Source organism: Acartia tonsa, chromosome 7, assembly GCF_053477335.1.
Source record: "Acartia tonsa isolate MP-2025a chromosome 7, ASM5347733v1, whole genome shotgun sequence".
Lineage (NCBI taxonomy): Eukaryota > Metazoa > Arthropoda > Copepoda > Calanoida > Acartiidae > Acartia > Acartia tonsa.
Window position 1 is genome coordinate 50,317,059 of NC_137266.1, and position 286,916 is coordinate 50,603,974.

Sequence of the window (286,916 nt, forward strand, 5' to 3'; positions counted from 1 at the left end):
TTTAAATTGTCATTTTAACAAGGATGACAACATCCATAAGTAGCGAAGCACAAAAAAATGTGGATGGGAATATGTAGTAGTAGTGTATTTATTAAAATCAAGAATTGATTTGTTGGAGAAAATAAACATGAAACCTTGTTTTATTTTGTATGATGAAGATGGTTAAAGTAAATTACATACTAGATGTACATAACAATAGGAAAAAATATTTTGAAACTGTCAATGCAAAAAAGTTTTAAAATTGGACCAAAAATATCACAAAAATGCGGAAATATGTCAAAAATATAAAAATAGCCAAAAACCTGCTAAAAGGCAGTTTTGCCTCCATTGTTTCTTTTCTTCAAATGGCAGAAATTTGATTTTAATATCTTTAACTGAAAATTTTTTGAAAATTGGACCATAAACACCAAAGATATGAATAAAAATGTGAAAAATGTAAAAATAGCCAAAAACCTGCAAAAAGGCAGTCTGACTGTCATTGTTGTTTTCTTCAAACAACAGGATATTTAATTTTGATATCTTTAACTGAAAAAAAATCGAAAATCGGACCATAAACACCAAAGATATGGGGAAAATGTGAAAAATATGAAAATAGCCAAAAACCTGCAAAAAGGCAGTCTGACCGTCAATGTTGTTTTCTTCAAATGACGGGAAATTTAAGTTTGATATCTTTAACTGAAAAAACTTTGAAAATCGGACTATAAACACCAAAGATATGGGGAAAATTTAGAATATATAAAAAATAGCCTAAAACCTGCTAAAAAGCAGCCCGACCGCCATTGATGTTTTATAGTTAATTGTGCTCCTTCATGATAGGAATGTTGTCAAAAAATTTCAGCTCTCTTTCTTTTATAGGAGCTGAGAAAATCACGTTTCCCCCAATTCATTAATCACGGACGGACGGTCAGTGTGAATAATAGAGTAGCTTCGCTTCTAAAAAGTAACATAGGTTAGGTTAGGTTTTAGGCTAGGGGGCCAAGTTCCGAGCACCTAGCCAAGGGCAATCACCTAATCTAACTTAACCTCTCAAAAGCTACTGTGAAAATATGACTAATCGCCCCTTAAGAGGCGTTGACGTGAAAGGGACTATACCCAAAATAAATTTTTCATTGTTCAATCCCTTGCGAAGTTTATGTATAACTTCTGTTAATTAATAAATGTTATCATGTTATAGATTTCAAACTTCGGGTAATGATTCCTGTAACATAAATAAAACTTGGTAAGCGTAGCATTTCTATTATCAATATCAGAAAGTCTGTTCGTTAATTTAAAACATCTGGCTAAGCTCTTTACATTATAAATTAGTATACACTTTGGTCCACATGTCTTGATTAGGTGGTACCAATCTAGTAGTGACCTAACTTTTTAACCAATTATTATAATCAAAAGAAGTGACTGGTATGATTTTATTAGGATTTTAATTTACTCTTCATAGAAAATGTCTATATTTGGATACAATACATGATTTAGCAGTATGTTTGGGAAATGGTTCTAATTCAGCGGATATTAATCGATTTTGAAGCCATACTGGAAAATCAAATAAATTACAGACTGAATGACGTGAGGCAGTAAGTGAATCATAGAGTAGCTTTGCTTTTTATTCTTTCTTGGTTAGTATTTTTTTTCCAGAGGGAGAGAGGAGACAATTGGCTGTTTATTTCAATAGTCCTCCAAGTTTTACAATAACGTTTTCTTATTCAATTGCTTTGGGGAGTTTTACTGAATTTTGATTGGTTTATTAACCCTTGACAGTCGGGCCCCTTACCGCACCTTTATCGGTCGGGGTGGGGGGGGGGGTCATTCAATGCCCCCCCCCCCCTCCTATTATCTCAGTTCCTATTAAAGAGGGCTAAAAATTTTGGTGCAAGTCCCCTGTTTGATAATGAATTTCCGACCTTATGTAAGTCAAAGTCAATTTTCGCTTCCTTCACCCTTTTATTTAACAACCTTTGTTTTTAGATCCTTTTTTACTTAAAAATTACAAACGTCAGTAATTTTCTCATTATGGAAGCTAGAAGAACAATTTTTTGCAGAAAATGTTTATCTTCATGTAAATTTTATATTAGAAATATCAAATATAAATTTCAGCAGCCGCAGCTGTATTTGTCAGCTGCAAGCCGCCGCAGTCGTCAGGAAAACGGCGGCGAATCTTTATGAAATGTTATTACAATATGTAGAAATGTTATAAAAGCTTATGTTTCAAATTTGAATTATCTAAGTCAAAAATTATGGCTACAGGAGCCTTTTCAAGATTTCTGTAGACCTGGAGGATCAGGACCTGCAGGATCATACCTGGAACCTAATATTGACTTGAACACCTGTATTTCATATAAGGATGTACTACTAGAGAATATTTAGTATTTTGGCAAGATAAATGCTTTGTTTAAGTCAAAAAATATTTTGATCTTCACCTGAACGACCATGCCATGTTCGCTGGCATCCTGTGCCCGCCAACATGGAGATATTAAAAAAATTCCAACTCCCAGTTATGTGTCATACTCATGCCTAAAAAGTCACGCAGTTACGCTCTTTATCTTTCACACACAGAAAATGAGATAGAAAAAAACGGAGGGTGGGGTGGGGGAGCGTCCCCTCCCCCTCCGACCGTTAAGGGTTAAGTTGAATGTATAAACGATTCAACCACTAATTTTAATCTACAGAAGGGATAACTTAGCATGTCATATTTAGGGATGTGCATCAATTTATCTGCCATTGTCTTATCTCTTTAGATCCCTGATTTGTTTCATAATTTTATTTGTTATTTTTGTTTAGTGAATGCTTTTTATTACACGACAACAACATATAAAGTTTGAAGTTCCATGTATGTGTTGTAACAGGACAATGGCAGATTGATTATTATACATTTTTACATAAAATATTAAATGGTTTGGCAAGGATAATTAATATTCCATCGTCCTTCACCAATATCCCAAAGTTAATTAAATCTACAGACCTTTGAATTTAATTTATTAAGCTAGGTATATAAAATTTAAAGTTGAAATCTATTTTTTTCCATTTAAAGAATCAAAAGATAATTTCTCTAATTTAAATGAAAACAATCAATTCTTAATTTTTTTTCCTAATCCTCATATAAAAGTAACAGGATGTCTGTCTGTGTCCCTGTATGTCTCTATGTCTGTATGTAATGAGGAACTTTGCTAGCAGCTGAAAAGATATTGTTTCTCTGTATGGTTCTTTAAATGTATCTTCTCATATGTCCTAGGAAGGTTTATTACCATTTCATAAGGGTACCAAACTTCTCAAAATATAAATAGTTCCTAGAAAAATTATTTCCCCCTCCCTAAGTTTTTTTTTTACTTTTTCTTTAAAACTAAATTTGGGGGAAGGTCAATTTACCCTTTTTTCCCACTTCAAATGCATCTAGTGGCCTCTAGGGGCGTATCTGCTGGTATACAAAAGAGTGATGATTACAGGGGGCTTGGTGATGCTTTGGGTACAAGTCCTTTCCAGGTCACCTTTAAACGCCATTATTTACATCTTGATTGAGATGTATAAACTAGCAATGTCCAAACTTTTCCTCCAAAAATTAAGAATTAAAAAGTTAACGGACAGACAGACAGACAAACGGACAAACAGAAGGACAGGCAGACGGACAGACAGAAGGACAGACAGAAGGACAGACAGAAGGACAGACAGAAGGACAGACAGAATGACAGACTGACAGATTGACAGACTTACAGACGGACAGACAGAAGGACAGACGGATAGAAGGACAGACAGACGGACAAAAGGACAGGCAGACAGATGTACAGACAGACGGACAGAAAGACAGACAGACATACACACACACACACACACAGACGGACAGATAGACGGACATAAATACAAGCAGACAGACGGACATAAATAAGAACAGACAGACGGACAGACAGACGGACAGACAGACAGACAGACAAAAAGACAAACAGACAGACGGACAGACAGACGAACAAATAAGACAGACAGACGGACAATCGGATGGACAGACAGACGGACATTTGGAATTACAGAGTAGCTTCGCTACTAAAAAGTATTAAAAACCGCTTCAAATTTAAATTTATCTGGCCAAAAAAAACATTTATAGATATAAAAAATTTACATTACATTAAATTGATTTGCCTTAATAAAAGTACTTCAGAGTTATTTTGATAAAACAACATTTTCTTATCCCCGAAGATCCCTGAATTAAAATATGTACAAAGATTCTTAACAAGTTAACTACTTCACATTATTCGTTGGCATAAAAGTTTTCGGTAATTTTAACCACCAGGGATCTAAAGAGATAAGGCAATAGTTAATTGGACGTACATCCCCAATGACAATATACAAAAATACCCCTTCTGTAGTTTGGCATTACTGGTTGAAACGTTTGCACGCTATACCTAATGAATTTACCAATCAAAATTCAATAAAAGTCCCCAAAGTTGTTAAACCAACGATTAAGAATACATTATCATAAAACTTTGGGGACTAGTGTAATAAACAGCCTTATGTCCTGACTCTACCTGAAAACCACGCCCGCTCATCTTAAGAATATTGGTGCTTTCACCCAGACTACCAGGTTGAGCACTGAAAATCCCTTTTTTATGAGGTGGGGCCAGGTAGTTTTACAAATTTTCGCACAAATTAAAAGGTGGCAGGAGTTATCAGTGCTCAACAAGTACTTTGTGTGAAAGCACAAAAATATTTCTACAAATAATCATAAGCTACATAAGACATAATTTGGTTTCTAAAAATTTAATGTAAAGTTTATTTTGTCAATTGTCTTTTCCCTTCCCATAACAAATCTATTTTAGATGCCAATTGTAAGTGTGTGTATAAGTGCGTGCGTGTGTGTCGTGCCAGTACAACATGGGTCAACACATGCTGACCCAGGCTGACCCAGGCTGTCGCGTCAGTTGGCCAAGGTTACTCCTGGTGGAAACATATGTATTTGTTAAAAATCTGTGCAATTTCTTTTCTACAGTAAACGTTATTTTTATTTATGAAACCTTCTCTTGTGAATTCTATATCTTTATTAACAATGCATTTCCAAACAATTCTAAATATTAAGTATTACTTTTAAGAAAGGTATTTAAATTGTAGGAAATCGTAATGTTATATAAATCTACGCATCTTATTGAACCAAACTTTGTTGAAAAGAAACTGGGTATACAGTTCTGTTAATGAGGTAAGACTCTATTTTTATTATAAAGTTTATTTTATTACATGTATTTTAAAAAGTGAAATGAAATCAACAAAAAATGTATAGACATTAGATTTGATTAGTTACTTATTGCATCGTATCATAGACAGCCTTCCGCGGATATCAAAACAAAACAAAATAAGAATATAAACAAAGCTATACGATGCTATACACAGATCAGTATGGCTGAGAAACGGTTCTAATCCAGCGGATATTAATCGGTTTCCATACTGGAATAGTAATTTATCGTATTATAGTCAGCTTTCCGCAGATATCAAAATGAAAAGATTAAAACCAGTTTTTTAGTCCTAATTAGAGCCGAAGATCAGGACTAAGAAAACTGGTTTTAATTTTATTATTTTTATTTTAATATTCAATGAAAATATTCTGTAATACAATGCTTTACATAATTTTGCAGTATGGCGTAGAACCGGTTCTAATCCAGCGGATAATAATTGGTTTCGAAGCCATACTGGAAAATGGATTATTATCAGAAAACTGGTTTAAATTTTATTATTTTTATTTTAATATTCAATGAAAATTTTCTGTAATACAATGCTTTACATAATTTTTCAGTATGGCGTAGAACCGGTTCTAATCCAGCGGATAATAATCGGTTTCGAAGCCATACTGGAAAATGGATTATTAATTGATAAAAGCATAGCTTTTATAATTGAGGTCGGTCCGTCCGTTTTTACTTCCATTGGTTAGCTTTTTTTTCGTTAATTTAAACTTGTTAAAACTGTCCTATCGATCTAAAACTATGCACTATAACACGTTATAATTAAGTAAAAAAAATGTAAGTATGTCCTTAAACAGTATCATTCTTATTTCAGAGCTTCCTCGTTTCTTTGATATTTATCAGGGGTCCAATGGGATAAGACACTGGCCGATAAATTGATGTACATTTCTTTTTATAATTTGCAAAAATTAGGACTTCTTCAGATTACAATTAATGGTTAATATGTTTGGGGTCTCAACTCAATAAACCACCCAATCAAAATTTATTTAATGTTGTTAAGCTAATGAATAAGAATAGTTATTTCTCGCATCGTATTATAAATGGCTTTCCGCGGATATAGAATGTACAATTATAAGATTAAAACTAGTTTTTTTAGCCCCAAGGTGCCGGAGGCACCGGCTAAAAAACTGGTTTAAATCTTATGATGGTACATTTTTATATTTGTAGAAAGCTGGATATAATACGGTGCTAGACATAGTTTTTTCGTATGGATGAGAACCGGTTCCAATCCACCGGATTCGAATGAATACGAGAAAACTAATTATAAAACTTTTGGGACTAGTGTCATAAACAGCCCAATGTCCCCATCCTTCCTGGATATTTATATTGTTGTGTCCCATGTTATTATATTAGTTAATAAAATTTTTCGTCAAATATTCCATCCCTGCAGATATATACCTAGGAAGGGAGGGAACATTGGACTGTAAATTACAATTATGCGAAATGAGTGGAGAGAAAGGTACCCAAAAGTTTTATACTATTTATACTATACAAGTTTTATAAACAAAACTTTGGGGAAATTTAATGAATTTTGGTTGGTTGGTATTGCACTAGTTGTTCTCAAACTTCAATCAATTCAATTAATAATTTAAATCCACAACAGGGGTAATTTTATTTATCATCATTTTCTAATCCCTTAAGATCCATGAATTATACAAAATGTTTCATAAATACGATGTCTTATTTGTTGACTTAAAACCTTTTTGTACTTTTATTGAAGTTTTTTTATTGAATCTGTTTTCTACATATATTTTATAACCGTGGAAGGCTGTTTATTATACGATGTGATAAACAAATATTATTTCATCATATTATGGACAGCTTTCCGTGGATATTAAAATAAAAATTCAAAATAATTCAATTAGTTACATTAAGCGCTATCCTATAAATTCTCACCAAGTTAAACTGGTTATAAAACTTTGAATAAAAGTGTGATTTAACCTCCAATGGCACCACCCTCTTTTGCTCAAATATATGCATCATGAAACGTTTTAAGTAATAAAGCCAATAATCGACCCATTTTAAATATAATCCAACTATGTAGTCCCCAAAGTTTTATTATAATGTTTTCTTATTCTTTGGGTTTACAACTTCAGGAGAGGTAATTTTGTATACATCAATTTATTGGTCATTGTCTTATCCCATGAAATCTGCATGAAATCAATTCCGAATTAACCAACTCTACTAAAAAATAATGTATTATAATTATGTAGACAATTTCCTGGGTATAGTCCCTTTCGTGGCAACGCTCTTTAAGGGTCGTATTTTTAAAATGGCTTTTGATAGGTTATTTTAGGTTAGGTTAGGTTATATTGGGTTAGGTGATTGCCGCGTAGGGTTAGACAATTGGTCCCGCAGGGTTAGAGCCCCTCACAGGGGATAGCAGTAGGAGAATAGCTAATGTGAAAATATGAAGAAACGCCCCTTAAGGGGCGTTGCTATGAGAGGGACTATACCCAATTTCCGAGTTAAAACGAAATTTTCAGTATGGCTTCAAAACCGATTAATATTCGCTGGATTAGAACCAGTTCTACGCCATACTGAAAAATTATGTATAGCATTGTATTACAGAGAGTTTTCCACTTATATTGAAATAATTGATAATCCATTTTCCAGTATGGCTTTGAAACCGATTATTATCCGTTGGATTAGAACCGGTTCTACGCCATACTGAAAATTTATGTATAGCATCGTATTACAGAGAGTATTCCACTTATATTGAAATAATACTCATAAACCTAAAACCAATTTTCTTAGCACGGGCCATGCGGGGTTAAGAAATCCGCGGAAAGCTGACTATAATACGATGCAATAAATAATTACATTCTTTATTTTTCACATATAAATTTCCTGTATGGCAACAAAACCGATTAACATCCGCTGGATTAGAACTGGTTTTAAGCCATACTGAAAAAGCAAGTATCATTTCGTATTATACCCAGTTTTCTACTATTATAAAATGCAAAATCATAATTTAAAAATATTTTGTTTTTATTTCCGTTGTGTTAGAATAGTATTTCAACCCTACATGTTGAATTATAGACAATTTTACACAAAAAAATCATCAAGGAATTAAATCCATCAAATTTTAATTATAAACTTAGTGTATAGTTTTTTTATCCGTGGAAATCTATCTATAATACTGAAATAATGTATCATTTAAAATAATCTTTTTTAGAAGCGAAGCTACTCTATAATTCACTTTGTCCGTCAGTCTGTCAGTCAGTCCGTAACGGGGGAAATGGGATTTACTCAGCTCCTATAAAAGATAGAAAGCTGAAACGTTTTTGACAACATTCCCATCATTAATGAGCAAAAATAGCTATCAAACATACAAGGCGGTCGGACCGTTATTTAGTTATAGATATCAAAATTGAATTAAACAGTGTCTATTAAAAAATCTAAAAGATTATTACATTTCTATTTACCTCATTTGAGCATTTACTTTATTTCATTATAAATACATACATGTATACATAACAGTGCGTCTGTTATATATTTATTTTTAAAAACTATTTTGACGCAAACCTTTTCACATTTTTTGAGCTATGCATTTTGTTATTTACATTTACTTGTTTTAACTTAACAAATATAAGAAATGCGCGGGGTTTTCACTAGAAATATTTGGATTGCAAACTTGGTTAATAGAAGAAATAGGTTAATGTTAGGTATTATCACGTTTTGATGTATATTTAAGAGCAAACAAAGAAGGGAGGTGTCATTGGACTGTAAACTGTACACTGGTACCCAAAGTTTTATTACAACTTTATCTCATTTTTTTACTCAAAACTCTAGCAGGTTCCAAACTATTAGTTATTTTGTTGTTCGTTTTTTGTTTTTGTTTTTTTTGGGGGGGGGCGATTTTTCTTGGGAGGGTGGTGGTATCCTCCCTTAAACAGACAGAGACACACATAGATCCTGTTACTTTTTAAAAACAGTATATTATTCAAAAATAATAATTATTTATCGCCTCGTATTATAGTTAGCTTTCCGCGGATATTAGATTGAAAAAATTAAAATATTAAAACCAGTTTTGTTAGCTCTGAATGGTTGAAGGACCTGGCTAAGAAAACGGATTTTAATTTCATGATATTTTGTTTTAATACTCGTGGAAAATTGTCTGTAATAAGTTGCTATACATGATTTTTTTCAGTATGGATTAGAACTGGTTATAATTTAGCGGATTTTAATTGGTTTTGAAGCCAAACTGGAAAAAGTATTTTCGGTACTAGGCCATACTGAAAAATGTACAATCATAAGATTACAACCAGTTTTATTAGCCTTAGGAATCTCGGGGCTTACAAAACTTATTATTGTACATTTTTAAATTCGGGAAAATTGTTTATAATACGATACAACAAATAACTATTCCAGTATGGCTCAGAATTTAATTAATTTCCGCGGTTTAAAAACAGTTTCTGAGCAACTCTGAATAAAACAACAAATCTGGAATTAATTTTGTAATAAAATTTTGTATCCTTGAAAATGCTTTTAAAACGATGTGATATATAATCCTTCACCAGGGAGGTGGGGGGCATTGGACTGTTAATTACAATGGTATCCAGAGTTTTATAAACACATTATTTTATTTGTTGTATAAGTAGATTTTCAGCCAATAACTTAAATCTTGAAGGAGTAATCTTGTTTATTATCATTAGGGAGTATTATAATTTATCATGCATTGTCATATCCATTAAGATCCCTGTCCCTTACAGCTTAAAAATTATTATCTTTACGCTGCGGTGGATACAAGTTGTTGGTGAAATTCGTAAAATCTTAGTTATATGAAAATGAATAAAATTAATCTCCCTTCCAATAATTAATCATAAAATTTTTGACCAAGGGCTGTATATTAACTAACCTCTAAGTGTCCTATCCCTCCTCTTAACATCGTAGCATGGTTAATAAAATTATCACGATTGAAATTATATTTTAACTAATGTTAATGCATTATTTATCTGCTATTGACCTCCCCCTCTACATTATATTTTATTGTTATCCAATACTATCAGATATCTGAAGGGATACAACAATGGACTAAAAATGCAGTTAGGACTTGAGACAAAATTCGTGCAATCAAAGATTTGGTTGTCTATTGGGTGTTACCTTACTTAATACACTGGGCGATTGAGCGCTTTACACTGCAATTTAAAACACAGAGTAGGTTCAAGGTGGCGTGGATAGGAATTGCACCCGAAGCGTCACCGAGCCCCTAGAGGTAATACTGGTATAAGGACAAGTATGTTCATAAGAAGAACAGCATTATTTTACTATACTGAATTTAACATGGACAAGTATAAATATAAGTAGAGCAGCAATATTATACAATAGTGATGTTTAAGTAATGTTGAAGTATATACATAAATAGCGCAGCAAAATTATATTATGCTGTCCCTAGTAATCTCTCCTCGTGGAGTAAGCATGAAAAAAAGTAAATTGCTTACTTAATTGTGCCATTTTTGTGGTAAATTACTGATTTTAACATGTGCATTTATTTCCACAAGTTTGTCAGCAACATTATAATAATCTAAATTTAACAAGGACATTAGTAACGCAGCAACATTATTCCTTCTAATGTTAACAAGGACAGTAATATACATATTTAGCACAGCAACATTATACTATACTAATTTGAAACAAGGATAAGTATATTCATAAGTAGGGCAGCAACATTAAACTATTTAACAAAGTATCCTCATTCCTCTCCCCCTCTGTTTTTTAAAAACTTTCAAAATATATTTGGTTCTTACACAAATAAATTTTTTTTATTACTTATCATTTCTATGGCATTGGGGTACCCAAAAATGTAGGTACCCAAAAGTTTTTCTATGTGTGTGTGTTTTAGTTATGCAGCAAATGATGAATATGTATAATTCAGTACCAAATTTTGCCCTGGATTGTTGGGCTTGTTTTTATAGCTTGTAAGCTCATTTATATGAATTGATCTACCTGTAAAATGTAAAAATTGAATTTTGGGACTTTACTTCTAGGGACTAGTGGAACAAAAGAACCCCCAAAACACTAAAAATATAAGTTCTGAGCATATTTTTAAAGATATCAATCTGATTTTTTTAAAGAAAACTGTTTTAACATAACTTAACTAAGTAACCATTACATATTTCATTTCAGGACTTCCTTTCTAGAGGCTAGTGGAGCAAAAGACCCTCCTTAAACTATAAATATGAGTTATGAGCTTATTTTTAGTAGCAAAGCACTACTCTATAATTAGTAGTGAAGCTACTCTATTATTTGAAATGTCTATCTGTCTGTCCATCCATCTGAGACAGAAAGGGGGAAACATGATTTTTTCAACTCCTAAACCCTGAAGCACTTCATTATGCATTTTACATTTTCTGTATATTTTGTCTATGGTAGTCCATAATTGTACAGATTTACTGTACATTGTTTCTATTTGATAAAGCAACACATATGATAAAAGAAAAAGATTCTGTTTAAAGTAAATTGCTTATGTGTCAATGAAAAACTATTTTTATTTTATTTTTTTACTGGTTTCCTTCATTATGCAAATCCAAAGAAAATCAATGGAGAAACATTTATTATGCACTTTTCTCCTCTTTTAAAGATTGAATCTGATAAAATAACAATTTTTTAAGGGATTTATGCATTAGTTATTATGAAAAACAGTATAAGGTAGAAATTAATGAATTTTCTAAATAAGAAATATTAGGAAAAAAAATTCAACCTTTATCACTTTAGAGGACAACTGCTGACCTCCAGTCTAATGGATGTAGCTTAATACATGTTAAAGATAAAAATTACCCTTAAAAGTATACTTAAATGTTTTTTAATGTATTAAAAAAATCAACTTTAAAATTTTGATTTTAAGGATGATGTCCTTTGAGATACTCCAGGTGATGGTGATGGTGAGCCAAATGTACATGCCCATTACAACAACTTGTCTATTAACCTATGTACCATTTTTTTGTAGTCATAGCAGCCTCCAATGGAGCCTCCCGACACAAAATATAACCATTATCTAAAAACTACAATATTTACCTTATGAATTAGAGTAATTTAAATTGCATTTTTTTCTATTTTAATACTGCATGGCTTGAGGCTGCTATGACTACAAAAATTGGACCATAGTGCAATATATAAGTTGTCATCATGGCCATGCACTCTGATAACTTTGGCTCACCATCACCACCAGTAAGAGCACCTTAAAGGCCACCATCATCAAAATCAAGATTTTAAAATGGATTTTTTTGACACATGAAAAAACATTTTTGAATACTTTTTAGGGTAATTTATATCTTTAACAAGTATTTAGCTTCATCCATAAAACTGGCGTTCAGCAGCTGTCCTCTAAAGTGATAAGGGTCGAACTTATTTTTATCGAATATTTCTTATTTATAAAAATCATTAATTTCTACCTTATACTGTTTTTCATAATAATTAATGCATAAATTCCTTTAAAAAATTTTATTTTAGGAGTTTCAATCTTTTAAAGAGGAGAAAATTGCAAAATAAATCTTTTCCCATTGATTTTCTTTGGATTTGCATAATGAAGTGGATCATTAAAAAATCAAAAAAATTATTTTTTGATCAATACATAAGCATTTTACTTTAAACAGAATCTTTTTCTTTTATCATATGTGTTGCATTAACAAATAGAAACAATATACAGTAAATCTGTACACTTATGGACTATTATAGCAAAATATCCAGAAAAATGTAAATTGCATAATGAAGTGGTTCAGGGTTTATAAAAGATAAAGAGCTGAAATTTTTAGGGATAATTATGCTAACAATCTTCATATTTTCACCAAGTTTCATTAAGTTTTGCCAATTGTTTGTGGTTTTAGATTGATTCTTACATTTTCAAGGACTTCCGAGCTTTTTTTTGAAAGTGGTGGTAATTTCCATTTCAGGTTGTAAATTCCCAAAACTTTTTACCTTGGACTAAAATTTGTGGGTATAAATAATCCCAATAATAGAAAAATGCCTTTAACTTTAGAAACTTAATTTTTTCATCACAATGTGTATAATAAAGGATGAATTCCGACATTTATTTGGCCCCCTTTTCGACATATCTCTTTAGATCTCTGGTAAATTATGCTTTTGAAAATCAAAACTCATTTTGATGAAATTTTATTTTGTTGATATCTTTTTTGTTAATAAAGTTAGGATCATGAAAATATCATTAACCTTACAAGACTCAAAAAATGCTTTCAACTTAAAACTTATTTTAACTTTTTACTTAAAACTTATGTAAGTTACTTTTTCTTAAGTTACTTTTTCAAAATTTAGGCTCTTTCTAAAATTTTTTTCTTGTGTGGAAATGTTAAGAGATCAAGAACATATGCTACTTTTTTTGATACACTAAGTAATGTGGTCTGTAAACCCTAAAAAATACTTTTTTGTGTGTCATGCTGTATTACATAGAAGCTCCACAATGATGTCTTAGTTCCTAAATGCCAAATTTCATTGGGGGTGGGGGTTATCATACCTGTACATCCCTCCCCCCTTAGACATCAGTGCACTTCATTGCTTGTTTTTATATATAATAGCTTTAAATTTTTTAATTTTTTTTTTGAATAAAAGTCTAATCCCAAATGACAAATACTATATTCGATATTTTACTATTATTTATTTATTCTAAATGTTAATAATAATTCATGAATATTTATTGTAAATATTAAAGAAACATATGTTAGAAAGAGTAGTTTTGTGTATTTCATATCAATATTAAATATATATTATTTTTAGTAATTTTTCTCAGGAGTTTACTTCATTGGAGAACAGAGTTGATAAATCAATCAAAATATCATTAGAGTACATTAGAATCACTTCAAAGGCAGATTGTCTCAGTCTGTGGTTAGAGTGGTTTTGCTGGAACTTTATAACACAACTTTAAATCAGAAACAGAAGATTGATTTATGCAGAAAACTAGTGAATTTGATTTAAACATCTAATTTGTATAAATTTAAAACAAACTTTTATCAGTCCTTTTTTAAACATGAAAAGAATATAAAATTTTTAAATGTATTGTAATACTGTATAATATCATGTAGTTTAATATAATTTGACTTATAAAGTTTTTTTTTTACATTAATTATAGGTTCAATTTTGCCAATTTTCATCATGAAAGTAGGAAATAAATCACAAAAAATGGCTCATTTAAGTAAGGATTTTGTAGCAAAAATGGAAGATTTAAGTAAGGAATTAATCTCAAAAATGGCTTGTTTAAGTAAGAATTTTGTAACAAAATGGAATATATAAGTGGGAGATTAATTACAAAAATGGCTTGTTTGAGTAAGAATTTTGTAGCCAAAATGGAAGATATAAGTAGGAATTTAATCACAAAAATGGCTTGTTTAAGTAAGGATTTTGTAACAAAAATGGAAGATATAAGTAGGAAGTTTATCACAAAAATGGCTTATTTAAGTAAGGATTTTGCAACCAAAATGGATGATTTAAGTAAGTAATCAACCCCAAAAATGGCTTATTTAAGTAAGGGTTTTGCAACTAAAATGAATGATTTAAGTAAGCAATCAACCCCAAAAATGGCTTAATTAAGTAAGGATTTTGCAACAAAAATGGATGATTTAAGTAAGTACTTAACCCCAAAAATGGCTTATTTAAGTAAGGACTTTGTAGCAAAAATGGATGATTTAAGTAAGCAATCAACCCCAAAAATGGCTTATTTAAGTAAGGATTTTGCAACAAAAATGGATGATTTAAGTAAGTAATCAACCCCAAAAATGGCTTATTTAAGTAAGGGTTTTGCAACAAAAATGGATGATTTAAGTAAGCAATCAACCCCAAAAATGGCTTAATTAAGTAAGGATTTTGCAACAAAAATGGATGATTTAAGTAAGTACTCAACCCCAAAAATGGCTTATTTAAGTAAGGATTTTGTAGCAAAAATGGATTATTTAAGTAAGCAATCAACCTCAAAAATGGCTTATTTAAGTAAGGATTTTGCAACAAAAATGGATGATTTAAGTAAGTAATCAACCCCAAAAATGGCTTATCTAAGTAAGGATTTTGTAGCAAAAATGGATGATTTAAGTAAGCAATCAACCCCAAAAATGGCTTATTTAAGTAAGGATTTTGTAGCAAAAATGGATGATTTAAGTAAGCAATCAACCCCAAAAATGGCTTATTTAAGTAAGGATTTTGCAACAAAAATGGATGATTTAAGTAAGTAATCAACCCAAAAAATGGCTTATTTAAGTAAGGGTTTTGCAGCAAAAATGGAGGATTTAAGTAAGCAATCAACCCCAAAAATGGCTTGTTTAAGTAAGGAATTTGTAGCAAAAATGGAAGATATAAGTAGGACATTAATCACAAAAATGGCTTGTTTAAGTAAGGATTTTGTAGCAAAAATGGAAGATATAAGTAAGCAATCAACTACAAATATAGCCTAAATGGCTGAGAAGGGATTAAATTTTGAGGAAAAATAATCCGGATTAAAATCTTAATCTGTAAGACATTTACCTCAAAAGCGTCCGATTTTGCTGATTCTTATCAGCAACCCTTATTTTTGGGGTTTTTTAGGGGTTTATAGGGCAATAATAGTTCTTCAAGTAAGCAATTAACCTACGAAAATGGCTCGTTAGTCCGACATGTCCGATTTAAGTAAGCCACTTTTGTTGTAAAGTGCGGACTTTCCCGATGTGAGCACGTCCTACTTAAATCTGACAAAAATGCTTATATAAGCACAAAAAAAAGGTAAATTGCTGAGACAGAGATTACTAGGGGTGGCTTCTATGTGACAAAATTAAAATTTCAGTTAGGGGTTGGGTAGGTAGGAAAGAGGGTAGGGGGGAGGAATAATTGACAACCAAGGGTGTCCTAAATACCGGTTTCATGCAGTAGCCAACCCAATATAATTATAATTATTTTAGTTTTAGCTTAATAATTTGGAAATTCAAAGAGACATCGCAGCTCAAAGAGCCACCGTTAGCCGCAGCCAATATCAGCTATAAAGTCATCCTGAAGGGAGTACTGGGATGGAGTCTTATCCTTTCAAGTTTTTGGAAAAAGTTTTTAATTTTTATAGATTAGGTTAAATTGTTAGTGGGGCCCTGTATAAGGGTTGAAACGTTTCCCTCCAAATACTATATAATGATATTTTAGTAGATGCATAAAATTGTCTCCAAGTGATGATAACCAAATAAATTCGGTAGGAAACTTGCAGGGTGTGAGGGGACATTTTGGCTGTTTATTACACTAGTCGCCAAAGTTACAGAAAAAAAATATGTTTTTTTTTATTATTGGCTTAACAACTTTTAGGACTTATTTTGATTGGTTGGTTCATTTAGTTGAGTGTTCAAACATTTCAAGCACTAATTGAAATCTACTGAAAAGACAATTTTGTGTATCATCTTTGGGGATGTACACCAATTTATCAGCCAGTATCTAATCCCTTTAGATGCCTGAAAAACTTGGCTAAATATGTAAATAAATAATAATACACATTATATACATGTGGAACCAACCTGTTACTTCTGAGAGAAACTATAAGAGGAGGCTGGACGGAGAAAAATAAGAGGCACAAGGCATATTTTTATCTCCATCTCACAATCTCCCCCCCCCCCCCCCATCTTTCTTTATACTTCTCTATCTTTTCCACCCTGTTGCTTCAATTGGCCGGGATCTAAAGGGATAAGACAATGGCTGATAAATTGATGTACATCCTCAATGAGGATCAAAAAATTACCCATTCTGTAAATTGGACACTCAACTAAATTTGTCCCCAAAGTTTTTTCAGTCAACAAATAGTAAAACGTTATTATAAGACTTAAGGGACTAGTGTAATAAACAACCCAATGTCCCCTCCCTCCCTGTCCAATTGGCCCTTCTCTCTGATCTGCATCTCAGAGGTAAACCAAAAAGTTCCATAGTTGACAAATCCAACAATGTTACAGCACAACCATACCTGGTTATACTGATTATGAGCTGTGATTATTGATGATTAAACAATTCCAGAACCATTCTTCAAGAGGCTGTTGTTTGTTTGTTATTTAGGCCGTAGCACATTTCATTTCTAACTTTGCTCAACTTGATGCTTTCAAAAGTTGGAGTAATTTGCAATTGTTTAATTTTATTTCATCAAATATTTTCCTCATTAAATTCAGATTATATTTAAGATTTTTTTTAAAGTGAAGCTTTTCTACAATTAGGGTTGGTCCGTCCATCCGTTGCAGTTAGCTCTTTTCGTTAATTTAAACAGGTTAGAATTGTCCTATCGATTTGAAACTTTGTATGCTGATTCCTATACCAGTTAGGTAAGACTTAGAACGCGCAGTAACTCTATAATCGTTAACATAAAGTCCGTACGTCCATTTAAAACAAGCTGATTTTTTACTTTTTTGACAACAAATTTTTGAATGTTTAAATCATCCTATTCATCTGATCTTTTGAATACTGATTCCTATTACAACAAGGTATAGTGTTATAAGCGAAGCATCTCTATAATCAAGTCCTAAATACGTCAGTATGTCCTTAAACAGTAGCATGTATTTAATCAGTTTTGTATCAAATTTACTTATAATTTTCTATAGACATATGCATTTACATTCAGTTTATTCAGTTCTTTCAGAGCTTCGCTTTTATGGATGTTGTCATCCTTGTTCATTGTTAAAGGTATTTTAAAAGCACATATTCTTCATAATAAGATCGGCTGCTAGAATTTTTTTTTTACATTTTTTAAACACAAACACAATTTCTTGCATTGTATAAAAGTAACAGGATGTCTCTCTGTCTGTTTGTACCAACGGATCTTGCTAATCGCTGAACTGATATGATTCTCCTTTACAGGGTAGCCTCTTAGGGGAGGTACCTATCACTTTTTACTATACCTTTTTAAAACTAAAATTGAAAGTGGGTGAGGGTTGACTCACCCTTTCTCCCAAGAGGCCTCCAGGGCATAGCCGCTAGTAACTAAATAAAAAAGTATTTAATTCTTATAATTTTCCTCGGGAAATTTTTCATTATTTTGCTTGATGCATTTACCAGTGGCTGCGCAAAAATAGGATAGAGAAGGCTTTAAAATATCCCAAAACCATCCCAAGACTCAAATTTGAAAATAAAATAGCCTGGTCTCATCCTGGGACATATGTGAAGCTTCCCTATCAATCTTAAATCAATCAGTGCAGAAATTGTTGATATCTTAACGCACAAACAAAATATGACTTCTTTCTATATAAATTCTACCTACTTAGATATGTGGTTAATTTCATAGTATACAGATTAGGATAATTTAGAAAATTTTGCTCTAGGTAAACTTTTCTAATTTGAAATTGAGAGTGATAGAGAAAAAGAGCCAAAAAGAGATAGAAAGAAAAAGAGAGAAAGAAAGATGGAGTAAAGGATTGAAAAACTAAAATACCCAGGGAGGGAGGGACACTGGGCTGTTTATTACACTAGTCCACAAAGTGTTATAATAACGTTTTCTTATTCCTTGGTCTTGACTTAACAACTTTGATTTGATTTTGAATGGTTAGTTCATTAAGTTGAGAATCAAAACGTTTCAACCACTTACTGTAACCTACAAAAGGGGTAATTTTGTGTATCTTCATTTGGGATGTACATCAATTTATCAGCCATTGTCCTTATCACTTTAGATCTCTGAAAATACCTCCAAATTAAGTTTGTGCTTTGACTCTGAAGCTGATATTTGAGAGGGTGATAGAAAGATATTTGGAAAGGATGGATTGATGATATTGTTCTAAGAGCTAATGTTTGACAGGATCAGAGAGGGAGGGGACATTGGATTTTAAATCTAGAATGATACCCAATTTTATTCATTAGCTTAAAAATTTGGGGTATTTTAAAATTATTGATTAATTCATTCAAACTAGCATGCAGTGTCCAAATTTTTTAATTTATTCTATTGAATGGTAATTTTGTTTATTATTATTTGGGATAAAGATCAATTTATCATTCATTGCCTTATCATTGGGTTAAGATGCTTCATAACTATAGGTAAGATAAGTATGTATGCACTTTGAGAAGAGAACAATATTTGACAATCAAAATTTGCTTAACATATTTAAGGACAAAAATTATGCTTCTCTTTCTATTATTTGATTGAAGATATTGTCATACATTTTATTCTTACAATAATGATTGATAATAATGTCATTGAGGTAGGGTATCCTTTAGAAAACAAATTATAAAGAGAGAAAGATGTTCTAAATATCAACAGATATACAGAGAAGAGAGGGGGAACGGAGGGGGAGGAGTGGGGTGACCCAGTGTGTTCTTCATAAGAAACCAGGAAATGGAAATAATCTAGGGAGAACCCTAACAGGCACAAGTGTGCAGTGTAACAGGCTTCATTCCTCTCAACTCCCTCCACCCCCCCCCCCCCCTGTACCCTCCATTCTAATTTCATCCCAAGAGACTTGATATATAGAAAAGGAATGGGGGAAGCAACTAGATTGCATTGAAATATGTGGAAGGTAAAAGATGCACTAATCTAAAATGACTTGACTCAGAGAGAGAGAGAGAGAGAGAGAGAGATAGAGGCAGAGAGAGAGAATGAGAGAGAGAGAGCAGGAAATTATATGCCTGGCCTGAGAGAAGGTGGTGTGGTTTTTACATTTAGATACTAAGGGGGGAATACACTCCAAACAGAAAGAGAATTCTGTACAAGTGTCCAAATTGGAACAGGTATGAAAGATAAGGCTTCATTGAGGTTGTCTATTTCAAATAGAAAAGGGGGGGGGGGCATATCCAGAGAGATACAACTGGAAAAGGAAGGATATATAGGTATAGTATAAAGATGAGAGATGCTGCTTGGACAAATGGACATAGTTCAGCAAATTAAGTTGCACTGGGGCTGTGTAAGTGTGTGTGTGTGTGTGCTTGCCTGCCCTGGGGGCTTCTCTCTGCCTGCTATGTATAGGTATACTCTATATATGTGTATAGTATATATATTTCTTCTCTTTGCCTTCTGCCTCTAGCTCTTCTTTGGAACCACTTGTAGCATTATCAATAGATAGATAGATAGCTCTGGATGTAAACAACAGGGGGAATGGAATTGAAGATAGATGAGGGTCCTTTAACAGGTGATCCCTTTAGTTTAATAACTATGGATACAGTGTTTTTGGTGTTTAAAACCACATTATATCCTTTAATTGTTTATTTTACATGATCTTTATTATTTCCCCTTCAAGGAAACTAAAGTTATTAATTGATTAGCTAGGTTTATTTAAAACTTTTTATTTTTTCCAATTTTGAGAATTAATAACATTTCAATGTACTTTATCTATTCATATTTTATTATAATATTTCATTATTTAAAACATTACAATTCTACAAATAAGATAAAGAACATTTGAGCATACTAAGAACCTGAATATTGAAAATAAAATTCAATATAATAAGTTAAGTTTGATACTTGAAACAAATTTGTTGAAATGTTAACTCCATTTATTACATCCAATGTTGATTCTTAGAGGACAAAGGATCAGAGTAAAGGGGAAGTCAAAGGGATGATAATTGAAACAGGGGGGGGGGGGGGTTAAGGCAAGCATCCTCAAATCTAAAATAGATAGATAGATGGATAGCATCCTCTTATATACCAAAGCATTTAGAATCATTGAGGCCAACACAGCATCAAAGCTAAAAAGGGTTAAATGTGAACCACTAAAGTTGTCAGAAAAAAATTTGAAGGATTTTTAAAGTTGTTGCTTAAAATTTGCCAAAAAAAAAATAACTTAATTCAATTTTTTAAATGGTAATATACAGCCCTGGCAGAGAAAAAAATGTGCCTTATTTTTTAAACCCATCACAAAGGAAGGAAAAATTGAAAGAACGTGAGAGTGGGGGGTTGTATTTTCAAAGAGGGTGAGATAACCTACACAAAGGGAGGGACTGGGGGACGTAGGAACAAGAAAATTGAGGTCAAAGTAAATGAAAAAAAAAGAGAAGAAATGGCCAGCTATTATATGAGTTGTATGGCTCTGAATGTACATTTACACAAAGTTTTACATTTTCCACATTTTTTCTCTCTTACTAAATAAAAATATCAAAGGTTTTATATCATCTATTGTTTACAGTTTTTTAGATGTAAAAAAAAGTTTGTATTCTAAAATTATTCTTTTTGTCCCAATATTTGACAAAAAGGTAATTAAAACCATTTCACAAGATAGATCAGGCATTTTTGTTTGAATCAAGAGATCTCTGTAACTGCATTAGAGTAAAACAATAGAGGGGGGAGGTTAAATAACTCTCCTCCCCGACAACCCTCTGCAACTTTCAATTAGGTCTTTGAAAATCAACCAATAGCTTTGGGGTTGTATTTCAATTTGTCTGCCTTATTGTCTTATTCCTTTAGATCCCTGGGCTAAGCTGTTTTTGCCATGAAGGGAGGTGACATTATACAGACCCTCAAAGTTATTTAATTTCGTTCTGTTATTTGTTGACGGAAGATCTTTGGGGTCTAGGTTTATTAGTAGCAAAGCTACTCTATAATTCACTTTGTCCGTCCGTCAGTCAGTCCGTCAGTCTGTCAGTCCGTAACGCTATGGGGGAAATGGGATTTACTCAGCTCCTATAAAAGATAGAATGCTGAAATTTTTTGACAACATTCCCATCATTAAGGAGCACAATTGAATATAAAACATCATTGGCGTTCGGACCGATTTTTAGCAGGTTTTAGGCTATTTTTATATTTTTCACATTTTTCTCCATATCTTCAGTGTTTATGGTCCTATTTTCAAAATTTTTTCAGTTACAGATATCAAAATTAAATTTCCCGTCGTTTAAAGGAACAACCATGAAGGCCAGACTGCCTTTTCAGCAGGTTTTAGGCTATTTTTATATTTTTCACATTTTTCTCCATATCTTCAGTGTTTATGGTCCGATTTTCAAAATTTTTTCAGTTATAGATATCAAAATTAAATTTCCGTCTTTTAAAGAAAACAACCATGACGGCCAGACTGCCTTTTTAGCAGGTTTTAGGCTGTTTTTTTTATATATTTAACATTTTTCTCCATATCTTCAGTGTTTATAGTCCGATTTTCAAAATTTTTAAGTTATATATATCAAAATTAAATTTCCCGTCTTTTAAACAAAATAACCATGACGGCCAGACTGCCTTTTTAGCAGATTTTAGGCTATTTTTATATATTTAACACTTTCCATATCTTCAGTGTATATGGTCCGATATTCCAAATTTTTTAAGTTAAGGATTTAAAAATTCATTTTTTGTCGTTTTAATAAAACAACCATGACGGCCAGACTGCCTTTTATCAGGTTTTTGGCTATTTTTATATGTTTTACATATTTCCCCATATCTTTGTATATTTTGATGCAATTTTCAAACTTTTATGGGATATCTGTATCAAAATAATTTTTCCCATTGTTATGAGCATCTTTAATATAATTTACTTTGACCATCGTCATCATGCAAAATAAAACAAGGTTTCATGTTTATTTTATCCAATAAATCTATTCTTGATTTTAGTAAAAACCTTTTAAATGTACGTATTCCAATCGACGATTTTTTGTGCTTCGCTACTTATGGATGTTGTCATCCTTGTTTATGAATAGATCATCCAGTAAATTGTTTTTAATCGATAATTTTAATATACAAGAGGGGTTATTTTGTTAACCACCATCGGAGTATTCAATAAATCATCTTCCATTGTTCATACTATAAGATCTATGATAATTGTTATAAAGCTAACATAGAATTGAGAAGTATATTTGTGAGAACAATGAGTCATGTTACGATACGGTATACTTATTAAACGCCATAATAACCTAATAATCATAGCTACCAACTAATCCAAAGACGTAAAAAGCAAATTTGCTATTGAAAATAACAGATGTAAAAACGGATTTGAAAATTAAAAGTCTTCTTTAATAATTCAAAAATAATCTTTTTTTCTAGAAGTTATGAAAAAGCGGTGTATTATATATTTTTTTCCATATTTATTTCAATTTCTTGATAAATATATATTCTACGTTGTATGTTTTAAATTCATTATTTTTAATCTTTCCGCCTATATTCATTTTTTTCTTTTTTTAAACGTCATCTAAAAATGTTTATTTTTCAAGGAAGCTTTTTATTTCAAGAAGCGAGGCTATTTCCTAATTTGAAACGTCCGTCCTTTCGTTTTTAGACTGTCTGCTTTTAAAACTCGTATACTAAAATGTCCATTATACAAAGCAAGGGTGGCTATTCAGCCAATTCCAAATGAAATTGCCGCAAAATTTAATATTTTGTTGTGGTAAAGTTGGGTATAACTATTTTTATGTAACTAAAGGGGAGTGGATAAGAAGGAAAGAATAAAGGAAAGGGGGTTGTGGAGAAATTTTTATTTATAATTGTTTGTCAGAATCACATTCCCTTTTCCCTGATACAATGTAGAACTATGTTTGTCCGTTAGTTCATCCGTTCTTAAGTTGTTACTAACCGTTGAACCGTTAAGGTTGTTAAACCTGTATGTACTGACTGGTCTTGCGTTGGTTTTCAGCTATTTTACTTGGTGGTAAAACCTCCTTCAATGGAAAAATTCTGGTAGTAAATGGAAAAGTTAGTAAATGTAGTAAGTTTTTATTTTGTCTGAAGCTTTACATCTCGGAAAATACTTGTCCAGATTTGTCGTTCTTTTCGGGGAGGCTTTATATTTATCCTAGGGTGGTTTTATGCTATTTCCCTAGAGTCTAGGGGAGAACTGAGAAGCAGCTAGTATAAAATATAAAAGAATAATATTTTTTTAATAAACATGTTAAGTGTTAAACCTTTAAGTTTGTAAAATTTATGTAATAAGCCTTAACTAAAGTTGTACAGATGATGTTCATTCACGAGCATATAAGCAAAGCAAGCAAGGTATTTTCATTTTCAAGAAGGGGGTTTAATACTTGCAAAGGCTTATATTCAGGAGGTAAGGGGGTTGGGAGAAATTGGCGTCATCTTTAGAGGCCTGAAAAGGTTAATTAAATTCTAGGAACTCAAATGAAAGTGGAAAATTACAAAGCAAAACATATTCCAAATAATTGTTATTAAACTTGTATTTTTTTTTATAAATTTGTTCTATGCAGTTGCTCTTGCAGACAAACAGCTGCAGCACACATTTTCAATGTTTATACTGTATTACATCTTACTGTTAATATTTATCTTAATAATTTAATTATTTCATCTTTGTTTAATTGCACTATCAATGGAAGAAAATTATCCTTGTTATTGTGTAATTTGTATATAAGTTTAATACCCTATAAGCAGTAACCCCCCCCCCCCCCCTCCCGAACAAGTTATCCCCCCCCCCTCCCACTCCCCCTCTACAATCAGGCAATTGTGGAATGTATTAATTGACCGCAAAGCTACCAAACAAATAGCTATTTTATAATTGCTTAGATCAAAACTAGAAATATTTTACTAAAATGGATATAATCAATTACTCGGATAATACATCAGATTTTCATGTGCACTATTAAGGTGAAACTTTCAACGGGCTAAAATAACAATTAGCCTCTTTACCCCATCATCTTCCCTCCTACTTGATGAACAAACTGACCAATAAAAGATAAATTGACGGCAATTTTTTCCCTCTCATAATACCCATGTATATTCAACATACATTTTTACTAAAATCATGTGCAAAAAAATACCAATGGTAATTTTTAGAATAAGCTCTAGGGGATTTGCCTTAAGAGGTATAATTACATCTTTTATTACCTGAAGATGCCCACACTCCACCACTATTCTAAATAATTTTTTTTAAAAATAGGTGGGGGGATTTTTTGTTTTTTGGGGGGTTTGGGGTTGTCTTACCCCTTAAGAAAATAGCTTAAAACCACCACAGGACCAGTAGGTATATTCCCTGAAGAGTAGAATCCGATCGGTTCAGTGGTTACAGAGATCTTAAGGGACAGACGGACAGACAGACAGACGGACAGACATCATTCTACTTTGTATTATAGAAAAAAAGAAAATTATTTGATTTCTTTGAAATTTGGCGGGAAAAGTTTTTTTGTATTAATTTATTGACGTAGTACAGTTAGGGAGTTGAATCCATTTTTATAGAAGCAGAAATATAATCTATGATTATGGTTTGGACCCTCTAAAACTGTAATCTACCCTTCCACTTTTCCCTCTCTTGGTGAAGATATCTTCAACGCCGATACGATTTTTGAAATATAAGATTCCACTTTTGTCTCTCTTGTTAAAGATATCTTCACCAAGAGAGGGGAAAGTGGAATCTTACATTTCAAAAATCGTATCGGCGTTGAAGATATCTTTACCAAGAGAGGAGAAGTGGAATCTTACATTTCAAAAATCGTATCGGCGTTGAAGATATCTTCACCAAGAGAGGGGAAAGTGGAAAGGTAGATTACAGTTTTAGAGGGTCCAAACCATAATCATAGATTATATTTCTGCTTCTATAAAAATTGATTCAACTCCCTAACTGTAGTAGACTTTTAAAGAAAACATTGGCGACAACATCCATAAGTAGTGAAGCTTATGAAAAAAATAATTAAAAATCAAAAAGAACAACGTTACATACGTACAGACAGAGTAAATTATACATTTGTATACGATAATAGGAATCTCCACATGAAAGTTCAGATACCTATCTTTAATAGCAGACAAAGAATCCCAATTATAAAAGACGCAGGAACGAACAAATAGTGCATGATAGTGCAGATCCTCATTGGTCATCGGGAAATTAAAGTAAAATAATAGAGGGTGAAGGGTTAATTAACTGGAAGTCCACACCTAGTGGACCCTGTGTCGACTTTCAATTGGGTCTTTGAATATCAGACAAAAGCGTCGTAAATCTTCACTTAGCCAAGTCGCTAAAAAGAGCAGATAGCAATTTGCCATCAGACGAAAAAGGTCCCTAAAATTTATTATCAGAATATAAAGAAACATTTTTAGACATTTATCTTCAATAGCAGCCAGTATATAATCAATTTATTAAATCGCATTTAGCTTTCAGGCAAACTCATGGTTATCAGGGAGTAAAGGAGGGGACAATGGGCAATTAATTCAATTTAAGAGGGTTAGCTGAAAAGCAATGAAAACCAGATTTATCAAGAAAATTTTACCAAAATTGTAAAGGGATCATGGTAACCTAATTTAGAGCAAAATTAGTTCTAAGAAAAAAATCATTTACTTGAAAATTGAATTATCAACACATCACAATGTAGTAAACATTCTGTAATTAATCACTAGAAAAATGTTGTTTAGAACTACCTTAACCCTTCTCATATATTTATAACTGACACGTAAATTCAAGCGGTTCTTAGATTATTTAATACATAAATATCACAGTAGAATTTCTGTACATGAAATGACATTTTCTTGGGAAAAAATATTTGTTAAAACCAGCCATTAATAACAAACTTTTCTGTCTGCATATTCAAAACTAGCTCAAATAGTTAGCGAGGCATTGATGCGCAAGTACCCAAAGTCAGTCAGAATCTGCTGTATTCGTGCACATTCTCTTTAAGCCAGTACCCAAAGTCTTAGACTCCTAAAAAATTGAATATTCGGTCCATTGTCCCCTCCCTTACTCCCTGCATGGTTATCAACAATTTTGAATTAAAGAGCAGCTTCACTACTGTTAATAAGGATTCCTAAGTAGTAATTGAAACGGATTTAGAAAAGGATATACTTGTGAAAAACAAGTTGTAGTAGTTGTTTGTTTTTAGATTCAACTTTTGATGCTTCTTTTATATCCTTTTGAATAGTAAATCTACTCTATTAATAAGGTTTGTCCGTACGTACAACCTTCAGATAACCTTCAAGATTGGCTTTATCTTACAAATTATTTTCCAGTATTGCTTCGAAACCGATTAATATACGGTGGATTAGAACCGGTTCTCAGCCATACTGAAAAATTATGTATAGCTTCGTATTATATCCAGTTTTCTACAAAAATAAAAATGTACAATTATAAGATTAAAACCAATATAATTATACATTTTTATATTCGCGGTTTATAATACAATTGCGATAAATAACTATTGCCAAAGTCTCTGTAATAACAGTGTTTTATAGACACTATCTGCTAATAAGGAAATCTAATGTTTTTATTTTACATAGTCCAATCAATCCAAAAATCGTTACCTTGTTATTACTGCGTTATTTTTTGACAGAATTTTTTTAATGCAGAATTTTCTTATTCTATTAAAAAGAATTCTTTTAATTTTTGTCTGTATTCAGGGAAGGAGGGGACATTGGATAACAATAGTCCCCAAAGTTTTATTACAACTTTTTCATATTCATTGGGGACTTATTATATTGAGTCTTCACACGTTTCAACCACTATATAAAATCTACAGAATTTTATTGCGGATGTACATCAATTTATCGGCAATTGTCGTATCCCTTTAGATCCCTGGCTTGTATTCCTATTTCACAATTCCTAGAAAAACAATAAAGAAATTCAAAACAGGCGGTCAACTTATGATATATGGGGTAAAGTCAATGTTGGGGGGAAGGGTTGTATACTACTACTAGAGAGAGGATGGGGATGGGGGAGGGAGGGTGGCTACATGCAATTGCTTTACTTGCTCAAAATTCATATTAGCTTGACTTTATTTGGAATTTCCAAGATCAAAATCAAAGATTACAAATAAAGAGAATTTGCTTTAAATTTGAATATTTTTAAAAGCGAAGCTTTTCTGTAATCAAACTCGCGTCAGTCGGTACGTGACGGTGTGCTTTTTTCATTAACTTAGAATTGTCCTATCGATTTATAACTTTGCATGCTAATTCCTCTGACAATTAGGTACGATTTAGGAAGCATATATACTCGTTAATCGTTACTAAGAAGTCCGTACATAAATTTAAAATATGATGATTTTTAACCTTTTTAACAACTATATGTTATGTGTTATAATTATCCTGTTCATATGATTTTTGTAATAATGACAACAGGGTTCAAAAGAGAAAATGTTAAGGTGTGATAATCGAATGAATAATTTTTGGTTTAACAGTCCCTTTAAATCAAAGTTATAGGTGTTTCAGAATATAGGGGGCGGGGAAATGGCTTAAGTTAGGTTACATGATTACATGATTTAACACTTTAATAATTGACCTGTCTTAAGAGTAAATTTTTTGTTTGCATATTTTCGGTAGTAGTTAAAACGTTTAGCTACTCAACTTAACAGACCAACCAATAACAGTAAGATAAAAATCTTCAAAAAGTTGTTAAGCCAACGAATAAGAAAACGTTATTATAAAACTTTGGAGGCTAGTGTGATAAACAGTCCAATGTCCCCTCCCTCCCTGAGTTTAAAGCCTTTCACAAAAAAAACCATTATTTATGATCATCAACATGTGTTTATAGTCCCAATAATAAATTTATAGTATAGATGTATAAACAGATTACTAAATGATATCCGATGTCAAAGACCCTAAAGCTCAGCAGACGAGAATAATTTCCTTAAACTTTGCTTTCTAAATTCAGCTGTTTAATGCTTTCTTCTGCTTTTTGAAAAAGAAAGGGACAATTTTTGTGAAAAATTGTCATTTCTGTCTAAACTTATGTTAAGTATTTAAAACTGGCATTATCAATTTCTTACAACTAGGCTCCTGACTATGAAATTATATTAATATTCATCTTTTCCGATTTACAATACTGAATTGTTAAACCTAGTTATTTGTGATTAACAAGACATTTTTATTAATGATGTGAATGCTTTCTTGCAAATCATAATTATCAAGTTTTTAGTGACATCTAGCGACAAATGTAGAACTAATATATTGCAGATGTTCCCAAATTTATTTTTCGCCTGAATTTACGTTGTTTTCAATTATTTTTCCATAAAGGGTTGAACTCTCCCTGAGGTGGTGGCAAATTAACTATGTCCTTATTTTAAGTAATTGGGTTATTGTCAGTTTTATGAGATCAATAGATAATTTTCGAAATATTTTTCAACAAATGAACAGTATTTAAACAATGCAAAAACGAAATTAACTAGGTAAAATGCAGAAATCATTATAGCTGATACATAGACGTCCAAGTAAAGGGGTAAAGGGGTATATCCCTTTAGGCTTTCAATCCTCTTATCTACACCTCTCAAGTTGTTTTTAAATATGTTAGATTACTCCCCTTGAACGTATAGAACCCCTAATTTTACCCCAATACAAAGTAAAAAGCTTGGGCGTCCTTGCGTTAACATTAGTTTACAATTTGCTCTTGGTTCTTTTGCCAGCACCCGGCTGTATTTACGTTTTTGAAAGATTCAGCTGATTTCAAGGACCCAATCCAAAGTCGGTAGAAGGTCTTTGAAAAGGGGTGGTTGTTACATATACTATTGATCGCTCTATATATATTACTTTAATGTCCCAATGTAAAATTTTGAAGAGTGTTTATTCACTTCGACATATTTTATCGTCAGCTGTTTTTTTTTTTGGGTGTTTTCCCTCAAATTCCCTTAAAATCACAGACAATCCGCACGTACATTTAAAACATGTTGATTTTTTACTTTTTTACAACAAATTTTTATATGATATAATTAATCTATTCATATGCGAGGCATCTCTATATCAAATCCTAAAAATGAATGTATGTCCTTTTTTGTGTATTCATGCATTTTATGTACAATTTTGTTTAGACTGACAATTCAATGTTTTGATTAATAAGTTCTGACTCTCTACAAGAGGTATTGTTCGTATTTCCTTCCTTCTCCTTTTAGAGCTTCGCTTTTATAAATATCGTCATCCTTGTTTTTCTTAATATCTGTTCATAGACACAATAGAAATTAAATTCAGGGAGGGTGGAAGGAACATTTAGCTGTTATTACACTAGTCTCCAAAGTTTTATGATAACGTTTTCTTATTTGTTGGCTTATCAACTTTGGGGACTATCATTGAATTTTGAATTTTTGGTTTATTAAGTTATGTGTTCAAACGTTTCAATCACTAATTTTATTCTACAAGAGGGGTAATTCTGTGTATCGTCATTGGGGATGTACATCAATTTATCGGCAAGTGTCTTATATCTCTTTCAATCCCTTCTTTTTAATAAAATGTTCGTATAACCTTTTTTGTGTAATTGAAAGAACATATTTTTAATGTATATAAAGCCTGATGATCTATTTATGCAATATTTAATTAAAAGTCCATATGGTACAATTTACTTTATATATACATAACCTCATATACATATTCAATAGGTATATTAGTAATGTAGGGGAAAGTAACTTTACAAAAACAAGGATGACAACATCCATAAAATCGAAGCTCTGAAACGGTAGAACAAATGAACATTAACATTTGTAGAGTGTCAGAAATGATATGTGTAAAAAAAATTTTTAAGTAAATTTGCTGCAAAACTACTTAAATGCAGGACTAAGTTTAAGGACATACCTACATTTTAGGACTTTATTATAGAAATGCTTCGCCTATAACACTGTACCTTGTTGCAATGGGAATCAGTATTCCAAAAATCGCTTCGCGTTTAATAATTATAGGCAAAACTCATAAAATATTATGACTGCTATTCAAGGTCGTGTTAATAATAGTTATTTCTTTCATCGTATTATAAACCGCTTTCCGCGGATATAGAATGTACAATTATAAGATTAAAACAAGTTTTTTTTAGCTCCGAGGTGCTAGACATAGTTTTTTCGTATGGATGAGAACCGGTTCCTATCCACCGGACTCGAATGAATACGAGAAAAAGGGTTATCAGTTGTACTTTGATAGAATGATTTTGCATCTAAAGGAATAATACAATGGTCGATAAATTGATAAATGTCCTTCTGTAGTATAAATGTATTGTTTGAAAAGTTTGTACAATTACTAGTTCAGAACCAACTAAAGTTCAATAAAAAGATTAATTACTCAAAGTTTTTAAATTAATTATCCCTCTATTTCTGTTGTAATAATCTCTCTGTAATGAGAAGTATGTTTTTGTTTATTCATTCCTATTACATGATGCTTTTCAGGCAGGGTGGGGACATTAGACTTCTATTACACTAGTCCCCAAATTTTTCTAATAACGTTTTCTTATTCGCCAGCTCTACAACTTTGGGAACTTTTAGATTTTTATTGGTTGGTAAATTAAGTTGAGTGTCCAAAAGTTTCGACCACTAATTTTATACTTAGTTTCAGGGATCTAAAGGAATAATGCAATAGCCATTGTCTTATCCCCATAGATCCCATAATGATATGAATACTGTATAAGAGTCATGAATCCATGATGAGAGACTCTTGGGCTGTTTACTACACTAGTCCCCAAAGTCCATAATAGCGCTTTCTTATTCGTTAGCCTAACAACTTTGGGGACTTTTTATGGATTTTCTATGGTTGGTTTTTTAAGTCAAGTGACCCAACGTTTCAAACAATAATTGTAATCTACAAAACAGGTAATTTTGTGTAATATAATTGAGTCAATGAGTATGCATCTACAATTTATATACATTTGTCTGTCTTATCCCTTTAGATCCCTGAATATGAATACTGTAGAAAGAAGAGTCATGAGTAAAAGCCAGAGATAAATGGTTTTCTCTATTTATACACAAGGGAGAGAGAGAACAAATAGAGTTAGATAAGAGTGTTTTTAAACCTGTTGTTTCTTTACTCAAAGTTATCTAACACTAGCCATACGGGGCCGTATTTCACCTACGTTGTACTAAACCTTGGCTTTTTTACAGGGATCTAAAGGGATAAGACAATGGCCGATAAATTGATGTACATCCCCAATAATGTCACACAAAATTGCTGTCCATTCTATTTCAATGGGCTTATTCTAGTTGTAAAATAAGTAAAGCACTTTTAAATAACGTGGCTCATAAGTCAACTCAATATTTGAAAAGTTAGGACAAATTTTTTTGAAATCAAACGGTGGATTGTATGTAATTAATTTACTTTAATATACATGGTGACTCTAGTAGCTATAACTCTATTACAAAAAGGGAGTATTTTAGTTAATCATATATTCAGGCAGTGTAGCTGATATGAACAGATGGCTCTAATATACATGGTGACTCTACTAGTTATAACTCTAATATTGAAAGGGAGTATTTTTGTTATTCATATATTTAGGCAGTGTAGCTGATATGAACAGATGGCTTTAATATACATGGTTACTCTACTAGCTATAACTCTATTGTTATAAGGGAGTATTTTTGTTTATCATATATTTAGGCAGTGTAGCTGATATGAACAGATGGCTTTAACATACATGGTGACTCTACTAGCTATAACTCTATTGTTATAATGGAGTATTTTTGTTTATCATATATTTAGGCAGTGTAGCTGATATGAACAGATGGCTCTAATATACATGGTGACTCTACTAGCTATAACTCTGTTGTTATAAGGGAGTATTTTTGTTAATCATATATTTAGGCAGTGTAGCTCGCATATGAACAGATGGCTTTAATCTGTCACCTATAGTTATACATTACAAAAGGAAATAATAGGTTTAGATAAAAACAAGAACTTGCTACCCAAAGAGGGCGCAGCAATAATGAGGTGACCAATCTGAAATGAAAGTAAAGATAATTGTAATATGATGAAAATAATACCATTGCTATTTGAGCTTTGAAACCGACGAATATCCGCTGGATTAGAGGCATACTGAAAATCAAGACATTTTCCACGGATATTAAAATAAAAATCATAAAATTATTCCAGTTTTGTTAGTCTTGACGCTAACAAAAATTTACTTAATATTATAGTCATTATTTTAATATCCGCGGAAAGCTGTTTAAAATACGATACGATAAATTACTTTTCTGACTTATTCTCGTTCTTAATATATTAAAGTATAAAAAGCAATGTACTATAAAAGCTATATAATCATTTTATTTAGCTTTGTTAAAAAAATAATCATTTTGGAATAAACAACAACAAACAATAATGTCTTATATAAAAGATCTTTTTTTTAAACCTGAAAAATAAATAAAAAAGTAATAAAATTGTAGTTTTCCTTGAAACTATTTAATTTGCTTTCAATTTGTGTTCAATTCATCCTTTTGTGATTTTTCTTCTTTACAATTTTCTGCCCTCTCTCATCTTCCAACAGGGATTTTTTTTCTTAAGTTTTCTTCATTTTTTAAGCGAAGCTTTTCAATAATCAGGGTTTATACATCAGCAAGTAATAGTCAGATTTTTTCGTTAATTTAGACATATTGAAATTTTACTATCTATTTTCAGAGTTTTTTTTATAATGATTCCTGTAACAGTTAGTTACAATTTAGAAATCGTAGCAAGTCTTTATTCATAATCAGAAAGTTCTTAAGTCCATTTAAAACATGCTGATTTTTTGTTGTTGATATAGTTATCCTTATTTTAAGAACAATGATTCCCAGGACAGCAAGGTACACTATCTTAAGCAAAGCATTTATATAAAGTCCCAAAAGTGTTAGTAATTCCTTACACAGAATTCTGTATTTAAGCAATTTTGCAACAAGTTTATATAAAATTTTGTTTATACCTTTAAATTAATATTTTGCTTATTAAGTTTGATATAAGAGCTTCGCTTTTATGAATGTTATCATCCTTGTTAATTTACTTGCTGATGTATCAGCTAGGAACTCAATATTCGAATAGGGAAACAAGGACATAAAACTAAATAGCCTAGAACTATATTTAGGGACCTTTGTAAAGATTCACTTAAACGGAGAACTCAATAGGTTCAGTAATTGGAGAAATCTTAGAGACGGACAAACATACATAAATAAAATTGCTTGATATGCTATTATATAAAGTAGTAAGGTTTTTTTTGTCTGAAGCTAATGATCTCAATAACAACTGAACAGATTGAGTGATCTTCGCATAGGTCTTGTGATGGTTCAGGGCCTTTTTATTTTTAGATTTAAGTTTTGGGATGGTTTTTAGCTATTTTTTTCTCTAGCTTTATTGGGTACAGAGCCTTTAGATGGTAAGGGTGTAACTGCTAGTTTTAAAAAAATCTTTCCTTGTAATTTCAAACATTTTAGCTCTAGTTGTACCTTATCGTCCTAGTTATATTAGAACAAATAAATTTAATTTAAAGACATGATATTTTAATGTATTAAAGATTTGAAATATAATATCATGCTTTGTATTGATTACTCCGCTTACCCAGGAAGAAAGGGGACAGAGACTGTTTATGTCCCCAAAGTGTTTTGATAACGTTTTTTACTCGTTAAATTGAAAACTTTGGGGACTTTTATTGAATTTTGATTGTTGGTACATTAAGGTGAGTGTCATAAGGTTTTAACCTTTAATTGTAATTTACAGAAGGGGTAATTTTGTGTATCATCATCGGGGATTAAATCAATTGTCTTATCCCTTTAGATCCCTGTATTTTAAAGTATTAAAGAATAGAAATATATAATATCATGCTTTGTATTGATTACTCCGCCTACCTATTATCATATTATTAATGTTCATACATTTTCAATAATTTTTTTAAAGCGAAGCTTTTCTATAATTAAGGACGTTTTTTGTGGATGTTGTCATCCTTGTTTTATATAAATTTTAAAATATTTTAATTTTTAAGCCAAAAGTCATAATAATGCATATAAAAGAATAAATATATTTATGATCTTTTTGTAGAATGTTACATGAACAACAATATTTTTTTTTAAAATTAATTGCACTTAAATTTTGAACCAATTTAAGTGGTTAATATTCTTAACCACATTTGTTTGTTCTAATAATCTAAATTAGATGTTTCTCCCCTAGCCCAAAAGGGAAGGTGGTGAGGAAAATAGCCTAAAACCACACTAATATCTTTATTAAACTTCTCTGAATAGAACAATTAATTCGGACCACCAATTTACGAGATCTTTACATTAGGATATAAAAATATATAAGTATTAACCATTAATATACATTATCTGGCATTAAATTAAAACACTAGAGGGGGAAGGGGTTAAATAACTGTTTGTCCCTATCCCAAGGACCTTGTGCTGACTCTCAATTGGGTCTTTGAAAATCAACCAGTGTCGGGAATATTAACACAGCCAAGTAGCAAAAAACAATTTACTAGCAGACGAAAAAGGTCCTTGGAAAAGGAGGGCAGGTATTTATCTGTATTTACTTTCAGAATAGCAGAATAGTTTGGCTATTTTAAAACTATGTTTAACTGTTTGAACACCATCCTAAATTAATCCCTTACCTGTGCGCATATGCTTACATCACACAACAACCGTATAACAGGGAACATGGATATATATACTTGTAATAAAGTAACAGGATGTCTGTCCGTAAGTCTGTTTGATGCTTACGACCTCGGTAACTGCTGTGCGCATATGCTTACATCACACAATCATTGAACAGGGAACATGGATAGGTATATATAATACAAATTAGAACAATGTCTGTCCGTCCGTCCGTCTGTCTGAAGCTTAAGACCTCGGTAACTGCTGTGCGCATATGCTTACATCACACAACCATATTGATCACCGAGCATGGATAGATGTACTTGTAATAAAATAACATGATGTCTGTCCGTCTGTCTGTCTGTCTGAAGCTTAAGACCTCTGTAACTGCTGTGCGCATATGCTTGCATCACACAATCATTGAACAGGGAGCATGGATAGATATCCTTGTAATAAAGTAACAGGATGTCTCTTTGTAAGTCTGTTTGCTAAATTAATCCCATACCTGTGCGCTTATGCTTACATCACACAATAATTGAACAGGGAATATGGATAGATATTCTTGTAATAAAGTAACAGGATGTCTCTTTGTAAGTCTGTTTGCTAAACTAATCCCATACCTGTGCGCATATGCTTACATCACACAATCATTGAATAGGGAGTATGGATAGATATTCGTGTAATAAAGTAACAGGATGTCTGTCTGTAAGTCTGTTTGATGCTTAAGACCTCGGTAACTGTTGTGCGCATATGCTTACATCACACAATCATTGAACAGGGAGCATGGATAATTATCCTTGTAATAAAGTAACAGGATGTCTGTCTGTAAGTCTGTTTGATGCTTAAGATCTCGGTAACTGCTTTGCTTATATGCTTACATCACACAATCATTTAACAGGGAGCATGGATAGATATCCCATGATATAAAGTAGTAAGCTTTTTTCTTGTCTGAAGCTAAAGATCTTGGAAAAGCTCGTATTCAATACAAAGGTTACTAAAATCTTTCTGTCTGTCTGAAGAATAAGATCTCGGTAACCACTGGATAGATAAGGTTGTGTTTCTTTGAAAGCATTAGCATAACTTAGGGTTAACCTAAATAAACCAAAATAAAACTAAACTAGTTTATCATATGACTTTTATCAGATAAATGAAACTTATACTTTTTTTATAATTGATTTTTATTGCATTTTATTTGTCCCTTCATAACCTTTAAGCTTCCTTAGACATCTTTAGCCTTCTAAAATTTTGAATTTTATTATTTGTGTTTCATAAAAATTATTCCCATTACATGACACAACTCTTTAGAGTGACCATCAATTTGGATCATGACTATTTAGGTGTAGTGCCACCACATGCTTTTAACTTTATTTAATTAGCAGTGCATTTCAGGGTTCTGAATGGATAAGACAATGGCCAATAAATTGATGTACATTCTCAATGTTAACAAACAAAGTTACCTCTTTTGTAGGTTAGATTTATTGGTTGAAATGTAACGGTTAAACCACTAATTTTACAGCAGGAGTAATTTTATGTATCACCATTTGGGATGTACTAGGGTGGGTTCATATCGGAATTAGACAAAGCGGGGATATGCAACAGATAAAATTAACCTTAAAAACATTTCTGACCGAAAAAGAATTTTAAAAAATTGAGTTTTAGAACACGACCACTTAAAAATATAATTCATTACTTATTAGTATGCAAAGACGACATTCAAATTTTTTTTTGAATCAAAACTATGGCTTCATGGTGCTCCCTGGAAAGGCCTTGAGGAGATGAATCAGGAACTTTTGTCCGTTTCAAAATATCTCGTTCCTAGCCTTAGAAATCACTAAAAAAACAAAAATTTTTAAGGTTTATTGAGAATCATCCAATTTGTAGAGGTTTTTTAGATTTTCTCAGGCTAGGAATGAGATTTTTTGAAACGGACAAAAGTTCCTGACTCAGCTCCTCAAGGCATTTCCAGGGAGCACCATGAAGCCATAGTTCTGATTCAATAAATTTTTGACTCCCATTTACAAATAGCTATACAATAGAATGTCTGGATGGTCGTCGGCGGTTTTAAGACTTAGGATAAATTTTAAATCATCCAGAGGTGTATTATATCTATATAAATTGAGTGCAGATCCCCGCTTTGGCCTCAGAAAAAAAATGTCCAAAATCGACCCACCCTAATGTACATCAATTTACCGGCCATTGTCTTATCCCTTTAGATCCAAGATTAAAATTTTTTTAAAGCCTGTATTTGGTCCATATGTGATACTAGAGTTAGCTCAATATAACTATATCGCTATTGGCTAGTTTTCTATAAGTACATATATATTTATCTATTTCTTAATGGATCAATTTTCCTCCCCCGCCATTACTATCTAAAAGAAAGAAGTAAATATTTATTAATTTAAATGATTTTAAAAATATTTTTTCAATTATATTTTTTTCTCATTACCATCACCAAAGGGTTAATATGATTAAAATTTTAGTTTTAATATTTTAACACAAAGGAAGTGTCCCCACAATCGAATTCTTTTAAAATACAGTTTTCTTAGATTTACTCTATTATGAACGTATATTTTTTATTTATAAAAAAAAGGATTAAATACTTTAATGTAATTCAAATATCAACATGAAGTGAAAAACTTAATTCATTCCATAAACAAATAGAATAAAGGTCTTATTGCTTTGGTCAATGAGAGTTTAATGAGGATTATTGGAGCACTATGCGTTTTAAACACTTTACCATTGAAAGACTCGAGCTCATTTATAGACGTTTATTTCCTTTATAGATCTGTCATGGATCTTGATGCAATAAAGCAGGCCGTTTTGTAAATGTTAAAAATTGGAAGATTTCATTAAATAAAAGTAATCGCAAATATACTTAGTAAATGAGCAAAACCGCCAAATAGACAAATTAAAATTCCTGGTCACGAAATAGACACGGGTTGTTCCAAATTGTTTTATGCTTTAACACCCAAATTTAACCTACATCATGCCATCACACAAGTGTGCTATCAAATCCGTTTACTGTCAAATATTCCAATATGGCTTCGTAACCGTATAATATCCGATGGATTAGAACAGGTCCTAAGCCATACTGAAAAATTATTTGTAGCATCGTATTATATCCAGTTTTCTACGAACGTAAAAATTAAAAATGTACACTCATTAGACAAACGTAAGACAGACAGAGATCCTGTTACTTTATTATAAGTAAGTTCATATCACTTTTTTGGTATGTGTGTCATAAAATAAATATCAACAACGAAATTATAATCGCAAATAAACAAAATATAGGGGATAATCATTAATTAATATTTAGTCAAAAGTAATTGAATGCTGTAGTATTAATTTGCAATTCTGACAATTTGATAATATAATATTGCGGTAGTAAGTGCACATATATCTATTTCAGTAAAATCATACCATATGCTTGCTCTTATGCATAGTAGTATTAATTACCAGGGAGGGAGGAGACATTGGGCTGTTTATTACACTAGTCCCCAAAGTTTTATAATAATCTTTTCTTATTCCTTGGCTTAACAACTTTGGGTGCTTTTAATTAATTTGATTGATGGTTTATTAAGTTGTAAACTACAATAGGGGTAATTTTGTCTAGGATTATTTGGGACGTATACATCAATTTATCAAAAAATTGTCTTATCCCTTTGGATCCCTGATTAATTAGATAATAAATCATCCAGGCTTTTAACAAGGACAATTATGTGCAACGATAGCCCAGTAATAACAAGCAGGGATCGCAAGGGATAAGACAATGGTCAATAAATTGTACATCGCAAATGAAAATGGACAATATTACCCTTCTGTAAATTGCAATTATTGATTGAGCGTTTGGACACTAAACTTAATGAATCAACCAATCAAAATTCACTAAGGTTTCCAAACTTTTATAGGCAACGAATAAGAAAAAGTTACTATAAAAATTTGGGGACTAGTTTTAAAACTGTTGAAAGAGAGGGCTTGCCATTCGTGCCTTAGTCGCACGGCTGCAGCTAAGTGTGGCTGAAGAAAGCTGCGGCTTGGATTTGCTGATTTTTTCTTTCGCGATGCTTAGCTTTCTCAGAGCTGCATTTGTTGCCGATTCGACTGTGATTGACATGCAGAGGTCAAATAATAAAATTATCTGATATTAAGTAATCTATGCTTTAAAATGAGTAAGCGATCAGACAGAGTGACGTACGTACACACCAAAGAGTAGCTACGCTACTTCAAAGGATGCTAATTTATGTAAGGGAATAAAGTATGTATGTAAAATAACCAACACTGACTTCAAGTGACTTCAAGCAATGGTTTTATACATGCAAAACTGTTTCTTTGACACTTATCTAATACTAATGTTGCTTCGCCCCTCTACTTTGGGGGTAACTTAGACAGGTAGAGGGGTTCACTTTATTCGCCTAAATCAAAGAAAAAAGGTTTATAGAGTTTAAAATGCTGATTTTTATGTAGATTCTACAGAAGAAAGATCATCCAGTTTAAAACTCTGTTTGTATAGAATTAAAGTGAGTTTCCTGGTTGCTATTAAAGATAGATGGATGGCATTTTTCCAAATATCCCTCTATAATGCCGTTGAGATGGTTTGATTTTACTGAGAAAAATGTAATTTTTTCGAAGCTTTTATAGTTTGTACAAAAAAATGACGTCACAGCGGCCTACCATTGGTCAATTAAAATTTAAACTAGCCTGCCATTGGTGTAAATTGGCCTATCTTTGGTCATTTGTATTATATGATGTAATAATTCTTAAAATAAAATTAATAAAATTCTTCGATTTTTTCGACTTTTGTATGAAATTAGCTTCTTAAATTCATTGAGATCATTTGCCTACATCTTATTTGTCTATTCATTTGTGCTTCGCTACTTATGGATGTTATCAAACTTTTTGCTAAAATGTTTAAAATTTTGGCCAGGTAGACAAATTTGACAGGGATATAAAGGGATAAGAAAATGGTCGATAAATTGATGTACATCTTAAATGGTGATAGACAAAATTCCTCTTCTGTAGATTACAATCAGTGGTTGAAACGTTTGGACACCCAACTAAATGAAGCAACCAATCAAAATTCAATAATTGTCCCACAAGGTTGTTAACCCTTACAGATCGGGGGGGGGGGGTCATATTGACCCCCCCCCTCTAGTTTTTTCAATGTCATTTTTTTTTGTAGGTAAGATGGAGAGCTGTGACTTCATGACTTTTTAAGTTTAGTAATTATGCGTCGGCAAGAGTTGATTTTATTAAGATATCTGGTCTGTGTCGGTCGTGGTGTCCGGTCAAAGTCGGTTGGGTAGCACCAAAATTAAAAAAACATTCTAAATAAATCTTAATTTCTACATTATGACTTTTGTGTATAAGGTAGAAACCTAAATTTTTTTTGGTGAATACTGAGATATCAATGACCTTATGAGAAAAGTGGTGTTATGACCGTTTGACCGACTTTATGACCGATTTTTGTCCGGCTTTTACTACAGACATATATCATGAATATCGTGGCTTCTATTACAGCTAGAGACCTAAAATTTTTTTTGGTAAATTCTTGAGCAACAATAAACAGATAAAAATATTAATTGGCGCCCCCAACCGCCGTTTTACCGCCGTAACCGCCGAAAATGGCGGTTTATGTTATTTGCCGTTTTTCGGCGATGATCAGAAAAAGTAATTTTTTTGTTATGAAAAATAAAAGTTCGTCCTAAAATTTGGTCATCCTAGCTGCAAAATTGGCCGCTCTACAGCTGTTTTAAAATTTGGCGGCTGGCCGCTAAAAAGCGGCTAAGGAGCGGCCTGGCCGCTATGACTAGAAAAAGTAATTTTCTCTAAAAATACACATGAACCACCAGAAAAAAATTTTACGTCTTTATCTGTAACAGAAGCCGAGATAGAGGGGGGGGTCAATATGACCCCCCCCCCCCCCCCCCGATCTATTAAGGTGGGAATTGGGGCCCGATCTGTAAGGGTTAAGTCAACGAATAAGAAATCGTTGTTTTAAAACTTTAGGGACTAGTGTAATAAACAGACTAACGTCTCCTCCCTCCCTGCAAATTTGAGCCAAATTCCAAATATTTAAGCTTTACAAATTAGGACCAGAAGCAATCAAATACTAAAATACATAAAAAAAGGTTTTAATCCCAATATTTTGTGTAGACAGTCTAAATTTACTAACAAGTTTGGTCACGTCCATAGCATTAGAGTAAAACAATAAAGGGGCCGACTTCCAATTCGATCTTAGAAAATCAACCAATAGCGTTGATAATATTGACACAGCCAAGTCGCTACAAAAGAGCAGAAAGCAATTTGCTAGCAGACAAAAAGGTCCCCAACAGCGGGATCCAGGTATAGTTATCTGGTTATACTTCTAAACTATAGATTTTCTCCATAGCCACTGACTTTCAAACAATATTGCTAAATTATGCAATTTATTTATTACCTTACTTTGCTCATAATCATTTTCAGTATAAGGTAGATTGCAAACGACTTTTGGGATTTATATTGCTTTTCGGTGTTTTCAAATTGCCTAGTCGAGAATAGAACCACCTCCCTATCCCACTTGTTTTTAAATGAATTGAAATCAGGGAGGATAAGTTTACTTTAGGCTAGGTGACTGGTTAGCCCCGCAAGTTTGAAATAGAAAAAAACTACCCCACCAAGCCTCATAATTAAAAAAAATAACGAGGGGTTTCAGTGGTCGGAAAGTTCCAGCTTTTCTAGTAACTGTATGCGTGAAGTATTATAAATAAAGCACACACTAACCATCTAATAAAGACATAAAGAATAGTTTCACCACTTTTTAAAAATGTTAAAATTTTGCAAAATATTCTAAAGCAAATACAAAACAAAATGATAAACAACAACAAATCTCTTTAGTAACAAAATAACAAAATAATAATAAATTTCAATAACTTTAAACTCATTATTCAATACAAGGTTGAAAAATCCAAAAGAAAACACATAATGAAAACATTTTACAAAATTTTACACAAACTGCCTGATAAAGTTCATAAGTATCTTGAAGAAACAAGGATGACAACATCCATAAAAGCGAAGCACTGAAACAGTAGAACAAACGGAGATTGATACTTGTATAGTTTCGAAGCAATATTGTAAATAAATTTGTTGAAAAACTGGACATACTTACATTTTTAAAACTTGATTATAGAGTTGCTTCGCTTATAATATTGTACTTTGTTGTCCCTGGAATCAAAATACCAAAAATCAGATCAATCGGATAATTAGATCACATTAAAAAAGTAAAAAAGAATCACATATTTAAAATAAACGTACGGACATTCTGGTAATGATTAAGAGTTGCTGCGCTTTCTAAATCGTACCTAACTACTACAGGAATTACCATGCAAAGTTTGAAATCGATAAGACAATTCTAACAAGCCATTCGAAGGAGCTTGCTTACACTTGCACCGATATGGTTCTCCTTTACAGTGTAACTTCTAATAGGTTCTTTGAAGGTTTATAACTTTTGTATAACCCATGGAAATAATTAATTTTGTTTACCATATGTTGATTAAATAAGTAGATATTTGTAAAATTAAATAATTTTGTTAAATGATACTTTTGCTAATTAAATGCAAAATCGATTTTTTTTCATCAGAATTCTATAGAAGGGGAATTTATCAGGGAAGGAGGGGAAATTGGTCTCTTTATTGCACTAGTCTCCAAAGTTTTATAACATGTTTTCTTTTTGGTTGGGGTATTTTGATTGGTTGGTTCATTAAGTTGAGTGCCGAAACGTTTCAACCACTAATCATAATCTACAGAAGATGTATTTTTGTGTTTCATCATTGGGGATGTACATCAATTCATCGGTCATTGTCTTATTCCTTTAGATCCCTGGAAATACAGAGCAAATATTTTAGATCCCTAATTTGAAAATATTTTGGTATTAATTATTTTTTGAAATGGCAGCTTTTAAATATTAAATAAATACATAATTCAGGACAAAATATCTGTATCAAAATGGTGGTTTCCCTTAAAATACCTAGTCAAACACAGAACCCCTTGAAGTTTGAAATAAATTAAAAAGGAGTAAGTTCGTTTTACATTAGGTCAGGTTAAATTGGATACAGGGCAGCCCCGCATGTTTAGAGTATTACAAGTATATAACTCGTAGGGTGAGGCTAAAAAATCTGCAGTAAACTAACTTTATCCATGATTTTTGTGTATACTTAGAGCTTTTAGGTGATTCCAATCAGGGATCTTAAGAGATAAGACAATGGCCGATAAATTGTTGTTAATCCCCAATGATTATCCCTTCTGTAGAATACTGTTAACGGTTGAAATGATTAGACACTCAACTTGATGAACCCCAAAGTTTTAAAGCCAACGAATAAAAAAACATTATCAAAAACTTAAAGACTAGAGTAACAATCAGTACAATGTCCCCTCGCTCCCTGGCTCTTATGGATGTAGTCATCTTTTTTTACGTATACCTTATAACTTCTAGGTGATTCCAATCAGGGAGGGAGGGGACACTAGTCCCGAAAGTTTTATAATAACTTTTTCTTATTCGTTGGCTCAACAACTTTGGGGACTTTTACTAAATTTTGATTTTTTAGTTCATTAATTTGGGGGACGTACATCAATTTATCGTCCATTGTCTTATCTCTTAAGATCTCTGGATTCCTATGCTTTTTTATTTTCCTGTGGTTTATAACAAATGATTATTTTAATTATCTAAATAATCCTCTAATAATCTTTTTTGTTCTAAAAAAGAAGGTGGGGTTATTAAATATTAAAAAGAATAAAAACTTTATTAACTTCGTGACAAAAGTTACATAAAGAAAGAGAATGGGATAGTGTAAGATGGATAGTTATATGATAAATTATTTTAATTATCTGCCAAAAGAGCTTTTCGAGCTGATACCAACCCTCCTCTTATTATTTTTGAAGTAAATTGAAATAAGGGGAGTCAATATTTTCCTATGCCAAAAAGCCACTTAGTACCCAAAAGTAATAAAAACTCCAGGTAAAAGCAAAAATATTTTTTGACTTCAACAAATTACTAAAATATCTTATAGTAATACAATTTATAATACTAGCGGCTGCGCCCCTGGTATCAAGGGACTCTATATTCGAAGGTATATGGAAGGGCATAAAAATAGCTTAAAACCATACTCAGACTTTTTATTAAAGTTTATTAGCTTAAAACCACCCAGGGACCTATAAGGAGCTTCATTATGAAGGAGGACCATATCGATTCAGCGGTTAGCAAAATTCTTCGCTACAGACAAGAAAAAAGCTTACTACTTTATATAATAGGATAAGTAAATTTCAGGTTCCAGGTATGATCCTGCAGGTTCTGATCTTTGTAAAAGCCCACGGCACAATGAACGAACAGCTTTTTATTCAGACTTTAGGTAAACAGTGCAACCAAGTATTAAAAACAAATATGAAACAGCATATACAGATGACCAATGATAGGCCAGTATACATTGTAATCGACCGATGGTAAATTGTATACTGGCCTTTCATTGGTCATTTGTACTGTATGACGTAAATTTTTTGTTAGACACTTTACGCTATTTCAACAAATTCAGTGAGGTACTAAGCAACTTATACCTGTGATAAAACTTCATTTTGAAGGTAATATCATGAATAAAACTAAATACGTGTTAGAAACACTTCCAATTGGATGTGTTTATCTCTATATCTATAACCAACCAGGGAGGTAGGGGACATGGGGCTGTTTATTACACTATTCCCCAAAGTTTAAAAAAAAAGTTTTCTTATTCGTTTGCTCTACAACTTTGGGGACTTTTATTGAATTTTGATTAGTTGGTTAATGAAATTGAGTCTCCAAACGTTTCATCCACTAATTGTAATCTATAGGAGGGTTAATTTTGTTTATCATCATTGGATGTGAATATCAATTTATTACCATTGTCTTATCTTATTACTTTAGATCCCTGCTCAAAGACTCTGCGAAATTATTAGACAATTTTGAAATTGTTTTTTTGTTCTCTTTTCACCTTTTCAGCCTTTTTTTTTTTGGGGGGGGGGGGAAGCTACTTGGGTCCCAATATGTTTTTAGGCTGTCTTTTTTTTTTTCTTGATAGGTTTTAAGCTATTTTATGCCAATTTTAATAACCTTTTGAATAAATATCTCCTAGATACAAGGGATGCAGTAAATACACATGTACATATATATAAAGGTTTTCTAATTTTCTATCTATCCTTCTCACTCTTTCTCTTTTTTTTATGACCAATGAAAATCAGCTGCATAACCAGGCAACCTAAGGGACATGACAATGAATGATAAATTGATATTTATCAATAATGACGAGAAACTGTAGATCAAGATTATTGGTTGAAAAGTATGGAACGAACCATCAAAATTTAAAAAAAATACCTAAATTGTGAGCCAACGAAAAAGACATTGTGGTTATAAGATTTTAATGTACCAACGCAATTTACAGTCAAATTCTGACTGTAACATACTTCGTCCGTTTGTCAATCCATTGTGCTTCGCTACTTATGCATGTTGTCATCCTTGTTTTTTTCTTAATCTAGGATTATTTAAATCATCTTTGATTAAGGATTAGGGTGAAAATATCATTTCTGTTGCGCACATAAAAAAACTTAATGATTTCAAATATGTTTTTTAAAATTAAAATGAAAATTATTAATATTGACGTTTTAAGACATTTATTACGTGAAGTTTGTTCTAATCTTATTTAAATTATAAAAAATAAATACTTAGGGCTTCTTGTTGGGGTTATACATGTATAAGTATAGATGTATAACCCAGACAATTACCTTTTTCTTTTGCTGTCGAATTACATTATGCTCTTTTGTAGCGACTTGTCTGTGTTTAATTTTCCTAAGACCCTATTGAAATGAAAGTCGGCACAGGGTTCCCACACCATTAGTAAAGATACATATAGTTCTTGCCCCTTAAATATTTACTTTAATTTTGGGGTGTTAATTTATTTCTATGCCCAACATTTAATTTCTATATAATTCTAAGCTCTTTCGAATGTTTAAAATAAATTTTAACAAGGATGACAACATCCATAAAAGCGAAGCACTGAAACGGTAGGACAAACGGACATTAATATTTGTATAGTGTCAGAACTGAATAATCATAATATAAATGTAGAAAAGAGTAGAACCAAAATTTTAAGTAAATTTGTTGAAAAACTGCTGGATACAGGATAATGTTTAAGAACATACTTACATTTTAGGACTTGTTTATAGAGTTGCTTCGCTTATAACATTATACTTTGTTGTCCCAGGAATCAATATACCAAAAATCAGATCAATCGGATGATTTGATCACATGAAAATTTGTTGTTAAAAAAGTTGTTTTAAATGGACGTACGGACATTTTGGTAATGATTATAGAGTTGCTACGCTTTCTAAATCGTACCTAACTACTGCAGGAATCACCATGCAAAGTTTGAAATCGATAGGACAATTCTAACATGCCTAAATTAACGCAAAAAGCTATCTGTTACGGACGGACGTACGGACCGACCGACCCTAATTATAGAAAAGCTTCGCTTTTAACAATGGCAACATAATTACAGTCAAAGTTAATAAGTTAAGGATTCCTGAACGATAAGACCTCTAAAAAAAACTCATGGTAACATACAGGTCCTAATTTTTGTTAGGTTATTCTAGGTTATATTTTGTACTGACTACTGAGTAGCCCCGCAGAATTTTAGAATTCCAGGTATATGCTCTACCTACATGGTAAGATCCCCTGCAAGGTTTAGGCATAGGTGAAAAAAACTAACCTACCATTTGATTTTGATTTTTTTAGTCTTAAAAAAACTAAAATGGAGGTTATCCCCAGGGGCTTCTAGTTCTATACTAAGCTTTACATAAAAGGATAAACAAAAATACTTTCAGGTGCACCATCAACAAAAATAATACATACTTCCTATAGAAATAGGAAAGCATTTTTTGTGTAGTTTTTATCAATTATTTCTCTTTTTAGAAGCAAAATTATTCTAAAATTCCATTTTTTGCCAATACAATGAATTCAAGTGTGGCTCCAAAACCGATTAATATCGGCTGGATAAACACCAGTTCTCAGCTATACTGAAAAATCAAGTATATCATCGTATTACAAAACATTTATCACAAATATAAAAAAACCATGAAACTAATACCAGTTTTGTCAACCCCGAAGAATCAAAATTTAAATTTTTTCATCTTAATATCCGCGTAAAACTGCCTAAGATATGATGTGATGAATAACTATTCAGCTTCAGTTAAGGATAAATAACTTAAATATTTGTAAAAGTCTTATTAAAAATGATCATCTACTCTATAATTCCTTTTGTCTTTCTGTTTACCTTAAAAGATATAATAGATTGGGGCCCTCAAATAACTATTTTTAAAATATTTTGACTATAAATTTTTAACATTTTAATTAGTTATATTAATTTATATCTTTTTTACACTACTTATGGATTGTTATTATTCTTTTTAAAATCGAAGCTTTTCTTTAAATCGCATCTCTATAATCAAGTCCTATAAAGTAATTTCCTTAAACAGTATCCTGTATTGATACAGTTTTGCAACAAATTTACCTGCATTTTTGTTTTGACTTACATTTATATTTTTCTTATTCAGTTCTGACACTATACAAATGTTAATGTACGTTTGTCCTACCGTTTCAGTGCGTCGCTTTTATGGATGTTATCACCCTTGTTTTAGTATTGGTTAATGGTTAGAAAAGGTTAAATGCTAAATCATTGATTATTTTTAGTGAAATAGAGAGAGAAATAGGAAACATAGGAATAGATAGATAAATAACTCAAGGAGGGAGGGGACATTGGACTTCTTATTACACTAGTCCAAAAAAGTTTAAAATAAGGTTTTCTTATTCGTTGGCTTAATAACTTAGGAGACTTATATTAAATCTTAATTTTTATTGGTTGGTTAATGAGTGTCAAACGTTTCAACCACGTATTGTAATCTACAGAAGGGTTAATTTTGTGTATCATCATGGGGGATGAACCACAATTTATCGGCCATTGTCTCATCCCTTTCTATCCATGGGACGAACACCTGTTTGAAACAAAATCAGGTGAATATTAATATTCCCTTCTCTCTCTAACCATATATTTCCTCTCTATCTCTTTCTCACTCATACAAAATCGATCTCTATCTATTTATCTATCTATCTATATATTTCTTTTTTCTCTCTCTTTTATTTCTTTACTCTCTTATATATCTCATTTTTTATCTCTTTCTTTTTTTTATTTTCTCTCTCTTCTTTATATCTTCTTACTCTTTTCTGTTTTATTCGAATTCTATCCAACCCTCTATTCTATTTGGTATGGCAAACATAAGAAAAACAGATCTATAATAATCCCAAATATTCCTTTTGACATCCTGACTAGGGGTTATATTGCAATTATATATAGTTTCAGGGATCTTCAGGGATAAGACAATGGCCGATAAATTGATGTACATCTTCAATGATGAAGCACAAGAATCCCCCTTGAAATTAGTGTTTGAAACGTTTTAACACTCAACTAAATGAACCAACCAATCAATATTTACTGAAGGTCCCAAAAGTTGTTAAGCCAACGAATAAGGGGACTAGTGTAATAAACAGCCCAATTTCCCCTCCCTCCTTGGCAATTATATTTAGTTTAGCCGCTACATCTTGTGTGTAATTTCTCGGCTCACACACTGAACGCAACGCATTTGGGATCAAACCATAGACAAATATTATGTCTTAGATTCGATATTAACCCGTTAGTGCCGAGCGCCACTTTTATGGACCGATCGAGCTGAAAATTTCAGGGAAGCTTTGTTATGGTAAAAACGGAATTCCAATTTTTTTGTTTTGCTCTAGTGGCGTGCACAGGAAAGTTGCAATAAAACCCGGTTCGGCGCGAGTAAAGAAACCGTTCGGCATAGGTATTCGTTTTTGGCGTTTTTTGGTGCTTTCCCCCGGCATTCAAGCCCGGTTTTGTCCTAAATACCCGGTTATTTGGCCCAAAAAATTAAAAATGTAATTTTTGAACGTCCAAAGTGAGTTGTAGAGTAGCTAATACTACGATACAATCCGCAATTGAAAACTACATAACCTCATGTAATTGATAGAGCTACAAGTAAGATACAAAAAGATTTATATCGCATTTAGTGCTTTGGCTATAGGTGCCACCCTTTTCAGTTAAAAAAGCCCGTTTCCTAGAAGTTTTCAAATTTTGATATTATATGTGGACGGGTATCTTTACTCGCGCCGAGCTGGGCAATAAAAATGGCGGGTATCTTTACTTGGGCCGAGCCGGGCCAATATAGAATGTAAAAAAACGATAAAAAAATCATATAAAAAATAATAGTTTGAATAAAACGAATTCACAAATGAATGTTGTTGCCAATAAACTTTAAATTTCACGAAAAAAATCACTAACTTTACTTCATAAACAAAAAAGTTAGGAGGGGTATTTTAAAATCACCTCGTTTTTCTTGGTTTTCAAATTTTGTTGAGCTATACCAGCAAACGGAAATAAGCAAAACTGCCTGCTCCAGGGGGAAATGAAAACCAGGGTAGTAGAGAGGGGATTCATACTGAGAATGATGCAATCCTGAAACTGAGAACCGTTTTTTTTCGGCATTTTCTGGAACCGGGCGTTAAAAGCCGGTTCGTCACTAATGGGTTGAAGGGGTAAGACAATGACCGATAAATTGATGTACATACCCAATAATAAAACACCAAATCACCTCTTCTTCATATTATCATTAGTGGTTGAAACGTTTGGACAATAAATAATCACATTCATCAAAGATTGTTAAACCAACAAATGAGAAATTTTATTATAAAGTTTGGTGACTAGTGTAATAAACATCCCAATGTCTTCTCCCTCCCTGCATAGATTCAATATCTGGCTTTAAAAATAATTAAAAAGATACAATTTTTTGCTTTTGTTGTGCATCAACAAAGGACATCCAAACATCCCCTTAAGTAATGAAAATATTTTTGATCTTTACCTGGAAAACCTGGTTTGCTGGCATCCTGTGTCCTCCAGGACGGAGATATTAAAAAATTAATTAAAAATTTAAAAAATTAAACTCTCAGCTATGAGTCATACCCATATTGAAGAAATTACTCTATAGTTATAGCACTGTATCTTTCACACTCAGAAAATGAGATAGAAAAATATTGGAGTGGGGGTTGGGGCACGTTAAACGCCTCCCTCGCCAACCATCAAGGAATAACCTTTGTCATGCTCACTTATAAAAAGCTTCATTGTCATGAGAACTATATTGGAATTTTGGAGACAAACAAACATCCTGTTTTTAAAATTTTTGTAGGAGATTTTATTTTCTAGGGAGGGGGGTGGTACACTGCCCCTAAATAGTTATAAACCTTTCCAGGACCTATAAGAACCTACCCTAAAAAGGAAAAAAATATCAGTCAAGCGATTAGCGAGATCTTTTGCTTCACATATATCCTGTTACTTTTATATAATGATAAACAAAGAAAAAAAGAATTCTTGATTTCTGATCAATGTCGGTATGTCATCTATGTTGTTAAGACCCAAGGGAGCATAGGAAACCATTACCACCCTGCCTTCTGCACCAGGCTACGTGTCTACACAACCTTGCAGTCCCCAAAGTTGTACAATAACCTTTTCTAATTCGTTGGCTTAACAACTTTGGGGACTTTAGTGACTTTTCATTTGTTGGTTTATCAAATTAAATGATCGAACGTTTCAAGCAATAATTTTAATATACAGAAGGAGTAATTTTTGGTATCATTATTGGGGATGAACATCAATTTATCGGCCATTGTCTTATCCCTTTAGATTCCTTCTATACATTGCAAGCATTTAGAGACACGCTAAAGCAACATTTCGATCAATAATCTCAGATTTAATACGTTGTGTGTGTGTGTGTGTGTGTGTGTGTGTGTGTGTGTAGGTAAGTGTGTGTGTGTGTGTAGGAAGAGAGAAAAGTAGGAGAGGAGTTTGTAATAAGAATTTACAAATAAGAGTTTAGGAAGCTTTTTCTTTGTTTAACAAGTTTATTAACAAGGAAAAATGCATCCATTCTTATTCAGGGATCTGAAGGGATAAGACAATGGCTGATTGATGTACAATCCCCGATGATGATACACAAGATTACCCCTTCTGTAGATTAAAATTAGTTGTTGAAAAGTTTCTAACTCGTACTCAACCTAAAAGTAAACGAATCAAAATTCACTAAAGAAGAGGAAAGAAAGCATTATTAAAAAACTTTGGGGACTATTGTAACAAACAGCCCATTGTCCCCTCTTTCTCTGATTATTATTACAACAGTATAATGACTATAGCTGCTATCTATTCTACGGACTGCTGCATAACTTTTGGCAGCTATATGGCTGCGAAGTGTTGAGTTACTGACTTCTTAACAATCTAAAAAAAAATTTTTTTTAAACTGAAAAGTTTTTAAAACGTTCTTCTGTAAAATCTTTTGAAAAAAGTCATTTACAATTTTGTATTCTTGAAAAGATTTTGCCTAATAATGGACCAACTTCTATTATTAGATTCTTAGAGAGAGAGAGAGAGAGAGAGAGAGAGAGAGAGAGAGAGAGAGAGAGAGAGAGAGAGAGAGAGAGAGAGAGAGAGAGAGAGAGAGAGAGAGAGAGAGAGAGAGAGAGAGAGAGAGAGAGAGAGAGAGAGAGAGAGAGAGAGAGAGAGAGAGAAGAGAGAGAGAGAGAGAGAGAGAGAGAGAGAGAGAGAGAGAGAGAGAGAGAGAGAGAGAGAGAAAGGGATGTTTTACTATAACTCATATTATTCACTGTACAATATAGTAAGTAGATTTATAATCGAACAATTATTATCAGAGTAGCTATTCATGGAGGAAGGAGACATTAGGCTGTTTTTATGTATTCCCCAAAGTTTTTTTTTATTTGTTGACTTAACAACTTTGAAGATTCTATTAGATTGTGATTGGTTGGGTCATAAAGTCTTGTGTCCAAACGTCTAAACCACTTACTGTAACCTACAGAAAGGGTAATTTTGTGTATCATAATTGTTGATGTACACCAACTTATCGGCCATTGTCTTATCCCCATAAGTCCCTGGTAGCTAATATATAATTAGGGTATGTTCAACCGTTGGTCTGTACACAGAAGACTTCCCCTCAATCTATAAGCTCTGACTCTACCTAGGGATCTAAAGGGATAAGACAATAGCTGATAAATTGATGTACAATTACATCCCTAATGATGATACACAAAACTAGTAATTAACCCTTTTGAATATTACAATTAGTGTTTTAAACGTTTGAATACTCAACTTATTGAACCATCTAATCATAATTTAATAGTGCCAAAAGTTGTGAAGCAAATAGAAAAACGTTCTTATAAAATTTTAGGGACATAATGGTGGACATCACTCCACTAGTTATAACTCTAAATATCAGAGACATATATAGAGATTCCGAGAGGGTGCAACTACAAAGAGAGAGAGAGAGAGAGAGAGAGAGAGAAAGAGAGAGAGAGAGAGAGAGGGAGAGAGAGTGAGAGGGAGAGATTTAAGGGAAAGAATCGATAAGAATTTCCCTTGAAACCTTGCAAGAAGACTAATATGTGCCCCAGAACCCTGTTTTATCAACCCCTCGCCCCCTCCCCCGTCAATATTTTTACTTTCATCTACTTATTTTCTTTCTTTGAAATGTGTTGGTAGAATAAAGCTTTGGTTCATGTCTTCACAGTTGGGCTCAGTTAAATTTGAGTTTTTGAAAAGTTTTTTCAATATTCGTATAAAATGATAGGTTTTGCTTTACAGTTGTAGCTGTTATTTAATTCCTTTATATAAAGTACTATGTTTGTTTTGTCTGTACTAAAAGATCTCAGTAACTACTGAACAAATTGAGTCCTCCATTTTAAGGTCTTTGGATGGTTTTAGGCTATTTAATTCTTATATTTAAGTTTGGTTTTTCGTGCTTTCTTTACTCCTTCAAATACACAGATGCTAGAAGCGCAGATATTTCATGGACCTATGGAAAAGTCTCCCGTATAATATTTAATGATCAGTCCTGCCCTCAAGAGATCTTGTAGGACATACAAACATCTATATAGATAGACAACCTGTTACTTTAGCGTATTTTATAGTTTAAAAACTGTATTAGTGTTGAAAAAACAAAAAAAGATAAAATGAACCCAATTATTTTATATTTTTTTCTCAAATGTCCACCATTAAAAGAAAACCTAAATACAGCTAAGTCCAACTGTTTGTTCTTGAGTAATTTTGTGGATCATCATTGGGGATGTAAATCAATTCATCGGCCATTGTCCTATCCCTTTAGATCCCTGGGATAAAACCTACATTTAGCTAAGTCCAGCTGTGTCTTCTTGATGATGTAAAATCAGGGGAAGCGACGCTTACAAGTTCTCTTTCAAAACAAAAATCGATTTTTAGCACCCTAACACACACACACACCCCTCCATCCATTTTAGAGACTTGGATTTTTTAAAACCTAATACACACCCCCTTGCTTTATTTGATGTTCTAGGGGAAAATGCTAAAAAACAAGGATGATACCATCCATAAAAGTGAAGCTCTTGAACAATATGTAGAGTGTCAGAACTGAATAAGCAGAATAAAACTGCATAAGTCTAAACAAATCTGTATGTAAATCTGTTGTAAAGCTACTTAATACAGGATACTGTTTAAAGACATACATACATTTTTAGGACTTACTTATAAAATTGTACATGTACCTTGTTGTAATAGGAATCAGTATTTTAAAAATAAGATGAATAGGGCAATTATAACATATTCTACACGTTTTGAATTTTACCTAACTGTTTTAAGAATCATCCTGCAAAGTTTGAAATCGATTGGACAATTCTACCGCGTCTAATAACTAAAATAGCTAACTGTGACGGACGGATGGACTGACCCTAATTTTAGAAAAGCCTCGCTGTAAAAAAATTATGAAAGGGTTTTACAGAGATTTAGCTTTAAGTTCCCCAATTTTACAATATTAAATTTTATATTTAGCTTTTACTATTCTTCATATGTTGACAAAATATTTATTTCAGTATGACACCTATTAATATTCGCTGGATTGGAACTGGTTCTCAGACATACTGAAAAATCATGTATAACATCGTTTAATTAGTATTTAGATATTTTTTTGAAAGAGAAACTTTAATTAAAAGAAAATTAGAGGGTGACCGTTTGTACGTCTGTAATGGATAGCTCTAGTCGTTAATTTATGCTTTTTAGAATTGTCCTATCGATTTCAAACTTTGCATGAGGATTCCTGTATTAGTTAATAAAGTACTATTCAGAAAGAAAATGAAAACTAAAATTAAATTGAATTAAATTATAATATAATCATCTTATTTACTTTATTTTTGGACTATGGATTCCTAAGATCATTAGGTATATTGCTATAAGTGAAACATCTCTATACTGAAATCTTAGGCATCTTTGAAATAAGATTTTCTATTTAAAATTATACGTATGTATGTTTATGTTCGTGTATCTGACTGGTTTATTAAGCTTCGCTTTTATGGATGTTGTCATCAATTTTTTAATATTCTATTTAATACATTTCGAATCAATGAACCTCATTAAACAACAAATTAATACCTAATTAAACGAGGATGAAAACATTCATGAAAGCTGAGCTCTCATTAATAGGCATACTTTAATTTTTAGGATTTGATTAAAGAGATGACTCGCTTATAATATTGTACCTTGTTGTCTTAGGAATCATTATTTCGAAAATGATATGAACAGTATAAATACATCATAAAAAATGTTGTAGACAAAATATTTTTAAAAATCTGCATATTTGAATGGACGTACGAAATTTCTGGTAATGATTTTTAGAGATAACTACACTTCCTGTATCGGACCTAACGGCTATTGGAATTATCTTGCAAATTTGAAATGGATAGGACAATTCTATAATGACTAAATTAATGAAAAGAGCTCACCGTTACGTATTTATAGATATACGGACCGACCCTATTTATAGAAAAGCTTCGCTTTTTTAAACAGAAAGGTTTACCTACTCTATTATCTTAGATGTTTTTCCGTGAGAAAATCAATGAAAGATTTAATAACACATAAGACATGTCTAAAGAAATAAAAAACTAGGACGGTTTTCCATAAGAAGCGCAGCAATAACAAGCAAATTTTAATTAACCTATAAACAAAATGGCAAGTTGATTTTTGAAATAAAATATTGGATTGAAATTATTTTCTGCTATAGTGAGCTTTTTTATTTTATTGAATTTATGGATTAAATTGGACGAACAGCATTATTGTTATAGAGTAGCTGCGCTGCTAAACTCTAAAAGGTGACAGGGAGGAAGAGGACATGGGGCTGTTTATTGCACTAGTCCCCAAAGTTTTATAATAACGTTTACTTATTCGTTGGTTAAACGACGCTGGGAACTTTTACTAAATTTTGATTGGTTGGTTATTAAGTTAGTGTTTAAACATTTTAACTACCAATTTCAATCTTGAGCAAAGGGTATTTTTAGGTGTCATCATTTGGGATGTACATCAATTTATCGGCCATTGTCTTCTCCCTTTATTTCCCTTCTTTAATTGTATCTACATAAAGATTATTGTTTATTTTATAATTATTCAACAAGTATAAAGACAAGTGGATTATTCCAGGGATCTAAAGGGATAAGACAATAGACGATAAATTAATATACATCTCCAATGATGATACATAAAATTGGTCCTACTTTAGATTACAATTAGTGGGTAAACGTTAATACATAAATTATTGAACAAACTAATCAAAATTATTACAAGACTCCAAAGTTGTTACGACAACGAATAAGAAAACTGGTATTATCCTGTTAGATTTTTTTTCAATTTTGAAAATTTGAGTACCTCCCCCCCCCCCCCTGACAGCGAACTACGAACTCTGGCCGCAGAGCTCGGCTCCCTAGCCTGCCTAGCCGCAGCGCTCGGCCCCCTTGACTGCCTAGCCGCAGCGCTCGGCCTCCTTGCCTGCCTAGCCGCAGCGCTCGGCTCGGGGGGGGGGGGGTGCTCAAATTTTTAAAATTAAAAAAAAAATTTCTAAGAGGATAACGCCAGAAAACTTTAGGGACTAGTGTAATAAACAGCCCCCTTGCGATTATTTTCATAAAATCTCTTAAAGCTTAGTTAAAGATAATATTTGTATTTCATATTACTTCTAGTATGGTTCGAAACCGATTGACATCCGCTGGATTAGAACTTGTACTCAGTCATACTGAAAAATCATGTATAGCATCGAATTAAAGACAACTTTCCATATAAATAGAAATCATAAAATAAAACCAGTTTTATTAGACCAAGCCATCAGCCCCTAAGATTTAAATAACTATTAAAAAGTTTAAAAGAGGATTCCCTTTAAATATATCCTAAAATGAATGTATTATTTCTAATGACTTTACAGCTTAACATGATTCAGTTAAATTAATTTTCTATATTATTTAGAAACAAGTAATCAATCAAAATTTATTAAACAGAATTAAGTTTTACGTTCAATATTAATTTCAAATGACGAATATAATGTTCAGGATAAGATTAAAAATGATTACTTTTAGAGATTTATAGATTTTCAAATCCGTGTTATAAAGATATTTTATATATACTTAACAAGGATGACAACATCCATGGGATCTAAAGGGATAAGACAATGGCCGATAAATTGATGTACATCTTCAATAATGATACACAAAATTACCTCTTCTGTAGATTACAATTAGTGGATTAAATGTTTGAACATTCAACTTAATGAACCAACCAATAACATTTCAATAAAAGTCCCAACAGTTTTTTGAGCCAAAGAATAAGGAAACTATGGGGACTAGTGTAATAAAAAGCCTAATGTCTCCTCCCTTCCTGGCAAAAAGTAGAATGTCTTTATATCCTTGGAGACTTTTATTAAATTTTGATTTGTTGGTAAATTTAGTTGAGTGTCAAAACGTTTTAACCACTATTCTTTAGAAGGAGTAATTTTGTGTATCATCATGGGGAATTACATCTATGTATCGGCCATTGTCTTATCCCTTTAGATCTCGCTCTAAGACACACAGACAAAATAAAAAATAAAATATAGAGTGTTCCGCTACCATTAAAACTATAAAAAATATATTAATAATAGTCATGTTTAGTAATTTGTAAAATTCATTTGTCTTTGAAATTATTTTATTTGATTTTTGGGATATATGGATATATAAAAGTGTCAAAGATAATGCTAGAATTACACAAAAAAATGTCAAACATTAGACAGCAACTTAACTTAATTTTACAATTAGATTCAGTCAGTCCGTCCGTCCTTATGCTACAGATAATTATTTAATAATATTTTCATAAAACATGCTGGTTTTTAACTTTTTTGACAACATTTTGTGTGTGTTATAATTATCCTATTCATCTGTTTTTTTTTGAAAAATGATTTCTAGAACAACAAAATTAGATATGTTAAGCTAAGCATATCTATATACAATTATAATATGATTTGCTACAAATTAATATATTATTGTATTAAGACTATAGATTAATATTCTGCTAATAAGGTTCTGAGTCTCATCAGGTGTTAATATTCGTTTGTCATACCATCTGATTCGTTGACACCCATGTCTTTTCGAATATTCTGTCCTTAAAATTGCTACATCTTTTTTTATCCCTGTTATAAGACATTTAAGCAGGGAGGGAGGGGACATTGGGGTGTTAAATACACCAGTTCCAAAAGTTTTATGATAACTATTTCTTATTTATTGACCCAGCAACATTTATTATATTTTAATTTGTTGGTTCATTAAGTTGAATGTCTAAACGTTTCATCCATTAATTGTAATGTATAGCTCATTTTATGTGTGATATTGGGGATGTGCATCAATTTATCGTCCATTGTCTTATCCCTTTAGATCCCTGCTTTTAACAAAAGAAAGTAACAAAAAAATTTAAATGAAATAAAGGAAAATAATATTAAATACTGTATATTGACGTATTATATTCTTTTTTGTATAAAAAGTATTAATTATACATTATTTCAATATTATTTTTTTGTCTAAATTGTAAAAATGAACAATAACTGTTGAACAAAGAAATTGAACAAAATAATGAAAACAATCAACTTAATATGTATGTATGTATATGAACCATCTCAATACTTAATCTGTTCAGTAGTTAAGCCATAGACAAAAAAATCCTTACTGCTTTATGTAATTGGAGTTCTCAGATTTAAGGCAGCTTAACATAGGTTCCGGAATGGGTTTAGGCTATTTTTCTGACCTTCTCTATCCTCTAGATTCTTATTAAAAGAGCACAACCTTTCTAAAATTGCTTATGTTTATTTGCCCGATTATTTATGTATATTGCCCGAATGTATAATTAAAGCTTTATTTTATTTTAATATTCGTGGAAAATTGTCTGTAATACGATGCTTTACATGATCGTTTTAGTAAGGCTGAGAACAGTTCTTATCCAGCGAATAATAATCGGTTTCGAAACTATACTGGAAAAATGTTTAATTTTTTGCATTTTTGATTGCAAAAATACAAATTTATACCCACTCTATATACATATAAATAAATAAAACCAATAATGGTAAATCAGCAAAATTGCAATCTACACATTTAATAGAATTGGAGAGCTGAAAATAATTTGGCTTAGTATGGCAGAAATAATTGTTATATTTTGCAAGCAGCTTATAGTGCCTATAAAAAATGACGTCATACAACAAATAACAAATAATAGGCCAGTATACATTTTACCATTGGTCAATTCTAATGTATACTGGCCTATCATTGGTAATTTGTATTGAATGATGTCATTTTTTATAGGCTCTAAAAGCTGCTTCCCTAAGTTTAGACAAAAAAAGAAATCGCTTCACTTACCTTTAGTTGTTGGACCTGACATTACAGTGTATGTAACGTCATACTTGCCCCTTGAGGTATTCATTGATAACTCCTCCATGCCTCAACTTTTGCCTTAGATCTCCAACTATGTTTGAAGTTGTTTATTCATCATATTTTGGTATAGAAATATTTTCACATGTAAACTTAAATATAGCATAAGCAGCAATTCATTAGAAATAGATTTATTGCTTGATATGGCAGTATTTGGTTTTAAAATCATAGAACCTTAGTTTAATGATTAAAGTAAAAGAATAGAGATAGCACGGGTCTTTAAAAATCAGGCAATAGCGTCGGGAATGTTAACACAGCCAAGCCGATATAGAAATGCAGAAAGCAATTTGCTAGCAGACGAAAAAAGTCCCCAACACTGGATCTATGTAGTTAACTGTATTATACTTCTATACTTTTATATCAATTTAATAAACATTTACAAAAGAATATCATATTTTCTAGTTATTTAATATTATTATAATATGGTTATGATTGAAGTTAATTTCCGTCATATATCTAATAACATTCAAGGATCTTAAGGGATAAGACAATGGATGATAAACTGATGTACATCCCCAATGATTATAAACAATATAACCACTTTAGTAGATTAAAACTATTGGACTTAACGCCAACCAATAAAAATTAAAGTACCGAAAGCATAACTAATGATTTAGAGAACGGACAACTTTACTTTGGTTACTAAAGTTTTTAACAGTCCAATGTCCCCTCCCTCCCTGAATAACATCAATATGTTAACATACTTGCTATTATTATTAATAGCAACGCTACTCTATAACATACTATATCTGCTCTTTCGTATTTTAGATTTTCTCGGTTGTTATTTGATGTAGACATACAGTTAAAATAACATTTAGAGATTAATTTGACAAAAGAGCAAAACAAATATTTACAGTATAACTTACCTGTTCACTGTCGCGCGACTCTGATTGATGTTGTCATCCTCGTTGATATTACTTGTCAAATAAGATATATAAGTTTTCCGGAATTTTAATGTTAGGGGGAGATTTGAAATCTGCATTAAATTTTAAGGATTTTTTATAAAATTTGTTTTTTGTATAATTCTTTATCTAAAAGCGGAAATGCATTTTAAGTTAATTAATTTTGACCAATAGGATAGGTGGATTTTAAACTACCTGCGCTCTAATTGGTTGAATGATGTACGCCATCCAATCAGAGCGCAGATTTTTTAATTCCACCAATCACAGATGCCAAAATTAATTAACTTAAATTGCATTTCCGCGTTTAGAAAAAGAATTATAGAAAAAAACGATTTTTATAAAAAATCCTCAAAATTTGATGCAGATTTCAAATCTCCCCCTAACTTTAAAATTCCGGAAAACTTATATATCTTATTGTCAAAGTTGTAATGTATACTATTTATGCTTTGCTACCTATTTTCTAGGGGCTGAGCCCCTGTAGGGAAAACTACAACCCTCCTACAAAACCGATCTCCGCATTTTCGTTTAAATTGGGGATTGCGTAGATTGTCCGCAAAATCTTACCATACATATTTACTTTCATCCATGCTACAGCTAGTAATTGTTTGTATACTAATAAGTTGCGTGATTTTATACGTGTTATTCTTGAGTATAAACTCTGACGAGGTTTCGTGAACTTTTTTTCATCAAAAGCTACTGTTAACATACAATGAAACGCCCCTTAGGAGGCGTTGCAATTAAAGGGACTATACCCTAATTTTTTGTTCAAATATCTAAAAACTACTAATTTTGTAAATCAAAATATTATGTTTAACAAAAGTTATTTTGAAACAAAGGTTTTCCACATTTTAAAGACGTCTGTCCGTCCGTTAGTTACAATCTAAGAAGCGTAGCAACTCTATGATCAATACCAGGAAGTCCGTATGTAAACTTCAAGCATGGCGATTTTTATATGATAGAATCATCCTATTCACTTGATTTTGAAAAATGATTCCTAGCACAAATTATTGTGAACCTGCCTTCATTTAATTGTACAAATTTTATAACCACTTGATTAGTTAATTTAAAAGATTAAACATTTCATTTAACAAAACAACAAGTGTAAATATTCACATTAAATTTTATAAATAATTTAGATATTGGAATAATAAGTTAGATTACAGAAAAATTTTATGTTATTATCAAAAAGTATATGAAGAAAGATTTTTCCAGTATCAGCCAAACTCAAAATTTTTGTATAGCATCGCCTTTAAGACAATTTTCCACGAAAATGGAATTAAAATTTTAAGAATAATGCCAATTTTGCTAGCCAAAAGGCTAACAAAACACAATGACCACAGGTTTGCAAATATTTTATTATCCCAAGAAAACAGCCTTAAACCTACATAGGACTAGTAGATATATTCCCTGAAGAATAGTAGTGGTTACCAAGATCTTAAGCTTCAGACGGACGGACAGACATACATAAAGCTATTTTGTATTATAGATGGATAAATAATAAGTAAATATTGTGATAGGAAATTTTTTGTGGTCATCTTAGGTTACTAATGTAGTAATCAGATATTGGTCAACACATTCCTCAATAGGTAAAGTCTGAAAGGGGCTGGGGTATCGTTATATTAGCAACCTGGGAGAAACAATTTATCAGGGTAGGCAAAAATATCCGCGTATTCTTTATCATCAGTTATTAAACAACAAAGATAAATTATCTTAACCTATCAAATGCGTCTCTAATGTCAAACTGTTGATAATCAGCAAGGGGGGATGGGATATTTGAGCGAAATAGTGTCCACAGTTTCCACAAATGTATTTATTCTACATAAGGATAAATTTTGCTGGTCATAGTTGGAAGATTGTTACATTAATATATCGCTAAAAATACATAATAAATAAACAAGGATGACTCCATCCATAAGTAGCGAAGCTACAAAATTATAAATAGACATCTGGGAAAAATGTATGATTGTCTTTTGAAGCATTAAGCTAATAAAAAAACGTTAAAATCAAAATTCGTTTTATTAATTTTTTTTATAAAACTTGGTCAAAATATGTAGAATAATGACTATTTTAATCAATAAAAATTCCACCCGTTTATCTTGAACAGGAGTTAAGAAAATCATAAAACTTTAAAAACTAGGAATCGATCTAGCACCCCACCAATAAGGGTATCGTTATAAAACTTGATGCAAATATGTAGAATTTGATTTTATTTAAGCTTATTCAATCTTGTAAATTTCAGCTGTCTATCTTGTATAGGGATCGAAAAAATCATGAAAACCTAAAAATCTAGGAATCGATCTAGCACCCCAACCAATAAAGGTATCTTAATAAAACTTGATAGAAATATGTAGAATTTGAATTTTTTTAATCCCTGAAAATTAAAGCCATTCATCTTGAACAGGAATTAAGAAAATTACAAAAACGTAAAAATCTAGGAATCGATCTAGCACCCCAATTAATAGACAGACGGACAAAACAATGTATAGATTAGATGCGCATATGTCATAGTAATCTTATCTAAAATTTCAGAAATCACGTTTCCCCCATAGCGTTACTGACTGACTGACTGACGGACGGACGGACAGACAAAGTGTATTATAGAGTAGCTTCGCTACTAAAAATGGGAATAGTCCCTTTCGTAACATCGCCCCATATGGGGCGATTCGTCGTCTAAAATGGCTTTTTATAGGTTATTTTATTTTAGGTTAGGTTATATTGGGTTAGGTGATTGCCCCAAATGGTTAGGCAATTGGCCCCGCAGGGTTAGAGCCCCTCGCAGGGGCTAGAAATAGAAGAAAAACTTCTATGAAAAATACGAAAATCGCCCCATAAGGTGCGATGTTACGAAAGGGACTATACCCTTAAAAAGTTACTTGAAATCTATTAACAAATCTTCATAATATAATTTAAAGCTTTTCCAGTATGGCTTCAAGACCGATTCTTTTCCGCTGGATTAGAACCATTCCTCAGTCATACTGAAAAATCATGTATAACATCGTAATATAGACAATTTTCCACGAATATTTAAATATAAATTTATAAGATAAAGACCAGTTTTGTTTGCCTGGCCTCGGCCCCTCGTGGCATTATTCATTTATAAATTTTCATCTTAATATCCGAGGAAACCTGTCCATAAAATGATTACCATGCATAGTACATATGATACTAACTTATTATTATTAATTAACATTCATAAATGTAATTTATAATTCTTAATAAATAAATTTTGGTAAATATAAATTATTAAGATGATTAACCTTTAATTATAATAGTTCCGTTTTATTAATGCTTGTTAAAACTAAATTAATGAAAATCTTTTTAACACTTGTAACATAGCATATAGTTATACTTTGGAGAGCTTTTTAAAAGTTTTAATTAAAATAAATGTATATTTAATTTGTAGAATTCTATACAAAAATAGGAATAGTTATTTCTTTCATCGTATTATACACCACTTTCCGCGGATATAGAATGTACAATTATAAGATTAAAACCAGTTTTTGATTGTACATTATTATATTCGTAGAAAGTGGTTTATAATACGATGCTGGACATAGTTTTTTTTCGTGTGGATGAGAACCGGTTCCTATCCACCGGATTCGAATGAATACGAGAATAGTTATTTCTTTCATCGTATTATAAACCGCTTTCCGCGGATATAGAATGTACAATTATAAGATTAAAACCAGTTTTTTAGCCCCGTGGTGCCGAAGGCACGGGCTAAAAATACTGGTTTTAATCTTATGATTGTACATTTTTATATTCGTAGAAAGCTGGATATAATACGATGCTAGACATAGTTTTTTCGTATTGATGAGAACCGGTTCCTATCCACCGGATTCGAATGAATACGAGAAAGCTTTTTAAAAGTTTAGAATAAAAATAAATGTTTATTTAATTTGTAGAATACAAAATAGGAAACTAACCCCCTCATTTGTAATAAATGTTTTAAAAAAGTAATGTAGATACTTTTTCTTTTTGTTTCTTTTTGCATTAAGTTAGGTTATATTGGGTAATAGGTGAACACGGTTTTATAGACCCCTCAGAGGCTATGCACAAGAAAAATAAGGACGACAGCATCCATAAAAGCGAAGCACTGAAACGGAAGGACAGGACAAACGGACATTAACACTTGTATAGTGTCAGAACTGAATAATCAGAATATAAATGTATAAGAGTCGAAGCAAAATTGTAAGTAAAATTGTTGAAAAACTGCCTGATACAGAATAATGTTTATGGACATACTTACATTTTTAGGACTTGATTATAGAGTTGCTTCGCTTATAATAATGTACTTTATTTTCCCAGATTTACCAAAAATCAGATCAATCGGATGATTAGATCACATAAAAATTTGTTGTTAAAAAAGTAAAAAAAATCAACATGTTTAAAATGGACATTCTGGTAATGATTATAGAGTTGCTACGACTTCTAAACCGTACCTAACTACTACAGGAATCACCATGCAAAGTTTGAAATCAGGATAATTCTAACATGCCTAAATCAACAAAAAAAAGCTATCCGTTACGTAGGGTCGGTCCGTTACGTACGGACAGACCGAATCTAATTATAGAAAAGCTTCGCTTTTAAAAACACCCATGTGCTTGTTAGTACGAAATGTTAAAAAAATTCAACTTAATTTATACATTTTGAATAATCTTACATACATTTTTCTTTAATATATTACTCTAAATCCAATCTAAAAAATCCAAAAAATATCCTATTTTAATCTGGACTCTAATGACTTTAATTATTCTTGTTTTAAATTCATACATATATCATGACCTTTCGAAAGAGAAAAAAAACATAAATTGATTCACGTATTATTTAGTAAAGAACGCGTTTTTAACGCATATATATGACCATGGACTGTTTATTATTACGCTAGTCCCAAAAGTTTTATGATAACGTTTGGGACTTTTATAAAATTCTGATTGGTTGGTTTATAATGGTGTCCAAGCGTTACCCCATCTAATTTTAATCTATTCTAGGGGCGTAGCTGCTAGTAATTCTTACAGCAATATCATCTATAAACATACTATATTTATTTACCTCTTAAATAATTTCTCTTAAAAATCTATCTTCAATAGATTTATAAAATATATTATGAAAGAAATTATATTTCCCTATGTATGATTATAATTAAATCATAATTATAATATTTTCTATAAAAGGGATGCTTATTTGAATAAGATTTAATTATAACAAGGATGGGAAAATCTATAAGTAGCGAAGCACAGAAACATAAACAGATATTGAAGAAATGAAGAAAAGTAATTTTGACTTTTAAAGCATAAATGACAGACAGACGGAAGACAATGTATGGACTAGATGCTCACAGTTCATGGGAATCTTCACTAAAAACATCACACATCTATCTTAAATAGAAGCTGAGAAAATAATATTTCCAGCGTTACAGACTAACTGACTAATAATCAGACAAAGTGAATTATAGATTAACTTCGTTAATATAAAAACATTACATAAATAAATAATCAGAATAAATTAAAAATAAAGATGAATTTCTGTTTGTTAAAATTTTTAAAAAAGTAATCTCTTCTTTGCAATATTGGCGTGCAAAGGGTTTTTGCTAAGAAAGATAAGTAAAGGTAATATTCACCCAGGATGGTTATTGGCTATTTTATTTTGGCTATCTAACCTTTCAAATAAAGAGCCCCCAGATGTTCTGGGCGCAGCTACTTGTTCCATAAAAAGTGTTTTATGTAAGCCATGGAAAAAGTAAGTTTATGTATAGCTGTACAAGAATGACAACATCCATAAAGCGAAGCTCTAAAATACGACGATGGAAAAACGAACATTAACACTTAAAGAGTGCCAAAACTCAAAATTGTACATTTTAACAAAATATTATTTCTTTGGTTATCACGTGTTTTAAGGCAACAAGCAGATACGTTCACGGTTTTTTCTAAGTAAAAAAAATAAAATAATTTATTATTATTTATTACAAATGTCTTTATTAATATACAGAAGAAACAAGAGAAAAATTTTTAGTGATGGATGAATTACAGTACTATGTTAATTGTGATGAAATTTAATTTTGCCAAAAAAGTAATTTAAATTTCAGTGATTACACTTTCTTTACAAAAAATATGACTAGACGAGATTATTTTATAGGTAAAGGGGACAAATTTTTCATATTTTCTCCTTAAGGATCAATCAAGTGCACTTATTAAGTCAAACTGTTTTTAATTATGACCAAATGTATATATTTGAAGTTGTCATAACAAAGAACAGTTTGACTTAATAAGCGCATTTGACTAAACGTTAACACCTATCTTTACAGAAAATGCGCGAAAAATATGACCGCCTTACTGGTAACTTAATCAAATACTTATTTAACAAATTTAACAAACTTACTTTTTTATTATGAACATTTAATCAAAAATGATTAAATCTTTTTATATTTATTTTGTTTGAAATTTCACATTGATCATTAATTTCCATATAAACATATTTCAATTTTTATTACAAAAGATTATTTTTGGAAAAATATTGAAACAACCACTTTTGAAAAAAAAATAATTGAGTTAAAGCAAAAAATATTCAAAAATTTCCTTTTTTAATTTTATGATTTTGAAATAAAGGTTTAGATTAAATTGAATAAGTATAAATTATATTTATAAAAAAAATATACATAGAAATATTAATAAACTTGGTTAACAATAGTAATATCATTTCCAGTATGGCTTCGAAACTGAATAATATCCGCTGAACTAAAACCGGTTCCCATCCATTGTAGAAAATCTGTATAGCATTGTATTAAGAAATTTTTAGAAAATATTGAATTACAAATCTTAAAATTAAAACCAATTTTGTTAGACCAAGCCATCGGCCACTCGGGACTAACAAAACTGGTTTTTATTAATTTTTTTATTTAAATATCCGTGGAAAGCTGTTTATAATACACAGTAATGCGCAATAAATAACTATTATTCTTATGGTAACATTAAAAAAAAATTAAAAATTTTCTATAAAAAAATATTAGACAATCTAAAAATTATAGTATGGTATATGGTATGGTATGGTATGGTATTTATAAATTCCACTAACTAACATAATTTGGTATACAAGAATAATTATATAACAATATATATGATATGATAAGATACAAATTTAAAGATTACATTATTACATATAATAATTTTATAACTATATCATAAAGATTTGGAAGTTAGGAAGTTATAGGGCATACCATCTTTTAAAGAAAAACTACTCTATACGTAGAATTTATCTTGCCAACAATTAACAATTTATAGTAAAACTAGCAGCTAGACCCTAAGCTTCCCATGACTTAAATCTGAAAAAAAATAGCATACAACCATTACAGGACCTATATGAAAATTACCTAAAATAGAAAACCCAATCGGGTCAGTAGTTATTGAGATCTTAAGCTTCAGATAAAAAAAAACCTTACGGCTTTATGTAATAGGATTGCATTGCTGCATTATTGTGATTACTAAAAACAACCTAATTAATAGGTTCCGTGATTTTTTTATCTGTTTTTTTATTGAAAATTATTGATAGTATGTTCTATTGTGCGACTTATAGTCATAATTTTTCTCCTTATTTGATTGTATGTCTAATTTCAAAATCAGTGGCTGCGAGCATATCATAAAGGAGCTCTGTATATTAAGGGGGAGGGGAAAGAAAATAAACCTAGAACCAAATTAAGATTTAAATTTCAATGTCCAATGTAAAACATTTCAATGTAAAAAAAATAACATTTAGATTTCAATTTATTTTAATTTACCCATTCCTTTACATTACTGTAACCCTCCTTGATCTTAGAAACACTTAAATAACTGGACTCAGCAGCCGCGCTTCAGCCACCTGTAAGCCTTTAAATCAACTTTTAAAATCAGCTTGAAATCTAAACCTGAAACTAATATGGCAATTTCTCTTTTCAAAATGTTTTTTTTAAGCAGCGAAATGGATTTTAATTTGAGGCCTAGTCGCGGCTGCCCAACCCTGATTAATACAGATACATGTACAAAAAAATATTTCGGTTTAAACGATAACTGTCTTTATTCCAAGGTTCAGCAGTTTCAAACTGCTGAAAGCCGCAAAACAGCAGTTTACTGGCGACTGCAGGCTGTTTTTATGACTCTACCAGTCACCATCTATAATATGAGTTTGGAGTGGTTGATTCATTAAATTGAGTGTCCAAAGGTTTCAACCAATCCCTGCACTCTACCAGTCCCCATCAATAATATCTGCCATTTCCTCGCCACCACCTTCATGTTCACCTTCAACAAAATAATGGGATCATGAAAAAAAAGGAAGTAGGTTATTTTGGGTTAGGTAAAAGTTAATGATTTCCCCCGCAGGGTTAGAGCCATCTGCAAGGGCCAGATATACGAAAAAAGCGTTACTGTAAAAATAAACGATGAAACCCGTTACTTCGTTTTCTTTCCATTGTCATATTATTTATTTGTCAATAAAACAACGAACTTCCCAAAAGCTTTAACGTTGTCATAGCGAAGCAATTCTACATTTAGTGGGCATCCGTCCAAAAGACAGCTCTGATTTTATTTTTTTCGTCTCTAAAAATAATTTATGACAATGGTTTTATTATTACTTGTATCTTACTTCTGATTAACATGTTAAAATAAAGCTGCCTAAAATAACGACCCCCCCCCCCCACAATCAACACCCCTTACCCCATCCCTTTACCTCTTACTGGTTGAACGACCTGACCTATAAATAATGTTCATTTTAGCAACAATTCAAATTGTACCTATGATTCTAATGGCTAAAATTGCATAATTTTATGATTTTTATAAAATTAATAATTTTTTTTTTTAAATCAAAAACTTTTACCTTGTTCATGGAGAGCGCCGTGTTTATCGTCTAGAATTCCAGATTCTAAAATTTAGTTCATAAAAAAAATAATTTTTTAAAGCCTAGCTTTTTATCGAAATATCGAGGCATTTTTGTGTGTTTTATTTCAGTTTATGCTATAAGTTAGGTTATATTGGGTTTAATGCAAACCCAAAAGGGGTAGCCAACCCCACCCCCCTTATATTATACAAAAAGAACAAAACCTTCACTCTCTTATTTTCATTTTTTTTTAAATGAGAGAAGGGTTTATTGCTTGCTAGGCATTTTTAAGAAAAGTACTCTATATTATAATGATTGATAAAAAAAGGCATAACATTGAATTTGATAGATTTAAGCAAAATTATTTTCGAAGATTTATTTTTAAATTATCAATTGTTTATGAACAATTTCCTGCAATCAACAAATTATTTTCATTGTCTTCAGATATTATGGAGTCAATTTGTTCTGTGATATTTATAGCTTAATAAAATAATTCTTTATTAGATAACTAGCGGGTACAAGCCCTACCCCCTCCCCCCAAAAAAAAGCATCTAGGGGCACGAGAGGGGGGGGGGGGTTGAATAAGATAACCCATTTTTAATTTTAGATTTAAAAAGAAAAAAGGGGGGGGGGATCAGATCTTATTTTAAGGGGAGATTAATTTTGGGAGGATGGTGTTACCCTCCCCAAACATAGTTATAAACCTTTCCAGGACCTATGAGAAGTTACCCTGTAAAGGAAAACCATAACGGTTCAGCGGTTAGCGAGTTAATAAGGGTATTTTAAAAATATGTGTTTTAGGTACCTAGGTTGGCAGGTAGTAGCCTTTAAACTTCATAGATTTTTGAAGATAATCGTTGCAAGGTTTATTTTACTATGAAATGCAGTAGATCCCAAACTTAATATACGTTAAATGCTTTTCGAAAGTCAAACAAACATTAATGCAACTATTGATAATAATTTTTACTTAATGACTTACTCTATACTATAATTTTGTTTTATAAATTATGAATTTCTTTTTTAAAAGGAATAGGATTTACATATTCCTAAGATCATTAATTCATGGTAATCATTTCTAAGAAAAACGGCAGCAATTCCAATTAAGCTTGAGGGTACTTTATATATCCGGTTTCTAATAAGTCAAAATACAGCGATAGGGACCCATATTAATGAACCCAGGGATCTTAAGGGATAAGATAATGGCCGATTAATTGATGTACATTCCAAATGATGATACACAAAATTGCTACTTTTGAGATTAAAATTAGTGGTAGAAACATTTAAACATTTAACTTAATTAACCAATCCATAAAAATTTACTAAAGTCCCCAAGCCAACGAATAAGAAAACGGTATCACATAACTTTGGGAACTAGTGTAATAAACAGCCCATTGTTCCCTCTCTCTCTCTGTAAAGAACCCACGGTAAAAGTGCCATTGCCGTTTCAATCTACAGGACTATTTTACGTGCATTTTCAATTGCCGCGCGCGCCACTTGCAATATTTATTCCTTGTTATATCAAATTATTAAAGGTCTAACTGTATGACTTTTTGAATTTTTTTTTGTATTTCAATTCTTGTTTGATTTTATTCATATAATGTAATGTATTAATATACGCTGGATTAGAACCGGTTCTCAGCCATACTGAGGCATGTATAGCATTGTATTGCATACAATTTTCCACGAATATTCAAATAAAAATCTTTAAAATTAACACCAGTTTTGTTACCCTGGACCTTCGACCTATCGAAGCTAAACTTGTTATAATCTTATAATTTTTTATCTTAATATCCGAGGAAAGCTATTTCAGAATATATGGTATGATCGCTGAACAGCCCTTTTATATTTTTCCCACAAATCCTTAATTATTTTTTATTTTGAAATCAGCCTTTTTACGTCAATTCTAATCAAAACAAGGATGTAGATTTATTTAATAAAAAGTGGGATGTGAAAATAAATGTTTTTAAAAACGAAGCTTTTCTAAAATTAAAAATTAGAGTCGGCCTATCGATTTCAAACTTTGCATGATGATTCCTATTGGAGTTAGTTAAAAAGAGAAGCAACTCTATAATCGTTACCAGAAATTCCGTACGTCTATTTTAAACATGTTGCTTTTAACTTTTTAATAACACATTTTTTATGTAAAAAATTAACTGGTGGGTTGGGTTTTAGATAAATTAATCTTTATTTTGTTATGTTCTATTCTATTTTGCCCCCTACCTCACCATTTGAATACAGAGCCCTATATACTAGGGGCGTAGCCGCTAGTTAATTATAGGGTATCAATGAAGGGATCTAAAGGGATACGACAAGGGCCGATTATTTGATGTACATTCCCAATGATGATACACAAAATTACTTCTTCTGTGCATTACAATTAGAGGTTGAAACGCTTGGACTCCCAAAGTTGATAAGCCAACGAATAAGAAAACGTTATAATAAAACTTTGGGGACTAGTATAATAAACAGTCCAATGTCCCAGCTCTCTTTGGTATAAATGTTACTTATATAAAATCTTACTTGGTATAATCATAGGTCGAGTTTGATCTTTAGTTTCAGTTTTTTTCTCATCCTCCTTAAAATAGAATAGTTATTCATCGTATCGTATTATAGACAGCTTTCCGCGGATAAAAAAATAAAAAAATGTAACATTAAAACCAGTTTTGCTAGGCCTAAGGAATCAAAGGTTCTTACTAACAAATCTTTTTATGATTTTTATTTTGATATTCGTGGAAAATTATCTGTAATACGATGCTATACATGAGGTTTTAGTATATCTGAGAACCGGTTCTAATCCAGCGGATATCAATCGGTTTCGAAGCTGTACTGAAAAAAATCATTTATATTTTAATTAAATTCTCAGATAATCTTTTATAGGTAGATCTTTGATTTAATATAAATTTAAAATCAGACAATTTATAAATTTAGGGTGGGCACGTCCGTTTGTCCGTAACGGATAATTCTGACCGTAGTATGAGGATGTAATATCTCAAATATAAATTTAAAATAAGTTTAGCAAGACAGTCATCGTGTCTATATTGATTCTGACAAATAATTCTTTGAATGGCGATTCTTAGTACGATACAACTTTTATGCACAATTGGATGTTGTAATCCTTGTTTTTTTTATCCTGATTTAGTTTCAAATATTTATATTTATTTCTTAAGTTATGTAAATTAAAAGGATTTTAAAATCTTTTCAATGCCAAAAAGAACATAAAAATTAATAAAATTTTCAATGATTTATATAAAACACATATTAAGGCTTTTGATTGATAATGAATTAGAGTCCCTAATAAAGCTTGAAACTAGATTAATAGAAAAAAGCTATTTAACAAATGAACATTTTGGTATTTTTGACTGTCTGTCAAACTCAAAGTTTTCTGATTATGATTTTAGAATTAAAAGCACAGCTACGCTACAATTTGATTTCAACTAAACCCAGAACCACTTCATTATGCAATCTACATTTTCCTGGATATTTTGTCTACAGTAGTCCATAAGTGTACAGCTTTACAGTACATTGTTTCTATTTGTTAAAGCAACACGTATGATAAAAGAAAAAGATTCTTTTTAAAGTAAAATGCTTAGATTTCAATCAAAATCTATATTTTTTATTTTTTACCGATCCACTTCATTATGCAAATCAAAAGAAAATCAATGGGAAAACGTTTGTTTTGCACTTTTCTCCACTTTTAAAAAATGATTCTGATAAAATAACAATTTTTTAAGGGATTTATGCATTAATTATAATGAAAAACAGTTTAAGGTAGATTTTATTGATTTTTCTAAATAAGAAATAATTGAAAAAAAGAAATTCTATCCCTATCACTTTAGAGGACAGCTGCTGACCCCCAGTCTTATGGATGAAGCTAAATACATGTTAAAGATAAAAATTACCATGAAAAGTATACAAAAAATGTTTTTTGATGTGTTAAAAAAATCCATTTTAAAATCTTGATTTTGAGGATGATGGCCTTTAAGATGCTCTTACTGGTGGTGAAGGTGAGCTAAATGTTATCTAAGTACATGACCATTACAACAACTTGTCTATTAACCTATGTACCATTTTTTGTAGTCATAGCAGCCTCCAGTGGAGCCTCTCGACATGAAATATAACCATTATCTAAAAACTACATTATTTACTTTAATGAATTTTAGTAATTAAAATTGTAATTTTTTTCTTTTTTAACATTGCTTGGCTGGAGGCTGCTATGACTACAAAGATTGGACCATAGTTCAATATATAAGTTTTCTTCATGGGCATGCACTTTGGTAACATTTAGCTCACCATCACCACCAGTAAGAGCATCTTAAAGGCCATCATCCTAAAAATCAAGATTTTAAAATGGATTTTTTTAACACATCAAAAAACATTTTTGTATACTTTTCAGGCTAATTTTTATTTTTAACATGTATTTAGCTTCATCCTTAAGACTGGGGGTCGGCAGCTGTCCTCTAAAGTGATAGGGATAGAATTTCTTTTTTTCAATTATTTCTTATTTAGAAAAATCAATAAAATCTACCTTAAACTGTTTTTCATTATAATTAATGCATAAATCCCTTAAAAAATTGTTATTTCATCAGAATTATTTTTTAAAAGTGGAGAAAAGGGCAAAACAAACGTTTTCTTATTGATTTTCTTTTGATTTGCATAATGAAGTGGATCGGTAAAAAATGCAAAAATATAGATTTTGATTGAAATATGAGCATTTTACTTTAAACAGAATCTTTTTCTTTTATCATACGTGTTGCTTTAACAAATAGAAACAATGTACTGTAAAGCTGTACACTTATGGTCTACCGTAGACAAAATATCCAGGAAAATGTAGATTGCATAATGAAGTGGTTCTGGGTTTATTAGCAAAGTTTCCTTAGTGTGTGGACCTAGGTAGTCATAGGACGTGACACTTTTGTATAGCCACTAGGGCCATTTCAAGTTCCACGTTCAAGAACATTATGACTTGACACGCTGTCTCATTAGAGGTAATCTTTATTACCTCACCCTCGCCGAGTATGGCAGGTGTTCTATAGTAAGTCATCAAAATAAGTGACACCCCTTAATAATAAACTTAGATATGTTTAAATAGGTAATGGAGATATGCATTTATTCCATACCTGTAATTCTTGAGACATTGGTCTTATTCTCATTCTCCGTGGTCTATTTTCAGATTCATCCTTTACAGGACTCTCCATATTGATCAAACAACTCTCCTGTGGAATTGAAATTAATATTCTACTTTAAAAGCAAAGATACTTTACAAAAGTTTGACTTTTTTGAATCAGTAAAAAAATCATATTTAGAAAATTTATTTTTCTTAAAAACAAAAATATTTTCTTTTATTTAAAAAAAAAGTTTAAAATAAAAATGGGTTTTGGGATTTAACTCCCTCCTCTAAGGGCATAATTGCTAGTTTATTTAATAAAATATTAACCTGTGAATGTTCTGGAATAGTTTCTGGGATTGTTTCGGAAATACTTTTCCTGGTAACACCATTTTGAATTCGCCCGTTAGTCATTCGATTTCCATACCTTTATAATAAATATATATATCAGAGAGAGATGGGACAATGGGCTGTTTATTACACTATATTCTCCAAAGTTTTATGACTTTGTGGAATAGGATTGGTTGGCTCATCATCAGGTTAAGTGTTTATATGTTTCAACCACTAATTTTAATCTACATAAGGGATAATTATGTGTATCATCATTAGGGATGGACATTAATTTATCGGTCATTGTCTTATTCCGTTATATACCTGTGTATGGTCGTATATTATTACCTGGTAGGGAATTGTAAATTAAACTGCTTCTAAAAAAAACCGTTCTTTAAAAAAAACGCCAGTGGTAATTTTGCTTAAAACTTGGAGAGCGTTAAAAAATTTAGTTTGAGGTGTACAAACTATTTGTGCCCAGACTCTTTGACCATTTATCTTTTTCTACTGAAAAGGTAATTTTGTTTAACATAATTAATAATCATGGTGAACATTAATATCTTAGGAAGGCTTCATCTTTTAAGTTTTTAAAAATTTAGAAACAAAATAAAATTCACGTTCAATACCTACTGATTTTAATTATAGAAAAGTTTATGCTTTTCTTTATAGGATGCAATAAAAAATAAAAACTGTTTTAATCATATCTATGTAACATACAGTATCAAATTCATACTTTTTATGATAAAAAGGAAATAAATATATGGTTTCTTTATATAGAAAAAAGAGTATTTCTGTGTTTTGTATTAGCAAAATCATAATATTCAATTTTTTTAATTTTTGAAGAAAAACCAGCCATAAGTTAGACAACAGATCTATAGTATAGATGTATATACAGACAACTATCTCCCTTCCTTTTTCAAAGACCTCTTTCATCTGCTTATAAATTATTTTCTGCTACTTGGCTGTGTTAATATAAGCGACATCATTGGTTGATTTTCAATGACCCAATAGAAATGTTGCACAAGGTGGTTGCGATGGGGAGATACAGTTATTTCTCGCATTCATTCGAATCCGGTGGATAGGAACCGGTTCTTATCCATACGAAAAAACTATGTCTAGCATCGTATTATATCCAGCTTTCTACGAATATATAAAATTTAAAATCATAGGATTAAAACCAGTTTTTTAGCCCCAAGGTGCCGAAAGCTGTTTATAATACGATGCGAGAAATAACTATTAACCCTTTCTCCCTCTAGTGTTTTACTTTAATATTTAGACAACCCATTAGGAAGCAAAATTCATGAAGGTAGGGAACATTGGACTGTAAATTGAAATATTACTCAAAGTTAAATTAAATGTTTTCTAATTAGTTTACTTAAAACTATTACTAGACCTTGATTGGTAGGTTTTAACTAGCAGTTTCCAAATCTTAAGCAATAATTTTCATCTTCAGCAGGGGTAATTTTGTTTAGAATCAAAAATGTTAATTTATCAGGGATCTAAAGAGATAACACAATGGCCGATAAATTGATGTATATGATGATACACAAAATAACTACTTCTGTAGATCACAATAAGTGGTTGAAACGTTTGGACACTCAATTTAATGAGCCAACCATTCAAAATTAAACTAAAGTCCCTAAATTTGTTTAGTCAACAAAAAAGAAAAACTTATAATAAAACTTTGGGGGCTAGCATAAAACACAAGGTCTGTACTGTACCCTCCGAGTACCCGAAATGTAATATGAACTGTCCTGATAAACAAAAAAAATAAAATTCTTTTGATTTCTATATTTTACTTTTTCTTTTTGTTTGACACAAAATTGGCAGGAAACAGAGAATGATTATTTAATTAAGAACAAGGATGACTTTATAGAAGCACGGAAGGGGTTTTATTTGTTTGTGATAATAGATTTATCATTACTTGAATCTTACACCAGATTATCATTTACTCTAATGAAGTAAAACTTGTAGCTGCCTAAAATAACAATCCGTCCAATTCAACCTTTTTACCCTATCCCCTTCCTGTTATTGACCAATAAATAATGTCCATGTTAGCAAATTAAATTGACTATAATTTGTCCTTCTGTCATAAAATCCACGTATATATTCATTTTTGTGATAGATAGACAAATATTAAAAGTAAGGATAGTGTGGTATTCGGCACCCCTAGGCCATGGTTTTATGGCAACCCTGCTCCCAACTTGTGGGAGGTCCGAGGGACCTCCCCTGAGTAAGGGGGTAGGTACACTTGACCCCCCCCCCATGTATTAAAAGTATTTAAAGTTTGACAATCCTATTATGTTTAATCTGATTTGCTTGTTTCACCCACCCCTTTCCAGGGATGGGGGATAAATGTTGCCTATTGTGTTTATTGTATGTATATATCTTTAACCTCTGATTTTAGTATTAATTATTCCAATCTGTGCATTGACTATTTTGATGTATTATAAATCAGTATCTTGTAAGCTCTGAATAAAGTAACACCCAATTAAATTCTGTTTGTTATTTGGTGATACGTAGAGAAGGCCAGCTTCTCTATAATTATACTTGTCCACGTCTGTTCACACTGCCGTAATACCCGAACTTGGGAAGCGGCTGACAAACTGCGGCCGCTACCACAATAGGTCTCAGAATATAACCCTTATATAAATCATAAGTCAGTAGGTGTAAAGCAAGAAAATATGAATAAACTAGCGGTCTTGTATCTTGGGGTATGTAATGAACACAGTAATAGTGTCTGACTGATTATGACGTAACAAAAAAAATTAGCCAATGAGAGGCCGTTATTGACCAATGGTAAAATTTATAGTGGCCTCTCATTGGCTAATTTTTTTTGTTACGTCATAATCATTCAGACACTATTACTGTGTTCGTATGTAATCCAATAGGTAAGGACAGAAAATAACCTCAATATTCCTTTAAGACTTAAATATAAAAATAGATTAGCATAGAACCATTACGGGACCTCTGTAAAGCTTAAAATGAAAAACTTATTCGGTTGAGTTGTTACCAAAAGCTTAAGTTACAGACAAAATTACCCTTTATTACTTTATTCAATAGGAAATACGAAATTATATTTTTCTACTTTTTACTTCTTTCTATTAAATTTGTAATAGTATAGCAACACTTGTTCTAAAACAATTTCCAGTATCGATTTGAAACCGATTAATTTCCAGTGGATTAGAACCGGTTCTAAGCCATACTGAAAGATTATGTACAGCATTTTATCCAGTTTTCAATCGATATAAAAACACTGGTTTTAATCTTATGATTGTACATTTTTATATCCGCGGAAAGCTGTTTAATGTTTACCTATGATACGATGCAATAAATAACCATTCCCTAAGAAATATGGGCAAAAGAATATAATATTATAGAGCAGAATTGCTGATAAAAACTGTTCTAACCTTCCTTCTTCTCTCTTCTCTGTATTTGGACCACTGAAAATACAAAATATTAATTCCTATATTCACACTTATTAAATTTAACCAACCAAACAATTTTTTATCCAATCTTAACCAGACAAATGCCATCTAGCTAAAAAAGATGCGTAGATTTCATTTCGAGCAACCAGAAAATCCGCAGAAATCGAATTCACAAGATCCAAAAAAGTTTCATTAAAAAAAACCTTACACCAAAAATAACAAACAGTAATTATAACGACGACTTAGTTTCTTTTTCCTGTTTAATACGAATATTGAAACTAATTTTCAGGCATGCATGTTTGTTGGTATAGTACTTTTTTTAGAAACCAAAATACAGACATATATAAAACTACGAAATTGTATATTAGTTACTAGAAAGATTATATTTTTTTCTTGCTTTAAAACAACTTTTTGTACATAAAAACCCGTAATGTCTTCATTATTGATACAAACATGCATGCTGTATAGTTTTAAAATATTTAGTCAAATAAATACCTGATTAGAATACAAAGCAAGAAATAAAGGTTATCAACTCCCTATGAGCTTTTTGTGTTAAATAGAATTATTAATAAGAATAAAAGAGTTTAAAAAAAAAGTAAAATAACAAAATGTTAGGTGAATTGTTAATATTAAATCAATCAAAAAATGTTTTACATTCTTATAATTAATTTCAATAAAACATATATATGCTCAAGAAAGGTTATTTATAATTATGAATTCTACCAGACTAAAATATAAAAGGGGAAATAGTTTATGAAGACGACACAAAATGATTTTAAAAATTACTTATTTTTGTCTTTTTTTTTAATCTTTAACAATTTTAATGTTTTTATTATGTAAATATATAAAGTATTATTCAAACTTAAAGGATTTAATCTTTTTCTTTGTAATTTATATGTCAAAACAGTGTAAAAATGAAGTTCTTAATTACGAATTTTCAAATCATTAGATTTTAATACTATTTATTATAGAAATAAAGAATTATTTCAACAAAAAAAAATTGCTACAAAAAGGCTTACTGTATTATTAAACTGACTTAATTGTATAATTGCATTTATTTTGTTTATTTACCTTGAAAAATGAGTGTTTAAGTGCTGCATTGGTTAAAATCAAACCTAAAAGTGCTCTTTATTCAGTGACAGAGTGAAAAAAATATATACCTTGTTTTATAGTTTTTGATTTTTTTTTATATATTTTTATCTGATATGTATATCAAAATTTAAAAGTATCTATTTCATTAGATATTCATACTTTGCTAAAACGTCTTGGTTACTTTTTGCACTATATTTGCTCTAAAAAGGATTCTTTATCTGACTTTTACATTTAAAATGAAAGATTTTATGCCAATTTTTGTGTTGACTGTAGAAAAAAATAATTATTTTGTTTATATGCAATTTTCTATAATAAAATGTGAGAAATGCCTTTTTTCACATGTAGGGCGAAAAAAGTAACACTGAAAATATTTTTTACGTCTTAAGCATGTCCTAAACTCAAAGATAATAAACTTTCATAAAAGATTTATTTCAGAATATGTCATTTAGGGCATAAAATCAATTTTGCAAATTAACATTGCAAATGTTTGCCAATAACTTTTAAAAATGATTTCTGCGGATTTTCTAATTTACATGGGTGTTTTCTACACATTTTCTCCTTTCTAAAAATACCTTCCTCATAAAGATTGGCTTCCGGAAAGTATATACTTTTCGAGAATGATATGTGTATTAAAATGTGTTATCGTATTTTTGACATTTTTTCCACATTTGTTTTTTGAGTAATTTAAACTTTATTTTCTATAATAAAAATTTAAACAAGATAGTATTTAAGAAACCATTTTAAATTAATATATGTTTATCTGTTAGAATATTTCTAAAAAGAAAGTCCTTTTAGGTGCTTTTCCCCAAAGTGCATAGTGAGGACAGAATACTAACCTAATTTCAAAATAAATCAAGTTTTTATTTCTTCTATGCATAGCCCTTAAAGGGAGCCCTGACCCTGCATGGCATAAAACTGTGATGTTATTTCTAAACAAGGAAGGGAGGGGTTTCCGTGCTTGACTAGAGTATTTGAGGGAAAGCACAGTTGAAACAACAACCGGTTCTATTTGAAACAACTCATTATCAGTGGCGTGCGAACCGAAGGGGGCATTTGGGGCAATCGCCCCCCCCTAGCGACCAAAACACCCCCCCCTAGCGACCAAAACGCCCCCCCCCCTGCCCCCCCCTAGCAACCGCCCCCCCTGCCCCCCCCTAAATGTTAAAAAATGCCCCATTTTGCCCCCCCCTGGTCAACTAAAATGCCCCTTTTTGCCCCCTACTCTACAAAAAGCAAAACTATCCCAGTTTCCAAAAAAAAGATCAAGAAATACTCCACAAAAAAAATTTTGGCGCTTTGCGCCAACCAGACAGTTACTATTCATTTAACCTTACCAAATTTTTTAATTAGTGTAGAAATTAGGTTATAATCTTTCTTCACTGAACATAACAAACCAGGTTAAAGGAAGTATTTTATTTTGTATAATATAAACTTTTTACCAAAGAAATTTTGTACATCCCCAATGATGATACACAAAATTACCCCTTATATAGATTACAATTAGTGGATGAAATGTATGGAAACTCGACTTAACTAACCAACCAATCAAAATCAATTTTAATATCCGCAGATAATGATTCAATTGAAGTCCCCAAAGTTGTTGAGCCAACGAATAAGAAAAATTTATATGAAATATTGGGGACTAGTGTAATAAATAGCCCAAAAACCCCTCCCTCCCTGCATATTTGAAGAAAAAAATTTGTGCTTCGCGCCCTTCCAAATGGTTTCTGCTATGAAATATTGGGGACTAGTGTAATAAATAGCCCAAAAACCCCTCCCTCCCTGTATATTTGAAGAAAAAAATTTGCGCTTCGCGCCCTTCCAAATGGTTTCTGCTATGAAATATTGGGGAATAGTGTAATAAATAGTCCAAAAACCCCTCCCTCCCTGCATATTTGAAGAAAAAAATTTGCGCTTCGCGCCCTTCCAAATGGTTTCTGCTATGAAATATTGGGGACTAGTGTAATAAATAGCCCAAAAACCCCTCCCTCCCTGCATATTTGAAGAAAAAAATTTGCGCCGCGCGCCCTTCAAATGGTTTCTGCTATGAAATATTGGGGACTAGTGTAATAAATAGCCCAAAAAACCCTCCCTCCCTGCATATTTGAAGAAAAAAATTTGCGCTTCGCGCCCTTCCAAATGATTCTGCTTTTTATCACAATGAAAGGACAAGTAATTTTTTTTTATTTTTTACACAGTTCATTATATCTTTGGTTTTTATGGTACAATAATTTTTTTTGTGTAATTTTTTTTATTTTTTACACAGTTCATTATATCTTTGGTTTTTATGGTACAATAATTTTTTTTGTGGATTATAATATTAAAAAAAAAAATTTCCCGCTGTTTCGAGCATACAGTATGTAATTTACTTTGACTTTCATCACACAACATACAGGAAAAAGGATTTGTGACTTTTTCTACCTAAAATATATATTTATTTCAACAGATGCTCTTTAAATCTACTTGTCTGTATTCTTATTAATGATTTTTTGTGCTTTTGCTACTTAAAGATGTTGTCATCCTTGTTGTCAAACAATAAAGAAATATTTAATATCATTTTTTCATATTAGGGTAATTTTTGGTAAATTTTTTCCAAAATGAGTGTTTTTATCTCACCCCCCCCCCCCCAATTTTTTTTAATGGGGTTATTCATCCTTCCTGCTGAGATTTTATAACATCCCCTTCCACCCATTAAAAATGTTTTGTGGTGGAGGGGGGGGGAAGGTTAATTTATCTTCTGTACTATTTTTTCGAAGATGCTTTCTTGCTCCCTTCCCTTCGATCATTACAGGGTGGGGAGAAGGGATGGGGGAGAAGAAATGGGGGGGAAGAGATGGGGGGGGGGGAAGAGGTAGGGGATATAAATGGGAAATAGGGATGGGGGAAGGGATGGGGAAGAAGGGATAAGGACTAGGAGGCCCATAATCAAATAATCCCACCCCTTAAAACGCCCTTATTTAAAATTAGTATATATAATCAAAATGCCCCCCCCTAAAGCAAAGTGCCCCCCCGGGGCACTTTGATTTAGGGGGGGGGCAAAATTTTACAAAATCTTCAAAATGCCACCCCTAGACAAAGTGCTTCGCACGCCACTGCTCATTATATTTGAATACTAGATATTTGAAACTATCTTTTGTGTTTATAAAAAAAATAAGGCAATACAACATTTTATATGACTTTGGATCAATGAATAATAATTAAGATAACTAATAACTATATTGTTTTTTTTTCTGTTTTAAGATCAAGAACATATATTTATAAATGTTATAAAATTGATAAAACAAAAATAAATATTTTAAAATAGCTAGATCATCGATATTGAATTTTACATTTAATGCTAAGAATTTTATTTTTGCATATTTCTACTCATTGTTTTACAACAAGTAAAAATTGATTTTAATTGTTTTTAATGATATGTATTTATAAGATTGGTAAAATAAATTTGGACAGCGGAAAGTGTCATGTGTGACGTCATAAAATAGTCTAATATTATCCATCTTTTTTTTTAGGGGTTTTCTTTCCTACTTATCCTTTAATCCTTCCTTTTTATACGTGTTTTTATCAATTTTATGACGTGACACTTGACACTTTCTGCTGTTCTAAATAAATCAGTTATTTATTTATTTCTGATGTAAAAATGGAAATAATACCTATCATAAGCCATGTTAATATACCAGTTAGTGCCATATAAACTGTCTGTTCCAGTTAAACTGTCTTGTCGTATCCGGACACCACCTGGTTGCAGAGGTTAGTCAGAAGCGCTGTAAAGTGGTATGTGTGACGTCATAAAAATGCTCCTTTTATCTATCTCTTTTAGGGGTTTCCTTTCCCCCTTATGAAGTTAGTTTTAAAATGTACAATAAAAGCAGGGGTAAAACGTAGGTAAGTGAAAATTTCACCAACCTCTGATATTTTTAAATTGTTATCATTTTATGGTTTCCTTTTCTGAATTGGTGAGAGGTTGGTAGGGGAGGTCATACACTTGTAGGAAATGCATTGTCATTCAGTAAATTGATTTTACTTTGTTTTAATTTTTGAATGAAGAACATCTTTCTTACCTTGATGAAAAAGGGGAATATCTTCATCTTTAAAAATACTAAATTGTGAAGCTTTTCATAGTGCCTATAAAAAATGATGTTATACTGGCCTTCCATTGGCCAATTAAAATATATACTAGCCTGCCGTTGGTAACTTAGTCTGTGTATTGGCCTAACATTGGTCATTTGCATTGTATGACATCGTTTTTATAGGCACTAGAAAAGACTTCTTAAATGTTAGTAAATTATTAAACCTGTAGTCTTAGAATCCAGGATTTCAATATTACTGTTGGCTCCAACACTCTGGGACAAGAAACTTCCGGGTTGACTGCAACCAACAAACAAAGGATGTGTTAGTTCAATCAATATTTTAAATAATAAAGTAAGTCTGCAAACTTTTAGGTCCTTGGCAAGTAGTTATCTGTATATACACCAATAGATCTAAATAATAAATGTCATGTATTTGATAATTTTATTGCCCATTTTCCGCAAAGTTGGTTGCAAACTAACAGTCAAATGTGCTGATAAAGTCAAACTGTTCTTTATTATATAATTACACTCTGAGACAAGAAACTTCCAGGTTGACTGCAAACAACAAACAAAGGATTGGTTAGGTCAATTAAAGGGCATTGCTACAAAAGATCTAATTACATAGGGTCTAATTTACATTATTTCTAACATTAGGTCTTTTGTAATTTAGGCTATTTGAAGGGTTAGGTCTTTAATAACATTAGACCTTTAATATAATTAGATCTTTTGTAGTAACACAAATTAAGGGTTCTAATAATTAATGTCATGTGTTTGATGATTAGTTAAGAAAGAGTTATTAAATAGATCAAAACAATTTTTAAAAATGAAAGGAAGAGAGAAAAATATATTCTGTTAAGTTATACATAATCATAAAATTTTATGAGTAATTTTTTTCTCCATAAACAGGATTTTTGGTTATGTCTTGAAGTATTTTATTCAAACACTTGTAAAAATATGAAAGCTATGCTGTTTATAGTCTCTATAAAAAATGACGTTATACAATACAAATGACCAATAATAGGCCCTTACAGAGACTAAATTACCAATTGCAGGCCAGTATACATTTTAACTGACAAATGGTGGACCAGTATGACGTCATTTTTTATAGGTACTACAAAAAGCTTCTATGAAAGCATAAAGAAAAATTGCAATAAGATTACTAGTTCACCTTATTAATTTGTGGATTGTAACAGGTGTGGACAGGATGGAACCTGCCAGGTTTAATCTGGATTCCAGATTAAGGTTCATCTAAGAAAAGAACAGAGCTGGATCTTTAAATGTGTAGCCGTTGCCGTAGCCGTAGCCAGAGGTACAGCCACTAACCATTAGCTATATTTAAATCAAATTTTTAAATTTTAAATATTTAAAAATTAAACAAAAAATAATTTTAATTAATAATTACGATATTATAATTAGAAAATAAAATATTCTAAATCAAAATCTTTTAAAATCCATGTTTTATTGGCAGCACTGGCGACGGCTACGGCTACGACTACGGCCACTACTACAGCCACGACTACGGCCACAACTACGGCTACGGCTACGGCAACGGCTACACATTTAAAGATCCAGCTCAGAACAGTTTATCCTTGTACAAAAGCAACAGGATGTCTCTGTGTATATGTATCGAAGGATCTCGGTAACCGCATGATCATCATAGTTTTCCTTTACAGTGAATCTTCTCATAGAAAGGTTTGTAACTATTTTGTGGGAGTGAACCTCTACCCCCCCCCCCCCCCCCCCAAGAGAAATCACCCCTCTTAAAAAATACCCCATCTTAAAGTAGGTCCAGAAAAGGTTTATAGCTATTTTTCGAGATTGTACCTCCATCATTTTTGGAGAAATCTCCCCTGAAAAAAAAGACCCTCCCCCCCCAATTTTTTTCTTTTTTCTTTTTGAGACTAAAGCTAAGATGATTGTCGAGTGTAGAGGCCTCTAGGAACATAGCCTACTTCCTTTTCAACTATTTGATGCTAAAGCTATGACTATATATTTTACCTGTGAATAACTTGTGCTGTCAGAAATCTGAACTTGTTCCTTATCAAGAACTATATCATCTGTAGGCATATGTGGACTATAGTCATCCTAAACAAAAACACATGATCTATCCATAATAAAACAATAGAGGGGAGGGGTTAGATAACTGTATATCACCACCCCGAGGACCCTGTGCCGACTTTCAATTGGGTCTTTGAAAATCAACCAATAGCGTTGGGAATATAAACATGGCCAAGTCGCTACAAAAGAGAAGAACATAACAATTTTCTAAAGATAAATACTTGTTTAGATAGAAATTAGAAAATAATCAAAATATCATCCCCTAAAAAAATTTAAAAAGAAATTCATAAGAAAATAAAATACTAATTTATTATTTTGTTTTCTTGATAATTATTCATAATTATGGCTTTGTACACTTTGAACATACCAAATACTGAGCGGAAATAACTGTATGCTTGAGTTCAGCTGGACATTCATCATTCAGTGGATCAGGCTCCAGGTCAAAGTGTCTTCCTGCCTCTTCTGCCATCACTAATGACACCTAAATATAAAAATAATTCACCATTCAGTGGATCAGGCTCCAGGTCAAAGTGTCTACCTGCCTCTTCTGCCATTACTAATGACACCTTAATGTAAAAGACATCCTTATTCACTCAGATGCTTATTTTAAATTAAAACATAGTTTAGTTATGTACCTATGCAATTTATTAATATTTTAACAATTATTAGGGAAAATGTAATATGCATAAATCTTAAGGATGTGCATATCTATTTGATTATCTTAACAATAGGATTGAAAGAGTTGTATGAATAATAGTTATTTCTCGCATCATATTATAAACAGCTTTTCATGGATATAAAATGTACACTTATAAGATTAAAACCATTTTTTTAGCCCATGCCTGTACATTTTTATATTCGTGGAAAACTGGATATAATACGATGCTAGTCATAATTTTTCAGTATTGCTGAAACATCCTGATTTATTTGCCTTAGCAAAGTGCAAAAGATTCAGCAGAATCTACTGTAAATGTTCAAATGAAGCTCTGTAATCAGTTAAGTTTGTCTATTCATAGTCATTTCCAAATCATTTCTTTTTTCAAGCTTTATTGTATTCCCTTTTTATTAAGAATTATTCATACCTGTATGTTTCTGTCAATGAGATAATAAGTATCAAAGTCATCATCATCTTCACCAAATGGATTTAGAAGAGTCTCAGCAACCTTAATTGTATAAAATTAAGTAGTGAAGGCAACACTATCAGAAAGAGTAAATTTATTTTAGTAAGTTTGATATTAAATCTACATTTTTTAGTAAACTTAAAGAATTTAATCATTGGCTTTTAAAAGAATTAACATTTAAAGATAAATGAGTTGGTTAAATTATTGCAGCAAATATTATTAAAAATGACGTCATACAATATAAATGACCAGTATATATTTATATTGACCTATAGTAAAATATATGATGGCCTGTCAATGGTTATTTGTATTTTATGACATCATTTTTATTAGGCACTATTTGGTGCTTCAATTAAATCATGAAATATATTAGAAATGTAGAATAAAAGATTAGTTACATTAAAATAGACAATGAAAAGCTTTTTGCAACAAAGCATGCAATTATTTACAAATACAAATTATTTAGTTTTTTTTTAAATTTAAACTCTAATTATTTGATTAATTAATAGTTAGAGATAAAATTATAAAGTTTATATGTGCATGTGTATCATTTACCTTTAACCAGCCCAAGTAGAATAAATATTCAAGCATGGTAAAACATGGAACATAGAAATCAGGAATTTTATTGTCATAACCTGAAAAAATAACATTGCTGCCTGATTTGTTAGTAGATTTTAGTAGATTTACCTTCAGCCAGCCACCATAGAACAAATACTCAAGCATGGTAAAGCATGGAACATAGAAATCAGGAATTTTATTGTCATAACCTGAAAAAAATAACATTGCTGCCTGATTTGTTAGTACATTTTAGTAGATTTACCTTCAGCCAGCAACCGTAGAAGAAATATTCAAGAATTGTTATGCATGGCACAATGAAATCAGCTACTGTATTGTCATAGCCTGAATGTTATTGCACTCTTGTTAAAATAAGTTGCTAAAGTTACCTGATTATCCTGTCATGAGGGGTAGGTAACATATATATTATAATATTTGGGTAAAGTCCCATTTGTGACATCGCCTCTTATTTTCACAGTAGGTTTTCTCCTAATTATAGCCCCTGTGGGGGGCTCTAACCCTGCTGGGCCTTGCTGGGCCAATTTCCTAACCCTGCGGGCAATCTCCCAACCTAAAATAACCTATCAACAGCTACTGTGAAAATAGGACAAAACGTCCCTTCAGAGGCAATGCCATGAAAGGGACTATACTCGTATATTATTTGGATTAACTTTAGTTAGTCTAACCTTCTTCTTCTGAGGTATGATTACAGTTACTGTTTAGTTTGTTTTACCTTTAACCATCCCATGTAGAAGAAATATTCAAGAATTGTAAAGCAGGGGACAAAGAAATCCGCAGTTGTGTTTTCGTAACCTGAAAGTCAGGGCAAGCATTTTATTTAAAGCGCGTACAATTACCTACCTACCTAATTTTTAGTAGGTAAGTATTCATTGTTAGTTATTTTACCTTCAACCAGCCCATATAGAAGAAATATTCAAGAATTGTAAAACAGGGGACAAAGAAATCCGCAGTTGTGTTTTCGTAACCTGAAAGTCAGGGCAAGCATTTTATTTAAAGCGCGTACAATTACCTACCTACCTAATTTTTAGTAGGTAAGTATTCATTGTTAGTTATTTTACCTTCAACCAGCCCATATAGAAGAAATATTCAAGAATTGTAAAGCAGGGGACAAAGAAATCTGCAGTTGTGTTTTTGTAACCTGAAAGTCAGGGCAGGCATTTTATTTAAAGCGTACAATTACCTACCTACCTATAAATATTTAGTAGGTAAGTATTTGTTGTTAGTTATTTTACCTTTAACCAGCCCATATAGAAGAAATATTCAAGTACTGTAAAGCAGGGGAAAAAGAAATCCGCTACAGTATTGTCATAGCCTAAAACACCATGACAACTTTGTTATATGAAAGCTTGTTGGAGAGTTGTTTGTTTACCTTGAGCCAGCCCATATAGAAGAAATATTCAAGAATTGAAAAACAGGGAACAATCAAATCTGGTAAACTATTGTCATAACCTTAACAATTTGTTACACTCTCTCTGTCTCTAGGCTAATTACATTTCAATTCCTTGTCAAGTTGGGATGCACACAATTTAACAAAGTTGATATTTATGCCAAATTTTGTTCTTTGCAATATGTTAGAATATCATGGATCAATAGTATTAAGCTAATTATTTTAACCTCTACCTGTTCCTCAGTATGCTAAACAGGAATTATTTTAATATAATATTTTTGAAGCATTATCTTATCCATCTAATAAACAGGATTTTTATTTGAAATTCTATTTAATATTTTTTTTCTGATAGTGAAATTTAGACATTTTAAAAAAAGGGCTCAGAGGTCCAAATAAAAAGGAAGATTACATTGGTACATAAACAAGTGTATTTAAAACTATTTGCAAGTAGTCACATAATAAATTAACTACTACTTAGACCTTATATAAGTTTAGGTTATTACCCATCTTTAGATATGCTTATATTTAAAATTTGTTTTCCAGTTTGGCTGCATAAATGATAAATATCTGATAAATTAGAACCGGTTCTCAGCCATACAAAAATGTAATGTTACAGACAATTTTCCATGAATAAGAAAATAAAAATCATAAAAATTAATACCAGTTTTGTTAGCCCAGTCTTTCAGCTCCTCTGTGCTAACAAAACTAGTTTTAATCTAATAACTATTCATTTCAATATCCATGGAAAGCTGTCTATAATTCAATGTGATAAATAACTATCTATTTAATTGCCAAATTACCATCAAGAGAGAATATATTTTGACATTTTTCAAAACAAAAACTAACATATGACTGACCTACAATATTGTTAGCTCCGGCATAAACAGTTTGTGTCCAGTTTGCTACTGTTGGGAACTCACTTACAGGAACATATCTAAATAATATAGTAACAGGATGTCTGTCTGTTTGTTTGCGTCTAGTTTGTGTCCAGTTGGAAACTCACTAACAGGCACATATCTAAATAATAAAGTAACAGGATGTCTGACAGGAACAATATCTTAATGATAAAGTAACAGGATATGATGTCTGTCTGTCTGTTTGTGTCCAGTTTGCTACAGTTGGAAAGCCACTGTCAGGTGCATATCTAAATAATAAAGTAAAAGAATGTCTGTCTGTTTGTAGTCAGTTTGCTACAGTTGGAAACTCACTCACAGGAACATATCTAAATAATTAAGTAACAGGATGTCTGTCTGTCTATCTGTTTGTGTATTAGTTTGCTACTGTTGGAAACTCACTTACAGGAAAAATCAGTTTAAACTTTTCTCATCCTTATATAAAAGTAAGAGGATCTCTGTCTGTTTTTCTGTTTGTACTAAAGGATCTCGCTAACCACTGAACCAATATGGTTCTCTTTCATCGGGTAGCTTCGCATGTGTCATTGAAAGGTTTATAACTATCTTTGGTAAGGATACCACCACCCTTCTAGAAACGGCCACTAAAATAAATGACCAATTAAAACAATTGAAAGTTTAGGGGTCGAATCCCCTCCACCCAAGTGTCCCTAGAGGACTCTAGGGGCGAAACCACTAATCCTTATACTAAAGTAACAGGATGTTTGTCTGTGTGTCTGTCTGTGTCTCTATCTGTGTGTCTGTACCAAAGGATCTCGCTAACCGCTGAACCGATCGGGTTCTCCTTAACAGGGTAGCTTCTCATAGGTCCCGGGAAGGTTTATAACTATTTTCTTGGGGGGTGGGACACCCCCAACCCCCCCAAAAAATGAAAAATTCCCCCTCCGAAATTTTTATTTTTTTTTTATTTTTTTAACTGAAATTAAAAATGAGGGGGTTGGGTCAACCCCCCCCCCGCAAAAAAAAAGTTCCCCAACCCCCAATTATTTTTTAACTTTTCTTTTAAAATCTAAAATAAGAAATTGGGTTATTAAATTCGACTCTCTCCTCCTCAAGTGCCCCTAGAGGCCTCTAGGGGCGTAGCCGCTAGTAATAAATAAAGCAATACAATAATTACAAATAAATTGAATTAATCCTATATTCAGCCTGTAAATTATAATACCCATGGATCTAAAGGGATATGTAGTAGTTGAAACTGTTGGTCACTCAACTAAATGAACTAACAAATCAAAAATCAATAAAAGTCCCCAAGGTTGTTATTAAAACAAATAAGAAAACATTAAGTCTTTGGGGACTAGTGTAATAAACAGTCTAATGTGAAAATACCAGATTTTCAATGGATTGGAATTTTGACTACTACCTGCTTCCTTCTGCCTTGTACTGTGTAGGTAGCAGGTATTGTCGCCCAAACATACAAGCAATGAAATAGGAGTAAACTGCTAGGGTTACAACCTAAATTAGAGAACACAGATTTATATCAAGCTGAGAAAAATTAAAATGTAGATAAAGCAGCTTTTAGTGTCTTATAAAAAAATTACGTCATACAATGACCAATGATAGGTTAATAAACATTTTACAATTGATAAATTACAATGTATACTGGCCTATCATTGGTCAATTACATTGTATATGGGCCTATCATTGATCAATTACAATGTATACTGGCCCATCATTGGTCATTTTTATTGTATGACGTCATTTTTATTAGGCACACTTAGATAAGCTATCATACTATAGCAATATAGCTTAAGAAAACACAACCTACTTTAGAGTGCACAAATTGAAATTAAGTTAGAGAAAAGGTATAATCTAATCAAGCTAACATATTTCTAGCAAGAGAGATTCAGAAAACACAAAAAAATATTTTTTGAAATGCCATGTCACTTTATGTAACATATTTTGGTGTCAGCTTATAATGTCTAATATAAAATAACGTCATACAATACAATTTACCAAAAAAAGGCCAGTATACATTCTATCATTGGTCAATTACAATGTAAACTGGCCAACCATTGGTCATTTGTATTGTATGGCGTCATTTTTTTATCAGACACTATAAGCTACTTTAACATCTTGAAACTTGTAGAAAAGCTTTGTAAACATAAAATTCAATATAGCACCTGTGTGTAGACAAGAGGAATAGAAATCCAAGCATAGCAGATAAGCATACCATTCAAGTTTGCCATTGTGTCAATCTCCTAATAATAAAAACAAATATAATACAGTTTTGATTTAGTTCATAAAAGATTTTGGCTCATAGAAAGAAGTAACAGGTTTCGTCGTATTTTCACAGTAGCTTTTCTCCTAATCCTATTCCCATCGGAGGGCTCTAACCCTATGGGGCCAATATCCTAACTCAGTGGGACGATGATTAACATTTACCTACCATAACCTAACCTAAAATAACCTATCAAAAGCTTGTGTGAAAAAACGAGAAAATCTGCTATTTCGTTTTCTTTCCATAATCATGACTTTTGTTTTACTACGATTTGAGTAAAATTAATTTATTTATAACAATTTACTATCCATTAAAATATCTTACAAATCTTTTTTAAAATCAAAAATGAGTTCTTACCTTTATCATGACATGAGTGAACCAATCATTTGCAATAAGTCTTTCTTTTCTAAATTATAATAATTGTAAGAATATAGTCATTCCTTTAAATTGAAGTCTTAACAAGAAATAAATATTTTCTATTTAAACTGAATTAATTGCTTCAATTTTATCAGGAAATCATATCTTCATAATAAAGTATCATGATGTCTGTGCCAAAATGATCTTACTAAAGTACCCTGGGTAGGTTTATAACTATTTTTGGAATAGAAACCATCATTTGGAGAAAAATCGACCTTAGATATAAATTAACCCCTCCCAATTCCTTTTTTGGTTTAAAAACCTTTTGGGGACTAGTGTAATAATCTGCCCATTGGCCCCTCTCCCTTTGAGGTTTTATGTTTTACCTTTCTGTTCTAAGCAGACTTTGAGCCCAAATAGAAGAATACCAGAATATTTGAGATGGAATTATCTGTATGTTTTACCTGGCTGTTCTAAGGAGACTTTAAGCCCACAAGAAGAATACCAGAAAATTTGAGAAGGAATTATCTGTGGGTCTTACCTGGCTGTTCTAAGCAAACTTTGAGCCCGCATAGAAGAATGATAAGATATTTTAGATGGAATTATCTGTAGATTTTACCTGGCTGTTCTAAGCAAATTTTGAGCCCACATCAAAGGATACCAGAATATTTAAGATGGAATTATCTGTGGGTTTTACCTGGCTGTTCTAAGCAAACTTTGAGCCCACATAGAAGGATACCAGGATATTTGAGATGGAATCATCTGTAGATTTTACCTGGCTGTTCTAAGCAAACTTTGAGCCCACATAGAAGAATACCAGGATATTTGAGATGGAATTATCTGTAGGTTTTACCTGCCTGTTCTAAGCAAACTTTGAGTCCAGATAGAAGAATGATAAGATATTTGAGAAGGAATTATCTGTAGGTTTTACCTGGCTGTTCTAAGCAAACTTTGAGCCCACATAGAAAGATACCAGGATATTTGAGATGGAATTATCTGTGGGTCTTACCTTGCTGTTCTAAGCAAACTTTGAGCCCAAATAGAAGAATATTTGAGAAGGTAATATCTGTAGGTTTTACCTGGCTGCTCTAAGCAAACTTTGAGCCCACATAGTAGGATACAAGGATATTTGAGAAGGAATTATCTGTTGGTTTTACCTGGCTGTTCTAAGCAAACTTTGAGCCCACATAGAAGGATACCAAGATATTTGACATGGAATTATCTGTAGGTTTTACCTGGCTGTTCTAAGCAAACTTTGAGCCCACATAGAAGGATACCAAGATATTTGAGATGGAATTATCTGTAGGTTTTACCTGGCTGTTCTAAGCAAACTTTGAGCCCACATAGAAGGATACCAAGATATTTGAGATGAAATTATCTGTAGGTTTTATCTGGCTGTTCTAGGCAAACTTTGAGCCCACATAGAAGGATACCAAGATATTTGAGATGAAATTATCTGTAGGTTTTACCTGGCTGTTCTAAGCAAACTTTGAGCCCACATAGTAGGATACCAGGATATTTGAGAGGAATTATCTAGTCTGTTGGTTTTACCTGGCTGTTCTAAGCAAACTTTGAGCCCACATCGAAGGATACCAGGATATCTGATGTCGATGATTAAATGTGTCTTCTAATTTTCTAATAAAGAAAATAAATGTAATATAAATATGTAATTGAAAATCAATAAGAAAAAAAAACAATTAGACTAGATTTAAATTATTAAGAAACTATTATTTAAGTAGAAACGTTTGGACACTCAACTAAATGAACAAACCAATCAAAATTGAAATAGTCCCAAAAGTTATTAACCCAACGAATAAGATATGGTTATTTTAAAACTTTGGAGAATAGTGTAATAAACAGCCTAATGTCCTCTCCGTAACTGTATAGAATGCAACACACTTACTTTATCATTAGAATTTCTTTATTTGTACATAGCCCTGATTCTACAAGATGTTCATATGTTGGAAACCTAAAAGATTATTTAAATTTATTCCTGAATTTATTTAATTTTTTGTTTATATAAATATTCCTGTGGACATAGACAACCAATCCTTTACAGGGATCTAAAGGGATATGACAATGGCTGATAAATTGATAAAAATTTCCAATGATGAAAACAAAATTACCCCTTCTGTAGTATACAATTAGTGGTTGAAACGTGTGGACACTAAGCTTAAGGAGCCAACCAATACAAATTTAAGTCTCCAAAGTTGTTAAGCCAACGAATAAGAAAACGTTATTTAAAACATTGGAGACTTGTTCAATCAACAGCCCGTTGTCCCCTCCCTTTCTACATGACAATTGCCGGAAAGTAAAAGATAATTAAATAATGATCTACATTCTAATGGCCAAAATTTATATCTCTCACTTCTAAAATGTATGTCACCGGCCTGATACAACAGCGAAGATACAGATAAATGTTATGTGTGACGTCATAACGATACGTCTAAATCCATCTCTTTTTTAGGGTTTTCTTTCAAACTTCTTCTCACATCCTTCCTTTTTTGACATTTTTTTATGACGTAACACTTGACACTTTCCGTATCTTACAGAACAAAATTCTTTCACATTTACAACACTTTTACCTGAGCATAACTTTGTAGCTGACTAATCTGAGAGCCAAAATATTACCAAGGTTCACCCATCTAATGATTGTTCGACGCACCTCTCTAAACAAATACATATAATAGTTATTTATCGCATCATATTATAGACAGCTTTCCGCAGATGTTAAAATGAAAAAGATTATAACCAATTTTTGTTGCCCCATAAATGATGAAGGCCTGGGCTAACAAAACTGGTATGGATGTTATGATTTATTACAATATTCATGGAAAGTTGTGTAAACGATGTTGATCATGGTTTTTTAGTATGGCTGAGAACCGGTTCTAATCCAGTTGATATTAAAGGACATTTATATACTATTTTGTCATAGTCATCTCTGACAAAAGTAATATGGTTTTTTTCGAAGGCATGTAATCTCTTAAACAGCTTGATTAATTAGTTTAAACTTGAAAAGCTTTATACTTTTGGATTTTTTAGACTTTAATTCAGTTTATGGTACTTTCCAAAAATAAATTATATTACAATAAATCTTTTATCTCTTAATGCTTAGCTTTTTTTAATAGGTAGTTGTTGTTTCATAAATGGATATAGGATATAATTGGATATATTGACAGGGGGAAATTTGTTGGCAATCTAGCTTGCTAATATGGACCTAATTTATTAGTAAGTTCGTTCATCCAGTTGAAGGGGAGGGGTTTAGGTAAAGGGGGTAATTGAGGGGTATTGTTATTTTAGCTAGCTTCAAGCATCTCTGAATCAAAGTACATAAAAATCTGGTCATGCAAAATCCAAGTAATAATATATCGATTTTTCTAACAGTTATATATTGTGTTGTCCTACCTGGACCTTTTATCTTTACCAGGCAGGTAGACAACAAGATATCTGGCAAGTTTAACTGTATTTCCTTACCTGGATCTTTTATCTTTATCAGGCAGGTAGACAACAAGATATCTGGCAAGTTTAACTGTTTTTTCTTACCTGAATCTTTTATCTTTACCAGGCAGGTATACTACAAGATATCTGGCAAGCGTATCTGTATTTCTCTACCTGGATCTCTTATCTTACCAGGCAGGTATACTACAAGATATCTGGCAAGTGTATCTGTATTTCCTTACCTGGATCTCTTATCTTTACCAGGCAGGTAGACAACAAGATATCTGGCAAGTTTAACTGTATTTCCTTACCTGGATCTTTTATCTTTATCAGGCAGGTAGACAACAAGATATCTGGCAAGTTTAACTGTTTTTTCTTACCTGAATCTTTTATCTTTACCAGGCAGGTATACTACAAGATATCTGGCAAGTGTATCTGTATTTCTCTACCTGGATCTCTTATCTTACCAGGCAGGTATACTACAAGATATCTGGCAAGTGTATCTGTATTTCCTTACCTGGATCTCTTATCTTTACCAGGCAGGTATACTACAAGATATCTGGCAAGTGTATCTGTATTTCCTTACCTGGACCTTTTATCTTTGCCAGGCTGGTAGACTACATGATATCTGGCAAGTGTATCTGTATTTCCTTACCTGGATCTTTTATCTTTACCAGGCAGGTAGACTACAAGATATCTGGCAAGTGTATCTGGCCAGGGAATTGACATAAACTGGGCCCACCATCTCGACACAACCTGAACAAATGGTATCCAAATTACGAACTTTATAGTAGGTTTTAATTTAAATTAATCTACTATAGCAGAGCTCTGTACTAAAATCTATGTAAAATAATAACTTTTAAAAATTTAAATTAAAAATTTAATTGAATGATCAACAGATAAAACATTAAGTATAGAGAAGATATTTAGTTGATAAATGTGCAATAACTCTTAGACATCAAGAAACCTCTGTGAAATATTAATGAAAAAATATTTTCAATGTCTTTTAGGCATGACCAACAGAATGATGGACAAAGTAAATTATACATTTGATGCTCATTGATACAGGAAATCTTCACAAAAAACTTCTGTTATCTATCTTCAATAACAGCCGAGAAAATTGCATTACACTTAGAGCATTACGGTTGGACTTACGGTCATTCATATGAAATTAAAGATTAGCTTCGCTACTAAAAAGCTATTATTTAAGTGTGCTTATAAAACTCATACTTTTTACATAGAAGGAATTATAAGATGTAAAGAAAGAATTACAAAATTTTCAAATACTTCAAAACAAATTTTTCACATATTTTCACCAAAAGGCTTTTCTTAATATTTTGCAATTTAAAATTTATTTTCTAAGATATTCAAGTAATTTTGTAAAGAGATATCATAAAGAAAATAATTATGAAACAAATCTATATTTGTAAAAAAATGTAAAAGAAATTTTTTTTTCCATGTATGGCTTCAAACCGATTAATATCCACTGTATTAGATGCAGTTCTCAGCCATTCTGGAAAATCATGTATATTTTTATTTTAATATCCGCAGAAAGCTGTCTATAATACGATGCGATAAATAACAATTTTTTATGTCAAAGTTACAAAACACCAAGTTAGTGATTTCAACTTAAAAACTTAATTACTAAATATTATTTAGGAAATACCAAAAACAATATTGGATTTCATTACATGCATCTTACACATTCAGTAATTGCATCACATAAAAAGCTCCTACAAAGCTTTGAAGTTATTAGGCAATGTATAGAAAGAAACATGAAACATGTAAAAAGTTTCTTGTTTTAACAGTTGTATCCAAAAAAATATGATTTTGCACATTAATTTCAAACTTTAACTCAATAATAATTTAATCAACCATTTAATACTAATATTTGCGGGAACTTTTATTTAATGAAATCTTCCAATTTTTAACATTTACAAAACGGCCTGCTTTATTGCATCAAGATCCATGACAGATCTGTATAGGAAATAAATGTCTATTTATGTGCTCAAGTTTTCAAAATGTTATGTGTTTAAAACTCATAGTGATCCAATAATCCTTAATAAACTCTCATTGACCAGAATGATAAGACCCATTGTTTCACTGTATGAAGAATAAATTCATTTTTTTATTTCATGTTGCTATTTGAATTATATTGAAGTATTAAATTTCTATTCATAAAACAGAAAATTTAAATTTATAATATAGTAAATAAAAGAAAACTTAGTTTTAAAATAATTTGATACTAGCGATATGTGTGTAATGTGTTCAGATATTGAACTAAAATTTAACAGTTAACTAAATATTTTAACCCTTTCAGCACGATAATTTTAAATAAAAAATATTAGGATCCTAAAATATTCTAAAAAAAGAGAGGCAAAATTATAAATACAGTTTTAAATAAAAATAATAAAATTTAAAAATTTGAAAAAAGATGGAAGAAGACAATGGAAGAAAAAGGTTAATTTTCAGGGATATAAAATACAATTTAAGAAAAGATTTTATAGTAATATAGAGCATAGTTTATATTGTAAAAACAAAAGGAAGTAAATAAAACATTGAATAAACCTAGCCAATAGCGAGATAATTTTATCGAGCCCAACTCTAGTATACAATACTCTTGTATATTTAATTTATCTAATAATAGATACAAATGCATCTTACATTTAGTCTTTCTTATATCTGTTCATAAGTGCAAGTTCAGAAGGATTATCTATTATCCACTCAATGCACTAAAAAATTTTACTTTATTGTGAAAATCCCTTTACTTAAATCCAAATAATCTAAAGAATTAGACATGTTGTTAACTGACCAATTACCCTGTCTATTACTTTTGAAATTCAGAACAAAGTTTAGAACAGCACCTGTTTTAGGTCAAGACATTCCCTCTACTCTAACTATTTATGTTGCGCACCTGACAAAGCAGCAGTAGCAACTGTTTATGTTATGACGCTTTGTCGGGCCGAGATTCAAACCTATCACCTCCCCAATGACGAGCGGATGGGCCATGTGTTTAAACATCGTGGATTAACTATATTATTACATTGTCTCATATTTTTTTTAATTCAGATCAAAGATTGAAACTTAAAATTGAAATCGCCAACATATTGTTGAATTCCCTAACTGTTTTAATTGAATTAATTTGCTAAGCAACAGCAATGTGGTCAATTCATGTCTATGTTTCAAATTAAAAATCTAATTTGAGGAAAACTGTTTTCAAATAAATCAATTGAACTAAATGAATGTACTTTTTAAAAAATGTTTAATTTTTACAAAATATAAACTAACTACATCAATATATATTTTTTCTATTTTCATGTTTGAAAGTTTATATCTGATAAAGGATTTATTTAATTAAGATTTTATCTTACAGATTGCAATGAAAGATTTGTGTTGTAAAAAATGTTTCTGCATTGCTTAGCAATTAAGACTTTCAAAGAATTTATTTTAAGATTAGTCAAAATAAAAACATATTTGATTTTTCAAAATAAGTTCATCATTTAAATGTCTTTCATTTATCTGTCTGTCTATCAAATCAAGATCTCAGAAAAGTTTCTAAATTTCACAATTTCTCAGTAGATTAAAAAAATAATAATAATATGATCAATAAAAGACCCATTTTGGCAGATTTTAAATATAGAAAACAAGCTAAATTTCCATTAAAAACTACTTTAAGTCATATTATCTTTTAAATTTTAATTATAATAAAGTCTGACCAAGTGAATCTTTTCAGACTGTCTTGGGCTAGTTTAAGACTTTACATTACCTACATGCTGGGGGCAAAGCATCTTGTTATATGTGTGTTATGTTATATAAACTATAGTTTTGTAAAAGTAAGAACTCTAAATCAATTAAAAAGTAAAATAACAATGTACAATATACTTAAATCCTTCAAATTCCAACCTAAGCTTATATAATTATCCTGGATTGGAAAAAAATACAGGAAATTCAGATTATTGATCAGTTAGAATTGATACTTTGTATAAAAATGTATTTTTAAGAATTGATTGAAAGCTTTTAGTTCCTATAAAAATGATGTCATGCTGGCCTGCAAATGGTAATTTAGTCCATGTATTGGCCTATCATAGGCCATATGTGTTATATGATGTAATTTTTAATAGGCACCATAAATAACTTTATTAGTTGACCTATTATAGCATAGGAACCAATAATAAACTCTATTGAAATTGTTGTATGATGTTTATTTTAAGTAAGGTGATGTTAAATAAGGGTTAGGAGAGCAACTCAGGGATAGTATCACGTAGGAATAGACCCTGCAAGGGTTTGTACTCAAGACAAATGCTAGAAACATGTTTTTGTTCTATTTCAATAAACCTCTATAAATATTAGTTTCATGGTGCAGTTCATGGTGAAATATTGCTGGTAACGAATACTTCCTGGTTTCTGGGCTTGTTCAAAGGTTCCTAAATCTAGCATTACAAGAAATATTCATAATTTCAAAATTTCATTTTTTGCTAAATCTTTCAGGTGATGATTTTAAAAATGAGTAAATTTGTGAAGAGTCACACTGTAGTACAGACAGAATACTTAACATTCTTTCCTAAGCTATTTTGACAAATTAAATGAAAAAAGTTTCAGGTATTTTTGCAAGGTTCATGTCGAGGGTTAAGAAAAAAGGAAGTTAGGATATAAAAAAAATGCTGTAAATAGTGTACGGTTCTTTAAAAAAATGGTAATTTCATCAATTAATTTTTTTATATTTTTAATGTATGTACAGAGTTGAAGGGAAGTGTGAGGGAGATGTATTTATTAATTGAATTTGACAAACATCCCTAAGGGTCCTTAAAACAACCGAGAGTTGTATAAAGTTAAAAAAGCACACTCCTCTTAAATTGAAAGTGGTGGGAATAAAATAATTTTAGGAAAAAGGTTTTTTTGTAGCTCTAAAGTCAGTAATCATTTATAAAATTGTTATTAAAACAAAACAAAAAAGAATTTTAGAATGTTACAAGAAAATTTTAATATGTACAGTTTGTTAGTTATTTTGATATTGTAGCAGACAGACCTAATTGAATACTGGCTACGCTCCTATGAGTAATGATTCTCTTATAAGTGTCTAATGTTAAATTTAATTGGTTATATTTGTGATTCCTCCCCCAAAAAAAACATAAAAGGAAGGAATCTGCCATTATTATACTTAACACGCCCTAAATCTGTAAATATAGTAGTATTTATTTAGTATATTCTTTGTAACCCTTCCACTGAAATGTTAATGGGAGAAGGATCTATTTTTAGCCAATATAACTTATCCTAATTGTATATTTATATATCTTAAATTTAGTATTGTTATAACCTTAGCTCAATAAACTTGTACAAAGAACGTTCTGCTGTTGTTTGGTTGGAAGTGAAGCTTCTCTACAAATTGGAAATCAAGATCCGTCCATCCGTCAACAGCTTACATCCATGATACTAGAATATTACCTGTGTCACATAGAAACCCAGTAGAAAGGTGGTTGGAATCACTTTGGAGAATTTTTCACAATACACGCAAAACCACTCCCAAGCAACTTTAGCATCATTATCTTAAAACTTTGGGCACTAGCGTAGCCTCCCTATATTTTACCTGTGTAACATAGAAGCCCAGAAGAAAAGTGGTTGAAATCACACAGAACCACTCCCAAGGAACTTTAACATCATTATCTTAAAACTTTGGGGACTAGCGTAGCCTCCCTGTGTTTTACCTGTGTCACATAGAATCCCAGAAGAAAGGTGGTGGGAATCACTTTTGAGAATTTTTCACAATACACACAGAACAATTCCCAAGCAACTTTGGCATCCTCATCGTGCATTAACACATATCTAAAATAGTTTTTTATTGCATTTAATTATAGACAGCTTTCCGCGGATATTAAAAGTAAAAATTAAAGCCAGTTCCGAAATCAGGGGCTAAAAAAGGGCTTTAATTTTATGTTTTTATTTTAATATTCATAAAAATTTCTGCAATACGATGCAATACATGATATTTTAGTATGTCTGAGAACCGGTTCTAATCCAGCGGATATTAATCGATTTCGAAGCCATGCTGGAATAATACATTATACTTGTGATCTAACTTTCATGCAGGGTTTGGCAGCTTCGACAAAGCCTTAAATTTAAACCTGATTAGATGCTTGGAATTTAAAAAAAAGAGTTATTGTCACTTTGGGTTAGGTTTAGAGTTCCAGCTGATTTTTAAAATTGTGAAAGATGTGTTTCCCTGAGGCTTACATCCATTTTACCAGGGATTGGCAGCCGCGCGTAAGCCGCGTGTAATCCTCAGTGAAATCGTCATTTTATCACTATAAAACTCAGCTGGATGTATAAAATTGTTTTTAGCAGACAATCCTTCTTTCTGAAATTTCTTTTTCTGCTCACAAGCAGGTTTAAAACTGAGGCTTATGCGCGGCCGAGGCGCGGCTGCCGAACCCTGCATTTTTTACATAATTGATATTACAAATAAAATATTGACAATTGACAACGAAGTTACCCATCACAACAACCTAACCTAAGGTAAAACACCAAAAACTACTATAATCAATTTATTTAAAAATTCGAGAAGGAGTGGAGAGTTCTATGCTTTTATGACACTTTGTGTGTTAAAATATTATTTATTTTGTTTACCTGTACATTAAACTAAGAGCAAAATATAGGCCAAAATAGAGAATCATCTCTGGAAGGATTTGTTTTATCAGGGATCCTGAAAAATTGTAAGATTTGAAAATTTCTGATGATTATTTAAAGCTAGCAGCTACGTCCTTGGTGGCCTTTAGGGTCGACCCGTCAGTTTTTCAAATAGAAAAGGTTAAATAAAATGTTTAGGCTGGTGTTTTTTTTTTCAAGGGTCGATAACTCTCAGGAGTGTTGATGTACCCTCTCCCAAAATAGTCATAATAATACTTCCTGAACCTATAAAGAGCTATATATTTTTCAATATTCGATAACAGAGCTGGCGAGATTTTAAGCAACAGACAGAAAGGCACTTATATATACTTTTGCAATTTTTATTCTTTAAGCCTTTTTCCAGTATGGCTTCGAAACCGATTGATATCCGCTGGATTAGAACCGGTTCTCCACCATACAGGAAAATCATGTATATCATAGTATTACAGACAGCTTAAATCTTAAAATTAAAACCAGTTTTGTAAGCCGGGCATTCGGCCCCCCCGGGCCTAACAAAACGGGTTATATCTTATAATTTTTCATTTTAATATCCGCGGAAGGCTGTCTATAATACGATAAATAACTATTCCTACCTTTCCATATGAAGAGGAGACGGGTAAGGCCGCCTATACAGCCAGCTGTATGGGATTTGTGTGTGTATGTAACAGTCATTTTTTATTTGCTAGTAACTCCTCCCTGTAGTAACTAGTAAACAAATAATTATCAGGAATCTAAAGGGATAAGACAATGGCCGATAAATTGATGTACATCCCCAATGATGATTCAATAAAAAATTACCCATTTTAAATCACAATTATTGGTTAAAACGTTTAAACATTGAAAGAACCGACCAATTAAAGTCAAATAAAAGTCCCTAAAGTTGTTAAGCCAACTAATAAGAAAACGTTATAATAAAACTTTGGGAACTCTAATATTAAACAGCCCAATGTCCTATTCCTTCCTGAATAATTATAGAGTATCTGCGCTACTAAAATATTTTTGTTTAATATTTGATCAGAGAGGTCAAGAATTGTTCACTCGTTTTATTCCAAGCATTTTTGATCTGAAACATATTTTAACAAAATCAATAAATAAATTTTTTATTATAATATAAATATCTCTTGGTTTTTAATATGGGCTATTTCTTTAAGAGAGGGTGATGGTAACATCGCCTTTTTTTCACAATTTTGTGTAGACTTATTGATTAAAATTCTGCTTATTCAGTTCTTATACACTCTACGAGTTTTATTGTTCATTTGTCCTTTCGTCTGATTTTAGAGCTTTGCTTTTTTGGATGTTGTCATCTTTGTTTAAAACAAATTTTGATATGATGTATAATTGGTTTTACCAAATTTTTTTATGTGATAGAACTATACTATTCATCTGATTTTTAGAATATTGATTCCTATTATAACAGGGTACAGTTTTTAAAAGCGAAGCTTTTTTATAATTATGGTCGGTACGTCTGTCCGGAACGGATAGCTATTTTCGTATATTTAGGCATTTTAGAATTGACCTATCGATTTCAAACTTTGCATGGTGATTCCTGTAGTGGAAAGCGTAGGAACTCTATAATCATTACCAGAATGGCCGTACGTCCATTTTAAACATGTTGATTTTTTACTTTTTTATCGAAAATTTTTATGTGATATAATCATCTAATTGCTCTGATTTTTGGTAAACTGATTCCTAGGATAACAAAGTACAATATTCTAAGCGTAGCAACTCTATAATCAAATCCTAAAAATGTAAGTATGTCCATAAACATTATCCTGTATCAAGCAGTTTTTCAACAAATTTACTTACAATTTTCCTTCGACTCTTATACATTTATATTCTGATTGCAGTTCACATTTTAACTGAATTTGTCTTGGCCCAACAGTTTTTGTCTTTGAATTAAACGGTGTTTATTCAAAGATGTTGAAACTTATTGGTCGTTTTTTTTATTCAGTTCTAATAGTTTATTATAGTATAACTAGCTGTTGGACCCCTAGCCTCTAGTGGCTCTATATTCGAAGGTTTAAAGAGTTCAATAAAAGTAGCTTAAAACCATGCATACAAAGAAAGCCAAAACCAATCCCGGGATCTATAACAAGCTTACTACTTTTTTTATAACTAGCGGCTTCGCCCCTAGCCTCTAGGGGCTTTGCCCCAAGAGGTTTAATCAACCTATTTTTGTGTTATTTTGATTTTTTAAAAAATATTTAAAAAAAAATTGCGGTGGGGTGATTTTTTCTTGTTGGGGGGGGGGGATGATTTTCCATTTTTTTTGGGGGGGGGGTTGGGGGGGTTGGGTGTGTTCCACCCCCCAAGAAAACAGCTTAAAACCATCCCAGGACCAATAGGTATATCCCCTGAAGAGTAGAGCCAAATCTGTTCAGTGGTTACTGAGATCTTAAGCTTCAGACAGACAGACATCGCAGGAATAAGGTATAACCAACAAGCAAAATAAATTTAAAATAATATTTGGGGGGCAAATGGAGAGGTCGTCAATTTTACGATGTGTTGCCCCCCAACGACAGCTGAAAAACACGTATAGGTTTGGTGATTTTTTCCCGAATTAATTTCGTTATTGGTATGAGCTGCAGACATCGTACTACTTTGTATTATAGATATGATCAATTAAATGAAAATTATTGTCCTGATTCTTTTTGTTTTAAATATACTGCTTTAGATAAAAGTTTTTATATTAAAAAAGCATGGCAGCTAAAATTACAACAAATAGGTTTATGAAACCGCAGAAGACCCATATGTTATAAAAATGTACTGCCGAAAAATAGCTGCCGTTCAAAATTTTTTCGCAGCAATGACTTCCTGGAAACTGACTTTTAAAAAATTCATAAATTGTCTGAATTTGCTATCATTAAAATTTACTTGTTTTACAAGCATACTTTTCCAGGCAGGGAGGGGACATTGGGCTGTTTATTACACTAGTCCCAAAAATTTTATATTAACGTTTTCTTATTGTTAGTATAAAAACTTTGGACACTTCTTATTGTTGGCATAATAACTTTGGACACTTATATTGCACTTTGATTGGTTGGTTCAATAAGTTGAGTGTCCAAACGTTATAACCACTGAATGTACTCTAAAGATGTAATTATTTTGTGTATCCTCATTGGGGATTAACATAATTTTTTCGGCCATTATCTTATCCCTTTATATCCCTGATATTTTTCACTGTATTCTGTAACAAATAAAAACATACATTAAACAAATACTACAGCACTTTCAAACAACAGAGGTGAATTCTTAAAAAAAAACTCTTTGGCTTACCATTTTTGTGAAATATTCACCAAAATCGCATAAAAATCTACAAAAATTAAGCAAAATCTTATGAAAATAACCCTTTTATGATTTTATTAATGTTTGTGGATTTTTATGCGATTTTGGAGGATTTTTCACAACAAATTTCAGTGAGGCAAAAAATTTTAAGAATCCACTTCAGGCCTATGATAATGTTAATTGGGCCTGTTTACACACAATTATTTAGGCCTAAGTAGAAATAAATATGTATGGGCCTAACTAAGTAATGCTAGTAGTGTACATAAGGAAACTGTAAAAAGATAGACATACTGCAATTCAATTTCTATCGAGGACAGAAATATGTAGAATTTAAAACAAGGACGATAATGTCAATAATAAATGTATAAGTATAGATGTATATGTATAACCCAGACAACTACCTGGAGTGGACCTTTTTCGACTGCCAGCCAATTTTGTAGCAACTTGTTTGTGTTTATATTTCTGACGCTATTGGCTGATATCTAAAGGCCCAATTGAAAGTCGACACTTTGGCCCAATGCCGTGGGTAGAAATACATATAACTCCTGCCCCCTTTTATTTTAATACGTCAAGTAATAGAAATCTTATAAAACACAAAAATTTTCATTACATTGACAAACAAGATTTAAATAAAAAAACCATATGTAATGGTAATTTCTTTTATATATCAATTTTGCACTTGAAACATAAATACATAATGAAAAAAGACTAAAATAAAATCAGCAAAAAATTTGAAAGTTTTTTTTAGATTACTTTTACATGTTCCTGAATTGTAAACGGAACTTGCACCCGTTGACCGAAACTTTTGATTTGTTTTTTCATAAAATACTAGCGGCTACTCCCCTAGACTTTAGGGGATCGATATTCTAAGAAATAGCCTAAAACCATACCCAGACTTATGGAAAAGTAGGGAGGGGGGTAAAATTCCCACCCTAAGGAGGGTCATAAAGTATATTTGAGGCTTTAGGAATTCATTTTATAAATTGTTTTTGAAAATGATTAAAAAAATTCGCCAATTACTAAGTGGTTTGGTTTATAGTTTTAGGCAGGGAGTAAGGGAGGGGACAATGGGCAATGTATTCAATTTAAGAGTATTTGCTGATGAACCTTGAAATCCAGATTAATCCAGAAAATATGAAGGAAATTTTAAAGGGAGAGTTAATACAATACAGAAAACAATAAAATAAGAAGAAAGTTCCAAGAAAAAAGCATTCATTTGAAAATTATATTACCAGCACATCAGGCTGACGTAACCATTATGTAATTTAAACTAGAAAAATCTCCCTGGAACCCATTCAACCCATAGCCCCATAACCCAAAATTTAATTGGATTCTTAAATTGTTTATAAAACAAATATCACAATAAAGTTTTATCTATGAAATGATATTTTCTGGAGAGAAAAAAATTGTTAAAACCAGCCACATCATAACAAATTAAGTTTATTAATACTTGTCTGCAATATTCAAAACTAACAAACGAGTTAGCGGCATTCTATGCGCTAGTACCCAAAGTCAGTCAGAAACTGCTAAATTCTTGCACATTCCCTTTAAGCCAGTACCCAAAGTCTGAGAGAGGATTTCTTTAGGTCAGGTTAGGTTAGGTTATTTTGGGAACAAGGTAGCCCCGCCCGCAGGGTTAGGCCATTGCAGTTATAGCAAAGGCTGTGCATCTTAAAAAACTGCCCTCCCTTATTTTCAAATTATTTATTTAAAAAATAAAAAAAGAAAGGGATTAAGTGCTAACAAATGATTTTAAGGGGCAGCACGAAACATTCGTAGGATACAATTTTTCTTTATATCCCCACCCATGTATTCAGAGCAGGAATAAATCCTAAATCACTTTAATTAAAGCATATTAAATTGAATCTCATTATCCCTGAAACGGAACACAAAAAGTTTGTGCAATTAGATTGGGAAAGAAGCCAAATAACTCTTTTTACAAAAATTATACAAGCACCCGTTTTTCCTTCTTAATTATGCTGATTAACAATTTAACCCCCTAAGGGGAGTGGTCAAAACGCCAGGGGGAAGAGTAATACAATTCAGAGAGGGAGGGGACATTGTGCTGTTTATTATACTAGTCCCCAAAGTTATATAATAAAGTTTTCTTATTTGTTGTCTTAACAACTTTGGGGACTTTCAATGAATTTTGATTTGTTGATTCAATAAGTTAAGTGTCAATTGTCATTATCTTATCCCTTTAGATCCCTGGAAGAGTATTGTATGGGTGGGAGTACTCTACAAGTGCTACAAGTGTTTTTTTCGTTTTTTACTTGAATTTAAATCTTCTCTTTTATATGCTGATTAGACCATTATCATATATAATCTAATTGGTTTCTTAAATTTTACAAAAGTATAACAAGATCACATGATCCCCAAATTATTAAATATATTAGTTTTCAATGGGGTTCTAGACGTTCCACGAAATGCATTTAAACTTGAAATTAGTGAACTGCATATTTTTTCCTGTTTAATGGTTAAAATTACATTTATTGGGCATATATTTGAAAGAATTGAAATTTTCTAACATGTCCTTTTAAAAATATCAAGACTTAAAAACCGTGTTTTTGTCATATTTGCAATTTATATAGCTGGCTTATTTTCACAAGAAAAACAGCATGACGACTAATTGAGTGATGTCATTTATTGTAGTAAAAAATTATATATGTGTATAATACTTGTAACTTAGGCTTGAAATAATTTTTCTGAAATTCGCTTCATGCAACCATTTCTTTATATGAAAGTAGAAGTTGGGAGGGGGATTCGATTGTAGAGGCGCTTAATTACTCTAAATTATTTTGAATAATCTCTATTATCAAAACTACGAAAGGTTTCGTGAATTTTTATGTACCACCAATAAAAAAAACTACCTTCTTTTTAGTATTAACATTTAAAACCGTTTTGAGAATACGAAGGGCAATGAGAAAAAATTAAAACTATATAAGATTATTTCCTCAAAATAAATTTACAGGAGTTTTGCCTGTATGTATGTAAAGGACCTCACTAACCTCTAAACCGATATGGTTCTCCTTTAAAGTGCAGCTTCTCATGGGTCCTGGAAAGGTGTATAATTATTTTAGGGGTGGGTACCATCACCCTCCCAAAATAAATCACCCAGAGAAAATAAGTAAATAAAAAAGCAAAGAGTTCATTTCAGAGAGAAATAATGCAAAGAGTGCAATTTACAATTTTTGAAAAATCCATATCAATAAATTATTACGATTTACTACTAAGTCGGCTAAATATTATCCATCCTCATAACATTTTTTTACAAAAAAATTTAAAGAATAAAAACTGGTTTTTGAATAACAAATACATTTTGTACTTTTGTCCTCAGTAACTCTGTGGTATTGTTATCAGAAGGTTATTCTGTGATACTTAGTTTTATGGTTCAATTTTATACAGTTTTAATGGATTAAAGTAAATTTCTGTGTGTTTAAAAAAGCAATAATGATTTCGTGGAAATCTTTTTGTTTTAGGTAAGAAGCTTTTAATCTTATATTTTTCTGATTGAGATGTAAAAAAACTAATTCTTTAGTAGTCAAATTGTCAAAATTAATTATCCTATCATATAAAGCAGTAAACTTTTTTTTGTCTGTAGCTGAGGATCTCGCCAACCGCTGAAATATGATTCTCCTTTACATTAAAGCTTATTAAAGGTTCTGATTTGTTTTAAGGCTATTTACGTATGAGAGTAGCTGACTGATTGACAGACAAAATGAAATATAGACTAGTTACCTTTTTTTTCCAGTACGGCTTCGAAACCGATTAACATCCGATGGATTAGAACCGGTTCTAGCCATTATGAATAATCATATATAGCATCGCAGTTAAGACAGTTTTCCACGAATATCAAAATAAAAAGGATAAAATTACAACCAGTTTTATTGGCCCTGGCCTCCGGGATCTTGGTTTAACAAAATTGGTTTAATTTTAATTTTTTTCTATTTAATAGTCGCGAAAAGCTGTCTATAATACGATGCAAAAATATATTTTCTAGTGTTTTATCGGTTATGTTACTATGGACGCGCGGCAATGCAAGATTCATAAATATCCCTCAACAGGTTAGAACTTTAATAATCTAAGCTTAATTTTCGAAAATCAGGGGTGGTCCGTTCGTCAGCTCTTATCATCAATTTAGGCAGGTTAGAATTATCCTATCGATTTTAAACCTGGTATGATATTGATGATTCATATAATAGTTATGAAATGGTTAGAAAGCTTTGCTACTCTATAATCAGTACCAGAATATTCATGCGTCCATTTAAAACATGTTGATTATTAACTGTTTGTCGGTAAGCATACTACTGAAATAAGTTTCTGTAACTTGACTCGATTTCAATTAAGAAGCCCCCCCCCCCCCACCCCCAAACGATGCTCAATGATGGTCCTTGACGGGAATTAAAAATAGACCAACCAAAATTATTGTTTAAACTTTTATTTTTAAAGTTATTTTCTTTTTTATGTGTTTTAATTTTTATATATTTCAGGCAAATGAACCTCTTCCAAGAAAGTAAGTAAACATATTTTATTTTAAGCGAAGCTTTTCTATAGGTAATTATGGTCCGTCTGTATGATGATTTTGATAATAAGGTACGATTTAGGACGCGTAGCTACTCTATAATCTTTACCAGAAACATTCTGATTGTTAAACTTTTTTACAACATTTTTTTATTTGTTATAATTATCGTATTCATGTGATTTTTCGGAATATTGTATTCCGTGGAAGATCACAGAAACCACGGGATATACTTGCTTCAGGGAATATACCTACTGGTCATGGGATGGGTTTAACCTACTTTCTTGGGGGGGGGGGGGTGAAACCTCCAACCCCCCATAAAGTAAAAAATACCCCCCCCACACACACAAAAAAATTATTAACTAAAATTAAAAATGGGGGGTCGACAAACCTCCCCCCCCAAAAAAAAAAAATTTCCACCCTCAAATTTTTGTATATGTTTTCTTTTTAAATCTAAAATATGAAAAAAAATAGGTTGATCAAACCTCTTTGGATGAAGCCCCTAGAGGCTAGGTGCGAAGCCTTAACCTTTATATATTGAAAAGTGTTTAATTGATATCACTTATTATATAGTGTACTTACCAAAGAAACCCCAGACTTTTAAAACGCTGCATGGTGATTCATATTACAGTTAGGTTCGATTTAGGAAGTAGCAACTTTATTATCGTTACCAAGAAGCTGTTTAAAACATGCTGTTTTTTTTAATTTTTAATCTTTTCGAACCAGTCCTAATTTTACACATCCTGTTACTTTATTATAAGTATAGACTTGCCAAATAATTCACAGATTTATGAAAGGGAGGGGGCGGAAGTGACACTTTTAAAACGGCGGTTTTTAGCGGGAGCGGTGGTTCCACCGCCGTTTCTTTACAATTCCATATTGTAACTCATTAAAGCAACTGCCATGTAAAATCTCAGAGCGGTAACTCTTTATTTACTTGAGTTCCTTTGACTAAGTTTTAATTTCAAAAAGTGTCACTTCCGCTCGCGCCCTTTGCACTAAATATCTAACTATAACTTGTAGTTATTGAAAATGTGTAATTTTGTACTATACATGTTCATTAACTATAGATTAATATATTCACTAAACTAAAAATCTTTAAATTCATTTTTAGTTTGACACTGACACACAAACAAATTGAGTGTTCTTACAAAACTTCGTAATAATATTACAGCTCAATTTATTAGGGTGGGAGGGAATAATGAGCTGTTTATTACACTAGTCCCAAAAAATTTATAATAACGTTTTCTTATTCGTTGGCTTAATAACTTTGGGAACTTCAATTGAATTTTGAAAAGTTGGTTTGAGTTTCCAAACGATTCAACCACTATTTGCTATATTTATAAGGGACAATTTTGTGTGTCATCATTGGGTATGTACATCAATTTATCGGCTATAGTCTTATCCCTTTAGATCCCTGAATTTTCTGCTCTTACACAGATTTGCTTTTCAGTAAGAACAATGTATTTGAATCACATGAATTTACATCTTATTTATAAATCATATGATAAAATAAGCTTAGCTGTAACTCATATTTTCTATATAATCTGACATCATTTATTTTTGATAAATGAATAATGTGGCTATCTGAGAGGTAGGGGGGGGGGGTATATCCTGCTACAAAAACTATATATAGAAAAAAAAAATGTTGCCAATCTAGGTTGCTAATATGGACCTCCTTAAATTGTCAGTTCGTTCATCAAGTAGGAGGGATGGGGTAAAGGGTGCAATTGGGAGAGTATCATTATTTTAGCCAGCTGGGAATATCACTTAAATAGAGTAAATGAAAATCTGCTAACATCTATATAACGATTCCTTAATAAACACAAATAAAAACTTCAATATTTAGCAATTAATGGGGTTGAACATTTTAGAATATTATCCTCTAAAGGACCTAATTCTTTAAAGTTGATATTAAAATTTGTTGAAACTACAACGCTTTTCTTGAATGAGATTATTCTTGTTAATACAAATTAAAAAAGCCTAACGGATTGTAATACGGAAAATGATAAAAATAGCGCAGTAACACAAATGTATCTTATATGAGCTATAGATTATATCATGGCTATAGATTATAATAAAATAAAATATAAAATTAATATGATAAATAAAATTTTGTAGAATTTTTTTTAACATAATTGTTTTTTTTTCAGCCTCTTAAGCGCACGTTAGATAAAAGTCTTTGGTATTGTATTAAAGACTATTTTCCACGAACAATAAAATGAAAATCATAATTCTCAATGATTTATTCTCAAAAGAGCGTAAGTACTGCATGTATAACAAACACATAGATTTTTGTCATAAAAGACGTTGTTTTGTTTTAGATTTAATGTTTAATAAATATAATAACCATATTTAATCAAAACTGCATTTAATCTTAGTTAAATAAATACTTAAAAAGATATATTTTATGTTTGAAGTATCCTACCGGCTGCGCCAAATGAAATGTAGACAGACTGACACGAATTAAACGATAGAGTAGATTCGGATACTTAATTCAAACATAAAATATATCTTTTTAAGTATTTATTTAACTAAGATTAAATGCTGTTTTGATTAAATATGGTTATTATATTTATGAGTAAATATGAATACTTTATTAGCAAATATTAAATATATTTAAATGATTAAAACTATTGATTAATTATGCTGGAAAGTTTCTGAAGTAGTGGGATGTTTGTTTGTGTGTAGAAACACCAAAGCAGCAGGATGGCTGTCTGTCTAATTAATACAAAAGTATTAATTAGCTGTATAACTTTGAAGGCGTTGAAGAGGTGGAATATTTGTCTGTATTAAACTCGTTGAAGTAGTAGGATGTCTTTATGTAGCTGAATTGGCCTAAAGAAGGCTCGACCCCAAACCAGAAGTGTTCTGTATATGGACTCTCAATTACAACTAAATCTAATAACTGTTCTCTTAACTTTTTCCAGAGTAATTGAGAGTAAATGAATACGTTTCTCCGTTTAAGCCAAAAACTTAAACTTGTCTGAAACTTAATTATACTACAGTTCATTCAATTGAGTGTCCCAACATTTTCACCACTAATTTAAACTACAAGGGGGATAATTTTGTGTACCATAATTGGAGATTGACATGAAAATAGCGTCCATTGTCTTATCCTTTTATATCCCTGGTTTAACACAATCATCTTTATTAATCATTGTCATAGTCCCAAAATTGTCAACTATTAGAATCAAAGCTATTCCATAAATAGAGTGGGTCCGTACGTCCGAAACATACATTTTGACATGTTAGAATTGTAATATCGATTTCAAACTCTGCATTATAATTTTTTAACAGTTAGGTATAAATTAACCTTTAACGGTCGGGGGGGAGGGGGGGGGGCGTTGAACGCCCCCCCCCCCTCCGGTTTTTTTCTATCTCATTTTATGTGTGTGAAAGATAAAGAGCCCAAAATGCGTGACTTTTTAGTGTGGGTATGACATAACTGAGGGTTGAAATTTTTTGAATATCTCAATCCTGGCGGGCACAGGATGCCAGCAAACCTGGCTGGGTCATCCAGGTAAAGAGCAAAAATAGTTTTTGACTTAAACAAAGCATTTTATCTTACCAAAATACTAACATATCCTCTAGTAGTACATCCTCATATTGAATACAGGTGTTCAAGTCAATTTCAGGTTCCATGTATGATCCTGCAGGTCCTGATCCTCCAGGTCTCCAGAAATCTTTAAAAGGCTCCTGTGGCCGCAATTTTTCTCTTAGAGACTTCAAATTGTTAACTTTAGCTTTTCTTACATGTCTACATAACGTATCGAAATTTCATAAAGATCCGCCGCCGTTTTCCCGCCGACCCCCAACTGCGGCGGCTGGTAGCTGCCAAGTACAGCTGCGGCCGCTGAAATTTATTTTTTTATATTTCAAATATAATATTTACATAAAGACAAACATTTTCTGCAAAAAAAATTTCTTCTAGCTTCAAAAGTGAGAAAATTACAGCCGATTGAAATTTTTAAGTAAAAAAGGACCTAAAAACAAAGGTTGTTAAATAAAAGGGTGAAGGAAGCGAAAATCGACTTTGACTTACCTAAGGTCGGAAATTTACTATAAAACAGGGGACTTGCACAAAATATTTTAGCCCTCTAGCTCTTATAGGAACTGAGATAATAGGGGGAGGCTTTGAAGGCCCCCCCCCCCTGACCGATTAAGGTGCGGCAAGGGGCCCGACTGTTAGGGGTTAAGAAGCCTGGCAACTCTATAATAGCTACCAGAAAGTCTGTAAGTCCATATCATGTTGATTTTTAATCTTTTAATAACAATTTTTTACGTTACAAGATTATCCTATTTATTTGATTTTAGGATACTGATTAATATTACATCAAGGTTCTTTATTATAAGCGAATCTTCTCTAAAATCAAGTACTAAATGTAGATATGTCCTTAAACAGAATCATTCATTTAATCACATTTGCAACAAATTTACTTACATTTTTTATATAATTTTACATTTGTATCCTGTTTTTTTCAGTTCTGACACTCTACAAGTGTTCATGTTCGTTTGTCCTACCGTCTCAGAGCTTTGCTTTTATGGATGTTGTCAACCTTGTTTTATATGGAAATATGTTTCTATGTAAAGTATGTAAACAATACTAAAATGTATGACGTTCATTTGTTGAAATTTTTGTACTGTTCAATATTTTTTGAATATTTGCTTTAAAAATTGATATTGAAAATTTAAAATGGATGTGTTTTAGTATGTTTTAAAATGTAAAGCTAATTGTAAATCTACTACTTAAATGCAGAGAGGGTGGGGACTAATATGTTTAATATATGTACTAGTTCCCAAAGTTTTATAATAACGCTTTCTTATTTATTGGCTTAACAACTTTGGGAACTTATATTGAATTTAAATTGGTTGGTTCAACGTTTCAACCACTGACTGTAATCTACAGAAGAGATAATTTTGGGTATCACCATAGTGAATGCACATCCATTTATCCTCCATTGTCTTATCCCTTAAGATCCCTGACTTATATAAATAAGATTGTCATTGCTGTAAAAATTTAACCTACCCCAGATTTCAATTTTAGTTTGAAGAAAATAAAAAAAAATTATTTTGGTGGGTTATTTTTTTAATGAGAGGGTTATTGTATCTTCCCCAAAATAGTTATAAACTTTCCCAGGACCTATTACACATCTTATGGGAATAAAATCGGTTCAGCGGTAAGCAAGGTCATTTGTTAAGCATAGACAGACAGACAAAATTCCTGATACTTTCATACAAGGATTAATTACTTTTAAGTAACATTTTTTTTGTAGGAATAATTTTTACCTTTGGTACATACAGACAGACAGACTAGCTTTCTGTTACTTTCATTATTCATATATGTGTTATCTCCAAATAGTTATAAACCTTCCAAGGAACAAATAGAAGCTTCACTATATAGGATAAATATATCGTTTCAGCAGTACACACAGACAGAAAGACAAACTTCCTATTAATTTCATATAAGTTTTAATTACTTATAAGTAATATTTTTTATAGGAGCAATTTTTCTTAGGATACTTTAAAAGAGAGTCATATTGGTTGAGTGGTTAGCAAGATCCTGTGGTACACACCGAAAGACAGACAAAGTTCCTATTACTTTCATATTATTAAGTGTTTTGGAGGCTTTATCTGAAACGTACGGAGCCAACATCAACCCACCTCAACAACAACATGCTCACAACAACAATCCTTTCCGTGGGGTTGGGGGTGGTGGTGCCCCTCAGCATACACATGCCAGATCTCAAGGTAAGTATAAATCAGGGAGGGGGGTGACATTGGACTGTTGATTACACTAGTCCCCAAAGTTTAATAATAACGATTAGTTATTCGTTGTCTTAACAATTTGAGGACTTATATTAAATTTGATTGATCGGTTAATTAAGTTGAGTGTCCAACCGTTTCAACAACTAATTGTAATCTACAGAAAGGGGTACGTATGAGACAGCGTGTCAAATCATACTTTAACTTGGAGCTTGATCTGGCCCTAGTGGCTATACAAGTGTCTCGTCTTACTCCAGGAGTCTTAATTTCAAACTATGGCTAATTAATCAAACAAACCATTTTATTAAAGTACAAGAAGTAATATTTCTTTAATTTTTAGATGAGCAGAAGCTCTTAGAAGCTATTGGTGAAGCTTATGGCATTGACGTTTCCTCTGGTCCCAGGTAAGGGGGGGGGGGGGTTTAATGCAACCATCTCGTAATCAATGTATAAATGGCACTTAGAATTCGAATTTTGATATAAAATTTTGCATGAGTAATCCTTGGTAGGTCTATTTTCCCTAAATCGAACAAAAAGTTGGAAAAGTAACGGCTAACGGCTGGCAGCTCAGCCGCTTAGTAATTTTTTGGCTTTTTTCTATGGAAATAAATCACGAAACCTCTCTCCACATAATGCTCTTTTCCGACCCAAAAAGTTTTAAAACTATTCTAGCCGGTAGTTGCTGGTACTAGAAATTTAAAAAAATATTTTTTTGTATCATTTCACATGATTTAAAGCAAAAATATGTTTTAAAATGTTGATTTCTACGTAATTTTTGACAGATTTGCCCTAAAAATAGCCAAAAAAACGGCTAAACGGCTGAGCCGTTAACTGTTACTTTCAACTATTTGTTCGATTTTGGGAAAATAGACCTACCAAGGATTACTCATGCAAAATTTCAGATCGAAATTCGAATTCTAAGTGCCATTTATACATTGATTACGAGATGGTTGCATTAAAACCCCCCCCCCCCTTATAAAAAATTCTTAACACTTTTTCATCCCCTGAAAGGTTAGGTTGTTTTGCAAAGGTTAGTCTTAATAAATAGTACTCCTTTTTTCTATTTTATGATTTTTATTTCACTATTCGTTTAAAATTGTCTGTAATATGATGTTATAAATATTTTTTTTCAGTAAAACTGAGAACTGGTTCTAATCCACCAGATATTAATCGGATTCACAGTAATACTAATAAAAAGTGTAAATTTCAGGTACCAGGCTGGAGCTGGTGGAAATACTGCTCAGGGAATGGATCCTATTTTACTTCAAGCTATAGGTAAATATTTAGGGAGGAGGGGGGGGGGTTATTGGTCTGTTTATTACACTAGTCCCTAAAGCTTTTTAATAGCATTTTCTTATTCATTGGCTAATTAACGTTAGGGGCTTTTTAAATTTTGATTGGTTTGTTTTCAACGTTAGTGTCCAAACGTTTCAACCACTAACATTAATCTATAGAAGGGGTAATTTTATGTATAATCATTTGGGATTAAATCTTTGTCTTTACTAAATCTTCAAGAGTGGTGTTTCTTTAAAAAAAAAAAAAATTCTCACAGCAGTTAGTGAGAATTGAAACTATAGGCAATTTAAAATCATTATAGAACCAGCAGACTGACAGATCATCAGATGAACATCTAATACTTAATAATTAAAATGTTTAATAATATAATCTATTAGAATATAAGGACTATGAAAGAAAACGAAGTAGCGGGTTCATATTTTCATATTGGGTTATTTTAGGTTAGGTAAATGTTAATGATTACACCGCAGGGTTATGAAATAGGCTCCGCATGGTTAGAGCCCCCCGCAGGTGCCAGAGGTGGAAGAAAAGCTACCGTAAAAACACGACAAAACCTGCTACTTGGGTTTTTGCCCTGATCTGAATATACATACTTAATTATTCAAGGTGAAGCCTATGGTGTAGATGTGAGTGGTCCGCCTCTAAATGCACCAATTGTTGGAAGAATGGCTGCTCCTATTAGAGGAAAAGGTATTAAAGATTAATATTTTCTTTTTTTTAGTTAAATCTTGTTGAGCATTGGCAGCTTTATTTTTAGGATTTTTAGGCTGCATTTTTTTAGATGTTAAAAAGGGCTGCAAGGCTTTTGGTGACTTATTTGTATTTGAAAAATAAGTTGCAACTGTATTTTTTTTTACATTTATATCTACGTTTGCAAATTGTTAAAAAACAGTGAGATTTTACGACATATTTCAATTAGACTTTGTGAAAGCAGTTTCATATTCCTGGTTAGATGATGTTTGGCATCTTATTACTAACATCTTTGAAATTGTACTGTAATTAAAATACCTTATTATTTACATTATTTAGCTCAGTCTCCGGAAGAAATGAAGATTCTGGAGGCCATATCTGAAGCGTATGGTGTTGACATCAGTGCTGCTAAAAATCAACCACCTCATGTAAGAGTCATTTTTAGTATTACCTCAAAGATTTTAAAGGCTATTTTAGGTTCAGTAAGATGATAGCCCCGCAGGGTTAGGCAATTGGCCCCGCAAGGGCTGGAAATAGGAGTAAAGCTACTGTTAAAATACGATAAAACGTCCCTTAAGACTCATTGTCACGAAAGGGACTATACCCAAAATTCTGATAAAGAAATTATTAAATTGTTAACAGCAATATGATTCTCGCCATATTTTCATTTAATTCTTAAGTTTTTATTAAATACAATTGATACCAAAACAAACATTAGTTCTTGTTTCATAAGAGTAAATGTTGAATAAATTACATTAACAGGTTGCCAGAGAAGAAGTGAAGTTGTTGGATGCTATCTTAGATGCATATGGAGTTGAGGTTGCCATGGGGTCTGCTAATATCCAGCAACTGGTATGTTTGTTTTATTAGGATGATAAAAATTAATGGAAAATCAATTAAGGGAGGTAATCCAGATGTGATCTTTTTTTGTATTTCATAAGATTTTAAAAACTAACTGCATGTATTTGCAGGGATCTAAAGGGATAAGACAATTGCTGAAAAATTGATGTACATCCCCAAAGATATAAAAATTAACTCTTCTTTAGATTTAACTTAGTGGTTCAAACGTTTGAACACTCAACTAAATGAATAAACAAAACAAAATTTAGTAATTTCCACAAAGTTGTTAATCCAAAAAATAAGAAAACATTACTATAAATCTTTGGTGACTAGTGTTATAAACACTTCATTGTCCCCTCTCTCTGATATATTTGAAAATTCTGTATTTAAGGCTGAGCCACCTAAAACATTGAGAGGAGGAGTTCATCCCGATCCAACTGAAAGATACTTGAGACCAGTTGGAAATCCAAGTCCTCTCCCAGATACACCCACTCCCATCTTTGAAATGAGTGGTAAGGATAATTTAAATTAAACTAAACAAGATAATCTTTGATTTGATTTACTGGACACTGAATATTTTCTTGTAAATATATGATTTTGAGGAAAAGGTTAAAAGCCAACAATCCATTGCCTAACCGCAGCCACCAGAAAATCAACAATCTGCAGCCGCACTAAAACCAAAATGCGTTAGATTATTTTGTTTGCTTCAAGTCACGGAGAAAACCTTATGCTTGTGTTCAATGTTACTCTCATAAGCGTAAAGCTTTCATCCCTGATTTGGCAAATCAAATCTACAAAGAATGTTGCACCTACTCAAGGATGAAACTCCATTTTAAATTTTAAAAGGGGGGGGAGGGGTTTTATGCAATCATCTCGTAATCAATGTATAAATGGCACTTAGAATTCGAATTTTGATCTGAAATTTTGCATGTGTAATCCTTGGTAGGTCTTTTTTCCCTAAATCAAACAAAAAGTTTGAAAAGTAACTGCTGGCGGCTCGGGCAAATTCATCATTAATTACATAAGAATTGACTTTAAAAAGTTTTTTTTTGGGTTTAATTCATGTTAAATGTGATAGCAATAACCATTTTTTAAATTTCTAGTACCAACAGCTACAGGCTAGAACTGTTTGATAACGTTTTGGAGTAGCAAAGAGTTTTATGAGATAGGTTTCATAACTAATTTGCTCTGAAGATAGCCCAAAAATGGCTAAATGGCTGAGCCGCCTGCCATTAGCCATTACTTTTCCAATTTTTTGTTTGATTTAGGGAAAATAGACCTACCAAGGATTACTCATGCAAAATTTCAGATGGAAATTCGAATTCTAAGTGCCATTTAATCATTGATTATGAGATGGTTGCATTAAAAAAATTTTATTTTGAGGAAAAGGTTAAAAGTCAACAATCCATTGCCTAACTGCAGCCACCAGAAAATCAATCTGCCGTCTCACAAAGACCAATATGATTTAGCTACTCTGCAGTAGTTAAGGGGGGGGGGGGGTAATGCAACCATCTCGTAATCAGTGAGCAAATGACACTTAGAATTCGAATTTGAATCTGAAATTTTGCATGAGTATTTCTTGGTAGGTCTATTTTCCCTAAATCGAACAAAAAGTTGAAAAAGTAACTGCTAACGGCTCAGCTGTTTAGCCGTTTTTTGGCTCTTTTTAGGGCAAATCTGCCATAAATTATGTAGGAATCAACTTTTTGAATGAGATGATACAGAAAAACATTTTTAGATTTCTAGTACCATCAACTAGCGGCTAGAACCGTTTGAAAACATTTTGGAGCATCAAAGAGTATTATGTGGAGATTGGTTTCGTGATGATTTGCTTTGAAAATAGTTAAAAAATAGCTAAACGGCTTAGCAGCCAGCCGTTAGCCATTACTTTTCCAACTTTTTGTTTAATTTAGGGAAAATAGACCTACCAAGGATTACTCATGCAAAATTCCATTTCAAAATTCGAATTCTTTGTGACATTTGCTCACTGATTACGAGATGGTTGCATTAACCCCCCCCCCCTCCCCCTTATATTGTGAAATAAATCATTTGAATAAATATTTTGTTTGCTTCAAGTCCCCGTGAAAACCTTATGCTTGTGTTCAATATTACTCTCATAAGCGTAAGGCTTTTACGCTTGATTTGGCAAATTAAATCTACAAAGAATGTTGCACCTACTCAAAGATGAAACTCAAGTTTTTTTTACCTACTCAGGCTTTTAAAACATAAGTCTATTTCGAAAAAAAAAATCTGGTATAGTCCCTTTTGTGGCAACGCCTCTTAAGGGGCGATTCTTCGTATTTTCACAATAGCTTTTCTACTATTTCTAGCCCCTGCGGGGCCTATTATCTAGTCCTGCGGGGCATTCAACTAACCCAATATAACTTAACCTGACCTAAAATTACCTATTAAATGCCATTTAAAAAATACGACAACTTGCCCCTTAAGATGAGATTGGTCATACAGGAAACAGTGTTCATGATGATCTTCACCTTGCTCTGGCTCCTGCAATTCCAACATTGTCTATTAATCTTATGATTGTACTTTTTATATTCGTAGAAAACTGGATATAATGCAATATGATACACAATTTTTCAGTATGTGATGAGAACCGGATATTAATTGGTTTCCAAGACATACTGCAGAATTTTTGTTTAAGATGAGATTGGTCATACAGGAAACAGTGTTAATGATGATCTTCACCTAGCTCTGGCTCCTCCAATTCCAACATTGTCTATTAATCTTATGATTGTACTTTTTATATTCGTAGAAAACTGGATATAATGCAATATGATACACAATTTTTCAGTATGGATGAGAACCGGATATTAATTGGTTTCCAAGACATACTGCAGACTTTTTGTTTAAGATGAGATTGGTCATACAGGAAACAGTGTTCATGATGATCTTCACCTAGCTCTGGCTCCTCCAATTCCAACATGGTCTATTCCTTCTCCAGGAAATTAAGCTTTATCATATAAATTTTTTTTTTATTGTTTCAAAGGTTATCTCAATGTGAACTGTGCTTGAATTAGATTGAACAGAGAGAGAGTATACCTGGTAAAATAAGTAAAAATAAGTATACCTGGTTCTGCCATTTATTTTTAAGTAACTGCCTCAGAAAAAATTTTGTTTGGGGGGGGGGAATTTTTATTTTTGGGTAAGGGGGAGAAAGGTGTGTCCCACCCTCCAAGATAAAACCACCACAGGACCAATAGGTATATACCCTTAATAGTAGAATTCGATTGGTTCAGTGGTTACGGAGATCTTAAGGGACGTACGGACAGACAGACATCATTCTACTTTGTATTATAGATGATAAAGTTTTTTTCCTCCAGATGAGACTAAGATTTACAAAAATGGTAAGCTGTTTATTTTGTTATGAAACTTTTGTTTTGGACATCAATTAAATCCTATCACTATCTTATCATTATCAATAGTTTTTTTTTTAAGGATTTTCCCTTTTTTATTTTGAGTACTATTTGAACCTAACCTAATTCTGAACTGTAGGATATTAGTATTTTATGGAAGATATATGATTGCTTTATATACTTTTATTACTTATTAACATTAGATCTTTTAATAATTCAAAGGTTTGTACTTTTTGAACTTCTGCTTCAGCCTTATATTTTGTACTAATTGTGAACTGTAGGATATTATTATTTAATGGAACATATTTGCTAATTCGACTTCTATTACTTTTAACAATACTTGTACTTTTTGAACGTCTTCTGCTTTAGCCTTATATTTGTACAATAAAGGTGCTAAGAAAGAGAGGGAATGTCTGATTGAGCCAATAGGAGAATCGCATCGGTACATACATTTAATTTCATTGGTTGAAATTTTGTACACATCTTGTTAAGAATGCATGTTTTTTTTCATTTCACACTTAGATAAAAGTCAGCTGTAAACAGTATATTTTCTTAGTAGAAAGCTTTGAGGAATCAGAATTAATTGCCCAAAAATTTGTTTTAAATTTGAAAGCTTAGTAACGAGGTGGATTCTTAAAAAAAAAAGTTAGGCTGGCTACTCGCTGGTGAGGCAAAATTATTTTTGTGAAAAATCCTCCAAAATCGAATTAAAAAATTTACAAAAATTAAATAAAATCTTAAAACCCAGCTGTTTAAAAATCCGCATGAAAACTAAAGGAACGACGCATGCATACGACGCAATACCATTATTTTCCTCTATGTAAAAAACGGCTCATGTACACGCATTTGAGCTTATACGATGCTTTTTTATTATTTTTCTCGATATGCTCATACAACGTACGTGTTTTTAAATGCATCGCAATTTGGACCAGTTTTGCGATGGAAAAATGAAAAATGCGTTGGGTTTTATTTAATATTTATTCGGGGAAAAAAAATAAAATTTCGCCGTACGCATCGTATGAGTAAGTCATTTTTTTTTTATAAAATTGGTTGGTGTTATATTATAAAACACCAGGTTTATTTATTTGAGACAAAAAAATTAAATTAGCCGTTTGCATCGTGTTGGTTTGGGCTAGACGCTACAAAATATTAAATAATATTTAACGACTAAACGGTACAAATTATTAGGAGGGGAAACTTTATTCCCTCCCATTGCATTGGCATAAAATAAGAATTAGAAAGAGGGGGGTAGGTTTCTGGTAAAATCCGTAAAGGTGTATTTTTTAAGCTTTAAAAATAGTAGTAGGATGATCGATAATATTCACTAAATATGTGTATTTCTTATTGAAAAGAACTATGACAAAATTTTTTTTTAAAGTTAACATAAATTTTTATCGTTCAACTACTGTTTTTAACTTAAAGCACATAACCTTTACAGATTTTACCAGAAACCTACCCCCCTCTTGAAATTGTCATATTAATAAAATTCTTACCTTTAAAATGATAAAACTTTTATTTAAGATATGACGATTAGAATTCTCCTTTCAAAATATAGCAACAAAAGAAAGATAAATGTTTTTAAATCCATTTACCTTTCCCCCATCGCGATTTTGAACGAAGCTCTTTAATAGATTTAATCTTCACACAAATTACATTTGACATCTAAGGTTGTATTATCTGTTTCTTAATTTTCAAACTATTTTTGTTGTTATTTTGCTGGTTGAGTCACGAGTGTATACTACCGTCTACGACTACCTGTGTACTTGTAGCTAGTAGTGGCTAGCTACAGAGGTACCAGATTTTTAATTAGAAATATATATAATTATACTTTTAAAAACACTAGTTTACAAATTATTCGGTGTTTTTAAATAAAATGTTTTAGAATTTGAATTAAAATAAAACTATTCAATTATTTTTAATGACATTTTATTTTATTTTTATGAGGTTACCCTGTTATGCTAGCAGACAAATTAACTCACATAGTGTACACTGGGTCCCGCAACACCCATGCCACACTAGCAAAACAATAACAAAACAGGGGTAAACGCGGGAAAGTGTTGCGCAGCCCTAGCTTTTTTCATAACCACCCTCATCCCATCCCATCCAATTGGTGTCCCCCCCCACACATGTTTCTCCTCCTCTTTTTTATTTTTTTAAGGCTATTTCCCCCCCTACAATTCCTCCCTTTTTATCGACGCAAATTACCGATTGAGTATATAGAAATTACACATTTTTTTGTAAGTAAAATCCCTATTTAAATAATATTGCTTGCATCCTTTCATAAAGTCACGTCATATTTATTTCAATTTAACAACGTCATATACGACGTAGAAGTTGTTATTTTTTTAAATTAAACTACACTAACAAATTAGCTACATTTTTAAAATTTGTCAACGGTTCTGTGCGTCGTGTGTGTTGTTATTTTTATGGAAGAAAATGGAAAGATGTAACGAGTAACAATTTTATCAAATTCTCAACGTGTTAATAAGGCAATAGCGTTTCATTTTCTTATAAACCGACGCATTTCTCATAATGTAACATATGAATGTGTCGTTCAGCCATCCTCGATGCGGCTTTTTGAAAAGCTGGGAAGGGTTATTAACATATGATTTTGTTTAATTTTTGTAGATTATTAATGTGCTTTTGGATGATTTTTCACAAAAATAATTTTGCCTCACTATCGAGTAGCGAGCCTATAATTTCTTAAGAATCCACATCAGCTTGAGTCAAAAGTAAACAATACTTTTGTCTGCTAGAAATGTTCCTTCTTAGATTTGACGAAAAAAGGGTTCAGAATATAATTCTATTCTTCTATTTCTATTATTTGTACGTTTGAAATTATTTTAACTATTTAAGTACTCAGTGTATTTAAATATTTGGAGCTTTTAAATATTAGCTTCTTTTGTTAGAGTTTTGAAACACCAATATCCTTGATTACAAATGCTCTATAAGTACAGAATCTTAGTAAAATCTTTATTTATTTAGTTATTATGTTTTAAAACTTTCAAATTATATTAGAAGGCCACTATGTGCCAAGTATTGAAGAGATAGATCAATGGGAGAAAGAGTATGATGCCAAACAAAGAGAATTCTTCAATAAATACAAAGAAGAGGTGGGTTTTAAACCAGGGATCTAAAGGAATAAGATAATGGCCGATAAATTGATGTACATACCTAATGATGCATCAAATACTCCTACTGTAGATAACAATTTGTGGTTTAAACGTATGAATATTCAACTAAATTAATTATCCAATCAAAATTCACTAAAGTCTCCAAAGTTTTTAAGGAAAGCATTATTATAAAACTTTGGGGACTAGTATAGTAATCAGCCCATTGTCCCCTCTTTCTCTGGTTTTAAATAGAGTTATATAATATCTATTGTGTTATTGTAATCTAAACAATAAGAAAAGTATATATTTGATACTTTCCAAGAGAAAATATTTTGAACATAATTTAATCGATCTCATTGTTTTGTGAACATCTTATTTCTGTAAAAAGATTTATATTTTTAAATTTATTTATATTACTGAAATTAAACTTTTTTTGAAAGCAAGGAGGAAGCAGTTGGATTACTACTCTGATCATGTGTAGCATCGTATTACAGACAATTATTCACGAATATTAAAATAAAAATAACTATTATAGCAGGGAGGAAGCAGCAGTATAACTGGAAGGTTTACCAACATTGATATGGATTACTACTCTGATCCAAGCTTCACCAACAATAAGTTCAGACCAAACAAAGAATACTTCGCTGTGGTAAGTATCAGGGATCTTAAGGGATAAGACAATGGCCGTTAAATTGGTGTACATTTAAATGAACCAACCAACCAAATTTCAATAAGTCATCAAAATTTTTAAGGCAACGAATAAGAAAATGTTATTATAAGACTTTGGGGACTAGTGTGTTAAACAGCCATCCTCCCTGAATAATTAATCTGAATTTTTTTTATCACAAATGGATATAGAATATGCAGATATTTTGACTGGGAAATTTTGTCGTCAATTTTTTTTTTTTTATAAAAAGTTCTTTGTTATTGGTTGTTATGGTCCCAGTGGCGTCCAAGCTTTTTTATTTGGAGGGGGGGGTGGGGTTAAAATTTTGAAAATGAATATTTTGGGGGACCCCCAAGCTCATTTTGGGGGGTGGGTAATCTTTGTTTCATAGAGGCATTTTTTTTATTTGGGGGGGGGGGGGGGGAGTAATCACCCCTTTACCCCCCCTCTTGGACGTCTATGTATGGTCCTCGTATGGTCACGTCAGGGTAGGGAATGGGTTAAAGTCATAAGGGGGGGGGGGGGGGGGAAGGTGGGTTGTATAGTTATATTATCCACATGTAAAACATTTTATCAGTGTATGTGAGAATCTCTTACAATATACAAATATTCTATATTCATTTTTTTCAAGCTAAAATAAATTGCAAGTAGAGAATTTCTTCTGTATAATGTATGTCTACCCATCCAATCTTGACTCCTTTGTTTTCTTCATGATAGGTTGGGGTATATTTAGTTATAAACTTAGATGGTGTCCAGACAGACAGGCTTCTTATTTAAAGCGAAGCTTTTCTATAATTAGTGTCGGTACGTCCGTCCGTCCGTAACAGGTAGCTTTTTTCGTTTATTTAGGTATTTTAGAATTGTCCTATCGATTTCAAATTTTGCATGGTGATTCCTTAATTAGTTAGGTACGATTTAGAAAGCGTAGCAACTCTATAATCTTCACCAAAATGTCTGTACGTCCATTTTAAACATGTTGATATTTTTACTTTTTTAACAACAAATTTTTATGTGATCTAATCATCCGATAGATCTGATTTTTAGTATATTGATTCCTGGGACAACAAAGTATAATGTAATAAGCGAAGCAACTCTATAATCAAGTCCTTAAAAATGTAATTATGTCCATAAACATTATCCTGAATCAAGCAGTTTTTCAACAAATTTACTTACAATTTTGCTTTGACTCTTATACATATATATTATGATTATTTAGTTCTGACACTATAAAAGTGTTAATGTCCGTTTGTCCTACCGTTTCAGTGCTTCGCTTTTATGAATGTTGTCATCCTTGTTAATTATACATCATAAAAGGATATGTATTTAATAAAAATTAAAATGTTTTTCATGTTAAGGATCACAATATCACAAAGAATGATATTGGAAAGTTGGATTACAAGTTGGTTAAATCTGACCAGGATTTTCTTGATTATAACACTTTAAGGTAAATACTAAGTATAACAATTTATTTTACCTTAATTTAAATATAATCTTCAATTATAAATCGGAATATTTTTCTATTTCAAGATTTTTTGTTTGTTAAAAATAAAATTATTATGTTTGTTTTCTGGTTTTATCTACAGAGCGTCAGTTTTTCTCAATATTCTGTAAAATTTGGTAAAAGCTTTCAGTAAAATGCGCTTATTAAGTCAAGTTGTACTTAATTTTGACTAAATGCATAGTATAATTAATTGCTTAATTAAAAACAGTTTGACCTAATAGGCGCATTTGACTGGAAGCTTGTACACAACTTTATGGAAAAATGATGTTATTCGTTAACATATTTCCCCATATGTTAAGCTTAATTTTTTATATCAAATTGATAGGCATATTTTCTTTGCTACATATTGTAGCTATCCTTGATAAATTTCATTGTCTTCTTTCAGATTAACCCCACATGGAAGGCATTTGCTTTTGATTACTTTGCTTGAGAACCTCTATTTGCCCCTTTGGGAGCCAAGGTAAGAGTATCATCCAATTTACTTATTCCTTATTATATAAAGTAGTAAGGTTTTTTTGTTTAAAGCTTAACCGATTGAGTTCTCCATTTAGGAGAAGCTTCACATAGGCCTCCTGATAGTTTTAGGTTATTTTATTTTTAGATTCACATTTTTTTGTCCTACCCTGCTCCTTTGATTATAGAGCACCTAGATCCAGAGGCTCAGCCGCTAGTAATGAGAAAAACAACAACTTCTATCTCCTAAAGGAAAAAACTGCAAATGGTTTATTTTTCACCTTAAATGAGTAGGTAAAAAATGAAACTTCTAGATTGTTATTAAATTGCAATAAATCCTGTAACATATAGAATAGGAAGACCGTTTTTATAAGAAATTATTATTTTTCAAGGCTGAAAAGCATTTTATTTTGGTGGCTTTGTTGCTGGGGGAATTTATATTTATCTTCATTTTATTTGTTACATTGGATATTTTGGAATACATGAAGGAAAGAGTTTAACATCTACAATTTTTATTACTTTTTTACTTTTTTTATCTTGTATAATCTATGAATAAGGTATAGCCAATAAGCCAAAAAAATCTAAAGTATTATTTGAGGGGCAGACAAAAAGATTGACAATTTTGCAAAGTGTTGCCCCCCAACTTAAGCTGAAAATCACTTATAGGCTTCGTGATTTTTTTCTGAATTAGTTTCGTTGTTGGTATAAGCTGTATATATTCTAGGTTTAAAGGGAAGCTGTCTTATTATCTGCCCAAGTCACTGAGACCACCAGGGCAACCCAAGAAGCCACCACCAGGAGCTATTGTTCTCAGAGATGTAAGTAACTTTTATTCTAATATCTTATTGTTTAAGACATCTTAATTTAAGCATATTTCTCTGTAAATCTGTTTCAATGTGTGCAATCAAGAAGTTTGTTATTAGTCAACCAAGAAACTTTACATTTATTAATGTAATCTTTGAGAAAAATGAGTTTGATGGACTTGAAAATATTTTCAATTTATTATTGTGTAATATTGAATTTAAATGACAGAAAAGTAGAAAAAACTCAAGTAATCTAAAAATATTGTTCCCCAACTCCTGAAAACCTCAAATGCCTAAATTGAAAAGCTTTCAACTTACAATTTTGTTTAGACGTACACCTTTATATTCTGCTTATTCAGTTATGTATCTCTATAAGTGTTTATATTGGTTTGTCCTACCGTTTCAGAACTTCATTTTTATGAATTTTGTCATCCCTGTTTTTTTCTAAGATAATTAGCCATGGAAGAATTGTGAATGGTGAAGAGATGCTGACTAGGTTTAGAAGAAGGATGCCCAGTGTTTTCAAACTTGAAGAAGACATCTCAAGGTAAAGGAGAAGTTTAATTAGGTAAAGGGTATTTTTCTTCAAAGTAGAATTTGGGAGGAAAAGGTATATTATGTAGAATTAGGAATAATATGTCAGAAGAAGGTAGATTTTGTTAGTTTAGTATAAGAATGCCTAGTGTTTTCAAACTTGAAGACACCTCAAGGTAAACTCTGGGAGGGAGGAGACATTGGGCTTTTATTACACTAGCCCCCAAAGGATTTAAATAGCAATTTCTTATTCGTTGTCTTAACAACTTTGTGGACTTATATTGAATTTTGTTTGGTTTGTTCAATAAGTTGAGTTTACCAACATTTCAAGCAATAATTGTAATCTACAGAAGGGTAATTTTGTGTATCATCATTGGGGATGTACATTAATTTTTCAGCCATTGTGTTATATCTTTAAATCCCATAGTAGTTTCACTTTGCACTGATTTGAGGGGATGGTGGATTCATCATTTGTGTAAGATCTACCTGTAGATTATAATTTGAACGTTTAAATTGATATAAAATAAATCCTTTGGGATTTTGATTGCAATACACCTAAACTTTCAAAGAACTTCTTAAGCTATAACCAGTAATAACTTGATTTCAAAATGACCAGGTTACAAATTAAGGCTTCTTACAAAAACTATTGTTTTAAATATATTGTTTTAAAAAGCTATTGTTTTAATATATTGAAATTAGGTATATTCCATATTTTCAATACAACTTTTTCTTAAAATATTAACATTGTTTTGAGACTAATATTTTCTCTAAAAATAAATCATCTCTTGTTGTTGAAAAAAAAACTAAAACTAAAGAGCATGTCTATTCACGTAGAAAATTGCATTTTATGTAAAGTATAAAAATTGTATAAAATATTTACTTCCAAAACCTTTGTTTTGGTATATTATTAAAACCTTTTCAATAATTTTGTACATTTTATTTGGGATAAGTGCGACTCATTTATAAAAAAAAACTACATTTTTCTTTATTAGGTTTGTGTTCGTCTGTCCGCAATGGACAAGGGGAATGGGGCAATTGATAAGATTCCGTAAATATAGGGAGGGAGGGTACATTGAGCTGTTTATTAGACTAGTATTAAACATTTTATAACAACGTTTTATTATTTGTTGGCTTAACAAGTTTTGGGACTTTTATTGAATTTTTAACCAACAATTAAGGTCTATCTAAGGGTTAATTAGTATATTCCTTTAGATCTATCGATTAGAATGATAGTGAAGTGAGTAGTTGCAAGCTAACAAAACTGGTTTAAGTCTTACATTTTTTATTTTAATATCAACGGAAAGCTGTCTGTAATATGATGCGATTAATAACTATTAATCATTTAGGTTTAATCTGACACACGGAGAAGCTGTTGGCTCACTTTTGGAAATCATTCTAGGGTAAGACTTCAGTTTAAACAAGGATGTCAACATCCATAAGAAGCAAATCAAAAGAAAATATTACGGACAAGCAGATTAAGGAGCTTTTGTCAAAATCAAGAATATTGGAGTAAAAATCATATCTTTATATTTTTTTAATTTTTATTTTTTGAATAATAGCAGTCATTTACATACTGGATGCGTAGGGAAATATCATTTTGATACTATTATCCAAAAAAACTTTGAAAATCTGACCCAAAACAGCAAAGATATTGTGGTAATACGGCAGCATACGGACAGGCATTACACAGAGTTGCTACGCAGCGGCTTATCAAATCAAGCCATCAGCGCAAATCCTATTATCACCATTTAACCCCTGCCCGCTGAGACCCCACAGGCAGCGGTCAGATTGGACTGGCTAAGAGGGGGAGGGACGCGGTCAGTTTACAACCCCGCGCCCCAGGCACTATTCTACCGGGAGGTGGTTACCTCCCCCTTTACTGCAGCTTACCCCACAATGCCTACCGCCGCAGGGCTCCGCCCTTGTCTCCCCACACCCCCTTCAACCTAACCTATTGTTATCATCTATTTTTGTATATATAGTAATAACCCTATTGTAAATGTATTCAGTTTTAAATATATCTTTTAGTAGGAAATACTGCTATTCTTTATTGGTAGAATTCTTTAAGGCTAGGGGCTCGTTTGGGATTCGAACTCGCGACAGTAAGCTGAAACGCTTCAGCTTACCACAATATGAGAATATATAAATGTAAAAATTAAAAAAAAGCTACCTGTGAACCATAGACGTCCAGGGGGGGGGGTTATAGTGACGATTACCCCCCCCCCCCCCCAAAACGAATTTCTAATTTTTTTTCATTTTAACCCCCCCCCCTCCATTTAAAATTTACCCCTACCCTGGGGTATTTACCCCCTCCAAACAATTTTGGGGGGGTAAAATATTCAATTTTACCTTACTTTAGCCCAAAAGCTGTTAGATACTTACTGATAATAACTTTATTTGCTTGATACCTAATTTTTTATATGAATTGATATGTTTTACTTTATTAGGCAAGAGACTTTTGATTCCACGTTGTCCATTCTGGTATTCATTCACAACTATGTACATCCCAGAATTTTCTCTGATACTGTTCTTACTGTTATTGATGTCAGGTAAACCTTATAATGAAGTAACAGGATGTCTGTAATTTAAAATCGCAGCTGTAGAAATAATTTATATTAGAGCAGAGATATTAGGAATAACACTTTATTTCCAAATAAATGTAGGCAATAACGTAAGCAGTTTATAAATCAATCAAGGAATGAAAATTATTTTAACGAAAGTTTTGTTCATGGATTATCCTCTTCCATTTACTTTTTTCCCCCTCTTTTATTAATTTTGTTATAAAATCTTCAAATAGTTAAAGTAGTAGTATTCATTATTACTCTAGTCACACATGGAGGGAGGAGATATTTGCCTGTAAATTACACTAGTCACCATAGTCTTAAAAATAACGTCTTCTTATTAGTTGGCTTAAAAATCTTAGGCGACTCTTAATGCATTTTGATTTTTTGGTTCATTTAGTTGGATGTCCAAACGTTTCAAGCACTAATTTTAATTTACAGAAATGTATCATCATTGGGGATGATTGTTTATCACTTTAAAGGCCATTGTCTTATCACACATGTTTTTTCTCGGAAACAAAACCTAATTTGCCTGTGATTCATAAAAGATTAAAGTGGTTAAACAAACATATTAATTTTGGTTAGGACATTCATCTTTTTTAGTTCTCGGAATTTGATGTTGAATTTTACAATATTTTAACATTCTTGTAATCAAAAATAAAAAGAGAAAAAGATGAACTAAAAGCTAATCTAATCCAGGGAGGGAAGGGACGATGGGTTTTTTCTTACATTAGTCCCCAAAATTTTATAAAATAGTTTTCCTATTCGTTGGCTTAACAACTTTAGGGACTTCAGTGAATTTTGATTGGTTAATTTATTAAGTTGATTGTTCAAACGTTTAAACCACTAATTGTAATCTACAGAAGGAGTAATTTTGTGCATCATCATTGGGGATGTATGTCAATTTATTGTCTTATTCCTTTAGATCCCTGCATAAACCCTCTTTAATTATTGGCTACAATTATAAAAGTCTAATGTATTATTTTATATTTTCTTTTCAGGGAAGACGTTGGGTTTATCTTGCCATCCATGCAGACCATCAACCCATATGATTACTTTCAAATATTAAGGAAACACACTTCATAATATTTGGAACTTTTAGTTGACCTTTTTAAAAGCGAAACTTCTATAAGTTGGTTATGTACGTACGCCAGTCCGTTCTCAATGATTACTGTTAGTCCTCATCTTTAATTTTGGCGTGTTGGAATTGTTCTATAAATATAAAACTTTTCAGGGGGATTTCTGTAACAGTTAAATACTATTTAGAACCAGTTGATTATATTAATCTAGAGTCCTTTCTCTGTAATTAAAGAAGATAGCCCTGTAAAATCCCACTTTAGTTATGTACATTTTAAAAGTATAGAAAAGCCCTTCACTTCTTATGGATAAATTGCACTATTTTTTGATTTAAATAAGTCTGGTTCGATTTGCATGGTTCTAATATTACATAAAAAAAGGTATGTGATAGGCCAAAATTTAGGAAAAATTGCATGCCCTTAGTTTATTGATATTTCATCATCATAAATTTTCTTGCTAAGGTATCAAGTTATTGTTGAGAATTTTGAAAAAAAATTTAATGGTTGTCATTTTATTAAAGGTTGGTCAGAATTTTATCTAATTTAAAGAAAAAAATCATTTGAATTTTTAATAGAATTTCAAATTAATTTTGCTTTGTATTTATTTTTATCTATCGCAAATATAAGAAATATAAAAACAAATATTTTTGTTAAGCTCTTCACGTTTTCTGATTGAGATTTCCACAGAAGTTTAAATTTTGTTGAGATTTCATTTCAAAGAGTTTTACACAAATAGTTCGTGATGGAATTTTGCACGTGATTTAGAACAGGAACTAGAAATCTTGAAAATACAGTGTTTTTTTTATGAGAACTTTTTTGAAAGCAATGTTACCCCACTTATAGTTATCAGAATTTAATGATTAATGGCTTATTTACTTCGTTTTTTTAGGGAAATTATGAAACAACCAAAAAAAATTACAGTTTTTGTTGAAAAAGTACAGTAAAGTTGAAAATTAAAAACTTAGGTGACAACATCTAAAAATGGTTTTAGCGCATTTTTCTTATGTTCAAATATTCTACCTTTTGCAAGAATGGCTGCAAAACGCTTCAAAGTTGAGATATAGAGCTATAAATTTATACAGATACTATTGGGGACATGTACTAAAATAGGTCAAAGTTTGAAGGCCATATCTCAATCAGGGAGAAAGTACTGGTCCCCCAAAGTCGACTACTGAAAATCCAATTTTTTCTTGCAAAGGGTAGAAGATTTGAGCATAAGAAAAATGCGCTAAAACCATTTTTAGATGTTGTCACCTAAGTTTTTAATTTTCAACTTTACTGTACTTTTTCAACAAAAACTGTAATTTTTTTTGGTTGTTTCATAATTTCCCTTAAAAAACGAAGAAAATAAGCCATTAATCATTAAATTCTGATAACTATAAGTGGGGTAAAATTGCTTTCAAAAAAGTTCTCATAAAAAAAAACACACTGTAGATATTAGGATAAGCTTTACATATATTTTCCGTTAAACCTATATAAACTTTTTTTATTTTAGCAACGCTTTTGGTGGTATTAAATGGAAATAAAGATTTGCTTTTAAATAATGATTAGCTATTCGTAAACTAGTTTTTAAAAGCGAAGCTTTTCTATAATTAGGGTCGGTCCGTCCGTCCGTCCGTCCGTCCGTCCATCCGTACGTCCGTCCGTCCGTCCGTCCGTCCGTCACGGATAGCTTTTTTTGTTAATTTATACATGTTAGAATTGTCCTATCGATTTCAAATTTTGCATGGTAATTCCTTTAGTAGTTAGGTACGATTTAGAAAGCGTAGCAACTCTATAATCATTACCAAAATGTCCGTACGTCCATTTTCAACATGTTGATTTTTTACTTTTTAAAAGCGAAGCTTTTCTATAATTAGGGTCGGTCCGTCCGTACGTCCGTCCGTCCGTCCGTCCGAGATAGATAGCTTTTATTCGTTAATTTAGGCATGTTAGAATTGTCCTATCGATTTCAAACTTTGCATGATGATTCCTGTAGTAGTTGGGTACGATTTAGAAAGCGTAGCAACTCTATAATCATTACCAGAATATCCGTACGTCCATTTTAAACATGTTGATTTTTCTACTTTTTTAACAACAAATTTTCAAGGGTTTTAATTATCCGTTTGATCTGATTTTTGGTATATTGATTCCTGGGACAACAAAGAACAATATTATAAGCGAAGCAACTCTATAATCAAGTCCAAAAATGTAAGTATGTCCATAAACATTATCCTGTTTTTAAGCAGATTTTCAACAAATTTACCTACAATTTTGATTCGACATTTATACATTTATGTTCCGATTTTTCAGTTCAGACACTATACTAAGTGTTAATGTCCGTTTGTCCTACCGTTTCAGTGCTTCGCTTTTATGGATGTTGTCATCCTTGTTTAAATAGCTTTTTTCGTTAATTTAGGCATGTTAGAATTGTCCTATTGATTTCAAATTTTGCATGGTGATTCCTGTAATAGTTAGGTACGATTTAGAAAGCGTAGCAACTCTATAATCATTACCAGAATGTCCGTACGTCCATTTTAAACATGTTGATTTTTTTACATTTTTAACAACAAATTTGTATGTGACCTAATTATCCGATTGGTCTGATTTTTGGTATACTGATTCCTGGGACAACAAAGTACAATATTATAAGCGAAGCAACTCTATAATCAAGTCCTAAAAATGTAAGTATGTCCATAATTATTATCCTGTATCAAGCAGTTTTTCAACAACTTTACTTACAATTTTGCATTGACTCTTATACATTCGCATTCTGATTATTCAGTTCTGACATTATACAAGTGTTAATGTTCGTTTGTCCTACCGTTTCAGAGCTTCGCTTTTATGGATGTTGTCATCCTTGTTTTTGTATGTTTTATGTAGATTCTGTTATCCTTTTTCCCATGTCCAAGAAAACTGTAATAAGTACTCAATTTTGATTTTTTTTTGTTTATTGTAACATATTTTTTTTATTAATTTTTATAACCATAGAAGTGAGGAAGGTAGGAAAATAACCAAAAGACTAACTTAGACATTAAGATTGAATAGCTTAAAACCATCTATTGACAAATAAGAAGCTTAAAAAGTGGAGAACTTAAACGGTTCAGTAGTTCTCAAAATCTTAAGCTACAGACAAAAAAATGTTACTACTTTATGTAATAAAACATTTGGCTATTGCGCTTAAATTCATTTTGAATTAAATTATCTCCAATTTTTTTTAAATTTATATTTCATTTTACTGCAAAAACTTAAATATTTGTAACAAATGTGATTATAGTCGAGATTCATTTATTGTTTTCAGTTTTTGCAAATAACCATTAGCAATATTTTATACCTACGCGGTTCTTATTTACAAACTAGCGGTTACGCCCCTAGAGGCGTCTATGGACACTTGAGGTAGGGGGGGGGGGGTGGGGAGTTGAATTTGATAACTAAAATTTGTTACCTCAGATTTATGAAGAAAAAGTTTTTCTGAGGGAGGGGGTTCTTTTGGAATGTTGTGGTATCCTAGCTCTCCCAAAATAGTTATAAACTTTCCCAGGAGTTATGAGAAGATACCCTGGAAGGAGAACCACAGACCGACATCCTGTTATTTATAATAACAAACGTGATTTTTATAGTCAAGATTCATGTTTTGTTTTCAGTTTTTGCAGATAACCAATATCAATATTTTATGCCTACGCGGTTCTTATTTACAAACTAGCGGTTACGCCCCTAGAGGCGTCTATGGACACTTGAGGTGGGGGGAGTTGAATTTGATAACTCAAATTTTTTACCACAGATTTATGAAGAAAAAGTTTTTTTTTTTAGGGGGTGGGGGGGTTCTTTTGGAGTGTTGTGGTATCCTCTCCCAAAATAGTTGTAAACTCTCCAGGAATTATGAGAAGCTACCCTGTGAAGGAGAACCACAGACCGACATCCTGTTATTTATAATAACAAACGTGATTATAATAGTAAAGATTTATGTTTTGTTTTCTGTTTTTGCAAATAACCAATATCAATATTTTATGCCTACGAGGTTCTTATTTACACATTTCTTTCAATTTTTAATAATAAATACTTTTTGTTTATATAAGGTTATAGTTTTATAAATAAAAGCTTTTAATTACATCGAAATGTATTAGAAGATTTTAATAATAATTAAGAATTTATAATCTGGAAAATCTCTAAATTAAATTCTTAACAAATTATTATATGGTTAAACTGATCACTTTAGTTTTCAAATGTGTAATTTTAATTAGGTAATAAGTATAGATGTATAACCCAGACAACTACCTGGCTTAAGTGGTTGGGCCCTTATTTGTCTGCTAGCAATTTGCTTTCTGCTCTTTTGTAACGACTTGGCTGTGCTTATATTTCCAATGGTATTGGTTTTTATTCAAGACGTATTACTATTCTATTCTCTTACTTGAAATTTGAAATGATTGTGTTATGCAGATTTAAAAATCTGACAAAGTATGAAGACAAATACGGACTGGATAATCACAAAAGGTGAGCATTTTACTTTCAAAACTTTTAGAATAAAAAAATTGCCTAAAGTACAGTGAGTGACAGGACATTGGGCTGTCCCCAAAGTTTTATAATAGCGTTTCCTTATTCATTGGTTGGTTCCTTAAGTTGAGTTTCCAAACGTTTCAAACATTTGATTAAAATCTGCAAAAGGGCTAATTTTGTTTATCATCAATTGAGATGCCCAGCAATCTTTTGGCCTTTGTCTTATCCCTTTAGATCCCTGCTTAAATATATCTGATTTTTAACAGTTGCCCTAATCTGACACCTTTAGTTTACCTTGATTTTAATTCTTCAAGTTCAGGACCATACACTTTTTTGTTTGATTCACAAAGCCGGGGAGGAAGGGGAAATTGAGATGATTATTCCACTAGTCCCCAAAGTTTTTATATTACCATTTCTTATTTATTGGCGCAACAACTTTTTATTGAATTTTGATTGGGGGGTTCATAAAGTTGAGTGTCCAAAAGTTTCAACCACCATCTGCAATCTACAAATAGGGTAATTAGTGTATCATCATTGAGAAATACATCCATATAGCCACCATTGTCTTATCCCTTTAGATCCCTGTCCCAAATCAAAACATATTATCACGTTTATTTTTTTCCAAATTTTCTCGCACACCACATTGAATGATTTAGCTGAACAAGTAATATTGATGAAATATGACTTGATTTAAAATATTTTTCTCTCAAATGAATTTCATTTTGTAATCACACGTTTTATAGCAGTTAGCGAGATCTTAAACTATATCCAGATAGACAGAAATACATCTTTCTATTTTGTATCATAGATTATTTTTACTAGTTCATAATTTGATTTTTTTCTCGTATTCATTCGAAAATTATTCGAAAGTGGATTAGAATCAGTTCTCATCCATACAAAAAAAAACTATGCCTAACATAGTAGATAGTATGTACAGTTTTCTATGAATATAAAAAAGTACAATCATGAGATTAAAACAAGTACATTTAATATCTACGGAAAACTGTTTATAATACATTGCGAGAAATAACTATAACATTTAGATATAAACGCCAAACTCTTACCGGATTTGAAGCAGACTGGGACCTTGGCAATGGATTTCAAAATTCCGATTCTTTCCAGTTTAGAGGCAATGTTGGAGCTAATAACATGAACAGGGCAGCTGGTATGTATCCATTTCTTGTATTTCTTCATAGAGAAAAAAATAAAAGAGAGGAATCGAAGCAACTAGAAGACGAAAATAGGCAGTGGGCCTAGAGGCCTACTTAGCGCTGTTGCCGCGCTAAAATTTATTGCTATTCCACTGCTTTTCAAATGGGAGGATTAAAAATTATTTTAAAAAATATTTTTTTACTTTTTACTATTTCCATATTTAGGGCAAGAATATTAGATTAGATATTTTCGTTTTAATGTTTTAATTAAAAATTACATAGAATTTTTTTTTATTTAAAAAAATTTGTTCATGAAAGATGAATCCTTCTATTTCTAAAAAGGGGGAAATTTTTTTCATAATGAACATTCAGCTGATTCTGACCGCCCACGGCTGTTTGCTAAATATCGCTTTTCTTTTTATTCACTTATTCACATTATTATTTATAATTGACTTACAAAAAGCCCTGGGCGGTTTTTGATTTTCGTCTGCTTCTAAATTTAGGGATGGGGAAGTAGTATTTTACCATGAAAAAGGGGTGAGTATTCATCCTCTTATCCTTTTTCCTTATGTATTTCTTATTTATACGTTTTTTTTTTTCATAGAACAATCTTTGTATATTCAAGAGGGATAGTTGCACGAAGTGTATTTAAACATTTATTTAGTAAACAACATGTTTTTTCTTGTTTATTTGTTTAAACTACATTTAAATGACATACATTTGAAAGAATTTCAATTCTCTACTATGTAGTTTAAGAATATCAAGTCTTAAAAATCCTACTCTTGTGATATATGCACCTTTTACCTTTGGCTTTTTTCACAAAGACAATATGATGAGTTGATGCCCAAGAGTGTGTTAATTATTGTAATAAAAAATCTATAGGTATGTTTAATGGTTTAATATTTGTAATCATTTTCGGACATCATTACTTTTACCTACACAAATTAGACATTTTTGTACATAACTTAAAAACTGTTTAGTAAAAGTTCATTCGTTTTTCTTACATCCTTTATTTATAATCTTATACAAAAACATTTAAAGGTTCTATAGTCCCAGTACTCAAACTCATTAAAAGCACTTTGTTCAACCATTCCTTAAAACCAACATTATTTTAGATACAAATAGGAGCTTTAAGTGTTAAAGGTATTAGTAATTTATCGCATAGTATTATAATCAGCTTTTCTCGGATATAAAAATGTACAATTATGAGATCAAAGTCAGATTTAATAGACCCGAGATGCCGAAGGCAAGGGCTAACAAAACTGGTTTTAATCTTGTCATTGTACATTTTTATATTGAATGAATATATATTTTCGAATCTACATTTGATAAGATTACAATTTTATAAAAAATTATAATTTATATAACATGCAGACCATTAGAAAATTTGATAAAATATTATGTTACATGGTTTTTCAGTGTGGCTGAGTACCGGTTTTTATCCACTGGGTATTAATTGTTTTCAAAGCCATACTGGAAAATGTTTTAAATAACCTAAAATCTTATTAATTAATTCAAGGAAATCTTTTGCCTGGAAGAGGACAGGTATGGAGCATAAGTTGGAATGAAGGAGTATTTAGGTAATTACAATGTTTTATTTATTAAAATTGTTTGTTTAAATATAGTCTACTAGCACCTTCACTCTTAGTATCAATGGGCTAAGTATTTGAAGGGGCAGAGAGTGGCTTTAAAAAGCTTTAAATAACACTTAAACGTAAATCTGAAAATAAATTAGTCTAAAACAATCAGAGGACCTTTGTGAAGCTTACCTCAAATAGTCGACAGGAAACCATTACAGGTGTGCATTGTCACAAAGTTTAACAAGAACGAACACCTGTTTTTATGGTTTTGTTCTTGTATAGGATATTTTATTATTTTTTTAAAATGATTTGTTTCAAAAATTCAAAATAATTTTACTGTTTGCCAGGATTGCTGGCATCCTGTACTAACCAGGAAAAGTCAACATTTTAGATTACATTTTTTACACACAGAAACACATGAGAATTAAATAATCTTATATACTTTCAACAATCCATAATTACATATCATATTCATTTTAGAACATTGCCAATTGCAGATCCTGAAAGTTTACTGTGGTACTTCAGGTAGGCTTTTTAATGGTTAAAACTAACGTATTTTCATCTTTAATGTTTCTAGTTAAAAAGAATCGGGAATTGTCCCTTTCGTAATATCGATCCATAAGGGGTGATTCGTCATATTTTTAAAAAGGCTTTTTATAGGTTATTTTAGGATAGGTTATATTGGGTTAGGTGATTGCCCCACAGGGTTAGGTAATTGGCTCTGCAGGGCTAGAGCCCCCCCGCAGAGGATAGAAATAGGAGAATTCATTTGAATCTGGTGGATAGGTACCGGTTCTCATCCATACAAAAAAAACTATGTCTTAACATTGTATTATATCCAGCTTTCTATGAATATAAAAAATGTACAATCATAAAATAAAAACGGTTCTTTTTAGACCGTGCCTTCGGCACCTTGGGGCTAAAAAACTGGTTTTAATCTTAAAATTCTGTAGAGCTTTATAAAAAGATGCAATGAAAAACTTTGAAGATATTCATTTCTACTGTTTCCACTAAATTAAATTTTCCCTGATTAAGAGAGGACCCCTTGGTGAGTGCCCATCATTTGCATTGGCATTTAAAGATGAGTAACAGGCAGGTTCCAGTTTGGCATCCATCCAATGGCCTCAATTTTGACAGGTATTGTTTTTCAAAAAATTTGTTGAATCTGCAGATTAGGTAGTAGAAGATTTTAACAATTTACACTAATGCAAATGATATATTAGGATTTATTTCCAACATGCCTTTTTTTTGTGTTCATTCTACCAAATTTTTATTTTAAAAAACTTTAGAAACCTAGGATTTTAAGGCCACGTTTCTGGTTTGTGGGGTCTTGCTAAAACATATTTGAAAAAAAATAAAGTAGCTGGTTTCATTGTAGTAGATTTTGATTGGATTTTTAAAGTGAATTTTTAAGTTAGGTTAGGTGAATTTTCATGATTGCCCTATGGGTTAGAGCTTTCCTGATGGGGCTAGAAAAAGGAGAAAAGCTACTGTGAAAATAAGACCAAACCTGCTGCTTTTTTCCATGATCCATTTATTTCAGCCATTTTTTCACATTTAATTCTTTTTATAATTAAGGAGAGGAGAAATGTTTTATTTCATGCATAAGCAAATGCTGTGTAGATATAATGCTGATAGATTGGGCCTAGGACTAGAGCTCACAACTCCTTTCCTACCGTAAGTAAACTCTTATTACTTTACTTTTATTTATCTGGGATTTACAAATACAGCATGATTATTTTCTTAACACAATCAGTCTTAAAAAGTATACAAAAGAGAGGGTCATTTTTTACGTATTTTCCATAAAGTTATGTGTTATTGTTTAGTGGTTATTAAGTAAAACTGTTCTTAATGATGGCCATTTCATATAAATATACATTGATAAAAATTAAGAACAGTTAAAAAGCGCATTTGTCTAAACGCTAACACAAATTTATGGAAAATATGCAACAAAAAAAATGAGATTCTTTACTAACTTTATTTTACAGTTTACTTTCATATTTTACTGAATTGCTACACATTAATGACCTTGTATTTAGAAATGAGTGGTCCCAGCCAGTATATCCTGGATACGATTCCAAGTTGACAGATCCTAATGGTATAATCTATCCCCCTAGACCCCCAGGTGCCAGATTACCTGAGTAAGTATTATTCACTTACTATCAAAGATATGATTCCAAGTTGACTGATCCTAATGGTATAATCTATCCTCCCAGACCTCCTGGTGCCAGGTTACCTGAGTAAGTATCATTTACTTAATAGCTATCAGGGTTATGATTTCAAGTTGATAGATCATAATGGTATAATCTATCCTCTCAGACCCCTGGGTGCAAGATTACTCGAGTAAGTATTATTCGCTTACTATCAGGGTTATGATTCCAAGTTGACAGATCCTAATGTTATTATCTATCCACCCATGCCCCGGGTGCCAGGTTACCCAAGTAAGTATTATTCACTTATTAACTATCCTGGATATAATTCCAAGTTGACAGATCCCAATAATATTCTCTATCCCACTAATCCTCCGGGTGCCAGGTTACCTGAGTAAGTATTATTCACTTTATAACTATCAGGGTATAATTCCAAGTTGACAGATCCTAATGGTATTATCTAACCCCCCCCCCCCCAGGCCCCTGGCCTCGGTGCCAGATTACCTGAGTTAAGTATTATTCACTTAATAACTATCATGGATATGATTCCAAGTTGACATATCCTAATGGTATAATCTATCCCCCCTGGCCCCCGGGTGCCAGATTACCTGAGTAAGTAATGTTCACTTAGTAACTATCGAGGAGGATATTATTCTAAGTTGACTGATCCCAATGGTATAATCTATCCTCCCAGGTCAGGTTACCTGAGTAAGTATTATTCACTTAATGTCTATCAGGGATATGATTCTATTCCAAGTTGATAAATCCCAATGGTATAATCTATCCCCCCAGGCCCCCGGGTGCAAGGTTACCTGAGTAAGTATTATTCACTTAATATCTATCAGGGATATGATTCTATTCCAAGTTGATAAATCCCAATGGTATAATCTATCCCCCCAGGCCCCCAGGTGCCAGGTTACCCGAGTAAGTATTATTCACTTATTCACTTTCCTGGATATAATTCCAAGTTGACAGATCCCAATAGTATAAGATATACCACAGACTTATCTCTTTAGATCCCAGAACTAAAATACCCCCTTTGTTGAATCCCTTCCAAAATCAGATTTTTACCCTAAAATGAAAGAATACTAGTCAAATATATATTTTTTTAGCATAAGTGGAATGGTTATGGCCTATAATATGGTAAGACAAGGAATTAGAGAGGGAACTTTGAGAATGGTTTCTGGACCTCAAAGGTAATTCTTATAGATAACATTTTTGTCTTTATTCAACTATTTGTGATGAAATTAAAAATTACAAAAATATGAATATTTACATGATTTGAAATATTGTTTTCTAATTAGATTGGGCTATGCTCAAGGTGTTGACTATGGAATCTCTGCTTTAGGTATTGTTTCTTAAATCAATTTTGTTAAAAGTAACTTTTTAAAATCACATCCTTTTTTGGTCTCTAATTTTTGATATTACATTGAATAAATCATATAATTTTTGTTTTGAAGTAAAAATTTACATTTTCTTTAATTAGGTGATGCTCTTGAGGCCTTCATTCAGAGTCCAATCTTGGGTAATCTTCACAATGATGGTCATCAACAAATTGGATTGTAAGTTTAAATTCAATTTTATTTAAGTTTAAAGATAAGAAAAAAATATATAAAGAAACCTCTTCTCTTTTTAGAGAAGAGTTTATCCTTATATATCAATTTCACAGTATTTTTATCATCTATTATAAAATATCTAGGGGAGGTTTTCAACTACAATATTGGGATAGACTGAAAAAATTACCCCCTATTTTTTCTTAAAAACTAAAATTACAGTTAAGGGGCGATTTCTCCTAGATAGAGAGGGGACAATGGCCTGTTCATTACACTAGTCCCCAAAGTTTTATAGAAAAACGTTTTCTTTTTCGTTGGCTTCACAACTTTGGAGACTTAATTGTATGTTGATTGGTTGATTCATTAAGTTGTGTGTTCAAGCATTTCAACCACTAATTATAATCTAAAGAAGGGTTTATGTTGTGTATCAATTTATCAGCCATCGTCTTATCCCTTTAGATCCCTGGATTTCTCCACTCCCTTACCTCAAATGTCCCTAGAAACCTTTAGTTGACTAGGGCTGGTTTTAATTATTTCATGTTGATAGGATGCATGAAGCTTCAATGGGAAATGTTGGAAATACAGGACTTGGTGTGATGGGTCAACCTAACGGTGCTGTCAGGGATCCTCTCTTCTTCAGATGGCACAAGGTAATATTTAGAAGTTTTTTCTTTGAAAAACTTTTTTTGTTTTATCAGAACATTAAAGGAGAGGTAGTTTGTGTTAAAATTTCATAAAGGTGTGTGTTGTTCTAATATAGTACAATATATAGTACATATCCACCTTATACCCCATTAAGGCAACTGCCATGCCAAATTTTAGAGTTCTACTTCTATTTTAAAATTCTTAAAACTCAAACTTTCACTTTTACGGAATTTTAGCACAACCTACCTCCCCCTTTGTTAAGTAGTTAAGTGTTAGTAAGTGTTTTTAAGCACCTTCCAGCATTGAACCTGATTATTTTTTTGGTGGATACACTAGGTTTATGATGAATATAGTTATGTCGATTAAGAAATTTAGTTTTACCATTGTTTCATGTGAAAAAAAACTTTGAAATTATAAGCATTTTCTGATAGAGTATCATAAAATGTTTTATTGAGTTCTGACAGTCAAATTGTTTACAGTCGGCTGTAAAGTTATTTATTATCCCTATTTATCTAAACAAGCAGCTACGCCCCTAGAAGCCTCTAGGGGCATGTTTAATTGTTTCTTTTCAATATATTATTATTTAAAAATTCACCATTTAAAATATTTCTATATTTTTTATTTGCAAAAATGCAAAAAATGTCTGCAGACTGCAGGGCGGCGTTTTTTTTACTTTTGTCGATTTCTCTGGGGAGGGTGGTGGTACCTTCCCTTAAAATAGTTATAAACCTTCCCAGGACTTATGAGAAGCTACCCTGTTAAGGAGAACTAGATTGGTTCAGCTGTTAAGGAGAGCCATCGGTACAAACATAAAAACACATACTAACACATAGACATCCTGTTACTTTATTATAAGGACTAGCGGCTTCGCCCTTAGCCTCTAGGGGCTTTGCCCCAAGAGGTGATAAAAAAAAAATTATGGCGAAAATCGAAAGGACCTTGGAAATCTCCTTCAAAAAAAAAAAAAAAAAAAAAAAAAATGGGGGGGGGGATTTTTTGGTTTTTGGGGGGGTTGGGGGTGTCCCACCCCCCAAGAAAATAGCTTAAAACCACCACAGGACCAATAGGTAGATACCCTGAAGAGTAGAATCCGATCGGTTCAGTGGTTACCGAGATCTTAAGGGACAGACAGACAGACGGACAGACGGACATCGTTCTACTTTGTATTATAGATTATTAAAACTAGATAGTGTCAACCATTTATTTTGTGTACATTTGTTTCTTAAGTAAACTTGAACCTAATCAATTTGCTAATAGTATGAATATTATTTGTAGCTTATTGACGACATTCATCAAGAGTATAAGAATGGTTTACCAGCTTATGGTGATCAAGGTATGCAATGTTGCTTAAATAGTTTTTAAAGTTCTTACATTTTGCATTGTCGTTCTTTCTCTTTTGTTTAGCCTTTAAGGGTTAATTTTTCGCTCAAGTGTGGTAAATACACTCTCTATATTTGATTTGTTTACTAAACTTTTTTTTTTGGGGGGGGGGGGGTTATATATTTTTTTGCTTAAAATCATCAAAGGATTGTGTATATCTATTGAGAATCACATTATCAATGTTTCAATGGTTTCACAGATCCTAAGCTTCAGACGGACAAACAACTTTGTATAGTTAAAAGTGATTAAGTGGTCTTAATAGAAATATAAATTTCGAAAATATCACCACACTGAAATGTCATTTGAATTACATGTTTTTTTTGATATGTATTATTTTTATTCTTATTTATTTTACAGAGCTTGATTTCCCTGGCGTTGAGATAACAGCAGCCCATGTGCAGTCTGAGCGTGGTGCTGGATCTAATAACCTGTATACATACATGGATGCGTCTACAGTTAGGCTGCAGAGTGTGGATTTACAGTAAGTTTTTTATTAGATCTAATAACATGTATATATACATGGATCACGCCAGGCTGCAGAGTGTGGATTTACAGTAAGTTCGTTATTAGATCTAATAACATGTATATATACATGGATCACGCCAGGCTGCAGAGTGTGGATTTACAGTAAGTTTGTTATTAGATCTAATAACATGTATATATACATGGATCACGCCAGGCTGCAGAGTGTGGATTTACAGTAAGTTTGTTATTAGATCTAATAACCTGTATACATACATGGATGCATCTACTGTTAGGCTGCAGAGTGTGGACTTACAGTAAGTTTGTTATTAGATCTAATAACCTGGAGGGGGTATTTACCCCCCCACAAACAATTCTGGGGGGGTAAATACCCCCCCCAAAATAAAAAAATCTCTAATAAAAAAAAAAAATTTTGCGCGCTTCGCGCGCATTTTTAATACTATATATTTAATAAAATTTAAATTACCCCCACCAAAAATTTTACCCCGGTTGTAAATTTTGGGGGGGGGGGGTAAACTAAATTTACCGCTGCCAACAGATTTCAGGGGGGTAATTACCCCCCCCCCAAGCCAATTTTACCCCCGGGGTAAAAATTTTGGGGGGGGGTAAAAAAAATTTGCGGCGCGCTTCGTGTGCCATTTTACCCCCCCTAAAATAAAAAGCTTGGACGCCCCTGCCCCCAACCCCCCTCCGAAAAAAAAAATTTAAATTTTTTAACTAAATTTAAAAATTAGGGGGGGGGGAGGCAACCCCACCCAAAAAAAAAAAATGATCGCCCCCCCAAAAAAATTCTTTTTTACTTATTCTTATAAAATATAAAATAAAAAATTCAATTATTAAATTCTACTCTCTCCTCCTCAAGTGCCCCTAGAGGCCTCTAGGGGCCTAGCCGCTAGTCTTTTTATAATGTAAAAAATACAGTCAAAAACATAAATACCTAATTCAAAATTCTTTTAATAGTTTAAATCTTTATACTAAAGGGGTAGTTTCACGAAATGCAATTAAGTTCAAATGCATATCGTGAATTTACCCCTTTATACTAAATTAGAATACTTTAATTTGGATATTATTAAAAAAAAACAAAAAAAATATTTAAAAAAACAAAAAAAACTGGTTTTTATTAATAAAAACTAATAAAAACCTGTTTAAACCAAAAAAAAACACTGGTTTGATCTTTTTTAAAAAAACCTGTTTAATTCCCATCTCTGGTATACATACATGGATGCATCTACTGTTAGGCTGCAGAGTGTGGACTTACAGTAAGTTTGTTATTAGATCTGATAACCTATACACATATAGGGATGCATCTACTGTTAGGCTGCAGAGTGTAGACTTACAGTAAGTTTGTTATTAGATCTAATAGGTAATCTGTACACATACATGGATGCATCTACTGTTAGGCTGCTGAGTGTGGATTTACAGTAAGTTTGTTATTAGATCTAATAACATTTATACAAACATGGATCACGCCAGGCTGCAGAGTGTGGATTTACATTAAGTTTGTTATTAGATCTAATAATCTGCACACATATATGGATACATCTAAAGTTAGGCTGCAGAGTGTAGATTTACAGTAAGTTTGTTATTAGATCTAATAACCTATACACAAACATGGTTGCAGAGTTTTTATAACGGCTTCTTATTCTTTGGTTTAACATCTTAGGGGAATAAAAATTAATTTTGATTGGTAGGTTTGTCAAATTAAATGTCTATATGTTTCAACGATTAATTGTAATCTACAGAAGGGATAATTTTGTGTAATAATATTGGGAATGTACATTAATTAGTCGGCCATTGTCTTATCCCTTTAGATCCATGAATTTATGTATTCTCTCGGGCTACAGATAGAAGATCAGTGAAAATTGCCAATGAAAGACTAAACCATATTCCCTTCACATACCATTGATTATTAATCTAGGTATTCTCTAGGGTTACAGATGGAAGCTCAATGAACATTGCTTATGACAGACTAAACCATATTCCCTTTACCTACCATTGATTATTAATCTAGGTATTCTCTAGGGTTACAGATGGAAGCTCAATGAACATTGCTTATGACAGACTAAACCATATTCCCTTCACATACCATTGATTATTAATCTAGGTATTCTCTAGGGTTACAGATGGAAGCTCAATGAACATTGCTTATGACAGACTAAACCATATTCCCTTCACATACCATTGATTATTAATCTAGGTATTCTCTAGGGTTACAGATGGAAGCTCAATGAACATTGCTTATGACAGACTAAACCATATTCCCTTTACCTACCATTGATTATGAATTTATGTATTCTCTAGGGTTACAGATGGAAGCTCAATGAACATTGCTTATGACAGACTAAACCATATTCCCTTTACCTACCATTGATTATTAATCTAGGTATTCTCTAGGGTTACAGATGGAAGCTCAATGAACATTGCTTATGACAGACTAAACCATATTCCCTTCACATACCATTGATTATTAATCTAGGTATTCTCTAGGGTTACAGATGGAAGCTCAATGAACATTGCTTATGACAGACTAAACCATATTCCCTTCACATACCATTGATTATTAATCTAGGTATTCTCTAGGGTTACAGATGGAAGCTCAATGAACATTGCTTATGACAGACTAAACCATATTCCCTTTACCTACCATTGATTATGAATTTATGTATTCTCTAGGGTTACAGATGGAAGCTCAATGAACATTGCTTATGACAGACTAAACCATATTCCCTTTACCTACCATTGATTATGAATTTATGTATTATTTAGAGCTACAGATGGAAGCTCAGTAAACATTGCATATGACAGACTTAATCATATTCCCTTCACATACCATGTCAAGTAAGTAATGTGTTTTCAGGATCGCTTTGAAACTTATTAATATCCGTTAGATTGGAACTGGTTCTCAGCCATACTGAAAAATTATGTCTAACATCGTAATCTGTCTAGTTTTCTACAAATATAAGGGGGGGGGGTGTTTTAATGCAACCATCTCTTAATTAATGCACAAATGGCACTTAGAATCCGTATTTCGTTATGAAACTTAGCACGAGTTATCCTTGGTAGGTCTATTTTCCCAAAATCGAACGTGTGCACATTGATTACGAGACGATTGCATTAACACCCCATCCCCTCCTTATAATACGATGCGAGAAATAACTATTTTGCAATTTTCCATTTTACTCAAGGATTTTAAAACTTTTATGTCGGGCTTGTAATCAAAATGCTATTTAAAAAAAAAACTAGAGTGGCCAGAGAGGAAGGGGACATTGGGCTGTTAATTATACAATACTATTACACAAGTCCCCAAATCTTAAAATAGGACAGGCTGGACTAAAAACATAGAGAAGCTTCTCTTTTAATAATGTATTTTTTATTCTAGTATAAGATCAGCCACTGAAACCCAGGGTATCTTGAGATTCTTCTTGATTCCAGCTGGTATTAGGAAAGTTGGTGGATTTTTAAAATTCGACAATATTTATAAAGGCAAAAAATCCTATGTATTCATATTAATAATGCAAAGCAAATAATATACCAAGGATATAGAGTATTGGATATTGCAAAAGGGGAATTTTGTTGTCAACTTATGTTGCTAATATAGTTATCAGATATTGGTTAACACTTTCCTCCATGGCCAGGGGAGGGGATGGGGTAAAGTTAAAAGGGAGGGGGGTGTGGTATGGGAGTTATCATTATATTAGCCAGCTGAGAGACACATTTGATCAGAGTTTGCTAGAAACTCTCACAATATATATCCATGTATTCTATATTTATTTATATACTAAAGAAAATTATGCTGTATGTCGTCTTTATATAAGATATCTTTTTTAAAAATTTTATTTTAGCTTTATATATTTCTAATATTTTTCTTTAGTACCTATAGACTTCAAAATTATCTTGAAGACCATAAGCATAACACTTATTTAATACCACTAGTTTTATCTTTTTTAAAAATCTACCTACCAACTAGATTGCCATCTCATACTGATATTACTCAAGTTGCCATTGAAATGGACAGGTATAAACATTATTACTTTTAATTTCACTCGTTTCTTCACCCCTTGCATCTATGTAAGTTTGGGTCAGGAAATAGCCCAAAACCCTCGGGACATATAAAGCTTCCCTAAAAACGTAAACCGATTCCTATTAATAATTTCTGAGAGCTTTAACCTTGGACAAAAATACCTTACAACTTACAACTTTAAAAGCTTTCCTGCAAAGCAGAAAGCCATTGGTCTAGCGGTTAGTGAGATCCTAATTATACAAGAAAATTACTACCTAATACAGTAGGATAAGTTAATTTTAAGATACATCCAATGTTGGAAGACACACTAAGAATTAAATGAGGACTTGAATTGGCCAGTGATCTTACCAGTTAGAAAAATCCCAGAAAACTTAAATTCACATTTAACTTCCTTTAAACAGGTACAAGGAAGTCAAATTGAAAATTATTACCATGACTTAGAACTAGAATCACAAAATTTAAATTAAAATTTTTTGTATTGGTTTCTTTTGACCTATTTTATGGTCAAATATCCTAAAACTATAGTTATATTGTTTGTTTAGATTCTTGATCTTTTTGAATCCTGGTGACAATTACTTTTCCCGCCATTCATCCAGCTCTCCATTTGTTGCCAAGTCTTCCATGCCACTAGTTGAGCTACAGGAGAGATTAATAATGGTAAGCATTTTCAGATTTTATATCTTAGGGGGGGGGGGGGGGGTTTAATGCAACCATCTCGTAATCAATGTATAAATGGCACTTGGAATTCGAATTTCGATCTAAAATTCTGCATGAGGCTCAGCCGTTTAGCCGTTTTTTTTGGCTATTTTTAGGGCAAATCTGTCATAAATTACTAGGACTCAACTTTTGAAGCATATTTTTGCTTTAAATCATGTGAAATGATACAAAAATAACATTTTCAGATTTCTAATATCAGCAACTACCGGCTAGAATCGTTTGAAAACATTTTAGAGCAGAAAATAGTATTATGTGGAGATAGGTTTCGTATGGATTTGCATTGAAAATAGCCCAAAAAATGGCTAAACTGCTGAGCCGCCAGCTGTTAGCCGTTATTTTTCCAACTTTTTGTTCGATTTAGGGAAAATAGACCTACCAAGGATTACTCATGCAAAATTTCAGATCGAAATTCGAATTCCAAGTGCCATTTATACATTGATTACGAGATGGTTGCATTAACCCCCCCCCCCCTTAGTGTGTTGTACTTTTAAAAACTTTTCCATTAAAAATATATCTTATTTATATAATATTGTAAGACTATGTATTGCTCATTATTTAAATCTCAGCTAGAATCTATTTGTTCCAATGAAAAATTCCCCAAATTGTCTAGTCGAGCTCAGAACAACTCTCTCCCTATTATAAAATCTAAGAGAAAGTATGATATTTTTGATGATTAATTTTACTTTAGACCAGGTAAGGTTTTTTTAGTAAACAATAACCCTGCCTAATCCGTACAATGTAGGTATAGGTTCTGTAGAGTACAAAACTACAATCCTTCCACATTCTAAAGTTGGTTGGCTTCTCAGACTGAAAAAAATAATTAAATAAATTTTCATTTCCATCTGTCAAGTGTTGTCCATAATATGATTCATTGGTAATTTTTTCAGGGCCAGATTTCTGAAGAACAGTTCAACTGGTCTGGATGTGGTTGGCCAAAGGTATATTTTTAACAAAGTTTGTTAAATATCTAAGGATATAATCTGACATCAGCGGAGACAGGATTTACCCAACAAAGTCATAATTTGTAATCCGTAATTATTTTTAACAAAGTTAGTATCATTATTTGAAAGCTTTGATCACTTATCCTATTATAAAAATCTGTCAAACCAATATGGTTCTCATAGTTAAATGGATGCTGAAATTTTTTTAGGCTATTTTATTTTTTAAAAACCTTAATATAAGCAAGGATGACAATAACATCCATAATTGTCAGAACTGTATAATCAGGATATAAATATAAAAAAGTTGAATGAAACAAAATTGTCAGTAAATCTGCTGGAAAACTGGTTTAGTACAGGATAAGGACTTACTTACATGTTTAGGACTTGATTGTAGAGATGCTTTGCTTATAACAATGTGCTTGGTCGTCCTAGGAGTTAGTATTCCAAAAATCAGACCAATCAGATAACTTTATTATGTACAGACGTACGGACCGACTCTCATCATAGAAAAGCTTCACTTTTAATTATTACCTCTTATATGTAATACTAAAGTTATAAATTGCTCTTGGGCAAGATTTGGAATATTTGAAAACAAACTCCAATTTTTTTAGTTACATATTTTTTTTTATTAGCCATTGACACTGCCCAGAGGACGTGAAGGTGGTATGGGTTTCAGACTTTACATGATGGTCTCCCAGGTTCTACCTGGCGACAGGTAAGCTTAATATACATATCAGTAAGAAACTGTAATTCCCCAAACCGAGAACTCTGTGTTGACTTTAATTTTGGTCTTTGAACATCATTCAATAGTGTTGTAAATATTAAGTCGCTACAAAAGAGCTGAAAGCAATTTGCTAGCAGACTAAAAGACAGGGCAAGTTATTTGTCTAAGTTATGCATCTATAAATTCGTTTGTTATTCTGATTAAAGTTAGACACCTACCATATTCAGATAATTGCTTGTTGTTTATGTTGTCTAATATCCTAGTCACGTTTGTCGTTTTATATTTGTATCTCACTCCTAATCACAAGATTACAAGATAAATGCTGTATCCATGACAACTGAATTTATTTTCAAAAATAATATTAAAGATTTCATTATTTTGGGGAGCAACACTTTTTAGTAATGACAACCTTATTACTTATATTTGAATATAAATATTTATGGTCCTTTCTTGAAACATTTCTTTGGGATCTAATGCAGTTCACGGTAAATCTGGTAAATCTATGAATTTTAAAGGCTGCTAGCTGCCAAACAGCTAATTGGATCTTGGCTATTCCAGATTATTTGTAGGCCTTCTTATGCTGCTTAAAATGGTGTGCGGATATGATCTGTACGTTCAGCCATTTGGCAGCTAGCAGCCTTTAAAATTCATAGATTTTTGAAAATATTGCTTACCAGCAATATTTTACCATGAACTGCAGTAGATCCTTTCTTTGTCTTTGGCTGCTAGGAGATTGCCTGTAATATCAAAAATCATCCAAATAATTGTAAAAATCTTCTTTAATTTTACATTGACAACTGAAGAAAGCAAATCTGCTAAATTTTGATGTCTGAATAAAACGTAAAATTGTATAAATGTATTCAGTGCTTTGACTGCCAACTGGGAGAGAATGCAGTACACCTCATGGAGTTGGTGTGGAGTTAGGAAAAATGAGGGAGATGTTCCTGATAGCAGACCCATGGGCTTCCCTCTGGATAGGTAAGATAGGTTAAGAATTGGTGTAGAGTCAGGAGAAATGAGGGCAATATTCCTGACAGCAGACCCATGGGCTTCCCTTTTGACAAGTAAGATAGGGTAAGAGTTGGTATGGAGTCCATAGAAATGAGGGAGATGTTCCTGACAGCAGACCCTTGGGCTTCCCTTTTGACAGGTAAGATAGGGTAAGAAATGGTATGGAGTCAAAAGAAATGAGGGAGATGTTTCTGATAGCAGTCCCATGGGCTTTCCTCTAGAAAGGTAAGATAGGTTAAGAGTTTGTATGGAGTCAAGAGAAATGAGGGAGATGTTCCTGATAGCAGTCCCATGGGCTTCCCTCTGGATAGGTAAGATAGTTTAGGAGTTGGTATGGAGTCAAGAGAAATGAGGGAGATGTTCCTGATAGCAGACCCATGGGCTTCCCTCTGGATAGGTAAGATAGGTTAGGAGTTGGTATGGAGTCAAGAGAAATGAGGGAGATGTTCCTGACAGCAGTCCTATAGGCTTCAATCTTGACAGGTAAGATAGGTTAAGAGTTTGTAAGGAGTCAGGAGAAATGAGGGAGATGTTCCTGACAGCAGACCCATGGGCTTCCCACTTAACAGGTAAGATAGGTTAAGAGTTGGTATAGGGAATGTAAAAATGAGTGGGATGTTCCTGACAGCAGACCATGGGCTTTCCACTTGACAGGTAAAATGTCATTTTAAGGGAAAGGAAAAAATACAACCAATACCTAATTATTAAAAGATAGCCTTTCAAAAGCAGGAGATTTCCCTTTCTTATTGCTTCTTATCCCCTAACTTTTTGGGGAGGATAAGAAAATAGCCTAAAACAATCGTAAGCTATTTATAAAGTTTTCCTGACAACTAGAACCAATTTTACTAGCAAAGGATGGTATAACAAATCAATGTTTTAGAGCTCCTCCTAATGGAAATTGGCAGAGCTTGATGTTTAAGCATGGACAGAAGAGAGGAAATCATTTTTCTGTGGATATTACAATTAGGTAAATATGCTAAAGTAATGGATATAGATTCTTGAATAAATATTTCTCAATGCTGGCTAATATAACGATACTCCACCCCCCCCCCTTATCACTATATTTTACCATTTACCCAGAAAATGGAAGAATGTATTAACCAATATATAGGACTATATAAGAAACCTATTAAGGTCAAAATTTCCACTGTCACATTATCCAAATATTCTATACCCATTGCTAAAGTTGTTGAATGTTTGTTTGTGTATCATAAACTTCTTTCTGTTCAAGGAAGTATTAACTAGGCATATTGGTAAAATTTTCTCCTTATTATTAACATAATATTTACTGTAAAAATTTTCAGTTTATTCTTGTGCATTAACTCACACTAAACCTTTTTTTTTAATAGACATGACCCTGTTGGAACTACAAATAAAGGCAGAACAAGATATAATCAAGCTAGAGGATAAATTAATAATCAAACTGTGATTTTATAATAATTTTAGTATAATTATGTATTATTTAAATATATAAACTAAAATAAAAGACTGTTTGTTAAAATCGTGTAATGTGTGTTCTATTAAGTTTTAGCAATATTGATCTCTTCATACCTTATCTTGCTCTTGGATATTTGACAGAGAGGGAGGGGACGATGGGCTATTGATAAAACTAGTCCCCAAACATTCTTACTAATTATAATCTACAGAAGGAGTAATTTTTTATGTCATCATTGTGGATATACATCAATTTATTGGCCATTGTCGTATCCCTCTAGATCCCTGGATATTTGACCAATAATAATGTTTTGCAAAATTACTGTGCTGGTTTGATTTCTTAATTAGATGAATACAGGACAGAATTCGGCACAAATAAACAGTCAAGTCTCCATTTAAGACTTGGAAGCAATTTGCTAGCACACAAAAAGGGTCTCCACCGCTTGGGCCAGGTGGTTGTTAGAATTATATATATTTACTTGTACATTTATTTTTCCAATTTCATCTTGGCTTTCTTGTAAAATAAATCAAAATCACAGTTTCAGAGCATTTATTGGACATACTAAATTTTGATAATAGACATATTTAGAAAGTCCAACTCAAGGACGTCCAAGGGAGGTGGAGGTGATTTCTCTCCCCACGCGCATTTTTCTACTAATTATTTAATAGTATTACATAATTAGAAAAGAATTCAAAATTTTAAATTATTATTTTAGCCCTTTGTATAATGTCTAACACATTTCTAAAAAGATGCATTAATAAATATGCAGCAAAAATGGATTTGAGTTGTATTAGACATTATACAAATGGCTAAAATAATAATTTTAAAATTTTGAATTCTTGTGTTGTATACTCTGTTTAAAAATTCCATCGTCTTCGTTTAATCAATCAATGTCTAAAAAATTGTCGAAAAAACGCAGCATCTTTCAAAAACCCATCTCAGGGGTAAATTTTTGGGGGGTTTAAAAAATTTACTCCCGAGATGGGTTTTTGAAAAAAGAATGCCGCGTTTTTTTGACATTTTTAGACATGTCGAATAAACAGAGTATACAACTATTTGTTTAATTATTTCGCTTTTGTTGGTACGGCTTTCATAAAAGAAAAACAAATTATCTTAAATCTATTTTTGCTGCATATTAATTAATGCATACATTTAGACATTATACAAATGACTAAACTATTAATTTGAAAATTATGAATTCTTTAGTTGTATACTCTGTTGGCATTTACATAATAATGATTATGTATCGTCTTCGTTCAATCAATCAATGTCTAAAAAATGCCGGAAAAACGCGACATTCTTTCTCAAAAACCCATCTCTGCCAACAGATTTCAGAGATGGGTTTTTATAAAAATGCCGCGTTTTTTCAACAAAGTTTTAGACATGTCGAAACAAGTGCGGCATTCATGAAATCTTAACAGAGTATACAACTATTTATTTAATTATTTTGCTTTTGTTGGTACGGCCTTCATAGAAGAAAAACAAATTATCTTTAATCCATTTTTGCCGCATATTAATTAATGCATCTTTTTAGAGCAGTATTAGACATTATAAAAAAACGCGGCATTTTTATAAAAACCCATCTCAGGGGGGGTAATTACCCCCCCCAAGCATATTTTACCCTCTGGGTAAAAATTTTGGGGGTGGTAAAAAAATTTGTGGTTTTGCACGCTATATTACCTCCCAAAAAAACAAATTACCCTCACCTTAAAAAATTTTTAACCCCTCAAGTAAAAAAGCGTGGACGCCCCTGGTCCAACTGACCCCATTATTTGTCAAAACTAAAGGATATTTTTGCAGACAGAACTTTTGTTTAAATTTTCAGGTACGAGTGACAACATTTTAGACGAATTTTTTCAACAAAATAATTTTTAGAAATCTAACTTTAATAAATGAATTTTATAACTAACTTAATATATGTTTTGTCATATGCTTCAAAATTATACAAGTAAAGAATTTTATTACAGGAATTAATTTACCCAGGAAAAGCTTGATCTTAAAATATGTGACAATATATAGTCAACTCATAATACAAATGAAATGAAAAAAAATATGCCCATACATAACAAAATGTGTACACAATGTCAACCTATGAGATTTCCTGTATGTTCCTTAAGTATTCTTCTATTGGTAGAATCAGATAATATGTCTATTGAGTAACTCTATTATTTTCAGATATCCATTTTTAAAAATAATTCTATTTGAAACCATCTTTAATTGATACCAAGAAATAAAAACAAATCTAATATACTATATTTATTATTCAATAAAAACATAAAACTTGATTAAAGCACTATGTAGTATGAATGCTATTTCTAAAAATCCTGGGATTGAGTATCTTCCCTGCTTTACATAAACATGATTTATTTGTAGCTTTTAAAAAATATTGATTTAATAATATTGGTAAGTGTATGAAGCAATATAGAAAATTGCAAATATCAAACTAAAAAAATTGTTTGATAATATTTTATTTAAGCGTAAGGGGAATCTTGCATCATAATCTTTATAACATATAATTTAACAACAGCATGGAAAAGAATGCTTGATGGTAGTTTAGAAATGGTATAATATGATCTAACTTTAGACTTAATCTTTTATTATTTTAAACTTAATAAAACATAATATGATTTAACTTCAGATTTACCTTATCTTGTAAGGGTGGGATTCCCCCTCGATTACTAAATGATCATCTAGAAAATCCAGAGCATCATCTGTATGTAAAGGGATTAGATACTCTAACACCCAAGGATATTAGGTTTAGTAACAACCAACCCTTTGATTGCACGATCTATGTCTGAGAATTCCTAACTGTGCAATTGCATGGTAATTAGTTGCGCCTGTTTATGGCCAAAGCATTCCCCCTACTCTTACTATTTATTTTGTGCACCTGTCATAGCAGCAATAGAAATCATTTTTAACGTCTTTAGTTATGACATGGTGTTGTCAACAATTCCAACCTATCACTTTCCTGACGATGAGCATATGCACGGCATAAACTTAGACCTTATCTTTCTGATATTGTGATAACTGCTCCCCACATAATCTATTTATATAGATCTATCAACCAACTACATGTAACCTATACAGACTAATTCAATAGCTTAAAATATTTTTTGCTGATGGAAACCATGTTTAACAACCTCCTTCTTTGGGCGTCTAACAAGAGCTTTGGAAGGTTCAGCTGGTGGTAGGAATGAATTGTAGTTCAGATAGATTACTTGGGATGTTGGTCTGCTAACAGTTTTTTCAACCTTTTGTGGTCTCATGTTTGGTGACTTAGAGCTAGAAGATGAATCTATGGTCAGTGATTTTTTGTATGCTGCCTGTAATAGAGATTCCTCAGTTGGTTGAATACTTAGAGATTTTAAGATTTCATCTTTTGCTGTTACAGGACTTTGGGATCTATTTATATTATTCTGTGACTGCTTATCATCTTCAGTAGATTTTTCCTTTGATAAACTGCTAACATTGTCTTCTAGTTCTACTATTCTATCTATGTTACCATTTGTTTCTTCTGATTTTGAAGGCCTTAAATAAGTCTTATATTCTTCAAAGGCAGAGTTTGAAGAGACTTCAAATGAATTCTCACAAGTTAGCTTTGTTATTTCAAGGTCTTCATTAATATCATCAAAGTTGTCCACATTTAAATTTTGATCAAATTTCAAAGATGTTATTTCATCTGATAATTTACAATCAAATGCTGGGCTTTTTGTCTCTTGGATAGAGTCACAATTTGTATTTGATAAAACATTATCAGGGGTTTTAAATTGATGACTTTTGATATTGTCTACAAAAGAAGCTTCTGTTGGTGCTTCTATTGGCCTAAAAGATGACTTGTCACTGTGTGACAATAATCTTAAAACTGCTGAACATTCATAATTTGAGTTAGCATCTAATTCATTTGTAACCTCACACTCAAAAGATTTGTTTTCTTCAGCAGGAAAACTTTTATTTTTTAAAGCTGCCTCTGATTCTTCTTGTTTTTTCTTGATATATTCAGGATCTGGAACACATTTCTTTTTGTGATAATCAATTTCTAGTTTACTATTATATCCCTCCCCACAATCACTACAGATATAAACATATTCTGGAGATGGGCTTTTTGGTTTTGGTGGTCTTACTGGACGCCGCTTGCGAATTCTTACTTTGCTTTTTGTTTTCTGCTTTTTTTGTTCCTCACCATCAATTTCTTTAGATATCTCTTTAGAGTTTGAATCAACATTAGAGATATTGGTATCGTGTGTCACATTATTAGTAGGTTGAATTTTATCATTTTTATTCTCCTCTTCTATAATTTTATCTTGCTCATGTTCAAGATCTTTAGTTACTTCACTATCACAGTTAAAATGGCTATTGTTATTTATCGCTTCTTGTAATTCACTAGACATAGAATCAAGATTTTTAAATTCAAATGAAACATACTTACTTTCACCAGCTGGGCTATTAAACCCTGAAATAGAATGCACTTGTAGATTGTTTGCCTCAAATGTTGTGCTTTTAAAATCATTAACTTGAAATTCACTAATGTCCATAGATTGAAATTTTTCTTTGTAAGACACTGGACTCTTTGACATAGATTTATCATGAGATTCCTGACTTGGCAATCTGTCACATCTTGAATCAATTTGGTCTTCATCATTAATGGAGCTATTATCATTAACCCCATTCTGCTTTGTTGTTTCCAATTCATTTAATCTCTTCCTAATATATTCTTCATCAGGTATACACTTTTGTTTGTGGTAATTAATTTCAAGCAAGCTGTTATAACCTTCTCCACATTGATCACAGTTGTAAATAAATTCTGGTGGTGGCGTTTTAGGCTTTCTTGGTCTTCTTTTTCTAATCCTTACTTTCTGTAATGTTGATTGTTGTTTGGTATCTGCGGTTTCCTCAATCTTTGAATCATTACATTCATGTAAAATATCAATAGTTAGACCAGAATTTTCACTTACTTCACTAACATTCTTCTCTTTATCAGCTTCAACTTCTGTTGAATTATTATCAACACATGTTTCCATTGAATCAACTAACATTTCCTTTCTATCAAAAACTGGTGTATTAAATCCTGATATGGATGTAAACTCTTGATTTGCTACAGAGTAACTTTTTGTATCAAATACTTCTTGCTTGCTAACCATTTCTAGACCATTAAAACCAGATTTTGCATTAGGAACTTGATTAGTTAAATAACTACTAGCATTAATAGGTTGTTTGTTAGCCTCATTACATGTGTCAGTTGCTGATATACAAGGACTACCAGCCTCCTTTCTTGATGTACAGGCTTGGTCAGGATGGTAGGGTGTGGCGCAAGCACTAGCTGGATAACCTATACACACATTACTTGTTATATGTGCAAAAGTGTTGATTTTCAATATAAATTTAGGGCATTTATTAAAATGTTACCAAATTAAATTCTAGAGATAATTTTCCCAATTCTTTCTCCCTTACAAACCCCTGTAAGCCTTTCCTACTAATACCTAACTTCTTATATTATTCAATTTGTTATTAAAACAAAAAAGGCATTGTTGTTAAAGAGAATCATGTCAAGCTTTATCTTTAAAGCATAGACAATAAACCATAAAATCAACAAATATATATGTTATATTAGTTAACGTCTATTCTAAGCTTTAAGTCCTAACTGTGTCATATTTGTATTTGATAATTATTGTTTCTTGTATCAATAATTATCATGTTTAACATTTACAAGAAGCAAAAGAAGTATAAAGAAGAAAATGTATTGCAAGCGAGAGATATTGTAGACAACACTAGTGCTATAATTCACATGGATACCTTTGAAAACCAAAAGCATTGAGCTTTCTATAGTTTTTTCAACAAAAAAATTAAAATATTTAAATATTGTCATTTATATTGGCATAAGTTTTGTAAACATGTGAATTAAATGTGTATAATGTGTGTATGATTATTTCCCAGTTAGGCATAACCTTTTTAATCAATTCAAAGCCACTTTCCTGTACTTATAATTCAATAAAGCTACATTTATTAAGATATATGCTAGTTATACTTTAAGGTTCAACTTACCATTTTAAAATCTATTAATATTTAAACCAACAATGTTTAACATTAATTCATTAAATATTTAAATAAATGATCATATTATTAAAAAAGCAAATAAATACATTATAATTTATTCAAGATTCTGCATGAATATATCTATTAATACAATAGTGTATAAAATATTCTTAATTTAACATTTAGTAACAAAGACTTTAGATCAAATACATAATTCTCAATATTTAACTTCCACAAAAACTCATGATCTGTGAGAAAATTGGATTAAAAAAAAGAAAAAATAAGTGTAACCATTGAATAGGTACTATGTAATTTATCTATAAATTGTAGCAGAAATATGCACTGCATATTACAATTTTTAAGTTTGAATCAAAAAATGGCAAAAATTGCAATACTTTGTATATAATAATAGTAAGCTATAGTATTAGTAAGTAAATTATCTAGGCTAGACAAGTATATTCAGGATTAGTTATTTAATTATTTAGATTTTAATGCTAATTATACTTTTTTAATTAGAAGCAAAATAAGTGAAGAGACTTACAAAAATATGAATAATATAAAATGAAAAAATATCAATGATCACAAGATAAGAAGTATGGAAGGAAATGTAGAGATATATTTGATATATGTTCAAAATATCTTTCTAAAAGTTATGATTATAAAATAAGTTAGTTTTAAATTTCAATAAACATAAAAATAAAAACTAGCAAAGAAGCTGCAAAAATATAGCTCTGCATTACCTATCCCTTACTTACACATATAATAAATCACTTGTGTATTGAAGTAGATTTGTGGCCCCTGTCAGTTAAAACTTTATCCATTACAGATCTTTCTCTTTCCATCCTTCTTAAATACTTATCTCTTTCAGAATTTTCCAGGATCCTATCATAGTCATGACCTGGTCTTGGAAGCTTGGGTATAATTGCAACTGGGTTATATTTAGTTTCTTTACTGTAATGCATGGCTGATTCATAATTCTGTCTATAAGCATCTTTGCTGGCCTGTATTTTGTTCATCAAATCACTATTAGAAGAAGAAACTTTCATGGTAATGTCTGGTGGTAATCCATACTTATTGTATCCTTCACTTTTTGCCCTGTTTACGCTTGCAGATGAGTAGCTACTACTAGGTGGACTAGCTCCATAACGGCTTGGTGATGTTGTTACTGATCTTGATATAGATGCTGTTGAATAGCCAGTACTGGTTGTGTTACTGCCAAATCTATTTGGTGATGTAGTTTGGGATCTTGAAATTGGTGCTGTGGAATAGCTAGAACTTGTAGGACTTGTTCCATATCGGTTAGGTGAAGTTGTTTCTGATCTGGAAGCAGATGTTGTCCTGTGATAACTACTGCTCAACGGAGTTTCTTTGCTCTCAGAAAAGTGAACATTATATTTGCTAGAATATGGAGCTGGAGCAGTATTGAAATTTCTGTCATGGAATCTACGCTGAGTCATTGGTGTGGCTGTTGGTTCAGATTGAAATGCAAAAGATGATGCATGAGTTATTGGATTCATTGATTCTGACCTGGCTGCTGAAAAATCAGAAAGAGTGGCATTCCTTAGAATAGTTCTTGAAACATCAATGTCAGAATTATACTCAAATCTTGAAATTCCAAGGCTTGAAGGAACTTTTTGTCTGTGATCCTCCTCATGTCTTTTACGTCTTTCAAAGGTAGACAAATCTATTTCCGTTGGAGAATTTAATTTTTCTTTTTTTGATGAATCTTGAATTGGAGGTTTTCCTGTGACAGTATTTGATGTCTTAGTTGAGCTAGATTTACATTCTGAATCAAGTGATGGCCTTGTATATATCACATTTGATGCTGTTAGAGGAGTTGCTGTTTCTTTTTTATCCTTAGAAGAATCTTGCTTGCTATATATCACATTTGATGCAAAATATGCATTGGAATCATCATTACTTGAAACCTTTGGTGTTTCTTGTTTGTTGTTATTTATCTGAGTTGATGGTTTGGAAACAGGAGGCTTGAGATCACTTTTAGGTGGAGATGGTTTATCTGTAACAGGTTTATTAACAACATAACATTGTTTGGCTTGTTGAATTACTGGGGATGTTTTTGTAGGATCTTTTTCTGTCTTTTTACTTTCTTTTTCAGTTGAATTTTCAACAGAGTTGGTTTTTTCCTTTTCAGTATATTTAACTTTTTCTTGATGAAAATTTTTTGAAGCTAGAGGATTATCATTACTTGTATCTGTTGTTGGCTTTTGTTTTGATTTATTTTCTATTTTCTCATTATTTGACTGAAGTTCTTTTTCAGTTAATTTTGTTTTATCAGAAAATATGTTATTTGATACTTTGATTGCTTCATGGTCCAAACTATGTTGCTCTTGAACATGGTGTTTAGTTAATGGTTTCATATTCAGCTGTGACTTCTTGACTTCTGTTTTAACGTCATTGTCAAGGTTAACTTCATCAGAATAGGAATGTAAAATATTATTAGCTAATCTTAGAGCTTCAACATCAAGCCCAGGGAACTTAGAATTGGCATTGTTACTCTTTTGCTTATCATGTCCTGTAATTTTTTCTTCTGTTATTTCTTGCTTAATATCACTTGTTCTATTTTTATGTTCATTTTGAGTATTTTGAAACTTTGATGTCGGTGGCTTTTCAGCTTCAGTTGATTTGTGGAATGTCTTTGATGATACCTTTGGAGTCGACTCATTGGAACTTTCAACTGGTTTCTTTTCAAATTGATTAGAAAAGGGTTCTTTTGTCTTTTCAGCTTCAGTTGATTTGTGAAATATCTTTGAGGATACCTTTGGAGTCGACTCATTGGAACTTTCAACTGGTTTCTTTTCAAATTGATGAGAAGAGGGTTCTTTTGTCTTTGATGCTGGTTCATGAGAACTTGAAAGAACTTTCTTATCATGTAAGTTGGCTGTGGGTTCTTTAATTGATGGCTCCTTGGCATTACTTACTTTGCTTACTTCTTTCTTTGATAAAGAATCCTTATTAGTGATTTTAGAATCTACTACAGGAACTGGTTTGGTCTCAGTTTTATTTTGAATAAAATTTTCTTTTGAAGATTTTGTCATTGGTGATTTTTCCAGTAATTTAGTTGAAACTGTGGATAAACTATTCTTTAATTCTGGTTCTAAAGATTTCTTCTTCTCGTCTATTGGTGGAACTGTTTTACCTTTAACACTTTTCAGTGTTTCAGTTTGTTTTTGTTTAATATCATCTTTAGGTTGATGAATTGCACCTGAACTTTTTTCAACTTTAGGAGAAAATTTTACAACAGGCTTTGTAATATTAGAAGAAATATCTTTGTAATCATGTTTCATGATTGAATCTAAGCTAGGCCTAGAATCACTTAAGATTGATTTATTTATGTGTGATTTGGTTGTTTCTTGGGTAAAAGATTTGGTTTTCAATTCTGGTGTTGATATGGCAGGATTGTTTAATTCATTACCACCTTTTACTACACTTTTACTAACATCAACAGCTTGCTTGTGGACGGTTGGATTTTCTTTAGCTGAGACTAGGATTGGTTGCTGGGGTTTGGCATTGTCTAAACCTGACTCTTCAACTTTAGCAGCGACTAATTTTACTACTTTATTTCCTGAGTCTTTGAGAATACTTTTCTGTACTTTAGGACTGTCAGGAAAATTACAAGCCATAGGAATATTACTATTGGATGATTCTTTGTCCGAGTCTGTTTTAATATGACTTGTTACTTGTTTAGCAAACTTTTTCAAAATAGTAGGTGAACTTTTAGGAGAATCATCAGATTTAACTAACTTTCTTAATAATATAGGCGAATCTTTGCTAGATCTTCCACTTTTAGACTTTATTGGAGAAATTGGAAGATCATCACTAAAACTTACTCTAGGCTTTAGAGCATTTTGCAGCTCTTGAATGTTTTTATTCTTGAGAATGGAATGTTCTTCATCACCGGGTTTCATTTTATGGCTTGAATCCTGTTCAGGCTGAGGACCTGGGTCTTCGAGTCTTGTATTTGGCGATGGAGCTTCCTCTAGCAAAAGATTCATTAGAAAATGTATCAGCAATAAAGCAAAAAATCACAAGGGGGTAAAAGCATATCTAAAAAATATAGTGAAAGGGTAGGTGACAAGCAATAAAGTTTCTTTATCCTTACTTTAGCTTTTATCTATTATTTTTGTAAGGACTTGAAGAGGAAAAATCTGATCATTTTTAATATTTTATTTTAAAATATATTAAGAAAAAGATAATTTAAGTGATTGGCTGAAAAAATTGCAATTCTAATTATCTTTTTCTTACAAAATACAAGTTCTATGTAAAGATCTTACATTTTAATAAGTATCACATTTTAACTTGAAGTATTTGTTAGAAAAAAAGCCAATTTTACATGGTAGGAACTATTGTACAGGTGGCAGGGGTACATTTTTATTTTAGAGATTGTAAACAATGAGAGAATTCATATGATTTTATTTATGAAACATTTGAAGAGATATATGTAAAACTTAACTTAAACTCAATGTCATATTTTTATTTAGGAGATTTTTTGTATTAAGATTTCATGCTAAAATTATATAAATTTTATGTATCTACAGATACAGTCTAATTATCATGCATAAGATTTTTTTTAAAGCAAATAAGAAAATTACCATATAAATCCTGCTGAAAGTAAACTAATCTCTTTTAATATTATTAAATGTGGTAGGAGTGGAGCTGTAGAAAGCAGAAGTACACCAGAACAAGACATTTTCAACCACTAACAAAATTTAATTCTTAAAAAAATTAGTGTGAAAATGTCCATATATTGTATCATGTCCTATCATTTAAGATAGCAAAGATATTGTGTAAAAAAGAAAAGTGTATTTTGGGTTAATTGTCAAAAGTCTTAGAGCAGGTTATGTCATCAGGAAATGTTTGCAGCCAGAAAGAAGTTAAAATAATAAACAAAAATATAAAAAAATATCTTTCTTTCAAACATTTCTTTTAGGTTTTGAAGATTATATCTTTTTTGGAAAAATTAGTATATTTTTCTTTAGGTGGATCAAATCTTATGTATTTTTATCTCTCACTCACTCACCACTAGAATTCTTTTAGTTTTTAGACTGTCTTCATGCAGCCAGAATGTTGAAGGTTAGTTGCAACCTCACATGAAACAAGTTAATTGTGGCCTAAACTCTGTATCATTGAAAGACTAATCTGATTTGTGTTTTTTAATTTATATTTAAAAACTATCATAATCATCATAAATATCATAAAGAATGTTGACAAAGACAAAAAGCAAAAGTAGTGATAAAGATAGTTTGCTAATATGGAGTGCTTAGTATTAAACTAATCAATATTTATAGCAATCAAGGATTTATGTTCAACAACATGTCATACTTTTTCTCCCTCTATACAGAGGTAAATGTCCAAAGAATAAGGATTCTACTTCTTTTAATTTGCTGATATTTTTCATTTCCAATTATCAAGGTTTTAGATTTTGAAACTTGTTTGGAATTCTGTAAAATTTTTAAATAGTTATCCTTGCAACTATTATTAAGCCCAATCTAAAGTAACAGGTTGATGAACATAAGGCCCATGAAGTAATAAACACAACGAGATCAATAAGTCTTCAAATATAGGCATAAGGGCTGTTAGAAGCAATAATATTCCAATTAAGATGATACAAAACAAACCTGAGTTTTTCTGAGACTCTGCCTGAACACTACTTGTAAATGAATTATTCTTTTCTTCAACAGTTGCAGCTGATGGTAAATTATCTTTTAAGCTGCCCATTTGGATATGAGTTTTCTTGTTTATATTTTCCATATCAGCTGAGACATCCATTTCTTTCTCAGCCTTTGATTTATGCTTGGCATCACTAATCTTAATAATTTCATCATTATTCATTGAATCCATAATGATTTCTTTTTCAAGATTAACTTTCTTAGCTGTTGTTGTTTGGGTTTTGGTGTTTTTTGTTACCTTATTAGTCACCTTTTTAACCTTCTTTTTTGGAGCATCAGATCCAGAAACTTTAGTTTCATTTTGTTTTTCATCTTCTTTGATTTTGGTTTCTTCTGTGTGATAACCATTTGTCTCAAAAGCTTTGTAAATTTCATTTTCATCTAAGTCTGCTTGTTTAGTTAGAATTGTATCTGCTACATTCTTTTCATTCACAGATGCTTTGGTAGTAGAAACTTCCTTAACATGAGGAACCTTTGTATCTTCTGTATGGGCAGTTTTTACTTCTTTATCAGGTGCTATATTTACAGTAGATTTTGGTATACTATTAGATTCCTGCTTTGGAGTAAATATAGGACTGTTAATTGGTGTTACCATTGGACTACTTAGTGTTTCATTTTTCTGAGCAATAATGGGACTACTGGCAACATTCTTTTGAGGCAAAATAGGACTATTTTGGGGAGTTTCTAAAGGAGTAGTTATTACTGCCTGTTTTGGGGCTATCTGTGGACTAGTTTTAACTTCTGTCTTTGTCTCCTCTTGGACAGTGATAGGACTGGTTGTGTTTGAGGTAGGAGGACTGGCACCTGCACATGTAGTCTTATGGTTGCTATACTCTTTCAATGTGTTGAAACCTCCTGGTTCATATATTTTTCATTAAAAAAAAAATTTCTAAAAGTTTTTTTTTAAATTTGATATTTAAATGGATCTAAAGGAATAAGACAATGGCTGATGAATTGATGTCCAAATGGTTATACACAAAATGACCCCTTCTGTAGATTACAATTAGTGGTTGAACAATTTGGAAACACACCTTATTAAAACAACCAATAAGAATTCAATTAAAGTCCTAAAGTTTTTGAGCAAACGAATAAGAAAACATTGTTAGAAAACTTTAGGTACAAGTATAATAAACATCCCAAAGTCCCCTCCCTCTATACATTGATACAATATTAAAATCAAGAAAGAAAATATGTAAAGAAAAATATATTCCTGAGCATCCTTTGCAAGTGTATGCTGCTTCATTTGCGGATTTTTTTACTGGTGCTGATGACATTCCTAAAATTGATGATAAGATAAATAACAAATAAGAAAGTTTATAGTTTTTATAAGTAATAAAATCTCTATTTGTCTGTCTATACTGAAGGATCTTGCTAACTGCTGAACCAATATGGTTCTCATTTACAGTGTAGCATTGTATAGGTCCTGGAAAGAATTATAGCTATTACGAGGTAGGATACCAAATAATATTTTTAAAGTCCTGTTGGCTGGTTTTTCCTTCCAAACCTTTCTTTTTAAAACTACAATTGAAAGTGTGATTGTAGGATTGATTTTATCCCCCCCCCCCCCACTTTTACCATAAGGGAACCTTGAGGCTTGTAGGGGAATATCCGCTAGTAGCTAATATTATGATACAGCTAAACTTACTTATAAGATTTACAACAGTCTACCCATAAAAAAATAATTTTTTAGGAGTAAAAATATTATTACCTGTTAAAAAGTTGAATATGCTTGGATTTATATCACTAGGCCTTTCAAATGGTTTATCCATCTTGGGCTTATGTGCAGGTTTTTCTGTCTTTTCATTTTTATCGTCTGACTTTTCTTTTGTGTTCTCATCAACCTCCATCTTTGCAGACTCAGCCGCCTTTGCATTTTCCTTCATATATTCAGAATATTGTCCAAAATCTTCATCGGGAACACATTTCTTTTTATGATAGTCAAACTCAAGCATACTGTTGTAGCCCTCTCCGCAGTGGCCACAATTGTAGACATATTCCGGTGGTGGTGGTTTTGGCTTGGGCGGCCGTCTCTTGCGGATTTTTGTTTTGCCTGACCTGGTGTACTGTTTCTGGGAGCCATCCTCCATTTCTTCTGATTTATCCTTATCTTCTTCTTCATTGTTGTTATCATCTGGCTCCATGTTCTCCTTGTCTGTAGCTGTTGTCTCACCAAACCCAGGTCCTGAATATAAAATAAATTGATTGCAAACTACAACTCATCTTAATGTTATTTTATACCTCTTATTGAAAACATGAAATTAGGATAGGTGGGGTACACTTAAACCCTGCTGGGTATTTACCTCCAGTACCCTAACTTTTTGGGGCTAAACTATGCGTAATATAACCAGAACTAAAGTAAAATCAGAGAGACAGAGGACAATGGGCTGTTTATTATTCTAGTCCCCAAAGTTTTATAATAACATTTTCGCATTAGCTCAACAATTGATTGGTTGTGCATTAATTTGAGTATTCAAACATTTCAACCACTAATTAAAATCTAGACTTACCTGGGCAAGGAGATGGTTCAGAATCGCGCCTAGTTTTAGGCTTAGGCACCGAGCTGTCACGCGCCTTGCGCTTTGCCTTTGGGTCTGAATTGTTGTTTGTTGTAGGCGGAGCCGCCGGTTTCCGCTCTGGCGCTGGGGTGGGCGGAGTTTTGTACGCCTCAATTCCAAATTCGGCCACATGACAAATTCTCCACTGATCAAATTGGATTTGCCTTCCCTAGAAAATGTTAAGCATTTTTACCAACAGAATTACATCTCCAATTATGATACAAAAATTACCCCTTATGTAGATTACAGTTATTAATTGAAACGTTTGGACAATGAACTACATGACCCAAACAAAACAAATTCGATGATAGTCCCCAAAGTTGTTATACACACTAATAAGAAAACGTTCTTATAAGACTTTGTGGACTAGTGTAATAAACATCCCAATATCCGCTGCCTCCTTGATATTAAATACCTTGTCAACATGCATATGAACTTTCAAAGCTTGTTCCGCAATCCATGCCATGTACTTTCGAGATCTAACAATAAACATATTCTTTAAAAAAATGGTACAACATATAAAAGTTAAGATTGATTAAGATCCTTTTTTTGGTTTGTGTATGACTATGGCCGGTTAATAGATATATATATATATATACAATATGTATATCTCAATTGCTAATACACAAACATTCCTTCTGTAGATTACAATTAGTGGTTGAAACGTTATGACACTCTACTTTATAAAGCTACCAATCAAAATGAATTAAAAGTACACAAAGTTGTTAAGACAACAAATATGAAAACGTAATTATAAAACATTGAGTACTAGTGTTATAAACAGCCCACTGTCCCCTCTCTTTCTGATAATTGATCAAATGATAAAACAATAAAATATGATTATAGTAACCTGACATGAATTTTTGGAATTCCATCCTGAGGATCTTCATACAGCACAACAGTTATAGGTCCTGTATTCTTACCCACTCCCTTAAACTGTTTATATGGACCCTAAATAAATAATTAATATCATACAGCACAACTGTTATAGGTCCTGTATTCTTACCCACTCCCTTAAACTGTTTATATGGACCCTAAACAAATAATTAGTATCATATAGTACAACAGTAATAGGTCCTGAGCTGGATCTTTAAATCGTTTTGATGGTGCGCTGAATCGGGGCGATTCAGAGGTGAACCGAAGGTGCACTGATGGTGCGCCACAGCTACATGGATCTTTAAAAAGATTTTCGGCGCGGTGTTGCTAGATCGCTGGCGACACTCAATAACATATCCATACGTGCTGGTACAATTTCATAACTTAAGCTGGGTCAGTACAGTATTGTATATAAAACAATATATAATTTTATTTTAAAAATAACTATAAAAATGTTTTCACGATAGTTTTGCAATAAAATATTAAACTAATTTTTAAAAAATATTTATTTATTAAATATGATTCACCCCGATTTAGCGCAGCAATGCCACTAGTTGAGTACCATTGGCGCGCTGGTACCGCGCCACTGGCCGCGCTAAATCGCCCATGCCAATTCCATTTAAAGACTGGTATTAATAATCTGATGGTGCGCTGAAATGAATCGCCCCGGTTCAGCACACCTCTAAACGATTTAAAGATCCAGCTCTGTATTCTTACCCACTCCCCTAAACTGTTTATATGGACCCTAAACAAATAATTAGTATCATATAGTACAACAGTTATAGGTCCTGTATTCTTACTCACTCCCTTAAACTGTTTATATGGACCCTAAATAAATAATTAATATCATACAGCACGACAGTTATAGGTCCTGTATTCTTACCCACTCCCTTAAACTGTTTATATGGACCCTAAACAAATAATTAGTATCATATAGTACAATAGTGATAGGTCCTGTATTCTTACCCACTCCCTTAAACTGTTTATATGGACCCTAAATAAATAATTAATATCATATAGTACAACAGTTATAGGTCCTGTATTCTTACCCACTTCCTTAAACTGTTTATATGGACCCTAAATAAATAATTATTATCATATAGTACAACAGTTATAGGTCCTGTATTCTTACCCACTTCCTTAAACTGTTTATATGGACCCTAAACAAATAATTAGTATCATACAGTACAACAGTTATAGGTCTTGTATTCTTGCCCACTCCCTTAAACTGTTTATATGGACCCTAAATTACAATAGGTATCATATAGTACGACAGTTAAAGGTCCTGTATTCTTACCAACTCCTTTAAACTGTTTATATGGACCCTAAACAAATAATTAGTATTATATAGTACAATAGTGATAGGTCCTTTATTCTTACCCACTCCCTTAAACTGTTTATATGGACCCTAAACAAATAATTAGTATTATATAGTACAATAGTGATAGGTCCTGTATTCTTACCCACTCCCTTAAACTGTTTATATGGACCCTAAATAAATAATTAATATCATACAGCACAACTGTTATAGGTCCTGTATTCTTACCCACTCCCTTAAACTGTTTATATGGACCCTAAACAAATAATTAGTATCATATAGTACAACAGTAATAGGTCCTGAGCTGGATCTTTAAATCGTTTTGATGGTGCGCTGAATCGGGGCGATTCAGAGGTGAACCGGAGGTGCACTGATGGTGCGCCACAGCTACATGGATCTTTAAAAAGATTTTCGGCGCGGTGTTGCTAGATCGCTGGCGACACTCAATAACATATCCATACGTGCTGGTACAATTTCATAACTTAAGCTGGGTCAGTACAGTATTGTATATAAAACAATATATAATTTTATTTTAAAAATAACTATAAAAATGTTTTCACGATAGTTTTGCAATAAAATATTAAACTAATTTTTAAAAAATATTTATTTATTAAATATGATTCACCCCGATTTAGCGCAGCAATGCCACTAGTTGAGTACCATTGGCGCGCTGGTACCGCGCCACTGGCCGCGCTAAATCGCCCATGCCAATTCGATTTAAAGACTGGTATTAATAATCTGATGGTGCGCTGAAATGAATCGCCCCGGTTCAGCACACCTCTAAATGATTTAAAGATCCAGCTCTGTATTCTTACCCACTCCCCTAAACTGTTTATATGGACCCTAAACAAATAATTAGTATCATATAGTACAACAGTTATAGGTCCTGTATTCTTACTCACTCCCTTAAACTGTTTATATGGACCCTAAACAAATAATTAGTATCATATAGTACAATAGTGATAGGTCCTGTATTCTTACCCACTCCCTTAAACTGTTTATATGGACCCTAAACAAATAATTAGTATCATATAGTACAATAGTGATAGGTCCTGTATTCTTACCCACTCCCTTAAACTGTTTATATGGACCCTAAATAAATAATTAATATCATATAGTACAACAGTTATAGGTCCTGTATTCTTACCCACTTCCTTAAACTGTTTATATGGACCCTAAATAAATAATTATTATCATATAGTACAACAGTTATAGGTCCTGTATTCTTACCCACTTCCTTAAACTGTTTATATGGACCCTAAACAAATAATTAGTATCATACAGTACAACAGTTATAGGTCTTGTATTCTTGCCCACTCCCTTAAACTGTTTATATGGACCCTAAATTACAATAGGTATCATATAGTACGACAGTTAAAGGTCCTGTATTCTTACCAACTCCTTTAAACTGTTTATATGGACCCTAAACAAATAATTAGTATTATATAGTACAATAGTGATAGGTCCTTTATTCTTACCCACTCCCTTAAACTGTTTATATGGACCCTAAACAAATAATTAGTATTATATAGTACAATAGTGATAGGTCTTGTATTCTTACCAACTCCTTTAAACTGTTTATATGGACCCTAAACAAATAATTAGTATTATATAGTACAATAGTGATAGGTCCTGTATTCTTACCAACTCCTTTAAACTGTTTATATGGACCCTGAACAAATAATTAGTATCATATAGTACAACAGTGATAGGTCCTGTATTCTTACCAACTCCTTTAAACTGTTTATATGGACCCTGAACAAATAATTAGTATCATATAGTACAACAGTGATAGGTCCTGTATTCTTACCAACTCCTTTAAACTGTTTATATGGACCCTAAACAAATAATTAGTATCATATAGTACAACAGTTATAGGTCCAGTATTCTTACCCACTCCCTTAAACTGTTTATATGGACCCTGAACAAATAATTAGTATCATATAGTACAACAGTGATAGGTCCTGTATTCTTACCAACTCCTTTAAACTGTTTATATGGACCCTGAAATTACAATAGGTATCAAAAGCTTTACTTATATCAAACAAACATAAATATATTTATTTTAATTATTTGGAATAATCATAAATGAGTCCTAGAACAAATGCAGGAGTGACAAACGTCAAGGTGGACAATAAGCCTAACCTCACCTATTTCAAACCATCTTATAGACTTTTTTAGGGCTAATTCTTAAATTCATATCTTAACCTAACCTAACTATGGAAATACTTAATTAACTTAATATTTTAGATACTCCTGTGTTTGTCCACTCCAATGTTTGTCTATCCAGCGATTGTCCTGGAAGCCTTAAATGCTAAAAAAATTATTTTGTAAATCCTAATAAAGTTAATTAAAAATGCTTTCCAAACTTTACTTTTAGAAATCCATTGATTATTTAGTAAAAATACAAAAATTCTTGAATTTTAAAGGTCGTCATCTGTGTAAAAATATTTAAACACTGAATTCTTAAGTAATAAGTTTTAAAATCATGCATACAGTTTGTTTTTAAGTTTCTTTCTGTTAAAAAAAGAACATACTCTTAGAAAGAACCTGACCGAACGTCCATGAATTATCTTTTAATTCTTGTTTATTAAATGATTTTATAAACATAGAGACATACTAAGTGTGCACAAAACTACTGAAAATTTTAAATAAAAGGAAATAAATATTAAAGTTTATCATCCTAACTGTTGTTAGCTTGTTATATCTGCGCTAATAATGAATATTAATATACTTTTTAAAATAGTTATTTATCGCATCGTATTATAGACATCTTTCCGCGAAATTCATAATATAAGATTATAAGATTAAAACAGTTTTGATAGACCGGACCAGCCAAAGGCCCAGGCTACCAAAAGTGGTATTAATTTTATGATTTTGATTTTAATATTCGTGGAAAATTGTTAGTCTAGGCGATGTTATACATGATTTTCAGTAGAGCTGAGAACCAGTTCTAATCCAGCGGATATTAATCAGTTTCGATGCCATACTGGAAAATAGGAATTACCTCAAATATGATGCATTTACATTCGCTGGACTTGAAATACCCGTATGTCCGCTTCAGTTTCTCAACCCATTTAGGTAGTGACGACTTGGACACTTCTATCAGGATAGATTCGGCTAGTTCGTTTTGTTCGGCCTGCTGCTCTAACTAGAAAATTAATAAGATCTTTTAGTAATTCAATAAGAGTAAAACAATAGAGGGGGAAGGGGTTAAATAACTGTATGTTCCAACCCGTGGACCCAGTGACGACTTTCAATTTGGTCTTTAAATATCAACAGACAGCATCGTAACTATCAACACAGCCAAAACGCTGCAAGCTATTTGCTTGCAGACGAAAAAGGTCAGGTAGTAGACAGGGGCCAGGTAGATGTCTGGGTTTTACATCTATACTTATTACATTTATTTTTGTATACAACTTCAATGTTTGACACTTATTTTTGTAAAATATTAATTTTATATAATCGTGTTTGTTTTTAACACACCAAATTTTTTTCAGGTATATGGAGTGGAAATTGGGCTGTTTCTTGATTGAATAAGATGAGAGTTAAAACTTTTCAAACAATAATTAAAATCTACAGAATAGGTAATATTGTGTATTATCATTGGCATTGTACATCAATGTATCCGTCATTGTCTTATCAGTTTTCTCTTTATATCCCTGAATTGTTTTCCATTGCATTCTGCAATTCTAGTTTATCACCTTTTACACTTTACATTCTTTTATAACTCACTTAAACACCAGAAATCTAAAGGGATAAGACAATAAACAATAAGTTGATGCACATCCCCGATTATGATTTACAAAATTTCCCCTTCTGTAGATTAAGATTAATGGTTGAAACGTTTGGACATTCAACATTATGAACCAACCAATCAAAATTGAATATAAGTCCCCAAAGTTGATAAGAATAAGAAAACATTATTATAAAACTTTAGGGACTAGTGTAATAAACAGCCCAATGTTCCCTTCCTCCCTGCACTCACACACACACTCACACACACATGCATACACACACACACACACATCTGCTTTTTCTTTTTATTTTAAGAAGTTTAGGTTTAGAATTTGTTACTGTCTCCTTTCTTGTTTAAATTCTTATAGTTTTTTTTCTACTTTCAAGAATTTCGAGTTTAAAGAAACATTCACTTATTTCTTTTAATTGTCTAATATAAATATCCTAAATTTAAGCAATTTCAAAACATTTAAACAGCTAATATAAGCGGTTTTACTCTAGAAATAAAACTGTTTATTTAAAATTTTTAAAACAGTTTTTTCTATGGATGTTTTCATTCTTGTAATCCAATATACGTTGAACTAGAAAACAGAGTGTAAAAAACTGTGATTGGCCTCAGAGGGAGAGAGAGGGGACAATGGTATGTTTATTACACTAGTCCCCAAAGTTTTATAATGACGTTTTCTTATGCATTAGCCTAGCAACTTCGGGGACTTTAGTAAATTTTGATTTGTTAATTCATTTTGAATGAGCATCCATTTAGTTCAACCACTAAATGGAATCTACAGAAGGGTAAATCTTGTGTATCATGATTGGGGATGTACATCAATTTATCGGCCATTGTCTTATCCCTTTAGATCCCAGATAAAAACACTGTGTTTGACCTCCTATATCTTTCAACAAATCTGAGTTAACAACAAGGATGTTAATCATCCTAACAGCGTCGTTAAAATCAAATAACAATACTATAGTTATTTATCGCATCGTATCATAAACATCTTTCCGCGGATATAAAAATGTATAATTATAAGATTAAAACCAGTTTTTTAGCCCCGAGATGCCGAATTCACGGGCTTAATTTGTGTATTTTTTATATTCGTAGAAAACTAGATATTATACAATGCTATAAATAAGTTTTCAGAAACCGGGTATCTATCGGTTTCGAAGTGATATGGAAAAGAATGACGTTAAAGGGTTGAAAGAAATATTACAAATGTTAACTTTTTTTAAACCTAGACACATATACAATTACCTAAGTAGGTTAAAATATTCATATGTCTAATTGTGTTCATCTTACCAGAGAAAAGGGATAAGACAATGGCCGATAAATTGATGCACATCCCCAATGATAATGCACAATATTTCTCCTTCTGTATAATACAATTATTAGTTGAAACGTCAGAATACTCAACTTAATGAATCAACCAATCAAAATTAACTAAAGTCCTCAAAGTTGTTAAGCCAATGAAAAAGAAAATATTATAATAAAACTTGAGGGACTAGTGTAATAAACCGCCTCCCCCCTCCTTCCCTGACATCCTACATGACCTAGGTTAAGGATAATTCTTTCTTTTTCGTCCCCCTTTGTACGTACGTCACAATGGAGTGTGGGGGGGGGGGGGGCTAATTGCAAATTTATCTAAATTGAGACACATAGCTGTTCTAATGTGTCACAGAAAGCTAAAGTAATTATAGTTTGGACACTGAAGGCACACTGTAAAAAAAATGCAATTTTTATTCTGATACTTATCAGGGATCTAAAGGAATAAGACAATGGCCGATAGATAGATGTACATCCCACATGAGGATATACAAAATTATCCCGTCTGTAGATTAAATTTAGTGGTTGAAACGTTTGAACACTCAACTTAATGAACTAACCAAAATTCATTAAAGTCCCAAATTGTTAAGCCAACGAATAAAAAAACATTATTATAAATCTTTGGGGTCTAGTATAATAAACAGCCAATTGTCCCTTCTCTCTTTGGATACTTATGGTGCACTGTAAAATATTTTTAAAATCCATTGAAATTTTATTAAACTGAATATATAAAGTCAATAGCCTCATTGAATCGAATCTGTGGAGAATTATTTGATAAGATGGTTGAAGTTAAACTAAATGAGCACTATAAAATAAATATGTAATGACTATAATTTCCTTGTCCCATTCTAATTAGAAAGCTCTTTTAGTGCCTATAAAAAAATTACGTCATACAATACAAATTACCAATGATAGGTCAAAACATGGACTAAAATACCAATAGCAGGCCAGTATACATTAAAATTGACCAATGGTAGGCCAGTTTGACGTAATTTTTTCTTGCACTATAAAAATCTTCCAAATGATTTGACTTTAGTTAACACAAGAACAACAATGCTTTAAAATTTTTTTCCTTTGCAGTTCTAAAAAATGTAAATCTTTTTCCTTATGCATAATGTATGTCATCTGTAGGTAATTATAGAAACAATGAATGCATAATCTACAGGGATAAGACAATGGCCGATCAATTTATCTATATCCCCAATGTTAATACACAAAATAATCTCTTCTGAAGATTGTAATTAGTGGTTTAAACATTTGGACACTCAACTTGATAAACTAAACAATCAAAATACATTATTAGTCCCCAAGGTTGTTAATCCAACGAATAAGAAAACGTTATTATAAAATTTTCGAGACTTGTGTAATAAACTGCCCATTGTACCCTCTCTCTCTACAATGAATGCATATTTTGCTTCATGAAAAATTGCTTCTGTGATAAAAGACACATATTTGAACTGCTTGAAGATTTTTTTGTTTTTGAAAGTACAATGAGTTATGAACAGTTACAACATTAACATTACTGAACAAACCAATAAAAATCACATTACAAAATACATAATTTCTAAAAATCCTCCGTTTGGTTCAATTTTCCATCAAATGAACAAAACCTATTTGGTTTCTTAAATATCAAAAATGCTTTTACTCTAAATTTTTAAATCTTATTTTGTCAAATTCTGATTTTGAACTTTTATTGTTTGAAATTTTCATATGCCAATTTTTGGACAACTTGAAAACCAGTTTTGTTATGTGATTAAATTTCATTGACTGTGTTAGATAACCGTCCTTGAATTCTATTTTTTGCCTCATAGAATTTAGTTTATCTTATTGATATATCATACATGTTTTTGAAAAGGTATAAGTTTGTTTTTCTATGCTAAATATTAATGAAATTTGAATTATATTCTAGCTTTCACAAAAAAACAATGATAAAACGCAGATGTTGTGTTACACAAGGAAATACATAAAAATAAATCACAATTTCCTCATTAATTTTTACAAGGAAAGGTATACTTTAACCCAGGGAGGAAGGGGACATTGGACTGTTTATTACACTAGTCTTAATAATAACGTTTTCTTTTTCGTTGACTTAACAACTTTGATGTCTTTAGTAATTTTTTTTTGTTTGGTTCCTTTGGTTGAGTATCAAAACGTTTCAACCAATAATTTTAATCTTTAGAAGGTTTAATTGTGTGAATCATCATTGGGGATGTACATCAATTTATAGGCTATTGTCTTATTTAGATCCTTGCAAGGATATACATAACAAACATAATTCACAATTTCCTCATTAATTTTTACAAGGAAAAGTATACTTTAACCCAGGGAGGAAGGGGACAATGGACTGTTTATTACACTAGTCTTAATAATAACGTTTCTTTTTTGTTGACTTAACAACTTTGATGTTTTTAGTGAATTTTTTTGTTTGGTTCTTTTGTTTGAGTCTCAAAACGTATCAACCAATAATTTTAATCTTTAGAAGGTTTAATTGTGTGCATCATCATTGGGGATGTTCATCAATTTATAGGCCATTGTCTTATTTAGATCCCTGCAAGGAAATACAAAACAAAAATAATTCAGAATTTCCTCATTAATTTTTACAAGGAAAAGTATGCTTCGACCTAACAACAAGTTACTTTGTTGCAGGCAGGGAAAGAAGTGATTGAAAACTTTGCAAAGAAAATAAATCTGAATGTTCTCAGATGATTTAAAATTATTAAAGTTATTTCTGCTTTTATATTTTTAAGTTTTTATATGGTTTAATTCTCACAGTGCAAAATTATTGTAGAATATTTGCCCAATCCCTAGCATTGTTTTTGATATAGAAAAATATCAATAACCTATAACAACATAATATTTTTCTTTAAAAGCAAAACTTAATCTTTTTGCTCCATAATTTAATAGTACTTTTCATCATTGGATAGAGTATTTCTGATTAGATAAAATATCTTGACATGTTAGATGAAAGTATTGCATGTAAAGGAATGTTATCTAAACAAATTCTTAGAATTTATGCCAGATCTACAAATTTGATTTAGAATTGCATCAAAATTTAAGGTCAAGGTGACTTCTTACCAGGGATCTAAAGGGATAAGACAATGGCTGAGGAACTGATGTACATCCCCAATGATCATACACAAAATTATCCCTTCTGTTATTTACAATTAGTGGATGAAATGTTTGGACACTTAACTTAACAAATCAACCAATTAAAATTTACTAAAGTCCCCAAAGTTGTGAAGCCAACAAAAAAAACTTTGGGGTCTAGTGTTATTAACAGCCCAAAGTCTCCTACCTCCTTGCTTCCTACACAAATAAAAAAGCTCAGTATAGAGTATAAATTAATTTGAACAATTTTGGTAAAAAATATTTTATATCCGTAATAAGCCAGAGAGAGGGGACAATATTAGATTAATTTTTTTTCTTTGTCTGTTCGAACAAAATGATAAAAACTATACCCATACATACTAAAATCTGTAAAATGTTTCAACCAATGGCATGTCTGATATACACCTCCACTGATCTTATATTGGTTGATTTAGAGAGTATGTCTATAGATTATTTCTATCTAAAAAGCATTTTGTCTATTTGTTTGAAAATCTAAACACATACTGTCTATACACAGAGAGAGGGGAGAATGGGCTATTTATTACACTAGTCCTCAAAATTTTAAAATAGCATTTCCTCATTCGTTCGCTTAAAAACTTTGGGCACATTAAATGAATTTTGATTTATTTAATAAATTGAGTGTCCAAGCGTTATTTTGTGTATCATCATTGGGGATAAACATCAATTTATCAGCAGTTGTCTTATCCCTTTAGATCCCTGTTGTCTATATGTGAAAAGTTAAAAGATAAAAGTTTTGTTAGATAACAAACCATTAATAGAGAAGTCGAACAAGTTTTAAACTTCTCATGTCAGAATTTAAAATATCCAATAAGAAAAAGGAAATAGACACATATAGGCTTTATAACAAACAAGGATGAATAGGAATCAAAGTATAATAATAAATGTTGTCCAAGTAATCTACAATTAGGATACATTTGTAAATGGAAGAAAAAAGCACATTTTATCAACATAATGATAATTTTTATTTGGTAGGAAAATATTAATATAACAATATTCAGTTTGATTTTGGGTACTATTTTTGTTGTGAATTTTCAAGAAAGCATTGATTGCTTAATAGCTTCATCCAGAATAACAGCTGACAAGAGAACTATTACTAATTTCAGAGTTGAAAACTTAATCAAGGGTTAGGCAGCCGCAGCAGTTTAACAATTTTAGTGCAGTCAACAAAATTATCAGTCGAAATTCTGTGGCCTTCCTATGTGTAACTTTTTTTTATTATATAACGTTTTTTCCAATGATCGTTTTAGAAAGCATCTGCCGAGCCTTGACTAGAAGTTTAAACTCTATTCTCAGAATTGATAAACTTTCCAGACACAAAGCTACTCTTTAGCTAATTATCCTAATTGTCTTTTAAGGTCTTTTTAATTAATTTTATTACAATAAAAAAAAAAAAAAAGATGTAAACAGACAAAATAATTTATATGATATGATTTAAAAGCGAGAATATTATTGACACAAACTTAAAAATGCAAAATGGACCATATTATGTTTTAATTTTTATTTTAGTATAGCATCTAAATTACTAAAATAAATACGCATTGCCTATAGATTGACGGACAAAGTAAACTATAATATAAGCTATGTAATCTTAAAATATCTATGTTTTTCAACTTCTAATATTTTAACAAGTCAAACTGAAAAAAAACTCTGAACTATTTGCTATATACCTTTTTCTATATCTATACCAGGGATCTACAGGAATAAGACAATGGCAGATAAATTGATGTACATCCCCTAGAAGAGGGGACTTACAGTTATTTAACACCTTCCCCCTCTATTGTTTTACTCTAATTATTTATTTCAGGTTAGGCTTCCCTGCAGGGGTTAAGTAGTGGGGTTAAAATACTCTCCCCTGATTTTAAATCTATTAAAAAAATAAGGGATGTATTCCACTGCTCGACAAACACTTTGGGGGAAAGCACCGTTTTGCCCTTGAAATATGTACTGCAAATTTCATTAATATATAGGTAAATATTCTTGAAATTTATTCAAGTATGACACAAATATTCTTGTTGTACCTCATTAGTACATTAATATTCAGGGGAAGAGGAATAGATTAATAAAAAAAATTGCTGTTAAATCAATTGTATCTTTTGTTGCAAGTATACAATGGGGGGATTTAAAAAGACATAAAGGGTTAAGACAATGGTTGATAAAATGATGTACATCCCCAATGACGATACTTAAACTTATCCCTTTTGTAAATTAAGATTAGTGGTTGAAATATTTAAACACATAACTTAATGAATCAACCAATCAAAAGTCCCCAAAGTTATTTAGCCAACTAATAAGAAAAAAAATAATTATAAAACTTTGGGGACTAGTGTAATTTACAACCCAATATTCCCTCCATCCCTTCTATTCCTAGCATAATATACATTATAAGTATAGACTAGATGGGTCACGGTCAACATTGCACTAGTCCCCAAAGTTTTATAATAACATCTTTGGAGACTTTAGTGAATTTTGATTGGTTAGTTCGTTACGTTAAGTGGTTAAGCGTTTCAACCACTAATTTTAATCTACAGAAGGGGTAATTTTGCATATCATCATTGGAAATGTACATCTCTTTATAGGTAATTGTCTTATCCCTTTAATCCCTGATAATAGTACATAATAAGTATAGACAAAATGGGTCAGGGTCAAAATTACAAATATTAACAAAATTTCAATGCACGTGTTCTTCTAATTTTTACTAAATACAAAATTAGAAATACACTAATAGTTATTTCTCGTATCGTATTATAAACGGCTTTCCGCGGATATAGAATGTACAATTATAAGATTAAAACTAGTTTTTTTAGCCCCGTGGTGCCGAAGGCACCGGCTAAAAAAATAGTTTTAATCTTATGATTGTACATTTCTATATTCGTAGAAAACTGGATATAATACGATGCTAGACATAGTTTTTTCGTATGGATGAGAACCGGTTCCTATCCACCGGATTCGAATGAATACGAGAAAATATAATTACTTTATTTTGTTAATATACACTTGCGGCGCTCTATTCATTGAATTTTGGAATTACAACGATAAGATGTATCTAAAAAAACTGCTTGATACAGGATAATTTTTATGGAAATACTTACATTTTTAGGGCTTGATTATAGAGTTGCTTCGCTTATTACATTATACTTTGTTGTCCCAGGAATCAATATACCAAAAATCAGATCAATCCGATGATTTGATCACATAAAAATTTGTTGTTCAAAAAGTAAAAAAATCAACATGTTTAAAATGGACGTACGGACATTTTGGTAATGATTATAGAGTTGCAACGCTTTCTAAATCGTACCTAACTACTAAAGGAATCACCATGCAAAATTTGAAATCGATAGGACAATTCTAACATGCCTAAATTAACGGAAAAAGCTATCCGTTACGGACGTACGGACGGACGTACGGACGGACCGACCCTAATTATAGAAAAGCTTCGCTTTTAAAAAAATGTTTGCTACAGCAGAAAACCGTATCTATATGTAGATTCCATGAAAAGGAGATCCTCATAATTCTATCGATTTGTAGGATTTATTTTCCAACAGATATACACACCCTACCATTTTTTTAAAAGGCGAAGATAATCTATAATTAGAGTATTTGTAAAAATGTGTGAGAATTTTTAAGTGTAATATAGCAACGTCCAAATAAACTAAAGCTACTAAAGTGCAAAAAAATGCCCCCTCCCCAATTTATTTTTAATTTTAATGAAGGTGGGGGGGGGGGGGGGGTTCAGTACTATTAAATATGTACTCAATTATATTTTTAAAAAGATAAAAAAATTTATAAATATTTATAAAAATAGTCAAAAACACAGACACATTTTTTGGAATGAAATTGATAGTAGCAACATAAGTTTAGAGTTGGAAAATATATAAATTCACGGGTCATTTCCGTCCATACAAATAGTAACCTATTAAATAAAGGACAGACAGTGTTGTAATACAATACTATGTTGGATAAGTCATTTATTATCATATTGTCAGGGATATAAAGGGATAAGATAATGGCCGATAAATTGATGTACATCCCTAATAATGATACAGACAATTAGCCCTTAAGTAGATTATAAATTATAAAACTTTGGGGACTAGTTTAATAAACAGTCCATTGTACCCTCCCTCCCTGTATGATTTGTTTGATTACATAACATGTTACAGGTTTTAACAAAAACGTAAAAGATTAATAAAAGGATAATTGCTTTGAGTTATTTATCGCCAAAATAGACAAAATAGTTAAAAACTTTGGCGGTTTGCCTTAAATTGCCAAAACAAGAGCTTTATAACCCCCCTCCTTTAATATAAAAAACTTTAATGAAAATAAAGGAGGGGAGGATAGTTTTTCGTAGTTATGTATTTTCAATTCTAAGTCTGTTAGTTTATGTTGAACACAAAACATATTAATTTTTTTCTGATAATAAAAGTTACGTAGACAGAGTAAAAAGAATGTATTTAGCAACACAGAATACATTTACGTAACATTTAGATGACCGAGGTCATATTTGACAATGGACAAGGATTGGTTGTCTAAGAAAAATATACCATTGTAAGACATGGATCTAAAGGGATAAGCAAATGGCCGATAAATTGATGTACGTCTCTAAAGATGATACACAAAATTACCCATTCTGTAGTTTACAACTAGTGGTTGGAACATTTTAACACTCAACTTGATGAGCCAACCAATCAAGTCCCTAAAGTTGTTCAGCCAACAAAAAAGAAAACACTATTATAAAACTTTGGGGACTAGTGTAATAAACAGTCCATTATCCCCTCTCTTTCTTTTCTATAATTCATTCTTCAGTGTTATGAACCCTGTCCTAGATATTTGCAGAAACCTGTCAAATAGATTCATGTATCTATACATATCAGCCATTTAGGAAAAAGTAATTGTAGTAATTCTATTGGGTATAGTCTCATTCTTGACAACGCCTCTTAAGGGGCGTTTCGTCGTATTTTTAAAGTTTCTTGTGATAGAAGAAAATGAGAAATAATAGTTATTTCTCGCATCGTATTATAAACGGCTTTCCGCGGATATAGAATGTACAATTGTAAGATTACAACCAGTTTTTTTAGCCCCGAGGTGCCGAAGGCACTGGCTAAGAAAACTGGTTTTAATTTTATGATTGTAAATTTTTATATTCGTAGAAAGCTGGATATAATACGATGCAAGACATATTTTTTTTCGTGTGGATGAGAACCGGTTCCTATCCACCGGATTCGAATGAATACGAGAAATCATTTTCTAGAGTTTTTACATATGCTTTTATCACGACATAGACAATAGTTAATAGATTTCATATAATTATTGACAGTTTGACTAAAACAAAACGTTTGACTAATGATTTAAATATAATTTGTAATAGAGGAAAAATCTTTTTTAGATTATTATCCAGCGGTTTCTTATTGTTTGGTTCATTAAGTTGAGTGACAAAACATTTTAACCATTAATTGTAATCTACAGAAGGGGTAATTTTGTGTTTTATTATTGGGAATATAAATCAATTTATCCGTCATTGTCTAATCCCTTTAGATCCCAGAAGTTTAATAGTAAATAATGATCACATATTTTATTGTTTTATCTATTAATCAACGATATACCAGGTCAAAGAGGCGGGCTACTCAATAACTTTATTGTCTTACCTTAAAAATATGGCCTATAAGTTTATTATAAGCTTCGTTTATTTTCTTGAATTCTACAGGATCACCGCCTTTGTCCGGATGTGTCTTTAGTGCCCGTTTCCTAGACAAAATAATCTATTGAAAATAGCCTAAAACCAAGATTCTACAGGATCTCGCCTTTGTCAAGTTGTGTCTTTAGTGCCCGTTTCCTAAATAAAAAAATCTTATATAAAAAAAAAGTTTCAGGATGTTTGTGAATCTTTAGGCCTGTATGAATCAAAGAATCACTCTAAACGCTGGACCGATATGATTCTCCTTTACAGTGAAAAATCCCAGAGGTCCTGGGTAGGTTTATACGCATTATAAGGGGGGGGGGGGTACCTCGACCCAGGCATGAGAAATATCCCATGATGAAAATAAAGCAATAATATAAAGTATTGGATCGATTCACTTCCCACCCCCATTTCCTCAAGTGCCCCTAGAGGCCTCTAGGGGCGTAACTAAAAAGGATAAATTGGTTGAGAATAAAATTGTACAGACGTTAAATATAGAAAGAGTCACTATCAAGGTCAACTTTATACATTAGGATGCTGAACAGTTTGTAATTGGTCCAACCTAGCAATATTAATCATAGACAACTTGTTTTAAACATTAAATGATAAGTTTCAGACGTTTATCTTGGATAGGAGCCGATGAAATCACTTTTATAATAACTGGAAATAGACAGACTGACATACAGACGGACTTCTCAAATTATAGAGCATTTTCGCTTTTATGATAATACTGATACAATGTATCAGAATAAGTAAAAAAAAGACTCACGGAAAACTAATCTTATTTGAGTACAATTATCGTGGTATATAAAAAGTATCACATTTCTAGATAGAATTTTATATTATAGGATATTAAAAAGATTTATTTATAGCTTGTACTCATTATAAAAATACTATTTTGCTATACATTTTTTTAGAAAAGTAGTTTTATGGGTTATTTTTGAATGATGTCATAAAAAGAAAAAAGTAAAAATAAAAGTTTAAAGTAAAATATTGAGAGAAAAATATATATGAAAATGTATTCTTGGCTCCACAAATTGTCAAGGCTATTGTGTCACAGGGATCTAAAGGGATAAGATAATGGCCGATAAATTGATGTTCATCCCCAATGATTATACACAATTTATAACTTCTGTAGATTGTAATTAGTGGTTGAAAATTTTGGACACCCATTATTATGAAACGATCAATCAAAAGTCCCAAAAGTTGTTAAGGCAACGTTAATATAAAACTTTGGGGACAAGTGTAATAAACAGGCAATTGTCCCCTCCCTCCGTGATTGTGTCAAGCTATGAAGTGTCGTGTTAAAGAAAGAGTTTAAATACATTGTGGTCATTCTTTCAAACAGCAAAATTATTATTAGAAATAAACTAGAATGATTATGTTAATAAGCAGCATAGCTTTAGTAAACATACTAAAATTTTATAAAATTATATTATCAGATTAAAAAAGTACTTAGGGATCAAAAGATAATGGCCGATAATTTATGTACATTCCCAATGATGAAACACAAAATTACCCGTTATGTAAAACAAAAATTAGTGGTGATCCACAAAATTAACCCTTTTGTAGAATAAAATTAGTGGCTGAAACGTTTGAACACTCAACTTAATGAAACAACCAATTAAGAACCACTTTAATCCCCCCATTAAGTCTTCATTATAAAGCCAACAAATAAGAAAACGCTATTATTAAACTTTTGGGACTAGTGTAATAAATAGCCCATGGTCCCCCCTTTCTCTCTGCATAGTAACAGACGTACGGGCATACTGAATTTATAGATAAGTTGGACGAAGCCCATTTTGTTCCGAATTTGTATCACTTTTGAAAAGTGCGACTCCAGTTACGTCATATTTTTCTTTCCCGAAAAAGGGAAGGGGGGAAGAAAATCTCTTCAAAAGAGATGGGGAACAAATTCGGAACAAAATGGGCTTCGTCGATAAGTTGCGCGATTAAAAAAACCTTTTAAATTGTTTTTACAAACATATTTGCTATTTATAATAACTACTACATTGTAGAAACGTTCATAACTCAAAAGAATAGATGAACACTAATCGGTCGAAACGAAAGCCCGACTTAAATTCGTTTCAATTCTTCTTATTACACAAAATAGACTAGATATGTCATAGATCAGACTTAAACTAGTTGTATAAAAATGACAAGAAAATAGCCTAAAATTATCCCGAACCTTTTTTAATTTTCCCTAAAAAGAAGAATTGAATTAGTTCAGTAGTTGTTGAAATCTTAAGCTTTGGACAAAAAAAACCTATCATATAAAGTTTTAAGATTTTTGTCTGTGGCTTTAAATTTTGATAACTACTGAACCGAGTTCTCCATTTCATAGAAGCTTCTTATAGGTCCCTGGATGGCTTTTAAATTCTTATTTCTAAGTTTGGTTTTAGGCTATTTATATTATATAATAAATAGTTACTCTATGTGTGTGTGTCTGAACATAATTAATGGAAATAGAGTTGACCAATGTTTCTTTCAAATTGTCTCTTTTAAAATATGTTTCATATTTAAGAGTAGAAATATGGAGATATTTATTAAGGATCTAAAGGGATAAATTGATGTACATTGTACATCCCCAATGATTAAACACAAAATTAGCTCTGACATAAATTAAAATCAGTGGTTGAAATGCTAGGCCACTCAACTTAATAAAACAACAAATCAAAGTTGAAAAGACATCAAATAAAAAAAACTTTAATAAATAAACAGTCCACTGTTCCCTCTCTCTTTGCAAAAAATAGCTTACTTAATAAACATACAAACAAACAGCCAATTTTAAAAGTTAATTTTAAAATAGTCTTAAAATAATAAATCAATTTAATTTTACAATTTCACTTTCAGAAATAGAAAAAAGCGAGGGAATTTTTTGAGGAAATCCATTAGGAAATACATAAAAGCAAAACCATTATAGAATTATATCAAATCCCTTTATATTCTCTCTTTGAATTGGAAGATAATATGCTCAAAATCATTAAATTTTGGGTTACTTGAATATTGAACCATTGACAAAAATAAATATCTGTATGAAAAGAATAAAATGCTCAGGTCTGTGTTTTCCATGAACCGAGCAAGGGTACTTATCATCCTTATAATTCAAACAAGGATGACAACATCCATAAGTAGCGAAGCACAAGAATCGTAGATGGGAATACGTACAAGTAGATTTAAAGGGTATTAATTAAAATCAAGAATATATTTATTGGATAAAATAAACATGAAACCTTGTTTTATTTTGTATGATGATGATGGTCAAAGTAAATTACATTAAAGATGCTCATAACAATGGGAAAAATTATTTTGATACTGATATCCCCAAAAAGTTTTAAAATTGCATAAAAAAAAAAATATTTGTTAATATGTAAAACATATAAAAATAGCCAAAAACCTGATAAAAGGCAGTCTGGTCGCCATGGTTGTTTTCTTAAAACGACAGAAAATTTAATTTTTTATACCCTGAACTTTAAAAATTTGGAAAATCGGACCATATACACTGAAGATATGGAGAAAAATGTTAAAAATATAAAAATAGCATAAAACCTGCTAAAAAGGCAGTCTGACCGTCATGATTGTTTTCATTGACGGGAAATTTAATTTTGATATCTATAACTAAAAATTTTTTGAAAATCGGACTGTAATTACTGAGATATGGAGAAAAATGTGAAAAATAGCCTAAAACCTGCTAAAAAGGCAGTCTGGCTGTCATGGTTGTTTTCTTTAAAAGACAGGAAATTTAATTTGGATATCTATAATTGAAAAAATTTTGAAAAACGGACCATAAACACTGAAGATATGGAGAAAAATGTGAAAAATATAAAAATAGCCTAAAACCTGCTAAAAGGCAGTCTGGCTTTCATGGTTGTTTTCTTTAAACGACAGGAAATATAATTTTGATATATGTAACTGAAAAAATTTTGAAAATCGGACCATAAACACTGAAGATATGAAGAAAAATGTGAAAAATATAAAAATAGCCTAAAACCTGCTAAAAAGCGGTCCGACCGCTAATGATGTTTTATAGTCAATTATGCTCCTAAATGATGGGAATGTTGTCAAAAAATTTCAGCATTCTATCTATTATAGGAGCTGAGTAAATCCCATTTCCCCCATAGCGTTACGGACTGACGGACTGACGGACGGACAAGTGAATTATAGAGTAGCTTCGCTACTAAAAAGAAACATGAATGCATATTGTCAAAAAAACTTTGGGTATTACAGAAACAGATTAAAGTCAAGAATAGTTATTTATCACATCATAATAAAGACTGCTTTCCGCGGATATTAAAATTTAAATTGTAAAATTAAAACAAGTTTTGTTAGCGCCTAGAGGTCTAAGTGCCGTTTTAACAAAACAGGTATTGCATTTATGATTTTTATATTAATATTCGTGGGAAGTTGTCTGTAATGCGATGCTATAAATTATTTTTCAGTATGGCTCAGAACCAGTTTTAATCCGGTTTCAAAGCCATACTGCAAAATAACTTTTTAATAATAGTTTGATGGTGATTAGCAAGTTTATAGTTCAATTTTGTATATATTCTTTACACTAGGGGATTCTCGAGATTGTATATTTATCTTTTACTTTATTTAAAGGTTTACTTATTAAAATACACAAACATTTAACTTTTAGAGGAAATATCTAAGCGATTAATATTTGCCCTTGTACTTTTAAAACTTACACTATCGGTCAACTAGTTACCTGTAACCCTTAATTAATTTTGCGAAAGTGTGTCCATGTCCGTGAGCTTTAAGAAATGAAATAGACGCTAAAGAATGTCCTCAGGGATCTAAAGGGATAAGACAATGGCAAATTGATAAGATTTATTAGAAGTCGTTTACCCAACGAATAGAAAAACTTTATTATAAAACTTTAGGGACTAGTGTAATAAACAGCCCATTGTCCCCTTCCTTCCTGGATTGTCCTACTGTGTTACTGGAAACTATTCTAAATATTCATCAAATACAGCAATTTAAAAAAACCAGATCTTATCCAAAATTTTGTTGTCTTATATGATTTCTAGCCTCTATGGAAGGATGAAAGGGGTAAGAAAAATAGCCTAAAACCTCTCATGAACATCTTTAAAGATCCCCTGAAAAGTAAAATCAATAAAGACCAGCAGTTTCCAAGATATTTAGCTTCAGAAGAAAAACCTTACTGCTTTTATTATAGGATTAGACTTTAGACCTAATGAAATTAAAATAATATCATTAGTTCAATACTTAAACAATATATTTTGAACATAATTTACCCATTTGAAGAAACGTTACTATTTTCATCATTATACAGTTTTTATACACATTCTTTAAGTTTTTCTATACCTTAAAAATAAGACCCAATTCTTCAAAATAAGATTAAAAAACTATAAAAAATAAGTATTTGAGAATAAAAACATTTTATAGTTCAGAGTTTTTGCCTATAGTTCATAAATTAAAGACCTAATTCTTAAAATGAAATAAAGACAAAAACAAATTATGTAAAGGCCAGGGATCTGAAGGGATAAGACAATGGCCGATAAATTGATATACATCCCCAATTATGATAACCAAATATACCCTTCTATAGATAACAATTAGTTGTTGAAACGTTTGAACACTAAACTTAGTTAATCAACCAATCAAAATTCAAAAGTCCTTAAAGTTGTTAAGCTAACGAATAAGAACCCAATAATATAAAACTTTGGGGACTGGAGTAATAAACAGACTGATGTCCCCTCCCTCCCTGTGTAAAAGCACAATAGATGTAAAAATTGAGACAAAATTAAGTCTTTTAACTTGTTTATTATGCCATTAACATTTTCTAAAAGCATTTACCAGAAAATATAGAAAAAACAAGAACACAAACAAGGATGACAACATCCATAAAAGTGAAGCTCTGAAACGGTAGGACATTCTGGTAACGCTTTCTAAATTGTACCTAACTACTATAGGAATCATTATGCAAAGTTTGAAATCGATAATTTTAACCTGCATAAATTAACGAAAAGAGCTTACGGACGGTTGGACGGACGGATTGACCGACCTTGATTATAGAAAAGCTTTGCTTTTAACAAGGACACCTAGGTTTATAAACAATAATATATTGTATACCTTAAAAGTAAAGTAAAGTTTAGAACAAATTTAGTGCGTTTTTTCCTGAATTCTCATACAATAATAAAATTAAAGAATATTGCTAATTGCAAAGAAGTTATACTTCTCAAAAGTAAATATAGGTAGATTAGAATTAGGTGTATAGTTCTTTTTAGATATATTCAAATACAGAGACTGATTTTCAGTGATGCTGTATTGTCTAAATTTATTATTATTAACTGTCTAATTAAAAAAAAAACTTTTATCAGAAAAAATCGCATGGAAGGAGAAGAAATTTGACTGTTTATTACACTAGTCCAAAAATTATTTTAAAACGTTTTCTTTATCGTTGGCTTAACACAGTTGGTTACTGTTATTTAATTATAATCGGTTTGTTCATTGAGTTAGTGTCCAAACGTTTCAACCACTAATTGTAATATACAATTAAAAATGCTTAAAGTAATCTAAAATTAATTGTTGAATATTGGTCCATATCTTTGAATTTGACCGAGATTTGACGAAGAATTTTGAGTATTTTCTGCCCTGTCTTTTTAAATTAAACAGACGTTACATACATATCTTCATAATTGTGTATAGTCTCAAAACACAAGGCCATTTTTATACTATTTCATAATGTATTAAGGTTTTCTTTTGTGTTTGAAGTTTAAGATCTTAATAACTACTAAACCGATTGGGTTCTCTATTTAACTAAGCAATAAATAGGTCCTGTGATGGTTTTAGGCTATTTAATTTTTAGATTTAAATTTTGGGATGGTTTTAATCCAATTTCTATCCTCTCTTCCCCAATTGGAAAACAGAATCGCTAGATACTAGAGATGTAGCCGTTTGTACGATTTACGGCAGTACGATATTGAAGCAGAGGATCTCTAGATCGGCAGTAAAAGTCAAGTTCAAAAATAATATTCAGAACATAGGTTTTTAAAGACATATTTTTTCTTTTTTATCTCTATTTCATTTTTGCTCTTATCGTATATATCATTTAAAAAAATATATTTTTAGTTGTCCTAACTAATTAATGCTTTGCTTATTAATAATGGTATCTTATTCCAGATTATCGTGTACTCTAAATTGTAGCGGGCTAAAACAACGATTACCCTTATCCCTCTCTCCTACTGAATGAACGCAGTGACTAATAAATGAGTTTACGACAATTTATCCCCTGTCATAATATACACGTATATTCTACTACATCCATTTATAAGACGCAATCGTCCTCTTAACAAAATGCGGTAACTCCCTAATTTGTTCACTATCTGGATGCAGAGATATAAAAGGATAAGACAATGACCGATAAATTTATGTACATCCCTAATGATGATACACAAAATTACCACTTATGTAGATTACGATTAGTGAATCTTAATTAATTATCCCATTATATCCTGCGAATACGTTTAGAAAACATTTTAATAAATTTTTAGGGACTAGTGTAATAAACAGCCCAATGTCCCCTCCCTCCCTGATCTGAGATGTGCATATGATAAATGTTTGAATATTTACTTTAAAATGTAAAAACATAGATTACCCTAAATCAGGTATCATTTCACAGTCCATACATTTTATCTGTGTTTTAAAGCGATGTTTTTCTGTATTTAGGGTTTGTATTACGTCCATCTGTCAAAGCTTTTCACAGTGCCTATAAAAATGACGCCATACTGGCCTACCATTGGTCAATTAAATTACAGTATGACGACTTTTTTGTTAAGCACAATAAAGATCTTCCCATCTGTACGTCTATAACATATGTCTGTCTGTTTGTTTGTAGCGAAGGATCTCACTAACCGCTGAACCGATCGGGTTCTCCTTAACAGGGTAGCTTCTCATAGGTCCCGGGAAGGTTTATAAATATTTTGGAAGAGGGTACAACCACACTCCCAAGAGAAATCACAATGTTTTTTTTAAAATTAAATATTCGTAGAGACTTGAACGCAACATAGAAATCGCACAATTTTTTTAAAGTTTTTCTTTTCAAATTGGCCGATGGAATTCAACTCCCGGCCCTCTTCTCAAGTTCCCACGGAGGCCTCTAGGGGCGTAGCCGCTAGTATATTATTATTGTTATTTTGTATGCTTATGTTGAAATACATATCTATATATCTATTTATATACTAGTCGCTGCGCCATTAGCATCTGCAGGTTCTATGTATATTTACTGGGGTTTATAGGGGAAGGCAAATAGCCTAAAACCCTTCCGGGTCCTATGAGAGCACCATATCGTGGTTAGCGAGATCCTTCGGTACACACACGCAGACAGACGAACATCCTGTTACTTTTTTAAAAGGATATATAGTTTGTAAGATAGCTATGAAATTGTTTAAAATAGAATTATATAAAATGAAAATTCGAATAAAATGTGTGGCACGTAAAAATATAAAATGTTTATCAGGGAGGGAGGGGACATTGGGCTGTTTATTACACTAGTCCTCAAAGTCTTATATTAATGTTTTCTAATTCGATGGATTAACAACCTTTGAACTTTTATTGAATTTTGATTGATTGGCTCATTTAGTTAAGTGTCCTAATGTTTCAACCACTAATTAAAATCTACAAAAGGGGTAAGTTTTTCTATTATTATTGGGAATATACATCAATTTATCAGTCATTGTCTTATCCCTTTAGATACCTGGTTGTATATATATAATGTGTATGTATATTGAATATAGATTTTAAGATTCTTGTCAGAAATTTGTACGGCTTCTCGGCCGCGGCTGGTTAGTTTCCACGAATGTGGGGGATTTTTCATTTTAGTTTAAACGATTTTATAAAAAGAATGCAGCGCGAAAAATTTGTATTACTGATCAATAAGGTACATTTGTTTTTTATAATTTATTGTACATTATTTGTTTTTACTCCAATTTTCTTTGTAAAAGCTAATCTATAATTAGGATCGGTCTGTCCCTTCGTCCGAGCCATTTAGCCATTTTCGTTAATTTAATGCTATAATCATTACCAGAAAGTCCGTAAGTCTATTTGAAACATGTTGCTTTTTAACCTTTTTAGCAACATTTTTTTGTGGTATAATTGTCCTATTCATCTTATTTTTGAAATACTGATTCCTACTACAACAAGGTACAATATTTATTAAAGCATCTCTATAACAAGTCCTAAAAATGTAAATTTGTCCTTAAAAAGTAGCCTGTACATAATCAATTTTGTAACAAATTTACTCACGATTTTGTTCAGACTTAAACATTTACTATTCTACTTTTTTTACAGCTGACACTGTCCTTTTTTGAGATTTTCTCAACTTCTATTCAAGATTGTGAAAATTCTCTTTTACAATCAGCAATTTATCTTCATGATATTTAAATATTTTTGATCCTTAATAACATCAATAAATTTTTGTGATTTCGCTATCTTTGGATATTGATCTAATAAACTTTTGTATCCTTTATCCTGCAAAGGAAAGAAAATATTGAATATCATTCTTTTCTAGCTCTGGTATGCATGATACAAATTATTTAATTTTATTCAATCAATTTTAAATATTATAGAAACAAGTTTTGATGGAAAATTATTTGTTTTACCTACGTTGATTTTATAGATTTTATTTTCCAGCATGGCTTTAAATCCGATTAATATCCGCGATTTTTCCGAGAATAATAAAATATAAATCATAAAATTAATACTAGTTTTGTTAGCCCAGGCCTTGGGGATAACAATAACTGGTTTGTATCTTTATAAATTTATTCAATGTGGAAAGATGTTTATAATACGATGCGATAAATAACTATCTATGTTTCTTTTCACTTTATGTCAAAAAGTAAAATTACTATGTAAAGTGAAATTTAACAATCGATATATTATTACTTGGATGTGGCATCAGATTTTCATGAACTCGTACAAAGCGATGCTCGCAGCTAGATAAAAATGGTATCCCGCATTCAACCCCTTTGCCTCTTATTACCCTACCCATTTACTGGATGAACGAACTGACCATTAACTATTCTAATTTCCACGTATTATCTATTCATTATAAAAAGCTACATTGCTAAAAAAATTCACTTAAAATGCAGGGAGGGAGGGTACAATGGGCTGTTTATTAAACTAGCCCTCAAAGTAACATTTTCTTATTTGTTGGCTTCACAACCTTGGGGACTATTATTGAATTATTATTAGAAATTGATTAATTTGTGTGTCTAAAAGTTCAACTAATCATTGTAATCTACAGTAATATTGTGGATCATCATTGAGGATGTACAACAATCTATCGGGCATTGGTTTATTCCTTTAGACTCCCTGGTTATCTTTACTCTTAGTTATCTACTTCGAACATGATCAGAAGACCAAAAAGCCAGTTTTGTTAGCCATAATTGACCTAAGATTCGGGCTAATCAAACTGAAATTAATTTTATAATTTTTAGTTTTTATTCTTAAAATTTTTCTTAAGAAAACCTGTTCTTATTCAGCGGATATTAATCGGTTTCTAATGAATAAGATAATAGTTATTTCTCGCATCGTATTATAAACGGCTTTCCGTGGATATAGAATGTACAAGTATAAGATTAAAACTAGTTTTTTTAGCCCCGAGGTGCTGAAGGCACCGGCTAACAAAACTGGTTTTAATTTTATGATTGTCCATTTTTATATTCGTAGAAAGCTGGATATAATACGATGCTAGACATAGTTTTTTCGTATGGATGAGAACCGGTTCCTATCCACCGGATTCGAATGAATACGAGAAAAATGTTTCCTTATTCGTCGGCTTTACAACGTTAGATACTTGAATTTTGATTAGTGGTTCATTAATTTTAGTATCATCATTAGGGATGTACATCAATTTGTCGGCCATTGTCTCATCCCTTTAGATGCCTGAAAAATTATATAAAGATACCTGAATGCCCTCTCAATAGCCTTCTTATCCGGATCATAGCAGCTGAGCTCCTTAACACCAAGCACGCAGCACATTTCGTTGAACCTATTCAGGTTCAGCACCGAATATTCTTGCGCAATTTTTCGCGACATTTTCGCAGATTTTCATGCAATAAAATCTGTGCAATGTCAAATATCCATCTGGAAAAATGACTTAGATTAGATATGTGTTGTTGGGGCATTCCATAGAAAATAATGTAGAATGCAAATGATGTATAAACTAGTAAACAAATAGTATAATTAAAATTGTACTTATTTAACGTCCAGTATGGCTTTGAAACCGATTAATATTTACTGGATTTCAGCCGTACTAAAAATCATGCACAGCATCGTATTACAGACAATTTTCTACGAATATTAAAATAAAAATCAGTTTTGTTAGTTCGGGCCTTCGGTCCCTCGGGGCTAAAAGAACAGGTATTATTCTTGTAATTTTTCATTTTAATATCCGATAAAAGTTGTCTATAATACGAAGCGATAAATAACTATTCCTTATTTAAAAATCCTAATTGTAATCAATTTGAACCATGTTATGTTTCTGTACAAATAGGTTATAGTGTCGTTTTTCCTATTATTCAATTTTTAAAACCTAAAAAAATACTTTTACAGTATGTTTTGAAAATAAGCACTTAAGCATTGATAATGCAAAGTTTAGTTATTAAGCTACTTGCCTATTCATCTATAATTTTTCATGGGTTATATTGAAAGAAGGGAATGACAACATTAAGATAAAACTCTTGGGAAAAAGAGGGGTATGAATCAGGGAGGGAGGGGACATTAGGGTGTTTATTGCTCTAGTCCCCAAAGTTTTATAATAACATTTTTAATCTTTAGCTTACCAACTTTGGGGACTCTTATTGATTTATTGGTTCATTAAGTTAAGGGTTCAAACATTTCAAGGACTAACTATAGAATTGTGTTAAACATTGGGGATATATATCAATTTATCGGTCATTGTCTTATCCCTTTAGATCTCTGGATATGAATACTTTGACAAGATTAAGCCTAGTTCATAAAACCAAACAATCTTTCCAAAAAGGGGGGGCCTAAAATTTTCATATCTCGATCCATGTCTTTTGTAATTTTCAAGAATACCAAAGAGAGAGAGAGAGAGGAGAGAGAGAGAGAGAGAGAGAGAGAGAGATGAAAATTCCTGAAATTTTGAGGATGACAATAAGATATTAGATAATGGCAAGGAAATGTAATATCTACCAGGGAGGGAGGGGACATTGGCCTGTTTATTACACTAATCCCAAAAAAATTATTATAATGTTTTTAATTCTTTGGCTCAACAACTTTGGGGACCATTGAATTTGAATAGGTTGGTTCATTAAGATGAATGTACAATGTTTTTACCTCTAATTATATGGGTTAATTTGTGTATCTTAATTGGGGCTGTATATTAATTTATCAGCGATTGTCTTATCCCTTTAAATTCCTGAATATCTACCTATGTTATATAATATCTAGAGTGCAATTATTTCAAGCAAAGCATCTCTAAATTTGTTCTGTATGTATTTACTTGTACAAATTACAAAGCTAATGTTTTCTTTCTTTGAATAAAAATAAAAGTATTGATTTTTTAGAACTTGATGATTATTTATTTAGCTATGAAACTTTAAAGACTTGCACTTCAGATCTAAATGATCACCTGAATTACATTAGTTGGAAAAAAAAGTTCAAAGTATACTTTATATAAATTAGCACAAAGTTGTTGGATTTGGGATTTAGGAAAGTTCAATGGCTAAAATTTAAGTATTTCTTTGTGAATTTTATCATTCTTGTTCAGTGAATATATAGTTTTGTAAGCATGAATATTTCAAAGTACTTCATCCTTAGATTGTTTCACTCTAAAAAATACAAAAATAGTTTCATTTTTTTAATGTGAAGAACTAGTAAGAAAAATAATTTAAACACAAATAAATATTTATCACATCGTATTATAGACAGTTTTCAATGGATATTAATTAAAATGAAAATTTATAAGATTATTACTAGTTTTGTTAACATAAAACATTAGTTTGTGCATAAGTGTACTTAAAAAAAATTCTTAAGAGTGTTCTATTGACGAGAATACTTTTAAGTGTACTTGATACTTGATAAATGCAGCAAGAAAAGTCATATGTATTTTCAAACATAATCAGTAAAAAACAAAAGCCAAAGTGTTTTCGTTTAGTCAAATGCACTTATTAATTCAATCTGTTCTTAATTATGAACATTTCATACAAATACATTTGATCAAAATTAAGAACAGTTTGACTTAATAAACGCACTTAACTAAACGCTAATACACAAATTTACAGAAAACACGCGCAAAAAATGTCCCACTTTTTTTAAAAAAAGATAAAAAGAATTGAGTTCTTTAATAAATTATTTTCATTTCCCATAATCCTATAATATAAAGTAGCAAGCTTTTTTTTGTCGGTAGCGAAGTATCTCACTAACCGCTGAACCGTTATGGTTTTTCTTTGCAGTGAAGCTTCTTACAGGTCTAGGGAAGGTTTTTGAGTATTTTTGGGGAGGGTATCTCCACCCTCCCAAAAAAATGACCCTACCCCACAAAAAATATTTTTTCTACTTTTTCTTTTTAAAAAAAATTGAAAAGAGGGGGGTCTCGACTTTTCCCACTCCCACTTTAGATGCCCCTAGAGGCTTCTAGGGGCGTAGCCGCTAGTTTTCTTATAAACTACAAATGTCAGATTACATTTCTTATGTTTGAAACCCTACCTATGAATTGCCCAAAAAGTATTTAGAAAAACATCAAGACGGATTTATAAAATTCCCTTTGTTTTTTTTTAATCTGCAACTTATTTAAATTGTGAATAATTCTTATTATTACTTCAATGATCTAAGTTTTCCTTGTTATTAATTTGTATTTCTGTTATCTGTCCCTGTGTGTAAGTCAGAAGGGAAGGGAACATTGGAGGCAAGTCCTTAAAGATTTATAATAACGTTTTCTTATTCGTTGGCTTAACAATTTTGGGGACATTTTTTTTAATTTTTATTGGTTGGCACATAAAGTTTAGATTCACTAATTTTTACCTACAGAATAGGTAATTTCATAGGCCAATTCTTATCCCTTTAGATCCCTGTATCCAACTACTCTAGATTTATCTATACACATCAACTATGCAATTTTATGCAACTTAATAATTTCAACAAAACTTTGGCTAACTAGTTTTTTTCCTTAAGAGTAAAATTTGTTAAATACTATTTTCATGCATATTAAGGTAAATTATTTTAAATTTATAAAGTCAAACTATCTATTATTGTAATTATCCTATTGGTTTGAACACAATGTCGATGTAATTATCAGGAAAAATATATATTTAAAAAAAATATTTCAATTATGGCATTGAAAAGTATGTAGGTAGTCCAAAAATAACATTGTATTTTAACTCTAATATTTCTAGGTTGTTTGTTTATATTGTACAGTACATAATGGCTTATTAAAAAAAATAAACAAATTTAAAGTATTTTTGTTAAGTATACATTGTATATATTTTAGTTAAAAATTGCATCTTTTCTTTGAAATAAATATATGATTAATGAAATTATGAAGTTTATTTACTCAAAGCAATAAATATGTACATCCAAAATTTTAAGAAATTGAAATTGAAATAGCTGAATAGCTGTCTTTTTTTCTGTTTATGCTTGCAGGATTAGCTAGTCCAAAAGTTTTATTGTTTTTTTTTGTAACGTCTTCTTATTCTTTGGCTTATCAACTTTGGCGATTTTTATTGACTTTTGATTGGTTCGTTCATTAAGTTGAGTGTATAAACAATTCAACTACTAGTTTTAATCTACAGAAGAGGGAATTTAGTGTATATTAATTAGGGATGTACATAAATTTATGGGCCATTGTCTTGTCCCTTTAGATCCCTGTCTTTATTCTGTGTATGTATGTATACTATATATATATATATTTGATTTATGACTTGTTTTACCCGTGTTTACCTTCTATAATTGAGTAATAGGTATTTTTGCTCTAATTCAAATGTACCCTGAAAGTACTTTCGGTAATTTAGGACGGTAACAGCCATTAGAGACAATTAGAGAACTATAAGTCAACTTTTCTGAAGGCAAGGCTGATATAACATAGTGATAGGAAAATGGACGACAAATAAATGTTTCATCAAAAGAAAATCTTAACTTAGTAGATTCATTGTCCCTTTGAATCTTTGTCCTTTATTTATTTTTACTTTTGGAAAAATAATGAGGTTCATTAATTTAGCTTAGGAATTTTCATAACTAAGGTGCCAATATAAAGACTTAATTTTAATTTCAATTTTAATAATTTCTTATACACAAAAAAAAGAAGTAAGGGAAATGATCCTTTTATGTAATTATTTAGAAATATAATTTATTTAAATTTGCATAAAAATGGCCATTATTCTAATCTACTACTTTAAGTTTAATGTTGGCACTTGGAACTGTCCAAATACACACTCTTCAAAATACAAATTTTGCTGAACACACGAAATGTTCAGGGATATTACGGGATAAGAGAATAAATTGATTAACAGCCCTAATGATTATACCGAAATCTTCCCTTCTGTAGATTACAATTAGTGGTCAAAACGTTTAGACACTCAACTTAATAAAGTAACTAATCAAAATTTAATAAAAAGTCCCTAAACTTTGGTGAATAGTGTAATAAACAGCCCAATGTCCCCTCCCTCCCTGTACTTAAATACATATAATATTTACATTTTCTAAATTCAGATAAAATTGGGGGATTATCTACTCCCTACTTTGTTTTCAAAATATTTGATAATCTACTTATTATTCTCTTTTGAACAAGGATGACAGCATCTATAAAAGCGAAGCTCAACAAAGCAGACTATATATATGATTAACGCAAAGTAATATCTTGCTTTTTCATTTATTAAAAAGAAAACTTTGTTGGAGGGGGTTGCGATGCTTTTTTAGGGTGAAGTTACCCTTCCCATAAATAGACTAAAACCACATTTTGAAACAGACACAAAAATAGATAAACATCATATTACCTTTACATAAAAAAATTTAAATCAAACTTAAGAAGTCATTTGAAAAAAAGCTATTCTGATTCAAATTATATATACACAAAAAGGCTTGAATGAGAAAGATAAATTATGTGTAATATTTTGTGATTATTGCCGGATGTCAAACAAGGTATAAACATGGAAAACAAAATATGCATCACAAATATTCAGGGATCTAAAGGGATAAGACACTGACTGATAAATTATGTGTAATATTTTGTGATTATTGTCGGATGTCAAACAAGGTGTAAACATGAAAAACAACATATGCATAACAAATATTCCCTGCCACATAAATATTATAAAGTTGTGACTATAAAGCAAACACAAAAATGTGGAGGTAGAATTTTTTCTCTTTAGAGAGTGGTTGAACCTTTCCAGGACCTATGAGAAGCTACATTGGAAAGAAGAACTTAGCCGTACAACAGATCCTTCGGTAGAGACAGACAGAAACAGATATCATGTTTCTTTCATTTAAAGATGAATTTTGAATAGGTAACATTAAAAAAATTGTGCATATTTATAATTTATTATTTATTATCAATTAGAGGGTAGGAGTTAGTTTGTTTACATCCTTTCATTTTTCAACAAGCTACAAAATGAAAAATTTTACAAAAAGGATTTCAAGATGATAATTAACTATCAACTAAATTCTTTCATATTTATTAATAAGTCCTTTTTTAGTTGAAATGCAAAGACATCCTATAAAAGTATTTGTTTTGATATGTTGTCAATTAATTTTCAGTGAAGCACACAATAGCCAACATCAGGGCACATCATTGTCCCAATAAATATACAAATTTTAATATCTTATCAATATTAGGTATTAATATTCTAGAAAAAGATTTCATAAATGTGTTCTAGATGCTTCTAGAGGCATATTTGGAACCTCCAATTTTTAATTTTAGATTTTTTGTGAGGGGTGTAGTTTTCTCCTTAGGACAAGTTCTCTTGGGAGGGTGGCAGAACCATCCCAAAAAGTAGATAAAAACCTTCACTGTTAAGAAGAACCATATCGGTTCAGCGGTTAACAATGCCCTTCAGTAAACCCAGACAAACTATTAAACATCCTGTTAATGTTTCTCTTATAAAAGGATTATTGTTTTAATTTTGATTCTAATAAGTTTATATTTTTACAAAATTAATCCCCATCTTGGATGAAAAAATTAGATATTTTTGAAATTTTGTAAATAAACAGAAAAAAATGAAACTGCATTTTGATTGTGTATGTAACACGTTTTAAGCTGTTCATAATATCTCATATGCAACCTTAAAAATAAACACATTTGTTTTTAACAAAGGCTTGGCTTTTCAGTTGCGGCTAAGCACAAATCTAGGCAGCTGTGGATGCATTTTTGGTATTGTCGAATAAATGAACACAAATAGGTTGGCTTATAAGTGGAGTTTTGGCCTTCTGCCGACTGCAGTTTCAGTCGCAGTGACGGCTTATTACTGCTGCGTACTGATTTTAAATAAAGTCACAAATTAAGTAAAGAAAAAAATCTTTTTAAATAACTTATTTGAAAAATTACGAATGATAGTAAAACCTTTTTTTTATAAAATATTAACTGATATTTTAACTGTCAATCTATCTATTTCCTCATTTATAGATTTACAGAATGCATCGATCCAAATATAAAAAGGATGACAACAACGATAAAGACGAAGCTCTGAATTGGTAAGACAAACAAACATTAACACTTGTAGAGTGTCAGAACTGAAAAATCAAAATATAAATGTATAAAAGTCGAATCAAAATTGAAAATTGCATAAATACTGTTTAAGGACATTCTTACATTTTTAAAACTTGATTTAGAGATCCTTCGCTTATAACATTGTACCGTGTTGTAATAAGAATCAGTATTTCAAAAATCAAATGAATATGATATTTATAACACATAAAAAATATTGTTAAATAAGTTAAAAATTAACATGTTTTAAATGGACCTACGGACGGACCAGCCCTAATTATAGAAAAGCTTCGCTTTTAAAAATTAAGCTATCAAATCTGCATTAAAGCAATTAAATTTAACAAATTTATCTAAACACTAGAAAAAAAATATTCTAAAATATGCACAAAGAACAAAATTTTGTGCAACTTCTAAAAACACTCTTTTCAAGCTTCTTCAAAACTTGACAAAATTGTGCAGAGGTGGATTCTTAAAAAACTTTTTGGCTCATTGCCTCACTAAAATTAGTGAGGCTCGTTTAAAATTTTTGTGAAAAATCCTCTAAAATCACATTAAAAATCTACAAAAATTAAACAAAATCTTATGTTAATAACCCTTTTATGATTTTATTTAATTTTTGTAGATTTTTTATGCGATTTTTTTACAACATTTTTTATCGAGCCCCACTAATTTTAGTGAGGCAGTGAGCCAAAAAGTTTTTTTAAAGAATTCACCTCAGCTAAATATTTAAATCACTTTGAATGTAGCTTTTTTTACCATTCTCTTAACACCAAATCTTTTTTTGTAAATTAAATTTGCACTTGTATATATGCAATGAATTTAGGTAAATTTGTAGTGGGAGGTAGAAAAAATGCGTTGACCAGCGTGCAATAGAAAAATATATAAATGAACACACAATTCTCTTCGGGTGTAGAGTTTAACTGTAGAATAGATATATATAAAAGGTGCACGGGGGTAAGGGGGTAGATTCAGTGAGAGGGGAGGGGGCGGGGGGCAGATATATAGCGCACGCGAATGTCCTAGCTGCCATAGAAAGCTGCAAAAAATGTAAAATGATTTAAATAGTGGCCTGAATGACTTCTATATATACAAGGTACAAGGGCTTATTAATATTGTCTTAGAACTGTAAAACTCTTTCTAGTACGGCTGCAAACCGATTAATATCCGGTTCTCATCTCATCTGAAAAATCATGTATAGCATCGTATTACAGACAGTTTTTCATGAAAATTTAAATAAAAATCATGAAATTAATACTAGTTTTGTTAGCCCGGGACTTCGCCCCCTCAGGGCTAACAAAACTGATTTTAATCACAAAATTTTTTTATTTTAATATCCGTGGAAAGTTTTATCCTATTTTATAAAGTAGTAAGCTTTTATGTCTGTAGCGAAGGATCATGCTAACCACTGAACCGATATGGTTCTCCTTTTCAGTGAAGCTTTCTATAGGCTCTGAGATAATTTCAGGCTATTTGATTCTTATGAATAAGTCTGAGTATGGTTTAAGGCTATATTTTTGCCCTACCATATACCTTCAAAAATACAGCCTCTAGATGCTAGGGACGCAACCACTAGTATAATATAATGCGATTAATAACTCTTATTCTTTTGTTAACTTGGAATATTACCTGTGCTTTTAGAAAGATATGCTGCTTTTCCAGAGCACCGAATGTCCTCATATAAAAGAACATATGTTTATTTTGTAGGGGGCTTTTGGGGGGTTTTCTGAGGATTTAGGAGGAGAGTTGGAAAGTTGACTACAGTGTCCTGACTTGGAACATAGAAATGTATTCTGATTAAACATTATTAGAACGCAGAAATCAAAAGGGATAAGACAATAGGTGCTAAATTAACTTACATCCTAAATGATGATACTCAAAATTACCCATTCTGTAGATTACAATTAGTGGTTGAAACGTATGGTCAATCAAATTAATAATCCAACTAATCAAAATACAGTAAAAGTCTCCAAAGTTGTTAAGCCAACAAATAAAAAAATATTATAAAACTTTGGGGACAAGTGTAATAAACTAATAAAATAAATAAGTGTTTTTGCATAAACTGTGGACTGAATGGTACTTTTTATATCATCTAGTTTAATTTTCGAAACACACATGACTTTCCATGACCTGACATATGTTTTGCTGTTTTTTAGACAATCACCAAGAGCTTCACAATTAACTGGAAGGGAGGGGGGGGGGGGGGGGGGGGAGGTTAGTGGAAAGAAAAGTTCTACATAAATTCTTTACCAACAGTCGGATACATGCATACAATAGTCGGTCATATAACAGACGCACATATTTGGTGTTAAAGCCAGGCAGGAAGTGGATATTGGACTGTTAATTACATTAGTCCTTAAGGTTTTATAATGCCATATTCTTATTTGTTGACTTTACAACTTTGGGGACTTTTATTGAAGTTTGATTAGTTGGTTCATTTAGTCAAATGTTTAAAGGTTTTAACCACTAATTTTGCGTAATTTTGTGTATCATCGTTGGGGATGTACACCAATTTATAGCCATTGTCTTATCCCTTCAGATCCCTGGGTGTAAAGAGCTTTCCTCTTATTGTTTCCTATTGTTGTTGTGTACTTGTATTTTCAGCCGTGGTGGGTCTTCACTTCCACATATTATCAATTTACCAGAACCGCCTTTTATTACAACATCACAAAATTGCCCTAGTCTGTTTATTACACTAGTCCCCAAAGTTAAAAAAATACTGTTTTCTAATTTGTGAGCTTAACAAGTTTGGTTATTTTTAATAAATTGTGATTGGTTGGTTTATTAAGTTGAGTGTTCAAACGTTTCAACCATTAATTGTAATCTACAGAAATCTATAGTAATTTTATATATCATCATTATAGATGTACATCAATTTATCGGCCATTGTCTTATCCCTGACATAATATCCCTTTCCTTCTCCTTAATACCATTAAACACTATTTAATTGCAGGGATCAAAAGGTAGAAGATAATGACCGATAAATGTAAATACATACCCACCAATGATGATACACAAATTTACCCTTTCTGTAGATTATAATTAGTTGTTGAAATGTTTGGATAATCAACTTAATTGACCAACCAACTAAATTTCAAGGAAAGTCCCAAAAGTTTTTGAGCCAACGAATATGTAACGTTATCATAAAACTTTGGAGACTAGAATAATAAACAGCCCAGTACCCCCTTCCTCCCTGATATTTGTAATTTGCGATTAAAAAACAGTGTTGGCTTATGATGCGGAGGTGAAGACGCAACTTTTTAGCCTTACTGTCCTTAAAGAATAACACAGGGTGTTTTTAAATAAACAGATTAAGCCCTTTACAAAATCTTACTGTGATTTTTAACTAGCAAAGCTACTCTATAGCTCTATATGTCCTTCTGTCTGTCCTGTCTGATTTCCTCGTAAGGGCGGGATTACAGTCCAGGACCTTTTCGACTTGGTGTACTGTCTAGGTCCTGGTCCAGCAATCCAGGAGAACTAAGGATGACTGTCACGCACCCTTTTCTATCCAAACACCCAAGGATATTAGGCTAAGTAACATCCAACAGACAACCAACTCTCTGTGATGCACGACCTTTGTCTGAGAAGTCCCAACTGTGCATGGTAACGAGTTGCGCCTGTTTTGGGCCAAGGCATTCCCCCTACTCTAACTATTTATGTCGCGCATCTGACATAGCAGCAGTAGGAACCATTTTTAACGTCTATCGAACCTATCACCTTCCCGACGACGGGCGGATGCGCTACGTGTTGAGCCACGGTCGCGGGTTCCTGTCTGATTTACTTGAGCATATTTTGTATACAGTAATACTCTGGGATTCAAAGTGCTTCGCTTTTTGGATGATGTCATCCTTGATTTACTTAATTATTGTTATTTTTAGACGTGAAGCTTTTCTGTGTGTTAGTATAGCGCCAAAATCATTTTATAAAGATAATGTCTTGTAGCTTAATGCAGATAGAGAGGGGACAATGGGCTGTTTATTACATTAGTCCTCAAAGTTTTACAATAACGTTTTCTTATTAGTTTACTTAACAACTTTGGGAAACTTTTATTGAATTTTGATTGGTTGGTTTATTAAAATGAGTGTTACTGTTTAAATGTTTCAACCACTAATTATAATCTACAGTAAAGATAATTTTGTGTATTAACGGTGGGGATGTACAGTACACATGATCAATTAGTCGGCCATTGTCTTATCCCTTTAGATCCCTGGTATTTTCAACTAGTAATTGATAAGCAAGTAAAGCTAAAAATTTTTCTATTCGATATAACTATTAACAACGCAAAAAAAATTTGTGTTTTTTTTAGAAAACTAGAATTTTTAGAAAGTATAGTTGAGGTTGCATATTAGTAGATGCTTAACAATATAAAAGTGTACTGATGAATCTATATTCACGAGGACGAAAACTATAACATCTCGCGAAGCTTTTGAGAATAATAACCCTAGTATTTTATAAGGAAAGTTATATGTAATCAACTTCAGTAAAAACATCTGCATCGCTGCCTCATCAAAATTGTTTTGTGAAAAATCCTCCAAAATCACATAAAAAAACTACAAAAATTAAATAAAATCATAGAGGGTTCTTGAAAATTTTTTTTTATTTTTTTTGTAGATTTTTTATGTGAATTTGGAGGATTTTTCACAAAAACAATTTTTGTGAGGCAGCGACCCTGAAACGAAACTACCTCTAAAAACTTCAGCGATTTGGTTCTTAGCCGAAACCAAATGTAATATGCTATCAATTGAATCAAATAAGTTACTGCATAACTAATTGACCGACTGACCTACTAAATGGCCAACATAAATAATTATGGAGCAGCTGCGCTCCTCAAGATCTTTGTGGGCAAATTTTACACTTTAGCCTGAGGTGAAATCTAGGTATTTGCAACTTTTTGTAGTTTTTAACATAGATTTAGGTATGAGTATATTATTAATTTCTTTGAAAATTGAAAGGATCATGAAAAAAAATGAAGTTGTGGGTTTGGTCGTATTTTTACAGTAACTTTTGTTAGGTTATTTTAGGTTCTGTAAATGTTGCGCCACAGTGCAGTGTTAGAAAATTGGCCCTGCAGGGTTAGAGCCTTCCGTTGGGGCTAGGCATAGGAGATAAGCTACTGTAAAAATACGAAGAAACCATCTACTGATCCAATTGACATTCTGTATTCAGAAGTACCTTATATTTTCAATTTGTTAGAACATGCAGACATGAGCTTTATATATATCTAAACAAAGTCTAAACAACAGGCATATGCTCGAGATTCGAGTAAATAGATTTTACACCTTAAATATATATAACAGCGAAACACACACCTCTATTTTTTTATTGGCGCTGCTAATAATAAGCCAAGCATCAAAAACAAATTTTTGTTTATAAAGAAACCAAGCATTACTGTAACTTGAGCTATTTATTAGAACTACTTATAGTGAGAAGCGTGCACAGCGATTCAACGATATGTGAAACCAATATTTGGTGAATGAAGGGGAGTGAAGGCCTTTCCAATTTCCAAGGGGAGTATGGACATCCCCCTACATTATTAATACATCCAAAAATGACATCAGACTTTTTAGCAACCAAACGCCAGTAATCTAAACGAAACTGCAGTTTAAAAAAAATCTCAGCTGCATAAATTTTGCATCCTGCACATTATAATTCATATTTAGTACCTTAATTCCTGATTTAGGCTTTTGCAAAGATATTTATCTACGCACTCTTCTATATGAATACAAAGACAATGGATGTACAATATACGTGGATATTATGACAGGAGAAAAATTGTCGTCAATTTAGGTTTCAATATCCGTTCCAATTTATTGGTCTGGCCTTTTATCCAGCAAATGGAAGGGTATTGGGTAAAGGAGGGGGATGGGGGAGATCGTTATTTTAGCCCAAAACAGAGTTCACTTTATTATAAACATGAAAATATGATGTAAGATCCAAGTAATAAAAAATCCATTATATGAATACTAAGATAGATCATTTTAAAGTATCATATTAAATCTTCTTTTTTAAGCTAATGTTTAATTTTACATCTTTTACATATATATAAAATGTTTTTTTTTGTTTGTTAATTATTTATAGAATTTACATGTTTAACAAAAGATTAAGAAAATAGTGTGGGTGTGATATTTTTCAAGTGGCGATTTCGCTTTGAAGGGTGTAGGTACCCTCCCCCCAAAAAAACCTTCCCAGGGCCTAAGAGAAGCTACACTGTAAATAGAAACATATCGGTTCAGTGGTTAGTGAGATTCTTTGGTACACACATGCACACAGACAGACACACAGAAATCATTTTACTTTATTTTAAAGATTATGAGAGATAAAAGGTTAAATTGTAATAAGATAGAATTTTTATCATAATTTGTTTTTAACATCCAGTGTTTTTTTGAAGCCATTATCGTCCTTGTTAGCCGATGTTTAATTTCAAAACATGGGCGCATGTTTAAAGTTAAACCTTGACCCTTGCAAATTAGAGAATTAAAGACTGGATAAAATATCTTTGCAGTGTAAATCACACGGTGAGGAAATATTTTAATGGAAAGTTTTCCTTTAATTGTTACTGGACCCAGGGGCGTCCAAGCTTTTTATTTTGGGGGGGGTAAAATGGCGCGCGAAGCGCGCCGCAAATTTTTTTCCCCCCCCCCCAAAATTTTTACCCCGGGGGTAAAATTTGCTTGGGGGGGGTAATTACCCCCCCTGAAATCTGTTGGCAGGGGTAAAATTTGTTTACCCCCCCCAAAATTTACCCCCGGGGTAAAATTTTTGGGGGGGTAATTTAAATTTTATAAAAAATTTAGTATTAAAAATGCGCGCGAAGCGCGCAAAAATTTTTTTTGTTAGAGATTTTCTATTTTGGGGGGGGGGGGGTATTTACCCCCCCAAAATTGTGTGGGGGGGTAAATACCCCCTCCTAAATGGTTGGGGGTGCCTACGGCACCCCCAGGGTAGGGGTAAATTTTAAATGGGGGGGGGGTTAAAATGAAAAGAATTTTGGGGGTGCCTACGGCACCCCCAAATTCGTTTGGGGGGGGTAATCGCCCCATTACCCCCCCCCCTTGGACGCCTATGACTGGACCATCTGGATTTTACACATATTTTCATGTTCTCTAATAAAGTGAAACTTGCATCGGGCTGAAATAATGATTAATGGGGCTGATGAAATCAAACTTTAATATAAGAAATAATTAGCCTAAACCCATCTAAGGACCTAAATAAATTTTCCATAAATGGAGAACTCAATCGGTTCAGTAGTTATTGGTATCTTAAGCTACAGACAAAAATACCTTACTTCTTAATATAATAGGTTATGCTAGTTTCACTAATTCTTTTTCTATAAAACTATTCACATATCTAGAAACAGTATGCAAATCCCATTATTATGTCTACTGACTTTCCATTGTGTTATAAGATGCATTTTTATATGCATAGTCTAACAATTATCTTATACAAACTATAGACATTTTTATCAAGAAAATATTCAAAGATTTATATTCATATTTCCAGTATCGCCGCGAATCCGATTAATATCCAGTGGATTAGAACCAATTATCAGCCATACAAGAAAAAAAAATGGTTTTTATCTTATAAATGTTCATGATTTTTAATACAATATTTTAAATATATGTCAAAATAAAAATATACTAAATATAAGGACTAAATTTAGCTTTTATACTTTTGGCTTTGTCTGAATGCAGGAATAAGGTATAATAACCAACAAGCGAATTAAATCTAAAATAATATTTGGGGGGAAAATGGAGAGGTCATAAATTTACGATGTGTTGCCCCCCGTCGACAGCTGAAAAACACGTATAGGTTTCGCGATTTTTGTCCGAATTAATTTCATTGTCGGTATAAGCTGGTCTAAATGATACAATGTAATTTCGATGTTAGTATGATTATATGTTAGTTAGTCTAATTGAAAGCTAGCCACATCTAATAATTTTAATTAATATTTTAGCGGTTAGATTGAATTATTAAACAAATGTACATTTTTTTCTGTTAAAGATTGCTTAGCATGGCTAGTATATTAGCCCCACAGGAGCTAGAAATAGGAGAAAAGCTACTAAATATTAGGAAACACGCTACTTTGTTTTCATTCCTTGATCCAGATGTTGAAACACGTATATTTTAAAGTTCTTTTTATATTCTGAAATTTTAATTGTAAGAATTGACATAAAAAGTCAAAATGAACAAATCATAAGTATTCAAATTTGGTCTTTTTTTGTTCAAGGCCTGAAAATTGCTATTTCATGCACTTGACATTTTAGCACCAGTCAATGTTTTTTTATTCATATAAAAACAAGAACAAACAATCGAAAAATGGCGAAAAAAAACAAAGAAACAGAGAAGGGGCCCTGCAGGGTTAGAGCCCCCCAAAAGGGCCAGAAATAGGAAAAAAATACTGTGAAAATAAGACGAAACCCGTTACTTGGTTTTCTTTCTATGATCCAAGATTCGCAGTTTTCCTGCTACTCTATAATTAGAGTATATCTTTAAGTTTGACAGACGACTGACGGGGCTTAAAACTTGCGTTTAATGGCTAGATTAAACTTGTTTAAAATCAAATAACAAAGTATCATATTAAAAGATTTCTATTTAAATTAATTTAATTATTATCAAGTATGTTATTACCTTAATATTCTAATAAATTATTTAGTACTAGTGGCTTCGCCCCTAGTTTCTAGGGGCTTTGCCCCAAGAGGTATAATTACATCTTCGTAATTCGTAAAATTCATAAAATTCGTAAAATTTGTAAAAAAAAAAAAAAAAAAAAAAAAAAAAATGGGGGGGGGATTTTTTTGTTTTTGGGGGGGTTGGGGGTGTCCCACCCCCCCAAAAAATAGCTTAAAACCACCGCAGGACCAATAGGTATATACCCTGAAGAGTAGAATCCAATCGGTTCATTGGTTACCGATATCTTAAGCTTCAGACGGACGGACGGACAGACGGACGGACAGACATCAAGCTACTTTGTATTATAGATAATTGGACTGTACATAATCAAGTAAGCAATAAAATTTTGGGTACTTTTATGGAATTTTGGAAGTGACCAAAATTTTTTACCAATAATTCTAATTTACATACAGTATATGCTGATTACATTATTATCATTGAGGATGTAAATTAATGTATTCTCCATTGTCTTATCCCTTAATATCCCTGGTGCCTTATAATAAATTTTGAATACAATGACCAATGATAGGCCCCTGTACATTTTACCAATAGTCAATTAAAAGGTATACTGGCCTATCATTGGTCATTTGTATTTTATTACTTTAATTGGGTATAGTCCCTTTCTTCTTAAGGGACATTTCGTAGAATTTTTCACAGTAGCTTTTCCCCTGTTTCTAGGTGGGCTTTTTTAGACACTTTAAGCTGCTTTTCTCTGATATACATAGTAAACACAAGTGGGTAAACTGCTATAGTGTAATCTGTGACAATAAATCTAATCCCTAGACAACCTAATTATAGAATACACTATAGAGTGCAATTTTTATAAGCAAAGATTTTCTATAATTATGGTCGGTCTGCCTATTAATTTAAACATGTTAGAGTTGTCCTATCTAGTGGTAAACTTTGCATTCTGATTTCTACAAAACTTAGGTACGATTTATGAAGCGTAGCATCTCTATAATCGTAAACAGAAATGCTGCATTTTAAACCTTTTAGCTACATTTTTATGTGGTTTAATTTTCCTATTCGTCTGATTTTTGAATACTGTTTCTTTTTACGACAAGGTACAATGTTCTAAGCTAAGTTCTTTTTAATCAAGTCCTTATGATACAGTTTTGGATATAACTATACTTAGTTATAATCTAAGCTAAGCTAACTTTATTATAGAATTTAGGAGTTTATCTAACCTAACACTACATTTTAGGTCAATGCAATTTAGATAAAATAAATGAAAAACACATTTTCTGTAAAATTTATAATGCAATTTTTATTGCGTCGCAATTGTTGAAACATATTTTAATGATAAAAATGTTACCTGTATTGCTTCAAAACTGAATTATATCCGGTGGATAGAACCGGTTCTTAGTCATACTGAAAAATCATGCAAAGCAACGTCTTACAGATAATTTCACAAATATTAAAATAAAACCCTGAGGTCTAACAAAACAGGTTTTAATCTTATAATTTTTCTTCTATGATACGATTCGTAAAAAAATATTTAACTTATAACAGAAAACTAGAATAGAATTTAAAAAGTATGATACAAATCATATAAATTTAACCTAAAACTATTACTATTTGATAAAGCTTCTATAAAGATCTTAAACTTGGCTTGATTATTTTTCAGAATGTACAGTTGAGAATATTTGTTCTGAATCTTTCAGCAATTAACAAGATTTTTATATTCAAAATAAAAAGATTGTTACTAATTAGAACAAGGACATATAAATGCATAGCATTTGATAACAAAAATTAAGAATTTTATGAGTATGAAAAGTAGCATATTGGGTTACCCCCCATAAAGTTCTGTAGAGCATTGAACCTCATCCACACCCCTCCCACATTTTTGCTCTGCAACACTGCAAACCTAACCAGCATCCAACATAACCTAACCTAACCTTAAATAATAAACAAACAAACGTAAAACTACCGACTCCATATTCTCAATTCAATTTAAAAATGAGGATGGAGGGGGATGGTTGTTTGGTGCTCAACAAGGCACTTTGAAGGTTAATGCCGAATATTTCATACTTTTAAATATTTGATTTTTTAAAAGTATACTTGTTTAAAGATATAATTTATATGTTCATCTAAGATGGATAAAACAACATGATGAAAGAAGCTAAAAATAGGAGAAAAACTAATGTGAAAATATGACAAAAAACGCTTCTTCGTTTTCTTTTCATGATCCAATATTCCTAATCTTTAAACTATACATACAAAAAGAGAAAGAAATCTTAGAATTGGCCAATAATTGGGAAAAGCGGATCTTTGTTTCAATTTCTTAGAATTTGTTAATTTGATATTGTTTTGGGTTATTCCCCTTTTAACAAGGATGACAACATCCATAGAAGCATAGCTATGAAACGGTCGGACAAACAAATATTATTTCTTGTAGAGTGTCAGAACTGAATAAGCGAATATAAATGTATAAGTATTAACAAAATTGTAAGTAAATATGTTGCAAAACTTCTTAAATACAGGATAATATAAGGACATACTTACATTATATAATTAATTTGCTTATAAAATTTACCTTGTTGTATAATGAATTATTATTTAAAAAATCAGATGAATAAGATAATTATATCAATAAAAATTTATCATACGAATGGACCGACCCTAATAATAGATAAAGCTTCGCTTAAAAAATATATTTAATTTTAGTCAGTTTGACTGTAGAATAGCGTTTGATAACTTTTAACCAAACATGTTAAATTCGTATTTAACAAGGATGACAACATCCATAAAAGCGAAGTACTGAAACGGTAGGACAAACGGACATTAAAAAAATGAACATGTTTAAAATGGACGCACGGACGTACATTCTGGTAATGATTATAGAGTTGCTACACTTTCTAAATCGTACCTAACTACTAAAGGAATCACCATGCAAAGTTTGAAATCGATAGGACAATTCTAACATGCCTAAATTAACGAAAAGAGCTATCCGTTACGAACGTACGGACCGACCCTAATTATAGAAAAGCTTCGCTTTTAAAAAGATTACATTTTTAAGGGAAGCATGATATTTATTATCCATCTAAGGTGATTTGAAAAAGAGGGGAAAATGGGTTAGACCCCAAGAGAAATGCAAACCCTCACCTCATCACAAAAAAATAATATCTATAATACAAAGATAGCAATGTCAGTCCGTCTGTCTGAAAGCTTAAGATCTCAGTAATTGCTGGACTGACAAGATTGTTAAAAGAAGTATATAGTAATATAAGGTGCGACTTGCTACAATCAAGGTTTAAAGCCCCTAAAGGTCTGGGGAGAAGCCACTAGTTGACAAAATAAAGACTAAGTAATATATTAAGTACAAACTTAACTTTAAGTATGTCTGCGAAACCGAATATTATCTGCTGGCTTGGAGCCGGTTCTCATCAAAACTGAAAAAAAAATTTTAACGTATTGAAGACAATTTTTCACGAATATTTAAATAAATATAATAATATCATGAAATCAAGTTCAGTATTCTTAGTCAGAGCTACGAGAACTCGGGGCTAACAAAAATGGTTTTCATGTTTTAATTTCATTTTAATATCCGCGGAAATAATACGATGCAATAAATAACTATTTTACAATTATGTCTTGTTTAATACAAATTATTCAACATAAATTAAAAGAATGTAACTTCATTAGAATTTCGTGGAAAAGAAACATTACCCAAATTCTTTTCTGGCTTTTTTTTTATATATTGTGCTTTTTTCTTTTTAAAATTTTTACATCGTCTTTAATCAGTGTTATAGTGGATATTTAAACAATGGATAGAGTGTCTTTTATCACTTTCTATTTTTAAATTGTTTTAAAAATCAAAACACTTATTATTTACAACAATAATAATATTATTTAATATAGGCAAAAAGACACCATAGCTTATGATTAAGAAGATGTAACGAAATAAAAAGTCGGTTGATTTTGTCATATTGGCGGTTTTTTTGTATTGTGAAATATGATACATGTGTGGAAGTTATTGCACAGCATAGTTAGAACTTGTGTGTGCACTTAATGATGGATTGGTGGATAGATAGATAAATTATAATATGTGAATGTCGACTAGATGTATTCCAACATTTATACATACACATAAATACATAAAACAAAGTTTTTTTTAACACATTTTCTCATTCGTTGGCTTCAAAAACTTTGAAAAAATCTATTGAATCCTTATTTTGTAGTATTAAATTACAGTGGTAAAACTGTTCAACCAATAAATGTTATCTACCAAAGGGGTGAATTGTTTATCATTGTTGGGGGTTGTACATCGATTATTGAGTTATGTCATTGTTTAAATTACTCTGCATTAAGTTTTAATTAAATTTTCATGAAGCTCTTTGTATGAAAAGTGAAGTTATAAAATACAAATGATCAATGATAGGCCAAAACACTAACCTTCCAATGGCAGACCAGTATACATTTTAATTGACCAATCGTAGGCCAGTATAACGTCATTTTTATAGGCACTATTAAAAGCTTTTATTCATATGTATAAGGTGGTTTGATGTACACAAATAAGAAATTATTCTTAGCAACCAAAGAAACCTCTGAAACATTAGTGGGTTGCATGCAAGGTAGGAAAAATATTCTCAAAATGAAAAACTTAGGCTATAAACTTTCTTTACCATTGTCACAATTCAGGAAGGGAGAGGACATTGGTATGTTTATCACATTAGTCATAGAAGTCTTTCAAAATGTTTTTATTTGTTGGCTCAACCTCTTACAGTCGGGCCCCTTGCCGCACCTTAATCAGTCTTATTATGTCAGTTCCTATTAGAGCTAGAGGGCTAAAAAATTTTGTGCAAGTCCCCTGTGTTATGATGAATTTCCGACCTTAAGTAAGTCAAGGTCAATTTTCGCTTCCTTCACCCTTTTATTTAACAACCTTTGTTTTTAGGTTCTTTCTTACTTATAAATTTCAAACGGCTGTAATTTTTTTATTTTTGAAACTAGAATAAAATTTTTTTTGCAGAAAATGTTTATCTTTATGTAAATTTTATATTTTAAATATCAAAATATAATTTCAGCGGCCGCAGCTGTACTTGACAGCTGCCAGCCGCCGCAGTCGGCGGTCGGCGGGAAAACGGCGGCAGATCTTTATGAAATTTTAATACATCATGTAGACATGTAAGATAAGCTTAAGTTTGAAATTTGAAGTCTCTAAGTCAAAAATTGCGGCCACAGAAGCCTTTTAAAGATTTCTGGAGACCTGGAGGATCAGGACCTGCAGGATCATACCTTGAACCTAAAATTGACTTGAACACCTGTATTTAATATGAGGATGTACTACTAAAGGATATTTAAGTATTTTGGTAAGATAAAATGCTTTGTTTAAGTCAAAAAAATATTTTTGCTCTTTACCTGGATGACCCTGCCAGGTTTGCTGGCATCCTGTGCCCGCCAGGATGGAGATATTTAAAAAATCTTAACTCTCAGATATGTCTCATACCCAAACTTAAAAAGTCAAGCAGTTTGGGCTCTTTATCTTTCACACACAGAAAATAAGATAGGAAAAACCGGATGGGGGGGCGTTCAACGCCCCCCCCACCCCGACCGTTAAGGGTTAACAACTATCGGGACTTTAGTTGAATTTTGATTGGTTAGTTAATTAAGTTAAGTGTCCAATCTCTTTAACAATTAAGTAATCTTTATAATGGTTCAATATTGTTTATTTGGGTTTGTACGTACATCAATTAATCGTCCATTGTTTTATCCCTATAGATCCCTGGTCCCAACTTGTGTTTTCCAGTGTGTGCATTTAGAAACTAAATATAGATATGCCTTGCATAGATAGACAGAAAGACATTTCTCATGTTAATTCAATGTTAGTTAGAAAGAATATTAAATTATCAAATCTTAATTAGATTATAAAAAAATGGTATTTGTGCACTGTGCAGAATACTTTATGTTGCATTTAGGAATGCATAAAGGACTGACATATGGACAGACAATCTTGCTTTAGTTTTAGGGTAGCTACCCAACTGAAAAAGAACTCCATGTTGTATTGTTGAGTTGCATAAACAAAGAACATTTACAAGTGGTTGGAAATAAAACAGACGTTCTACCCTAAGTTAAGACTAAAGTAGCTGCGCTATTAAAAAAGAAAATCCATGTTATATTGTTTGGTTGCATGTTCATATGTGCATTTATGAATATACTATTAGCAACAAATAGTCTTTTCTTCCATATTTATACAGGCTATTGGCAGTATGGACATACTAAAATATCATAATTACAGAGTTGCTACGCTTCTAGTAAGGAAACTCATGTAATATAGTATGGTTGCATGTATGTGCATTTAGGAAAATACTATTAGCAACAGTATCCTGGCAAATCTTTATGAACCCCCTTATTATTTTCATTTATAGATTTTTACTAGCATATGCAAACCTCCCCTAATTAATGTCAGACAGGAACATAAGAATGCTCCACGAAAAAATCAAACTTATGGAAGGACTTTAATTGAATTTATTTTTTTTTTCAATTTTGAAAGGGCTGCTGAATTCTCCAAAAATAAATGGCGCTAACCAAAAAATTACAAAAAAACCCAGATTTTAACTTAAAATTAAGATGGTGTGTGTACTTTTAAACCCCTCCCCTACACCGTCCTTCCTGTATGTACAGCATTCAAAGAGTTAGCTGGTTTTTTCGTTAATAATTCATGCAGTACAACTCTTATAGTCTAAAAATGAAAAAGTGGGTCCAAAACAATGCAAAAGGGGCTTTTTGGCATATGGAGTAACTCAAACATTTACAGAGATGTAGGTGTTGACACTAATGGATATATCTACTTCTCTAGAATATATGCTTGTTAGGAGTTTAGTTGCTTTCACAAAAAAGTGCACATTGAGGTTTTTCATATGCCTAATCCCATAATCCTTTGGGGCTGACTAGAATACAATTCAACTTAACCTAACCAGATTTAAAGTAATAAAAAAAACAATTCAAAGTCAACCACCATTTTTAAAGTTAGTTTTAAAAAGAAGTGAAACAAAAAAAAATTTGGGAGGGGTTCTTTTTTTTTGGAAGAGAGGAAGTCGAACATCAAACACCTCAAATTTTTAATTTTAGTTTTAAAAAGAAATTATTTTTGGGGGGAATAGGGTTAATTTTTTTCTAAGGGCGATTTATCTTGGAAGAGATTCGTGCTCAACTAGATATTTTTTGTAAAGGCGCCAGAAGTTATTACACATAATTTTAATAGAAGAAATAGAATACATTCTTTTCTTGAGGGGTTTAGTTTTATCTAACATTGTCACATCAATAAATGTTTTTGCGTTGGTTGTTCTGGATAGTTCAGCTTCTTCTGATGATGAACTAGGTGGTGAAGTGCTCTCGTTCGAAGTGTAGGTTGAGGTTGGGGGTGAGGTAGATATGTAGCCAAGGGCGTCCACTTGTGCTACCTCCTTTCCATTCTCGTCCAAGGTGATTGAGTGATTTTCCAGGTCATAGTAGAGTTGATTGAGGTCATTTGTAGAGAGGGATAGTGTGCTGCTGGAGCTGATGTCACTATCGGTCTCCACTCTACTATCTTCTGTGGTATTCAGGGCTGTATTTAACAAGAAATTCCTGATGGTGATGGACAGGTTCTCTGAGAATCCATCGTACTCTGGTGTGGTGATAATGTTGTTGTTCTCGTCTATAGTGTCAAGGTGTTGACAGGAACACAACCGCAATCCGTCCAAGGTAGGGTGGTGGTAGGGCTCCAATACTCCATGATCATCTAGGTTATCTCCAGGCTGGTCCATGGTAGATCCTAAAAAGAGTTAGTGCGCGTGCTCCAACCGGTTCCTTGGGGTATCCTGGCTATGGTAATCTAAACAAAAGAAGTTTTAATAATCTTTTATTAATCCTTTTATCCCTGGGATATTCTAGAAATTCTTTTCGTTACAGATAGACCTATAATGGATTGGTTAGTTATCTCTATTTCTGTTAAATATAACTGTTTCCTGAATTTAAACAATATTTTATATAAAAATGTATAAGTACAATTAGTATTTACATATCGTATTAATTTCTTTGGTTACATTACTCGTATGTATGTAAAAATATAGGATTTTACTAACAATAGTTGGTAACCCTTGTTTGTATATTTTGTATATGTACATATGGTTTATACCATTGTTGGCATTAGCTGTATTTATGTTATTTTTAACATGAATAAATTTTAATCATTTTAAAGACTAATATCTTACATTACGTCGCTGTCAAGTGTACCTTTTAGACTTAATATCTACAAAATATATCGTTCGACGTCCGTAATTAAATTTTACGTAACAATAAGTTGTCAACCCTTTGTTTATGTTTGGGCGGTCAAAAGTGATAGGGGTTGGATTTGAGCGAGGTTATAAAAAGCTGGCGGCCCAGTAATTATGCTCATTTTATTAATAATTGTCTTTGCGAGCGGAGCTTGCGTTCGAGTGTTTAATTTTACCGCTAAATTCCAAGAGAATTTATATAAAAGTGATAAAATATAGTAACCCGTTTGTTTTATATAAATGTTTTTATGTTATAGATTGTTGATATGCCCATTATTGCATTCGTTAGCCGCTATTTAAGATTCAAGAATCTTATTTTCTTCGTCGATAAGGCCTTTATCACTGTATTTTTAATCGAGAGTGGGCTAGAAGCAATATGGGTACATCTTCAATATATGACAATTTTGTTTTATATAATATTTGTAGTTTTGATAGGACATATCTGAATCATCAGGTAAATTGACGTACCTTGTTTTGTTTACGTTTTCCGTCTGCAAAAGTTAAATTCGTTCGTCGTAAGCAAAACTTATATTGACACAGATATGTTCCATCATTCTATTCGTTTTAACTTTTGATTACAGCATCCCCTTTTTATAATCAAAATTTATTGAGTCCTGATTCAAATCTTCTAAAACAATTTTACTATAGGTTTTAAAATAAGATTTTCTTTTTACTTAATTCAATTATAATGACGCTAATTGATAGGTTATTTACGTTACGAGTAACTCAACCATATTTATTTTAAAATGGTCGCTTACAAAAATTATATTTAGCTAGCTTTATCGAAAGTGCTTTTAAAACGTCATTGAAAATATTCAGATTTAGCTAGTACATAAGTTTTTAATTGCTTGATACATCATAATGAATATGTTTTTGATAGCTCAGCGATAGCTATTTTTAAGCGTTGAATCATGTAAAATTAATTACATATTCTTTAACTTAATTGAATCTAATAAAACAAAGTTTTAATGTTTGAATAGCTTAACGATAGCTATTTTTAAGCGTTGAATCATGTAAGATTAATTACATATTCTTTAACTTAAAGAATTTTACTTTTAAATGATAAATCAAAGTTTTAATGGTTAGGAGGCTCAACCATAGTTGCTTAGAATACCAAAAAAAATATTCGTGTGTACAGTCTTTTTCATAAAATTAACTTTACTACATTGCCTTTCAGAATCACTAGTCCTCTATTTTAAATTTACATCCGCTCATAATGTATATACCTGACAGCCTGGACGCGCATCAGAATATTAAGGAAAGATTCGAGGAATCAATGAGAGCGGCTGCGGCCACTCTTGCCAATTCCTCGTTTCTTGAAAACTCCTTAGACGACTCGAGTTCAGTGTACAGCGACCCGTCTGGGATGCCAAGCCTTGCTGATGTCGATGACTATGGGAGTACAAGTACTTTTGATTCTGTAGAGTCCGAAAGGGATCAAGGGGAGATGTTTGGCAACGAGCATCTCTCACTGATGCTTAGTAGAACGATACAAATCATCTGGTCTCTCCTCAATTCGGTGATGCAGAACTCCTGCGGTGACATTGGTGACGATGTTGCCGGAGGTGATTCTGGGTCTGCCGAGTCGAGGAGAGACCAGAAGACGAGTCTGGACACATTCAACATGGATGGCTTAATTAACATGTTGTTGGGTTTAGGCTTGTTTTCATGTGCTCTCATAGTGGTCTTCTTCGGTGCTGTAGGGCTTGAGACTCTAACACGTTTAGACAACACCTCAGACAGGTCGCTGGCTCGCTGGATAAGAGATGTATGTACGCGCCTCCGAAACATAGGCGTCAGGACCATTGAGCTTCTTCACTGCGGTAACAGGACCAACAGGACTAGATCTGGGGTTACGTCGCCAACTGTGGAGCCGTCGGATACCATGTATGAAGCCGCATCCTCTGTGATGGATGATATTCTGTCAGATACACAGGTGAGTTTTCTTCTGTTGTATATTTCTTTTCTGTTTTGTATATTTTTTTTCTAGCCACCCGTTTTGTCTAATAAAGCATCATGTTGTTGCAGGGTTGTTCTGTCCTATTCTCACTTCCTCAACGTTGACTTTCGGCTCTTCCATATATATCGCTCACCATTTGTCGTCGTTTTATGTCGCCAGAGAAATCCGCTCGGTTACCGCAATTAAATTGAGATACCAGTTAACATTTACTAAAATCTTAATTAGCAACCTAATATTATTTCCCTCTGGGAAGGTTAAGAGTTTGCTCGTGCCGCACGTTTCTCATTGGGGGTTTAAATGTTAGATCAAGACTTTAATGTTTTCTTTTTGTTTTAGGCTCCCTCTGCTAGTCCATCGACTCCAGCCGAAGTGAGATCCAGAGTTGGGCTGTTTGCCGTACACCGTCTGTCTGCCACTGAGGATCGAGTTACTGGAAGTAATGTGCCTGCGGGATTGGACACCTCGTCGGGAAGTCCTGGCTTCCGTCCGTTGATCTTTGATCAAACAGAGCGTCTACATGTAAGTATCCATGCTTTAGTTTTCTATTAATTTTCAGAAAGAGGCTGTACATTTGTACACGTATCTAGAGGTATTTGCAACTAAAATTCTTTTATTGGTAGAATATTAATCTTAAAATGTATGGTTGCATAAGCATTTTTGAAACGATCTAAGATTTTAATTCTAGTATAAAGTGGGTTGAATTGCTACCTAATCATATAGCTTTACAGGATTTTAGGCATTCTCATTTCCTGATTTTCCTAGATTCTTTGTTGGCGTTGCGATTAAACTAATAAGATCTATTATATTTTAGGCGACCAACTCCATCCCCCTGACGCAGTTCTACACCAATATGGGGAGGTGTAATCGGGTCAGTTCTGAGAGGACAGCTGAGGGATCCAGCGACAGCTCTTCCTTGAGCTCTATTATGTGCCTTAGTCGCATTGAATCTCCATCTGCAGCTGATTTGTCTGTGGTAAGTTTGATACGTTCTTATAATATTTCTTCGTTGCAAAAATTACGTAACATAGACTAGGCTGTTTAGCTCAGATAGCTATGCTTTTAGACAATAACTTTACTTTAACTATGGTGTAGTTCCTTCCTAATAGTTAATATTAAGATTCTGGATAAAGTATTAGTGATGTATAAAAAAAAATTGACTCACAAACATATATGGATAAGCGTTGATACATTTTCTTGTGAACATTTATTAAAATGATTGTCTAATAATGTCCCTTTTCTTAATTTTAGGATACGGCCAGTTTAGTCCCACTGGTTGACGATATCGAGGACGCCGATCTCCCGCCCATTAGATTTAATGCGGTGAGTGATGAGATCGAGTACCCCACACCACTGCGGGTTCTCAGTTTAGAACGTCTGCGCCGCTCTATGCGTACTCCAACTCCTGCCATCTTGGAAGAGATAACATCAGCGGAGAGTAGCTTCAATTCAGCTACGCGTTCCTCAGATAATAACAGAACAGAGGACTCCGGCGTTGAGGGAGTCCCTCGACGTCGGGGTCCCCCGTTCCCTAAACGTACGCCGTAAAGTGGCGCTGTTAGCTTGGTTGAACTATGACATACAAATTTTAAGACAATGACCAGTTTTAGACAACATGTGACTAAATTTACAGATTTTCTAATTTTTTTTATGTAACTAGTCAAAATAGTAATCACTATGAAGTAAAGACTTTTGTTATTAGACATTATGACCTTTTATACTTGTACAAAGCCAAACATTAATTTACACTTCTGCCATTATGTTATGTATATACATGTTTAGTCTGTAAGGATATTTAGTATGTAAGGAAATGATTATAAGGTTGTATTTTCTTTATGCCCATAATTTAAAACTTCATTCAATCTTAATTACTTTCTTCGTAAGCGAACTAATCCTTTTCTTTTCTCAATAGTATATTAACAACTGTAATTACAGCCTTATGTCACAGTTTATTCATTCTTGTTAGCTTGTAAGGGTTATGTATATATAGATATTTAATCGAACTCGCACCTCAGTACCTTTTCTCTAAATTTCATTTATATCCATCCCTGTGCATTAATCGTGAATTTTAATTGTGCTGTGATATAGAGAGGACTTGTAAATAGCATATATATTTTTTTTTGTAACCAATATCTAAGTAGACCGAAAGACTGACGTTAGACAAAGTTATTTACATACGCTTATTCAAGTATTTTTAAGAAAACTCATGTAAAGACTGTTTGTGATTCAAGTAATTAAAGTAATATCATTGATTGGATGATCTCATTAAGGAAGCTTTATTTAATTAGTAAGGCTTAGAATAAATAGCGTTTCCCTTTTAAATTTCAATACAATAGTCATAAAGCTTAAAGTCTCAAGGTAAAATGTTCTTATGTCCCTTTAGATTTAAAACTAAGTCTTATTTCCAACAAGTAGAGTTAAATTTTTGGCTCCCGTTGGCTTGTTATTAGGCTATGTGCTTTTTATATGTACAAATTCAACATTTAGCGTTCAGTTAATCGTATTAGCAATCTCGAAGTTTTATTATGTGCCAATATACAGCTTATGTCCAAATTATATTAACTAAGATGTTAAATTGTCAGAAAACTTCTTACTATCATAATGTTTTTCAAATACTGTAAAAATAAAAGTTTATGTTCTGTTTTCAAAATTGATTTAATTTTAAGTTTTCACCAAAGAAAAATATTTGTCAAAAAAATTTTATACCTTTTCTAAAGATTATTTACTTTTGTTAAAATAAATATAGCGATTTTAAGTAGCATATACACTGTTATTTACTGATTTAGTATTTGTTGTGTACAACTCCCGTTTACGTAGCTACTCTATAAGTATTACTGTCTGTTCCTTAATTTAGTTAGATACATAATTAAAGTTTATTTTTACAAGGTGCTTAGTCTTAGGTGCTTAGTCTAGGTAATAAATACGGAATCGAGTGTCATGTCCTCATCGGCACTTGAGTCCTCTATGTCCGAATCAGAGTCTAATGGTTTCTTATTTTGTGACGCTTGTTTTCGTGTTTCTAAGGGTGAGTGTGCGCGTATTCCTGGTTGTGGATCCTTTGAATTAACCGGGAATATAAGCGGAAGTGTGTCATTTTTAACTAATGTGGCTATCTCTTGATTTGTGAGTTTATTATAAGGCTTTGTAATAATTCCCCTTATTTCCTCTGGGAGGGTGTCAAAATGTTCGTCCATAGGCTTGAACTTTTTGATTTCGTTGAAAGAGTATTTAAATATTTCAGTTCTTTTGTCTGAAATTCTTTCAAGCTTGCAACTGTTAGGGCTTACATCCAAAACTCTATAGGGTGAAATATGATAGATAGGAGTAAGATTGGGGTTAACACCAGGTGTAATAGTGTTATTTCTAACCAAGACAAGATCTCCTATATCAAATTGTTTGTGTATGCGGGTTTTGTTAATATACTTTAGTCTTGCCTCCCTTCCCTTTTCAATAGCTTTTGCTGAAATGTCCAAGTTTTCTTGTATACCGTCCGAGAGGTCTTGCACATAGGCTTCTGTGCGAGCTATTTCAGGGTGATATTCATCCGGTTTTATTGCTCCAAAGAACAATTTAGACAGGGAGCTACGTGTCCCGAATAATAATTCCATGGGTGAAAATCCAGTTTTTGGTATTTTAGTGCAATTATATTGTCGGACTATTAACGGTAGTAGATATACCCATGAGGTTTTTGAGTCTTGCGCCAAAATTTTAATGATTGGCCATTTTATTACTTTGTTGCTAGCTTCCACCAATCCTTTAGAGGGTGAAAAGTACGCAGTAGAATACAAAACTCGGATGCCAATAGAAGCAAAGAATATCAAATTTTGCTTTTCTAAAAATGATTTTGCATTGTCGCACAATATTTGTCTGGGGGAGAAATTAGGATAGAAATAAAACATGAATTTGTTTATAAATTCACGGGATGTGAGTGATTTCATGGGATATGCAAGAATCATTCCTGTTAGTTGGCAGACTATAGTGAGGATATGATTATAACTACGATATGGGGGCAAGGATTGTATATAGTCAATACTTACACATTCAAAAGGTCTTGAAATTGTACTATAAGTTCCTACTTGTTCTAGTTTTGTAGATGAATTTTGAAGTTGACAATTTAAACAAGATCTAGTGTAATTTCTAACATATTTCTTAAGGTTAGGGTGGAAGAAATTTTGCATATTCAAAAGCATTTTAATTTCTCCACTATGTACTAACAAAAGATGAGTATAGCATACTAATACTGTTAATAGTTTGGTTGGGAGATAAACCTTTAAATCTCCTTTTATTTTTGTAAACAGAATCGTGTCTTTAAGTTCGTAGTTCTGTCTTTTATAAGTGTAGGTGTTTGATTTAGAGGTTAGACAACGTGTGTAAATGTATTCCTCTTTTTGGTTTGCAATTATATTTTCTATGCTAATCCTTTCTTTTAGGATTTCCAAAGGTCTTAGTACTTTGCCTATAACTCTATGTTCTGCGGCAAGTGAATTTATGGTGATTTTGGGTTTTTGTTGCTTTGGCTGTAGGGGTTGTTCATCATAACCCAAATAGTCGGGGTTATCCATAATGAACTGTGTCCATTCTTCAATAGTCCAAACTTTATATTGGGGTAAGTTATCTTCAAACCCAGATTTAACAAATTTAGGTAGGGCTACCTTTTTAATGCTTGGTAAAGTAGCCTTATATGCCCTTGTTAAGAAATCTGCCAAATTGTCTTCTCCTCTTAAGAAAGACATTGTTAGCTTCGGTATTAGAGTTAACAGAGTGGTATTCCACCTCTTCAATTTATTAACGATTGTTAATGCTTTAGGATTGAAGAGATAATAAGCACATTTTGCGTCTGTTAACAAAGTACATTCACAGCTTGGACCTATTAGAGTTCTAAACGAGTTTGCTGCATAAATGATTCCTAGGATTTCAATGTCTATGATATGTAATCTTGACTCAACAACGGTAATTTTCTTTGAGGTGTATGCGATAATTTCAAACATAGACGCTAAAGATTTTAAATTAAAGCTATTGGTTGATGAAACCATTGCGGGTCTTACTATGTGTTGCTCCTTGTGTCCATATAGTAAAAATACAAAAGGGGGTTTTGTTTTGTCTGAACAGTGTTGAGTGAGAGGTTTGGCACCCTCTATATTTGTGATAACTATCACAGGACGGTACATAGCTACACTAAGAGCTTCAAATATGAGTTGTTGCGGATCTAGATATACATATCCATGCTCTAGTTTGCGAATAAATTCTAAGAATTTATCCCTATCATTATTAAATACAAATTGAATATACTTTTGTCTCAACATCGTAGAACGTATAATTTTTGATGCTCTTTGCAGGATGGTGGTCAAAGGTGTTTGAACTTTATTTAGTTCTAAAAGCAATTGTAAAGATATCCCAAGACTATTGTGTACAGTGTCTTCAGGATAGCCCAAAGTTTTACTAGCCAAATATTCAAACTCGGGTGGTCCATCTTCAGACATACGCTTAGCATAATCCTTAATGTTTTCACCTTCATTCTGCAAAGGTAGGGGTAAAATTGGTAACCTATTATCATAAATAACATGGTGTACAGGATCATCGAAGTTTAGCCCAGGGGGTAGGGTTTTAGCCTGTAATTCTGGTGTCACTATTTGCGCTAAGACTGCTGAATATGAGCCAGTTGAGGTGCCGGCTGCATCTGATAAGATAATCTTAGGTGCCGATAAGTTAACTAATTTGCTAAAAATTGGTCCTGAAGCTAAAGCTTTCTTAATGTCTTCGAATGCTTGTCTTTGTTCTGGAGTTGGGACAAAAGTTTTACCTAATCTAGTAGATGTAAGTGAAGTTAGAATATGTGTAGGAGCCATAATATCAAATCTTAAATGTTTATGCATACTTTGTAGTACTCCCATAAAAGATCTCATTATAGTAATATCAGTAGGCATGGGAATATTTAGAAGTTTTTGTACTCGCCTTTGATCTACACAGCAATAATTATGTGAAATGAAGAACCCAAAGAAATTTACCCTACTTTTAAAAAGTTGTGATTTCTTTAAACTAATCTTTCCTTTATGCGTGTGTATTCTCCCCATAACTTTCTTCAAAATCTTAAAATGTATATTCAATGATTCTGATCTAGTTTTAGCTAGTTCAGTTGAGACAATGAAATCATCATAAATGTGTTGGACTTCTGGGATAGGTGAGTATACCATTTTGGCTAAATCACCGTCCATTACAACATTACCATTATCATCATAAACCAATTCCCAGTGTAATATCTTTTCCATAAAGCGTGATAGACTTTCAGGTGAAGTCTTAATGCCGGTTGGTAAGGATGCGTGTCTAAAAGCTCCTAATGGGGTTGCAAACAATGTTAGGTCTCTGCAAGAAGGTTCTAGCGTTATACTATGAAAAGCGTTAGCCATGTCACTACTACTATGCACAAATTTATCCCTTAGTGACTGAATCAAATTTTCTGCTGTGGGTAGCAGTGCAGGTTCAGACTGCAGACAAGGATTCAATTGTTGAAAATTTACAATTAAACGAGGACAGCTCCCCTGATCCGACTTTGGAATCAGATAAGCTGGGCTTGCATAGTTGTTATAGGAATCCCCGTCCAAATTAGCTCTTTCAATGGTGCCGTTCTTTAACAGAAACTCTAAGATAGATTGCATTTGCATTTTCTCTACGGGTGATAAATAATATAATTTCTTATGCTGAGGTAAAGTTTGACCAGGTTTTAGTCTAATTGTATAATTGCCCAGATATTTACTCATGTTACCTCTATCAGTAGAGTGTGTAGATATGATATCGGGGTAAGATTTTAGGAATATGTCTTCTATATAATGTCTTACCTCTGGTGGATAGTCTGACAGCACCACAAGATCCTCTGGTTTAACAAACTGGTCCTTTGGCACACTATAGCCAGTAGGTTCTGTTACATAGTCCATGAGGTTATCAGATTCAGCTATATGTTTTAAGCCAAGTTCAATAACGTCATCACTATTCTCAAAGAGTTTATTCTTTTCAGGATCTGGTGTAGTTAGAATTTCATCAATATTAGAACGGTAGTCAGATAAGGCTACTCCTGGTACTGGAGTGTCATTGTTTATAGCTGTAGGATTCGGTATATATCCATCAGCTAAAGGAAAAGATCGTTCTACCAGATTGATGGCGCTGTATTTTGGTAGCTATAAGAGTTGAACTGAGTGGTTTCTGGTGTCTAGTGAGATCTGATTGATGGCTGGAGCCGTAGCTTTTTCTGCGTGTCGCTCCAGGGCTTGTACAATCTCATCTAGCTCAGTTGTTACAGATACATTGTGTAGGAATGATTGCGTAAAATCAAAGTCTGTGGTGATCTCCTTGACTACAAATTGGTTGCTTGGTTCCAAGTATCCGGTGATAACCGTGTTAGTGATTGCATGTTCAGTGACATTTGTTATCATTGCTCTTCCACTAAGTTGTCCTCGGTTGTTGACAGTCAGTTGCGTTTGTCCAGGTTGAATTTTAATTCCTCCATTTCTATCATTGGCAATGTGGTCATCGCTGAGAATGACTTTTGTTCCAGGAGCTAAGTTGAAGAAATGGTTGATGTTCATTTCTAGAGTCTGAGTTTCATTAGGGTCAATTTTGTCTATTGTCCCTGTGCAGAGTTGTAACTCATAATCAGAACAGAACAGGCTATCTAGTACTCTCCCAGGATGGAACATAGAGTATAGATATGGTGCTGGCGGGTGGTTGTCCGCAACGAAAGTCAACCCTAATTGGAGATCTTTAATGCCATTCATTTCGATGATCATAGGTGTGACATTCTTGTGTTCCTCAGGTACAATCATAAATGGTACTGGTCTATAGATGCCTGAGAATTGTGTGAGACGAATCATGAGAGTTATTTCTCCAGCTACTGGGATTTTGTGTCCAGAATAGCTGACAAGAACCATGTCACTCTTTTCCAGATGGTTCTTAACCTCATTTTGTTGTACTCCAAATAACATACCAAAATAGCTGGTTGACATGATATTTCTGTCTGCTGCTGAGTCAAACAAAGCTGTCATGTATACATCGTAGTTTCCATTTGACATACAGCCGGAGCAGTTCAGGTACATTTTCCTATTTTCATCCATGATAGCTGCAGAACTATCTACCGCTAAAATCTTGGGGTCATTAGGATCCATTCGAACGGTGATAGCGTTAACCCTACTTGTTCTGCCACGCTCTTTGGATTGTCCATTGGCTTTGGCCTCAACCCATTCTTCATATGCCTGTTTAAACACACCACCAGGTCTTACTTTACCACTATGGTACAGTTCCATCATCGCTGGTCGTCCAGGGCATAGGTGTTGAGCGTGGTATAGGTCTTTGCCATACTTCTTGTGACAGCTTGGGCAGTATCCGGATGTTAGTGCTGTTTGATATTGTCGTCCTTGGTCATCGCACAGTAGTCTGCATCCATCTGATATTTTGTGTGAATTTTGACCACATGCACCGCAGTAGCGCTTATTGGATGTTCCATAGGAGATATGATAATCTTGTTTGGTGTTCTTTTGTGGTTGTCTATCTCTATTATCCCTGTTTTCTCTGTTGTAGGTTTTAGGATAGGCTGGTTTAGCAGTAACTTCTCTAACTGTTGGCCTTTTATAATAGCTCGACGTAGCGGCAACTTTAGCAGGCTGTTTGTCTCTATTCATTCTTGTATCCCTGTCATGTGAGTAGTTGGTGTTGTTTGTCTTTTTATGAAGCGATAAATCTCCATTGTAACTGGCTGATACACCATTCTGCTGTAGGTCCAGATCTAGGTCTTCAGTTCTAGGATACATGGAAGCGGTCAACTCATGATATGTAGGGGATCTTCCAAGATCATGTGTGAGATTGTGATGGTTTTCAGATGCTATATTGCGGCTATTTGTTGGTAAGCTACGTTTGAGTGCCTCCACTGCAGTTATGTTGAATACATTCTGTCTTTCCTTCTTGTCTGTATAATGAACAGCGGCTCTGCTGGCAAGATTCTGAATTGTACTGACAAGCTTAGGGAATGACATGGCTTTGGTTCCCTTAAAGGCTATCAGCTTAGCTTGAGCTTCCTGTGGGCTGATGAGTATATCATACTGTAGCAGTAAGCTATTGTAGACACTTTCAATAGATAGTCCAAGATTGAAACTCTGCTGGATAGTAGTATATGCTTCGCCAGTTGTGGTTCTAAGCATAAAGGTTTCAAATTCTGATCTTGAGAGGTTACATAACTCCTGAGCAGTGTTCATCTCTGATAGGTAATCAGTAATGTAGGGTGGTTTGCCGTCTCCTTTGAAGCAATGCTTGAGAGGGAAGGTTCCATTGGCTAACTTAAGCTTTTGATCGTTGCTTAGGGTGCTCTTGCTTGCATAGCTGCTTGGTGGTTTAATTCCAGTTTGGTTGGTGAAGTTACTGAAGTGTCGTTGAGTGCGTTTGTCATTCTCCTCCTGTACAATACGCTGGGCTTCTAACTCAACTTCACGTCTTTGTTCCTCTTTGTATTCCCTCATACTCTGTGTGTAGTTGGTACAGAAGTTCCTCATCATTTCTGAGTCCACACGTAGGTTGGGGTTACAAAGTCTTATTGTATCCAGGAATTGTGGGAACAGGAAATTTCCCAGAGGATCTGATAGTGTTGCTCTAACATATCGATCTCTGATCAGTGCATCTGGTGAGTCCTCGCGCATGGGTATGGATCTTACAGATTCCGTGTCTGGTTCTGGCGTCTTGGTTCTCTCACCATTCTGTTCTGGTTCCTCCTGGTTGGGCATTGGTTCCTCTCTTCGTGTATCATCTCCTGCAGAAGTTGCATCAGCTGATGGAGTTCTTCTTCCAGGCGTCGTCGAGCGTCCTCGACGTGGAGTGTTCGCCTTTTCAGCGTTGTCATCTTTCTTACTTTTATTAAATAATGGCATTACAGCTAGCTTAAAGCTTTTAAACTTTCTATGAGTTCTTTAAAGAAGCTTATGAGATGTTGTACTATTTTAGGATTTAAATAGCAGAGGTACAAGAAGAAACTGACTAATGCGCCTAACGTTAAAACAATCAAAAATTGTTTACAATAGCAAATTTTTCTTTTAAAGTTGTTAAATATAGATGAGTATGTATTGTCTACTTCACCTACAGTTGTTTCTACGTCGTGAATGCTTGCGTGTGAGCTTTGAATCTTATTCTGGAGTGTGCGCTAATGCACTCTTATCCTTAATTAAGCTCAACTGTAGAAACACTTTTACTTAGACTTATTCTATATTTGCCTATAAAGCTAATGTGGGTTGTTTAGCTGTACAAATTAGCTATAAAGTTAAATAGAATGTTAAGGTTTGCAGCGAAGTTAATTTGGGTATGCTAATATACTATCACAAATTAACTGTTATTTGCTTAGGCGTCGACTTTTCCTAGCAAATGTTATTGTTGAGAAAAACAGCAATTTATAATCCTTGTTGAATTCTTACTCCACTCTAAGGATATGTAGCTTACAATCTGCTTATTCCTGTAAGGCTTTATGAATATAACTTACTAAGGTTCACTCCCAAAGGATCGTCTATATTCTAATAGTATTGCAACGGTTTTGCCTGAATATCAAAGATCTCGCACCCAATACTTATAGTTGTATTAGGGTATGCCTACCAATCCTACTAAGTATTATTCGCGAATTATTATGGGGCTTCACTTGTGATTTCAATCCTTATAACTATATTATTGAGACTCAATTTAGATTGTTATATATATGAATATAATCAGTTTGTTTTCAAGGTTATTATAGACCGGATGTGCTCCACTTAATTAGTGAGAACACAAAATTCTATGTGTCTTACTGAAGTGTGATATCCTACGCAAGGTGATCAATCTATACGCTGGAAGTTGTCAATCAAACTCTTTAAAGTAGACTACAAGGTTGGTGTTATTGCTTGGTCAAATATTATTGAAAATCAAATTAGCTGAATTAGTGCACTTTTTTTCTAAAAAAAGTAACAATTTTAGATTATAAAGATTATGAACTATATGTACACACTTTATTTTACTTGGTTATAGACTTTATGCTAATAATCCTAAGTAAAATTAAATTTTCTCAATGGTATAAAAAGTAAAAATTTTTTTGTTTTAATCCGGATTTTATAAAGACAGTAGAGTACTTCCAATATTACTTGCTACTTCTTTTAGAGACGTCCCAAGACTCCCAAGATAGGCTGCTGCAACCTTTTGCTGCGTTTGGTTACTAGAACTTTGTCTCTTATAAGTGTGCTTTTAAATTACATATAGGGCTTAGGTTGTTGACTATACTTTTAAATCACTAATATTCACTATCACTAATGATTGATGGTTTATAACTCTTCTCAAGTTGTCTGTTGAATTCTGGCGGCCCATGAAATAGAAATTTTAGCATTAGCAAAGCAAGTAAAAATTTAGTTTTCATGTCCTACTTATTGTTGAGTGAACTGTTTATTGTATTTATGTATATGTTTGTAAAGAACATACAAACAAAAAAAATTTTCTAAGTTAAGATTGAATTAAAAACTTTCTAAGTCAAAATAAAATAGAATCACTCTAAGTCCAAAGTTGGAAAATTTTGACTAAGTCCAAAAAGTTTCTAATGAAATTATTCTAAGTACAAAATCAATAAATTTTGGCTTAGGAAAAAAAAATTCTGAAAATATCTTAACCCTTACAGATCGGGCCCCAATTCCCACCTTAATAGATCGGGGGGGGGGTCATATTGACCCCCCCCTCTATCTCAGCTTCTGTTACAGATAAAGACGTAAAATTTTTTTCTGGTGGTTCATGTGTATTTTTAGAGAAAATTACTTTTTCTAGTCATAGCGGCCAGGCCGCTCCTTAGCCGCTTTTTAGCGGCCAGCCGCTAAATTTTAAAACAGCTGTAGAGCGGCCAATTTTGCAGCTAGGATGACCAAATTTTAGGACGAACTTTTATTTTTCATAACAAAAAAATTACTTTTTCTGATCATCGCCGAAAAACGACAAATAACGGAAACCGCCATGTTCGGCGGTTACGGCGGTAAAACGGCGGTTGGCGGCGCCGAAAAATATTTTTATCTTTTTATTGTTCCTCAAGAATTTACCAAAAAAAAATTTAGATCTCTAGCTGCAATAGAAGCCATGATATTCAGGATATATGTCTGTAGTAAAAGCCGGACAAAAATCGGTCATAAAGTCGGTCAGGGTGCGGTCAAACGGTCATAACACCACTTTTCTCATAAGGTCATTGAAAACTTAGTATTCACCAAAAAAATATAGGTTTCTACCTTATACACAAAAGTATTTAGAATTTTTTTTAAAATTTTGGTGCTACCCAACCGACTTTGACCGGACACCACGACCGACACAGACCAGATATCCTAATAGAATCAACTCTTGCCGACGCATAATTACTAAACTTAAAAAGTCATGAAGTCACAGCTCTCCATCTTAACTACAAAAAAAATGACATTGAAAAAACTAGAGGGGGGGGTCAATATGACCCCCCCCCCGATCTGTAAGGGTTAAGTACAAAATTAACAAATTTTCTGACTAAGTCTAAAAAAAAATTTTCTTATTGAAATTATCCTAAGTACAAAATTAGTGAATTTTGACTAAGTCCAAAACTTTTCAATGAAATTATGCTAAGTACAAAATTAGTGAATTTATCTTGAGACAAAAGAAATAGAATTACTCTAAGTCCAGACGTGGAATATTTTGTCCGAGAAGAAATTTCCTAACAGTTCATTCAAAAAGCTACTTTAGAGATTGCCTATAAGTCAAAAGAAATAGAATCACTCTAAGTCCACTGTTGGCGTATTTTGACTAAATGCAAATCTCGCTAAGTTAAGGATTTTAAAATTATAAAGTATTAGAGTGTTAGAATTATCCTTCACCAAAAGAAATAGAATCTCTCTAAGTCCATAATTGGAATATTTTGGCTAAGACAGAAATACTCTAAGACAAAATTTTCTTTTAAGTGTGGAAAATGAAATTTGTTAATCTAGTTGGAAAAATCGTAATTATTACAAGTCCGAATTTTGGTAAATTTCCAACCAAGTTCACAATTTCATAAAAATTACTATAAGTCCAGAAATTCGAGATTCTCTCTGTAACAAAAGAAATAGAAACGGTGCTAAGTCCAAAAGTGGAATATTTTGCTCAGAGTCTCAGGAAGTCTCTGGAATTATTTCTGATTGCATACAGCAATTTGTCTACACTTATATCATTCCAACCGATCGATGTTGAGAATATCTTTGAGACTTTGAAATATTTTGTTTAACTCAAAATTTTTAGAGGCAATAGTTATTTTGATACATCCGCATATAAATCAGAATTGCATTAAGAATATAAGTCCTAGGCATGTATAAGTAAGCGCAAATCTCAGAAAATCGGTTCTAACGGCACCAAAGTATTAGTACAGTTTAACTTGAGTATAAATGCTACAAGTTTGTAATAATCTTTTGGCCCTTTACTACGACTCAAGAGTACTAACTGCTTTCGGCATATTGTTTCAGAAACATGGCTCCAAAGACAATATGTATCCCAACTAACAGCGTTTCCCGTGTTCTATAGGATTTACTCCTAAGTTTTCATTTAATAAGACAGTTCAAAATGGTCCTTTACAAATAGTATTTTGATAGCTTATAAATGAAAAGTTACTCCATGCTTGATTCTTAATAAGTTCTGGTTTAAGTATCAAAGATTCAAGTATTTCAACACTTTAAAAGAATAAGAGAATTTCCGAATAAGTAAAAATCATACTAAGTCCGAAGATTTATATATATACTCCGCCACCCAGCACAACTCCTAAATTTCAAAATTCTGACTAAGTCCAAACATCAAAATTTTGCACATAGCTCAATCATAGATTGTTCCAACCCAAGTGTTTTACTAAAGAGAGGCGGACATGGAGGTGCCGGTGTGCTGGTATTCTCTAGGGCCTCTAGAGTGTCAACCAGTGCGAGTGTCCTTATAGGGCGGCGACCAATGGCCACAAATATGCTAGCATTCTCTAGGGCCTCTAGAGTGTCAGCTAGTGCAACTGCTCGTACACGAGGCTCTCAATTGCATTTGTGTCGTGCCTTTCAGTCCCTATCTCTTCAAACGCCTCATAGTCCTAACCTTGCTCTCAAATAGTATCACAGGTTTTGGTAAATCCGATTTTGCCATAACTACAATTATTCGATTTTGGTAAAAATACCTGCCTTAGGCGGTTCGGGTACGGTAAGGAAAAAAAAGAAAAAAAATTTATGAAGTAAAATTTTTCCAAGATACAACCGGTAAGTTGCACCATTGTGTGTGCGAATGGGGCGTTTGTCCATATTTAGGTATGGAGACCGCTCTTCTATGAGTACTACTAAAACCTAATTTTTTATGCAATACACATAGACATTCTCATCGTCGGTTCGTTTGTTTAGAATGCTTAACCCTCTATTCCCACAAGTATAATACGAATTTGGTTGAGCTGGTGGAAGCTCAACAAAAGACCCACGCGAAGTATTATGTTGCTTTAACCTAAGAATAAATGGTTGGTTTTGATATTCGATCAGAATTATATAAGTATATTAAGTATTAAGGAAGGAAAATGTTTTTATAAAGTGTATTTATATTACAAGTGCATAAGTTAAGTATGAAAATATTTACAGGATAAGTGTTAAAATTATAAGTAGAGTAGGACAGAAATGTGCCCTAAGTCCCAAGCAGTGAATTGTGCTAAGTGTTAGAGTTCTAACATAAGGCCTGAGCTCAATTCATGCTAAGTACTAAGGGGCCTAAATTTAAACTACAATGCATGCCAAACAACTAAGTCATTACCTTTTAAAGCCAGAAAGAGAGGTTGATGGTAGGAGAGTTAATAAATAACTGAATAAATTCAAGAGGTACATGCTATAACATTAGCTCTGGACCAGGATTTTAGTGTTTGTCTGTGCAATTAAATATCTGTGTGTTAATATGTGACGTAAATCAGGCATGGTTGTAGGCATACATATTTGAACTGGTTGTTTATATGATTACATTAACTATAAACATAATATCTTTAATAAACATATACTATTAGCAAATCACATACAGATTACCATGAATAGGCTAGTGTTACCCATATATGGTGTCATATAGGTAAAGATAGGCCTATGAATGCATAAATTGATACAAATAATGCCTTGGGCCTAGCTAAAGTAATTGTGTCTTGCCCCTGAGTGCTACTAGATAATTGCAGGGCACGTGTCAATCAAAGGTTCATAATATGATCTATAAAGTGTTGACTTTATATCAAGCATAGATAGATAGTTGTGGATGCGAAGCATTTCTGCAAAAATCTCATATGTACGTTCAAAGAATTTGAAAATTGAGGATCGCATCTCCACAATTTTACGAAAATTCATCTCCTGTCATAATATATATCCACGTATTGAAGCAATGAACAAAACATAGAGACGTTAAAATTATGTCATACTAATTTAATAGCTCAAAACAGGCGCACCTAAACCGAGGTTTTTAAAGGCGATTTTATGAAGTGCTTTAATAACAAAAATCTAAAAAAAACAATTATTATAAAATGAGCAAGGGTGACAACATACATAAAAGCGTAGCTCTGAAATTAAACAGTAGAACAATCAAACACTTGTAAGTTGTCAAAACTTGATAAGCAGAACATTTATTCAAGTATAAACAAAACTGTTAAAAAATTACTTAAAAACAGGATTCTGTTTATGCACATACTTACATTAAGTGACTTAATTATAGAGATGCCAGACTTAACATATTGTATTTTGTTGTCCTAGGAATCATTGTTCAAAACAATTTTTCTTTAAAATATGTTTATCTCAATTAATCTTTATAAAACCATTCCCATCTCCAGAAACACAATGCAAATCCCATTATTATGTCTACTGACTTTCCATTGTGTTATAAGATGCATTTTTATAGGCATAGTCTAACAATTGTCTTTTACAAACTACAGACATTTTTTCAAGAAAATATTAGAAGATTTATATTTATATTTCCAGTATCGCTACGAATCCGATTAATATCCGGTGGATTAGAACCAATTCTCAGCCATACGGAAAAAAACTGGCTTTTATCTTATAATTGTTCATGACTTTTTAATAAAATATTTTAATTATATGTCAAAATAAAAATATACAAAGACTAAATTTTAAAATTGTACCTTAAATGTAGCTTTTATACTTTTGGCTTTGTCTGAATGGTACATTGTAATTTCGATGTTATTATGATCATATGTAAGTCCTAGCCGCCTCTAATAATTTTAATTAATATATTAGCGGTTAGATTGAATTTGAATTAGTTTTTGTGAAATAATACAAGGGACGGGTCGGATTAAAAAAATACAAACATTTGGGTGGGACAGTTTTAATTTGATGATCAATAAATGTAATAAAAAAATATATATTTTATTTCTGTTAAAGATTGCTTAGCATGGCTAGGATATTAGCCCCACAGGAGCTAGAAATAGGAAAAAAAGCTACTGTGAAAATATTACGAAACACGCTACTTCGTTTTCTTTCCTTGATCTAAATGTTAAAACACATATTAATTAAAGATAACTTTCTGTTTTAGAATTTTAAATGTAATGTTTCACTGAAAATGTAAGTGCTCAAATCTGTTCTTATTTTTGTTCAAGGCCTGAAAATTGCTATTTCATGCACTTGACATTTTAGCACCAGCCAATGTTTTTTCTATTCATATAAAAACAAGAACAAGTATTGACGATAATGAAAACATTAAACTTTTAAGAGACATAGTTACGCCACATTGTGAGTATGTCCGTAAGTTGGTGACCGACACTTACAAAATATGTTCAATACTAATTAATACTATTGATTTTAATTGGTAGGGTCAAACTAGAAGTGTCTAAACTTTTTAATAAAAAATTATAATTTACAGAATGTGTTTATTTTATTATTATTATTGAGAATGTAATTTGATTTATCGGCCATTGTCTTATCCCTTAAGATACCTTGAATATATAGTAAACTGCTATAGTGTAATCTGTGACAATAAATCTAATCCCTAGACAACCTAATTATAGAATACACTATAGAGTGCAATTTTTTTTAGGCAAACATTTTCTATAATAAGGGTTAGTGTGTCCGTCAAGAAAGACTAGCTTTTTTTGTTAATTTAAACATGTTAGAATAGTCCTATAGATTTCAGACTTTGCATGATGATTCCTACAACACTTGGTACAATTTAGGAAGTATAGTAATTCTAAAGGCGTTACCAGAAAGTCCGTAGGTTCATTTAAAACCTTTTTTGCAACATTTTTTTAGTGTTATAATTATCCTATTTAACTGATTTTTTAATACTGATTCCTATAACAACAAGCTAACCGTCTCTTTAATAAGTCCGTATGATACAGTTTGGGATATAACTATACTTAGTTATAATCTAAGCTAAGCTAACTTTATTATAGAATTTAGGAGTTTATCTAACCTAACACTACATTTTAGGTCAATGCAATTTAGATAAAATAAATGAAAAACACATTTTCTGTAAAATTTATATTGCAATTTTTATTGCGTCGCAATTGTTGAAATATATTATAATGATAAAAATGTTTCCTGTATTGCTTCAAAACTGAATTATATCCGGTGGATAGAACCGGTTCTTAGTCATACTGAAAAATCATGCAAAGCAACGTCTTACAGATAATTTCACAAATATTAAAATAAAACCCTGAGGTCTAACAAAACAGGTTTTAATCTTATAATTTTTCTTCTATGATACGATTCGTAAAAAAATATTTAACTTATAACAGAAAACTAGAATAGAATTTAAAAAGTATGATACAAATCATATAAATTTAACCTAAAACTATTACTATTTGATAAAGCTTCTATAAAGATCTTAAACTTGGCTTGATTATTTTTCAGAATGTACAGTTGAGAATATTTGTTCTGAATCTTTCAGCAATTAACAAGATTTTTATATTCAAAATAAAAAGATTGTTACTAATTAGAACAAGGACATATAAATGCATAGCATTTGATAACAAAAATTAAGAATTTTATGAGTATGAAAAGTAGCATATTGGGTTACCCCCCATAAAGTTCTGTAGAGCATTGAACCTCATCCACACCCCTCCCACATTTTTGCTCTGCAACACTGCAAACCTAACCAGCATCCAACATAACCTAACCTAACCTTAAATAATAAACAAACAAACGTAAAACTACCGACTCCATATTCTCAATTCAATTTAAAAATGAGGATGGAGGGGGATGGTTGTTTGGTGCTCAACAAGGCACTTTGAAGGTTAATGCCGAATATTTCATACTTTTAAATATTTGATTTTTTAAAAGTATACTTGTTTAAAGATATAATTTATATGTTCATCTAAGATGGATAAAACAACATGATGAAAGAAGCTAAAAATAGGAGAAAAACTAATGTGAAAATATGACAAAAAACGCTTCTTCGTTTTCTTTTCATGATCCAATATTCCTAATCTTTAAACTATACATACAAAAAGAGAAAGAAATCTTAGAATTGGCCAATAATTGGGAAAAGCGGATCTTTGTTTCAATTTCATAGAATTTGTTAATTTGATATTGTTTTGGGTTATTCCCCTTTTAACAAGGATGACAACATCCATAGAAGCATAGCTATGAAACGGTCGGACAAACAAATATTATTTCTTGTAGAGTGTCAGAACTGAATAAGCGAATATAAATGTATAAGTATTAACAAAATTGTAAGTAAATATGTTGCAAAACTTCTTAAATACAGGATAATATAAGGACATACTTACATTATCTAATTAATTTGCTTATAAAATTTACCTTGTTGTATAATGAATTATTATTTAAAAAATCAGATGAATAAGATAATTATATCAATAAAAATTTATCATACGAATGGACCGACCCTAATAATAGATAAAGCTTCGCTTAAAAAATATATTTAATTTTAGTCAGTTTGACTGTAGAATAGCGTTTGATAACTTTTAACCAAACATGTTAAATTCGTATTTAACAAGGATGACAACATCCATAAAAGCGAAGTACTGAAACGGTAGGACAAACGGACATTAAAAAAATGAACATGTTTAAAATGGACGCACGGACGTACATTCTGGTAATGATTATAGAGTTGCTACACTTTCTAAATCGTACCTAACTACTAAAGGAATCACCATGCAAAGTTTGAAATCGATAGGACAATTCTAACATGCCTAAATTAACGAAAAGAGCTATCCGTTACGGACGTACGGACCGACCCTAATTATAGAAAAGCTTCGCTTTTAAAAAGATTACATTTTTAAGGGAAGCATGATATTTATTATCCATCTAAGGTGATTTGAAAAAGAGGGGAAAATGGGTTAGACCCCAAGAGAAATGCAAACCCTCACCTCATCACAAAAAAATAATATCTATAATACAAAGATAGCAATGTCAGTCCGTCTGTCTGAAAGCTTAAGATCTCAGTAATTGCTGGACTGACAAGATTGTTAAAAGAAGTATATAGTAATATAAGGTGCGACTTGCTACAATCAAGGTTTAAAGCCCCTAAAGGTCTGGGGAGAAGCCACTAGTTGACAAAATAAAGACTAAGTAATATATTAAGTACAAACTTAACTTTAAGTATGTCTGCGAAACCGAATATTATCTGCTGGCTTGGAGCCGGTTCTCATCAAAACTGAAAAAAAAATTTTAACGTATTGAAGACAATTTTTCACGAATATTTAAATAAATATAATAATATCATGAAATCAAGTTCAGTATTCTTAGTCAGAGCTACGAGAACTCGGGGCTAACAAAAATGGTTTTCATGTTTTAATTTCATTTTAATATCCGCGGAAATAATACGATGCAATAAATAACTATTTTACAATTATGTCTTGTTTAATACAAATTATTCAACATAAATTAAAAGAATGTAACTTCATTAGAATTTCGTGGAAAAGAAACATTACCCAAATTCTTTTCTGGCTTTTTTTTTATATATTGTGCTTTTTTCTTTTTAAAATTTTTACATCGTCTTTAATCAGTGTTATAGTGGATATTTAAACAATGGATAGAGTGTCTTTTATCACTTTCTATTTTTAAATTGTTTTAAAAATCAAAACACTTATTATTTACAACAATAATAATATTATTTAATATAGGCAAAAAGACACCATAGCTTATGATTAAGAAGATGAAACGAAATGAAAAGTCGGTTGATTTTGTTATATTGGCGGTTTTTTTGTATTGTGAAATATGATACATGTGTGGAAGTTATTGTACAGCATAGTTAGAACGTGTGTGTGTGCACTTAATGATGGATTGGTGGATAGATAGATAAATTATAATATGTTAATGTCGACTAGATGTATTTCAAACATTTATACATACACATAAATACATAAAACAAAGTTTTTTTAACACATTTTCTCATTCGTTGGCTTTAAAAACTTTGAAACAATCTATTGAATCCTTATGTTGTAATATAAAATTTAAGTGGTTAAACTTTTCAACCAATAAATGTTATCTACCAAAGTGGTAAATTGTTTATCATTATTGGGGGTTGTACATCGATTATCGATTTAGGTCATTGTTTAAATTACTCTGCATTTAGTTTTAATTAAATTTTCATGTAGCTCTTTGTATTGCCTATGAAAAGTGAAGTTTTAAAATACAAATGATTAATGATGACCAATACACTAACCTTCCAATGGCAGACCAGTATACATTTTAATTGACCAGTATTAGGCACTATAAAAAGCTCCTTTTCATATGTATAAGGTGGTTTGATGTACAAAAATAAGAAATTATTCTTAGCAACCAAAGAAACCTTTGAAACATTAGTGGGTTGCATGCAAGGTAGGAAAAATATTTTCAAAATGAAAAACTTAGGTTATAAACTTACTTTATCAATGTCCCAATTTAGGAAGGGAGAAGACAATGGGATGTTTATTACACTTGTCCCCAAAGTTTTATAAAAAAAATATTTAATTTGTTTGCTTAACAACTTTGGGGACTCAGATTGGTTAGTTCATTAAGTGAAGTGTGCAAACTTTTTAGCCACTAGTTGTAATCTACAGAAGGGGTAATTTTTACTATCATCTTTGGAAATGTATATAAGTTAATCGGCCATTGTCCAATCCCTTTAGAAACTATAGGTGTGCCTGACATAGATAGACAGAAAGACATTTTTGTTAATTTAATTTAATTTACAAAAAGTCAAAAAAAATCACATGGGCTCTAGACAAGTCTTGATTAAATTGTTTCTTGCATTTATGAATACATTACTAAATTTGATTATTTACAAGTTGTCTGACGTAAAGACGGACCTTCTTACCCTAATTAAAAAGTAGCTTTGCTTCTAAAGAGGAAATTTATGCAATATTATTTGGTTGCATTTACGAATGCATTGGTAAAGAAGAAAAATCCCAGCTGGTTGATCGTACGGACATACTTAAATCTTATAATTACAAAGTTGCTACGCTTTTAAAAAGAAAATCCATGTACTATAGTTTGGTTGCATGTATGTGCATTTAGGAAAATACTATTAGCAACAAATAGTCTTTTCTTTCATATTTATACAGGCTATTGGACGTATGGACATACTTAAATACTTATAGAATTGCTTCGCTTCTAAAAAGGAAATTCATGTAATATTGTTTGGTTGCATGTTCATATGTGCATTTAGGAAAATACTATTAGCAACAATATCCTTAGAAATTTTCATGAACCCCCTTATTATTTTTGTTTATAGATTTTTACTAGAATATATAATTAATTAATTAATTAATGTCAGACAGGAACATAAGAATGCTCCAATAAAAATCAAACTTATGGAAGGACTTTTATTGAATTTAAAAATTTTGTTTCAATTTTGAAAGGTATGCTTAATTCTCCAAAAATAAATGGCGATAACAAAAAAAAATACAAAAATCCCTATCTTTTTTGTTTTCTTCACATTTAAATTTTACTTAAAATTAAGATGGTGTGTGTACTTTCAAACCGTCCCCTACACCGTCCTCCCTGCATGTACAGCATTCAAAGAGTAAGCCGCTTTTCTCGATAATAATTCATGCAATACAAATCTTATAGTCTAAAAATGAAAAAGTAGGTTCAAAACAATGAAATAAAAACTTTTGGCATGTGGAGTAAATCCAACATTTACAGGGATGAAGGAGACAACAATAAAGGATATAACAATTTAAACCTTCTACTTCTCCTAAATATATGCATATTATACAGTGTGTTTTTTTTATGGGAATTTTTTTGAAAGCAATTTTACCCCACTTATAGTTATCAGAATTTAATGATTAATGGCTTATTTTCTTCGTTTTTTAAGGCAATTAATATGACAACAAAAAAATATTTCAGTTTTTATTTGAAAAGTACAGTAAAATCTAAAATTCAAAACTTAATCATTAAATTCTGATAACTAAAAGTGGAGCAAAATTGCTTTCAAAAAAGTTCTCATAAAAAAAAACTGTACATGGAAGAATTTAAGTGCATGTTGAGCATTGATAACTTCTACCTTTTTTTTATTATAAATTGAAAAAAATGAAGTGTGGTTGTTTTTTTCTATGCCTAATCCCTGCGAGGGGCCTAACTTTGGGGGGCCTTCACCTACTGTACTCTAACCCTTCGGGGTCACCCAGTATCCAATATAACCTAACCTATCAAGTACTAAAGTAATAAAAAAAAAATTTAAATCAACCACTTTATTTTCAATTTATTCCAAAAATTTGTAGGGATTATAGTGCTCATTTGAACAAAAATGTCAGAACTTTTGTAACATAAATTGGAAAGAAAATTAATTTGTCGTCCAATGCCCTAACCCTACTCCCTGAGGAATCATTAGGAGTTACTCCCTTTATTTGCATCCTCTCATAATTATGTCTTCTCATCTGTGTGTTTCCATAATTCAACCAGCCAGTAGCGTCGTAGATTTTGACACAGCCAATTGCTATAAAAGAGCAGAAAGCAATTTGCAAGCAGACTTGATCGAGGTAGTTCTCCAGGTTATACATCTATACTTATGTAATCAAACATTCCTTTTTTGGCTGTAAAGCATACCAATTTAATGGCGATAGTCGACTTTTTTTTATATTTCGACTGATTTACATAATTAGACAAGTTGCAGCCGTCAAACTGTATCTACGGGGCAACATATTACATCTGTAAATCTACATTGTATATCAGGATTCTGTGTTTTATTCTTTTTTTTGCAAATCGTTGTACTTCTCCCGTTTTATTCTTTTTATTTGAATTGCGATTGTCTTTTTCTTTTCATTGATACCTAACCTACTGAATCTACAAGACGCCTACCATAATTAAGCCCCATTTCAAGCAAATATTTACTTCAAACATGTTTAACTTTTTTGTGTAAACACCCCAATTTCGTGTGTAACAAACCAAAAGGGATAAACAAAGGAATATGAGAATAATAAGCAACTCTTTGGCAAATTGTTTCGGGCTATTAAGTACATTTCTTTTATTCCTAAAGTACAGGGATAGAAAGGGATATGACAATGACCGATGAATTGATGTACATTCCCAATGATGATACACAAAATTACCCCTTCTGATTGAAACGTCTGGACACTTAATTTAATGAACCAACCAACCTAAGTTCTTAATCCAACGAATAAGAAAACCTTATTATAAAACTTTGGGGAATAATGTAATAAACATCCCAATGACTTCTTCCTCCCTCACATTAAGTACATTTCTTTTATTGCTAAAGAAGAACAAAATATAGATAAAGATTATTAGAGAAAACTTAAAAGCAAAGGTGCACATTCTACCCTTTTAAAGCAAGGATGTTTGTATGTCTGTTAAATCATCTTTTCATAAAAACTATATATATATATTTTATGAATATAATTTGTGTACTTTGGATAAGAGAAGGTCGCATAGACGAAAAAATAAATGTTTTTTAAAAAGCAGATGTACAGTACAAATTACAAAGGAAATGTTCAACCAAAAAAAATTATAAGGTTACTTCGGTAGTAAATTAAGTTATAGTAATGATTTCTTTCCAATAAAATATTGTAGCAGATTCTCTTTATTCATATTGTAAACCTTTTCTATTCTAAACTAAAAATTGATAATGTGAAGAAAAAATTCTAAAGCTGAGAATGTTATTAAGGAAAACAAGGACAATTAAGTCTAAAATTATAGCAATACCAAGATAACAATCTTAGGGTATAGTCCCTTTCGTAGCAACGCCCCTTAAGGGGTTATTCGTCGTATTTTTTAAAATGGCTTTTAATATTATTTTAGGTTAGGTTAGGTTATATGGGGTTAGGTGATTGCCCCACCTAGAAATAGGAGAAAAGCTATTGTGAAAAAAAACGAAAGGGACTAAACCCCAATATTATGAAAAAATATACCTACATTGTCATTTTTCGAAAGGTGGGTGTAGGGGGTGCCCACGCCCACAATTGATATCTTAACACCTAGAGGTTTAAACCCCCTGGGGAAAAAATTACACGCCAAAGTTTTCAGTTATTAAAATAAAGGAATAAATTGAAGTTTTTCGTATACAGCTTAAATGATGTTTTGATTTTAGAATCACCATTTTGAAAAATTGTTCGGGATTTTTTTTGTTACACGTTCTGATACTAATATATGTTTTCTATTTACAATAGCTTAGATTTATATAGGTTATTACTATAAACGTTAACATGTAGATATAAACTTAGTATGCATATTTTTTTGTTGTTGATGTATCCCTGTCCACGGAATTATTGGGGAATCTTCAGGGATCTAAAGGGATAAGACAATAGCCGATAAATTGATTTACACCCCCAATGATGATACATAAAATCACTAATTCTGTAGATTACAACTAGTTGTTGAAACGTTTGGACACTCAAGTTTATGAACAAACAAAAATGTTGTTGATCCAATGAATAAGAAAACATGACTATAAAACTTTTGGGGGAACTAGTGTAATTATAAGCCCAATGTCTCCTCCCTCCCTGGCAATTTTGAAGAGGAGAGGAAATAGAAAAGAATATAGCATTAGTGTAATTATAGGTATTTTAGATATTTTACTATAACAGGGGAAAAAAGATTTAGAATATTTATCATCTTCATTATTGCAATTAAAACATAAAAAGCATAGAAATTAATAGTTATTTATTGTATAGTAAAATAGACAGATTTCAGCCGATATTAAAATGAAAAGTTATAAAATTATAACCAGTTTTGTTATTGTTTATTTTAATATCTATAGATAACTGGCTACAGTACAATACGATACATAATTTTTCAGTATGGCTTAGAACTTGTTCTAATTTAGCGGATATTAATCGGTCTCAAATTCATAAAGGAAAATGATTTTATTTTTCTTTTAATAAGTTGTTATTTTGTCTTTGGTTGGTTTTATTTTTAAGATTAGGTCTCATGATTGTTTCAGGCTATTTTCGTTTTCCATCCCAGGAAATAAAGAGCCCATAGATGCTAGGGTCGCAAACGCTCTATTATGGTATATGAAGACGAGTATCTTTCTATTTATACTCTATAGAGGGGTCCGAAATACAATAATAATCTTTTTATTCTAAGCTCTCACAATAAATGAAGAAGTATAGATATATAAACTATACAACTACATGGCCCATTTTTTCGTGTGCTGGCAAATTTCTCTCTGATCTTTGATCTCTGACTTGACTGTGTTAATATATTACGATGTTATTAGCTTCAAATAATGAAAGAAGTCAGCATAGGGTCCACGGAGTGGGGACATACAGTTATTTAACCCTCTTCCATCTATTGTTTAACTCTAATGCTCTCAGAGTCTCGTATAAAAAGGAATAAAATTTTAACTTTATCAACAAAATTCCCTCCTCCACGAAGAAAACTTTTGTGTTCTTCAAGATTAAATCAAAATTCTGATTTAATAATTTTCATGTTACAAATTATATATTTGAAAATAGAAAATTATCTTTTAAATATTTATTTTCTGTTATAAACAGCAATTTTTAAAGAAGATAATAATTTACATTAAATTCTAAATGTGTATTTTAGGTAATTTACTTATCGTATCGTAATACAGACAGCTTCCTGCCGATATAAAAATACTAGAGTTGGCTCAATATAACTATATCGCTATTGGCTAATTTTCTATAAGTACATATCTATTTATCTATTTCTCAATAAATCAATTTTCCTCCCCCGCCATTACTATCTAAAAGAAAGAAGTAAATATTTATTAATCAAATGATTTTAAAAAGATTTTTCAATTATTTTTTTTTCACATTACTATCACCAAAGGGTTAATATGATTAAAATTTTAGTTTTAATATTTTAACGCAAAGGAAGTGTCGCCACAATCGAATTCTTTTAAAATACAGTTTTCTTATATTTACTCTATTATGAACGTATATTTTTTAATTATGAAAAAAGGATTAAATACTTCAATGTAATTCAAATATCTACATGAAGTGAAAAACTTAATTCATTCCATAAACAAATAGAATAAAGGTCTTATCGCTTTGGTCAATGAGAGTTTAATGAGGATTAGTGGAGCACTATGAGTTTTAAACACTTTACCATTGGAAGACTCGAGCTCATTTATAGACGTTTACTTTCTATATAGATCTGTCATGGATCTTGATGCAATAAAGCAGGCCGTTTTGTAAATGTTAAAAATTGGAAGATTTCATTAAATAAAAGTAATCGCAAATATACTTAATATATAAAAATATAAGATTAAAACCAGTTCTTTAGGATTAAGGGTCCAAAGGCCCGAGCTAACTAAACCAGTATAAATTTTATTAATTTTCTTTTATTATTAGTGAAAAATTTAATAAATACAATGCTATACATGAGTCTTCACCTGACCAAAAAACGGGTCTAATCAAGCGAATATTAATCTAAAAAAATGATAGTATCTAACTTTTATAGAAGCTAAGAAATTTAGACATCTCTAACAATACATATGGTTGCATCGCCACTAAAATATTAAGTTAAAGCAGCTTAATAAATTCATACTACTATATTCATTTAGATAAATACATTTGTATACAAGTCCAACTTAATTGCAATACAATTTGTTGAACTAAATGCCATGAATTAATAAACATAATTCCAGCCATTTAGTTGCAAATTAAAAGTCTAATTAAAAGTTTATTTTGATTTTACATTAAAGAGAGGGGTATGTTTCTGGTAAAATCCGTAAAAGTTATGTGTTAGTTAGTTATGTAAAAGTTAAAAACAGTAGTAGAACGATAAAAACTTATGTTAACTTTAAAAAAAATTGTCTATAGTTCTTTTTATTAAGAAATACACATATTTAGTGAATATTATCGTTCTACTACTATTTTTAAAGCTTAAAACACACACCTTTACAGATTTTACCAGAAACCTACCCCTCTCTTTATTCAAATTGATTACAACGTTAACACAAAGGTAAATTTAGAGATATATGTATTCAACTCTATCAGATGACATCTAATCTATAATACAAAGTAGTACGATGTCTGTCTGAAGCTTAAGATCTCAGTAACCACCGAACCGATTGGGCTCTACTCTTCAGGAAATATACCTACTGGTCCTGGAATGGTTTTAGGCTATTTTCTTATGGGTGGGACTCCCCCCCACCAAAAAAAATGAAACCCCCCTCCCCCCCCCAAAAAATGTTTTTTTTTGCTTTTTCTTTTTAATTATAATAAATGATTTCTTTTTAATTCTAATAATAATTCTAGCAAAGCCCCAAGAGGCTAGGGGCGAATCCGCTAGTATTTTATAGCTGTACGTACAGTATAGGCTTCTATTAGGGATCTATAAGGATAAGACAACGGCCGATAAATTGATGTACATCCCCAATTATTATACACGAAATTACCCTTAATGTAGACTAAAATTAGTGGTTGTAAAGTATAAACACTTAATGAACCAACCAATCAAAATCCAATTAAAGTCCCCTAAGTTATTAAGCCAAATAAAACGTTATTAAAAACTTTAGGGACTTGTGTAATAAACAGTCACATGTCCCCTCCCTCTCCGGTTCTATTTAGACTCTTTCAAAATAGTTTTCTTTATTTACTTGTTTTACATTTTTTACAGAAATAGTAATATTCAGTAGTAAATTAATAAGTACCGAGTGATTCTACAAAAATGTACCCTACCTTATTATTTTGATATAAGGAAAGAAAAGGATGATAGCATTCATAAGTAGCGAAGCACAAAAAATCATTGATAAGAATATAGACAAGTAAAAAAGTTACTGTCGGAAAAATTGTGATATTATTAGTTTGTACCAAGCAATCACTATTAATTAAAAGTCCCCAAAGTTTTGTGAGCCAAAAAATGTTTCTGTAGCATTTTAGTTGTGGCACCCAGTACATACCGATATTTGTAACAGGAAATAATGGAATCTATTTCCCCCCCTAAACAGGGACAAGGAAACAGGATTCTGACATTAAATTTACAATTATGTATAACCAGGCAACTACCTGGATCCCACTGTTAGGGCCCTTTTTCGTCTGCTAGCAAATTCCTTTTGCTCTTTTGTAGCGACTTGACTGTATTATTATTTCCAACGCTATTGGATGATTTTCAAGATCCCAATTGAAAGTCGGCACAGGGTCCTCGGTCATTTAACCACTTTCTCCTCTATTTTTTTACTCTAATATTCTGATAAACAATTCTAAGTGAAAATTTCCCCACAACCCAATACCTTCTCCCCGTGCTCTTCTTACCCAATTCCCTTTAGTTACAGTACAAAAATAATTTTATGCCAGCATTACGCTACTAAATATAAAAAATTTGAGAAATTTCAAATGGAATTGATTTGCTAAATGCCGGTCACTACCCCTGAAAACCTTTTATTTGTTTCCGTATTTTCAAGTAGGAAATGGAAGAGTAGGTTTTTATGCTGAGCTGGATCTTTAAATGTGTAGCCGTAGCTGTGGCCGTAGTCGTGGCCGTAGTCATAGCCGTCGCCATTAACAGTGCTGCCAATGAAACATGGACATTCAAATGTTTGAACTTTTTACTTATTATTATTATCATTTTTTTAATATTTTGCTGAAAATTTAAAAAAGTGGTTGTGATTTAAAGATCGCATATAGCCGTGGCCACCCATAGCCAATTTGATATAAAGATCAGTATTAGGTTAGTGGCTGTACCTCTGGCCACGGCTACACATTTAAAGATCCAGCTCAGGGGTTTAGAGTTTAGTTAGATTATTAGTTAGGTTTTAAAAAAATAACATGAATTTCAGTCTATAAACAAGAAATTTTTGTTGGAAGTCTAGTTATTAAATCGTACATTAAAACATTTCTGAATGTGTACTTTCAGAAAAATGCTTTTTCTTTTAAAAAAATGACTGAATTTAGTTGAAAGATATTAACCTTCTAAAACTGTTTTTGGCAACTCTAGTACATCTTTATCTTATATTACATGTAAGTAAATAGTATTTGACATAACTTCATAAAATATCTATTTCTGATATTTTAACATTGCTATGCCTTAAGACCATGAACCATGAGTAGACGCCTATCTTCTAATATTATAATGGTTATTTATCGCATCGTGTTATAAACGGCTTTCCGCAGATATAGAATGTACAATTGTAAGATTAAACCAGTTTTTTTATCCCCGAGGTGCCGAAGGCACGGGCTAGACATAGTTTTTTCGTATGTATGAGAACCGGTTCCTATCCACCAGATTGGAATGAATACGGGAAACAAAATTACCTTTTCGGTAGATTAAAACTATCGGATAAACGGTTAAAAACTGCTAGTTTGAATCGACCAATTATGATCCGATAACATTTAAGAAAATGTTTGTTTTAGTTATAATTACAGTTCTATGTACAGTTTTAGTTAGTTATTAATATTCTAGTCTTACAGTTGAATTTAAAAAGTATGTTTCACAATTTATTTGAAGCTTCGCAAAAACTTTTTATTTTTGTCCTTGTTAAAAGCGAAGCTTTTCTATAATAACAGTAGGTCCGTCCGGAAAGGTTAGCTCTTTTATTAATTTATACATGTTAAAATTGTCCTATCGATTAAAAACTTTGTATTCTGATTCTTATAACAATTTAGGAAACGCTGCAACTCTATAATTGTTATGAAAAAGTTAGTCCATCCAATTTAAACATGCTGATTTTTTACAATTTAACAACAAATTATTGTATGATATAATTATCCTATTCATCATTTTTGAAAACTGAATTATATTACAACAAGGTTTACTGTTTTTAGCGAATCATCTCCATAATCAAATCCTAAGAATGTAAGTATGTCCGTAAACAATATCCTGTATTTATTCAGTTGTGACTTTCTACATGCGTTCGTTTTTCCTACCGTTTTAGAGCTATCATCCTTGTTTTTTTACATTATAATGAATGGAAATCAACCTATTTCCATTTTGTAGCTCTTTGGACATACGAACAAGTATTCCTTATTATAGAGTAATTTTGCTCTTATGAAGATACACTGAATGTAAAAATCCACCTCTACTCAAATAATTGTATATAAAATTCAAAGTTTTGGAGGATCAGAATTTTGCATATTCAAAATTTGTAAAACTTTGAAATATTTTGTTTGCCTTTGAAAGAGATGTCGGGCTGATAAAAGATGGGAGAACCACCAAACTTTGCAGGGGTGTGGGGATATACTAATGGACTAAATTATTTTGCAACTTGACAGTTTAATAATCTCATATTGTAAATTATGTAAACCTTAGCTTTGTTGTTTACAAGTAATTAGATAAAGAAAATAAAGTTTTAAACGTATTATATCGTCCTCGTATGGTAATGACTTTTCAAAAAATACTTTTATTGTATAATCCTACACCAGGAAAAACTAACAGTATCATAAACTATTGCATATTGATTGGATTGCTGTTATCATGTTCTCCAATTATTTTGATGCCCTTTTGTTTGATTTATTTAGCTTTGCTGTCATGGTTGTTGTCATCATTGTTTTATCAATATGTTACTAGTTCAAATGCATTCAAATGTTTTTACATAAAAAATTTACAAACAATAATAACCTTTGGCCAACTTATTTATACTTTATCCCTGAACCTTCAACAGATTTTGAAAAGCGAAGCTTTTCTATAATTAGGGTCGGTCCATACGTCCGTCACACACGGTTGGGTTTTTTCGTAAATTTAGGCATGTTAGAATTGTCCTTTCGATTTGAAACTTTGCATGGTAATTCCTAAAAAGCATAGCAACTCTATAATCATTTCAAGAATGTCCATACGGCCATTTTAAACATGTTGATTTTTTTACTTTCTTAACAACAAATTTTTATGTGATCTAATCATCCGATTTATCTGATTTTTATAGGTTGATTCCTGGGACAACAAAGTGTAATATTATAAGCGAAGCATTTCTATAATCAAGTCCTAAAAATGTAAGTATGTCCATAAAAATTATCCTGTACCAAGCAGTTTTTTCAACAAATTTGCTCACAATTTTGATTCGACTCCTATACATTTATATTCTGATTATTCAGTTCTGACACTATACAAGTATTAATGTCCGTTTGTCCTACCGTTGCAGTTCTTCGCTTATATGGATGTTGTCATCCTTGTTGATAAATGGTTATGCAGAATAATTTGATGAAAGTATATTGACCAAAGATTTGGGATATAACAGGTTTCATCTTTGTTCTTTCAAGATGTTTGTTAAGACATAATAAATGTACATATAGCCAGGGATCTAACGGGATAAGACAATGGCCGATAAAGTGATGCACATCCCTAATGATGATACACACAATTAGTGGTTGAAATGTTTGAACACTCAACTTAATTAACCAACCAATCAAAATCTACTAAGGTCTCCAAAGTTGTTAAACCGCCGAATAAGAATTTTTATTCTAAAACTTTGTGGACTAGTGTAATAACAGCTTCTTTGTAGGATGCATGACGAAAAGTTTAAGGATTGCTTTACTACATAAACAGTGAAATAGAATCAAGCTAATGCCCTGTTAATACCATCACACAAAGGAAGGCAAGACAGATCCTTTCTGACCTGCTGGCTATTACTCCGACATATCATATTTTTTGGCTACAATTAACGGCTTGCATATGCGTATGAATGTAGCTGCTTTACCCTGAAGAATTAATGAGTTTAGGGTAGGAATCCTATTTATTTTTTTAGGAAGAAACAGTCAAAAGGCCAATAATAGTTCTGTTTTCAATAAATTTGAAACTAAATACTAATAAATTTACTCAACTAAAATGAACCATGAATTTATTGTAACTTATTACTCTGATAGGTTTTATTATTTTTTCTAATGTCAAATTCCATTAAAATTTCACGACAAGACCAGATCTTACATATATGTGTATGATATACATATTCTTCTGTTCATTGGATACAAAACTTGTAAGGGTTCTTTCTCTTTTTTTCTCTCTCTCTCTCTCTCTCATTCTCTCTCTCTCCCTCTCTATCTCTCTCTCTATATCTATCTCTCTCTCTCTTACTTCTATACGTTCTCCTTTCACATAATTGATTTGCACGTCATAGGATTTAGATTTAGCACAAGAGCAGCCGTGCAAAATATTGTTGAGATTATGTAAGCAGGAATCTAAAGGGATTAGACAATGGTCGATAAATTGATGCATATCCACAATAATTATACACAAAACCCCTTCTGTAGATTACAATTAGTCGTTGAAACGTTTGGACACTCAATTAAATGAACCAACCAATCAAAATCAATAAGAGTCCCAAAAGTTGTTAAGCCTACCAATAAGGAAACTTTGTAATAAAACTTTGGGAACAAGTATAAAAAGCAACCCCTCCCTATTATATGTAAACCTATGATTATTCTCAAACTTTCCCATATTTAAAATTCAGAATTTTTTTTTTTGAAAACAATTAGAACATAATTCATAATTTTGCACATTAAATTATGGAAAAGCCTTAGTTTCAGGGAGAAAGGGGGCAATGGGGCTGTTTATTACACTAGTACCCAAAGTTGTTTTTATAATGTTTTCTCATTCATTGGTTTAACAAGTTGGGAGACTTTTCTAAGATTTTGATAGCTTAGTTCAAAAAGTGTACAATGAATGTACAAATGTTTAAAAAGGGGTAATTTTGTCCATTATCATGGTGGGTGTACATCAATTTATCTGTGATTGTCTTATCCTTAGGTTACCTGAGTTTTATATATAACATAAAAATAAAATAAAAAAACATTTGCATTAATATTTTAACAAGATCTATTTATTTCTTGGATATAGTTTAAAGCATTGCACAGTAGCGGCAAGCTGAGCGCACGCGCCGCGTTTACATTTACAATCAATCAATCACATTCATAGTAATCTCTATTGCACAATCAATCAATCAAACATTGGCTAAAAAAATGCTCGAATCATACTTGAGATCATTATGGTACAGCTGAGTTCTGAGATCATTTTACAAGAGATAAATGAAACAGCTTATTGTGCCGTTGAAAATGACGTCATACAATTCAAATGACCAATTATAGGGAAGTAAATGGTAAAATATATACTGGTCTATCATTTGTCAATGATCTTGTATGACGTCATTTTTATAGGCACCCTAAGCTACTTCGAGATAAATATCAGGGCTTTAACTTTATAGAGCTTTAAAAACATTCATATAATTTTCTTTATTTTTAAATTTTAAATTCACAAATATTGCTAAATATACAAATTTTATTTTTTGATAATTCTTTATAATATGTTTGGTCAACTTTTATTTAAATTTTTTAAAAATTTTATCTCCAAAATTCATCTCATTATAAGTTTTAATAACAAATTTTAAACAACAGGATTTTATTGATAAATAACATAAAATATTGCATAATTAATCTATGTATTGTGTTTTGAATTAATTCAAATGAATAATTTATGAATAAAACAAAAAGTTAAAAAAATTTAAATAGTAAAGTGAAGCTTTTTATAGTGCCTATAGAAAAAAAGTCATACCAATGACCAATGAAAACCAATACAAAAACTGAATTACCAATGGCAGTAGATATTTTAATTGACCAATGGTAGGCTAGTATGATTTTTTTTATGGGCACTATACAGAGCTATTCAAGTGATAGATGAACAATTTTGGGCAAAGAGTTGCATTTGATTAGTGCCCTCTATTGAACATTAAAAATAAACAAAAATTGTTTTAAGAGTACAAACTGTACACTGGTTGTACATTGTGTACAAATACTGTGATTACATCCAAACAATAAAACTGATAATTATCAAACTTGGACGTAAAAGTTTTCATTCCCTTACAAAACTAAGGTCGCCTGGATTCGAACATTTTTTCCACATACCATGTTTATAAAACAACATTTTACTGCAATAAACTATTTTAAAATCAATATAAATTATTAAAAAATATTTTACAGTAGACATGCTTTTAAAAACCTGGAGGGTTAGGTTCGAATCCCAGCTATTGACTAGATCATGACTCGGAGTAAGAAAGGCGGGGGCAGTTCCCCCCTCACAATCTTGCAAAAAAATACACACATATTTTGTTGACATCTAAAAATAGTTTCAACTATTTACATTATTTAAAATTGTAAATCAACAACTTAAAAGGGAAAGTAGGTGATATTTTTAAAGAATATTTATTTATCACATCGTATTAATGACAGCTTTTCGCGGATATTAAAATGAAAAAAAAATATTAAGATTAAAATCAGGTTTTGTTAGACCCGAAAGGCCTAGTTTCCGGGCTTACGAAACTGGTTTTAATTTTATGATTTTTATCTCAATATTTGTAGAAAATTGTATATAATACGATGCAATTCATGATTTTTCAGTATGGCTGAGAACCGGTTCTAATCCAGCGGACATTAATCGGTTTCTAAGCCATACTGGAAAATGCTATATATGTAGAATTTCAAAAAGGGATATAATTAATTTTTCTGTTCAAACTGAAATTGTGTATGTGCAAAAACTGAAATTAAGTTTTCATGTAAAACAATTAACGGTGGCTTGTGTGGACACAATTACTGCGCTACTTTGCCAGTCGTAAGTCTAACAAAAGATATTTTTTAGAGTAATAAAGAAAATATAAGTTTAAATTCTTATTAATTTCTATTAGAAAAGGAAATATTGATTAAATTTTACTAAATGAAATCTTATTAGGAACTTTATTGGGACTATGGCTGGAAAATGAAGTAATGGGTTTCGTCGTATTTTCACAGTAGCTTTTGGTAGGTTATTTTAGTTTAGGTTAGGTAAATGTTAATGATTGCCCCACAGGGTTAGGAAATATGATTTGAGCCCCCAGCAGGGACTAGAAATAGTAGAAAAACTACTGTGAAAATACTAGGTAACCCGCTACTTCGTTTTCTTTCCATGATCCCATGTTTTTTGTTCTATTTAATTTCTATTATCTTAGACTCGCAAATATTATAACTCATTTTGTGAATTCAGAGAGACGGGACAATTAATTAACTTCAAACAAACTAAAAATGCTAAGGGATAGGAGAGAGGAATAGGTGGGGGGGGGGGGGGGGGGTTGAAACAGGGATCTAAAGGGATAAGACAATGGCCGATAAATTTATGTACAATGTAATCACTAATGATGATAAACAAAATTACTCCTAATTTAGATGTTGAACCCTTTGGACACCCAATTATATAAATAAACCAACTAATAAAAATTCAATAAAAGTTTTTAAAGCTAACGAATAAGAAGACATTATTATAAGACTTTGGGGATGAGTTTAATACACAGTCCAATGTCCCCTCCCTCCCTGGTTTTGAAATGAAAACTGTCAAAGGATTCGGTCAAGAACGTTAAAGGACAGAAAGGGAAAAAGGGATAGATATACAAAGAGAGACAAATATAGTATAAGGACTCAGGGATCTAAAGGGATAAGACAATGGCTGATAAATTTATGTACATCCCCAATGATGATTACAAAATTACCCATTCTGTAGATTCCAATTAGTAATTGAAATCTTGGATACTCAACTATATAAACCAACCAATTAAAATTCAATAAAAGTCCCTAAAATTGTTGAGCCAACGAATAATAAAACTGTCTTTTAAAACTTTGGGGACTAGAGTAATAAACAGCTCAATGTCCTCTCCCTCCCTGATAATGGGGACTGGTCAAAAATGCACTTTATGACGTTGAAATGAATATGTGTCTTCAGAAACTAAATAAAGTTTCAAACAATTGTTTGTTGAAGTCTACTTTAAAAGGCAGTTTTAAAGTACTTATTTAAGACATATCTAAATTTTTAAAGGATAAAAATACACCAAAAAAATAAACATTTTCTATAGTATTGTATTGCATACATTATAATAACTAATTTATATCCTATTGGTAATTTGTATCAGTTAAACAGAAACTTTGAGTAGATAGATCATATTAAGTATTTAGTACACTTTTTTTAATTTAAATACTTTTTAAAAAAGGAAAAGGTATGAATATTAAATTGCAATTAGTCCTTTTATAGTAAGTCTTTCTTAAAGTCAAACTCATTGGGGACATTATTGTTTATCTAATAACCAGATATCTGAAGGGATAAGACAATGGCCGATAAATTGATGTACATCCCCAATGATGATAAACAAAATTATCCCTTTTTAGATTTAAATTAGTGGTTAAAATGATTGAACACTTTACCTACACTAAAGTCCCCAAGTTTGTTATGCCAACGAATGAGAAAACGCTATTATAAAACTTGGGGGACTAGTGTAATAAACAGCTAATCCATCTCCGCTAAAAATCTAATCTCTGCTTTATATATTATTATTAGGACCAAGGGCAAAAACTGCATGAAGTCTGTGCACTAAAACTGCATAATGTACTAAGCATCATATATATATGAGCTCTCCACTCAATAATTGGAAAGATTAATATTGGCAGTTAGAATAGGTTATGCTACACAATATATTTTACTCACTTACTTTCAAAGAAGGGATCAATGGCCGATAAATTGATGTTTAACCCCAATGATAATACACAAAATCACCCCTCTTGTAGATTAGAAATGGTGGTTGAAACGTTTGAAACTTTGACATAATGAATAACCAATCAAAATTCACGAAAGTCCCCAAAGTTGTTAAGCTTACAAATAAGACAACGTATTATAAAACTTTGTGGACTAGTGTACTTAACAGCCTATTGTCCCCTCTCTTTCTGCTTTCAAAGACAGATAAGATGATTCTAAAAAAGGATTACAGAAAAGAAAAGAAACAGCTTATAGTCCTAAATAAAAAAAAGACATCTTATAATATAAATGACCAATGATAGGCCAGTATACTTTTTAGCATAGTCCAATATAAACGTATACTATTTGTATTGTATGACGTCATTTTTACAGGCATCAGAAGCTGCTTCAACAGAAAAGGACTGTATCATAAAATAAATTATTTTTATCTTTTATCTTTATACATATTTTAAAAAATATTAATCTGTCCTTGTATCTTAAGTGGGTGGTAGATGCATTGTCATATATAATTTTTACCTTTAAAAGATTAAGTGAGTTTTTTTTAAGCAGTTATGATCAACTAAAAATATTTTGATTTAACTACAATAGGTTATCTAAATCTTAACAGCTTTCTCCCATTATTATCCATCAAAAAATTATTTTCAGTATTCAATCTTACCAGGAATCTAAAGGGATAAGACAATGGCCGATAAATTGATGTACAACCCCGATGATGATACACAAATTATTCCTTTTGTAGATAAAATTTAGGGGTTGAAACATTTGGACACTCAATGTAATGGACCAACCAATCAAAACTCATTAAAAGTCCCCAAAGTTGTTATGCCAAGAACAAGAAAACGTTATTATAAACTTTGGGGACAAGTGTAATTAACAGCCCATTGTACCCTCCTTCCCTGACACTCTGACGTCAACGTGAAGGTTGATAATGTAGAATGATTGATAGCTCTTGGAGAGAAGTTAAACTATAATATAATCAGGGATTTAAGAGATAAGACAATGGCCGATAAATCAATGTATGTCCCCAATGATGATTCCCAAAATTACCTTTTCTGTAAATCAAAAATTAGTGGTTGAAATGTTGGGAAACTAAACTTCAAACCAATCAAAATCCAATAAAAGACACCAAAGTTTTTAAGCCAGTGATTATGAAATCATTATAAAAAACTTTGGGGACTAGTGCAATAACAACCCAATGTCTACTCCCTCCCCGAATATAATTCAGCATATTTATAAAACCTATTGTAGATAACCAAGATCTTTAAATTATGTCAAAATAAAAATAGTAGTTATTTATCGCCTCGTATTATAGAAAGCTTTCCGCGGATGTTAGAATAAAATAATAATATTGAAACCAGTTTTGGTAGCCCCGAGGGAACGTAGGCCCCGGCTAACAAAACTTCTATTAATTTTATGATTTTATTTTAATATCCGCGGAAAATTGTCTGTAATACGATGCCATACATGATTTTTTCAGCATGACTAAGAACCTGTTCTAATCCAGCGGAGAACGATCGGTTTCAAAGCCATACTGTTATATACTTTTTAAAATTTATCTATATGAAAATTAATGATATCCTGCCAATTTTCATATAACATTAATTAATGTATTTTTGAACTTAACAAAGCATTTAGGATTATGTTAAACATTTTAACTGCCGAATAAGATAAATAGGTACTGATGCTATTATATTAAAAAAAACAATTATCATGAATTAAAATTAATTTCAAATTCGATATTTTTAAGCTGAGGCCTATCAAAAATTATTTAATTAAACAAAAATTACCGATTCTCGAAACAGCGTAGAGTGTCCAATAAAATTAACTTCATACAATACAAATGACCAATGATAGGCTAGTATACATTGTAAATGGTAAATTGTATAATTGCATATCATTGGTCATTTGTATTGTTTTTTTCTATTAGACACTATTTGCTGTTTCCCTATTCTGTGTTTTCTTTTTTTAAGAATTAACCTTAAGATAATCACCAAAATGTTTCACAATTTTGTGGATATAAGATGTTTGGTAGGTTTTTTAAGGCAGGAAATGTTTATTTTGAAGGAAGCTTTCATGTTTCAGGATAAATTAATCTGAAAGTAAACATAATATCAGTCATTTACAAAAAAAAATCTTTTTCCAATATCGCTTCGAAACCGATCAATATCCGGTGGATTAGAACCAGTTCACAGCCATATTGAAAAATTATGTAGAGCATCGTATTATATCCAGTTTTCTACGGAGAGTAGAATGAAAATCATTGGATTGATAATACTTTGTTTTTAGCCCAGCCCTTCGGTGTAACAAAACCGGAATTAATCTTATAATTTATCGTTTTATCATCCGTGGAAGGCTGTCTATAATACATGCGTTAAATAACTATTTCTATATAGAATAAAAATGGCAACTATTATAGAGAGAAATTACATAATATTTAGTGAAGCCTTTCATTGGTTCTATGATTAAAATTTAGACCGCTGTATTATAAAAAAACAGGACTTTAGTCATAGGACATCTAAAGAAAAAATATTTATTCATCAATATTGATTTAAGTCAACTTTTGCTTGATGTTGATGATACAAAGTTTTAATTCGAAATAATTCAATCCAATTTTAAGGCTATAATAATAATTTAGACAGCTGGTTTTATGCTATTTCCTGGTGGGGTTATTTAACTTTGAAAAGTTCACAGTCACAAGAAATATAAAAAAGATTCTATATTTTTTTTCAGATGCAGTATCATCTTTAACCATGATAAAACAATTTATAATTCTAGTGGCAAAGGTCACGAGAAAAAATATACATACATTGATTATACAATAATCATACTTTTTATTATTATTGAAAAATAATTGTATAATTTAGTATATCCTAATTTATTTTGTTAAACTTAAAGAAATAAATCTTAAATATTCTATTTAATAAGTTTCTTTACATTTATATTTAAACATTAATTATGTCTATATAAGCACTGGAACGTCATTATATTAGATATTTTTTGTGCCGTTATATACTTTATATAGATTCTAAAAAGGTTTCAATTATTTAGGGGGGGGTTAACTTAATCCGCATAAGGATCTAAACCTTAGTGGTATTTAAAAAATCATAATAGAAGCTTTTTATAGTGACTATTAAATATGACGTCTTACTGGCCTTGCATTGTATACTGGCCTGCCATTGGTAATTTAGTCTGTGTATTGGCCTATTATGACGTCAATTTTTACAAGCATCGTAAAAATATAAACAGCTTCATCATATATTTAAATGTTAGATATTTTCTAGTGAAATTTTGACAGTTTATAGGACAGGCCAACGTACATTTTATTACGGAGTAGCTGCGCTACAAAAATAATCCAAAAATACTTTACCTAAAATAATCTTTGCATGGCTAGAGACAGAGCTATGATGGCCGCAGACAAGGACAGATAACTACCAGAGTTGCAGCCGTCCTCGTGGCAGACACAGTGGTATACCATCACCTAGAAAGAAAGATAGATAGATAGAAAGATACATAGATAGATGGATAGATAGATAGGTTGTTAACAAAGTTGCATAATGAACTAGTAAAAGTTGATAATTAATTCCAGTACAATTATTTTTACATTGAATCAAAGCTACAATTTACGGTGTCCTTCTGTCTGTCTGAAATGCTTATGAATCTTTAAATTATTTCCATCAAATGAGCAATGCGACTATACCCTTTGACACACCTTGTCCGTCTTATATTGTGGGTATAAGGATAGTACTCATGGAAAGGATTAAATATTAAAGTGAAACTAAATATGGAGAAGGGGTTAAGTAACTGTATGTCCCCACCCCGTGGACCATGTGCCGACCTTCAATTGGGGCTCTGAAAATCAGCCAATAGCGTCGGAAATATTAACACAGCTAAGTCGCTATCAGACAAAAAAAGATCCCCAACACTGGATGAAGGTACATGTAGTTTTCTGGATTATATATTTTTACTTTTACATTTATTAAATTGAATTAGGTTGGTTGAATTAAATAAATCAATTGTTCAGATTATTTAAAAATAAAATAAAATAATTTTTCCATCCATGTAAAAATAAGATTTTTCATCTATTTCCGAAATTCCTGACTAATTGCAGGTTTGTTGCAAGAAGGGAAGGGACATTGGAATATGATACTGATACCCAAAGTTTTATACTAAGTTATCTTATTTGTTGGCTTAAGATATTTGGTTACTTGTTTTCAATTTTGATTGATAGGTTCCAAACTTTTACTTTCCAAATTTTTTCAACTATAAGATTAATTTACATAAGATGTATTTTTAAAAATCGTCATTGGGGATGACAATCAATTTATTATCAATTGTCTTATCCCTTGAAATCCCTGAGATTGTTGTGTAAACATGAGGAGCTAAATCAGCTGATATTGGTGGAAAATTTTACTAGCAGACACAGTGGTAATTTAACTCATCGTATTATAAACAGCTTTCCGCAGATAATAAAATGAAAAATCATAAGATTGGAACTAGTTTTGTTAGGACCTAGAAGCCAAAGGCCCTGTCTATAAAAACTGGTATTGATTTTATGGTTTATATTTTAATTATAATGGTAAAATGTCTGTAATACGATGCTATACATAATTTTTCAGTATAACTGAGCACTAGTTTTAATCCAGCGGATATTAATCGGTTTCGAAGCTATACTGGTAAGTAATTTCTAATTTTTTACTTCTTTTATTTTAATTAGATGGTTAGACATTTTAATTTTTCAAAAATCCCAACATAAAACTAGTAAAAATTCCCACCTCTTTTTTCCTATTATTCAAATAGTATTTTTTTGCCCCTGATAATTTTTGATCAAAAAATCGCTTTTTTCTCAGAGATAGTGGGAACATTTGGCTGTTTATTATACCAGTCCCAAAAGTTTTACAATAACGTTTGCTTATTCTTTGACTCTTTGAAGTTAATTACATTTTAATTGGTTGGTTTATTAAGTTGAGTGTTCAAACTTTTCAACCACTAATTTTAATATACAGAAGGGGTAATTTTGTGTGTCATCATTGGGGATATACAATATACATCAATTAATAGGCCATTGTCTTTACCCTTTAGATCCCTACTTAGAGGCCCATTATCAATCATGTTTGACTGATGGATCAACCACAAATTGTAATCTACAGAAGGTTTAATTTTGTATGTCACCATTAGGGATGTACATAAATTTATCGGCCATTGTCTTAACCCTTTAGATCCCTGCTTTAAAGCCCATTACAATCGAGTTTGAATTAAATTTTAAAAAGTTAAATTTTGATGGATCAACCAATAATTTTAATCTACAGAAAGGGTAATTTTTCATCATATCATCATTGGGGATATACATCAATTAATTATCCAGGAATCTAGTGATTGGGACAATGTGTCGAATATTCAATATTTTAGAGGTGTCAAACCTTGGGGACCTGCTTCAAGTGTTTATGATGGATTTCACAGCATTAGAGATACTTTGGAGACTAAATTATTCCTGATTTTTCCACAGTGGGGTAAACAGTTGAGGGGCATGGTATTGATCAAACAAACAACAAAACTTTGATTAAAACTTTTTATTCCTGTCAAAAATTATTTAATTGCCACTGTCAAACCGCAGAGATCTAAAGGGATAAGACAATGACTGACAATTGGTACATCACCAATGATAATGCACAAAATTAAATCTTCTGTAGGTTACAATTAGTGGTTGATCCATCAGTCAAACATGATTGATAATGGGCCTCTAGGTAAGGATGTAAAGGAATAAGACAATGGCCGATAAATTAGTGTACATCTCCAATGATGACACACAAAATTACCCCTTCTGTAGATTATAGTTAGTAGTTGATAGGTTTGTATACTCAACTTTATGGAAGGACAAACAAAAAAGTCCCCAACGAATAATAAAACTTTACCATAAAAGTTTGGGAACTAGTGTAATAAACAGTCCAATGTCCCCTCCCTCCAGCTGTCAAAGTGCAGAAAGACAAACATTTGTGGTTACATTCTTTTACAAGAGTTTGTTATATTATTTTTAGTTTATTCTTTTATTAGATACTAGCGGCTCTGCACCTAGAAGCCTCTAGGGGCACTGACAGGAGGGGGAAAAGTCGACCTCATCCTATTTCAAATTTGAGTTTCAAAGACATTCTTCGAAAATAGTTTAAAACCTTCCCGGGACCAATAAGAAGCTTCACTGTAAAGGAGAACAATATTGGTTCAGCGGTTAGCGAGATCCTATGGGACAGACAAAAAACGCTTACTACTTTATATAATAGGATGCTATGTTGACTTATAATTTATGATTTATAAGTATAGATCTTAAGAATAAAATAATTATCCATTCTGCAGATTAAAATTGGTTGGTAAGCTTAAACACTGCCTTTTGTTACAATCAAAATTTATAAAGTTACCAATGATTTTAAGTTAACTAATAAGAGAACTTTTCTATGCATATTAAGATGTTTCCGCAAAGAATTGAATTAAACATCCTCTTTCTTCATAATAAAATTTGCAATAAAATATTAAAACAACTCTTCGGCATAATCTGCAAAAAAACCTAAAGTTTGAATAAATCCCTGTTGTTTCATCCTGAATGAACTACTATATAGTGAATATTATCAAAATATTACATAGCAAAAATCCTTCAATAAATCACTATTAATGTGAAAACATTTACGTTGCAGAAAAATAACATATAACAATGAAGAATATTTGCATAAAAACAAAGCTAAAATTTCAAAAATAATCTTTTATTTGCGAAAAAATTGTTGAGCAATGATTCTAGAGTAGCTTCTCTATTGTTTTCAGCTTAAACAACCAAAAATAATAGTTGATATTGCAAAAAAAACTGCGTGAATGACTTAGGAAACTTCAATGAAGTAACTTATCTACATTTTAAGTTAGAAAATAATTAAATCTACCAAGTTTTATAACGAAGAAAATATAGAAAATTCACAAGACATGTTATTATGACTTTGAACAAACGTTGTGACAAAATGGCTCCAATTATCGAAAATCCTCGCCGCTTTCAAAAATTAAAATATGTAATGTTATTGTTTCCATGGATCTAAAAGGATACGACAAAGGCCGATAAATTGATGTACATCCCTAATTATGATACAGAAATTAACTCTACTGTAAATCAAAATTAGTGGTTACATTTGAACACCCAACTTAAGGAACGAACCAATCAAAATTCACTGAAGTCACCAAATTTGTTAAACGTTTTTATAAAAAATTGGGGACTAGTGTAATAAACAGCCAAATGTTGCCACCCTCCCTGCCTGCTTCCTGGTAGAAAAATTGGAGAAAGCCTGCTCTAATGACTTAAAACTGACGTTGTGACATGTCCGTAATTATCAAAAAGCTTCGCCGCTTTCAAAAAATAAAAATATGTAATGTTATTTTGTTGCTCTTGTAAATGTGGTATTCGGCAACCGTGAGCCATGCCTATGGCACCCCTGACCGGGGTTCGGGGAAGGGCAAAAGGCCCTCCCCCGAGTCCTGGGGAAGGGGTCTGCCGACCCCCTCCCTATGCCTAAAATTAATGATTGAATCTGACAGCCTTATTATGGTTAAGCTGTATTGTTAATTCCCCCCACCCTTCCCAGGGATGGGGGATCATTATTGCCCAAACTGACTATTGTATATGTATTATATTGCTTTTATTTATGATTATTTATTCCTATCTGTGTAGCTATTGTTTGTTGTATATAACTTTAGTAATCCTTAGACCTTCAATAAAGGAACAACTGAATAGATGCTGTTTATTATTTAGTGATTGCTAGAGAAGCGTAGCTTCTCTATAGTATAGGTGTCCACGTCTGTTCACACTGCCGTAGTCATTTTGAACTCTGGTGTCTGCCATTTATCCTAGGCGGATACCACAACTTTTGGTGACAGCTGTGTGAGATTACAGCAAACCACAAGTGTAGAGCAGACGCGCAGCTGAGGCTAAGGTACTCCCAGCAGTGAAACTGGCAAAACTGACACAAGCAACCTGAATTACCCACCCTGGATAGCAAGGTCTAACTCTGCATCCGGCAGTTGTGGAAGCGAAACAGCGAAACTTGACGGAGAACCGCGAGAAGCGCCGACATCTAACGGAGAATTGAGCGCTCAAGGGCTGAAACAGGCCTGCGGACGGGCTGAAACAGGCCAACTAAGTGCAAACGGCTGAAAATAGGCCAACATTTACTGCAAGAGATAGCAGGATTCGAACCAGCGGCGCTGCAGGACGGGACATTCCCTGCCGCCATCAGCCGGATTCGGATACACGGCGCTGCAGGACGGGACATTCCCTGCCGCCGACAGACTGAAACAAGCCAAGGATTCAAACCAGCGGCGCCGCAGGACGGGACATTCCCTGCCGCCACCAGCCGGATTCGGATACACGGCGCTGCAGGACGGGACATTCCCTGCCGCCGATAGGCTGAAACACGCCAAATAGCTGCGAGCTGCGAGCCAACATACGAGTGTAGTGTACCAAGCAGAGGAAACTACGTCAACTCCAAGTATCCTGAGAGGCTACAGCGCAGCCACCCATCTAGAAAAGCAGATATTATATCACATTGTAGGGATTACCACCCTAGTGTGATGGCTAAACAATAGATTTATGAGCAAAGATTGGTAAACAATTTGTTGTGTATTGTGATAAAACTAAAAATAGAACAGGCTTGGTAAGCAAATCTGTTATGTATTGTGATAAGGCCAAAAATAGAATCTAGATGTAATATAACAATGCATTGATAAACAATCTAACCACCCAAGCCTCCAGCACAACAAATACACCCCTTATTCCAGAGGAAAGGGAGGGGCCCACCATCCATTGAAGAAAATACAATCAAGGTGACATAACAATAAGCCCAGGATTAAGGAGAAAGGGCACCATTACCTCACCACACAGTTACCTCAAACCCACAGCACTCCCCCTTCCCCACAGGGGGAACAGACGGTTTTACCCCGTCCCCTCACGCGCTTCCCCCCTCCTACCCACACTTGACTAAGTCCGCCCACGGTGTGGAGCTAGCGACCGGGAGAACGGAGCGCCATTTACGGGTCGCGCAACAGAGTTCGGGACATATCACAAAATTCAACGGACAAAGCGGACCAATGAGAGAGCGAGTTGAGGGATAAGTGCGCGTTTTACCTGTGTGCGCGGATTTGACGGTGCGTAAGCGCGCTGCAAGGAAAGGATATTTCACGCACACACACACACACAGGAGCGGAGCTACTCCATAGCATCTAACAGAGATATTTTTAGAAAATAAGAATTACAAGCCTCTCCCTCCTATCTATAGTGTGATAAAGGAAAACCCAATCAGTTCCTGACAGCAGTTCAGACCCTCAACAGCTATCTACCCCTACCAGCCTACTCTACAAACTCAGAAAAAACAACTAGTGACAAGTACATCTAAGTTATATCTTTGTAGTTAAACTACCAACTGTGATAAACAGTGTTGGCTGCTAGGCTAGAAAGCCTCAAGTGTAAACCATTTTTAATATTGACTTATAACTTTGTGTCCCGCCGCTGAACCGTTGACCCGATGGAGCAGCCGCAAGCGCCAGGAGGCGACCAAGCCCAAGGATGGCTCCAGGATGACCCCCAGCCGGCTCCAGCCGAGTACCGCAAGCTGATGCTGAGTAACCTGCCGGAGTATAGAGGACCGCCCAAGCAATCCTGGAGTTCCCACATCCGCAGACTCGAGATGTCATGGGCGGCTTACCGCGTGCCGCCCCATGACACCCTCAACCGCCGCAACGCCCTTTTACTGTCACTGGTAGGGCAAGCGGCGGAAATGGCTTCTCATCTGTTTGGCGAGGCAGGCCAAGCCTTGACATACGAACAAGTCAAGGCCGAGTGTGAAATGTTATTTCGTCCAGCCTTTGAATCCCAGACTTTGAAGCAAGCCTTCAGGGATTACAGGCAACACTCGACAGAACCTATACAAGCATACATATCCACAAAGTGTGCCTTGTATAGGGAGGCCTACAGCCATGAGGATCTCGAGTTATTAATCGATGAATTAAATCGTGGCATTCGTAACGCTAATGTGAAACGTGAAATGATGAGTCATGAGATCGCCTCTGTACCTGAGTACACGAGGCGAGCCATGTTCACCATCACCATGATTACCAAGCAGCTGAAGGAGGGTGTGTGCCTAGTGGACGCCACCGACGGGCTCATGGGATCAGCCAGCGTCCAGTTGCCCAACTACGACGAGTCGGAGCCAATGGAGATTGGCGCCTTGGCTCCGGGTCTCCACCAGATGGGGAAGGTCGCCCCAGATGACAAGACTTCAGGCCGCTGTTTCCGCTGCCAAGGGAAAGGCCACCGAGCCCGAGACTGTCCGATGCCTATGGAAGTCAGCCTAGAGGAGAGACGCACCCAGCCACGCCGTGACCGTCCTGCCAAGTGCGAGCGTTGCCACTATGCTGGCCATACGGCGGCCGAGTGCAGAGCCGACTGGGACCAGGTAGCCGGCCGGAGGCGCACTGCAGACAAGGGCGCTCCCCCAGGAAAGCCCAGCAGAGTAGCCCACATGGAAGGGAGCGCGCCCCCAGCACCACCGCAGCAAGCAGCCGCCCCCAACGCAGCGGGCCGAGCCGACGGAATGCCGCAGTTTGGAACCGTCCCAGCTAGAATCAACGTACTGGGAGGCGCGGCTGAACCCAACCGGGTTGGCCTGGGCTTCAGCCTCAACCACCTGGGGCCGGAGTTTGTGCAGCCCAACAACATTGCCGAGCCAGAAGTTCTGAGGCCCCAGCCCTTTAGCCTAAACATGATGGGGCCTGCCCGACCGAGCCTACCCAGCAAGAGTGGAGGGGCGCTACCCAGCGTCACTGAGACGGTGTACGGAGAGGCCCTGGCGGCCGTTGAACGAGAGAGGCAGGAGGCGCTAGCCAGCGCATCAGAGTCGATGTATGGGGCGCCACCCGGCGCCGCCACCTGCGATGACTGGGGGGTGCTATCCAGCGCCTCCACCCTGGTGCCTGGGGCGACAACCCTCGCCGCCACCGAGATACCTGGATCCTGGAACGAGCCAGCAGTCCCAGAGGAAGGGGTGACACCCGTCACCCCCAGTCAGCCAGCGCCACCAGCCTGTAGGGAGAGCCCAGCCATACACCATCCAGCGCCCCCTGCCAGCCGAGGGAACCCAGCTGCCCAGCACTTCCAGTCGAGCCAGGATAAGTTAAATTTAACAAATGTATTGTATCCAAATTATTGTAAACCCCCAACCTTGCCTGTGCCTCCTGCACCAGAGGCTGGGGAGATTGAAATTTGGGGATATAAGGACTTGCCTGTGCCACATGCACCTGAGTTCCTAGGGCAGGGGAGGGACGTGAGTCAGGGCGAGCCTGTGCCACACGCACTTCAGCCCCATGCCACTGGGCATGCCATGGACAAGGGAAGGGACCCCTTGGGGCTAGGGGAGCCGACACCCAGGCAGGCGCCAGTCGCCTGTCAGTCTGTCATTGGGGAGGGTATCGGGGTGCCCCGGACACACAAAGATAACGCTCAATGGAAATTTGTATCTAGCCAGGAGCAGCCCAGCCGTGTCCAGCCCCAAGAAGCAGCCGTGACCCGAGCCGAAGATCCCCAGCCGCGTGCGCGAGGTAGATGGCTGTCTGGTAGCTTCTCACACTGGTGGATGGTTCTGTGGGGACTACTGCTGGCAGCCGTGTGGCCTACAACTAGCTACGTCCTGGTAGGGTGGGACTGCGCCAACCCCACCCACGTCACAGCCTACAATAAGGAGAAGATGTGTAGCACGGAACCGCTACACCAGGAGGTGCCCCTGGGCCATGAAGTACATGTCCTGCAGCAAGTCAAGATTAGGGAAACAACAGGATACAGTTGTCAGCTCACCGTGTCCCAGTGGACATTCAGGTGTGGGGTATGGGGTCACCTCAAGGTGACCTCGGTCCCCACCCTCATGAGGCCAACCAAGATTGATCCAGAAACGTGCCGAGACCTGGCCAGGAACCGCGTCTACACGCTGCCAGGCAAGACCCAGCCACTGACGTTCCAGCTGAACCATCCCCTGTTCTTCACCCTCGACATGGTGGGCGCCTTGGTCAACAGCCCTGAGGGGGTGGGTTGTGAAGGGGAGGACGTCCACTTCGAGGGCCAGCTGTACCGCAATGAATTAGTGCTCCAGGAACGACGGCTGCTGGTCAAGGAAGAGACCTACGTAGTAGAGGATGGACGGGTGGAGTCCCAATCTGACCACCTGACCCTAGAATGTCCCCATTCTGAGCTGTCTTGCATCACTGGGGAAGCAACCTACGTGTGGGACCACCTGGGGAGAGATTGCCCCTTGAGGCTGATCCGCAGCCTCCAGCCTAGCCTAGTGATGGATGCGTTCCTGGTTGACCATCAAGCCCAGTTCTTCATCAACATGACCACCCCCACCTCAATAGTGAACTGCGACTTTGAGGCCCATGCCACCAACCACCCAGCATTGTTCGTGGCAGCTGACCCGGCCGCGGCAGCGCTGCCCAGAGTATCGGCCAGGGATGTGGATGTCCCCCTGCAGGCCCAGATACATGCAGGCTACATTGGATTTACCCTGGAGACACGCATGAAAAGCACAGCGGCAGAAGAAGTAGCAGCCAATTGCTGGAAGCTCCAGCAACTAGACCCGGCCCACCCGGTGCGTGTCCAGGGGAGCACGTTCTCTGTGCTGAGGGGAGATGTCCTGCTCCAGCTTACCTGCCAACGCAACAAATATGTTGTCCGTGAAAGCAATGAATGTTGGGACAAAGTACCAGTGGAACCCACAGGATTTGTAGACGCCGTGACACGGGTGTATAGCGGCCACGCCACCAAGATTCCCTGCTCCTCCACCTACCCCCTGACTGTGCACGCGGAGGAAGGCTGGATACAGCTAACCCCCGCACCTAAGAAGAGGCCACCCCCGCTGGATACGCCCAAGCAGCTGCTGACAGAACCCTTGGATGACTTTAGTTCGGGAGGCTTGTATTCGCAGGCTGAGCTGAGCGACTGGCAGCAGCTGCTAGCGTTCCCAGCGTATAAAGCCGCCATGCTGACCGGCCTGTCCTATGGCTCATGCGTTCAGCAAGGTAGCTGTTCGGCCACCGGAGACCATGGGATCGTGTCCTACAATATCGACCGACTGGCGGAGGAAGGAGAGGCCGCCCTGGATGTCTGGGCTGGGTTCAGACAAGCTATTCACGAGTGGGGAGATGGCGCAGCCATACTGTGTTTGCTGTTGTTGATCCTCAAACTGCTGGGGGATCTGACCATCATTTCCCTGGCAGCCGCACAAGGAGGTGTACGGGCCGCCATGAATGCGATGTCACAAGTGTTCCTGTACCATCCAACCTTGTACAGGAAGGCCTTGGCCAGAGCCCGGCTCACCCATGCCAAGTCCCGGGACTTTTCAGTAGACTGGGATGCCATTCCCATCGGCCGGGAAGCCGCCGAGGAAATGGTGTCCATGCAATCAGCCGATAGCGGGCATGACCGCCCAGGCAGGCCTGGACCGCCCTCTGGAAGACCCTGCTGCCGCTCAGACGGTCAACTTGGCAGCCAGTGCCCCAGCCGCTGCCAACAACAACCAGAATGCCCCGCTGCTGACCGGCCCCGCAGCAGCTGTGCCCCACGCCAACCTGACACCTGCCGGCGCCGAGCTACGTGTCCAACCAAAGCCAGCCTCTACCTTCTATCCCACGTTGGGAGCCCATCAGCCCTGAAAATCACCACTAGGATTCCATTGAATCATTATCATTTGTATATATCTTAGCCCTAAGGAGCGGGCCGTAGGCCTCAACCACTGTCGGAAGTCTGGCAGGGAGACCCCCTCCCAGCCTTCCGAGGGGAGAGTTGTGGTATTCGGCAACCGTGAGCCATGCCTATGGCACCCCTGACCAGGGTTCGGGGAAGGGCCAAAGGCCCTCCCCCGAGTCCTGGGGAAGGGGTCTGCCGACCCCCTCCCTATGCCTAAAATTAATGATTGAATCTGACAGCCTTATTATGGTTAAGCTGTATTGTTAATTCCCCCCACCCTTCCCAGGGATGGGGGATCATTATTGCCCAAACTGACTATTGTATATGTATTATATTGCTTTTATTTATGATTATTTATTCCTATCTGTGTAGCTATTGTTTGTTGTATATAACTTTAGTAATCCTTAGACCTTCAATAAAGGAACAACTGAATAGATGCTGTTTATTATTTAGTGATTGCTAGAGAAGCGTAGCTTCTTTATAGTATAGGTGTCCACGTCTGTTCACACTGCCGTAGTCATTTTGAACTCTGGTGTCTGCCATTTATCCTAGGCGGATACCACATAAACACGGAAAAATATAAATTCGTAATTTTGTTAGGAAAATCCGAATTCTTGCCTATTTTAGATGAATAGTAGCTCTACAAGTTTTATTTCCTATCATTTTTGATATTTAAATTAAAAGAATAGAGGGTTCAGGGGTTAATTAACGAATGAATACTCTGTGCAGACTTTCAATTGCGTCTTTAAATAACAGCAACTAGCGTCGGTAATATAAACACAACCATGTCGCTACAAAAGAGCAGAAAGCATTTGCTAGTAGACGTAAAAGGTCCCCATCACTGGAACTAGATAATTGTCTGGGTTATACATCTATAATAATAAATTGATTGTCTGAAACGGATTCTTTTTCCCTTAATTTAGGCATGTTAGAATTATCCTATCGATTTCAAACTTTGCATGATGATTTCATTAGTAGTTAGGAACGATTTAGAAAGCGTAGCAACTCTATAATCGTTACCAGAATGTCCGTATGTCCATTTTATACATGTTGATTTTAAAACTTTTTTAACAACATTTTTTTATGTGATATAATCATCCGAATGATCTGATTTTTGGAATTCTGATTTTTATAACAATAAGGCACAATATTATTTGCAACGCATCTTTATAATCAAATCATAAAAATGTCAGTATGTCCTAAAACAGAATTCTGTATTTATGAAGTTTTGCAACAAATTTACGTATAATTTTTTTCAAAACATGTAATTCATATTTTGTTTATTCAGTTCTGACACTCCAGAATAGTTAATGTTCGTCTGTCATACCGTTTCAGAGCTTCGCTTTTATGGATGTTGTCATTCTTGTTTTTAGAAATATCTTTCAATAATTAGTAATTAGAGCCACTACAAACTGTACATTCTTATTTTTAGTCGTAATTAATCTATTCATAATTCGTCTTTTAAATTGAGAGCAAATTTTTGATAAGAAACAATCTATTATGTATAATATATCTATTTGTAGAAAAGTTTGAACACTAATAATTTGTAAAGACAAATCATAAATAAACCTAGGCCATCAAATCATTTTAGCCAATTATGTGACAGATTGTGCTTGGGATTTAGTAAAATTTACAATCTAATATCCTCTCTCTTCCTAATTTAATTAAATCCAGTTTTCTCACCTTACATTGCTTACCTAACCTGACCTTAATATCGGAGATCTAAATCGCTGATAAATTAATGTACATCCCCAATGATCATACACCAAATTACCTCTTCTGTAGATTACAATTAATGGTTGAAACGTTTGAACACTTAACTTAATTAACTAATAAAATAAAACTAAATAAAACTTTTGGGTCTAGTGTAATAAACAGCCCAAATGTCCTTTCCCTAACCTGACCTAACCTATCATACATGAAAAGTTCCAGTTTTAGTATAGCAGTTTCTATCCTTAAACTGTAAAGGGTTTTCTTATTTGTTGACTCAACAACTTTGGGGACTTTTTTGAATTTTAATTGTTAGTTGAGTGTCAAAAGTATAAACAGTAATGTAATTTACAAACGGGGTAATTTTGAGTATAATCATTGGGGATGTACAACAATTTAACGGTCATTGTGTTGTCCCTTTAGATCCCAGGCTATACCTTAAGAGTTCCAGTTTTAGTATAGCAGTTTCTGTCTTTGAACTGCGGAGGGTTGGGCAGCCACCCGCAGGACTAACCTAACCTAACCTAGTATACCTAAAAGGTTTCAGTTTTAGTAAAGCAGTTTCTGTCCTTAAACTGTGGAGGGTTGGGCAGCCACCCGCAGGGCTGACCCAACCTAACCTAACCTATCCTAACCTACTATAAATGAAAAGTTTCAGTTTTAGTATAGCAGTTTCTATCCTTGAACTGTGGAGGGTTAGGCAGCCACCTGCATGGCTAACCTAACCTATTATACCTGAAAAGTTTCAGTTTTAGTATAGCAGTTTCTATCCTTGAACTGTGGAGGGTTGGGCAGCCACCCGCAGGGTTAACCTAACCTAACCTAACCTATTATACCTGAAATGTTCCTGTTTTAGTGTAGCAGTTTCTGTCTTTAAACTGCGGAGGGTTGGGCAGCCATCCGCAGGTCTAACCTTACCCAGCCTAACTATTATACCTGAAAAGTTCCAGTTTTAGTATAGCAGGTTCTGTCCTCGAACTGTGGTGCGTTGGGCAGCCACCCACAGGATCGGATTATTCGCACCTCTTCGCGGGCTAAAAAATACAATAATTATGTATAAGTAAATAATAAAAATGAGACAGCGGAAAGCGTTATGTGTGACGTCATAAAAAAAAAGTCTAAAAAAGGAAGAATGAGATTATAAGTGGGAATTGAAACCCATAAAAAGAAATGGATAAAAGATATATTTTTATGACGTCACACATGACACTCTCCGCATATCCTTCTAGATTTTCCTTTATAAATCATACCTAATATACAAATAACTAAAGTCTAAATGTATTTTTTTCTCTAAGATAATTTTCAAAATTTGAAGTCAAATTAAACTGCGAACGAAATAAATAGGCAAATCCGAATTTTTAAAATGGCAGCTTCATTATTCATTTGGGACGAATTTACTGTAAATATAATATGTAGATGTATCTTTTTGTTACAAGTTTCCACCGTTGATTTTTTATTAATCAGCACCAATGAAGCACAAGATCTCAAAAACAGCATTTTGGGTAAAAACTGGTGAACCAAAAAGATATGCAAATTCAAAACAAATCAATGGAAAAACGATTTTTTTGCACTTTTCTTCTGTTTTGAAGATTGATTCTGATAAATTCACAATTTTTTAAGGAATTTATGCATTAATTATAATGAAATGTAGTATAAGGTAGAAATTAATGATTTTTTAAAATAAGAAATATTAGAAAAAAATAAATTCAACCTCTATCACATTACAGGTCAGCTGCTGACCTCCAGTTTAATGGATGTAGCCTAATACATGTTAAAGATAAAAATTACCCTGAAAAGTATACAAAAATGCTTTTTAATGTGTTACAAAAAAACATTTTAAAATCTTGATTTTGAGGATGATGTCCTTTCAGATGCTCCTATTGGTGATGATGTCGAGCCAAATGTTATCTAAGTACATATGCCCATTACAACAACTTGTTTATCAACCTATGTACCATTTTTAGCAAACTCCAATGGAGCCAACAGACAAGAAATATAAACATCTCCTAAAAACGACAGTATTTACTTTATGCATTTTAGTAATTAAAATTGCAATTTTTTTGTTTTTTAAACCTGCTTGGCTGGTGGCTGCTATGAATACAAAAATTGGACCATAGTTCAATATATAAGTTGTCATCATGGTCATGCACTTTAATAACATTTGGCTTACCATCACAACCCATAGGAGCATCTTAAAGGCCATCATCCTCTAAATCAAGATTTTAAAATGGATTTTTTTAACACATTAAAAATAATTTTTGTATACTTTTGGGAGTAATTATTATTTTTAATATGTATTTAGCTTCATCCATAAGACTGGAGGTCAGCAACTGTCCTCTAAAGTGATAGGGGTCGAATTTCTTTTTTTCTAATATTTCTTATTTTAAAAAATCATTAATTTCTACCTTATAATACATTTCATAATAATTAATGCATAAATCCCTTAAAGAATTGTTAATTTATCAAAATCAATCTTTTAAACAGAAGAAAGGTGCAAAATAATCGTTTTTCCATTGATTTAGTGGTGCTGATTAATAAAAAATTAACGGTGGAAACTTGTAACCAAAAGATGCATCTACATTTTATATTTACAGTAAAATCATCCTAAATGAATATTAAAGCTCCTATTCTGAAAATTCAGATTTGCCTATTTTTTTGGTTCGCTGTTTATATTAAAATGGCCATTAAAAAGCATTAAAATAAAGAAAATTTCTTTATTATTTAAAAATACTGTTGGAATATTTTTTTGTTCTATCTCTGTACTCCAAACCATTTAATTCTTAAAGTTTATTACTTAATAAATACATTAAAATATGTTTTTTATGTATTAAATATATAGTAATATCGAATATCTAAATTATATTAATCTATTCTAAATCATTAATTTTTTGTTGTGTCAAATATCTACCAATAATTGTATTGCTGTAGTACTTATGGACATAACAATCCTTGTTATATAGATATATTATTTTAATATTTATATACATATAAATGTAGTTGAAAAAACTTTTCAGTGATCTAAAGGGATAAGACAGTGGCAGATAAATTGATGTACATCCCAACGATGATACACGAAATTATACCTTCTGTATATTACAATTAATGGTTAAAACGATTAAACACTTAATAAACCAAACAATCATGTCTCCAAAGTTGTTAAGCCAACGAATAAAAAAGCGTTATTACAAAACTTTGGGTACTAGTGCAGTAAAAAGCCTAATGTCTCCTCCCTTTCTCCCTGAGCTTGATCTTTAAATCATTTTAGTGGCGATTCAGATCGTGGCGCGCCAAAATTTCAGCCAATCACAGCGCAGCGACGGCGTGCATCATCCGATTTGAGATTTTTTTTTTCATGGACCTGAGTAATATCTAGACTTAGATTGGGCAAAAGGTCCCATGAGATTATCTCAAACCGTTTGGGCGTGGCGGAGGAAAAACCACGAAAAAATGACCGAAAAAAAGGCCAGCTTGCCATATCATCAAAAAATCCATCAAAAAAACCCTGTTTTTCAACTTTGCCCACAAAGAATAACTTTTTTTGTATAATTCAATAATTGTAATCTTTTTGCGAAAGCAAAAAGATTATAATTATAATCTTTGCTTAGAAAAATGGCGCGAGGTGAGGGTTAGAGGGGGCAAAAATCGCCGACAAGCAAACTTTGACGGCGCGCAGCGACGGCGTGCATAATCCGATTTGAGATTTTTTTTTTCATGGACCTCAGTAATATCTAGACTTAGATTGGGCAAAAGGTCCCATGAGATTATCTCAAACCGTTTGGGCGTGGCGGAGGAAAAACCACGAAAAAATGACCGAAAAAAAGGCCAGCTTGCCATATCATCAAAAAAATCCATCAAAAAAACCCTGTTTTTCAACTTTGCCCACAAAGAATAACTTTTTTTGTATAAGAGATAATGGAACGGGACTTTCGCAGGGTGATTCGGTATACCCGCAGCATGTCGAAAGTTTATATTTGGTGACCCTGGGGTGTCGGGTTCTACCCCTCCCACCCCCTCAAAGTGGGGGCAATTTTTTTTTTCGATTTTTTTCAGTTTTTGCCCCTTAAGGGGGGGAAGGAGTCGCTTTAGCGACTTCAAGCATCTCTTTGGAGTTGAAAAACTTTTTGAGGCGGACATTTCTTTACTTATGATTGATTCGCCTCCGGCGAACCGTTTGGCCGTTATTTGCCGCCGAAGGCGCGATTTTCGGCGATTTTTGCCGTTCCCGAGGTTTTAATGGATATTTAGGGGGGGAAGGAGTTGTCAAATCAAGTTCTTGCTGAAATACTTTTTTGTAGGCAATTGCATTGGCTAAATTTCATGTAAAGTAAAATTTTTTGTACCTCCAACCGGTTTTGCTCCAGCGGAATTTTAAATTTTGGCGATTTTTTAATTTTTAATATTTTTCTTATTTTAACTGCATTTTCTTGTTTGAATCCATTTAAATCACTATAAATCATTGTTTTTTTCATGACTACATGTTAGTTTGCCCTGCTACAGGCTGCCGCAGGCTGCCTTTTCTTATAATTTGGCTAAAATTATATTGTTTTCATTACTTTAATCACTTTTTATCTCACGCGCGCACCAACGGACCTATAATCTTTGCTGTGCGGGCCGAAAATTACAACGTCATAATTCCATCGGACCTATACTTTTTCTAACATTTAGCTTGAGTTGAATAATCAATAACCAGGTATTAACTTTTGCACAACTGGGAAAGAAATCAATATCTGTAGATTTATCGTAATCTAATTATTTTATAAACATAATTGTATTGAAATTAGATGCAATATTTATTTATAAATATATGCAAAGATCGAAATGAGACAATGGGCTGTTCATTACACTAATTACACTAGTCCCTAAAGTTTTATAATAATGCTTTCCTATTTGTTGGCTTAACAACTTTGGGGACTTTAGTGAATTTATATAAGTTGTTCAAAAAGTTGAGTGTCCAAACGTTTCAGGCACTAATTGTAATCTACTAAAGTGGTAATGTTGTGTATTTTCATTTGGGATGTACATCAATTCAGAAGACCATTGTCTTGTCCCTTTAGATCCCTGCTATTTTGAAGAAGCTGTAAATACATTGTATTACGAGAATTCTTTAAAAAATCCCCCCCATCCTGAATTTATTGATATTAGAGAAAGGGTTATTGCATAATGAGAAGGGAAGCCTTACAAATTCACCACTGTAATAGAAATCGATTTCTGCAAGATAGGATAAAATTTTATGAAATAATTGATATAACTAATGCTAGCAAAGATTAAGGCAACGAATCATAAAAAGGATAAATAAAGAGAGAGAAAACGTGATGAGTCGTTAAAAATAAAATCATTATATTGAACAGTATTTCTGACTTTTGAGGCATGACCAACCGATCGACGGACTAGAGTAAATTATATGTTGTATGCTCATCAGTACAAGAAATCTTTACCAAAAATTTCAGCTGTCTATCTTAGTAGCCGAAAAAAGCATAGCATTGCGAACGGACTGATGTACAGATAAATTGAATCATGGTGTACCTTTGCTACTTCAAGCTTTGTTAAAGGATATAATCGTCCTTGTAATTTTTCTTGTAATAATTTATGGATAAAGAAATCAGGGATATAAAGGGATGAGACAAAAGTCGATAAATTGATGTACATCCCAAATGATGATACAAAAAATAACCCCTTCTGTAAATTACAATTAGTGATTGAAACGTTTGGAAACTAAACTAAATGAACCAAACATTCAAAATTCAAGTCCCCAAGGTTTTCAAGGCAACGAATACAAAATTGTTATTATAAGACCCTAGCCACTAGGGTAGAAAACTGCTCAATGTAAATAAATACTTGTTTATTTATTTGTTGTTCAGTAATGTTTAAAATTCTTTGTACGTGCTATTTATATTGATTTGCTGGATCTAAACCAACTTAAGTAGACCAAGTTTACTAGTGGAAATAGTCCCTCAAGCATCTAATAGGAAACACACACGGCCCCCTTTTCAACCTAGCAGATTTTTTAAAACACAAAACTAAAGGGGGGTGTGTGAGAAGCATTAATGGATGAAAAAAGACAGGTTTATCAAATTTAGATTTTAAGGGGGGTAGTGACACCAATCTACAACCCCTTTAAGCTCGTGTATTGTGTCAGTCAAAGTACTTGTAATCATAGAGTAAGATTCCTTTTTACTTAAGTGGTCTATCCTTAGTTAGGTTAGGTTAAGTGAGTGGAGATTATCCCCACTAGGTCTGGGCCTTATAGGGTTTTAGTTACTCAGAGGTTAGACATGAAATAATATAATTTTAACATAGATATTAGCAAATTGGGCGGTATGTTGCAACAACGATTACAGGGATTTCCAGTTTGCACAAATACTATAAAATAAATGTATAGTGAACATTAAGTAATAGACATTTGTAATATTGAGTTAGAGATAAAGTAATAATAAAAACAATAATCAAGTAATACTGAACTAATATGAACAAAAATGTTTATAAGCAGCTGTACAGAAGATTGAAAAACAGTATAGTGTTATACAGAAAGATTACAAATCTTAAATTCCTGAATGGTGGTTTTCATTCATTGTGACGATCGGATATCCTTATAACAAGGTTTAAATTAATACATTGCTAAAGTACTACAAACATACCTGTCTATAATCAAAACAAGTTTATTTACTGGATCCTTTATTTCCAGTTGTGATTATGTTTGCTAATAATTTTTAACAAAGTTTCTATTCTATTATATTAACTAGTAAGAACGGTAAGATCTCGCTAACCACTACACCGATTGAGTTTTCCTTGTTAAGATTACGCTTTGAATAGGTTCAAGGATGGTTGTCGTGCAATGGTTTAATGCTATTATTTTGCCCCTTTTTAATCTCGAAATAAGTTCCTAGATGCAAGGGTTGCACTTAATTTAACGGAAAAAAACGAATGAATAATACTACATTATAAATCATAGAGGGCTTCGCAACAGAATACTTTAAGATCAAAGATGAATTAATGTATGTTAGACATTATAAATGCATTTGACAAACAAATAAAATTTTCAAAAACTGGTATTTTTTACCTGGTTTTAATTTTTGTAAATTTTCAATGATTTTAATTAGGAATTAGAATTAAAATTTATGATTATACTATTATTTTAAATAATTTCTACCTTCTTTCTACTTAATAGAACTAATTTACATTACCTACAACTACCTTTCATTATGAATTCAACTTATACAATATTTTTATAGTAATAGTAAATCATATTTTGTACTCTCTACTTTTATAAATTGCTTTTTTTTACAATTTTAAGTAAATAGTAAAAAAAAGGGGAAAATTGGTTTTTATTTTCATTTAAAGTATGTAAATAAATTATTTTTAAAGAAGCAGCTTATAGTGCCTATAACAAATAACGTCATACAACACAAATGAGCAATGCTAAATTTTACAATTGGTCAATTCAAATGTATACTAGCCTATCATTGGTCAGTAAGCTAGTTCTTCTAAATGCTTAGCTTCTCTATAACTAAAGTATGTCCTAAATCTTAATACCTAAAATTGCTTGAATTTTCTTAGAATTAACTATCTAAAACAACATTTTTCTTCACAAATGCTAACATTTTAATCTTGTTATTGAATCACTAAATATGTCCATATTCTACCGATAAATAATTAAAAAGTAAATTATCTAGTGCTGCGCTACAATTGACTTCATTAACCTGACCAAATTCTACATTTGCGTTTAATATTAATGGTGAAAATTAAGGTATGTTCCATGGCTTACAACTTGGACCATCACCCACTCTTGATTTTTAAAACTGTACAAGCACGGCTGAGTTTATAGTAGGAAACGAGGGGATATTTGGTTGTTTATTACACTAGTTCCCAAAGTCTTATTATAATGTTTTCTTATTCGTTGGTTCAATAACTTTGGGTACTTTTATTAAATTATAATTGGTTGGTTCATTTAGTTAAGTGTCCAAAGGTTCCAACCAATAATTTTAATTTATAGAAACGGTAATTTTGTGTCTCATCATTGTTGGACTTCTCGTTTATGGGCAGCTCAATTGATTTGCAACTCAAATAATGATACAACAAATTACCCCAAATTAGTGGTTGAAACGTTTGGACACTCAACAAATAAACCAATGAAAGTTGTATAAAAATCCCCAAAGTTGTTAAATCAACCAATAAGAAAACGTTATCATAAAACTTTGGCCGCTAGTGAAATAAACAGGCCAAAGTCCCCTTCCTTTCTGTTGGGAGGGTGAATGGAATAGTCCAAGTGAAACAGAATGGAAGCTATATAAAAATTACCATCAACATTTTCATGGAGGAAGGCTGAAAATATTTATAAACATGTCATTATAGAATATGATTAATGTCACTCAGGGCAGATAATCATTATAGTAAGGTCATTAAGCCTAGAAAGTTTACAATTATAGTTTTTGGTATTTCTAAATTAATCTCTATTGTATTATATCTTTTAATTAAAAATTGCAAAATATCACATGTTGGAGATTTCATTATTATAATGTAAAAAAAAGCTTGTTCGTCTGAAATAAACTATCTTAGGAACTATAGAGCCAATTGAGCTCTGTAAAGTTTGTCATTTAGAATATCGTCTAAATAACTGTAAGAACAGACTAAAAACTTTTTTCATATGTCTTTGGTATTTTTGTACAAACTTTGTCATTGATAAAACAGTTTTTCAATTGCAAAATTTACAAATTCATTCTCTACAAAAAAAAATCTTAAAACGCTGAAAACAAAAATTTTAATTCTCATATTACAATAAAAATAAAGGTTGCAAAAAAATCTTCAAAAGAAAATTGGAAAGTTGTAAACCAGAATATATGTACATTTAACATTTATAGTTTCGTGACTCTAGTGAAATATATTGAAAATACGATCTAGAGTTAAACTTGTGTTTTGTACATTTTTGTTTTATTCATGATCAATTTCTTTTCTTACCAAAGATACATGTAAAAGTTTAATTAAAGTAACAAACACTTTAATTGCAAGGCCTAGAAGTCCTAGCTCAATTTAGATGATTTTGTAAGGCATTTCCCCAAAATTATATTGATGTCCCAAACCTGACATGGCAGCAGAAAGAGTCTTTACTAACTTTTCTAGTATGACTAAGAGTGTTCCATACGAACACAGTAAAGTTTCGGACTGATTATGACGTAAAAAAATAGCCAATGAGAGGCCACTATAAATTTTACCATTGGTCAATAATGGCCTCTTCAACAAGCTTCAATTAGTAGCCTTTAGTACAAAAAGTACAAAATAATACACTTCAGTATTGGTCATCTTTTAAAATTGGAACTGGTGTTCATTTTTACATTTGTTTAACATTTCCTGTCTCTTATACTATCGAGGGGGTTATTTATAGCAAAGTGTTCTTACAGAAATACAAAAAATATTTCCTTGTTGGAGATGTTTAAAAAAATGTAAGTAGGACATAAATTTTATACTTTTCAGAGCGGGTCACTATTTTTTGTGACTCCTTGGGTGTAACACTATAAAAAAGTCGTAAAGCAATGTACATTAAATTTTTGAATAATTAATTGTATGCCTTTTTTAATAGCATAGCTGTATACTTTTAAAACTTGACATTTACTGAAAAATAAAAACTCTTATACTCTCAGCACACTTCATAAATTTAATATTTATAGACGAGTACATTTTACTACTTATTTAAGCTTATAACAAACCTCAAAGGTATTATAACTATCTTTTTTAAATTAGGTTTTTTCCAGTTTTCTGCTACTTGAAAAAAAAAGTTAATGTCGGCTGTTTTTTGTGATTTTTGCCATTCCTGAGACTTTGATGGGCACTTAGGTTGGAAAAGAGTTGTTTTATTAAGTTGACTTTGAAGTACCTTTATTTAGGCAATTAAATTCACTATATAACATGTGTGAAGTAATATTTTTTGTAAAATTTTTGTCCAGACGCATTTCAATTGAACGCGGATTTAAAATTTTTTTTTGGACATTAATGTTATCGGCGCTTATAATGGGTCAAAAACAATATTTGTAATAGTTCTAATGACATCTAAATAATACAAAAATCTTACTTTGTTGAAAAGTTTTTCTACAAATGTTAGCTTGATACTTTTCACCATTTGCGTCCAGTGGTAAATGATCCATTTCTGGGGTGCGCTGAAATAGAAAAAAAAGGATATTATTATTATAACAATAAATCTATAACTATTGATGACCCTATCTGGGTCCCTCTGTTAGGGACCTTTTTTGTCTGCTTACAAATTGCTTTCTGTTCTTTTGTAGCGACAGGATCCTCAGGTTGGGGACATAAAGTTATTTAACCCCTTCCCCCTATATTGTTTTACTTTAATATTATAATTTTTATTCTAATTTCTGATTATTTATTCATTACTAACGGCTACACCCTGGCATCTAGGGGCTCTAAATTTAAATGGGCTAGAAAAATAGCTTTAAACAATCCCAAGCTATATATCTGAAAAAAAGTTGCCTAAAACAATCACAGGACCTATGTGACGTTTGCCTAAAATAGAGAATCAAATAGGTTTAGTAGTTATTGAGATCTTAAGCTTCAGGCAAAAAAACTTACTTCTTTATATAATAGGATTTATATTATTATCGACAGACCTAGGACCAAGTAAATTAGATACTAAATAATAATTGGTATATGGCATCTTTAAAAAAGTCATTCCTCTATCTCTTATAGAAGCTTAGAAAATCACGATGAAGACATACCAACTAACATTTCTAATCATAGAATAGCTTTACAATTAATAATATATCGTCTTTTATTATAAAGAAATCTCTACCCCATTGACTTTTGTGCGTATTACCTAGCTTAGACTGTTATTAAATTAAAGATGACAACATCCAAAAAGCGGAGCTCTGAAATGGCTGGACAAACGAACATTATTAACACTTGTAGAGTGTCAGAACTGAATAAGCAGAATATAAATATATGTTTCAACAAAATTTTAAGTAAATCTAGCAAAGTTTGAAATCGATAGGACAATTCTAATATACATTAATTAAAGAAAAGATCCAACCGTTGAAAACGGACGGACCAACCCTAATTATTGAAAAGTCTCGCTGTTAAAAACTACCTAGACAATTAATAATAACTGAAAATGGCCTGTTAATAAAATATCCATCATTAATACAGAGACAGTTAATGATAATGGTAATAATAATTATAAATGGTCGATAATTATTATTCCCCCCAACCCCCCTTCAACTAGAGACATGAAACCAACTTTTAAATAAAAGGTATATACTATTCCAGAGCTAGTTTTATCGTAACGTTATTCATATATGGCTTAACAACTTTGAAGACTTTAGTGAATTTTGATTGGTTGGTTTATTAAATTGAGTGTTTAGACGTTTCAACCAACAAGTGTGATCTACAGAAGGGGTAATTTTGTGTATCTGAGACAGTAAATGATAACGGTAATAATAATTATAAACGTTCGATAATTATTTCCCCCTTTTCAAATAGTTGGAGACATAAAACCAACTTTTAAATAAAAGGTATCACTAAAATTTTCAGAGCTAGAGGGGACAATGGAATGTTTATAAATTAGTCCCCAAATTTTTATCATAACGTTTTCTTATTCATATATGGCTTAACAACTTTGAAGACTTTAGTGAATTTTAATTGGTTGGTTTATTAAGTTGAGTGTTTAGACGTTTCAACCAACAAGTGTGATCTACAGAAGGGTTAATTTTGTGTATCTGAGACATTAATGATAACGGTAACAATAAATATAAATGGCCGATAATTGTTATTCCCCCCCTTTCAAATAGTTGAAAACATGACACCAACTTTAAAATCCAAGGTATAAAAACTCAGGAACTCAGGGAGAGAGGGGACAATTGACTTTTTTTTACACTAGTCCACAAAGTTCCTTATTCGTTAGCCAAACAACTTAGGGAACTTTTATTGAATTAGATTGGTAAATTTATTTAGTTGAGTGTCCAAACGTTTCAACCAACAATTGTAATCTACAGAATATAAAATTTTGTGTATCATGATAGGGGATGTTTATCAATGTAACAGTCATTTTCTTATCCCTTTGGATCCCTGAGCAATTTTAGGATAAATGTTTACTACTAATAAGTTTGTTTAGCGTTCCTAACTGTTACTTTCAACATGACAATGTACTTTTTATAAAGAACAGACAAAAAAACCAATTTTTGCTCTTTCCCATTGATTATACTTAAAATTACCACTTCTGTAAATTATAATTAGAGGTTGAAACTTTTGTACACTTAACTGATTGAACCAACCAATCAAAGTTCAGTAAGAGTCCCCAAAGTTGTTAAGCTGACGAATAAGTAAACGTTATTATAAAACTTTGGGGACTAGTGTATTAAACAGTCCAATGTCCTATCTTTATCTTGGAAGAAATTGATGTAGATTGATTTATCTATCAATAATCTCACCAAACCAGATTTTAATCTTTTTGTATTTCAATTTATAATTTGTATTTCAGAGCGACTACAACCGACAATTATAAAATACTAAACAATTATTGTATACAGTGCTGGATCTTTAAATCATTTTAATGGTGATTTAGATCGGGGTGCGCCGAATTTCAGCCAATCATAGCGCGACATTTTTTAAATGCCGCGCTGTGATTGGCTGAAATTTCGCGCACCCCGATCTGGTTCACCACTAAAATGATTTAAAGATCCAGCTCAGGTAAACATGGATAAGGCAATGCAATAAAGAAAATGTGTTGTATATTCTTATTTCTTAAATTGTGCTTAAATCAGTAATTTTGTCTTTTCCCTTCATGTAAAAAGGATTTGATATTCACCACAATTGTTTGATTTGGAGGCTACTTGCAATAACTTTAACTTGGCAGGAGTAGGTACAAATATAAGACAAAATAAAACATTTACAGTGTGGGCTAAATATAGTTTTGGTGAATGTGTTATTGATGATATGTACAAAAAAAATTAATAAGGGTTCAATACAAAGGGTTAAAGTTTCCCGCAGGGTATAAACACAAGGTTTAAATTATGTGTGAGGGGTCCACTGGTACAATCTTAGCTTTATGTTTTGTAATAATCACTTTCAATCTCTGAATATGTCGCTAAAAAGAACAAATCACGCGTTTTCTTAACAAATGGTATCTAATAATTTTGATGTGAAATTGGTCCATTTTAGCTAATAATAATTAAAATCTAGGAATCTTAAGAAATATGATAGACAATAAATGAATTTACACCCCGAAAGATGATTAATAAAATTGCCCCTAAAGTACGTTTTAATTATTTGTTAAAGAGGTTGGACACCACAAATTTGGAACCAACCAATCAAAATTGAAAAATAGTA

The 286,916-nt window shown here is 32.3% G+C and overlaps 4 protein-coding genes across 11 annotated transcripts in view; 1 reads left to right on the forward strand and 3 right to left on the reverse strand.

Annotated features, from left to right (window-relative positions):
• Positions 1–68,078: 68,078 nt before the first annotated feature.
• LOC145323938 (bestrophin-2-like) lies at positions 68,079–102,386 on the reverse strand. Of its 7 annotated transcripts, none has more exons than XM_080166547.1 (24): positions 102,244–102,386; positions 101,612–101,687; positions 100,693–100,810; positions 95,646–95,746; positions 94,138–94,221; positions 93,456–93,521; positions 93,104–93,187; positions 91,553–91,601; positions 91,098–91,175; positions 90,338–90,429; positions 88,924–89,000; positions 86,791–86,870; positions 86,065–86,145; positions 85,350–85,463; positions 84,923–85,009; positions 84,093–84,172; positions 83,149–83,222; positions 82,508–82,592; positions 77,748–77,780; positions 74,338–74,434; positions 74,021–74,116; positions 71,424–71,478; positions 68,904–68,948; positions 68,079–68,329 (listed from the first exon to the last, which is right to left on the reverse strand). In XM_080166547.1, the coding sequence occupies exons 1-24, from the start codon at positions 102,320–102,322 to the stop codon at positions 68,274–68,276; spliced, it is 1,887 nt and encodes a 628-aa protein (XP_080022673.1). In that variant the 5' UTR covers positions 102,323–102,386; the 3' UTR covers positions 68,079–68,273. The 7 variants fall into 7 exon arrangements, with proteins under 7 accessions (XP_080022673.1, XP_080022672.1, XP_080022671.1 ...); XM_080166546.1 differs by lacking the exon at positions 86,791–86,870 and adding an exon at positions 87,392–87,471; XM_080166545.1 differs by lacking the exon at positions 86,791–86,870 and adding an exon at positions 87,912–87,991.
• Positions 102,387–108,235: 5,849 nt separating this feature from the next.
• LOC145323940 (uncharacterized) lies at positions 108,236–154,440 on the forward strand. Its single transcript, XM_080166553.1, has 43 exons — positions 108,236–108,414; positions 108,936–108,999; positions 109,426–109,448; positions 115,072–115,205; positions 115,561–115,624; positions 116,431–116,495; positions 117,123–117,206; positions 117,546–117,634; positions 117,969–118,058; positions 118,438–118,558; positions 120,916–120,999; positions 121,379–121,408; positions 124,436–124,530; positions 125,066–125,179; positions 126,553–126,641; positions 127,084–127,158; positions 127,876–127,969; positions 128,404–128,501; positions 129,835–129,888; positions 130,936–131,037; positions 132,051–132,117; positions 136,540–136,595; positions 137,642–137,763; positions 139,269–139,329; positions 139,810–139,854; positions 140,365–140,466; positions 140,908–141,006; positions 141,369–141,470; positions 142,592–142,675; positions 142,784–142,827; positions 142,966–143,041; positions 143,580–143,682; positions 144,953–145,010; positions 145,415–145,538; positions 148,307–148,378; positions 148,920–148,979; positions 149,505–149,555; positions 150,104–150,218; positions 151,166–151,216; positions 151,852–151,934; positions 152,808–152,921; positions 153,835–153,921; positions 154,304–154,440. Exons 1-43 carry the CDS (start codon positions 108,386–108,388, stop codon positions 154,362–154,364), a joined length of 3,435 nt encoding a protein of 1,144 aa, XP_080022679.1. The 5' UTR covers positions 108,236–108,385; the 3' UTR covers positions 154,365–154,440.
• Positions 154,441–156,630: 2,190 nt separating this feature from the next.
• LOC145323939 (uncharacterized) lies at positions 156,631–195,819 on the reverse strand. Of its 2 annotated transcripts, XM_080166552.1 has the most exons (11): positions 195,645–195,819; positions 184,683–184,782; positions 173,863–174,006; positions 169,512–169,612; positions 169,077–169,140; positions 168,614–168,830; positions 167,815–168,288; positions 167,315–167,382; positions 166,056–166,959; positions 157,530–159,715; positions 156,631–156,735 (listed from the first exon to the last, which is right to left on the reverse strand). In XM_080166552.1, the coding sequence occupies exons 1-11, from the start codon at positions 195,773–195,775 to the stop codon at positions 156,649–156,651; spliced, it is 4,476 nt and encodes a 1,491-aa protein (XP_080022678.1). In that variant the 5' UTR covers positions 195,776–195,819; the 3' UTR covers positions 156,631–156,648. The 2 variants fall into 2 exon arrangements, with proteins under 2 accessions (XP_080022678.1, XP_080022677.1); XM_080166551.1 differs by lacking the exons at positions 156,631–156,735; positions 157,530–159,715 and adding an exon at positions 160,520–164,416.
• Positions 195,820–260,070: 64,251 nt separating this feature from the next.
• The window catches only part of LOC145323942 (UPAR/Ly6 domain-containing protein crok-like), a 57,818-nt gene continuing 30,972 nt past the window's right edge, over positions 260,071–286,916 (reverse strand). Inside the window, exons 3-6 of the mRNA XM_080166554.1 lie at positions 283,651–283,735; positions 274,527–274,624; positions 261,498–261,608; positions 260,071–260,223 (exon numbers count right to left, since the gene is read on the reverse strand). Of these exons, the coding sequence (XP_080022680.1) occupies positions 261,498–261,608; positions 274,527–274,624; positions 283,651–283,735 (294 nt within the window). The 3' untranslated portion in view covers positions 260,071–260,223. The remainder of the gene's footprint in view (positions 260,224–261,497; positions 261,609–274,526; positions 274,625–283,650; positions 283,736–286,916) is intronic.

Excerpts from the sequence above, each read along its gene's own strand:
- LOC145323940 (XM_080166553.1), top strand. The coding sequence starts at position 108,386 with ATGATTTCGTGGAAATCTTTTTGTTTTAG. Across the intron at positions 117,635-117,968 it reads CTAAAAATCAACCACCTCAT|GTTGCCAGAGAAGAAGTGAA; the intron begins GTAAGAGTCATT and ends TTACATTAACAG. Across the intron at positions 136,596-137,641 it reads GGACTGGATAATCACAAAAG|ATATAAACGCCAAACTCTTA; the intron begins GTGAGCATTTTA and ends TATAACATTTAG.
- LOC145323939 (XM_080166551.1), bottom strand. The coding sequence starts at position 195,775 with ATGTCGCGAAAAATTGCGCAAGAATATTCGGTGCTGAACCTGAATAGG. Across the intron at positions 167,383-167,814 it reads CATATTCAACTTTTTAACAG|GAATGTCATCAGCACCAGTA; the intron begins GTAATAATATTT and ends CATCAATTTTAG. Across the intron at positions 164,417-166,055 it reads AGAGTCTCAGAAAAACTCAG|AGGAAGCTCCATCGCCAAAT; the intron begins GTTTGTTTTGTA and ends ATCTTTTGCTAG.
- LOC145323938 (XM_080166547.1), bottom strand. The coding sequence starts at position 102,322 with ATGACTGTTACATACACACACAAATCCCATACAGCTGGCTGTATAGGC. Across the intron at positions 90,430-91,097 it reads TTCCTCTTGTCTACACACAG|GTTGTAACCCTAGCAGTTTA; the intron begins GTGCTATATTGA and ends TCTCTAATTTAG. Across the intron at positions 86,146-86,790 it reads TCTATGGTGGCTGGCTGAAG|GTTGCTGAGACTCTTCTAAA; the intron begins GTAAATCTACTA and ends TATACAATTAAG.